At 44.5% G+C, this 256,906-nt stretch overlaps 3 protein-coding genes across 3 annotated transcripts; 2 read left to right on the top strand and 1 right to left on the bottom strand.

Annotated features, from left to right (window-relative positions):
* Positions 1 to 52,171: 52,171 nt before the first annotated feature.
* Positions 52,172 to 101,778, top strand: LOC144604324 (cas scaffolding protein family member 4-like). Its single transcript, XM_078418559.1, is given in 10 exon segments — positions 52,172 to 52,179; positions 68,289 to 68,475; positions 78,686 to 79,114; positions 82,261 to 82,374; positions 91,623 to 91,751; positions 92,605 to 92,751; positions 92,753 to 93,020; positions 93,285 to 94,162; positions 99,735 to 99,833; positions 101,129 to 101,778. Coding segments are annotated over 10 exon segments (2,703 nt in total). The 3' UTR covers positions 101,573 to 101,778.
* Positions 101,779 to 120,691: 18,913 nt separating this feature from the next.
* LOC144604345 (AP-1 complex subunit gamma-1-like) lies at positions 120,692 to 209,688 on the bottom strand. The gene is made up of 23 exons (XM_078418610.1): positions 209,615 to 209,688; positions 192,251 to 192,455; positions 187,727 to 187,851; positions 186,060 to 186,201; positions 182,496 to 182,592; positions 180,063 to 180,139; positions 169,298 to 169,393; positions 165,867 to 165,947; positions 163,929 to 164,027; positions 161,143 to 161,198; positions 157,730 to 157,843; positions 151,156 to 151,296; positions 147,767 to 147,821; positions 147,537 to 147,659; positions 146,881 to 146,970; positions 145,349 to 145,476; positions 138,648 to 138,752; positions 137,915 to 138,050; positions 137,443 to 137,563; positions 134,036 to 134,131; positions 131,947 to 132,107; positions 125,669 to 125,767; positions 120,692 to 123,509 (listed from the first exon to the last, which is right to left on the bottom strand). Exons 2-23 carry the CDS (start codon positions 192,449 to 192,451, stop codon positions 123,408 to 123,410), a joined length of 2,445 nt encoding a protein of 814 aa, XP_078274736.1. The 5' UTR covers positions 192,452 to 192,455; positions 209,615 to 209,688; the 3' UTR covers positions 120,692 to 123,407.
* Positions 209,689 to 212,692: 3,004 nt separating this feature from the next.
* LOC144604615 (tumor necrosis factor receptor superfamily member 5-like) lies at positions 212,693 to 238,443 on the top strand. The gene is made up of 9 exons (XM_078419233.1): positions 212,693 to 212,856; positions 226,678 to 226,762; positions 227,527 to 227,652; positions 228,066 to 228,215; positions 229,931 to 230,027; positions 233,074 to 233,129; positions 236,336 to 236,446; positions 236,589 to 236,626; positions 237,652 to 238,443. The coding sequence occupies exons 1-9, from the start codon at positions 212,809 to 212,811 to the stop codon at positions 237,772 to 237,774; spliced, it is 834 nt and encodes a 277-aa protein (XP_078275359.1). The 5' UTR covers positions 212,693 to 212,808; the 3' UTR covers positions 237,775 to 238,443.
* Positions 238,444 to 256,906: the final 18,463 nt, after the last annotated feature.

The raw sequence follows: 256,906 nt of genomic DNA, 5'->3' as shown, positions 1-256,906 counted from the left end.
TTAACAAAACTCGAAACAACCAAAATATACGAGATCAAAGTGTCTCCATTGGAGTACTGTATATTCACTGTGAGACACTTACCTTTAGAGTGCCACCCTCTTTGGACTACTGTTCCCATCAGTATGCCTCCCCTCTCAACTGACTTCCAAGCTATGGGTCCACAATGTTACAATACTGTACATGCACAGTCTCTGCCACTACGAGAATGGTTATCCCCATTAGTGCCTGAGCACATGCAGGTATAGCTCTCTGAGGTTGAGGAAGGGTGAAATTTGGCTCTGTCTGTTCCCTTAATGTAATTGGGTTGTGTATGTTTACCCATTTCATAGAATGCAAGAGGAACTAATAAATAGGGCCAGAGATGATTGTGGACCCAAACGATTCGGGGGAGTTTGAAGTGATGAAAGTCACAATAAAAAGACCAAGTATAAGATCAGTAACGTCAAAAGGTTAAGTGAAAAGAGCACAAGAACATGCACAGAATTTTTTTCTATTGGAACTGTACAGAGAACAGTCATTTGAAAATAAATGTTTGTTCTCCAACAGTTTTCTCCATTTACTTTTGTATGCCTGCAGTATTCAGGGAAATAAAGCTCTTTTGTTTCAGCTGCAGAGACAAATGAGTATATGGAGCCAGAACTAAAATTCCCCAATTTTATTAAAGGAGACTAATTCATTTTTTGGGGAAAGACAGACTATCATTTAAAAAAACATTCCATTGTCACCTTTGAGACAAATTAGCTGTTATGGAAAGTAGTATTCCCCTTTTTCAGCATTGGTCATTTGTCCTGATTTCCTTGAATAATTTGTCCTGATTAAATTGATGCAAATTGGAGGAACAGCACTTCATATTTCACTTGGGTTGCTTACAACCCAGTGATATGAATACTGAATTCTCTAATTTTCAGTAACCTCAACCTACGCTCCCCTCCCGCCTTGCTCCCTTCCTCCACCCTAATCATCTAACCATTAGCATAGATATTGCCAATTAATTATATTCAATATATAGCCCCAATTTTGGATTACCCATGTAGAACAATATCACATGGGTTTAATAAACATCCAAGGTTAGTGTCATGTATGATATAAGTTAGCTTGTTACTTGTAGAAATGTAGTATGAGGAAGGGTCTTCTCGGGAGATATTACCTGCCCTGCTGAATTACTTCAGCACTTGTGTCCTCGCTTGTTACTTGACTGGCAAGTATGATTACAATAAATCCAAAGGTGTATTATGACCAAAACCTTTTGGAGCCCAGAGAGATGATGAGGAGGGGGAGAGAGAGCAAACAGACCTGTACATGGAAACAAAAAAAAAGGGGCGGGGGGCTTTTCTGAAACATTTTAGGCTGCCTTCATAGAGGAGAATGTTGCCAGTGTCAAACGTAGGTGGAAGAGCATAGATTATTGGATGGGATAAAGATTATCCTGATTATTCTGATTAAAGTTATTCTGATTCTGATTGCCACAGAGGCAGTTTTAAGGTATTCAGTATCTTTGAAAGTCGATAAATCACCAGGCTCACATGGCATATAAGAAGGATAGACACAAAGTGCAGGAATTACTCAGCAGATCAGACAGCATCCCTGGACTAAACGGATTGGTGACATTTTGGATGGGGCTCTTCAGACTGAAGGGGGGGGGGGGGGGGGGAGAGGAGTGCTGGAAGCAAGAAAGGACCAGGAAAAATCAGGTCAGCAACAAATGACCGCAGGCAGGTAGGTGCCCTGGTATGTCCATTGTTGGCTAGGGAAGGTGTGATCTCAAAAGGGATGCAATGTAGTGAACTATGCTAATGGTTAGATGATTAGGGTGGAGGAAGGGAGCAAGGCGGGAGGGGAGCGTAGGTTGAGGTTACTGAAAATTAGAGAATTCAGTATTCATATCACTGGGTTGTAAGCAACCCAAGTGAAATATGAAGTGCTGTTCTTCCAATTTGCATGTGGCCTCACTCTGGAATTAGCAGAGGTCCAGGACAAATGGGTAGGGGAGTTGAAATGGTTGGCAAACGCCTGATCCTATAGGCCTCAGTGAGCCACAGGAGCCCACGTTTTGGGCAGCTCTATTTATGGATTTTCGGGAGGAGGCAGAAGCCAGCCATGCAGGGCTGAGGAACAATGACGTTAGAGGCTGTGTAAGGCAGATCGTCAGAGGTGATGAAGTCAGAGATAGTCTGGGAGATGATAGCCTGGTGCTCATCTGTGGGATCATGGTCAAGGGGTAGGTATGAGGAGGTGGCTTGAGAGCTGGCGCCTGGCCTCAGCATGGTGGAGGTCAGCCTGCCAGACTACAATGGCACCTCCCTTGGCGGCTTTGATGAAAATGCCGGGATTGTTGCGAAGTGGGTGGAGAGTTTAGCGTTCAGAGGGGGTGAGATTAGAGTAGGTAAGGGGAGTAGAAAAATCAAGATGGTTGATGACTCGCTGGCAGAGATTAAAAGGTCCAGCGAGGGTAGATGGCCATCTGGGGAATCCAATATGGTGAATAGTTGAACCGGTTAGATGACCAGGGTGGGGAGGGGGGAGGTGAGGAGGTAGAAGTTAGTTAAAATTGGTGAATTCAATGTTTGTACCACTGGGTTGTAAACTACTCAAGTGAAATATGAGGCGCTATTCTTGCAATTTGCATGTGGGCTCATCTAACAATGGAGGAGCCCAGGAGAGAAAGGTCAGAATGGGAATGGGAAGGGGATTTGAAATGGTTGGCAACCAGGAGATACTGCAGGTCTCGGTGGACCGAGTGTAAGTGTTCACAGGTTATCAAAAGAAGCAAGGAAGTTGTGGAGTGGAGTGCTAACCGTGGATTGGTCAGCTGCTAATGTATCATTGGTCAGCAAGGGATGGGGGGATAAACCAAATATAGGTAGTTTAATTTCACAAAGGCATTTGTCCCTTTGAATCTTCGTAACCATCCAATACAAATATGGCTGATCCCCTCCACTCAATGTTGTTCCCTGTGCTCTTATATTCCTTGTGTGTGCCTTTTGTGGCCAGACATCTATTAACTTCCTTAAATATATTCAGTGTGGCGGACTCCACAGATCCAACACCCTCTCTCTGGCTGAAGAGATTTCTTCTCAACTCAGTTTAAAATGCCTTGCCCTGGATCCTGAGACTGACCCTACATTCTAGACCCTTTCTCCGTAGTCATAGGATACAACCTCTTTGCACCCAGTCTCTCTGCTAGAACCACGAATGTTTTGATGGGAGACCTGGAGAATTGTGAGGTCATGCATTTGGGCAGGTTTAGAGAGGAAGGAGAATTTAACACATCCAATGACAACCAATTTCTATGTGCAATTTCCATGGATGCACCACGGAAAGCATCCTGTCTGGATGCATTGCAGCTAGGTAAGGCGACTTACCTGCCCAGACCACAAGAAATCGCAGAATCGTGAAAGTGCAATCCATCACACAAACCACACCACCCTAGCCATTGACTCTATCAGTACTTCACACTGCCTTGGAATGCAGCCAAAATAACCAAGAGTCACTCACACCCCTATTATTCTCGCTCTTCCCCCTCCGCCAATCTGGCAGAAGATATCAGATGTTGAAAGTACGTACCACCAGATTCAGTAACTGCTGTTTCTTCCCTGCTGTTATGACTTTGAATGGATCTCTCATATGCAAGGGATAAATTCCTGGTTTTCCAATCTAGCTCATTGCAACACTTGCACTTTTTACATTTACGCTTTCTCTGTGGCTGTAACCCTATATTCCGTTTATTTTCTCTATGGTGCTACCAAATGTACATGCCTATAGTATGATTTGGTTGTATCTCAGTACATGGGACAATAATAGGCCTTTACCAATGCAGTCAATGGAAAGATACTAAGGTATTAAGGAACAGAGGGAAAGTTTAGTTTATGAGTTTATTTATTTATTTATTGCCACGTGTACAGTGAAAGGCTTTTGATAGTGGACAGTTTCTTAAATCCTAAACTATGTGGTCAAAAGGGTATACTGGATACTTTCCCGCATTACACCATGAAATTTCAGAGCAGGAAGGTTGCGCTCGAGGGGTACAGAACAGTCAAGTTACATTGAATTGTGTACAGTCTGCTCACCTCCGAAGAGAAGATAGGATTGTATCTGACCGGGTGCAGAGGAGAATTATGTAAATGTTGCCAGGATTGGAAAATTGTCACTCCAAAACAAAATTGGCTAATATACTCCCTTAATAGCAGGATCAAAAACTGGGATTTATACCTTTAAAGTAATTGATGGTAGAATTAGAGGGAAGATGGGGAAAAGTGGTTTCAAACAGGGGATGGTGGGGTTTGGAATTCCTTGGATGGAAGTGTGGGAGAGCCAGAGACGCTCATCACTTTTAAACTGTTCTTGGATGTAAACATGAAGAGCTGTGGCCTGTGGGGGGAGGGGGGTTACTGATCTTATGCTCTGTATAGAATTGGGCTTTATTGCTCATTTTTCAAGTGGTATGGAAACAAAATGCTTAGTGTTTGTGGAAGGGGGTCACTCAGTCTGTTGAGCTCAAAATAATGGCCTCTTGTGTTGCAAATGTACTGTGATTTATTAACAGCAGTGTAATTACTGATGCCCGACCCTTATATGCACAGCAAGGACAGATCTCTGAATAAAGACACTCCCATGACTTGTAAGGGAAAGACCTACTCACAGAAAAACACAGTAATGGGTTCTTCAAAAAATTTGAACCGTAACAATCTCACTCAGTTTAGTTGACTAATGTTAAAAGCTTTTCTTTCGGTGCTATGCAATGAATACAATCAAGCCGCCCAAAGTGCACAAATGAAGGATAAAGGATACTTCATTTAGTACAAGATATAACTGTAGTCCTGTGTAACTGCCACAATAGTACACTTGCTGATGTTGACGATACCTTACAATAATCCCCACCCTTACAATAATATATACCTTCACTTGAAAGACTTTCAGTCCAAAGAAGGGTCTCGATCCGAAATGTCACCCATTCCTTCTCTCCAGAGATGCTACCTATCCTGCCATTTTGTGTCTATCTTCAGTTTAAACCAGCATCTGCAGTTCCTTCCTATACGTTCACTAGACTGTTTATTGTCCTCGGGTGTACATCTTATGAGAATGCACTTCATTTTGTAGCATATGTCATGATCTCATGACATTTCAGATTTTTACAGCAACAGTTGGTTGCTCTCCGCAGATGCAGAGGCTAATTATTCCTCCACTTCCCTCTCCACCAACACCATTACTCCTTCTCTCTCCCTCCCCAACACCACAAAATGCCTCTGCTCGACAACAATGAATTATAATCAACTGTGAGCCTTCAAGAGTTTGTACCACATCACATGTCTGTGAATCCACTTGTACATTCACGTGAATCGTGTGAGCTCAGCTGCAGCTCACAAAACCACCAGAGCCGAGAACTTCCTTAAAATGGTTCCGCCAAACTTGAAGCGAAGAAGTAGTTGGATTGTAAATGGCAAAGTTCTACCCGTTAAAATGTAGTGGGATTTCCAATCCACCTTATTTTTAGCTCGCAAGCGCTGCGGTGTTCGGAAGTGGCGTGTTAAAGTACCTGAGTGCCGTTGCTTTTTACCTCTGTGGTTGCAGCTGCAGTCCAGATAGTGGTTAACTATATCCTGGAGGAGGGCACTGGCTTTTTTTAATTAGCAGTGACGTCCGGGTATACCACCCCTGGTTGAAAACCCAATGTGGGTTTACACGAAGGATACTCAGCAGCACTAACCACACAACTGCAGCGGCCGCTTTCACTCCTCTGGTGCCCACTGGACGTACTGGATTCGGACACCTGCCTGGCATGTTGTGTGCGTGGCCAGTGCAAAGTTCCAGTTTAAGAAGAAACCTGCTTTTGAAGTTGTTTTGATTTTGATCCCGTCTTCATTCACGATGGCAGAAATCTCTGGATCCATTGCACCCGGTCACCTTGGGCCCCAGGTATGGAATGTATTATTCAAAATGTCACAAACGCATTGAGCTGAGTGAGGATCTTGCACTTGCTTCAGTGTGAAATTCGCTGATAGTTTGTAACAACGTCTCCTACTTTGCTCACTGTACTCATTCTGGCACCCTTTGTCAGGAAGCTTTAAGTGGGGGGATCCCACCCACCTGTATCAGGAGTTCAAGTGAATATTGAAGGTCACATTTGGATAAAGCATAGCAGTTTCCAGGTATCCCTGCAGCATTTCTGCATCAGCTCATCTGGCAGAGAACTCATGCACCAGGCCACAGCTGATGGGCAGGGAGTGATTTAACTGGGGCTGGGAGTGGGCCAGTCTTACCCTGGTGGGTGGAGGGGGTGGGGGGGTTAGTGGGGGTGGTGAGCAAGATGAAGGGACACAGATGGGGGTTGCAGTGAATGGGGGGGGGGGGGGAGATTAGGCAAAGGGCAACAGAGGAAGAAATCAACAGGAGAACAGTTGAGAGGGGGGGATTGAGAAAGAGAATAGTGGCAAGAGTTGGAATATTTGTGCAAGAATCTATGATCAGTGCTGTCACGTCCTTCCTGTTAGAGTGGTAACCAGACTACATTATTCCCCACCAGTGGCATGTATTTGTTGTGTTGGTATACGAATGTGGACTTAGTTGTAATCGTACATAATTGTATTTGATACCAGTATAGACTCCAGCCTTGGTTACTGAAGGAGAATATTCTGTACCACCTCTTCTACATATCCTACTTCTTTCAAGGATCCAGTTAGAGTCATGCAGTCATAGAACACAGATCCTTCAGCCCAAACTCATCCCAGCTGAGCAAGATGCCCACGTGTGCTATTCACATTTGAAGGCATTTGGCCCATATTTCCTCTAAACCTTTCCATGTCCATAAATCTAAATGTATCTTTAAATGCCTTTGTCAGCTCCTCTGGCAGTTAGTTCCACATACCCACCACCCTCTAAGGGAAAACGTTGCCCCTCAGGTCTTTAAATATTTCCCCTCTCACTTTAAATTTATGCCCTCTAGCAATAGACATCCCTAATTTGGAAAAAATATTGTGACCATTCTCTTTATCCATGTTCCTCATACTGTGAAGTCTAGTTTTTTTAGTGTAGAGATACAACACCGAAACAGGCATTTTGACCCACCGAGTCTGCACCAACCAGCGATCCACGCACATTAACACTATCCTACACACACTAGGGACATTTTTTCCATTTATACCAAGCCCAATTAACCAACAAACCTACGTCTTTGGAGTGTGGGAGGAAACCGTAGATCTTGTAGAAAACCCACGCTGTCACGGGGAGAATGTACAAACTCCGTACAGACGGCACCTGTAGTTAGGATGGAACCTGGGTCTCTGGAGCTGCGAGGCAGCAACTCTACCACTGTGCCACCGTTTGTTGCTGTTCTTTTTTCCCTTACTGGAGTACCTTAGCTCACACTTCCTTGGATGGAATTCCGTTGTCCCTTTTTCCCCTCATCTAATCATATCATTTGTGAGAATTCAACTTTTTTCCTCATTATTAATCTACTGCCAATCTTGATATCGTTCGCAAAGCTATTAAGAAGGTCTACTTTTAAGACCTGATTATATGGATGCATCGAACAAATAACCAGAGAATATCACAATACACAGTGAAACTCAGCTGCAAACTGCCTTATGGTCTCCAGGAAACCTGTCAGATTTGCTTTCTTGAGCTCTGGACAGTTTTAGGTCCAATCTCCTCTCTACCTACAGATCCCAGAACATTCACCGTGCAACCTAATGTGCTGCTTTATGTGGGAATGAAGCAGATCGATCCAATCAGCTGAGCTATTGGATTCCCCACCTGTGGGGTATTTTCAGGATACATATGATACGATACGATACAATAGAACTTTATTTATCCCAGGAGGGAAATTAATTTGCCGACAGTCATAAATAACACAAAATACATGAAACATGAAATTAAAGTGATGAGTGGTAAGGCTTTGGGGATGTGCAAAGATTGAGGTGGTGGAGTGGGGGAGTCAGTCTCAGTCTACCCCATGACAGAAGGGGGAGGAGTTGTTCAGTTTGACAGCCACAGTGAAGAAGGATCTTCTGTGGCGTTCTGTCCTGCATCTTGGTGGAACCAGTCTGTTGCTGAAGGTACTCCTCAGTTCTTCTTATCGAGTCCACATCACAAGGTTAGAAATTGTTCAGCCAGAGCTGAACACACTTCTCGGCGTCTGCAGACAGCCGCGCCTTGCGCTTCTTGTGCGTGGTGGTGAAAAGGTTGGTGGAAACAGGGCCGCGACTTGAATGCTCTTTCCTTCACCCGACACCTCAGGTTGACCAGTGTGTCATGGAGGGGGTGAGATGTATTGTCCAGGATGCTCCGCAGTTTGAGGAGCATCCTCCCCTCCAAGACCACCTCCCAAGAATCCAAGAATCTCCGCCCCCAGGACGGAGCCAGCCTTCTGATGAGTTTGTTGATCCTGTTGGCGTCCGCGGCCTTCGCCCTGCTGCCCCAGCGCACAGCAGCGAAGAAGCTGACACTGGCTACCACCGATTGGTAGAACATCTGCAGCATCTCACTGCAAACATTGAAGGAGCGGAGCCTTCTCAAAAAGTACAGGCGGCTCTGTCCCTTCTGGTACAGGGCCTCATCGGTCCTGGACCAGCCCAGTTTACTGTCCAGGTACACTCCCAGGTATTTGTACATCCACACCATTGATAATAATAATAATATATTCCTTTATTCGTCCCACACCGGGGAAATTTACAGTGTTACAGCAGCAAAGTGGATAGCAAGAGAGCAAGAGATCATTCATTATAAATAAAAGATACATAAATTGTCATCAGTTTTCCGTGTGTTCTTAGCTGTTATTGTTGACTCGTCTGCTGGGAGCTGTGCTGGTTGTGCAGTCTCACAGCAGCGGGAAAGAAGGACCTCCTATATCTCTCCTTCACGCACTTGGGGTGAAGGAGTCTGTCACTGAAGGAGTTACTCAGTGCAGTGACAGTGTCCTGCATGGGGTGGGAGTCGTTGTCCAACAGCGATGTTAGCTTTGCCATCATCCTCCTCTCTCCCACCACCTGCACTGAGTCGAGGGGGCAACCCAGGACAGAGCTGTCCTTCCTGACCAGCTTGTCGAGTCTCTTCCGCCGCTGCTGAGATGCTGCTGCTCCAGCAGACCACTCAATAGAAAATGGCTGATGCAACCACCGTGTTGTAGAAGGTCCGTGTTGGAGAGCCCCCTGCACTCCAAAGGACCTGAGTCTCCTTAGCAGATAAAGTCTGCTCTGGCCCTTTCTGTATAGTGCATCGGTGTTTTCAGTCCCGTCCAGTTTATTGTTGAGGTAGGATGTGAGGTGGTGATCCACTCCTGTGTGCTCCAGCTTGCCCCCCAGAAGCCCCGGCTGGATGGTGTTGAACGCACTGGAGAAATCTAAAATCATGATTCTCACAGTGCTATCCGGCCTCTCCAGGTGTGAGAGAGCTCTGTGTCGCAGGTAGATGATGGTGTCCTCCACCCCGATGTGAGTCTGGTGGGCGAATTGCAGCGGATCCATTGATGGTCTCACCAGGGGGCGGAGATGGACGAGAACCAGACGCTCCAGTGTCTTCATCAGGTGTGATGTCAGTGCCACCGGCCTGGAGCTGTTGAGTTCCTTCGGGTGCGGCGTCTTTGGTACCGGTACCACGCAGGATGTTTTCCACAGCTGTGGAACTCTCCCCAGTTTCAGGCTCAGATTAAAGACGTGCTCCACTATTCCGCACAGCTGGTCTGCACAGGACTTGAGGAGCGTCGAGCTGATGCCGTCCGGACCAGCCGCCTTCCTCGCATTGATCTTCCTGAGCTCATTCCTCACCTGATCTGTGGAGAAAGGCAGATTGGAGCACAGGGGCTGGGTGCTCAAGGGTGTGAGGAGGAGGGGGTGTGGGGGGGGATGGTGTGGGGGGAGGAGGTGGGAGTGGTGGGGTTGGGGCAGGAGAAGCCGAAGCAGTGGGTGGTGACTGTGACCCAAGTGCTGTGGGAGGGGAGGTGGGGCAGTGTACTGGACGTGCAGACAAGGGGGGCTGCAGCAGGGGTGACTGGACCGGGGGAGGGGTAGGTGACTGATCAAACCTGTTGAAGAAAAGGTTCAGATCGTTCACCCACTTCTGGTCTCCACGGCCCGGGAGTCCGGTTCCTTGTACCCAGAGATGGTTTTGAGGCCTCTCCAGACTCCACTGATGTTGTTCCTCTGCAGCTGGTCCTCCATCTTCTTCCTGTAGCTGTTCTTCCCCTCTCTGAACTTCCTCCTCAGTTCCTTTTGTACAGCCTTCAGTTCCTCCTGATTTCCCTCTTTTTCTCCTTAAGGAGATCCTTTATGTCAGGGTTGACCCAGGGTTTGTTGTTGGAGAAACACCATACAGTCTTAGTGGGTCCAGTGTTCTCCACACAGAGGTTAATATAATCCGTGATGCACTGGGTTAGACCGTCAATGTCCTCCCCATGGGGATCACAGAGTTCCTCCCACACAGTTGTTTCGAAACAGTCTCTCAGAGCCTCCTCCGTCTCCTCGGACCATTCTCTAACTGTGCGGGTCACCGCTGGTTGCCTGTGGACGAGAGGTTTGTACACAGGCTGGAGATGGATCATGTTGTGATCAGATCTCCCGGGGGGGGGGGGGGAGGGGTGCTGAGTTATATGTCTCCCTGGTGTTGGCATTGAATAAGTCCAGTATCTTGTTGTCTCTGGTGTGGCAGTTGACGTACTGGGTGAACGTGGGCAGAGTGGATGATGGGGGTTCGTGGTTGAAGTCCCCGGAGATTAGAAAGAGGACGTGTGGGTGCTGTGTTTGCAACCTGCTCACAGCTGAGTGCAGGACATCACAGGCCGTGTCGCCATTAGCAGAGGGGGGAATATATGTTGCTATCACAACAACATGTGAAAATTCCCTCGGTAGATAGTAAGGCCTCATGCTAACAGCTAACAGCTCGATGTCCCTGCAGCAGAGCTGCTCTCTAACAGTGATGTGCCCAGGGTTACACCACCTATCATTTACAAACACAGCCAGCCCTCCTCCTTTTCTCTTACCGCTCTCTACTGTTCTGTCCGCCCGCCTCAGGTGAAAACCGTCCAGTGGGGCGTTGGTGTCCGGAGTTAACGTGTTCAGCCAGGTCTCTGTAGGCAGCATGATGCTGCGCTCCCGATATTCCCTCTGGTGCCGCCAACTCGTCCATCTTGTTGGGGAGAGATCTTACGTTTCCCATCACGATGGACGGGAGCACGGGTCTGTAGCGTCTCCTCCCGGCTCGACGCTGGATTCCAGCATGGCACCCTCTTCTCCTCCTCCTCAGCTCACGGGGGACGTCGGGTCTCTCCTGAGGCAGCGGCGCTGGGTCACGGAGCGCTAACAGCTGCCCCCTCGTGTGAACAACGGCCCCAGGCTGCGCGCGGGATCTCCGCACACGGTAGGTGAAAAAAATAGTGCAAAAGCGTCGGCTTTGCTCTCCATACCGCGCTAAAGTTACACAAAACTAATACACAAAACTAATACACAAGAACAGTGAGAGAAATAACTTAACTAACTACTAAGAAAGAGAAAAACGCTCAGCTGTGAGCAGGAGCTGCTGCAACGGCACCCACACAGGGAGGCGCCATCTTGGATCTTGTCTCCTGATGGAGACAGGAGACAGGGGTGTTCCTCTCCTCCTAAAGCCCACCACCAACTCCTTTAGTCTTGTCGGTGTTGAGCTGCAGGTGATTCAGCCCACACCGCTCAACAAAGTCGTTGACCACACCTCTTTATTCAGCTTCCCTCCCCTCACTGATGCAGCCCACAATTGCAGAGTCATCTGGAAACTTCTGCAGAGTTATATCTGAAGTCCGAGGTGTAGATGGTAAACAGGAAGGGGGAGAGGACCGTCCCCTGTGGGGCCCCTGTGTTGCTCACCACCATGTCCGAGACACAGTTCTGTAGCCTGACATACTGTGGTCATCCAGGCAGGTAGTTGGTGATCCAAAACACCAATGGAGCATCCACCAACATCTTCATCAGTTTGCTCCCTAGCAGTGCAGGCCAGATCATGTTAAAAGCACTGGAGAAGTAAAAAAAATCATGACTCTCACAGTGCTTCCCGGCTTATCCAGGTGGGCACAGGAATGATGGAGCAGGTGGGTGATAGCATCCTCAACCCCCATCTTTACTTGGTAAGCGAACTGCAGCGAACTTGGCTTGGTAAATGTAAAAAATATTGTCCCTAGTGGGTGTAGGATAATGTTAATGTGCGGGGATCGCTGGTCTGTGCGGACTCGGTGGGCCGAAGGGCCTGTTTCCGCGCTGTATCTCTAAACTAAACTAAACTAAACTAAATAACACAGAATATATGCAACTTCAAAGGTCTCTCAACCTGTTGTGCCAGTTGAAACCAGATTCTCGGCCAGGTTACACCTTAGTACAGATTAACTGTGAATGTTGCTGCTGCCTCCCCCACTTGTCCAGGGTACGAGCTGGACACCCCATCACTGCCTGGATGAAAACCATGTCCTCATCTCCCCTCTAATTCTTCTGAGTCAAGAACAGCTTCTTCCTCACTGCTATCAGACTCTTGAATGGACCTCTCATGTGCTTAGGTTGAATTCCTTATCTCCCAATCTATCTTGTTGCAGTCCTTCAACTTAAATAAAAAAATCAGTACTTTCTCTGTAACTGTAACACTTAATTCTGCACTCTGTTAATTTTTTTCTTTTGCAATACCTGTTATACACCGATCAGCCAAAACATTATGACCACTGACAGGCGAAGTGAATAACATTGATTATCTTGTTACAATGGCACCTGTCAAGGGGTGGGATATATTAGGCAGCAAGTGTACAGTCAGTTCTTGGTTGATGTGTTGGATGCAGGAGAAATGGGCAGGAGTAAAGACCTGAGCGACTTTGACTAGGGCCAATTTGTTTTGGCCAGACGACTGGGTCAGAGCATCTCTGAAACAACAAGGCTTGTGGGGTGCTGCCGGTCAGCTGTAGTGAGTACCTACCAACAGTGGTCCGAGGAGGGACAAACCACAGGGTGTTGGGCGCCCAAGGCTCATCGATGCGCGAGGGCAACGAAGGCTATCCCGTCTGGTCCGAACCGACAGAAGGTCGACTGTGGCACAAGTCACAGAAAAGTTTAATGGTAGTCATGGGAGGAATGTGTCACAATACACAGTGCATCGCACCCTGCTGCGTATGGGGCTGCACACGGAGGACCAAGAGCATATTAGGCAGGTGGTCATAATGTTTTGACTCATCGGTGTATGTATGTTATGATCTGCCTGAATAGTGCAACAAGCAGGAAATCTCTATTCACTGTATCTCCATACAAACCAACGTTTATACCAATACCAATTGTTTTGAATCTACCTTCTCTGGTTTTTGAATCTCTGCTAATGGAAATAAGTCCTTCATATTTAACCCATCTAGTTATCTTATAATTTTAAATGCCTCAATCAATTCTCTCTTCAGCCTCCACTGTTCGAACAAAAGCTACCCTAGTTCTTCCAATCTTTCATGATAGCTACAGGTTTTCAATGGGCTGCGATTGCTCTGGTTAAGATCAGATTATTTTTTAAAGATCTTGACATCCAAATAGCTCTGAAGTATAATTTCAGTTGCAGTGCAGCAAATGCCACATCTATTTTGTGCAAGGAAATCCAACTAAGTGAACAGATAATCTGTGGTCGGGTTCATTATTCGGGATTATACATCGTCGTGAACACTAAGGGGACTTACCCACTCTATGACCTAAACAGTAATTTTCTTGATGACAAAACTTGATGACAGAAAAGATTCTTGATTAGCACGGATGTCAGAGGTTATGGGGAGAAGGCAGGAGAATGGGGTTTGGAGGGACAGATACTGTAGATCAGCCATGATTGAATAGCCGAGTAGACTTGATGGGCCAAATGGCCTAATTCTGCTCTTATCTCTTATGATCTTATGAAAACATAAATCATGATTTGGAACTCGATGCTTTCATGTGCTGTTAAGAAATGATTCCTGATTAACTTATAAATCGATTCAATTTAGAACAGATTCATAAAGTCTAGTCCAGAGAATAATTTAATCATGTTTGACAAATTGTTCTTTACCGGATAAACCAGATGAGCGGGAGATTGTATTGATTAAAGTCTTAAAGTAACTAATCTGATAAAATCTCCACTTCATTGGCAGGTTATTTTTGTTATAGCCAAGTGTCTTTTGGTTTCACTGTGAATGTTTTTACAACATGAGTCACCCTGGTAGACTAATGATTCACTTTACCAACCTTCACCAGTAAATGCATGAAAGTCTGCAACATTAATGTATGTGTCCAAACTGTGAAATACTGTCTGCTTGATGGGGCAAAAGTGGAAATTAAAAGCAAGACACAGACAGCATTGGTAACTCTGTCAATACCAGCACAATAACAGCATGGCAAACATTCTAACATTTAAAATAGAAGGCCAATGTTTGAGCCTCATGTTATTGTGCCCGTAACTCCAATGCTGCCTTGTCAGAAGATTGTTCAAACAGACCATCTTAAAAATAGAGCAGCCGTTTATAAACTAGTGAAATTAAACTTTACTTAGATTATGTTTTATTTAATTTGCTAATTGTTTGCAATCATATTGTGAAATTTATAGTATCACAAAATACTGGAGTAACTCAGCAGGTCAGGCAGCATCTTGGAGAGAGGGAATGGGTGACGTTTCGGGTCGAGACCCTTCTTCAGACTGAAACGTCACCCATTCATTCCTTCTCTCCTAGATGCTGCCTGACCTGCTGAGTTACTCCAGCATTTTGTGATACCTTCGATTTGTACCAGCATCTGCAGTTATTTTCCTACACTACTTGTGAAATTTATACCTATGCATGCAGTTCATGAAAAACATTGAAAAAGTTATTCATAAATGTTGGTGCTTGTAGGGCTCCATGGATACAATTCTCCCACATTAAGCAACATTCTTTCCCAGCACTTCCAATCTATCAACTGTGCTTTCATTCAAGTTCCATCACAAATTTAGTTTGAAGGTCAGGAAGGTCAAACACTTCCCCAAAAACTTTCATGGCACCTCTTTCAGAGAAGTGAGCCCATACCAATTTTAAACCAAGTCCCTGTTATATGTAAACAAAATGGAGCCTCTTCAATGGCTGGGTAGTGATGAACCTGTATGAGGTTTCTCGGAACAGTGGCTTGGAAATTTGTGAACATTTATGTATGTATGTGTGTATTTATGTGTATATATAGGCATATATATGTGTGTGTATATATGTCTGTGTTCATGTGCGCATGTGTGTATATATATATGTGTGTATGTATGTATGTATGTATGCATGCATGCATGTGTGTATATGTATATGTGTGTGTGTATATATGTGTATATATATATACACGCACACACACACACACACACACACACACACACACACATATGTGTGTGTCTGTGTGTGTGCGTGCGAATGTACATACGATCTGATATTTTACCCACCCTCACTATCTCATCTGAAACATAAAACCTATACACATTGAGCTGCCAGTTGTTCCTCTGGCAACCAAGTTTCTGTAATGGCAACATATGTACATATGATATGATATTGCCAAATCTGTCTGCATATGATCCATACCCCTCCATTTGCTGAACATCCATGTGCCCATTTATAAGCCTCTTAAATAGCAGACATATATATGGTGTCTGTGTATGTTTTAGACATGGGAACCAGAGCAGCAGGTCAACAAATGGAAGGGCTGGTGAGGAATGGGAGGTTATCATAAGTAAATTTGAAAGGAAGGACAGGCAGGGAAGGCAAGGAGAGGTTCATGAATATGGTGAGAATGAAGGGCAGAAATGTGTTTATGTCAATGCAAGAAGTGTTGTGGGTAAAGCTGATCAACTTAGAACCTGCATCAGCGCTTGGAATTCTGATGTTGTGGCCATTACGGCCATACAGTAGAAGCCATGTTGTGTCGGACTGTTTTCTCCCTAGACTGCTTCTTCCATAGGCTCAGCTCTGGGTCTGTTGCTTGTGTTTAACTGGGTTTGAGCTTGTGTTTAACTGGGTGTCAGCTGCTCCCCCAAGTGATGAGAGTGCCTCTCTCATGCCTCGCCTACAACTCTGCGTTATGTCGCAATAACATTTCCCCGTGATATCCCTTTAACATCTGAAGTAAAACCAGATGACTTGGATATCTGGGAATCATAGGATAGTGAGCACAGAAACATTCATGTTGACAAATCAAGTCCAGATTAGCTCTTCCAATTGGAAGGACTTGCTCTAAAAGTATCAATCTGTTCCTTTCTGCTATGTCTGTTGATCTAGTTTCCACTTGAATCTATACCAATTGCTTCGAAAGATTTCCCTATGGTAGTTAAATACACACCCTAATCACAACTAAGGTTTTAAACTCACTGTTAGCTTTGTTAGTGATTGTCTTGCATCAATGGCTCTTAATTCCAGTCCCATCCTGAAACACCCACTCTCCATCTATTGAAAGAAACCAATGAGTATTCTTGAAGAACTTTTGGTTCCCCCCAAAATTGACCCAATGTGTTCAGTCATTCCAGTTCAATATAACCTGCATCCCTCAAGTTACTTATTTTTGAACCATCTGCAGTGGATCGCTAGGGAACCAGCACTGCTTTCAGTACACCAAATATGGCCTGACTTCTGTCTGGGCAAGTTTAACTTATGCTTTTCAATTCTATTAATCCAAAAAGAACTAGAACTCTGTTAATTTTCTTTTATGGTCTGCCACCATCCCAAAATTCCTAGACTTTTCTACTCTGCTGAAATAATGATTTTCCTGCTAAGTGCCACATATTAACCATTTGAAACGTATTACCTTGGATTTAGCTAGATTTAACTCTCCAACTCTTTTGTGAAACAGCATTATAGCATTGTGTACGTCCACCCATGAAAGTCGATGTGGCTTTGGATTAATGTCTCATCCAGAGGCAGCATGACCAAGAGCATCGGATACAATAAAGGCTATGGGACCAGTAATGGTTCCTGTACTGAGGACCTCCAGAGGTAGCTGCACCTCTAGCCAAGCTGTTCCAGTGCAATTACAACATTGGCACATTGACTCTTGGCATATACCCAACAATTTGGAAAATGGTTTGGATACGCCCAGTCCACATAAAGCAAGATGAATCCAATCTGACTATCCAACCAGCCTGCTCTGAATCATCAACAAATGGATGGAAGCTGTTGATGACAATGATCACATCAGTATTTTGAGTCTATCTACTCACTGATACTCAGTTTGGGTTTTGCCAGGACCACTTAGGTCAATCAATGACTCTCACAAGGCAGATAGACACAAAATACTGCAGTAACTGAGCGGGGACAGGCAGCATCTCTGGAGAAAAGGAATGGGTGACATTTCGGGTCGAGACCCTTCCTCTGAGGGTGTCTATCTTCGGTGCAAATCAGCATCTGCAGTTTCTTCCCTACACTCTCACAAGGCAAATCCTCCCCACATCCACCCTATCACAACCCTCAGCATCTTCTATGTCATGGTCAAGTCTTCTCTCACTATTCTAATCTCTAACGTGCCAGCCCAGACTGACCAATCTTTCTTCATCAGCCAACCCAGCCACAATAAGCTTTAATCCAGTAAACCTTCTCTGAAATGCTTCCAACATATTAACACCCTTCCTTAAATAAGAAAAACAATCCTCCAGAGCTGGTCTCATCACTGTCTTTAGTAACTGAAATATGACCTCCCTACATTTGAGTTCAATTCCCCTCACAAAACAGTAATATTTCGTTCATTTTCTTATTTCTTTGTTGCAGCTCCATTGCAGCTTCTTCCTGCAAATCCTGCAGCACAGTCCTCCATTTGCTAGATCTTCACAACTCACTTAACCCCTTGTAGCCTTGATGCCTTGGTTATAGTTCTATCTATTGCAACTGTGTCTGCCTGATCTCTGCCCAGTCTCTCTTCGGTGATTGTATAACCAGCAGAGGCAGTTCCTTCCTACACACCCACTGTCCCAGGGATCGGAGGGGCTACAACGTCACTGTTGGGCACCTTGGTGCCGGAACTTGCTGTTCTAGGAATTCAAAAGAACAAAAGGAAGAAGAAAAGCTTTAGTGAAGGGAACACTGGAGGCCATAGGCAGCATTCTTTATACAGTGTCACATTCCATTCACAGTGTAGGGACATGGCAGTGTCTAGTTTGAAAGGGTAACTCCTGCCCCTGAGACTGAGAGAGACAGCTTTCTTCGGTTGCGTTGAATCCGCTGTGAGGGAATAACTTTGGTACACCCGCAGTCTGAATATTCTCAAGATTCATGAAGTAACAAAATTACCCACTCTACCGCCATGATAAAAGTCCAGTTTAATGAATGCAACAGCAAGTGGAGTTCATGTACCTGAGGGTGGTCACCTTGTATACAACGGAACTCCAGCAATGTGAAACCATTACTTTTGATGTGAGCTGAAGGACCTTGTGCTCTCGGGCACGGTTGGTGGGTAACTCACCTGACTCAGTCTCTGTAAGGGTTCAAGCCCTTGGGACCAGGACCATCCACTCCTGAGGTTCAAGCCCTCATTTCCAGGAGTGAGTGAACACTGCACTCTTGGACGGCTCCTCTCAGATGAGACATCAAACTGAGGCATCATCTCTCCACGGTGGCGCAGCGGTAGAGTTGCTGCCTTACAGCGAATGCAGCGCCGGAGACTCAGGTTCGATCCTGACTACGGGCGCTGTCTGTACGGAGTTTGTACGTTCTCCCCGTGACCTGCGTGGGTTTTCTCCGAGATCTTCGGTTTCCTCCCACACTCCAAAGACGTACAGGTTTGTAGGTTAATTGGCTGGGCAAATGTAAAAATTGTCCCTAGTGGGTGTAGGATAGTGTTAATGTGCGGGGATCGCTGGGCGGCATGGACCCGGTGGGCCGAAGGGCCTGTTTCTGCGCTGAATTTCTAAAATCTAAAAAAACAATCTAAAATCCAAGGTCTCCCGGTATTCTGGCAGCTTTATCTCCATCACTAAACCGATCAACTAAACCTTACTGAATTGTTCTTTCTTGCATCTTGCTAAGTTACTGTATTTTTTTTCCATTGGAAATTTTAAAATTTGGGTTTGGAGATGTTCTAAGATTTTTAAAGAAGGTACCTAAATGTGAGCCATTCTTTTTTTGCCTAAAGTAATCGAATTCCTCCACCAGAGCTGGACCCTTCTCTGATGGACTTCAGTCTTTGAAAGTCATCCCACGTTAGACCAGGAGTTGACAAACACAATAAAATATGAAAGTAGTTATCAGGTACAGCCGCGTCCATGCAGAAAGTGTAGTCAACATGAGATGGGCAAGGTCCTCAATGAGTAATTCGCCTCTGTTTTTGCCATGGAGAAAGCCAGGAGGGCTGAGGAACTTGCGGCAGTCAATGAAAGTGTTTTGAGAGGAGTCAGCATTACAGTCGAAGAGGTGCTGCAGGTCCTGGCACGGGTAAAGGTAGCCAAATCTCCCGGGCCCAATCAGATATAGAGTCATAGAGTGATACAGTGTGGAAACAGGCCCTTCGGCCCAACTTGCCCACACTGGCCAACATGTCCCAGCCACACTGGTCCCACCTGCCTGCGTTTGATCCATATCCCTCCAAACCTGTCCTGTCCATGTACCCGTCTAACTCTTTCTAAAACATCAGGATAATCCCAGCCTCAACTACCTCCTCTGGTAGCTAGTTCCATACACCCACCACCCTCTGTGTGAAAAAGCTACCCCTCAGATTCCTACTAAATTCTTCCCCCTTCAATTTAAACCTATGTCCGCTGGTTCTCAATTGCCCTACTCTGGCAAGATACTCTGTACGTTTACCCAATCTATTCCTCTCATGATTTTATGCACCCCTCATCCTCCTGCGCTCCAGGGAATAGAGTTCCAACTCACTCATCCTTTCCCTATAGCTCAGACCCTCTAGTCCTGGAAACATCCTCGTAAATCTTCTCTGTACCCTTTCCAGCTTGGCAACATCTTTCCTATGACATGGTGCCCAGAACTGAACACAATATTCTAAATGCAGTCTCACCAACGTCTTATACAACTGCAACATGACCTCCCAACTTCTATACTCTGACCGATGAAGGCCAATGTGCCAAAAGCCTTTTTGACCACCTTATCTCCCTGTGACTCATCCTTCAAGGAACCATGCACCTGCACTCCTAGATCCCTCTGCTCTACAACACTCCCCAGAGCCCTATCATTCACTGTGAAGGTCCTGCCAATGTTAGACTCCCCAAAATGCAACGCCTCACATTTCTCTGTATTAAATTCCATCAACCATTCCTCAGCCCGCCTGGTCAGTCGATCAAGATCCTGCTGCAATTTTTGACAATCATCTTCACTATCTGCAAAACCACCCTTATATATCCAAGATATATCTGAGTACACTGGGAAGCTAGAGAGGTAATTGCGGAAGCCCTAGCTGAAATTTCCAAGTCATTATTAAATACAGGAGAGGTGTCAGAAAACTGGAGGGTTGTGCCTCTGTTCAAGAAGGGTTGCAGGGAAAAGGCTGGGAACAAGGCCAGTGATCTTAACATCTGTAGTTGGAAAGTTACTGGAGAGTATTCGGAGAGATAGAATATACATGCATTTAGATGGACAAGGGCTGATTAGGGAGATGTCGTGTCTCATGAATCTGATTGTTTTTTTGAAGACGTGACCAAAAAGGTTGATGAGGGCAGAGTTGTAGATGTTGTATATTTTGACTTCAGTAATGCATTCGACAAGGTTCCTCACAGTAGGCTGCTCTGGAAGGTTAGATCCCGTGGGATCCAAGGAGAAATAGGTGAACGGATAGGAAATTGGCTTCATAGAAGGAAGCAGAGGATAATGGTGGAAGGTTTGCTTCTCAGACTGGAAGCCTGTAACTAGTGGTGTGCCTCAGAGTTCCGTGCTGGGCCCATTACTGTTTGTCATCTCTATCAATGATTTGGATGAGAACCTACAGGGCAAGATTAGCAAGTTTGCAGATGATACAAAGGTGGGTGGTGTTGCAGATAGTGAAGATGGATGTCAAACATTGTAACAGGATCTTTGATCGGTTGGCCAGGTGGGTTGTGGAATGGTTAATGGAATTTAATACGGAGAAATGTGAGGTGTTGCATTTTGGTAAGACTAACATGGGCAGGACCTACACAGTGAATGGTAGGGTTCAGGGGAGTGTTGTAAAGGGATCTAGGAATGCTGGTACATAGTTCCTTGAAAGTGTCGTCACAGGTAGATCGGGTGGTCAAAAAGGCTTTTGGCACATTGGCCTTCATCAATCAGGTTGAGTAGACAAGGACTCTATTCCTTGGAGCGCAGGAGGATGAGTGGTGTTCTCATTGAGGAATAGATCTTGTAGACGCACAGATTCTCTTGCCCAGGGTAGGGGAATTGAGGATCAGAAGACATAGGTTTAAGGTTAAGGGGGAAAGACTTAATAGGAATCTGAGGGGTAACTTTTTCACACAAAGGGTGGTGGGTGTATGGTACAAACTGCCAGAGGAGGTAGTTGAGGCTGGGACTATTGCAACGTTAAAGAAACAATTAAATGGGTACATAGAGGAATATGGGCCAAATACAAGCAGGTGGGACAAGTGTAGATGCAACATGTTAGCCAGTGTGGGCAAGTTGGGCTGAGAGGCCTGTTTCCATGCTGTATGACTCTATGATTCTATGATTCTAACCTGTGAATGAAATCCAAACATTGCACAGGCCTGAAATCTGAAACAAAATCGGAAATGCTGTAAACACTCAGCGGTAGTACGTTCGTTCTAAAGTCGACAACAAGATCCAGTGTGGTTTCATTAACCAGACTGTTCACTGGAGCACCATCAAACATGGGACTAGGGCTCTACTTCTTCTTCTTCCATCATCTATGTTTCAAATGTTACTTCACTGTCATCGTCCGTCCTGAAAAGGGCGCAAGCTTCCGGCGACAATCAGTGGGAGCCATCACTTGTTGCAATAGATGATGGTGGTAGCAGAATTAGCTCAGGCCACTTCCAGTTTCCAGCCCTGCGACGTGGACACTTCTGCTATGGGGCCTGGACTAGAGCTGACTGGCCAAGACAGCAATCTGAAGCAATGCCATGATGAAAGAGTAGTGGAGAGGTTTTGGGAACGAATTCCAAAACATTAGACCTTGGCGGCTGGTGCTAAAGACAGAGTGATTGATCCAAATTGATCATGATGAAATTAAAGGTATTTATTCACAAAATGCTGGAGTAACTCAGCAGGTCAGGCAGCATCTCAGGAGAGAAGGAATGGGTGACTTTTTTGGTCGAGACCCTTCTTCAGACTAATAAAATTAAAGGACAGGCTTGTGGGTTAAAGAACAGGAGGAGATTACTGGGGAAATATGGAAAGATATGAAGACACCATCCAAGATGGAGTCACACAGAGAGATGAATATCTGCCCCCATCATTAACCATTCTATTGGCCTCATGTTTACCCTCCCCCATCTCCACTCCCTGGTCTCGGCTGAAACGTCTTCTATTTCCCCCACCCCACCCCCCATGGATGTTGCTCAACCAACGAGTTCCTCCAGCAGCTCAACGAGTTCCTCCAGCAGCTCGTTTGTGCTCCAGATTCAAGCATCCACACTCTCTTATCGCCTCATCATCAAAGTTTGGTGTTAATTTAAATCCCATCAGTTTCCCACAAAATGCATTGAAATCACCCTCCAAATGTGCACTGGTCGACCGAGGGTAGGAATGGGACCTAGAGAACCAACCGACGACCACAGTCCAACAGGTCGTCCGTCTTGGGTCCAGTCCGGTCGGTGAATCAGCAGCCAATGGTCACGGGAGTAACATTGGTCTGTGTCCCAGGGCGTCTTCAGACTTTAGAGATACAGCTGGACCCACCAAGTCCACACCGACCAGCGATCACCCCGTACGTACACTAACACTCCCGACACACCAGGGATAATTTACAATTTTAATGAAGCCAATTCACCTACAAACCGAAAATAGACACAAAAGCTCAACGGGTCAGACACCATCTCTGGAGAAAAGGAATAGGTGACGTTTTGGGTTGAGACCCTTCTTCAGAAGTCTTTGGAGTGTGGGAGGAAACCGGAGCACACGGAGAAAACCCATGCGGTCACAGGGAGAACATCCAAAGTCCGTACAGAGAGCACTCGTAGTCAAGATTAAACCTGGGTCTCCGGCACTAAGGCAGTAACTCTACCATTGCACCGAGCTAGGAGTCAAGAACACTTGATTCTCACATATACTGCCAACAATGACATTCGTACTTGCTGCAGCTTTACAGACTCATTAACTCAATAACACCACAAATAAATATACGATAATCAATAATGCAATAAATTAATAATCACTAATACCAGGTAACTAGAACACAGATAGACACAAAATGCTGGAGTAACTCAGAGGGACAGGCAGCATCTCAGGAGAGAAGGAATGGGTGACGTTTCGGGTCGAGAGGGTCTGAAGAAGGGTCTCGATCCGAAACGTCACCCATTCCTTCTCTCCAGAGATGCTGCCTGTCCCGCATTTTGTATCTATCTGCGGTTTAAACCAGCATCTGCAGTTCCTTCTTACACAACTTGAACACAGAAGCAGGCCCTTCAGTCCATCCTGTTGCCAGCACTCAAGGGCCGGAGCTATAGAGAGCAGCTGAGCATAGAAAATAGGTGCAGGAGGAGGCCATTTGGCCCTTCGAGCCAGCACCGCCATTCATTGCGATCATGGCTGATCATCCACAATCAGTGATCATCCCCATATCCATTGATTAGGACTAGGACATTTTTCCTTGTAGTGCAGGAGGATGAGGGGTGATCATAAATGGTGTACAAAATCATGAGAGGAATAGATCAGATAGACGCACAGTCTTTTGACCAGTGTAGGGCAATCGAGAACCAGCGGACATAGGTTTAAGGTGAGGGGGGATTTAACAGCGACCAGAGGTGTAACTTATTCACACAAAGGGTGGTGGGTGTGTGGACCAAGCTGCCGGAGGAGGTAGTGGAGGCAGGAACTATTGCAAAAATTAAAAAACAGTTAGACAGGTACATGGATAGAACAGGTTTAGAGGGATAAGGGCCAAACGCAGGCAGGTGGGACTAGCGTAGATGGGACATGTTAGCCGGTGTGGGCAAGTTGGGCTGAGAGGCCTGTTTCCATGCTGTATGACTCTATGATTCTATGATTCTAACCTGTGAATGAAATCCAAACATTGCACAGGCTTGAAATCTGAAACAAAATCGGAAATGCTGTAAACACTCAGCGGTAGTACGTTCGTTCTAAAGTCGACAACAAGTTCCAGTGTGGTTTCATTAACCAGACTGTTCACTGGAGCACCATCAAACATGGGACTAGGGCTCTACTTCTTCTTCTTCCATCATCTATGTTTCAAATGTTACTTCACTGTCATCGTCTGTCCTGAAAAGGGCGCAAGCTTCCGGCGACAATCAGTGGGAGCCATCACTTGTTGCAATAGATGATGGTGGTAGCAGAATTAGCTCAGGCCACTTCCAGTTTCCAGCCCTGCGACGTGGACACTTCTGCTATGGGGCCTGGACTAGAGCTGACTGGCCAAGACAGCAATCTGAAGCAATGCCATGATGAAAGAGTAGTGGAGAGGTTTTGGGAACGAATTCCAAAACATTAGGCCTTGGCGGCTGGTGCTAAAGACAGAGTGATTGATCCAAATTGATCATGATGAAATTAAAGGTATTTATTCACAAAATGCTGGAGTAACTCAGCAGGTCAGGCAGCATCTCAGGAGAGAAGGAATGGGTGACTTTTTTGGTCGAGACCCTTCTTCAGACTAATAAAATTAAAGGACAGGCTTGTGGGTTAAAGAACAGGAGGAGATTACTGGGGAAATATGGAAAGATATGAAGACACCATCCAAGATGGAGTCACACAGAGAGATGAATATCTGCCCCCATCATTAACCATTCTATTGGCCTCATGTTTACCCTCCCCCATCTCCACTCCCTGGTCTCGGCTGAAACGTCTTCTATTCCCCCCCCCCCACCCACCCCACCCCCCATGGATGTTGCTCAACCAACGAGTTCCTCCAGCAGCTCAACGAGTTCCTCCAGCAGCTCGTTTGTGCTCCAGATTCAAGCATCCACACTCTCTTATCGCCTCATCATCAAAGTTTGGTGTTAATTTAAATCCCATCAGTTTCCCACAAAATGCATTGAAATCACCCTCCAAATGTGCACTGGTCGACCGAGGGTAGGAATGGGACCTAGAGAACCAACCGACGACCACAGTCCAACAGGTCGTCCGTCTTGGGTCCAGTCCGGTCGGTGAATCAGCAGCCAATGGTCACGGGAGTAACATTGGTCTGTGTCCCAGGGCGTCTTCAGACTTTAGAGATACAGCTGGACCCACCAAGTCCACACCGACCAGCGATCACCCCGTACGTACACTAACACTCCCGACACACCAGGGATAATTTACAATTTTAATGAAGCCAATTCACCTACAAACCGAAAATAGACACAAAAGCTCAACGGGTCAGACACCATCTCTGGAGAAAAGGAATAGGTGACGTTTTGGGTTGAGACCCTTCTTCAGAAGTCTTTGGAGTGTGGGAGGAAACCGGAGCACACGGAGAAAACCCATGCGGTCACAGGGAGAACATCCAAAGTCCGTACAGAGAGCACTCGTAGTCAAGATTAAACCTGGGTCTCCGGCACTAAGGCAGTAACTCTACCATTGCACCGAGCTAGGAGTCAAGAACACTTGATTCTCACATATACTGCCAACAATGACATTCGTACTTGCTGCAGCTTTACAGACTCATTAACTCAATAACACCACAAATAAATATACGATAATCAATAATGCAATAAATTAATAATCACTAATACCAGGTAACTAGAACACAGATAGACACAAAATGCTGGAGTAACTCAGAGGGACAGGCAGCATCTCAGGAGAGAAGGAATGGGTGACGTTTCGGGTCGAGAGGGTCTGAAGAAGGGTCTCGATCCGAAACGTCACCCATTCCTTCTCTCCAGAGATGCTGCCTGTCCCGCATTTTGTATCTATCTGCGGTTTAAACCAGCATCTGCAGTTCCTTCTTACACAACTGGAACACAGAAGCAGGCCCTTCAGTCCATCCTGTTGCCAGCACTCAAGGGCCGGAGCTATAGAGAGCAGCTGAGCATAGAAAATAGGTGCAGGAGGAGGCCATTTGGCCCTTCGAGCCAGCACCGCCATTCATTGCGATCATGGCTGATCATCCACAATCAGTGATCATCCCCATATCCATTGATTAGGACTAGGACATTTTTCCTTGTAGTGCAGGAGGATGAGGGGTGATCATAAATGGTGTACAAAATCATGAGAGGAATAGATCAGATAGACGCACAGTCTTTTGACCAGTGTAGGGCAATCGAGAACCAGCGGACATAGGTTTAAGGTGAGGGGGGATTTAACAGTAACCAGAGGTGTAACTTATTCACACAAAGGGTGGTGGGTGTGTGGACCAAGCTGCCGGAGGAGGTAGTGGAGGCAGGAACTATTGCAAAAATTAAAAAACAGTTAGACAGGTACATGGATAGAACAGGTTTAGAGGGATAAGGGCCAAACGCAGGCAGGTGGGACTAGCGTAGATGGGACATGTTAGCCGGTGTGGGCAAGTTGGGCCGAAAGGCTTGTTTCCACGTTGTTCGACTCTATGACCCTATGGCCCATCGATATCAACTTCAATGGGAAAGAAAATAAATAGGAGATAGACACAAAATGCTGGAGTAACTCAGAGGGACAGGCAGCATCTCTGGAGAGAAGGGATGGGTGGCGTTTCGGGTCGAGAGCCTTCAAGCATAAATAATTGTTTTTAAAATAGTAAGATGGGTACTTGATTTAAAAGGAGATAAGCAGAGTAGTGAGATGGACATGGAGAGCTGGTGTGGGAGGGCCTTGGCTGGTGCTTGCGTGGAATAATGTCGGTGTAATGAGATCCTCCAGTGTATCTGCTCAGTGTAACAACCCTCTACCAGTCATCCGCCCAGCCAATTGCAATGTCAGCTGTGTTTTCTTATGGTAATAAGTCCATTGAAACCCAGTCTCTCAGCGAGAGGTCGCCGGTAGAGAAAGCGAGAGGCACATTTCCAATATACAGTTTGCAACAATCACTGCACAAAACAGCAAAGAAAAAAAAAAAAAGTTTGAAGACGCCGTGTTGGCCTGGTCGTCCCCTCTCTCTCTCTCTGTCTGGATGTGTTATGTGGCACGGCAGCATGTCCTGGGAGGTATGAGCTGCAGGAGGTGGAAGATGAAGTTCACAGTGAGTATATATCTCTTCTCACAACCGGATGATTGATTGGCGGCGACGTCCCATCCTCGCCTGGTTGCAAACTTGCTGAAACGTGTCAGTGTCAGCAAACCAGAGCGTTGCTGTTGCAAAGCAAACTGCTGGCTCATCAAAAGAGGGGAGCGGAATAGAAATGAAATGGGATCATCCAGTTAATAAATACCATGCAAAATGATTCCAGCTAGTTAGCCGGCAAATGAAAGCAGCAAATTGGAGTTAGCTGCATGAAATCAGCCGGCTCCATTGTCCAGAGCAGAAGGCTGCATTCATGGACTTGTGTTGAATCCTGGCAGTTTGCATTGCATTGGTCTTGAAGGACCCTCGCAGGCTCTGTGCTCTCTCGGGTGGACACGATGGTGTCTCCCCAGGAATTCTCCCCAGTCCCCCCGACCAACGGGTCAGTCTGAACAAGGGTCTCGACCCGAAACGTCACCCATTCCTTCTCTCCTGAGATGCTGCCTGACCCGCTGAGTTACTCCAGCGTTTTGTGAAATAAATACCTTCGATTTGTACCAGCATCTGCAGTTATTTTCTTATACTAACATTTATGTCTCAATCACCACCTTGTATCGGATTCTGTGTAGGAACTAGGAACTGCAGGTGCTGGTTTACACCGAAGATAGACACAAAATAAATGCTGGAGTAACTTAGCGGGACAGGCAGCATCTCTGGGGAGATGCAATGGGTGTCATTTCGCAGTCGAGACCCTTCTGAAACGCCACCCGTTCCTTCTCTCCAGAGATGCTGAGTTACTCCAGCGTATTGAATCGGATTATCCCGCTGTTGCTTCCAGTCTGACGAGGGAAGGTTGTGCGAAAGTTGCTCTCCGAGCCACTACTGAGCTCCTTTCTGCTCGAGATCTCAGCATCTTGCGTCTCCAAACCTGCACCAAGACAATTCAATCTCACCACATTCCCATCAACCGCTCCTAGATTCTGCCATTCACCGACACACTAGGGGGCAATCAACCATCTGACCAATTCACAACATGCTGGAGTAACTCAGCAGGTCAGGCAGCATCTCGGGAGAGAAGGAATGGGTGACGTTTCGTGTCGAGACCCTTCTTCAGACTCAATCTTCAGTCTTGACCCGAAACGTCACCCATTCCTTCTCTCCTAGATGCTGCCTGACCTGCTGAGTTACTCCAGCATGTTGTGAATAAACACCTTCGATTTGTACCAGCGTCTGCAGTTATCTTCTTATTCAACCTTCTGACCTACATGCCTTTAGGATGTGGGAGGAGATCAGAGCATCAGATACCGGTTTATAATTGTCACCTAAACCAACCATCCAGGCATCTCTGTTATGTTTGAGTAGATCAGGTAGAGCAACGTTTAAAACAATAGTGCGGGAGATGATGTTTCAGAAAGTACAGATGGAAACAAAACAGGCAAGGGCCACAACGAGGCAGAATGCCGAATCCAGACTTCACCCTTCACACACGAGAGGTCCACCCAAGAGTCCTATAACAAGAAATAATCTGTGCTTGAATTTTAAGTTTCTGTGCCTTCTGCCCAGTGGGAGCGGGGAAATGAGGAATAACTGGTGTCAAGTCAAATCAAGTTTATTTGTCACATACACATACAAGGTGTGCAGTGAAATGAAAGTGGCAATGCCACAATATCTTAAGGATAGCGGAGTCAGGGGGTATGGGGGGAAGGCAGGAACGGGGTACTGATTGAGAATGATCAGCCATGATCACATTGAATGGTGGTGCTGGCTCGAAGGGCTGAATGGCCTCCTCCTGCACCTATTGTCTATAATGCCTGCGGATTGTGCAAAAAAATTACAATTACAACATAAAAATTAAAATGAATACAGAAAAAAATGTAGTCCCTGGAGTTATAAGAGTTAACAGACCTGATGGCCTGTGGGAAGAAACTCCGTCTCATCCTCTCTGTTTTCATAGCGTGACAGCAGAGGCGTTTGCCTGACCGTAGCAGCCGGAACAGTCCGTTGCTGGGGTGGTAGGGGTCCCCCATAATCTTGCTTGCGTCCTTCATTACGTTGTCAGATTTCCCGCTGTGGTGGTGGGCATGGATGGAATGGATGGGGTGGTGGAGTGGGGAGACTGATCTGTGAGATGGACTGGGCTCTTTCCTCGGTGCTCTGTAATTTCTTGCCGTAGCCGCGCCGAGCTGCGATGCATCCGGACAAGATGCTTTCTATGGGGCATCTCTTCAATTGGCAAGAATCATTGAAGATGCGTTGAATTTCCTTAGACCTCTGAGGAAATAGAGGTGCTGATGTGCTTTCTTCCCGTAGCATCGATGTGGTTGGATCAGGACAAACTGTTGAGGATATTTACAACTAGGAACTTGAAGCTCTCCATCCTCTCCACTTTAGGACCACTGATCCACCCCCTTCACGGATTGATGAGGTTGAGGGGCAGATTGTTGTCTTGATACCATGCAACTAAGCTCTCTATTTCCAACCTGCTCTCTATTTCCTACCTGTTCTCTGTTTCCGCTTTCATACATGTTTCCTTCCTATTTTCTTCTCTCTTCTTCCTACCTGCTCTCTATTTCCTACCTGTTCTCTGTTTCCTCTTTCCTACCTGTTTCCTTCCTATATTCTTCTCTCTATTTCCTACCTGCTCTCTATTTCCTACCTGCTCTATAGACAATAGACAATAGGTGCAGGAGTAGGCCATTCGGCCCTTCGAGCCAGCACCGCCATTCAATGTGATCATGGCTGATCATTCGTAATCAGTACCCCGTTCCTGCCTTCTCCCCATACCCCCTGACTCCACTATCGTTAAGAGCTCTATCTAGCTCTCTCTTGAAAGCATCCAGAGAATTGACCTCCACTGCCTTCTGAGGCAGAGAATTCCACAGATTTACAACTCTCTGAGTGAAAAAGTTTTTCCTCATCTCCGTTCTAAATGGCCTACCCCTTATTCTTAAACTGTGGCCCCTGGTTCTGGACTCTCCCAACATTGGGAACATGTTTCCTGCCTCTAACGTCCAATCCCTTAATAATCTTATATGTTTCAATAAGATCCCCTCTCATCCTTCTAAATTCCAGTGTATAAAAGCCTAGTCGCTCCAGTCTTTCGACATATCACAGTCCCGCCATTCCGGGAATTAACCTAGTGAATCTACGCTCACGCCCTCAATAGCAAGAATGTCCTTCCTCAAATTTGGAGACCAAAACTGCACACAGTACTCCAGGTGCGGTCTCTTCTCTATTTCCTCTTTCCTACCTGTTTCCTTCATATTTTCTTCTCTGGAAAGAAGGAATGGGTGACATTTTGGGTCGTGTCCCTTCTTCAGGCGCATTGCCTGCTTTACTTTGGCACTGGGATGATAGTAGTCTTCTTAAAACATCTGGTAAATGCAGAATGGAATAGGGAGAGGTTAAAGATGTTTGCAGATCCTCTCTGCTAGTCTGCACTGATTCTGAGGACACAGCCAGGGCACTGACCCGGGCTAGTTGCTTTCTGCGGCTTCCCCCTCAGGAAGGCCGGGCTGGGGTCTGCGATGGTGACTCTGGGTACAGGGTACACCCGAACCTGTCGGGGCAGGTGACGCCATTTCAAAACAAGCATTGAGCTTGTTCGGGAGGGAGACGTTTTTGCTTGTGATTCGGCCAGACTTCATAGCCCATCATAGTATGCAAGCTTCACCACCATAGACAGGTGCCGGTAGAGTTGCTGCCTCACAACACCAGAGGCCTGGGATCGACCCTGACCTCGGGTGCTGTCTATGTGGAGTTTGTACATTCTCCCTCTGACCATGTTTGTTTCCTCCGGGTGCTCCGATATCCCCCCTCATCCCAAAGACGCGGGGGTTTGTAGGTTAATTGGCCCTCTGTAAATTGCCCCTAGTGTGTAGTGAATGGATGAGAAAGTGGGATAGCACAGAACTAGTGTGAATGGATGATCGATGATTGGTGTGGACTTGATGGGATAAAGGGCCTGTTTCCATGCTGTATCTCTAAACTAAACTAAACTAAAGTGTCCGTGTGCTGGATCTGGAACCTTATCTTGGTCTGAAATTGTCTATTGGTGTCCCTAATGGTTTTGCAAAGGTTGTATCTAGATTTCCTGTACAGGTCAGGGTCATCAGACTTGAATGGACACTGGGTTCTAGTTATTAGTGAATCTCTCAGTTCATTTCTAGTTTTCGATTGGTGAGCACTCTGATTAACTTCTTTGGCGCGTAGTTCTCTGCGTACATCCTTAAGAAGCCTGTGATCGCAGTGGCTTACGTATGTATGCTTGCTGCTGTGTACTTGAATCTGGACCAGACCACTGACTGAAAGCAGTCATGTTGGACCTCATCCATTTCCTCAGATGAGAACCGTATGAATTTCTGCACCAGATCCTCACATTTCAGCATCTGCTTGTAAATAGGGAAAAGGAGCAGAGTTTTATGATTTGGGTTTTACCCCCAAATTGTGGGCAGGGGATGGAGTGGTAGACGTCTTTAGGAGTGGGTGAGAATGTGGGGGGGCTTTGTGGGACAGGAGGTGAATTGATAGTATTTGGTAGCACACCTTTGAGAGTGGCCTGTTTGAAAACCCCAGCAGATATGAGCAAGGCTTTGGCGTACTCTTTTTCAAGACTATTTGGGGAAGGCCACATGATCACAGGGAGAATGTATGAACTCCACTCGCACTGCACCTGAGATCAGGATTGAACCTGGACCTGCTGGACAGTGGCGCAGTGGTAGAGTTGCTGCCTTACAGCGCCAGAGACTGCTGTCTGTGCGGAGTTTGTACGGGGTGCTGTCTGTACGGAGTTTGTACGTTCTCCCCATAGCCTGCGTGGGTTTTCTCCAGGTGCTCTGGTTCCCTCCCACTCTCCAAAGACGTACAGGCTTGTAGGTTAATTGGCATGGTAGAAGTGTAAATTATAAATTGTCCCTAGGGTGTGTAGGATAGTGTTAGTGTGCGGGGATCGCTGGTTGGCAAGGACCCGGTGGGCCGAATGGCCTGCTTCCGCGCCATATCTCTAAAACTAATAAAACTAAAGCTGGGGCTGTGGGGCAGCAGCTCTACTAGCTCCACAAACTCCACAAACACTGGACAGATCAGAGAACGCACAAGGAAAGAGAAACAGTCAAAGTCTAAGGTTGCTAAACTCTCGTCGAAGAGAGGAGGATCTCGACCCGAAACGTCACCCATTCCTTCTCTCCTGAGACACTGCCTGACCTGCTGAGTTACTCCAGCATTTTGTAAAATGAAGTTTAAGGTTGATGACTGACCAAATGCTTTGGGACGGGTGATGCAAGAACTTCTTCCTGTATAATTAACTTCAGCATCAAGAGTGCATTGCAGTTGGTGGGGAAGAGTCGGCTGGAGGGCCTACCAGGAATCTGGTAACCACCGCTGCAAGATCTGTGCCAGTTGAGAGCAGGTCTGGCTCAGGTGTAACAATATCCTTTCCCCAGACACAAATCTGCCAGCAACATTCAGGCAGGAGCTGAAAGGCTGAACAATCCAATGAATCGCTAAAGTAATTTTAATTTGTGTGTTGAATCTTTGCTGTCATGTAATGTGGGACAGATAGAAGCTCTATTGCTGTACCTGAGTAGTCAACCAAAAGTGAGAATTACTGAAACCAAAAAGCCTGAAGAAGGGTCTCGACCCAAAACGTCACCCATTCCTTCTCTCCTGAGATACTGCCTGACCCGCTGAGCTACACCAGCATTTTGTATCTACCTTCGAAACCAAAAAGCTGGTGACCATCACAATATTTCCAGCTAAGCACAATGGTTTTTTGTGGATTCTGTCTTTGTTTGAGGTGTTTCCCTAAGTAACGCTCTTCCTCCTTGTGACATGAGACTTTACACCCATGCACACGCACAAAGCTGGCCTCCCAGGTCTATCCACCACCACTCTTCTCACCAAGACTGACTCACCAAGCACACACTGGCCACGAGTGTGAATCTACGATGGTCTAGGTCTCACTAATCACCCCACACTCACTCCAGCACAGATCAGTGAAGAACACCGTTAGATAGAGCTCTGGGGGCTAGCGGAATCAAGGGATATGGGGAGAAGGCAGGCACGGGTTACTGATTGTGGATGATCAGCCATGATCACAATGAATGGCGGTGCTGGCTCGAAGGGCCAAATGGCCTCCTCCTGCACCTATTTTCCATGTTTCTATGTAACACCTTTACCACATAATGAATGGTAGGACATGAGAAAACTAACGAGAAATAAAGAAAGCAAGTTATTATAAATTAAGCCACACCTTAAATGCCAGAGAGTAGTTTATGCATGCACTACGCTGGTTTCAAAGTTTGGTTCTATTTGAATTGAGTTTTGAGAGCAGTATTCACTGTGCATACAATCGTACACTGCACGTTCAGAGCAAGTGACCGAGGAGGAAAATCTGCCTCACTTCTATGTATGTGTGGCTGATGATTCATTCCCATCCCTTCAATAGCACCTTTCATGTGAAAAATATCTTGAAGCAAGCGGGATATACCTCCGTAGATACCTTCAGCAGGTAGACTTTGCACAAAGAGCACATGGTGTACAAGTTCCCCGTCGGAGAGCTGTTCCCATGTATTGGTATTGGTTTATTATTGTTACGTGTGTCAAGGTACAATGAAAAAACTTGCTTTGCGTGCTGCTCAGGCAAATCATTCCGTACATGAGTACATCATGGACTGCAAAAGATAAAATAAAGAGTGCAGAATATAGCATTACAGCTACAGAGGAAATGCAGACAAAATTCACTGCACAATAGAACATTTTAATATAATTCTAGTCCCAAAACTCTACTTTAGTTGATGGAAAGGTTATTAATTGAAGATTCGGCATGTCCAAGATTCCATGGACCACATTCAAACTTCAACCAACTGCACTAACACAGACTGAAGAAAGGTCTCGACCCGAAACATCACCTATTCCTTTTCTCCAGAGATGCTGACTTGACCCACTCAGTTTTTGGCTCCAGCTTTGTGTCTATTTGCACTGAGACACATATTTGGTCATGATGTTATTACTGTGTGTTGGCACTTGCTATTGATAAGTCACTTTGTTTCCACACACTCCAATGGTGATTTTACTTAAGAAGTATGTCATCGATTATTCAGCCCATTGAGATGTCCTGAGTATGAGCATGTCCTCCCTAAAGGTTGAGAAGCTTAAGGCCCTGTCTCAGTGAGGCGTTTTTTAAGGCGACTGCCGGCGACTGTCATAGGCGTAGCAGGTCGCCGAAAAACCGGCAACTGGACCCCCCCCCCCTACGACAATGTCACGACAAGCTACAACAACCTACCACCTAGTCGACGTCAAGCTACGGCAAGCTACCGACAACCGGCGACCCGATCGTCGCAGGTAGAACGTCCACCTACGACCGCACCCACGACAACCTACCACCACAGAGGCGACAACCTACGCCAACCGAAGTCAACCTACGTCCACCCGCGACAAGCTGCTGTGACCCGGAAGACTGAAGACAACTGAAGACAATTCACATTTCTTTAGATTTTTTTTTAGATTTAAAGATACAGCGCGGAAACAGGCCCTTCGGCCCACCGAGTCCGCACCGCCCAGCGATCCCCGCACATTAACACTATCCTACACACACTAGGGACAATTTTTACATTTACCCAGTCAATTAACCTACATACCTGTACGTCTTTGGAGTGTGGGAGGAAACTGAAGATCTCGGAGAAAACCCACGCAGGTCACGGGGAGAACGTACGAACTCTGTACAGACAGCGCCCGTAGTCAGGATCGAACCTGAGTGTCCGGCGCTGCATTCGCTGTAAGACAGCAACTCTACCGCTGCGCCACTGTTTCACCCACTTTCCCTATAAAAGGGGGTGTACGGTAGGATTTCCAATCATTCTGCATCATGACTATTTGAAAGTGATGCCATGAGAAACTACTCTGAAATACAATAACTTCATACATCAATTTTCCATCAAAATGTCAAGAATTTCCTTTATTTATATTCAACAAAAAAAAATTAAAGGTTGATAAGAACATACAACAGTGCATACAAAAATATTGTAATAAACGTCAATACATTTCAATAAACATCAAACCAAACTTTAAAATTCAAACTTTAAACAGAATACAAGTGCAAAAACATACAAAACCTAACATCATTTATGGACACATTGCACTGATGGATGGTCAGATCAAGTCCACACTTGGAATTTGCCGAAGTCAGCACCGGCGACCATCTACGTCACCTGGCGACAACCTATGACATCGCCCACATCAAGAGACGTAAAGCTACGATCATTGGCGTCTAACCAACAGTCGCCGAAAATTTTAAAGCCTTCACAAAATCCAGCAGCGACCAGAAAAACCCTACGACTCTTTGGAGATGACTCACGGCTGTACAGGCGACACCCCAGCAACCTAGTCGCCTGTAGTCGCCTAAAAAATCGCCCATCTTGGACAGGGGCTTTAGAGTTTGCAATTGTTGTGTTCTAATTTCTGGTTATGATTATAGGGAGTCAATTTAAGTGAGTCAAATATTAATTTACTCACCTAACAATTCAGTTGTTAAGTGAGTTTACTCACTTAACAACTGAATTGTTAAATGAATAAATTAACAATTTACTCACTTGATGCCTTTGCAGGTTTATTTTACATGGAGCCTGTTTCATTCAGACATGCTCACCTGTCTTGAGTACCAACTGCAATGGTGTAAAAAACAAACGGCTGGAGGAACTCAGCAAGTAGGCAGCATCACTTGGATCAGACACCATTTTGGATCAGGACCTTTCTTCAGACTGATGGAGTCGAGGGGAAATAGGTGATACTGGTAGAGAGAGCTGAGGGGAAGTGGGGCAAAAACTAAAAAGTGAGAGCTAGATACAGGCGAGGAGGGGTTGACTGGTAGATGTGTCAGTTGGAGAGAGATGGGAAGAGATGGCAATAATGGTTCAATGGCACTTTGTTGTCACATGTACATAGGTGCAATGGAATTCATTTTCTGCATAAAGTTCAACAATAATCTGAGTTACATAGAAACAAGAGTCGCCATGCTTCCATCACCATTTTGTATGATTCAAATCCAAAGTTGTTAGAAATTTAGTCTTAACTTGAGCATAAAGGCGTGTTGTCCTGGTGCCAGCACTGGGTTGGAATTGATACGATACGATGCTGGAGAGGATAATGGAGGAACCAGTGTCAGGAGGGAAGGGAGATGAGTGATTAGAGGTGGAGGATGGGAAAGTGACTGAGTGACGGAAGCAGGGGGAGTGGAAAGAAAGATGTGCACAGTGGGGGGGGAAGCTGGGTAGATGAGATGGAGTGGGGGTTGTTACCTGAAATAGGAGAGTACAATGTTCGTACCATGAGGCTGTCGGATTCCCGAGTGATGGGGAGACACGTTTGTAGTCTCTGTCGGCACGGTGGCGCAGCGGTAGAGTTGTTGCCTTACAGCGAATGCAGCGTTGGAGACTCAGGTTCGATCCTGACTACGGGCGCCGTCTGTACGGAGTTTGTACGTTCTCCCCGTGACCTGCGTGGGTTTTCTCCGAGATCTTCGGTTTCCTCCCACACTCCAAAGATGTACAGGTATGTAGGTTAATTGACTGGGTAAATGTAAAAATTGTCCCTAGTGTGTGTAGGTTAGTGTTAATGTGCGGGGATCGCTGGGCGGCGCGGACTCGGTGGGCCGAAGGGCCTGTTTCCGCGCTGTATCTCTAAATCTAAAAATCGAAATCTAAAAATACAGAATATTCAGTGATTAATTACATTTTCAGTTCCAGTAATTCAGGGGTATATTGGATAAATCTTGTAATTATGTTATTTACATCAGCCTTCTAGTGTCATGCAATTTACAGTAAGGAAACAGACCCTTTAGTCCACTGTATCTTTTGCCCATTGACCACCCATTATACCAATCCTTCCATCCCCACATTCTAGAGTCAAGAGTTCAGAGTGTTTTATTAGCATATGTCCTAGGTAGAACAATGAAATTCTTACTTGCAATCCCATAAACCCCCTAAATTCAACCACGCGCCTAAACTCCAGGGGCAATATACAGGGGCAATTAACTTACCAACCCACATGCCTTTAAGATAGAAAACATAGAAACATAGAAAATAGGTGCAGGAGGAGGCCATTTGGCCCTTCGAGCCAGCACCTCCATTCATTGTGATCATGGCTGATCATCCACAATCAGTAACCCGTGCCTGCCTTCTCCCCATATCCCTTGATTCCACTAGCCCCTGGAGCTCTATCTAACTCTCTTTTAAATTCAGCCAGTGCATTGTCCTCCACTGCCTTCTGTGGCAGAGAATTGCACTAATGGAATTCCAAGATGTGAAAGGAAACCCATGTGGTTAGAAGGAGAGCGTGCAAACTCCACACAGACAGCACCCGAGATCAGGGTCAACCCTGGAGCTTCACTAGCTGTAACACTGTGCTGCCTTCTTTTCATCTTTGTGCGGTAGGAAGGACCATTTTGGGCCACAACTGGTTCTAGCAGTCACTTGTTGATCTATCGCTGCATGTTAGAGACTGAAGCATGGACGATCTGTGGGAAATACAGCAATCCCCAAGTTTACATGGGCATTTCACAGTCCACTGATATTAATGACTAATTGGCTGTTCACAGTCAAAGATTAGCTGGTCTGGGGGAGGAGGGAGAACCTAAATCAGTATTTGACAAGACTTGGGGAACTTGATGTCATCTTAAACAGGGAGGTGATATTTTGGAGTAAATTCACGGTCCAAAAGGCAGTTGGCCATTAATGGCCCAGTCTGTATAGACGTTATTCCAAAGCCTTTTTGCAGCAGCAGAGTGACTTTTACTCTACGGAAACAAGGTGCAGTAGGCTTCCAGTGATCAAACAGGAGGCATGACAACCCTGTCCTGATAAAGGAGAAAACAAGTAACAGAGCTTTGATGAGGTGTGATGACCTCTGTAGCCGAGCATGTTGGCTACATGCACTGCTTTTGTTAATACATGCAACATATAGAGTCATAGAGTTATACAGTAGGGAAATAGGCCCTTCGGCCCAACTTCTCCATGCTGACCAAGTTGCCTACTTGAACGAGTTCTATTTGCCTGCATTTGGGCCATTTCCTCCTAAACCTTTGCTATCCATGCACCCCTCTAAATGCGTCTTAAATGTAATTGTACCCATCTTTACCACTTCCTCTGACAGCTCTTTCCACACACCCTTCACATTTCTCTGTGAAGAAGTTGCTCCTCAGGTCCCCTTTAGATATTCCCCATCTCATCTTAGACACAAAATGCTCAGGCAGCATCTCTGGAGAGAAGGAATGGGTAATGTTTCGGGTCGAGGCCCTTCTTCAGACTTAAACCTATGTCCTTTACTTCTAGACTCCCCTAACCCTGGAGAAAGACTGTGGCCATTCACCATATCTATGCCCCTCTAGATTTTATTAGGTCACTGCACAGCTTTCCATGCTCCAGTGATAAAAGGCTAAGCCTGTCCAGTCTCCTTATACCTCCTGCCCTCCAGTCCCGCTAACATCCTTATGAACCTTTTCTGCCGCCTCTCCATCATAATGACATCCTCATGGCATTTTGTGCAGTGTAGCATGTGCTGGCGAGGAATGTCCGTGTTACAACGATGGGAGTCATGTAGGAAAATAACTGCAGATGCTGGTACAAATCGAAGGTATCACAAAAAGCTGGAGTAACTCAGCGGGTCAGGCAGCATCTCAGGAGAGAAGGAAAGGGTGACGTTTCGGGTCGAGACTCTTCTTCTGAAGAAAGGTCTCGACCAGAAACGTCACCCATTCCTTCTCTCCTGGAACGATGGGAGTAAAGTTGATCAGTTTTATAATGAAGGCCTAAGACTCATAGTATTCATGTTAGTTAACTGCGTTAATGTGGAGTGGTGGATATGCTAGTGGATGAGGGAACGTGAGAGGGAGGTTACTTGACAGGTTTCCTCCAGTAAACACAGCTGAGAAGTTCAAGTGCCTGAGGAATAATTGATCCAGTCCCTGCCACCGTGATGAACAGTCTGTGGTAGCCACTGTGTAGTCTTGACAGATAGAAAAGGGCAAAATACTTATCTCAGCATGTCATTGCCTTTTCCTGGAGAAGGAAAACATGAACCAAAACAACTGTGCCTGAGCATAATGTTGGGGAGAGATACTGCTGTCGAGTGAGGGGACCGGGCTGTGGTTGAAGACGTCAACCAAGTGACGGCTGAGGGAAAAATGTGGCCGACACAAGTTCACCATTGTCATCGGCACGGCACCAGGCAACTGGTGGGTTCGGATGGCAGGTCTGTAATCCCCTGAGCCCCAGCAGGCGGCCTGTCCCTTGCACTTGTATCAGCTGTCTGATCAGCCGCCCCGACAGCGTGCCCTTAGACAGGAGCAGAAGTCAGTGAGCCAGCCCCTCCTGAAAGGTGCTCGTGCGACCCTGTGTCAGAGTCACAGCGGCAGCTGATGAACTGCGCCTGCTCGCCTGGAACCTGAATGATTAACCCACGCTACCACAGGCTGTGGACACTAATGATTCCTCCGACGAGGAATATAAATGGGCACAATACTTCTTCACGCATTAGGACGTCGAAATCTGGCACTCGGTCCCAGGAGGCCTTGGATCAAACGCAGCTTTGAAGATGAGACAAATGGAGCTAAGATGAAGGCCAGCTCGGTTTCAATTAAACAGTGGAGCAGCCTAAATACCCGACTCCTGGTCTTATGTATTCAGGTTAGAACACAGAATAGCACAGGAACAGGCCCTTTGGCCCACAATGTCTATGCCGAACATGATACAAGTTAATATAAGAAAATAACTGCAGATGCTGGTACAAATCGAAAGTATTTATTCACAAAATGCTGGAGTAACTCAGTGGGTCAGGCAGCATCTCAGGAGAGAAGGAATGGGCGACGTTTTGGGTCGAGACCTTTCTTCAGACCCTTCTTCAGATACAAATTAAACTAATCTCCTCATCTGCACGTGATACATATCCCTGCAGTTCTGGCATATCCATCTGCCTATCTCTGCTTCTTAAATGCCACTATCATATCTCCCTCTACCACCACCCCCGGCAGCACGTTCCAGGCTCCCACCACTCTCTGTCTCAATAAGGCACATCCCCTTTAAACTTTGACCCACTCACTTGAAAGTTATGGCCTCTCGTCTTTGACATTCCCCCACTGGGAAAAAAGTTCTGGTTGTCTACCCATTCTATATGCTCCCACACTTTATGTACTTCCATCAGGTCTCCTCTCCGCCTCCGCCATTCTGGGGAAAACAATCCAAGTTAGTGCAACCTCTCCTTTTTCACCATCACTGTGGTGTGCGCCTCAGACGGTAAGTGCAGCTTCACGGCACTTACTGCCCTCGACCTTCCTTGGGTTACAGATCGAGACCTGAGCAACTGGGATGCATTTTGTAAATGGAGCTGCTTTGTGCTGGTGGTGAGTGAGTGAGTGGTTCAGGTGGTCATTACGATGCTTTTCCTGAATGGCGTTGAGTTTCTTCAGAGTTGTTGGCACTGCACCCATCCAGGCAAGTGGAGGGTATTCCAGCGCACAGTTGACGTGAGTTGTACGTGGTCGAAAGGCCTTGGGTATCAGGATGTGACTCACGTACCACAGAATACTCAGCCTCTGACCTGCTCCAGTATCTGGTCAACCTGAATTTCTGGTCAATGCATTAAATGACAGGAATAGGTGGTAGTCTCTCTTGCTCTCGTTCTTATTGAAGATGGTCATTGCTTGGCACTTCTGTGGCACGAATGGTAATTGCCGTTTCTCAGCACACACTGCAATGTTACTCAGGTCTTGCTGACTGCAGGCTTGGGCTATTTCATTTTCTGTAGAGTTATAAATGGAACTGAACTGAACAGCAACCACAACCATCTTCCTTTGTGGACGCACAACTCCAGTTCCTGGGGTGATTTCCCCTTGATGCCAGTTGACTTCAGTTTTGCCCGGGCACTTCAATGCTAAACTCAGTCAAATGTTGGTTCGATTTCAAGGGAAGTTACTCTTCCTTCACCTTGAAGCAATATTTTTGGAATTCAGATCTTTGGTCCGTGTTTGGACCAAGGCTGTGCTGAGATTGGGGGCTGAGTGGTCCTAATGAAAGTGAATAATTGTAGATCACTTTCCACAATGCAGGAGTCACCTGTGAGTGAATGTGGAACATGTGAGGACATTCGCCACTGTCTCCATTACTCTGGCATGGCCTCTCAATGATTGAGGAACAGAATGGCTCAAAATAATAATAATAATAATAATGCATTTTATTTATATAGCGCTTTTCATATACTCAAAGACGCTTTACAGAGATTTTGAGAACATAGGGAAATGAATAAATAGATAAATAAGTAAATAAATAAATGAACAGAGAAAGGAGACAGAAGGTGAGGTGACCTTCAGTGGTTGAAGGCAGTACTGAACAGGTGAGACTTCAGCGATGTTTTGAATGTGGTGAGTGTGGAGGAGTCTCTAACGGTTTGGGGTAGTGAGTTCCATAGGGTGGGAGCAGCGATGGAGAAAGCCCTGTCCCCCCAGGATCTGAGTTTGGTCCGGATGTGGGGGGATAGGAGATTGGCAGCGGCAGAGCGGAGGGTGCAGGTGGGAGTGTGCCTGTGGAGGAGGTCGGTCAGGTAGGATGGGGCCAGGTTATGGAGGGCTTTGTAGGTTATGAGGAGGATTTTGTACTGGATTCTCTGGGGGATGGGGAGCCAGTGGAGTTTATAAAGGACGGGGGTGATATGGTCACGGATCGAGGTGTGTGTGAGTAGACGGGCAGCGGAGTTTTGAATGTATTGAAGTTTATTGATGATTTTTGAGCAAAAATGGCAGTAATAATTCCTGCCTTCAGGCACACTTCTGAGATGAGGACTACCTTCAGCGTCGGAGAAGTTCAAGCTCCTGTCCACCTCTCCCCTCTGTTCTTTTTAAAAAATTTTGTTAATTTTATTTAAATTTTAACAAAACAAATACATGTATGAACTCATAGTACGCGATGGTACCTACATTATAAATTCGATTATACATTTTAAATTCGATTATACTTGTATTGTTCTGTATTATCTCCCCACCCACACAACCCCCCTCCCCTCCCACCCCCCAGTTAGAAAAAAGAGGAAAAAGGAGAAGAAGAAAGATTTTTAAAAAAATAAAAAAAAATAAAAAAAAAGGAAAGAAAGAAAGAAAGAAGGAAACCTGGAGATAAGAAGGAAACACTTCCGGCTAATTTCTTATTAAATTCTTTTTAGGGGTATCAAAACAATCCTGAAATTAAATATTTCCAATTCTTAATCCTAGTTTTAAAGTGAATGGGTTCCAAAGTTTCAAAAATAAATCATATTTATTTCTCAGATTATAAGTAGCTTTTTCTAATGGGATACAACTACGCATTTCTGCATACCATCTTGCAATTCTTATTTCATTGTGATCTTTCCAAGTGACCGCCACACATTTTTTTGCTATTGCTATTGCTATTGCTATTTTGAGAAATCTTTCATGATATTTATCTAAAATTAATCTTGGTAATATTCCTTTAGTATCTCCCAATAAAAACAACCTTGAATCCAATGGTATGGTCTTATTCATCAATTGTTCCAAAAAGTTTTTTAGGTCTTTCCAAAAAGGAGTTACCTTCGGACATGCCCATGTGGAGTGTAAAAAAGTACCCACATCCTGGTTGCATCTAAAACAAATTTCAGGTAAATTTGGATTTAAATTGTTTAATTTTTTCGGAGTTAAATATAGTTGATGTAAAAAATTGTATTGTACTAAACTATATCTCACATTAACAGTATTTTTCATACTTTCTAAACATAATCTTTCCCAACTTGGTTCATCAATTCTAATATTCAGATCTGTTTCCCATCTTTGTCTTGATTTTTGAATTCCTGTCTTTGGACTAGATTTTTGTAACAATTTATACATTGAAGATATAATTTTTTTACTTCCCTTGCCCTGAATCAGGGATTCAATTCCTTTAATTTGAAATAAAAACATTGAACTTTTCCCTTAAAAAAGATTGTAATTGATAATAGAAAAAAATACTATTCCCTGGAATTTGATATTTGTTTCTCAATTGAGAAAATGTCAAAAAATTATTTCCTTCGTAGCAATCTCCTATATGTTTAATACCCTTCTGTTCCCAGACTTGTAATATTTGATTATTCCAAGCAAACGGCAGTAATCTATTTTTTACTAATGGAGTTTTAGCTGTTAGAAAAAATCTTTTATCATTAGCTTTAACTGTTTTCAACAATATATTAATTAAATGTTTTAGCAAAGATGACTCTTGATCCTTAACTAATAGCTTCGCTTCCCATTTATAGATAAATTCTTCTGGGCATAGTTCTTTTATTTTATCCATTTCAATTTTAACCCATGCTGTTTTTCCACCCTCTTGATAAAAGGATGAAATAAAACTCATTTGTGCTGCCAGATAGTAATTTTTAAAATTTGGTAATTGCAGTCCACCTAATTCAAATTTCCATGTTAATTTTTCCATAGACACTCTTGGCATTTTACCTTTCCAAAGAAAATTTCTCACAATTTTATTCAATTCTTGAAAAAAATTATTTGGTAAAGGTATAGGCAGTGTTTGGAATAAATACTGTAACCTCGGAAAAATATTCATCTTAATACAGTTCACTCTCCCTAGCAATGTAATTGGAAGATTCATCCATTTCTTCAAGTCCTCCTCAAATTTTTTAATTAGTGGTTTATAATTTAGTTTATACAGATTATTTAACTTATTATCTACTTTAACTCCTAGGTACTTCATGCCTTCTTTTTGCCATTTAAACTGACTTTCTCTTTTACATTGATCATAATTACCTTCAGAAAGAGGCATTATTTCAGTTTTATCTTTATTAATTTTGTATCCTGATACTTTCCCATATTCTTCCAGTCTGAAATATAATTTTCTTAAGGATTCCAATGGTCTAGTGAGACAAATTAAAACATCATCTGCAAATAAAGTAATTTTGTGATTTTCCTGATTAACTTTAAATCCTTCAATGTCTAAATCTGATCTTATTAGCTCTGCCAGAGGTTCAATGGCCAATACAAATAAAGCCGGTGACAAGGGACATCCCTGTCTACTAGATCTTTCCAAATTAAATGATTGAGAAGATTGGCCATTTGTCACCACTTTGGCTTTAGGTTGTTTATAAAGAGCTTTTACCCAGTTAATGAAGCCATTTCCCAATCCGTACTTCTCTAATACTTTAAATAAAAAATCCCATTCTAACCTGTCAAACGCCTTTTCAGCATCTAAAGCAACTGCTACGCTCAATTCCTTTGTTAAATGTAAAATACTTATAAATCTTGCTACATTATCAGATATTTTCCTTTTTTTGACAAATCCAGTTTGGTCCTCTTTAACCAGCTTCGGTAAATATTCTGCCAATCTCCTTGCCAAAAGTTTAGCAACTATTTTATAATCTGCATTCAACAATGATATTGGTCTATAAGAAGGGCTGAATGGCCTACTCCTGCACCTATTGTCTATTGTCTATTGTCTATTGTAAGATGCATTTAAAGGGTCTTTCCCTTTTTTTTGAATTACGGTTATAATTGCCAGTGAGAAGGATTCTGGTAATGTAGAAGTTTTTTCCGCTTGATGTATCACTTCCATAAATACTGGTAACAACAAATCTTTAAATTTTTTATAGAACTCAGGCGGGAAACCATCTTCCCCTGGAGATTTATTACTTGGTAAAGAATATAATACCTCCTCCACTTCTCTAAAGGAAGCATTTAGTCCCATCTGCTCCTCATTAGAGATTGTTGGTAATTGTATCTTGGATAAAAAATTATTTATCTTAATTTCATCCTTTTTAGATTCAGAATGGTACAGATTAGTGTAGAATTGCTTAAATACCTCATTGATTTCTCTAGGTTTATAAGTAATAATGTTTTGATCTGTTCTAATTGAATTTATTGTTCTTGATATTTGTTCTTTTTTCAATTGCCATGCCAATACCTTGTGCGCTCTTTCTCCTAATTCATAATATCTTTGGTTAGTTCGTAATATTAGTTTTTCTGTTCTGTAAGTATGTAAAGTATTGTATTGAAATTTTTTATTTGCAAGTTGTATTTTTTTCGTATCTGAAGAAGTTTTCTGTAAGTCTTTTTCTAATACTGTGATTTCTTTTTCTAATCTTTCAGATTCCTTCCTATAATAATAATAATAATAATGCATTTTATTTATATAGCGCTTTTCATATACTCAAAGACGCTTTACAGAGATTTTGAGAATAGTCTTTCTTTATCTTAGATGTAGCTTATAATTTGGCCTCTCAAATAAGCCTTCATTGCATCCCATACAATAAATTTATCATCAACTGAATTTAAATTTGTTTCCAAAAATAATTCAATTTGTCCTCGAATAAAATCACAAAAGTCTTGCCTTTTCAATAGTAAAGAGTTGAGTCTCCATCTATACACTGACTGTTCTTTATCTGGCATTGTAATTTTCATTAATAATGGTGAGTGATCCGATAACAATCTAGCCTTGTAATCTATTTGTATTATTCTACCCCTTAATTGAGCTGAAATCAAAAATAGATCTATTCTAGAATATGTATCATGTCTATTGGAATAAAAGGAGTAGTCTCTTTCCCTGGGATGGCTTTTCCTCCAAACATCTATTAAATTTAAATTTTCCATTAAATTCAAGGTTGTCTTCGCTGCTCTTGTCCTTGTCGTTGTCCTTGATGATCTATCCATTACTGGATCTAAACAAAAATTGAAATCTCCCCCTATCAATATATTTTCATGTGCTTCCGCCAGATTTAAAAAGGTACCCTGCACAAACTTCTCATCATCTATATTAGGTGCATATATATTCATTAAGGTCCACAATTCTGAGAAAATTTGACAATGTACCATTACAAATCTACCTACTGGGTCACTTACAATATTTTGTATCTTAATTGGTAGCGTTTTCTTAAATAGGATAGCAACCCCTCTTGCTTTTGAGTTAAAAGAAGATGCGACCATACTTCCTACCCAATCTCTCTTTAACGTTTGATGCTCTTTTTCCGTTAGATGTGTTTCTTGCAAGAAAGCTATATCTACTTCCAATTTTTTCATCTGTGTTAAAATTCTCTTCCTTTTTATCGGTCCATTTAACCCATTCACATTATAGCTTAAAAAATTTAATGTGTTATCCATTCATTCCTTTTTTTTTTTTCCTTTTTTTTTTCTTTTCCTTTTTCCTTACCTTGATACCTCTTCCGGTATTTACATTGTGCCGTATTTCAGTGTGCTCCCCTCCATAGTCCAGGTATAAAAACAGAAAAGAAATAAGAAAGATAGAGAAATAGACCCTCCCTCTAATGTTGTTAATAAATAGATTAGCAACATTACCCCCCTCTATTATACGAGGTGTGGTCCGCACCACACTTGTGCCCATGATTATGGTGGAGCATCCACATTCTCCAACCCCCCCGATATATCAAGTACTTCTAAAAATTAACAATCCTTAATACAGTTAATCCCCTCTATAGTATACAGATCTTATTAATAATCATTCATTCATGAATCTTCTTAAGCATATCTCGATGGCAATTCTTCCGCATACTCTTCTGCTTTGACAAAGTCTTTAAAAAATTTATTTTCTCCAGTGTTGATCATAATCTTCAAAGTAGCCGGATGCAGTAAAATAAACTTATCGCCTTTCTTCCATAGAATATTTTTTGCCTTATTAAATTCTTTTTTTCTGCTCAACAAGGCATTACTGATGTCTGGGTAAAAGATTATTTTAGTGCCTTCATGTTCTATTGGTTTTCCCTCTCTTATATTATTCCCGACTGTTTTGAAAACCAATTCTCGATCTTGGTATCTTAAAAATTTAATCAACACAGATCTTGGCTTTTGATTAGCCGAGGGTTTCGGTCTTAGAGCCCTATGTGCTCTTTCTATTTCCATCCGACCTTGTTTATCTATTCCCAGAGTGGTCACTATCCAATCTTGAAAAAAGTTAATTGGGTCTTCCCCCTCCACTCCCTCTGGCAAACCAACAATTTTAACATTATTTCTCCTGCTATAGTTTTCCAAGGCATCCAACTTCTCCCCCGTCTTTTTGCTTTCAATTGCTGCAACAGTAATACTGTCTTCATTTTTTTCCACTCTAGATTTTAACATTTCATTTTCCATTTGTATATTATCCACTGTATTTGTCACTGTTTGAAATTTCTCCTCCATTTTTTTCAAAGTCTTATGAAATTTCTTGTTATCTCTCCTCATTAATTTGTTATCTCCTTCAATTTTCTTAAGCCTGTTAATAATTTCTTGAAGCATCGTTTTCATATTAGTCTCTGTATCTTCTTGCTTTTCTTCCTCTTCCTCATTTCCACTTCCACTGCTAGTGGAATCTCCCGTTACCTCATCGTCACTCGAGTCCGAAACTCCAGACACAACATCAGCAGCCTCTCGGCAAACAGTGGGCCTTTTTGGTAACTCACGGCGACTCCCTCGTATTTTGACCCGAGTCAAAGAGCGCTTGCTGGGAGTAGTAGACTCCAGCTTCATACCGGAGCCCTTCCCAAACTCACCGCCTGCCGAGGGGTCACCAAATCTAATCCCCTGCTCCATCAGAGCTGTGGGCCTACCTTTGATTTTTTTTCTTATTCCTTTGCTTGCTTCTGTGGCAGTTGTACTCCTCCTTTTACTTTCTTGGCAGGCATCCATACGTTCTGTATACTTTCTGTATACTTTCTGATGTAATTTAAAGTACTTGATTCCTTTAGTTCGTCTTTTTTTAGCAGTTTAGGGCTTTGTTTTCGGGAGTGCTGAAAAGTTATGTCTACTCAGCCAAGCATTGGACACGCCCCCCTCCCCTCTGTTCTAATGATCGCTGGAAGAAATTTTGCCCAGGAATTTGGTTCAAAATGCTGATCTACCCATTGGCCCACCCTCACAGGAGGATGTCATTCCCTGTAGAAAGCTGCTCTTGCAGGAGAATTTGGAGCACACTGCCTCAGGAGTGAGAGCAGATGGGCACTCCCTGAACAACAGTACTGTGGCACGTCACTGAGTGCTGCTTGTCTCACAGCTCCAGTGAACCTGGTTCAAGCCGGCCTCAGGTGCCGTCTGTGTGGAGTTTGCGAGTTTTCACTGAGACTGTGTGGGTTTCATCTGGGCGCTCCTGTTTTGTCCCACAAGCCCAAAGATGTGCAGTTAGGTTAATTGGCCGGTGCGTTGCCTCTGGTGGGGGTGGGTGGTGGGAGAATGGGACGAGGGGAGTTGATGGGGATGCAACAGGAAAGATGGGGTGGGTGCTTGGGTTGGGGGCAGTGCTGGCATGGTGGGCTGAAGGGCCTGTTTCCAAGTTGCTTGACCTCATGACAACTGGGTTGCCACAGTGTACCTTGGACTTATTGTACATCTATGGCTGTGTGTGTAACCCCTTGGAGAATTGCTCCAGTTGCATTCTGCATCTGTGTGGAGATGTGAGTGCTAGATGGCCATTGGTCACGCAAAAGAGATATTGTCTCTGAGTTTTTTAGTTGATGTATTGAACTTCTAATCTCCAGAGAGTGAATGGTGGCAGAGCCGAACACCAGCTCTGCTGACCTCCATTCATCCCCTGAATCCCCTTCTAATTGACTGGGGCCTGGGCCCCAACTTCCCACCTCACTCCGACTTGGCCCCCCTTCCTTGCCTCTCCTTACCCCGGTGCTCACAGCCTCCCCGGTCTCTCCTCCACCACCATTCATACCCCGATTTGAAACAAAAACAATGAACTTTTCACACAAGGGGAGTGGACGGAGAAACAATCTGTAGCTGAAAGGCTTTTGCTCTATCGTGACCTCAGAAGAAAGTGATAGAAAATTTGAATTATCTTTTAATAATCCCTCAGAATAATCTGCGTTGGTCCCATTTGCCCTCATTAGGAACATATCTTTCCATACCTTGCCTTTTCAAGTCTTTCTTAAATATAGTACGTATCTAATTCCACCACTTCCTCTGCTGGCTTGTTCCAGGCACCAACCACTCTCACAAAAAACGTATCTTTCAGATCCCCTTTCGAACTTCTTCCTCTCACCTTAAATATATTTCTTATTTTTGACACCCCTACCATAGGAAAAAGGTTCTGATTATCCTAGGTATGCCTCTTATAATTTGACATATCTCCGACGGGCCACACTTTAGCCTCGTTCGCTCCAGGAGAAAGCAAACCGTCAGTCTATCCAATCTCTCCTGGTAACGAAAGCCCTCCAATCCAAGCAACATGATGGTGAGTCTCATCTGCAAGGAATATTTTGAAGGCTATTTTCACATTTTTCTTAACTTCAAATTCTTAACCTTTGTAAGTGTTCCTTTGATCCTAATAGCTTCCTCACTGTGATATCTAAGCATGAGAGCTCATTATTCATCTGGTTTAAACATGAACCTTTCAAGTTGCTCCACTTATCTTTCTTAACCTCAACATATAGACAATAGACAATAGGCAATAGGTGCAGGAGGAGGCCATTCGGCCCTTCGAGCCAGCACCACCTTTCAATGTGATCATGGCTGATCATTCTCAATCAGTACCCCGTTCCTGCCTTCTCCCCATACCCCCTGACTCCGCTATCCTTAAGAGCTCTATCTAGCTCTCTCTTGAATGCATTCAGAGAATTGGCCTCCACTGCCTTCTGAGGCAAAGAATTCCACAGATAATTCTAAACAGGCATTGTGGGCCAAACAAGTCTGTTAAATGTTTGTATTAGAAATAAATATATCAAGGTACATGAATAGATCTTACTTTTAAGCCAAGATCTACAGGTTTCTGATAATTCAGGCATTGTGGATCAGCCTGTATTCAGCAACGGGGAACACTGTGTAGAAAAGAACTGCAGATAGACAATAGACAATAGACAATAGGTGCAGGAGTAGGCCATTCAGCCCTTCGAGCCAGCACCGTCATTCAATGCGATCATGGCTGATCACTCTCAATCAGTACCCCGTTCCTGCCTTCTCCCCATATCCCCTCACTCCGCTATCCTTAAGAGCTCTATCCAGCTCTCTCTTGAAAGCATCCAACGAACTGGCCTCCACTGCCTTCTGAGGCAGAGAATTCCACACCTTCACCACCCTCTGACTGAAAAAGTTCTTCCTCATCTCCGTTCTAAATGGCCTACCCCTTATTCTTAAACTGTGGCCCCTTGTTCTGGACTCCCCCAACATTGGGAACATGTTATCTGCCTCTAATGTGTCCAATCCCCTAATTATCTTATATGTTTCAATAAGATCCCCCCTCATCCTTCTAAATTCCAGTGTATACAAGCCCAATCGCTCCAGCCTTTCAACATACGACAGCTTTTTGCGTCTTCTTTCGGTTTAAACCAGCATCTGCAGTTCCATCCCACACAGCACAGCAGTGGTGTTGGACAGAGAGCTAAGCTGCTGGTTATCTCAGAGTTGCAAGTCACGCAGGATTGTGGAGGTATTCGGATTATCCGTATGCAGTACTGCATACACCTTACATATGCTATTTTAGTTTTAAGGGCTTCAAAGGCTTTTGTTCTGCAAATGCAAAGTAAGGGAAAGAAAAGTTTCTTGTATGAAGCTGGCGATATTCTCAAAGCTGCCAAGAATGGTTTAAATCAAAGGTAGACACAAAATGCTGGAGTAACTCAGCGGGTCAGGCAGCATCTCGGGAGAGAAGGAATGGGTGACGATTCGGGTCAAGACCCTTCTTCAGACCTAGAGTCTGAAGAAAGGTCTCGCCCCAAAACATCACCCATTCCTTCTCTCCAGAGATGCTGCCTGTCCCGCTGAGTTACTCCAGCATTTTGTGTCTACCTTTGACGGGGAACACTGGTAGGTTATTATATACAGTTGTAATTCTGAATTTGTGATGGATTCCCACAGGTGGATTTCATGTGTCTTTACTGATACCTTAGATTTTTTAAACATGCGTTTACGCTGGAACTTGTTTTATCGGTTGGGTTCTGTGTATATCCTGCAGACCTAGAACATTTAATGTGTCCATTTGTTCTTTCCTGAATCTATAAATCCATACTTTGCAAACAGAAATAATAATTGAAATCTTAGCAAGCCAACTTATAAATGCTACCCAACAACTCCTTTGAGAGAAAGTACACGATAAACTATCTCGAACCTTGGGGTGGCACGGTGGCGCAGCGGTAGAGTTGCTGCCTTACAGGGCCAGAGACCCAGGTTCGATCCTGACTACGGGTGCGGTCTGTATGGAGTTTCTACTGGTTTGTATCGGTTTTCTCTGGGTGCTCCAGTTTGCTCCCACACTCCAAAGAAATACAGGTTTGTAGGTTAATTGGCTTGGTAAGATTGTAAATTGGCTTTGTGTGTGTAGGATAGTGCTAGTGTGTGGGGATCGCAGGGCCCGAATGGCCTGTTTCCATGCTGTACCCATTAAACTGAAGGAAAGGGCAAAAATAGTGGGTTTGTTGGACATGAGGACCTTAGCAGGTTCATGTTACAGCATGGAAACAGGCCATTCGGGCCCTGCGATCCCCACACACTAGCACTATCCTACACACACAAAGCCAATTTACAATCTTACCAAGCCAATTAACCTACAAACCTGTATTTCTTTGGAGTGTGGGAGCAAACTGGAGCACCCAGAGAAAACCACAGACTGAATGTATGTCAAACACTGGAAGCTCCTACCCAGCACCACAATGGAGGCACCTTCACCATCCAAACTAGGGCAGAAGATGGCAGACTACCAATCTATAGATTAAAGGCTGCTCCCAAAAATAATATCCACCTGCGGGAATCTATCACAATTTCCGAATTAAGATGAGCAACAATTTATAAATAGCTCAATTCCTTCTTTAAGTGGCTTATTAACGATTTACTAATACAAAACTAAATAGCTTTAATTAGCCAACTTGGGTTAGACGTAACATCAACCCAAGAACTTTCAGATATGCGGGGCATTGTGTAAACCAACAAATATATTTCAGTAAAAAGTGGTTTGAAAGGTGTAGAAATTCTCTGGCACGAAACTTCCTAATTCTGGTTGAGTTGAGGCAATTCTTACTATTTCCTGTTCGCTTCCTGCAGTACATCTTGTTCCCATGAAGCATGACGAAGTGGGATAGGTTTATTGCTAGGCTGATTAGCACAGGTGATACAGGTTTGTGGTGGGTGAACGGTGAGGATAAAAATAGTGTGTGGCCTCTTTTACACTTACCACCGGGAAGCAAGAAGGAAGAAGTTTGAGTGGACATGTGCTTGCAGTTGACATGTGAGTGGACATGTGCTTACACTGGTCAAAACAGCAGCAGGGACTGATAGAGTGAGGTTACTGGCATCGAGCAGAGAGCAGTTGGGTCATTATCTCAGGCAGTGCCATCTTGTTAGAGTTGTAACACTGAGGCTTTGTCGGCCAATTTATCTACTCATCGGAAAGTCCCTGAATCTGACTTGTCTGAGCCCATGGTGCAAGCCATTATCAACTGAAGTTGTTCTTGTGGATTGGGTGGGCAAATGTGACCCTCTATTGAAGAGGGTAAGAGAGAAAGCATGAAGTATCTGTCCACTAGCCCAATCTCTCTAGTAGGAAAAACACTGGAATCTATACAGAAGAATTGAAGAAAAGAACATTTATTCACAAAATGCTGGAGTAACTCAGCAGGTCAGGCAGCATCTCGGGAGAGAAGGAATGGGTGACGGTGAATGGGTGAAAAGAACAGTTTGTAAAAAAAAACAGGACTTAGAAGAGTCAACAAGCTATTCATGAAGGGAAAGATTATATTTGACTAATTGGCTTTAACGATGTAAATAAGGGGAACTGAGGGATGTGATGTATTTTGGTTATCCGAAGGCTTTCAACACAGTGCCACACAAGGTCGATAAATTAAGGACATGTAAAGTTCTGACATGGATTGAGAAGTGGGTATTAGATGCAAAGTAGTCAGGGAATAAATGAGTCAAAGTCACTGAAAGCTGACATGCAGATGCAGTAAGGGTACCACAACGATCAGAACGTGGGCGCCGACTATTCACAAATAGTTTGAACGTCACATTTCCAAGTTCGTTGATTATACAATTCTAGTTGAAATTGAGAGTGGGGAGAAGGATGCAAAAGAGCTTCCAGAGACACAGACAAGTGGAATGAATGGACAAGTATTTAGGAGGTAGAAGATAATGGTTTGACGGCACTGGGCCTGTACTCGCTGGAGTTTAGAAGGATGACGGGGGGCCGCATTGAAACTTACCGAATAGTGAAAGGATCGGATAGAGTGGATGTGGAGAGGATGTTTTCACTAGTGGGAGAGTCTAGGACTAGAGGTCATGGTCTCAGAGTTAAAAGACGTTCCTTTAGGAAGGAGATGAGGAGGAATTTCTTTAGACAGAGGGTGGTGAATCTGTGGAATTCTTTGCCACAGAAGGCTGTGGAGGCCAAGTCAATGGATATATTTAAGGCAGAGATAGATAGATTCTTGATTATTATGGGTGTCAGGGATTATGGGGAGAAGGCAGGGGAATGGGGTTAGGAGGGAGAGATAGATCAGCCATGATTGAACGGTGGAGTAGACTTGATGGGCCAAATGCACCGATCACTTATCTATATATTAAAACTCTCGTTTGTTTATTAGTTTGTTCCTGAACTACAGCTAAAATGGTACACGATAGTGCAACAATGTTAGGGCCATCTTACTCACCGTCGTCCCTTCGGTGCTAATGGAAGAAGTTCATTGAAATCAGTGTTATATTTTTAAAGTTATTCACATTTTAAAGTTTAAATCTATCTCCTAGGAAGGGAGGGAGGAGGGGGGGAGGGAGGGGGGGAGGAAGGGAGGGAGGGAGGGAGGGGGAGAGGGCGATAGAGTGGAGGGGAAGGAGAAGGGGGTGGGGAGGAGAAGGGGGTGGGGAGGGGAGGGGGTGGAGGGAGGGGGTCAAGGGAGGGAGGGCAGGGGTGGGTGGAGGGAAGGGGGGTGAGAGAGGGGGATAAGTGGTGTTGAGGGGGATGGAATGGGGAAGAGGTGAAGGGAGAAGGGGAGGGGAAGGGTGGAGGTGGCGTGAGAGAGGGAGGGAGGGAGGGAGGGAAGGAGGGAGGGAGGGAGGGAGGGAGGGAGGGAGGAATGGGGGAGGAATGGGGGAGGAATGGGGGAGGAATGGGGGAGGAATGGGGGAGGAGAGGGTGCCGAACCAATGCAGGAGAGGTTTGGGCCCATTGGGTCCACTTGGTCTAGTGACCTTATAATATGGAATTCGATTAAGTTCAATGTCCTCATGATTGTTCTATTAGATTTCTCGCAACAAGGTTCGGAACATTAATTATCAATTTGGGGGGATTCCAGCACAACATTGGAAATTTGGTGTGTTGTTATGGGAAGTTAGTTTAGACTATCAGCTGCAGGTGGATGTTGGTGCTTTACAGAACCAAGGACCCAATAATGAGGAAATGGCCAGTCCTTTCTCATGATTGCAAATTTAAAGGATCAGTTCCTTTAAAATCTAAAAGTTAAAAGGTGATCATAATATGAACATTACCAAGAAACCCAGTTGCATCACTAATAGGTTTCAGGGAAGGAAATATTTTGCTATTTTCCAGTCTGGCCTTGATATGACTTGCCCAACAGCAAAGTGTTTGAGAAACAAAAATCTACAGATAATGAAAATAGACAATAGACAATAGGTGCAGGAGTAGGCCATTCGGCCCTTCGAGCCAGCACCGCCAATCAATGTGATCAAACAGACCCTGTTTCCTCAATCACAAAACCAGCCACCCCTCGACTCAGTCTAGTGGACTCAATATATAGCAAGTACATCTTTTTTTTAGGTAAGGGATCAAAATGTATACCAGGCTCCAGGTGTGGTCTCCCAAAGATCCATATCATGAGTTGTGATGAAGAGCCTACTCCTGAAACATTAACTCTGTTTCTCTTACCACAGATGCGGCCTGACATACTGAGGACTTCCAGCATTTTAGTTTAGTTTAGTTTAGTTTAGTTTAGTTTAGTTTAGTTTAGTTTATTGTCACGTGTACCGAGGTACAGTGAAAAGCTTTTGTTGCGTGATAACCAGTCAGCGGAAAGACGATACTCGATTACGATCGTGCCATCGACAGTGTACAGATAGATACATGTTCAATTTACAGGAGTCATTACAAAATCTGTCAATGTTGTTTTCATGATAAGCTCCTCTTTCAAAACTCTGGGATGAAGATCATATGGACCTTAGAATTTATTGACTTTCAGTCTCACCAACGTTTAGTTAATTTTTAAAAAAACTAGTACTGATTTCAGAAGTTCCTCATTCACATTTGACCTTTGGTTGTATGGTGTTCCAGGCAGGTTTTTTTGCTTTGTTTCAGGATGATAGATACAAAATATTTGTTTAATTCTGCTGGCATTCCCTGTTGTAAATTCCACCTTCTCAAATCACAAGGCGCACATATTTACACTTGCCAGGCTGCTTCTGTTTGCATATCCATCCATGCTCATGCAATCTGTTCTTAGGTTTCTTGAGCAAAGAGAAAGTGCTAGAGAAACGCAGCAGGTCAATCAGCACCTGAGGCGGGAATTGTTCGGCAATGTTTTTGGTTGGGACCCTTCTTCAGACATTGTAGTGGGGGGAGAAACCTGGAAAGGAGAGATGAGAGTGGGACAAAGCCTTGCATAGGGTCTCGACCTGAAACGCCACCCGTTCCTTCTCTCTGGAGATGCTGCCTGGCCCGCTGAGTTACTCCAGCTTTTTGTGTCTATCTTGCAGGTGATGCATGGATACAGCATAGCAAGTGATAGGTGGATACAGGTGGGGGGGGGGGGGGGGGGGGGGGGGGGGGGGGGGGGGAAGGGAATTGATTGGCAGATGGGTGAAGTGACAAAGGCTCGCCTGTCTATTCACACATTCTTTAGACTTTGGAGATACAGCACGGAAACAGGCCCTTCATCCCACCGAGTCCACGCCGACCAGCGTTCACCCCGTACTCTAACCTACACACACTAGGGACAATTTTACAACTTACCAAAGCCAATTATCCTCTTAACTTGTACGTCTTTGGAGTTCGGGAGGAAACTGGAGCACCCGGGGAAAACCCATGTGGTCGCAAGGAGAACGTACAAACTCCATACAGCCAGCGCCCGGAGTCAGGATCAAAGCCGGGTCTCTGGTGCTCCAAGGCAGCAACTCTACCGCCGCACCTCTGCGATGTCAGTTTTGCCTCTCTATCTATTACTTGACCCTCCTTTGCTGAGGTCTCCAATGCCCCAATCATCACACCTACCGCTATCCTGATAACCTTTTCTTGGATTTAACACTATTTTCAATTCCTTACCTCGGTCACAAAGGGAAACCTTCGTCTCTGTGCCTTAAAGGAATATACTTTTCCAACAAATTATCCATTATTTCTGTGAATGTTGGCCATTGCCTGTTCAACATCAAGCTTGGTTTCTCCGATCGTCCACTCATACTTTGCTTAGAGTCCTCACCCTAATTTTGGATTCAAATTCATCGCTTTTAAATACTTTAGACAATAGACAATAGGTGCAGGAGGAGGCCATTCGGCCCTTCGAGCCAGCACCGCCATTCAATGTGATCATGGCTGATCATTCTCAATCAGTACCCCGTTCCTGCCTTCTCCCCATACCCCCTGACTCCGCTATCCTTAAGAGCTCTATCCAGCTCTCTCTTGAATGCATTCAGAGAATTGGCCTCCACTGCCTTCTGAGGCAGAGAATTCCACAGATTCACAACTCTCTGACTGAAAAAGTTTTTCCTCATCTCAGTTCTAAATGGCCTACCCCTTATTCTTAAACTGTGGCCCCTTGTTCTGGACTCCCCCAACATTGGGAACATGTTTCCTGCCTCTAACGTGTCCAACCCCTTAATAATCTTATACGTTTCGATAAGATCTCCCCTCATCCTTTTAGCTTTAGTTTTAGCGATACAGCGCGGAAACAGGCCCTTTGGCCTGCCGAGTCCGCACCGACAAGCGATCCCTGCACACTGACATTATCGTACACACTAGGGACAATTTTATATTTATACCAAGCCAATTTACCTACAAACCTGTACGTCTTTGGAGTGCGGGAGGAAACCGAAGGTACCGGAGAAAACCCACACGGTCACGGGGAGAACGTACAAACTCGGTACAGACAGCACTCATAGTCGGGATTGAACCCGGGTCTCTGGAGCTGTGAGGCAGTAGCTCTACCACTGCGCCACCGTGCGGCCCTTTGCTTGGAGTCCAAACGCAGGCTCGGCGATCGTTTCGCTCAACACCTTCACTCAGTCCGCCTTAACCAACCTGATCTCCCGGTGGCTGAGCACTTCAACTCCCCCTCCCACTCCCAGTCTGACCTTTCTGTCATGGGCCTCCTCCAGTGCCATAGTGAGGCCCACCGGAAATTGGAGGAACAGCACCTCATATTTCGCTTGGGCAGCTTACAGCCCAGCGGTATGAACATTGACTTCTCCAACTTTAGATAGTTTCTCTGTCCCTCTCTTCCCCTCCTCCTTACCAGTTCTCCCACTGTCTTCCTGTCTCCACCTATATCCTTTATTTGTCCCGCCCCCCTGACATCTGTCTGAAGGGTCTCGACCCAAAACGTCACCCATTCCCTCTCTCCTAGATGCTGCCTGACCTGCTGAGTTACTCCAGCATTTTGTGATACCGCTGATTAGATCTTGGTGACTCACCTGCCTTTAGTCCTGTTAGATTTTCCAATATTTCGTCACTCTTGATAGGGGTTGATACTAGACCCCTCTTTCCTTTTGAAATGTGACCCTTTGGAGTATTGGCAGTGTCCTTCTCTATGAAGACTGCTGGAAAGTATTGGTTTAAATTGCAGATTTTTTTTGCCGTCTGAAGAAGGGTTCCAACCCGAAACGTCACCTATTTCTTTTCCCCTGAGTTACTCCAGCATTTTGTGTCTATCTTCAGTTTAAATTATCAGTCAGTTATCTCTCAGTAACAATTCCCCTGCCTCACTCTCCAGGAATCTCACACTTACCTGAGCAGTCTTCTTCCATTTTATATTTGGTGACCCTGCTTTTGAATATCATTTGCCATTTAACTCTCATATTCTATTTTTTGTCACTTTATTGGCTTTTTTTTGCCACTGGTTCCTGAAAAATTCACTGCCCTCTGGGTTTACCACAGTCTTTGCTACTTTGGAAGCTCCAGCAATATGTTTCTGACCCTCCTTATTCAACCACTGATGATTCATCTTTCTTTTAGCTCTCTCCTCCTGTGTGGGACACATCTCTGCCAAGCATTATTAGTTTAGTTTAATTTAGTTTATTTATTGTCACCTGTATCGAGGTACAATGAAAAGCTATCCAGTCAGAAGAAAGACAATCTATATACTAAAACTCTCGTTTGTTTGTTCCTGAACTAAACGGTACACGATAGCGCCACAATTTTAGGCCCACCTTACTCACCGTCGTCCCTTTGGTGCTAATGGAAGAAGTTTCATTGAAATCGGTGTTATATTTTAAAAGTTATTCACATTTTAAAGTTTAAATCTATCTCCTAGGGAGGGAGGGAGGGAGGGGATGGAGGGAGGGTGGGGGGAGAGAGGGGGCAGGGGGGAGAGAGGGTGCTGCACCAATGCAGGAGAGGTTTGGGCCCAACGGGTCCACTTGGTCTAGTACATTATAACAATCGAGCCATTTACAGTGTACATTTACATGATATGAAATAGTGGCTCCTGCTGATCTAACTTTTGCTTAGCGTATGTTCCCAGTCCACTCTAAAGAACTCCCAGTTCATTCTTTGGCAATTGAAGCCCTTTCCTGGTGAACAAGACTACCAACTAATCCTTTCTCAAGGCACAAGACAAGATCGAGAGTGACCTTTTCCCCAAAATTCACAATATGAATCTGCAGAGCTATCCTGGAAATACTCCATGAATGTGTCTTCAGTTTGAACTGTCCAGCCAACCCTCTGCAACTGTTCTGCCATGGCCGTGTCACATCCTCTGCCAACATCTGCAAAGCTGCGCTTCCTGTTGGGTTACTGAGAGGAAGCAACAAAAAAAAGGTTCATTCGTTAACTTCCTCTCCTCAGCTCTGCAGACAGTTTGACCTGTGAGCATTCTCCTAGCAGTGAACAGCTAACTCCGTGCGGGAGAGGGATGAATTCTAGGGCTGATCTATGTGTCTCAACATCACACTACAGTGGCCATCTGGGCCAGAAGGGACATGGGGCGAAAGCTGGGACGGGGTACCGAGTTTGGATGATCGGCCACGATCATATTAAATGGCGGTGCTGGCTCGAAGGGTCGAATGGCCTACTCCTGTACCTATTTTCTATGTTTCTATAATGGGAACGAGACCAAACATTAGTAGCAAAGACCTTGCTGAGTCATTGCAGTGTCACAACCACATTGCCACATCCTTTTCAGTGTTACTCTCCAGCTTCCCAGGGTAGAGTTGCTGCGGTAGAGTTGCTGCGGTAGAGTTGCTGCTTTACAGCGAAAGCAATAGACAATAGACAATAGGTGCAGGAGTAGGCCATTCAGCCCTTCGAGCCAGCACCGCCATTCAATGCGATCATGGCTGATCACTCTCAATCAGTACCCCGTTCCTGCCTTCTCCCCATACCCCCTCACTCCGCTATCCTTAAGAGCTCTATCCAGCTCTCTCTTGAAAGCATCCAACGAACTGGCCTCCACTGCCTTCTGAGGCAGAGAATTCCACACCTTCACCACTCTCTGACTGAAAAAGTTCTTCCTCATCTCCGTTCTAAATGGCCTACCCCTTATTCTTAAACTGTGGCTCCTTGTTCTGGACTCCCCCAACATTGGGAACATGTTTCCTGCCTCTAATGTGTCCAATCCCCTAATTATCTTATATGTTTCAATAAGATCCCCCCTCATCCTTCTAAATGCAGCGCCGGAGACTCAGGTTCGATCCTGACTACGGGTGCTGCACTGTAAGGAGTTTGTACGTTCTCCCCGTGACCTGCGTGGGTTTTCTCCGAGATCTTCGGTTTCCTCCCACACTCCAAAGACGTACAGGTATGTAGGTTAATTGGCTGGGTAAATGTAAAAATTGTCCCTAGTGGGTGTAGGATAGTGTTAATGTGCGGGGATCGCTGGGCGGCACGGACTTGGAGGGCCGAAAAGGCCTGTTTCCGGCTGTATATATATGATATGATATGATAATGTTGGTGAGCTCCTAATCTTCAAGAATAGGTGCTGCTTCATGGGTAAATGTGCATAGAACTCCAGATGTTGGCTGAAGATGTGACACCGCCACAGTAGAACAGTTGGGGAGTGTTCAATGCCAAAACCCACCAGGATAGGGCCCTCGAGTCTCCCTGGCTGTGGAGGTCTTCAACAGAGGAGGGGAGATGGCACAAAAACATCATGAAGTTCTCTCTACCCACCTGGTTCTTTCACCAACCCAGCCCATGGTGGGGCTTGTCTGAACTTTGCGATGGAAATGTAACATTCCTGATATTGGGAATACGAAGATAGCCATTATGTCAGGATCATTCTCTTTTCCACTCTAAGTAATAGCCTTGAAATGAGAATGTTTTCCTTTCCTCACGGAGAGAGAATGTGTGTGTGAGAGAGAGAGTATGAGAGGGAGCATGATAGAGAGTGTGAGAGAGCGAGAGAGGGTGAGAGACAGAGAAAGCAAGAGAGAGGGAGAGAGAGGGAGGGGAGAGAGCATGAGGGAGAGACATAGGGGGAAAAACGTCAGGTTTATCTGTGATTCAAGGTGTGATTGATCGTGTTGGGGGTTTGTTCTGTCATTGTAGTTTTCCTCCAGGGCAGGCAATCTAGGGTACTGTTGGTGATCATAGGACAGTGAACCTATTGAAGTATGTTTCAATGAGGACCATGGTTAAAAGGAAAATTCTACAAGACTCTATTCCTTCTACACTTGAACAGCATGCAGGCATTCTACTCAGGCTGTGTTGTAGGTTGTGTTATTTATGTAGACTGTTTGTGTGTGTGCTGTCTGAGTTCACGTGCCTATGATGCCATTGCATGCAAGGTTTTCAGTGTAACTGTGTGCGCATGACAATAAACTTGACTTGACACATGGTGTAAGAAAATAACTGGAAATGCTGGTACAAATCGAAGGTATTTATTCACAAAGTGCTGGAGTAACTCAGCAGGTCAGGCAGTATCTCAGGAGAGAAGGAATGGGTGACGTTTCTTCAGACTGATGTCAAAGACTTGACACATGAGTGATCTAAACAAAAAGAAATTAGGTGCAAAGAATCACTGCGAACTATTTCTTCACTTTGAAAGAACGGACAGCTACACCATTTGTCAGACACGATGAGGGGGGGGGAGGAAACCAGCTGCTTCCAGATCAAAAGCAGGCTTTCCCTTCAAACATCAAATTGATAAGCTCGTGAAATAATTTGAAATGGTACAAAAATAGACGGGGTGGGCGTGCATGCCGGCTGATAAGTCTGTCGGTCGCAGCTGGTGTTCTCCGGCCAAGGAGAGGTGACACAAACAGTGTGGAGCACCAGTTGTCACACAGGCCTGTGGATGCCGGAGCTGCACATGACACCAGCTCCGAGCACCTCGGGTCTCATGCATCAGCTGGCTGGTACACTGCTTACTTTTCATAAGCTTCAAGCCGGCTGTTGTTGGACAGCAAGTGTGGAGGCGAATACTTCACATACCCCTGCATCGGGTGGGAAATGCCCTGTGCACCAGGGTCACCCTGCTAATTAAAAACCTCTCTTCCCACATCATGGTTCCCAGAGTAAACACTTCCAACACTTCGCCACAAGTACCAGCAATGTAACAAAACTGAGACTGTTCGATAAGGCACATCCTGCAACTTAGCATTTTCCAAAATGCTGCATCATGCACTGTAAGATATTTTTAAAAGCCATATTTTTCCTGTCAGGGGAATGCAAAACATTTTTATTTACCATTTTTGCATTATTGTACTCTGAAATACTACACCCTGCACTGCTATTCCGATATAGGACACCATTTACTGTGACGAAACACATGTTGTCCAGTGTTATATTCCTGCACCATAATATTCATTTGCTCATGTGGAATCAAGGGATATGGGGAGAAGTTGGGCACTGGTTACAGACTGTGGATGATCAGCCATGATCACAATGAATGGCGGTGCTGGCTCGAAGGGCCAAATGGCCTCCTCCTGCACCTATTTTCTATGTTTCTATGTATGACTCCTTGATTGTAAGATATTTTAATATATTACACTTGATATTTAGTTTAGTTTAGTCTAGAGATACAGCATGGAAACAGGCCCTTCGGCCCATCGAGTCTGTGCTGACCTGCGATCCCCAGACATCCGCAATGTCCCAGCATTATTAAGACATTTTTATGCCTATGGCTAGAAGGGTCTTTTTGCAAGACTGGGACAGGCAATGTTGGCTCATGTTTCCTTCTGACATAGAGGGAGGCCATTCGGCCCATTGTGTCTGGCTATCAGAGCAATTCCATCAATCCCATGGGAGGAACAAAGAACTGCAGATGTTGATTCATACCAAGGAGAGACAGAGAGTGCTGGAGTAACTCAGCAGCTCAGGCAGCGTCTCCGGTGAAAAAGATAGGCGACATTTCGGGTCAGGATTCTTCCTCAGACTGAACGTTGGGGGTGGGGGGTAGGGGGAAGATCTGGTGGCAAGAAAAGACCAGGACAAATCAGGTCCAGCTACAAATGACCTCAGGCAAGGTGGTGCCCTGGTTGACCCCTTCCTCCCCCCTTAGTCATCTAACCAGTTCCACAGTTCACATAGAAACATAGAAAATAGGTGCAGGAGTAGGCCATTCGGCCCTTCGAGCCTGCACCGCCATTCAATATGATCATGGCTGATCATCCAAATCAGTATCCCGTACCTGCCTTCTCTCCATACCCCCTGATCCCTTTAGCCACAAGGGCCACATCTAACTCCCTCTTAAATATAGCCAATGAACTGGCCTCAACTACCTTCTGTGGCAGAGAATTCCACAGATTCACCACTCTCTGTGTGAAAGAAAAGTTCTCATCTCGGTCCTAAAAGGCTTCCCCCTTATCCTTAAACTGTGACCCCTTGTTCTGGACTTCCCCAACATCGGGAACAATCTTCCTGCATCTAGCCTGTCCAACCCCTTAAGAATTTTGTACGTTTCTATAAGATCCCCCCTCAATCTTCTAAATTCCAGCGAGTACAAGCCGAGTCTATCCAGTCTTTCTTCATATGAAAGTCCTGCCATCCCAGGAATCAATCTGGTATCACCACATTGTACCCTTCTTGAGATCACACCTCCCTAGCTAACAATTGGCCTACCAGGGCACCCCCAACACCCTGGGTTTAAACTTTGGAAGGGTCCCCTCACATAGTACCCGTTAAGTGACAATAGCTGTCAATTCAGGAAAACCGTAACTGTTTGCAAATCATCGCAAGGCTATGTGCACCCCTGCGTCTTGCCCTCTCTGTGCTCCTCTTTGATTCCAAGACTGTCAGCAATGGGTTTGAATGTCCTTGCCTGGGCTCGGGACTACACTCAGCACAGCACCGGTAACAACGCCAGCAAAGGAGACTGACAAATGACCAGCCATCACTTCGGTCAGACTGAAAGGTGGACAGAGAGGCTGAACTCTTCCTCCTGTGTTCGTAATTATTTTATTTGCAAAGAATAAATCCTTCAACTTCTCTTCAAAGCTCACCATGAGCTTGCCCTGACCTCTACAACCTTCTCTGCTCCCACAACCATTGAGATGACTTTGGACTCTAATTCTGGAGACATTTGATTCCTGAAACCGAGTTTTCCACCAGCATCACGTGAGAACTTTAATTTTTTTAATTGATGGTAATACCTTTCGGAATCTCTCTTTCCCCTTTTACGATGCGCCTTAAAATTCGACCTCTTTAGTCAAACTGTAAGTCGTATCTGTTCAGATTTCCACTTGTGGCAGGTCTTTGGTAAAGCTCTCGTGTAGTGCCTGGGGCTGCTGAGGTACGGTGTGTTGATTAAAGAACATTTGAATAGTTCAAATCGCCGTTAAAGGAATTAGTGCCATGCTGTTAGTGGTGACATTGATTCCTGATATACCAAGGCCGGTGGTGAGCAGGAGTGCACAGTGGGGGAAAGAGCTCGCTGCTGAGAACCTACCTTTAGCTAATCCAGCAAGGTTGTAGTGATCAAATGGGCGCTAACTACACGTAGAACATAGAACAGTATAGCCCAGGTACAGGCCCTTCAGCACCCAATGTCCATGCCGAACACAATATCGTTAAACTAATCTCCTCTGCCTCCACGTAATCCAAATCTCCTCCCCCTCCCCATTCCTGTTTATCCATGTGTCGATCCAAAAGGATTTAAATGCCACTACCTTACCTGCCTCCACCACTACTTTGACAGTGCGTTCCAGGTACCCACCACTCTCTGTGTAAATGAATTGCCCCGCTAATCTCCTCTAAATTTAAAGTAGCTCCTCGCACTTTAAAGCTATGCCCTCCAATCTTTGATATTTTCCACCGCAGGAGAGAGGTTCTGTCTGCCTTGTCTAAGCCACTCGTACTGTTTATATATTTCTATGAGGTCTCCACTCAGCCTCTGACATTCCTGAGAAAACAACCCACCTTCCTTTTTATAGATAATACCTCAACCTAAACCTTGCTTTAATGCAAATAAAATGGACTTCCCCAGTTAACGGGGATCCAAGCGTGCGAGCTGTGTATGGTATATCTGTTATATATTTTGAGTACAGCTGTGGGACATTTTTGTCCATTCCTCATTGCCCAGTGAGAGTATTGAGTGAGAGGCATATGCTTCAGTTACTGAGAACAGTTGGCTCTGAGAGTGGGCGTCAGTGGTTAACCCTTTCAGGAACATATATTGAAGGAAAAGCATCAAACTTATTCTGCAACGATTAACTTGCCCCACTTCCAGAATTGAGTCCTAGAGTCATAGAGTGATACGGCATGGAAACAGGCCCTTCGGCCCAACTGGCCCACACCGGCCAACATGTCCCAGCTGCACTGGTCCCACCTGCCTGCGTTTGGTCCATATCCCTCCAAAACCTGTCCTATCCATGTACCTAACTAACTGTTTCTTAAACGTTGGGATAGTCCCTGCCTCAACTGCCTCCTCTGGCAGCTTGTTCCATACACCCTCTATGTGAAAAAGTTATCCCTCAGGTTCCTGGAAGAGTTCAGAAATAGTCCAAATGTGTTTTCAGTCCCAGTCTGAAATGTTCTTAATGAATCAGTGTCCACAGCTCAATGGAGATCTATAAGTCTTTGACAGGTCTTCTACCACAGACCATATCCTGACTCACTTAGTTTCCAAAAATCTATCGACCTATGTGTTGAAAAGTACACAATTCCAAAACTTTACACCTCAAAATGAAGACATTTCTCCTGCATCTTATCGATTTCTTATCCATGTACCTGTACAAATGTTTTTTTGAATGCAATGCAAGGATTGTACCTGCCTCTTCCAACTCATTGTGCTCATTCCACATACCTACCGCCCTCTGCGTGGAAAAACCTTCTCCTCAGATCGCCTTTAAATAATACCCCTCACCTGAAACGTACGTCCTCTAGTTTTGGACTCCTCTGCTCTTTAAACGAGACTGACTATCTTCACCGTCTATGCCCCCCATGATTTTATAAATGTCTATAATGTCACCCCTCAGTCTCCTGCGTTAGAGTGACAACAATCCCAGCCTCTTCAATCTCTCGTAGCTAAAACCCTAGATTCTAGGTAAACCCCCGGTGAATCTCTTCCCTATTCTTTCTAACACTTTCAAGCCCTTCCTATAGTGTCAGGAACATAGCTGTACACAATTTCCAAGCGTAGCCTAACCAATGCCTTGTACAGCAGCAATTTCTTACAAAAAAAACACAATGTACTTGTGCTATAACATCAGGATAGGTGCGCAACTATGAAAGCCCAGCCCAAAACACAATATCCCAACTCTTATACTCAATAGGCCTGTGTATGAATGCAAGCAAGCTAAATGCCTTCTTCATTATCCTATTCTCCTGGATCACCGTTTTCAGAGAACTATGAACTAGCACCAGTAGATCCCTCTATGAACGAGCACCAGTAGATCCCTCTATGAACTAGCACCAGTAGATCCCACTGTACATGAACACTTCTGTGACCTTGCGGTTTACTGTAAATGTCCATCCAGTATTAGACGACACAAAATGCATCATCTCACACCTGTCTAGTTTAAATTCCATCTGCCACTGCTCTGCCCAACTTTCCACACGATCTATCTCCCACTGTATCCGAGACAACAATCCTCACTATCCACAACTCACTAATCTTAGATTTTTAGATTTAGAGATACAGCGCAGAAACAGGCCCTTCGGCCCACCGGGTCCGCGCCGCCCAGCGATCCCCGCACACTAACACTATCCTACACCCACTAGGGACAATTTTTACATTCGCCCAGCCAATTAACCTACATACCTGTACATCTTTGGAGTGTAGGAGGAAACCGAAGATCTCGGAGAAAACCCACGCAGGTCACGGGGAGAACGTACAAACTCCGTACAGACGGCGCCCGTAGTCAGGATCGAACCTGAGTCTCCGGCGCTGCATTCGCTGTAAGGCAGCAACTCTACTTCTGCGCCACCCATCAGCATTAGCCCTTCGTGCCATCAGCAAATCTACACAGCAGACCATAGACATTCACATCCAATGGACACACAAGAGACTGTATTTGCTGGAATCTTAATCAAAAACAAGGTGCTGGTGGAACTCAGCGGGGTTAGGTAGCATCTGTGGAGGGAATGGATAAAGTACATCTCAAAGGAAGGACACGCAGGAAGAGCTCAGTGAACATGGTGAAACTGATGGGGTGACGTATGTTATTTTCAATGCAAGAAGTATCATGGGTAGAGTGGATGGACTCAGTCCCTGGATCAGAGCATGGAACTATGATATTGTGGCCATTACAGCAACTTGATTGTGAGAGGGCCACGATTGGCAGCTTAACGTCCCAGGGTTTTGACTTTACAGATGTGATCAAGAGGGAGGTAAAAGAGGTGGAGGATTTGCATTATTAATAAGGGACATAGTGGAGAGGTCATCTACTGGGGTGTTATGGTAGCATTCAAAAATAAGAAAGGTGCAATCACTGTAACATTAGAGGCTGTAAGAAAATAACTGCAGATGCTGGTACAAATCGAAGGTATATATTCACAAAATGCTGGAGTAACTCAGCAGGTCAGGCAGCATCTCAGGAGAGAAGGAATGGGTGACTTTTCGGGTCGAGACCCTTCTTCAGACTGATGTCAGGGGGGCGGGACAAAGGAAGGATATAGGTGGAGACAGGAAGATAGAGGGAGATCTGGGAAGGGGGAGGGGAAGAGAGGGACAGAGGAACTATCTAAAGTTGGAGAAGTCAATGTTCATACCACTGGGCTGCAAGCTGCCCAGGCGAAATATGAGGTGCTGTTCCTCCAATTTGCGGTGGGCCTCACTATGGCACTGGAGGAGGCCCATGACAGAAAGGTCAGATTGGGAGTGGGAGTGGGAGTGGGAGGGGGAGTTGAAGTGCTCAGCCACCGGGAGATCAGGTTGATTAAGGCGGACTGAGCGAAGGTGTTGAGCGAAACGATCGCCGAGCCTGCGTTTGGTTTCGCCGATGTAAAGAGGTTAACATCTAGAGCAGCGGATACAATATATGAGGTTGGAGGAGGTGCTGGTGAACCTCTGTCTCACCTGGAAAGACTGTTTGGGTCCTTGGATGGAGTTGAGGGGGGAGGTAAAGCAGTAGCCGGTGGGAGATGGCGGAACAGATTTGTGGACAGATTACGGAAAGGGTGAAAGCAATAAGGGTGACTTTAGCTTCCTCAATATCGACTGGGATTTCCATTGTCCAAAAGGCTTGGACAGGGCAGATTTTGTTAGGTGTGTCCAAGGTTTTTTTTAAAAACAGTCTCTGGATAGTCTAACTCAAAGAGGAGCCATACTGGACCTTGTATTGGGAAACGATCCTGGCCAGGCAACTGGTGTTTCGGTTTTGGGAACTCCATACATTTAAGATAGTTACAAATAAAGGATAAGTCTGCAGCTTCGGGGAGTTGGGGTTATGCTGTTTACAATGTTATTAGACAGGAGGCAGGATGAGAAAATTGGACGCGCCTGCTATTGAGCAAGTTCACAAGAGACATATGGGAGTCATTTAAAGAGCAGCTGATCAGCGTTCAGGACCGGCATGTCCCAGCAAGGAGGAGGGATTGTAAGGGCGACCTTGGAAGGACAGTGAGACTCTAAAGTTGGTCAAAAAGAAAAAGGAAGCATGTGCAAGGTTTCGGACAATTAACGGGAGTGCTGCCTTTGAGGAGTATAAAGCCAGCAGGAAAGAAGCCAAGCAGGAACAAAGGGGGCCGTGAAATGTCATTGGCAGGTCGCATAAAAGAAAATCCTATGGCGTTTTAAATGTATGTTAAATACAAGACGGTAACTAGGGAGAAGGTAAGACCCTTCAAGGATAAATGGTGGCATTTATGAGGATGTAGTGCGAGGTACATTGCATCTGTGTTCACCATGGAGAAGCACATGAAAGACAGTGAGATCAGTGTGGGGAACACCAATAGGCTAGGAGCGTCTGGAGAAGGGTCCCCACCCATCCTTTTTCTCCAGAGATGCTGCCTGACCCGTCGAGTTACTCCAGCACTTTGTGTCTATCACCAGTCCAATGCTTGGGCAGGTTAGGGTCCAGAAGCAGGAGGTGCTGGGTCTCTTGAAAAGCATGAAGATGGATACATCCCCAGGGCAGGGGCCTTGATAAGGATCTCTGCGTCGTCTCTAGCCACCGGCGAGGTCGCGGAGGGCCGCAGAGTAGCCAGAGTTGTTCCTTTCTTTAAGAGAAGTAGAGATAATGCAGGAAATTACAGGCAGGCGAGCCTCGTGTCAATGGTGGGGAAGCTGTTGGAAAGGATTCTTTGGGGTGGGATTTACTTGCATTTGGATGAGAATGGGACAATTAGGGACAGCCAGCATGGCTTTGTCCACATTAGTGCATGTCTAACCAATTTAATTGAGTTTCTTAATGAGGTGACAAATGTGACTGATGAGGGTATCACAAAATGATGGAGTAACTCAGCAGGTCAGGCAGCATCTCAGGAGAGAAGGAATGGGTGACGTTTCGGGTCGAGACCCTTCTTCAGACTGAAGGGTCTCGACCCGAAACGTCACCCATTCCTTGATAGATCGACCTGTACAGGTCAGGCAGCATCTCAGGAGAGAAGGAATGGGTGACGTTTCAGGTCGAGACCCTTCTTCAGACTGAAGAAGGGTCTCAACCCGAAACATCACCCATTCCTTCTCTCCTGAGATGCTGCCTGACCTGCTGAGTTACTCCATCATTTTGTGACACCTTCAATTTGTATCAGCATCTGCAGTTATTTTCCTACACTAATGTGACTGATGAGGATAGGTCAGTGGATGATGTCTGCATGGATTTTAGAAAGGTATTTGTAGTAAGGTATTAGTATGGTATTTTTAGTAAGCTGCAGTAGGGACTATTAAATGGTGCCTAAATGGGGCCTCTTGCATCTGGACTTGGTGGGCTGTTCTGTATACTCTGTACTGACCATGGTGATTGTACAGGGATAGTTTTGCTGACCTGCGTGCAAAACATGTATTTCACTGTACCTGGTACACATGACAATAAATAAACCATTGACCATTGAAATTTGATGAAGCCTCTCATGGTCGGCTCATACGGAAGATTAAGATGCAAGGGATCCATGGTGACCTATGGTGACCCATGGTGACCCATGGTGACCCATGGTGAATTAGCTTACCTGGGTGTCACGGGTTATGGGGAGAAGGTGGGAGAATGGGGTTGGGAGGGAGAGATAGATCAGCAATCATTGAATGGCAGAGTAGGCTTGATGGGCCAAATGGCCTAATTCTGCTCCTATCACTTATGACCTTATGACCACGGAAGGCAGAGGGTAGAGGTGGGAGAGTGTTATTCTGACTGGAGGTCTGTCGCCGGTGGTGACATCTGTCATAGAGTCATAAATCACAGAAACAGGCCTTTTGGCCCAACTTGCCTATGCCGATCAAGATGCCTCATCTACACTAGTCCCACAGCCCACAATAGTTCCTTATCCCTCTAAACCTTTCCTATCCATGTACCTGTCCACATGCCTTTTAAATTCTGTTTAATTCTGTTGAGTACCTGCCTCAACTATCTTCACTGGCAGCTCATTCCATATATCCACCACCCTCTGTGTGTTAACTTTACCCCTTAAGTTCCCATGAAATCTTTCCCCTCTCAGCTTAAACCTACGTCCCCTGGAGCTTGATCATCTGTGGGTAAAAGGCTCCGTGAATTTACCATATCTATTTCCCTCGCGGTCTTACACACCTCTATAAGATCACCTCACATCCTCCTGCGCTCCTAGGAATAAAGTCCTAGACTGCCACACCTTTTCCTATAGCTCAGGCCCTCAAGTCCTGGCAACAAACTTGCAACTCTGCACTCACTCTGCACTCTTTCCAGCTTAACAACACCGTTCCTCTTACAGGGTGTCCACAACTAAAACACAATACTCCAAATGAAATGCAGCCTCACCTGAGTCTTGTACAAGTGTAACATACCATCCCAGATCGAAGGTATTTATTCACAAAATGCTGGAGTAACTCAGCAGGTCAGGCAGCATCTCAGGAGAGAAGGAATGGGTGACGTTTCGGGTCGACCCGAAACGCCACCCATTCCTTCTCTCCTGAGATGCTGCCTGACCTGCTGAGTTACTCCAGCGTTTTGTGAATAAATACCTTCGATTTGTACCAGCACCTGCAGTTATTTTCTTACAATACCATCCCAGATTATTTGCTTGTCATCCTCACTGATGAAGGCTAATGTACCAAAAGCCTTCTTGACCAACCTATCTAACTGTGAAGCCACTTTCAAAGAACTATGTACCTCTACTCCTTGATCCCTCTGCTCTACAACTCTCATCAGGGCCCTGCCATTCACCGTGAAGGTCCTCGCCAGATTTGGCTTCCAAAAATGAAACACATCACGCTTATCTGCATTAAACTCCATTAACTATTCCTCAATTAACTGTTTCCCAACTGATCAATATGCTGCTGTAATATTTGATAATCGTCTTCGCCACATACGATACCACCCTCTTTAGTGTAGGAAAGAACTGCAGATGCAGGTTTAAATCGAAGGTAGTCACAAAATGCTGGAGTAACTCAGCGGGACAGGCAGCATCTCTGGAGAGAAGGAATGGGTGACGTTTCGGGTCGACCTAGAGTCTGAAGAAAGGTCTCGACCCGAAACGTCACCCATTCTTTCTCTCCTGAGATGCTGCCTGACCTGCTGAGTTACTCCAGCATTTTGTGAATAATTAAATAGTTTGGATGAAAATGGGTAGGTTAGTAAGTTTGCATACAAATACAACATTTCGGTGGATTTGCTGACAGTGAGGAAGGCTGTCAAAGGATACAGCGAGATTTAGACCAGTTACAGAGAAATGGCAGATGGAATTTAATTTGAAGGGGTATGGCGTGCTGTACTTTGGGAGGTTGCCATATCATACTCTATCATACTCATAGATATCACTAGTACCTCATTAACTACAAGAGGAGATTGTTTTGCAATAATTGGCTGTGTAAAACAAGCATTTTCATTCAGCTGTGGCTGTAAATTCTGAAGCATCCATTTTTACTCACATTAATCCGCAGAAGGTACTGAGTAACCTGTCCGAAGTTGTCTCATTAGAATGAACCATGGCTAGTTAATGAAATGTAAGAGTTCAAATTCCCTACTCCAATAGGGTCTTGGATTTGTAACCTGCTTATAATGTTGATGAAAGTAATATGCATGGGTCAGTATTCCAATATCTAGAGTAGTAATCAGATTGGATTGTGGGCTGTGACTGAGGATTGAAAAGCCTTAAAGGCTGTGAAGAGGGGCAGGGTTGGGAAATGAGTGGTGGGTCAATGGAAGTTTGTAGGAAGAGTGAGGCAAATGGAGTATTGTTTGGGGTCTAGCATTGTAGTTGGGGGCCGGGAGGTCAGGACTATGGTTGCCAACTGTCCCATATTGACCGGGACATCCCGTATTTTGGGCTAAATTTGTTTGTCCCGTACGGGACCGGCCTTGTCTCGTATTAGGCCCGGGAGGCGCTGTAGGCCCGGTCAGTGTAGGCTAATGGAGTATGTTCGGGGAGCGGGGCCACGTGTGTTCGCCTAACAGAGGTTGCGTAGCAACCTGCCTCCCGGCTCGGGAGGCCGCCATTGGTGGAGCGGGAGCACGTGGCCGCTGGCTGGGTGAGGTCACATGGGGGGGCGGGCGGTGATGTCACCTTTTGTCCCTTATTTGGGTGTTAGATAGTTGGCAACCCTAGTCAGAACAGTAGAACATTCAGTGTGAAGAAGGGTCTCGACCTGAAAAGTCACCCATTCCTTCTCTCCCGAGATGCTGCCTGACCTGCTGAGTTACTCCAGCATTTTGTGAATAAATACAGTAGAACATTGTGCAGGCTTTGAGATCAAATAAGAGTAAGGTTGGGAGTGGGAGTGCTGACCATGACTGTTTGATTGTCTGGGTTTTAAAGTTAGTTGTCCTGGAATTGGTCAGGGCGGAAAATAGCCATCTCAAGGCAAACCAAGGTTTCCAACACCAGGATTAGGTCTTTTATTGCATCTGCAGATGATCTCATGCCAGCTGGGACATGGGGCAAAGAAGGATCACCATCTTGGACCTTTGCCAAGTTGGTGATCGCTGCAACTCATAGTGAAACGTCTTCATGTGGATACACGGCATTCTAGTTCCCAGACAGTTGCCACAGCAACCAAACATAACAACCAGCAATCCCGAATCATTCATGAAGTGCATGAACCAGGGATCTTCATAACTGTTCCCTGGGATATTCCACCCATTAGCTGATCAGTTGAAATGAGCATCATTCAGTGTTGGATGGGGAAATATCTGATTGGTTGGGGAGATATCTGAAATATCTCTCCAGCTGATGGGATGTGTTCAGATATGACACCACACATGGCAGACACATTTCAATGCGGAAACATTCAGAAAACAACCACCACTCATTTCTTCCTCCTCAAGAGACTGACTTGCTTTAACCGGAATTGCAGCTTATTTATTGCAGATGTGTTCTAACTCCCTTGCTAAACAAACAAAAGATGCAAGAATTTTATTAACACAGATGGTGTTTTAAGCTGTGTAGTCTAAAATCTGGAAGCAGTGGAGAATTAACTATTGCGACAGTGCAGAATGAAATAAAGTGAGCTAATTCTCTTCCTGCAAAGATGGTGCAAAGATCTGGGTTACTTTGTGAGGATAATAGTCAACAATAAGGTATCTTGACAAGGTCAATGCAGGGAATATGAACGCTTTCATTTTATTAATGAGCCATAGTCTTCATCTGAGTTATATCAAACACAAACAACAATAGACCTAGCATAGAAGGATGAGAGGGGATCTTATCGAAACGTATAAGATTATTAAGGGGTTGGACACGTTAGAGGCAGGAAGCATGTTCCCAATGTTAGGGGAGTCCAGAACAATGGGCCACAGTTTAAGAATAAGGGGTTGGCCATTTAGAACTGAGATGAGGAAAAACTTTTTCAGTCAGAGAGCTGTGAATCTGTGGAATTCTCTGCCTCAGAAGGCAGTGGAGGCCAATTCTCTGAATGCATTCAAGAGAGAGCTGGATAGAGCTCTTAAGGATAGCGGAGTGAGGGGGTATGGGGAGAAGGCAGGAACGGGGTACTGATTGAGAATGATCAGCCATGATCACATTGAATGGCGGTGCTGGCTCGAAGGGCCGAATGGCCTCCTCCTGCACCTATTGTCTATTGTCTATAAATCCTTGAGGCACACCACTAGTCACAGGCCTCCAGTCTGAAAAACAATCTTCCACCATCACCCTCTGCTTCCTTCCATGAAGCCAATTCTCTATCTAAATTGTAAGCGTAAAGCCCAGCACTGATTCCTGTGGCACACCACTTGATACAACCAGAAAACAACCCATCTATGCCGACACTCCATTTCCTGAAAGCCAGACCATTTTCTATTCAGGCCAATATATGACTTCCTATACCATGAACGTTTTCTGTGATGCGGTGGCACGGTGGCGCAGCGGTAGAGTTGCTGCCTTACAGCGCATGCAACGTCAGACACCCGGGTTCGATCCCGACTACAGGTGCTGTCTGTACGGAGTTTGTACGTTCTCCCCGTGACAGCGTGGGTTTTCTCCAAGATCTTCAGTTTCCTCCCACACTCCAAAGACATACAGGTTTGTAGCCTAATTGGCTGGGTATAAGTGTAAACAGTCCCTAGTGTGTGTGGGGTAGTGTTAATGTGCGGGGATCGCTGGTCGGTGCGGACTCGAAGGGCCTGTTTCCGTGCTGTCTCTCTAAACTAAGCTAAACTAAACCTTGATGGAGCATCTGTTCCAGCGAGATTATTGGAAGATGTTAATGCAGCTTACTCAACACCAAAGATATTAGAGGAGTAAGATAGACCACTCGTCCCTAAAAACCGTAGTATGTCATAGCGCCATTTTAATAGGCAGAAACTTGCAGAAACTTTTAAAAAGAAAAATAACAAAAATCTATGAATTGATAGATGAGATATATTCTGCATTTTAATGGTATCATGACACACACTGTTCCCCCACAACACTGATTACACTGCGAGAGGCGTAGCGAACGGCGGGTTTTGCCTCCTAAAATGGCGGGCGTTCCGCTCCTTTGCCTACTGCACTTCAGTATTGGCGATTTCAACAGAGTGGTCCATCTTGCTCCTCTAGTAGCTTTGTTCAACACTGCCTGAAGGAAAACATGCTTGAAGATCCAGACCTCAAGCTCTGTACAAAGTTGATGGTCTTCAAGCAGTTTATCCTGTAAAAGATTTGCAAGACAGCGTTGGTGGTATCTCATAAGTACTTTGAGGTGCATGGTTTAGGTGGCCCATGTCTCAGAAGGGCAGGGAATACCACCAAATTGTGCAGAGCACATAAGTGATACATTAGGTTAAATTAATGTTGTGCAGTGCACATAAAGGATATTTTAGGTTAAGGATGAGGCAAATGGAATATAACATGGGAATTTTTTTTAATTAATTTTGTTATGATAAATAAAAAGAAGCATCTTCTGTAAATGACAAGACCCTGCAGTGATCAGAGTACAGAAGGAACTGGGTGTCTTGGTGAATGATGTGTAAAACTCTACCATGCAGATGCAGCCAGTACTTTGGAAAGCTAAAAGAATATATCGCCCCTCGTGAGGGAAACTGAAACAAAAATAGGAAGTTCAGTTATATAGGTTATAGGTTAATTCATATCTGAGAGATATGTAAAGTATTGGTCTCCTTTTTTCAAGGAAGGATGTTAAAACAAAGGAATTAGTTCAGAGAACGTTTACAAAAGTAATGGGTATATTTTTGCCTGAAGAAAGGTTAGAAGACAAGGCTTGAGTTCAGGAGTGCGGGAGGGACGATGAGAAACACATCATCGATGGGTTTTGGAGTGCAGAAGGTGTTTCTTCTTGTGGGAGAATGTAGAACTAGGGTCACTGTTTGAAAATAAGGAGTCACCCATTCAAGACAGAGATCAGGCATTCGTATTTTCCTTTCAAGGATGTTGGGTCCATAAAACTCTTTCTCAAAGGACAGCGGAAGCAGAGTCTTCGACTATTTTTAAGACTGAGGCAGATAAGCAAGGGGATGAAAGAATAGTGGGGTAGAGTTGCTGCCTTACAGCGCCAGAGACCCGGGTTCGATCCTGACTACGGGCGCTGTCTGCACGGAGTTTGTACGTTCTCCCCGCGACCTGCGTGGGTTTTCTCCACATTTCTGTTTTCCTCCCACACTCCAGACGTACAGGTTTTTAGGTTATTTGGCTTGGTATAATTGTAAATTGTCCCTAGTGTGTGTGGGATAGTGTTTGTCTACGGGGATCGCTGGTCGGCGCGGACTCGATGGGCCGAACCTCTAAACTCTATCTCTAAACTAACCTAAATCACCTTGAGTAGATGGAATGCAGGGACGAGTTTACAATTGGAGGAACAATGATCTTAGTAAATAGTTGAGGGACCGAGTGGCCTGACTTGTACGTGTATGCAAGTGTTCGGCAAACATCAACAGTTCGACCAGTTCTAGAATGTCCTCCTGCAGTGTCCACACCTCTGAGAAGGTGAGAATGGAGTTGGGACTGGGTTTTCCAGCTGGCGTTTTATTTTCCATTCCCCAGTGCGCTGAGACTCATTGTGTTGGCTGAAGTAAGCAACTTTGCCCACAGATGGAAAGAGTCTGAAGAAGGTTTGCGAACTGAAACGTCACCCATTCCTACTCTCCAGAGATGCTGCCTGTCCCGCTGAGTTACTCCAGCATTTTGTGTCTATATTTGATGGAAACTGAGATTTCCAAGCCAAGCAGGATCTGAAACAGTCAACAACATCTTACTTTTATAACATATAACATATAACATATAACAACTACAGCATGGAAACAGGCCTGTCCGGCCCTACCAGTCCACGCCGACCATTCTCCCTGACCTAGTCTCATCTACCTGCACTCAGACCATAACCCTCTAATCCCCTCTTATCCATATACCTATCCAATTTACTCTTAAATAATAAAATCGAGCCAGCCTCCACCACTTCCACCGGAAGCCCATTCCATACAGCCACGACCCTCTGAGTAAAGAAGTTCCCCCTCATCTTACCCCTAAACCTTTGTCCCTCAATTCTGAAGCTATGTCCCCTTGTTGGAATCTTCCCCACTCTCAAAGAGAAAAGCCTACCCACGTCAACTCTGTCCGTCCCTCTCAAAATTTTAAAACCTCTATCAAGTCCCCCCTCAACCTTCTACGCTCCAAAGAATAAAGACCCAACCTGTTCAACCTCTCTCTGTAGCCTAAGTGCTGAAACCCAGGCAACATTCTAGTAAATCTCCTCTGTACCCTCTCCATTTTGTCGACATCCTTCCTATAATTTGGCGACCAGAACTGCACACCATACTCCAGATTCGGCCTCACCAATGCCCTGTACAATTTTAACATTACATCCCAACTTCTATACTCGATGCTCTGATTTATAAAGGCAAGCATACCAAACGCCTTCTTCACCACCCTATCCACATGAGATTCCACCTTCAGGGAACCATGCACAGTTATTCCCAGATCCCTCTGTTCCACTGCATTCCTCAATTCCCTACCATTTACCCTGTACGTCCTATTTTGATTTGTCCTACCAAAATGCAGCACCTCACACTTATCAGCATTAAACTCCATCTGCCATCTTTCAGCCCACCCTTCCAAAAGGCCCAAGTCTCTCTGTAGACTTTGAAAATCTACCTCACTATCAACTACTCCACCTATCTTAGTATCATCTGCATATTTACTAATCCAATTTGCCACACCATCATCCAGATCATTAATGTAAATGACAAACAACAGTGGACCCAACACAGATCCTTGGGGCACTCCACTAGACACTGGCCTCCAACCTGACATACAATTGTCAACCGTTACCCTCTGGTATCTCCCATTCAGCCATTGTTGAATCCATCTTGCAACCTCACTATTAATACCCAACGATTTAACCTTCTTAATCAACCTTCCATGTGGAACCTTGTCAAATGCCTTACTGAAGTCCATATAGACAACATCCACAGCCTTGCCCTTATCAATTTCCCTGGTAACCTCTTCAAAAAATTCAAGAAGATTAGTCAAACATGACCTTCCAGGCACAAATCCATGTTGACTGTTTCTAATCAGGCCTTGATTATCCAAATAATTATATATATTGTCCCTAAGTATCTTTTCCATTAATTTTCCCATCACAGACGTCAAACTAATAGGTCTATAATTACTAGCATTTAAGGCAGTGAGACTTCCTAACTAATTTGACAGGAGCATTATCAGACAGAAATTGATATCGAGCCACATACACTGTGTTATCTCTGTTCGGACAGAGAGGTGAACTCTATGGAGTACTTTAAAATGAGGTGGCGGGGATTCCAGAGCTTAAGGCTCAGTAGACAAATGCAAGGTCACCAGTGGTATCTATATACTAAAACTCACGTTTGTTATCTTGTTTGTGACTGAACTTCAGCCAAAACGGTACACGATAGCGCGGCAATTTTAGGCCCACCTTACTCACCATTGTCACTTTAGTGATAAGGCAAGTCGTTTTATTCAAATCGGTGTTATATTATTTAAGTTGTTCACATTTTAAAGTTTAAATCTATCTCATAGGGAGGGAGGAGGGAGGGGGGGAGGGGGAGGGAGGTGGGGGGGGGGGAGGGAGGGAGGGGGGAGGGGGAGGGGGGAGGGGGAGGGAGGTGGGGGGAGGGAGGGAGGGGGGAGGGGGAGGGAGGTGGGGGGAGGGAGGTGGGGGGAGGGAGGGAGGGGGGAGGAGAGGGTGCTGCACCAAAGCAGGAGAGGTTTGAGCCCAACGGGTCCACTTGGTCTAGTAACAATTAAAATCAGGGACAGTGAAATGAGAATTGGTGAAGAGCAGAAATCTTGGACTATTGTCAGAGTGGACAAGGTTGGTGGTAGTGAAGGGATGGAGAGATTTGAAACCAGTGTGAACCTTCAAAGTAAAGCATGGGTGGTTCTCACAGTAGGAAAGAAACTGTATTTTTGAAAAGGTTTCCTTTCGTTACTAAAAGCCCTTCTCTTTGTCACAGAATCTTATGGCAAAGGCTCTCTATGACAACAGAGCGGAGACATCCGATGAGCTTGCGTTCCGTAAAGGAGACATACTGACTGTAATAGAGCAGAATATCAAAGGGGATGAAGGATGGTGGCGTTGCTCCTTGCACGGACGGCAAGGCATTGTACCCGGCAATCGTCTGCAGCTCATCAGTGGATCGCAATATGACCTTCCATCCCTGTACCACTCCCCGTGCTCAACGCTACGCAGGCCCTCACAGCTCGACATTTACCAGATGCCAACCAACCAATATCCAAGCCCACCCTTGTCTTCCAGCTCTCGCCTGCAGGACAACATCTACCAGGTGCCAACAAGGCCTCAGTCTTACGGCCAGCATTACCAAGTGCCAGCACTGTCTGCTGACCACTGTTGGGACAGAGGGCAGGCACCACCACCACACCAGGTAAGAGAATGCCCACTGACTGGACGTTATAGTGTTGGAAAACTGGGCTTAGAGTGACCAGGTAGAGAGAGAGAGAGAGAGGTCCAATGTACGGAATCTGACCATTCATCATCAATATAACCTGCTGGAGCAAGGATTGACCGAAACTTAGCAGTTATTCGGGCCCATTTTCTGTGGAGCAAAGGAGGCTGACCTTATAGAGGTTTATAAAATCATGAAGTCCATAGATAAAATCACGGTCTATTTCCAAGGATGTGAGAGTCTAAAACCATAAAGCATAGGTTTAATGTGACAGGGGAATGATATAAAGGGGATCTGAGAGGCAATACCTTTAAAACAGTAGGGATATGGAACAAGCTATAGAGACAAATACAATCACATTTAAAAGGTACATGGTTACGAACAGTTTATAAGGATATGGGCCAAATGCAGGCAAATAGAAAAGGCTTAGATTGGCATCTTGGTTGGTATGGACAAGTTGGGCTGAAGAATCTGTTTCGGTGCTGCATAACCCGATAAATCTAGCATTGTATGTAAGATTTATCAGGGCAGAAGTTTCCAATCCAAGGATGAGATGGAAATTAATGGTGTTATTGATAATGAGGAGTGTGGTCTTAGGCTGCAGAATGGTATTGACCAGCCAGTACGCGGGGCATAGGTAACCTGCTGCAATCATACTATTGTTAATCAAGATTTTCATCAGAAGGTGCTGAGCAGATCAGAGACCTGTGATGACGAAATTGAGAAATCATCCATAATAAAAACTGAACAATGTGACACATGTAACTCCAAGCCTTCAAAGGAGACAGGGAATCAACAACTCAGCAGAATTCCCCCCCCCCCCCAATCCCTCCAAAGCCCTGCACAACTCCTGCATTCACTTGTTCCACCAAAGACTGGGGCCTGATAAAGGTCAGGACTGAGAGGAAGTCAACACAGAGTAATCATCGTTCAAAATGTTCTCCTGGCTTCACCTAAACCACACACAAACATATTCACCCTCCTCTTCCATATCAGTGCTTGCCCTTATGCTCCAATTCTCACATGTGATTGGGAATCTGCCAGAACTGTGGTACCCTGGGGGGGGGACACTTTATTAAGGGAATAAATGTGTGGGATTACAGGAGGCGTCCGATGAAAATCCAGCAGGAAGATCACGTATCTGGAAATCATTGAAGGAGATTTTAAAATAAAATTGATTCCAGAAATTTCGTACAGATGTTTATCACGGAATAATCCAGCTGTAAATTTCTGCCAGTACAAACAATGAACAGCTGGATCTATCAGCGATTAACCATCTGTACGAATATTCTTCTTGGATGATGACAAACCAGCAGAATTTCAGCTGACAAAGATCACTGGGATGATTCATATTGCATGATTCATACATAAACCAAGGTGAAAAATGTTCCAACTTCTGCATTTTTATTCTTCAGTGTAACAAATATAGTTGTAAACTCCAATACCAATCAACTCCACCTTGGAACAACCAACTGATGAAGCACCTCATCCTCTGTTGCTTGAATAAATCCTTTATCATTACTGGGCCCTCAGTAGAAAGACCAGGCACAACATGCTGGAGTAGCTCAGCAGGGCAGGCAGCATCTCCGGAGAGAAGGAATGGGTGACGTTTCGGATCGAGACCCTTCTTCAGACTGAGAGTCAGGGGAGAGGGAGTCCAGGGATTATGGGGTAAGGTGTGAAAATGACAGATCAAAGCAGATGGTGACAAGGAAATGTAGAATGGTTCATTGTGAGCTGAAGGGAAGGTGACAAGGAAGGCATACAATCAGTAAAATTAATCAGAAGGACAGTGAAACTAGTCGGAGAGCTAGGGTGGGGGAGGGACGGGCAGAGGGAAAGCAAGGGTTACTTGAAGTCAGAGAAATCAATATTAACACCCCTGGGATGTAAGCTACCCAAGCGAAAAATTAGGTGCTGTTCCTCCAATTTGCATTGAATCTCACTCTGACAGTGGAGGAGGTCCAGGACAGAAAGGTCAGTATGGGAACCATGGCAGACTGAGTGGAGGCGTTCAGTGAAATGATTGCCCAGTCTGCGCTTGGTCTCGCCGATATATAGGAATCCACACCTGGAACAGTGGACACTGTTTGTAGCATGGAAGAATTTTCTATCCCTTAGAGAACCACATCTGGAACAGCTGGTCCCTGAACAAACCCCATTTGGGAACAGCTTCAAAAGAAGATACGTCAGTTCTAAAGTCAGCATCATTCAAATTCTCAAAAAAGTTGCCGATGGGCTTCCTCTTTCCACTAATTTGGTCAGAGATTGCTGTCTCCTAATTTTTACAGGGGGAATTCTAAACTTGATGAAACCATTGCACCAAAGAAACAATGAGAGGCTGGTAGACCTCATGAACACTGGGGTCACATGGGAAGGGAAGAGTCATTTATTCAGTTGCGATATAACCCATCTTGCCATCTGATCATTTGCATTTCTCCTCCCTAAAAGTTAATTTGCAGGTGTTTCTGAGTGGGTTAAGGGTTAGTTTATTTTGACGGGAACCCTGCAGAAAGCACCTGGGGACCCTGGTTAGGATCAGTCTACCTGCGGCTCGATTGACGGAGAGTTTCCCAGTGTTCAATTACATCCATTGGCATTATTGAAAACTGTTACACCTGTCAGAGGACAGCAACAGTCATACAATACAATACAATACAATACAATATATCTTTATTGTCATTGTACAGGGGTACAACGAGATTGGGAATGCGCCTCCCATACGATGCAATAATTTAATTAATTTAAACAGCAACAACCCAACGAAACAAATTGTAACAGTTTTGAGACAGAATAAAGTGCAAGCAGATCTGTGCCGGTTCACTGTGCGATGTGACCATCCGGCTCAGCAGGACCGGTTCATAGCAGCTATGGCCCTGGGGATGAAGGCTACAAAGCTTCGGAATAAGGAGCAGGAGTCTGCTCCTTCACCTGCCAAGCACCAGGTGTGCATCAGGGTGGTGCATGTGTCGGGGTGGTGGGCACGTTGTGAGGACACTACAAAACGGGAAGGATGGCAGCATCAGCCTTCACCATTACCGAGTCAGATATTGAGTTGGGTAGATTGTATGGTAAAGCACTCCTTATACTTGTATTAAATGGCTTTGCATGTTTTTCACCTGCAGGTGTTTACGCTTCCCCAAATGGGACAGGCCTTCAGCCTGAACTCCATTTCAGGACCTTATGCTGATGCCTACGATATCCCACAGCCCCATACCTCCAAACTCCAGGGCAACCAGGTAATGTGAAGAAATTCCAATTATATAAACCACTGAGACACACCCTGGGAATAGGGCGGGACGGTGGCGCAGCGGTAGAGTTGCTGCCTTACAGCGAATGCAGCGCCGGAGACCCGGGTTCGATCCCGACTACGGGTGCTGTCTGTACGGAGTTTGTACGTTCTCCCCGTGACCTGCGTGGGTTTTCTCCGAGAACTTCGGTTTCCTCCCACACTCCAAAGACGTACAGGTATGTAGGTTAATTTTCTGGGCAAATGTAAAAATTGTCCCTAGTGGGTGTCGGATAGTGTTAATGTGCGGGGATCGCTGGGCGGCGCGGACCCGGTGGGCCGAAGGGCCTGTTTCTGCGCTGTATCTCTGAATCTAAAAACAAATCTAAAAATCGAATCTAAAATCTAATAGGGGCCTTGATACAAACAATTAAGGATCAGTTCTGGCTTGTTCAGCTTCAGTTATGGACAGTACTCGTGTAGAACCTGATGGGTGTGCTGCTAGGCTGTTATTTACAACCTGCGTAAGCCACAAATCTCACCTAAGACACTTCACTTTGCCATCTGCAGAACAATTGCCAGCACATGTGCTTCCTTGGCTAAAAGACAAATCCATGTCATCAGCTATTCACCCTCAGTAGCATCAAAGTAGATCCCAAAACTGATCGCAGTCAAATGTGCCTGTAATGTCTCACATACCCTGGTTGCCATGGCCACCTAGTTGTTAATCTTTGCACTCTCACCAGAATAGTTAACCCCAACACCGTCTGGGATCAAAGCCCTCGAATAGTTAAACTTCTGGAATATTAACAGTGGTGGAAGTTTTACAAAGTCAAACCAAAGCAAGGCAGAGCCTGACAACACCAGCACAAAGATATGATTGAGAAATTGTGAATTGAAAAGCAAATTTAAATTTATGGAAATCTCTTCAAATTAACATTTCAATTTGCATGTTAATATGTCAAAACCATTTTCAAATCTCAGTGGCCACTCTCATGCACAGGCAATTTATGCACATTTTTGAGCACGACATTTGCCCAGTTTTGTTTCAGTTCTCGGTTGTCTACAAGTTGGCCAGCAGTTGGTGACTCTGATTTTTCACAAAGCAAATTCTCAAACTTGGTCCAGCCATTGCGAACAAAGAACTAAGCAGAGACTGGGAGTATTTATGAAGTGTAACGGTCACACGAAAAGGGGTGCTCGACATCCCATCTCACCAGCTCCTCACACCACGCACGCGCACAAATTGGGATGTAGCTACGTTTGATGGTTTTACAAAGTTAAGGTTCCTTCAAAAGAATTATGCATTTGGCCAAAATACACAGGGAAATTCTGTTCAGATCTGGATACCAGCACTAGAACAGATCTTGCACGAGTTACCAAGGGACTTACTTAATTGAGATTCAGTTTAATTTATTGTCATGTACACCAGGTGGTAACGAAAGTCCTTGTTCACGTGAAGCTCACAGAGTAAACAGTATACATGCAGTATTGATAAATGAATCTACAAACCTGCATGTCTTTGGAATGTGGAAGGAAACCGGAATACCCGGAAAAAACCCCACGGGGTCACAGGGAGAATGTACAAACTCACAGTCAGGATCAAACCCATGCTCTTTGGTGCAGCTCGACCATTGTGCCAATGTGCCACCCAGTGGACGGTGCCTGGATATGCACAGGGAAGTATTGGTATCGGTTTAATAGTGTCACATGTGCCAAGATACAGTGAAAAGCTTTGTTCGGCGTGTTAACCAGGCAAACCATACCACACATGAGTACAACAAGTGGTGCATAAAGGAGAGTGCAGACAATAGTGTTACAGATACAAAGAAAGTACAGTTAAAAAAAGCTTTCAAGCTTCTGCTTTCACCTGGTGGAACAGGTGTAAAGAGGGAATGACTGGGGTGTGAGTGGTCCTTATTTATGTTGGCGGTTTTAGATTTAGAGATACAGAGCAGAAACAGGTCCTTCGGCCCACCGGGTCCACACCACCCAGTGATCCCCGCACATCAACACTATCCTACACACACACACACTAGGGACAATTTTTACATTTGCCCAGCCAATTCACCTACAAACCTGTACGTCTTTGGAGTGTGGGAGGAAACCGAAGATCTCGGAGAAAACCCACGCAGGTCATGGGGAAAACGTACAAACTCCGTACAGTACAGCACCCGTAGTCAGGATCGAACCTGAGTCTCCGGCGCTGCATTCGCTGTAAGGCAGCAACTCTACCGCTGCGCCACCGTGCCGCCCTTTGCCAAGGTAGAATAAAGTATAGATGGAATTGATGGGGGGGGAGAGTTGAAGATTGGTCTGCGTGATGGACCAGGCTGCTTCCACAACTATTTGCAATTCCTTACACACTTGGGCAGACCTATACATCCCAATGCATCACCTCTTGGTCGAGCTCAATGCCTTCTCTGCTCACTTTGAGAGGGAGAACATTGATGCACCTTCTTGGGCCACCACAAATCCCGACCACAGTGTAATCTCAGCCACAGAGGCCGACGTCAGAAAGTGCGAGGCCCTAACTGCTTTAAAAAGACATTCATAATACCGTACCCAGGAAGAGTAAGGTGACTCATGACTCAATGACTGCCGACCAGCTGTACTGCCATCTGTGCTAATAAACATTGTTGGGATGTTGGCTGTGATGCATATCAACACCTGCCTTAATAAGGACCTAGAAAATCTAGAACCGTCACAACAGATCAATAGGGGATGCGATCTCATTGGGTCTCCACACTGCATTGGACCAGGCAGGCAGTTATTCAGTTATTCGGTGTTCAACACTATCATCCCCTCTAAACGTATCATCAAGCTCGTCCCTACGCAATCAGATCCTCAACTACCTTGTCAGCAGACCACAACCAGTATGAATTGGCAACAACTCTTCCTCCTCAATAACCACCAGTGCAGGGACACCTCAAGGTTGTGTGGCTCAGTCTCCTGCTCTACTCTCCCTCTAACCCTGACTGTGCAGCCGGACACAGTTCCAATGCCATCTTTAAATTCGCCAACGACACCCCGCCATTCATGGACAAATAATGGGCAACAATGAGTCATTGTGGGAGAATGTTTGTTTGATAATTTGAATGAACGGTGCCAGAACAATAATCTTGCTTTCAATGTCACACAGTCATGAGTGTATGGAGAGTAAAGTGAGATGCTGAGAATGCGTCCATGTGGGGTAACAGTGTTGAGGATTATTGTGAGGCCTATCTTCCCTGATTATGGACTATGTTCAGTTCAGTTTAGTTTATAGGTCAAGAGGTCACGGATCCAGTTACAGAGGGGGTTGTTGAGTCCTAGGTCCGGGTGTTTGAAGACAAGTTAGACAATAGACAATAGGTCTATTGTTGGGAAGATGGCATTGAATGTGGAGCTATAATCAATAAATAGGAGGCTGATGGAGGCATCTTTATTATCCATATGCTGCACAGATGAGTGGAGGGCCATGGAAATGGTGCCTGCTCTGGACCTGCTGTGGCAGTAGGTGAATCACAATGGATAAATTATGTCTGGGAGGCTGGAGTTAATGTGCGCGGCGACCAGCTTCTCAAAGCACATCATGAGGGTGCATGTCAGAGCACTAAACAGTAGTCATTATTGCACTCTGCCTTGCTCTTCTTTGGTTCTGGGATGGCAGTGGTCTTCTTGAAGTCGATGGGAACCTCAGAATGGAGTTGGGAGAGGTTAAACATGTCCGCGAATACCCCCGTTAGCTGTTACTGCATGTTCTGAGGGCATGGCCAAGGACACTATCCGGACCAGCTGCTTCCTGCAGTTCAGTGTCAGCAAGGCTGATCTGATGATTAAAAAGGTAACTCTGTTCAGTACTCCCGAGGCTGTTCGTGTGCTTGACGCCATTCCACTGACCTCCTGTTCCTTATCATGGAGGAATGCATTATTGCCAGCGATATTGTCAGATTCACTTTGTAGTTCATTATGGTGTGCAATATGGTTCACCATATGGACTTCATTTGGTCCAGAATTCCCTCTTGGCATTCTTAATGGCTTGGTGAAGGTCATAAATAGATTTCCTGACCAGGTTGGGATTGTCTGACTTGAACTCTGCAGACTTGGACTTAACCAGGGAGTGAATCTCACAGGTCACCCCTAGTTTCCAGTTGGGGAACACTCGGGTTGACTTCTTTGGCATGCGGTCCTCCACACCTTCACTGATGACATCTGTGACAGCAGTGACACACTCATCGAAGTTGGCTTCAGAGTCCTTGAATGTGGACCAGTCCCATGACTCAGATTTGTCACCTAGGATTTCAACACGCTGTACGACCTTCCATACCAGATCTTCACTCTTCACTTTGCTCTTGTAAGCAAAGAGCAGAAGTGCAGCCAAAATGTGGGCAGGAGATGGAGTGATAAGCATCTTTGATGCAAACGTGCAGCCATCGTATGCAGTGATTTCAATTCTATTGGCAAGGGTTTACTCATCAGGAGGCACAGAGATGCTGCAGCAAGCAAGTAATTCAACCAAGAGATCCTGCAGTGAGTGACTTTATCAGTATTACTGTGGAATAAAGGTGACTACAGAGGCATGAGAGAGGAGCTGGCTAAAGATGATTGGAAAGGGACGCAAGAAAGAATGATGGTGGAGCAGCAGTGGCTGGCGTTTCCGGCAGTAATTCGGAAGACGCAGGATCTTTTCATCCCTAAGAGGAAGAAACTAAGGGGAAAATGAGGCAAGTGTGGCTGACAAGAGAAATCAAAGACAGCAAAAAAGCAAAAAGAGAAGACATATAATATGGCAAAGATTAGCAGGAAGTTAGAGGATTGGGAACCTTTAAAATTCAACAGAAGGCAACTAATGAAGCAATAATGAGAGAAAAGATGAAATATGAAGGTAAGCTAGTCAATAACATAGCATTAAAAAAAATTCCGAGATACCGTATAAAGAGTAAGAGAGGCAAGAGTTGACATTGGACCTCTGGTAAATGACACTGGAGAAGTAGTGGGGAACTACCTGAGAAGAATGGGTAACACAGAATGACGGATGAACTGAATACTTTTTTTGGAAGGCACCAGCAACATGCCAGAAATTCAAGAGACTGGGGGTAAAAATTCGTGGAGTCGCTATTACTAAGGAGAAGGTGCTTGGGAAGTTGAAAAGTCTGAAACTGGATAGGTTCCCTGGACCAGATGGACTACACTCCAGGGTTCTGAAAGAGATAGCTGAAGAGATTGTGGAGGCATTAGTGGTGATTTTTCAAGAATCACTAAGGTCAGGGATGGTTCCAGATGACTGGAAATTAGCAAATTTTAGATTTAGAGATACAGCCCAGAAACAGGCCCTTCGGCCCACTGGGTCCACGCCGCCCAGCGATCCCCGCACACTAACACTATCCGACACCCACTAGGGACAATTTTAAAAAAAAAATTTTCCCAGCCAATTAACCCACATACCTGTACGTCTTTGGAGTGTGGGAGGAAACCGAAGATCTCGGAGAAAACCCACGCAGGTCACGGGGAGAACGTACAAACTCCTTACAGACATGTAACTCCGTGGTTTAAGAAGGGAGCAAGGCAAAAGAAAGGATATTATAGGCTGGTTAGTCTGACTTCAGTGATTTGTAAAATGTTAGTCTATTAATAAGGATGAGGTTTGGGGGTACAGTGCATTCAGAAAGTATTCAGACCCCTTCACTTTTTCCACATTTCGCTACGTTACAGCCTTATTTTAAAATGGATTAAATTCATTTTTTTAAATCATCAATCTACACACAATACCCCATAATAAAAAAGCGAAAACACGGGCCTCGCCTCGCCTCGCCGCCCGCCGGTCCTCGCCTTCCCTCACTGCCCACCGGTCCTCGCCTCCCCGCCCGCCGGGCCGTTGTGATTTGCTGTTGAAGACCACTGGAGCAAGTATGTCTTCAATTAAATTAGGTACGTGCAGTTTTAAATTAAACTCTTTCTTCATAACTTAGTCATACATTTTATGACCGTTGTTCTTTTATTCAATATCAAGAGAATTGGGATGTGTACGGAAAAACCAAAATAGAAAAAACAAAACAAAACAATTTTTTCTTTGTTGTAAAAAGTATTTCTGTTCAATAACCTTTCTATAAATACCAGAATATGCTCATGATAGGCCTGACATTGTACATGTAGTCCAAGAGCTACAGACTGTTGGAAATAATAGTCATTTTTCACACATGAATGTAGCACAACGCGTATGTGATTTGGCGTGCATACTTATTTTGCTGAAATGTTGCATTAGGTACCATATTATGAATTTGATGTAAAATTCTGAATTTTGGACATCAAAATGATGAATTTGTAAAACCAAATGTTGGGAGGTCTGTTCATGAACCATACTGTGACCACACATCTCCATGTTGGAAGAATGGAAGATGCAGAAAGAGATTCCCGAAGCCGTTTATCGAAAGCACAAGGTGTGGAGATGAGTCACATCCTCTGTACAGGAGACGATCTCTGGATATGGGAGGGTTTCAGGGACATCAAGAAGGATGCCGGGATCAACCTATTACTTCTGAATGGGTGGTGCCCTGTAATGCTCAACTCTTGAAGTTGTTCAAATGTCACATCAACGTTGAGATATGCTCCTCTGGAAAGTCGGTCAAATACGTGTTCAAGTACACCTTGAAGGTGAGTGATCAAGCAGTTTTTGGAGTTAACAGGGATGATGAAATTGCACAGTACTTTACTGGCAGATACATTGGCTCATTGGAAGCAGTGGGATCAATCCTTGGATTTCCAATTCATGAGAGATGCCCCGCTGTCATTCGACTCCAGGTACATCTGCCACAAGAACAACAAATCGTCATCAGAGTCGATGCTGGTCGGCAGGTGAGAAATGAGGAGATCACGAGAACAACTTGAACTGAATTCATGGAATTGTGTTCTCGAGATCAATTTGCAAGAACACTGTACTACGCTGATGTACCCAGATTTTACACAAGGAACAATAAGAACTGGCAAAGAAGGAAGGTTGGGAAGATAGTGGAAGATCTTCCAGGTATTTTTGAAGCCAACGTTCTGGAATGAGTGTATACCGTTTCTCCAAGATGTGGTGACCTCTACTACGTGAGACTGCTTCTCCATCACATAAAAGGGCCAGTATCCTTCGAATCATCGAGGACACATGATGGACATATTCTTCCTTCCTTCAAAGACGTCTGCATAGAAAGAGGTTTGTTGCTAACTGACGACCATTGGCAACAGACGATGGAAGATGCTGAGCGGACAAGACTCCCCGAAGCAATGAGAGACTTGTTTGTTTTGCTGACGATTGCTGAGATCAACACTTCTCGACAATTATGGGATCGCTTCAAGAATTCAATATATGAAGATTACCTTCAAAGAGAACGGAGAACAATCGATGATCCAAATATCATGATTGATGAGAGGCATCATGATCAGACTCTGTTGTATATTCAAGACAAGCTTGTGAATTACAAGACACTGGGATACTTTCATGTGCCACTACCAAGACATAGAAGGATGAACCTTAATGATGATAATCCAGAATTGCTGCGTGAATTGCAGCACAATAGCCCTGAACAACAGTGATTTGTTGAAGAGAAGGAGCCTCTACTGAATGCTGAGCAAAGAGCAGTGTATGACCATGTGTGCAGCTGCTTGGAAAGGAATGTTCCTTCAATGTTTTTCATTGATACACCAGCAGGAATGGGCAAAACAATTCTTACCAATTTGATCCTCTCCAAAGTTCAAGGTCAAGTTGATGTTGCTTTTGCTGTAGCATCCTCTGGTATAGCAGCTACATTGATGCCTGCTGGAAGAACTGCACATTCTCGATTCAAGATACCCATCGAAGTGACCGATAATACAATGTGCAACATTGAGAAGAACTCCAACATGGTTCATTTGATCAGGAGTGTGAGACTGATTGTTTGGGATGAATCCCGATGATTAGGAGGGAGAACTTTGAAGCGGTGGACAGAACTCTTTGAGATCTATGCAAAAAGAACGATGAGCCTTTTGGCGGCATTCTTACCATTTGTTGTGGCGATTTTCGACAACTCCTTCCTGTTGTGAAAAGGGGAAATGATGCTGATGTTGAAAATTCCTGCATCAAGAAATCCTATTAATGTTCAAATTGTTATATTTTGTGATTCACATTTTAAACTTTAATAAATCCCTTTCCCACTTGCTGTGCCCGTCAGCCGCCCATGCGCAGTAATACCTCCATGTTCCACGTCACCATGGAAACCCGACAGGCGGGAATGGCGACGCCGCCAGAGAGGCCCTAGGAATGCAGGGGGGAATAAGGGGGGATGGAGTGGGTGACTGGGGGGTGGGAGGGGAAGGGGGGAGTGGGTGGGGAAGAAGGGGGGTTGTGGGGATGGAGTGAGTGAGGGAGGGGAGGGTGCTAGACCAATGCAGAAAAAATACACCATTTTAAAGAAAAATCGCCATTTTCATTGAGATTTATTTATTTTGATATTTTTAAAGTCATTTATTTTAAAGAAAAAAGTGCGATTTTCCCCCACATCACAATGGCAACCCAATGAGGTGTGGGCCCAACGGGTCCACTTGGTCGAGATTAAACATCACCTGGCCAGAGGTCATGGGATCAAACCATCAAGAATATGGCGCCATGATCACTAATGTCCTTCTGGAATTGATTGCTCCTCCCTGACCCTACTCCACTCTACATGATCCCGGAAGTGGCCACATTAGCTACACAATTGTACAGCAATTGCACTTGGTTAACATCCTGGGGTTAGTGATGGAGCACTATGATGCAAGCACTATTACAGGAAGCCCTTCAGCTACTTAAGGATGGACAACTGTGTAATTATTAAGCCATTGTTAAGCTTGGCCAGTGGGACCTGTGGAATCAAGGGTCTCATCCCAAGTTGGAGGAGAGAGCTCTCCACTGGCCTCCAGTGTCCCTTCCAATGGGTGCAAAGGGCTGAGCCCAGGTCTAGGAGCAGTGACAATGCTGCTTATCCTCCCATTACTTCTTCTCCCCACCCCCCAGCCAAATGCTCAGCGAAAATCACCATTCCAATTGTGACAACCTAAATCATATCTACCATTCACAGAGAGTCATAGAGCAAAGAAATAGGTCTTTTGGCCAACTCCTCCATGCCGACCAAGATAGCCCAACCAAGCTAGTCTCATTTGCCCATATCCCTCTGAACCTTTCCTATCCATGTACCTGTTCTGTGGCTATGTTACAAATGAGAGAGGTGTTATGCATTCGCTTATCACATTATCGTGCTTTCTTACTGTGCTTACCTACAGATGCCTAATGGTGCTGCAACAGCAAGGAAATATTCCATGTTTCAAACAGAGGAGGAGAGGAAACTAATCCAACAGTTGTATGACATTCCACCGAGTTTGGAAAGACCTAGAGCAGCAACTCAGAGTCAGGTACGAATGGCTTGGGTATTAAAATGGCATCAAATTCCTTGTCTTAGAATTGGTGTGTCATATACCAGAGAAACAGGTTGTTTGGTCTACTATGTCCAGACCAACCAACAAATACACATCTATACTAATTCCATTTACCAGCACTTGCAGTGAAACCTTCAGGAAGGCGAGATACTTCTATAACTTCTTACCTCGGTACATGTAACGTTAAACTAAACTCAAATGCTCTGAGGGTATTTTCCCCCATCCCAGCATCGGGTAGTGCGTTATAGATTCCATCTTTAGTGGGAAAGAATTCTGTGTCAAATCCTTCCTACACCTCCAACCCCTTTTTCTACACCCATGCCTGACTAGTGAGATTCAGTGCTGTGGCATCGCCTTTGATATAAACTGGTCACAATGTCACAGAGCAAGTCTTTCCCGCAAGGAGCATTGAGTAAAGCATTGGCAGGTGGCTAAGTCACACAGTCAAAATAGTTTGGGAATATTTCACAGTCAGACACGACCACAGACCTTCAGCCCACCAAGTCCACACCAACCTTTAAGTAGCCGTCCATGCTAATCCCAGTTACCAGTAGTTGATCCATGGCCTTTGGAGCATTGATACGCAGAGAGATCCTGGGGACAAATTCAGACTGAAGAAAGGTCTCAACCCGAAACGTCACCAATTCCTTTTCTCCAGAGATGCTGCCTGTCCCGCTGAGTTACTCCAGCATCTTCTGTCCATCTTCATGTTTAAACCAGCATCTGCCGTTCCTTCCCACTCACTGAGCAAGGTTTCTGTCTTTCTCGGGGGACCTCTCCTCACCTGTCTGCCTCTCTCTCTCTCTCTCTCTCTCCCCCCACCCCCCAGGTGTACGACGTTCCCCCGCAGATAAGCCTGGACGTACCGGACAGCGTCTACACCACGCCGCCGTCTGTTCGAAGGCCGGTTTGGGAGTGTCCGGAGGAGCGGCGAGCCTCCAGCCCGGCCCTGTACGACGTGCCGGTGTCCAGAGAGGCGGGTGGCGACCCGCTACAGCGCTCCCCCATCTTGGCCCGGCTCCAGACAGGCGCTCTACGACGTGCCCAGCCCGCATGGGGCCGGCCTTTACCGCACCCCCCGGGCCCGCCCGGCCGACATCTACGACGTGCCCGTCAGCATGCCCATGCCGGCGACCATCTACGACCTGCCGCGGCCCCCGGCCGGCGACCAGCCCCTGCACCGCGCCCCGCCGCTGGCGTCCAGAGAGGCTGACCAGTGGTCAGAGCGCAGGCAAAGCGCAGGGGGCGCCGCTCCGGACACGACACGGCGGCCGGACACTGCCCTCTCTCCAGCTACCGGCCTCTCTCCGGCCACCGCCCAGTGGCCGGACACCACCCTCTCTCCGGCCACCGCCCGCTCTCCGGACACTTCCCGCTCTCCGGCTACCGGCCTCTCTCCAGCTACCGGCCTCTCTCCAGCCCTCTCCCACTCTCCGGACACTTCCCGCTCTCCAGCCACCGCCCTCTCTCCGGCCACTGCCTGCTCTCCAGCCCTCTCCCGCCCTCCAGACACGACCCAGCGGCCGGCCTCATACCCGGCTCCGGCCACTTCCCACTCTCTGGCCACAGCCCTCCCTCCGGCCATACCCCAACGTCCAGCGACTTTCCCGAGCACTCCCCAGCCTCCGGCCACGTCTCATGGCCCGGCCATGCCGCAGCGTCCAGCGCTCTCTCCGGCCGCGGGTCCAGCCCCTGGGGGGGTGGAGGAGGAGGTGGAGGAGGAGGAGGGGATGAGGCTGGGCGCGGCGGAGGCGGTGGCAGCACTGGGGCAGTTGCAGCACCAGGTGTTGGTGTCGGTGGGCAGCATCATGGTGTTTGTCAGCAGTCGCTGGCGGTTGCGGGACCACCTGCAGCCACACCTGTGCCAGGTGCGCTCGGCGGCGGGCAGCGTGCTGGGCAGCGTGGCAGCCTTCGTGAGTCTGGTGCGGGGTGTGAGGGTGAACGCGGCCCACCTGACGGACGCCAACCTACAGGGCCGCCTGTACAAGCAGCTGGACGTGGTGGAGGACTCCCAGAACATCCTCCTGGAGACAGGCCGGGCTCTGGCCGACTGTGGCTGGGATCTGGACACACTGGTGGTCACCCAGACCCAGGATGCACCAGACCACCTGGACCGCTTCATCATGGTCGCCCGCACTGTGCCCGACGATGTCAAGCGCCTGGTCTCCATCATCACGGCCAACGCCAAGCTCCTCTTCACCCAGAGGCAGGCGAGCCCACCCACCCTGGGTACGGCCGAGCCCACCCACCCTGGCTGGGTACGTCTGCAGAGGAAGACCATCAAGCACAAGGCGCCGCTTCCCACCCCACGGAGGAAGGCGCAGAGCGTCAAAGTCCTGCAGAGCCCGCACACCAGGGGAGAAGACTGCGAATACGTCCAGTTACAGGTTGGTGGGAGGAGAGGGGAGGGAGAGAGGGGAGGGAGAGAGGGAGAGGGGGAGAGAGGGGGAGAGGGAAGGAGGAGAGGAGGGGAGGGGGAGAGGGGAGGAGGAGAGGAGGGGAGGGGGAGAGAGGGGGAGAGGGAAGGAGGAGAGGAGGGGAGGGGGAGAGGGAGAGGGGAGGAGGAGAGGAGGGGGAGGGGAGGGGGAGAGGGGAGAGAGGGAAAGAGAGGGGGAGAGGGGAGGAGGAGAGGAGGGGGAGAGAGGGAGAGAGGGGGAGGGAGAGAGGGGAGGGAGAGAGGGGGAGAGAGGGGGAGAGGGAAGGAGGAGAGGAGGGGAGTGGGAGAGAGGTGGAGAGGGGAGGGGGAGAGAGGGGGAGAGGGGAGGGGGGAGAGGGGAGGGAGAGGGGGAGAGGAGTGGAGGAGAGGAGGGGGAGGGGGAGGGGGAGAGGACAAACCCCGTAGGAAGGAGCTCCAGACTGAAGAAGGGTCTCGACCCGAAACGTCACCCATTCCTTCTCTCCCGAGATGCTGCCTGACCTGCTGAGTTACTCCAGCATTTTGTGAATAAAACCAGGTCATAATTGATAGGAGAATTTTGAATACATTTGGATAGCAGTAACAGGATCATTCCGAGTCAACGTGGATTTACGAAGGGGAAATCATGCTTGACTAATTTTCTGGAATTCTTTGAGGATGTAACTAGGAAAATTGACAGGGGAGAGCTGGTGGATGTGGTGTACCTCGACTTTCAGAAAACCTTCGACAAGGTCCCACATAGGAGATTAGTGGGCAAAATTAGAGCGTATGGTATTGGAGGTAGGGTACTGACATGGATAGAAAATTGGTTGACAGACAGAAAGCAAAGAGTGGGGATAAATGGGTCCCTTTCAGAATGGCAGGCAGTAACTAGTGGGGTACCGCAAGGCTCGGTGTTGGGACCGCAGCTATTTACAATATTCATTAATGATTTGGATGAAGGGATTAAAAGTGCCATTAGCAAATTTGCAGATGATACAAAGCTGGGTGGCAGTGTGAACTGTGAGGAAGATGCTATGAGGTTGCAGGGTGACTTGGACAGGTTGTGTGAGTGGGCGGATGCATGGCAGATGCAGTTTAATGTGGATAAGTGTGAGGTTATCCACTTTGGTGGTAAGAATAGGAAGGCAGAGTATTATCTGTTAGGAAGTTAGCAAGTTAGGAAAAGGGGACGTACAACGAGATCTGGGTGTCCTAGTGCATCAGTCACTGAAAGGAAGCATGCAGGTACAGCAGGCAGTGAAGAAAGCCAATGGAATGTTGGCCTTCATAACAAGTGGCGTTGAGTATAGGAGCAAAGAGGTCCTTCTGCAGTTGTACAGGGCCCTAGTGAGACCGCACCTGGAGTACTGTGTGCAGTTTTGGACTCCAAATTTGAGGAAGGATATTCTTGCTATTGAGGGCGTGCAGCGTAGGTTTACTAGGTTAATTCCCGGAATGGCGGGACTGTCGTATGTTGAAAGACTGGAGCGACAAGGCTTGTATACACTGGAATTTAGAAGGACGAGAGGGGATCTTATTGAAACGTATAAGATTATTAAGGGGTTGGACACGTTAGAGGCAGGAAACATGTTCCCAATGTTGGGGGAGTCCAGAACAAGGGGCCACAGTTTAAGAATAAGAGGTAGGCCATTTAGAACGGAGATGAGGAAAAACTTTTTCAGCCAGAGAGTTGTGAATCTGTGGAATTCTTTGCCTCAGAAGGCAGTGGAGGCCAATTCTCTGAATGCATTCAAGAGAGAGCTAGATAGAGCTCTTAAGGATAGCGGAGTCAGGGGGTATGGGGAGAAGGCAGGAACGGGGGTACTGATTGAGAATGATCAGCCATGATCACATTAAATGGTGGTGCTGGCTCGAAGGGCCGAATGGCCTACTCCTGCACCTATTGTCTATTGTCTATTGCATAGAATTAGGCCATTCAGCCCATCAAGTCTACTCCACCATTCAATCATGGCTGATCTATCTCTCCCTCCTAACCCCATTCTCCTGCCTTCTCCCCATAACCCCTGACACCCATACTAATCTGACACCCGTACAGAAGCAAGTTTAAACCGAACGTAGACATACAAAGCTGGAGTCTGACCCGCTAAATTACTCACTCCATCGTTTTTGTGTCTATCTGGGGTACAATCCGTTCTGGGTCCCAGGCACAGGAGACTGCAGATGTATGAATCTGGGGCAAGGGAGGATCTGAAGAAGGGTCTCAACCCAAAACGTCACCCATTCCTTCTATCCAGAGATGCTGCCTGTCCTGCTGAGTTACTCCAGTATTCTGTGTCCATGCAAGGTGTGGAGTCCACTGAAGGGTCTGGTCTGGACATATCCCTCCACAGATGCTGCATGACCCGCCAGCATCTCCCCTTTCGTTGCCCTGTTGGGTCCCTTCCAGCCTCACCAGCTCGCTGTTCCCAACCCCCCTCCCAGGCATCCACCTTAATCTAAACCAAAGATCTCCAAAGTCATTATACATTAATGACTTAGATGAAGGGATTAAAAGTACCATTAGCAAATTTGCAGATGATACTAAGCTGGGGGGTAGTGTGAATTGTGAGGAAGATGCAATAAGGCTGCAGGGTGACTTGGACAGGTTGTGTTAGTGGGCAGATACATGGCAGATGCAGTTTAATGTAGATAAGTGTGAGGTTATTCACTTTGGTGGTAAGAATAGAAAGGCAGATTATTATCTGAATGGTGTCAAGTTAGGAAGAGGGGATGTTCAACGAGATCTGGGTGTCCTAGTGCATCAGTCACTGAAAGGAAGCATGCAGGTTCAGCAGGCAGTGAAGAAAGCCAATGGAATGTTGGCCTTCGTAACAAGAGGAGTTGAGTATAGGAGCAAAGAGGTCCTTCTACAGTTGTACCGGGCCCTGGTGGGACCGCACCTGGAGTACTGTGTGCAGTTTTGGTCTCCAAATTTGAGGAAGGATATTCTTGCTATTGAGGGCGTGCAGCATAGATTCACTAGGTTGATTCCCAGAATGGCGGGACTGTCGTATGTTGAAAGGCTGGAGCAATTAGGCTTGTATACACTGGAATTTAGAAGGATGAGGGGGGATCTTATTGAAACATATAAGATAATTAGGGGATTGGACACATTAGAGGCAGGAAACATGTTCCCAATGTTGGGGGAGTCCAGAACAAGGGGCCACAGTTTAAGAATAAGGGGTAGGCCATTTAGAACGGAGATGAGGAAGAACTTTTTCAGTCAGAGAGTGGTGAAGGTGTGGAATCCTCTGCCTCAGAAGGCAGTAGAGGCCAGTTCGTTGGATGCTTTCAAGAGAGAGCTGGAAAGAGCTCTTAAGGATAGCGGAGTGAGGGGGTATGGGGAGAAGGCAGGAACGGGGTACTGATTGAGAGTGATCAGCCATGATCGCATTGAATGGCGGTGCTGGCTCGAAGGGCTGAATGGCCTACTCCTGCACCTATTGTCTATTGTCTATTGTCTATCTCCCCAGCTGCCCCATTTTGGTCTTTCAGGCCTGGGTCCCCCTGCAGAACTCTGACAAAGGGTGCCCGACCTCAAATGTTGACCGTTTCCCTCTCCACAGATGCTGCCTGATGGTTTACTGTAGTTTTTGTCCGAGAGCCGTGGGTCTGTTACCACACAGGTGACCATTCTGCCCATCATGGCTACGAGGTCCCCATCTCTCCACAAGTTACTACCCTTACCAAGTATCTGTACACCGTGAACGGCTCGACTGTAATCATGTGTTGTCTTTCCGCTGTGGTCAGCACGCAACAAAAGCTTTTCACTGTACCTCGGTACGCGTGACAATAAACTGAACTGAAACTCCCTTCTGAATACCTGGATGGACCTGGTGTTCTGAGGTCTCTCGACTCTGACCAACCTGCATGAAATAGTTACTTTGGCCCCGGGCAACCTTGACCCATCCTCTCGTCGCTGACCTGACCTGACCTGTGGCCCTTTATCACACCGTCTGTGACAGACAACCTGGCTTTATCCGATCGGAACTCAAAGGTGAAATCTCTCACTCCTGAAACCACTGAAAGTCTCTGTTGCACCAATTCCATTGCCCTCTCTCTCATGATTTTTCACTCTCTCTTGTTGTGCTCTCCCTCATGCTCTCTCTTTTCTCGTACTCTCCCTCTCATGCTCTCTCTCTCTTTTTCCCACGCTCTCTTTTTCCACTCTTATCGCGCTCACTTTCTCTTTTCTTGTGCTCTCTCTCTCTCTCTCTCTCTCTCTCTCTCTCTCTCTCTCTCTCTCTCTCTCTCTCTCTCTCTCTCTGTCTCTGTCTCTCTCTCTTTTCTTGCTCTCTCTCTCTCTCTCTTGCTCTCTCTCTTGCACTCTCTCTCTCTTTTCTTGCACTCTCTCTCTTTCCTTGCATTCTCTCTCTCTCTCTCTCTCTCTTTTCGTGCACACTCTCTTTTCTTGCACTCTCTCTCTCTTTTCTTGCACTCCCTCTTTTCTTTCTCTCTCTCTCTCCCTCTTTTCTTTCTCTCTCTCTCTCCCTCTTTTCTTTCTCTCTCTCTCTCCCTCTTTTCTTTCTCTCTCCTCTCTCCCTCTTTTCTTTCTCTCTCTCTCTCCCTCTTTTCTTTCTCTCTCTCTCTCCCTCTTTTCTTTCTCTCTCTCTCTTCCTCTTTTCTTTCTCTCTCTCTCTCCCTCTTTTCGTTCTCTCTCTCTCTCTCCTCTTTTCTTTCTCTCTCTCTCTCCCTCTTTTCTTTCTCTCTCTCTCCCTCTTTTCTTTCTCTCTCTCTTTCCCTCTTTTCTTTCTCTCTCTCTCCCTCTTTTTTTCTCTCTCTCTCTCCCTCTTTTCTTTCTCTCTCTCTCTCCCTGTTTTCTTTCTCTCTCTCTCTCCCTCTTTTCTTTCTCTCTCTCTCTCTCCCTCTTTTCTTTCTCTCTCTCTCTCTCCCTCTTTTCTTTCTCTCTCTCTCTCCCTCTTTTCTTTCTCCCACTCTCTCCCTCTTTTCTTTCTCTCTGTCTCTCCCTCTTTTCTTTCTCTCTCTCTCTCTCCCTCTTTTCTTTCTCTCTCTCTCTCCCTCTTTTCTTTCTCTCTCTCTCTCCCTCTTTTCTTTCTCTCTCTCTCTCTCCCTCTTTTCTTTCTCTCTCTCTCTCCCTCTTTTCTTTCTCTCTCTCTCTCCCTCTTTTCTTTCTCTCTCTCTCCCTCTTTTCTCTCTCTCTCTCTCTCTCTCTCTCTCTCTCTCTCTCTCTCTCCTCTCTCTCTCTCTCTCTCTCTCTCTCTCTCTCTCTCTCTCTCTTTCTCTTTCTCTCTCTCTCTCTTTCTCTCACATGCCCTTCAATGCCCCTTTGATTCTTTCTGCCCTTTGCCCTACAAGGGAGCAAACCACTATTGTACGTGGGATGTTGGGAAACTCACACAGCCAAGGCAGAATGAGGTTGGGATTGAACCTCAGTCACCTGCTGCACCACCTGCGGCTTTCCTTCCACTCGGTGCCACACCTGGGCAGGTGAGTGGACCCTGGGGCAGCTGGTGCTGGGGACTTACTCAAGCCTGTCTGTGCAGGGCTCATCCAGTATTGAAGGGCACCATTGTTGACTGTCTTGCTGATTGTTCCTGCAGAGGAAGGAAGAATTTGAAAAACAGGAGAAGGAAAAAGAAAGCATCCGTCAGAGAGAGAAGGAGAGCTTCAGGCAGAAAAAGCTGTTGCTGGAGCGACAGGTATGTGCTCTCACGTTACTGGATTCTCAGAATGAGTTGAACTTGCTTCTTTGGTGATTTGGCAATTCTCGCTGACCAAGCAATGCTGTGAACGTTTTTTCATCAAACAAAGTCAAATAGAGATGGACATGTGCATCACAGATGCTCCACAGAAAGCTTCCTATCCAGATGAATCACAACAACTGCTCTGCCCAGACTCAGGATATTGCAGAGTTGTGAATTTGCAACCCAGTCCATTCCACTTTGCTCCCATTGATGCATCATCTTCCAATCTACCTCGATGTGGTCCTTGCGCTTGTCTTCATTTACACATACTCAGTAGCCTCAACGCTATATTCTGGACAGCACACAGAATAAAGTTTTTCACTGTATTTCAGCACATGTGATAATAATAAACCAGACCAACACCAGTACATTTTATTGGAGACACAAGATTCTGCAAATATTTTATTTCCCTCTTTGTTTTTGGTTCTTAGGGCTGCATGACTTGATCAAGGAACCCCGGTTTGAATGTTTCTGATCCTATGCTCACATTGACCCAGCAGGTTTGAGCAGTTTGGATGTGTTCCTACACATGCAGGAACTGCAGAGGCGGGTTGATTCTGAGGCCATGACCTCTGGTCCTGGACTCTCCCACCAGTGGAAACATCCACTCTATCCAGACCTTTCACTATTCAGTAAGCTTCAATGAGGTCCCCCCTCATCCTTCTGTACTCCAGCGAGCAGAGGCCCTGTGCTGTTAAGTGCTCATCATTTATAAATCCACTCATTCCTGGGATCTTTCTCGTAAACCTCCTCTGGACCCGCTCCAGTGCCAGCACGTCCTTACTCAGATACGGGGCCCAAAGTTGTTCACAATACTCCAATCGCAGCCTGACCAGCGCCTTGTAGAGTTGCTCTGCTCTGACACTGGAACGTGACCTGTGGAATGCAACAGTGGAGCGCAGTCAGTGAAATGCTGGTGGACTTCTACATCTGTACCGTGTGCACAGGATCCACAACCTCCTGGGCATGTCTGTGTGGAATGGTGGTGTTTCTGCATATATCCTGGACCCATTTCTTACTCGGTGTTGACGGAGAGGCCAGTTGGTCTGACAGCTCCTTGCCTCCCCCACCTTCACCGCTCATCTATGTGGTTACTGTTTGGGAGAACATGCATTGCACAATGCGTGGACGGCTGAGTGTAGGTTGCAGCACCGAGTGTACCTCAGGAACTTATAGTGGAGCGTAACAAGAGTTTTGCAGTGACCTGGCTTTGCTTTTCTTTCTCAACCGTGTTTTTATCGCCTGTCTAGATGTCGGAGGTGAAGATCCGGAGGCCTGGTGATGTCGGCGTTAAAGTGAGTCCGGAGGTGATCCAGTCTCCGGCTCCCCCCAGCTCTGAGCTATGCAGAATATACTTCGGTCCCCTGCAGAAGGCCATCGTGTCCTTCACCGACACCATCAACGGCAACCAGCCGCCAGACGTGTTGATCAAACACAGCAAGGTGGTGATAATGATCGGTCAGAAACTGGTGGACGCCCTGTGCCAGGAGACCGGGAACAGGAACATTCACAGGGAGATGCTCAGCAAAAGCAACCAGTTCTGTGGCCGCATGAAGAAGGTGGCCGTGGCGACCAAGAATGCGGTCATGCAGCCGAACCCGGCAACAGTGCAAGAAATGAAAGAACAGGTGGCGGAACTGCGGCAGCAAGCCGAGCAGCTCAGGCTCCTCCTGGAGAAGAACACTGGCTCATAGTGGGGGTGGCTGCAAACAAGGAGGGTCTCCCCCACCGAAATCAACTTCAAATACCTTTGCCATGGACAACACCGTTTACTTTATCTCATGCCCTTTGGTTCCTCCCAGCTCTATTTTCCGATCAGCAATTTGGATTAAGATGTCCCCCTTTACTTAATAATCTCAAACTCACAGAATGATTATTCCGGCCCATTAGGGTCTTTTGTGCCACGGTGGGTGTGAAGTTAAAGAACATGAGCTCTACATTCAGCCGTGTGCTACATGCCCAACGTTTGGTAAAAAGGAGTCTGAGAGATGTTTCCATGTTGTCGCATCTTGTCCGCACCATTCATCTGGCTTATCACCCAACTCTAATGTTGCATTCAGATCATAGAACAGAGAATACTACAGCACAGGAACAGGCACATTGGTCCACAATGTCTATGCTGAACACGAGGCCATGAGCAACTCTTATCTCTCTGCATATAGTCCATATCCCTTCCCTCCCGGAACAACCGTGTGCCTATCTACAAGCCTCTTAAATGCCGCTATCGTATCTGCCACAGAACCACCTCTGTGCATCCCAGGCCCCCAGCACTCCGTATAACACACTTGCCTTGCACATCTGGACAGATGTTTGTAGAACAGCACAGCACAAGAACAGGCTCTCTGGCCAACAACGTCAGTGTCCAACTTGATGCCAAGATCATCATGTCTACCTGCACATAACCCACATCTTTCCATTCCCAGCATACCCAAATGCCTATCCAAAGATCTTTAAATTGCACTAATGTACCTGGTTCAATCACCACCCCCCAGCAGCATAGTCCAGGCACTTACCACCTTCTGTTTAAAAAAAAAACCTGCTCCACGCATTCCCTTTAAACTTTGCCCCTCTCACCTTGAAGATAAGATCATTCTTCGCTTCCCACTTCGATAGCTTGCCTGAGTTTGAACTGTTCCAATTATTTATAACTCAAGGCAGAAACCAAATAGCCTTACAAAGGTCTAAAATCTAATATGTTTACGAGCAAATTCTCACCTCATTAGCTTAGCTACTGAGTTCTGCCCACGTGAGTAACCTAATTAATGCACGATGTTAATTATGGTGAAAATAATTGAGAAGCCTCAGCAGGAAATGGGTAATGTAAAACAGCAAGCAGCTGTGACTATTCAGATGATGTCTTAGTTCCTCAAGTGGGAACATTACAAATGGAGAAGGAAATGATTTGAATTCAACTAATGTCTATATTGTTTCCACTTTCATGCTAGCCCAGTCCGCCTTATTTATGGAATATTCTCTCTGTTAAAACCAAAGTTTGTTCTTGCTGCTCTGTGCTTGAAAGATAACAGATCTGGGCGTAAATGACATTAGTTTGCAATTGAAATTCTCCTTCCCCAGAAGCGACCAGCTGCAGAATAAATGTGGTCCCTTGAATTCTTGGCAAGTACCAGGTATTCCTTGCACTGACAGCCCAGGAGTCTGTAATACAGTTGCACACATGTGCTGCTTTCCCATCCTTTCCACACACATCGCCTCGGTCTGTGGGTGTCCAGGCCGGCTCAGTGGGGGAGAAGTTCGATTAGTTGGAGGGAAGTTGTGAATCAGACGGACTGTAAGATGGGTTGTCAATTTGTTACTTCTGGAGGGAATCGTTAGCAAGTTTTAAAGTTTCCTACTCATCGGCCAAAAGTCCAGCTCGGTCTGATCCTGCTAATTTTATGTCCGTTGCTTTCTGAAATGATCCCGGAGCTCATTGCTGTATAAGAAAATAACTGCAGATGCTGGTACAAATCGAAGGTATTTATTCACAAAATGCTGGAGTAACTCAGCAGGTCAGGCTTTTGGTTTCGCCGATGTAAATAATTTTACATCGCCGATTTACATCGGCGAAACCAAACACAGGCTTGGCGATCGCTTCGCTCAACACCTGCGCTCGGTCCGCGTTAACCAATCTGATCTCCCAGTGGCTGAGCACTTCAACTCCCCCTCCCATTCCCAGTCTGACCTTTCTGTCATGGGCCTCCTCCAGTGCCATAGTGAGGCCCACCGGAAATTGGAGGAACAGCACCTCATATTTCGCCTGGGAAGCTTGCAGCCCAGTGGTATGAACATCGACTTCTCCAACTTTAGATAGTTCCTCTGTCCCTCTCTTCCCCTCCCCCTTCCAAGATCTCCCTCTATCTTCCTGTCTCCACCTATATCCTTCCTTTGTCCTGCCCCCCTGACATCAGTCTGAAGAAGGGTCTCGACCCGAAACGTCGGCCATTCCTTCTCTCCTGAGATGCTGCCTGGCCTGCTGAGTTACTCCAGCATTTTGTGAATAAATACCTGAGCTCATTGCTTGTCACATCACAGCTGAGCTTAGTGGCTGCTGGCGTCTAGGTCAAATCAAAAGTCACCAAACACTTTGCTCTGGCTTCCCACGAGTTGTGTTTAATACCAGGTGTTCGCTGCATGTTAGAGACAGGGGCTGGTCCAGGTTTGGTCAGGAAACTACAGGTAGTGCTTCATTATCTTTGGGTGGGAATGGTTGAGAATAAAGAGAGGAAATGCAATGTGCCTCACCTTTCCCATGACACTGCATATCATTGTCAAATATCCTGCCAACACTCAATATCTAGGTTCACATACAGAACTGAAGTACTATCTTTCTTTGGGAAATTAGAGGAAGGGTGGGGTGGGGAAGACGAGAGAGAAAAGTGAGTAAGACCATTAACTTGCTTTGTATCAATTACATTCACAACCAGAAGATGGTGGAACAATGGCTGCCTAACGAGTCAGAAAAGATTGGGAGCAGAGCAAGGACGACCGTTGGCTGAGAGCAAAGTAAGTGGTAATTGCAGTGTGAAAAGGCAGTTTCAGTCAGAGAGTTGTGAATGTGTGGAATTCTCTGCCTCAGAAGGCAGTGGAGGCCAATTCTCTGAATGCATTCAAGAGAGAGCTGGATAGAGCTCTTAAGGATAGCGGAGTCAGGGGGTATGGGGAGAAGGCAGGAACGGGGTACTGATTGAGAATGATTAGCCATGATCACAGTGAATGGCGGTGCTGGCTCGAAGGGCCGAATGGCCTCCTCCTGCACCTATTGTCTATTGCCTGGACAAGATACAAGCTGACGTTCACAGATAGTTTTTTTGTAAACCAGTATCTACAGCTCCTCGTGCCTGAAGTTCACAGATGGCCCTGTCTCTGTCTCCCTTCTCACTGAAAAATTGCAGATAATATTGAAAGCTGGATGTTGATCATGATGTGAAGTGATTCAAACAAAGCACATTGCAAAATACTGTCAGAAGATTCCTGGGTAAAATGACAAGATTTTAAGAAGAAATATATTCAATAAACCCGGCAAAAGTTGCGGAAGAAACCATTCAGTATAAAAATAGTAATTTTGAAAATGTATTACTTAAAAAAAAGAATAGATCGTTTCAATTAAATGATTTTTTAATAAGTTTGGTCATATTCCTGATTTCTAACCAAAAGCAGAGTAGAAAGGTAATGATTGGTATGTTGGGGAATCTTTGACAACAAGAGATACTGTAGGTTTTGCTGAACAGGAAAAGCATGTATAAGGTCTTCCCAAACTGGTCTCCCGGTGGCAGAGCACTTCAACTCCCCCTCCCATTCCCAGTCTGACCTTTCTGTCATGGGCCTCCTCCAGTGCCATAGTGAGGCCCACCGGAAATTGGAGGAACAGCACCTCATATTTCGCCTGGGCAACTTGCAGCCCAGTGGTATGAACATTGACTTCTCAAACTTTAGATAGTTCCTCTGTCCCTCTCTTCCCCTCCCCCTTCCCAGTTCTCCCTCTATCTTCCTGTCTCCACCTATATCCTTCCTTTGTCCCGCCCCCCTGACATCAGTCTGAAGAAAGGTCTCGACTCGAAACGTCGCCCATTCCTTCTCTCCTGAGATGCTGCCTGACCTGCTGAGTTACTCCAGCATTTTGTGAATAAATACCTTCGATTTGTACCAGCATCTGCAGTTATTTTCTTATATAAGGTTTTGGGAATTGAAATAGATAAGAATCCCTGGTGAATATAAGGAAAGCAGGAAAGAAATGAAGCAAGGAATTAGGAGGGCTGAAAGGAGACACAAAATGTCCTTGGTAAGTAGAGGTAAGGAGAATCACACGGTATTTTATCGAGGAGGTAGTTGAGGCCGTTGACAACGCTTGAAAACCATTTGGACAGGTGCATGGAAAGAAAAGGTTGAGAAGGATATGGGTCAAACACAGGCAGGTGGGACTAGTGTAGATGGGGCATGTTGGTGAGCTTGGGTTGAAGGGCCTGATTCCATGCTGCATGACTATGACATACTTTCAGAGGCACGAGGTTAGCTGAGGAAAGTGTAGGTTGTTGGAAGGACAAAGGAGGGAATGTATGTGTGGAGCCAGAGGAAGTTGGCGACGTGCAAATGAGTACTTCACATTGGTATTTGCCGAGGAGAAGGACATGGATGGTGGTGAGATCAGGGAGGGGTGCGTCGATATTCTGCAACATGTTGATATTAAATGGAAAGAAGGAATTGGATGTATTGAAAAACGTTGAGGTGAAGAAGTCTCCAGGGACAGGTGGGGTCTATCCCAAGATATCAAGGGAGTAGATTGCCGGGACTGGACAGAGATCTTTGTGTCCTCTTTAGCTACAAGTGAGGTCCAAGAACTGGAGAATAGCCAACGTTGTTACTTTGTTTCTGAAGGGCGACAGGAATAATCCAGGAAACTATAGAGAAGTAGACAATAGACAATAGACAATAGGTGCAGGAGGAGGCCATTCAGCCCTTCGAGCCAGCACCGCCATTCAATGTGATCATGGCTGATCACTCTCAATCAGTACCCCGTTCCTGCCTTCTCCCCATACCCCCTCACTCCGCTATCCTTAAGAGCTCTATCCAGCTCTCTATTGAAAGCATCCAACGAACTGGCCTCCACTGCCTTCTGAGGCAGAGAATTCCACACCTTCACCACTCTCTGACTGAAAAAGTTCTTCCTCATCTCCATTCTAAATGGCCTACCCCTTATTCTTAAACTGTGGCCCCTTGTTCTGGACTCCCCCAACATTGGGAACATGTTTCCTGCCTCTAATGTGTCCAATCCCCTAATTATCTTATATGTTTCAATAAGATCCCCCCTCATCCTTCTAAATTCCAGTGTATACAAGCCTAATTGCTCCAGCCTTTCAACATACGACAGTCCCGCCATTCCGGGAATTAACCTAGTGAACCTACGCTGAACGCCCTCAATAGCGTAAGACTTACATCAGTGGGTAGGAATTTATTGGAGAGGATGCTTGGGGACAGTAGGTTTAAGGTGAGAGGGGGAAATTTAAAGAAGACGTGCACAGTGGGGTTTTTTTTACAGAGTGGTGTGTACATGGAACACGCAGCCTGAGGATTGTGGTAGAAGCAGACACAATAACTAAGTTTAAGAGGCATTTAGACAGACACATGACAGGCAGGGAACGGAAGGTTAATGGACCAAGTGCAGACGACTAGGATTGTTTCGATCGGCGTTATGGTCCATACATTCATGGTGGGCTGAAAGGCCTGTACCCTACTGTTTATGTAAGAAAATAACTGCAGATGCTGGTACAAATCGAAGGTATTTATTCACAAAATGCTGGAGTAACTCAGCAGGTCAGGCAGCATCTCAGGAGAGAAGGAATGGGCGACGTTTCAGGTCGAGACCCTTCTTCAGACTGTTTATATTCTGTTGCTCTATTCCTAGTGTTAAAATTCCTATTGTTTCTGCCTCAGAAACGACTTCAGGGAAAAATTAAAAATAAATGCGCAGCGGTAGAGTTGCTGCTTTACAGCGAATGCAGCGCCGGAGACTCAGGTTCGATCCTGACTACGGGTGCTGCACTGTAAGGAGTTTGTACCTTCTCCCCGTGACCTGCGTGGGTTTTCTCCGAGATCTTCGGTTTCCTCCCACACTCCAAAGACGTACAGGTATGTAGGTTAATTGGCTGGGTAGATGTAAAAATTGTCCCTAGTGGGTGTAGGATAGTGTTAATGTACGGGGATCGCTGGGCGGCATGGACTTGGAGGGCCGAAAAGGCCTGTTTCCGGCTGTATATATATGATATATGATATGATATGATAAAGTGTGCAGGAAGGAATGGCAGATGCTGGTTTAAACCGAAGATATGCACAAAAAGCTGGAGTAACTCAGCGGGTCAGTCGGCATCTCCAGAGATTCCCGCTGAGTTACTTCCAATTTTCCACTGAAGTAGTTTCTGAGGCAGAAACTATAGGGATTTTAAGACACAAAAAGCTGGAGTAACTCAGCAGGTCTCTCTGGAGATGTTGTCTGACCCACTGATTGAATGGCAGTGTTAGACTTGATCGGCCGAGTGGCCTAATTCTGCTCCTATCACTTATGAAGTTATGAAGGAGCTTCAATGGGATTTTTCTGTGTGTGAAGTTTGCATGTTCTCTCTGTGACCACGTGGGGCTCTTCCATTGTGATGCAATGATAATTCAGAATGTATCTCCAAACTGTGTGATTGTGGGCCAGAGATTCTCATGCCAAATCTACAACATGAAGTTGTAACATTTTGTACAAGAGGCTTTGAGAATTTCCTTAAATATTCCATCCATCTGGTAATTTCTAATGTGAGCTCTGGCAAGGGAAGAGTCTTGTGTTGGACGTGCCCATTGGAACCCAGAGTGCAGCGAGATCCTGAATACTGAGGATTTTGGTCTGGGAAAGGATGTGGAGATTTGTTGAAACACAGGAAGGTCTGTGCTTGTTTAGTGCTTTGAATAGCCTTCAGAATCACAGGAGGGTTTCACTGCACCTCAGGCACCTTGGAGTTGGTGCTGTAATGTGACACCAACTACTTGAAACAGGACAGCCAGTCTGCATTCAAGTCCCTTCAGCAGCAATAATATAAACAAGCAGGTAACTTATTTAAGTTGTTCAAGTCAGGATACCGTTTAATAAGTGTTGTGGGATCCTGGTTCCTCATTTGAAAGATGCCACTTCCCACAGCTTAAATCAGATTAAAGCTTGAATACAGACTAAATTAAGAGGAAATATCCATCTGAGCCAAAGCTGACCCTTTAGTTCTGGCAACAACACTTGAACAGATTATTGTATGTGCTTGATTGAAACCTGTTACAGATGCTGCACAATAATTTTCTGATGTAAAATTCTTAATTATTTTGTCGATCAGGACGTTCATTTATTTTAATGAGTGATGCTCTTGGATTCTTCTGAATTGTTGATTTTATGATCAATATTTTTGTACATTTTCAATAAAATATCATTGCCAACCTCCTCCATCTTGTTTTTTGTCTTGTGATTTTTTTTATTTTTTAAAAAATATTTTATTTAAGTTTTAACAGAACCCATACGTTATACATTATACATTTCATAGTAAACAATAGTCACTAACCTATAACTTCGATTTTACACGTATTGTCCTGTATTTTCTCCCCTCCCCCCACCCCCCCCCACCCCCCCATCCCCCAGTTCAAAAGAAGGAAAAAGAAGAAGCAGAAGAAAGAAAGAAAGAGAGAAACCTGGAGTCCCGAGGGAGTCACTTCCGAGTAATTTCTTTTAAAATTCTTGTTAGGTAACAAAGCAATCCTGAATTTAAATACTTCCTATTCTTAATCCTAGCTTTGCCATGAATGGGTTCCACACCTTCAAAAAGAAGTCGTATCCATTTCTCAGATTATACGTTGCTTTTTCTAATGGGATACAACTCCGCATTTCTGCATGCCATCTTTCAAATCTTATTTCATTTTGTTTTTTCCATGTAACCGCGACACATTTTTTTGCTACTGCTAATGATATTTTGAGAAATCTTTCCTGATGTTTATCCAAACTTAGCTTTGGTGTTATTCCTTTTGTATCTCCTAGCAAAAACAACCTTGAATCCATTGGTATGATCTTATTCATCAATTGATCTAAAAACTTTTTTAGGTCTTGCCAAAAAGGAATTACCTTTTGACATGCCCATGTAGAGTGTATAAAAGTGCCCACGTCTTGGTTGCATCTAAAACACCTTTCAGATGAATTTGGTTTAAATTTATTTAATTTTTCCGGGGTTAAATATAGTTGCTGCAGAAAATGATACTGTACTAAGCTATATCTCACATTAATAGTATTTTTCATACTATCTAGACACAGTCTTTCCCAACTTGGTTCATCAATAATAATATTAAGATCTGTTTCCCATCTTTGTCTTGCTTTATGAATTCCTGTCTTTGGACTAGATATCTGTAGTAGTTTATACATTGATGATATAATTTTTTTAATTCCCTTGCCCTGAATCAAGGATTGGATTCCTTTAATCTGAAATAGAGACATTGAATTACCTAACTTTTCCCTTAAAAAAGATTGTAGTTGATAATAGAAAAAAATACTATTCCCTGGAATTTGATATTTATTTCTCAATTGAGAAAATGTCAAAAAGATATTCCCTTCATAGCAATCTCCTATACTTTTAATACCCTTCTGTTCCCAGAGTTGTAGTATTTGATTATTCCAAGCAAACGGCAATAATCCATTTTTTACTAATCGAGTTTTAGCTGTTAAAAAAAATCTTTTATCCTTAACTTTAACTGTTTTCAACAATGTATTAATTAAATGTTTTAGCAAAGGTGACTCTTTATCCTTAACTAATATCTTCGCTTCCCATTTATATATGAATTCTTCTGGACAAGACTCTTTTATTTTATCCATTTCAATTTTAACCCATGCTGTTTTTCCACCCTCTTGATAAAAGGATGAAATAAAACTCATTTGCGCTGCCAGGTAGTAATTTTTAAAATTTGGTAATTGCAGTCCACCTAATTCAAATTTCCATGTTAATTTTTCCAGAGACACTCTTGGCATTTTACCTTTCCAAAGAAAATTCCTCACAGTTTTGTTCAATTCTTGGAAAAATTTATTTGGCAAAGGTATAGGCAGTGTTGAAAATAAATACTGTATCCTCGGAAAAATATTCATCTTAATACAGTTCACTCTCCCTATCAATGTAATTGGAAGATTCATCCATTTCTTCAGGTCCTCATCTTTTTTTTTTATTAGTGGTTTATAATTTAATTTATACAAATTATTTAACTTATTATCTACTTTAACTCCTAAAAACTTAATGCCTTCTTTTTGCCATTTAAACTGACTTTCTCTTTTACATTGATCATAATTGCCTTCAACAAGAGGCATTATTTCAGTTTTATCTTTATTAATTTTATATCCTGATACTTTCCCATATTCTTCCAGTCTGAAATATAATTTTCTTAAGGATTCCAATGGTCTAGTGAGACAAATTAAGACATCATCTGCAAATAAAGTAATCTTGTGATCTTCCTGATTAACTTTAAATCCTTTAATATCTAAATCTGATCTTATTAGCTCTGCCAGAGGTTCAATGGCCAATACAAATAAAGCCGGTGACAAGGGACATCCCTGTCTACTAGATCTTTCCAAATTAAATGATTGAGAAGATTGGCCATTTGTCACCACTTTGGCTTTAGGTTGTTTATAAAGAGCTTTTACCCAGTTAATAAAACCATTTCCTAATCGGTACTTCTCTAATACTTTAAATAAAAAATCCCATTCTAACCTGTCAAACGCCTTTTCAGCATCTAAAGCAACAGCTACGCTCAATTCCTTTCTTTTCTGTGCTAAATGTAAAATACTTATAAATCTTGCTACATTATCAGATATTTTCCTTTTTTTGACAAATCCAGTTTGGTCCTCTTTAACCAGCTTCGGTAAATATTCTGCCAATCTCCTTGCTAAAAGTTTAGCAACTATTTTATAATCTGCATTCAACAATGATATTGGTCTATAAGAAGATGCATTTAAAGAGTCTTTCCCTTTTTTTTAATTACAGTTATAATTGCCAATGAGAAGGAGTCTGGTAATGTAGATGTTTTTTCCGCTTGATGTATCACTTCCATAAATAGTGGTAACAACAAATCTTTAAATTTTTTATAGAACTCAGGCGGAAAACCATCTTCCCCTGGAGATTTATTACTTGGTAAAGAATATAATACTTCCTCCACCTCTCTCAAGGTAAAGGAGGCATTTAGTCCCATCTGCTCCTCATTAGAGATTGTTGGTAATCGTATCTTGGATAAAAAATTATTTATCTTAATTTCATCCTTTTCAGATTCAGAATGGTACAGATTAGTGTAGAATTGCTTAAATACCTCATTGATTTCTCTAGGTTTATAAGTAATCATGTTCTGATCTGTTCTAATTGAATTTATTGTTCTTGATATTTGTTCTTCTTTCAGTTGCCATGCCAATACCTTGTGCGCTCTTTCTCCTAATTCATAATATCTTTGGTTAGTTCGTAATATTAATTTTTCTGTTCTGTGAGTATGTAATGTATTGTATTGAAATTTTTTATTTGCAAGTTGTGTTTTTTTTGTATCTGAAGAAGTTTTCTGTAAGTCTTTTTCTAATACGGTGATTTATTTTTCTAATCTTTCAGATTCCTTCCTATAGTCTTTCTTTATCTTAGATGAGTAGCTTATAATTTGGCCTCTCAAATAAGCCTTCATTGCATCCCATACAATAAATTTATCATCCACTGAATTTAAATTTGTCTCCAAATATAATTCAATTTGTCCTCAAATAAAATCACAAAAGTCTTGCCTTTTCAATAGTAAAGAGTTGAGTCTCCATCTATACACTGACTGTTCTTTATCTGGCATCGTAATTATCATTAATAATGGTGAATGATCCGATAACAATCTAGCCTTGTAGTCTATTTGTATTATTCTACCGCTTAATTGAGCTGAAATCAAAAATAGATCTATTCTAGAATATGTATCATGTCTATTGGAATAAAAAGAGTAATCTCTTTCCTTGGGATGGCTTTTCCTCCAAACATCTATTAAATTTAAACTTTCCATTAAATTCAAGGTTGTCTTCGCTGCTCTTGTCCTTGTCGTTGTCCTTGATGATCTATCCATTACTGGATCTAAACAAAAATTGAAATCTCCCCCTATCAATATATTTTCATGTGCTTCCGCTAGATTTAGAAAAGTATCCTGCACAAACTTCTCATCATCTGTATTTGGTGCATATATATTCATTAAAGTCCACAATTCTGAGAAAATTTGACAATGTACGATTATAAATCTACAAAAAAAAAAAAAAAAAAAAAAAAATTGTCTTGTGATTGACCTGAAATGTTAACGCTTATTTCTCTGGATCTGCTGAGTACTGCAACTGTAGTATTTTGTTTTAATATTTTCAAAACGTTGCATAAAACCAAAGAGCAAAGGGGGAGGAATTGCTGAAGGTGTTTTAGGTTCACAAGTCATAGGAGCAGAATTAGGCCATTCGGCACATTGAGTCTATTCAGTCATTCAATCATGGCTGATCTATCTTTCCCTTGCAACTCCATTCTCCTACCCGTATACTTTGAGATCCTTACTAATCAAGAATCTGGGTGGCAAGGTGGCGCAGTTGTAGGGTTGCTGGCGTATAGCTGACAGGGCACATTGTAGCTCTAGAGATTTAGTATTGAATTCAATAACTTCTGCTAACCAGCCTTTCATGTTTGTGTTAGAATCGGCCACTAACATTAACTTCAGTTTTACCCTCTCCACAGTTGCTACCTGGTTTGTTGTGCATTTCCAACTATGTTGTGCATTTCACAGTTGTTCAATTTTATCTGTTTTCACTCTGTGAGGTTGCACTTGTTTCCACCTCAGAAGCAACCACAATGCATATTGCCAACGACATAATCATGTCTCCACTCTGTCATTGATATTCCTGCAGCGTAGGTTTACTAGGTTAATTCCCGGAATGGAGGGACTGTCATATGTTGAAAGACTGGAGCGACTAGGCTTGTATACACTGGAATTTAGAAGGATGAGAGGGGATCTTATCGAAACGTATAAGATTATTAAGGGGTTGGACACGTTAGAGGCAGGAAACATGTTCCCAATGTTGGGGGAGTCCAGAACCAGGGGCCACAGTTTAAGAATAAGGGGTAAGCCATTTAGAACAGAGATGAGGAAAAACTTTTTCAGTCAGAGAGTTGTGAATCTGTGGAATTCTCTGCCTCAGAGGGCAGTGGAGACCAATTCTCTGAATACATTCAAGAGAGAGCTAGATAGAGCTCTTAAGGATAGCGGAGTCAGGGGGTATGGGGAGAAGGCAGGAACGAGGTACTGATTGAGAATGATCAGCCATGATCACATTGAATGGCGGTGCTGGCTCGAAGGGCCGAATGGCCTCCTCCTGCACCTATTGTCTATTGTCTATTGTCATTCTGTGCTCTCCTCTCTGCAACTTAAAACATGCTTCATTTCTCTACTCTACTTCTGACGGAGTTTTCAATGTGAAGCTATTTGTCCCTCCACAGATCTACCTGAGGTTCTGAGTATTTTCAATATTCACTTTTTAAAATGTCATATATTCTCTGAGGGTGGTATGGGTTTATTATCATGTGTAGATGCAGTGACCAAGCTTGCTTTGCATGTCATCAAGGCAAATGTACCCTACATCAGATAATGCAAAAGAGAAAAATAAGCAAGAGTGCAGAACATAAACATAGCACAAAAAGTAAGGAAATTTGTGTTTGGTAGATTATTTCTCTGTTGTAACAATGCTTCTTGGCAATAAATCATACCGTTGGAAAGCCTGTTTATTTCCCTTATAAATGGTGCCACATTTGTAAGGAACATGCATTTGTGGGATGAGCAGCAGAGCTGAGTATATGGGTTGCGCCCATGAAAAATTTGCCAAATCTCTGCCAATGCCAAACAGCTTATTCTGCTGTTGCTATTGACTCTTGTTTTGAGCTTCTGGTACCCCCAGGTGCTGACAATCAGGTGCCTGATTGGCACCTGATTGGCAGCATCTGTGAGCATGGGCCCTGCTACAGTGGTCAGTAGGTGTCTGCTCCAAGAATCGGCATGCCACGTTTGACTGATCTGGATAGGGCTCGTGCGATAGGGCAACTTCAAGCTGGTGTTCCGCAAAACCAAGTTGCGGCATTATTTGGAGTGAACCCTAGTACCATCTCCAAAGTGAAGGCAAAGTTCCATATAACGGGGGATGTCAGAGACAGGCCGCGAAGTGGGCGTCCCAAGAAGACGACACCCGAAGAAGACCGTTTCCTCACCCTGTCAGCACTTAGGAACCGTAGGCTGTCTTCTACAGATTTGCAGTCAAGGTTTGCAGGACGATATGGCCGACGGCTCTCTGCCCAGACAATTCGGAACAGACTGCACGCAGCCGATCTCCGGTCTCATAGGGCTGCCAGGAGTCCTGCCATGACTACCCTTCACCGTTTGCGCTGGTGTCGGCAACACGTGCACTGGAACCTGAACATGTGGAGGAACGTTATGTTCAGCAATGAGTCCAGATTCTGCCTACGGCAGTTGGATCATAGGGTCAAAGTGTGGAGAAGACGCGGAGAACTCTATGCTGACTGCTGCACCGATAGAGTAACATCTTTTGGTGGAGGCAGTGTGATGGTGTGGGGCGGCATCTCCCTCACTGGAAAAACGAGGCTTGTCATCATTGGAGGCAATCTCAATGCAGAGAGATATCGAGATGAGATTCTGCAACCAGTGGCAATCCCATATCTCCAGTCTGGGACCGAACTCTATCCTCCAAGATGACAATGCTCGCCCCCACAGAGCAGGGTTTCTCAGAGACTACCTCCAGAATTTGGGAGTGGAGAGGATGGAATAGCCTGCCAGCAGTCCTGACCTCAACCCCATTGAACACTTGTGGGATCAGCTTGGGCGTGCTGTTCGTGCCAGAGTGACCAACACAACCACGTTGGCTGACTTGCGACAAATGCTGGTTGAAGAATGGGATGCCATCCCACAACAGTGTGTGACCAGGCTGGTGACCAGCATGAGGAGGAGGTGCCAGGCTGTTGTGGCTGTGTATGGTTCTTCCACACGCTACTGAGGCTCCTGTTTATTAAATGAATAAATTGTTAAATTGCCAATATGTCTTGTTTCTTCAGACTTCAATCATCCAATCCACCAAACAACACCGAACAAGAGTCAATGGCAGAATAAGCTGTTTGGCATTGGCAGAGAAGATTTGGCAGATTTTTCATGGGCGCAACCCACATACTCAGCTCTGCTGCTCATCCCACAAATGCATGTTCCTTACAAATGTGGCACCATTTAAAAGGGAAATAAACAGGCTTTCCAACGGTATAAGATTTATTGCCAAGAAGCATTGTTACAACAAAGAAATAATCTACCAAACACAAATTTCCTTACTTTTTGTGCTATGTTTATTACAGCTGGAGAGAAATTGCAGATAAAAAAGAAAGGGCCATAGCCCTTTGGAAGACTGGGAGTTCATCCTTGGCATATAAGTGGCATGTCCAAGTGGGGAAGAAGGTTTTCTTGGATCTGGTGGTACATGTTGGGGGGAGAAGAGAGAATGACAGGTGTGTGAGTAGTACTTGATTATGTTGGTTGCTTTTCAAAGACAGCATGTTATGTAAGTATAAGAAAATAACTGCAGATGCTGGTACAAATCGATTTATTCACAAAATGCTGGAGTAACTCAGCAGGTCAGGCAGCATCTCGGGAGAGAAGGAATGGGTGACTTTTCGGGTCGAGAAGAAGGGTCTGAAGAAGGGTCTCGACCCGAAACGTCACCCATTCCTTCTCTCCCGAGATGCTGCCTGACCTGCTGAGTTACTCCAGCATTTTGTGAATAAATCAGCATGTTATGTAGATGGAGTCAATGCAGGATGGGGGTGGAAAGCAAAGATACTAGAGGAACAAGACAGACCACTCGACCCTAAAATCCGTAGTACGTCACGGCGCCATTTTAGTAGGCAGAAACTTGCAGAAACATTTAAAAAGAAAAATAACAAAAATCTGTGAATTGATAGATGAGATATATTCTGCATTTTAATGGTATAATCACACATATTGTTTCCCCAAAACACTGATTACACTGTGAGAGGCATAATGAACAGCAGGTTTTGCCTACTAAAATGGCTCCTTTGCATACTACACTTCAGTATAGGCGATTTCAACGGAGTGCTTCATCTTGTTCCTCGAGTATCTTTGGTGGAAAGGGTGATTTGTATGATGGACTCAGCTACGCTCACAACTCTCAGTAGTCACCTGCAATCTTGGGTAGCGTAGTTGCCATAGCAAGCTGTTTTTGGAATAATTTTCACGAGACATGACTATCAAACTACCTACTTTAATAGCAATAACTTGTCAGACAAGGAGAACAGTCAAGCAAGAGACTGTCCTCACGATTCCAAGCATGCAGTATCATATCATCATATCATATATCTACAGCCGGAAACAGGCCTTTTCGGCCCTCCAAGTCCGTGCCGCCCAGTGATCCCCGTACATTAACACTATCCTACACCCACTAGGGACAATTTTTTTTACATTTACCCAGCCAATTAACCTACATACCTGTACGTCTTTGGAGTGTGGGAGGAAACCGAAGATCTCGGAGAAAACCCATGCAGGTCACGGGGAGAACGTACAAACTCCGTACAGACGGCGCCCGTAGTCAGGATCGAACCTAAGTCTCCGGCGCTGCATTCGCTGTAAGGCAGCAACTCTACCGCTGCGCCACTGTGCCGCCCTAGGGTGTCTCGGTGAAGCCTTGAGTTCACAAGCTCTTCTTTGTGTTTAGTGAACTTGTTTTCTTAACTCAATGGGCCACCTGAACCAGACCTGCTTGGCCATTCACTGGAGTAAAGTTGAATTCCCACAGTGAAGGCGGCCCATGTTGACAGACAAAATGGAAGAACAGCTCAGTTCTTCTCACAATGCGATGCATCAGCATAGGATGCTTTCGATGGTGCATTTGGAGAAATTGGTGAGACATACTGAATTTGCTTGGGCTTCTGAAGTAGATGAAGTATGGATGCTTTTTGACTGTAGTGTGAATGTGCTGTTCTTGCTTCAGTTATCTGACAAACAGGCTTTCGAGAGGGTAACAGGCTGGAGGTAGAGCAAGGTTTCTGAGATGACATCAGATAATACGGAGGTTAGGTGAAGAATAAATATTAATTGACTCAGTCACTGGGAAGAATTACTTTTACTCTTCAGAGCAATGCTATGGAATCGTTTATGTTCCCCTAATAGTTAATAGGTTTAAAGTTACCACCTTTAATGGTGCAGCATTATTAGATTAGAATATTAAAAAAACTAGCTCACGCTTCAAATCCTTGAAGTGGGATTTAAATATACTTTTATTTTGCAAGCACAATTTTACTTGGCCTCTGCCCTTTGCCAATTTTCAATCCCTGTTGATGCCAATATATGTTGCCCTGGTGGAAGGAGGAAGGATTAATGACAATGCTGGGTAGATGCATTCCAGATTTATCTCTCCTTTTCCCTTCTAATCGGTGCCTTTTGAAGTTAGAACATGTCAGCTTGGGGTGGTTGAGCCAGATGATTTGGCACAAACCACACGTATTTTGATTAAAATGACGTTACAGTTTACATATATTTATATAGTTTACCTTACTTGAGCAGTACGGGCCACATATAAATTTTAATATCAGGCACGTGTGGCACATCTACTATCATGTGGTTAAACATACGAGGGGGCTTGATCCGATCGCAAGCACGAGCTGTCATTAACCTTATTCCCTTTATGAGAGAATAGTTTCCCTCTACCTATGTCTTGTTATTTTAAGCACCAATCCAAATCCATCGGTCACAGTGGCGCAGCGGTAGAGTTGCTGCCTTACAGCGAATGCAGGACCAGACACCCAGGTTCGGTCCCGACTACAGGTGCTGTCCATATAACCATATAACAATTACAGCACGGAAACAGGCCCGTTCGGCCCTACCAGTCCACGCCGACCACTTTCTCTGACCTAGTCTCATCTACCTGCTCTCAGACCATAACCCTCTAATCCCCTCCCATCCATATACCTATCCAATTTACTCTTAAATAATAAAATTGAGCCTGCCTCCACCACTTCCACCGGAAGCTCATTCCATACAGCCACCACCCTCTGAGTAAAGAAGTTACCCCTCATGTTACCCCTAAACTTTTGTCCCTTAATTCTGAAGTTATGTCCCCTTGTTGGAATCTTCCCCACTCTCAAAGGGAAAAGCCTACCCACGTCAACTCTGTCCGTCCCTCTTAAAATTTAAAAAACCTCTATCAAGTCCCCCCTCAACCTTCTACGCTCCAAAGAATAAAGACCCAACCTGTTCAACCTCTCTCCGTAGCTTAAGTGCTGAAACCCAGGCAACATTCTAGTAAATCTCCTCTGTACCTCTCCATTTTGTCGACATCCTTCCTATAATTTGGCGACCAGAACTGCACACCATACTCCGGATTCGGCCTCACCAATGCCCTGTACAATTTTAACATTACATCCCAACTTCTATATTCGATGCTCTGATTTATAAAGGCAAGCATACCAAACGCCTTCTTCACCACCCTATCCACATGAGATTCCACCTTCAGGGAACAATGCAGTTATTCCCAGATCCCTCTGTTCCACTGCATTCCTCAATTCCCTACCATTTACCCTGTACGTCCTATTTTGATTTGTCCTACCAAAATGCAACACCTCACACTTATCAGCATTAAACTCCATCTGCCATCTCTCAGCCCACCCTTCCAAAAGGCCCAAGTCTCTCTGTAGACTTTGAAAATCTACTTCATTATTAACTACACCACCTATTTTAGTACATCTGTATGGAGTTTGAACGATCTCCCCATGACCTGCGTGGGTTTTCTCTGAGATCTTCAGTTTCCTCCCACACCCCAAAGACGTACAGGTTTGTAGGTTAATTGGCTTGGTAAATGTAAAAATTGTCCCCAGTGGGTGTAGGATAGTGTTAATGTGCGGGGATTGTTGGTCGGCGCGGACCCAGTGGGCTGAAGGGCCTGTGACCGCACTGTATCTCTAAACTAAAACTAAACTAAACATGATTCTTTACACACAAGGACGTTCAGCCAAGTTCATGCAAAGTCCTCACTTTAACTTTTTAGGTCCTGTCATGTTGGTAAAGTTGAAGTGCACCTCCTCCATGTACTGAGCTTGATTCTCAGGGACAGCTCCTGGATGTCCTGTTAGCTCTTTACCAGACAACCCAATAAAGAATAATGAGGCTTGTATCAAAACTGCTTCAAAAACAGTGGCATTCCTCAAAGGGCGCTGGAGTCTTGTGCCCAGGATCGAACAGGCTAGTGTATTTTGATCAAAATGGTCTATTTCAAATTTTCAAATTCGAAGGCAGCCAACAGGACAAAGTCACCAGAGCCAGAGAAAGCAGGAAGGCCACTGCCGCAGTGCCTTTCCCACGACCCCACTCAGGCTCATCAGACTGCAGTTACATTATTGAACCCCCTTGTCAACTGATGAGGGGACAGTTATTCCACTAAAAATGAGATGCAATGAGAGGCTTTATATAAGCAACTCATTTAGTCAAGACCCAGACGGCAGCAGAAATCACACCTTTTCTGCAGTGGTATATCCTAAGGACATGTAGCTAAACATACACAGTCATTGCACCAACACACATTGAAGGTCAAGACACAGGAAACTGCAGATGCTGGAATCTTGATCAAAACACAAAGGAACTTAGCAAATCTGAAGCGAATGGGCAGATGACATTACAGGTCAGGTCCCTTCTTCTGATTGATTGGAAGTGGGGGGCGGGGGGAAGAGAGAAGAAATTTGGAAGAGAGAGGGGAGGGCAGGACAAAGCCTGGCAGGTGGATACAGATGAAGATGGGGTGGGTTGAGTAGCTGATGGGTGGAGTGAGTGATAACAGCTAGAGGCGAAAAGGAGTCTAGAACATTAAATAAGGAGAGGAGTGCCAAGGGATATGGATGGAAAGTGGACAGGGGAAGAAGTGGGAGGGGTAAAAGGTAATGGGGAGACTCGTGGATGGAAGATGTGTGTGGGAAGAAGGGGAAAGGAGAAGGGTGTGGGGGAAGGGGAGAAAGAAAAATCGTGGAAGATGGTGGGAGGAATGTGTGCATACCAGGGTGAGCGTACATAGGAAAGAGGGAATTGGGGGGGGGGGGGGGGGGTGTTATTTGAAATTGAAAGTTGTTGACGATCCATAGTATGGAACCAGAATTCAAGAAATTCTCAAATACTGGAATAGGAATAGTGTTTTAAAAAGGCAAACGAGACTTGCTTTCAAAATAACTTTTATTCAGTGCCAAAATGTACCGTACTGATAGTATGGTCTTTCTGTTTATATGCCCATGATATACTCAACATATCACTGCCACAGCTCATCAGTGCTACATTTCTAGATAAATCCAATTCAAACTCACCTAGTCGTACATCCACTGCACTCTTGTCAACCACCAGGCAGACGTAAATCTCACATGCTGACATAGAGACAGACACCAGCCAGGATTATAAAACAAACACGGTTACAAGTACCAGCTACTGATTCAGCCCCAGTCAGGAGACCCCTTGCTCTGGTTACAACCAATAATCCACAGTGTACTGGGCCAAACCTTTGCTCTTCTGTTTCACTCAGTTGAGCCATTTATTCACGTTATCAACGTTTGTCTACATTCTTCATACAGACGTTATAACCATAGCTCTGTGAACCATCCCAATCTTTCAGTTCTCCAGGTGTACAAGAAAACATCCATGGTTAATTTTCTTTTATTACTGGGTACAAAGTTAACAACCTACATTTGTGTCTTCACCGTTGTGTACAACATTCATTGAACAAAATAAAAGTTCATTTGAACACTTTCAAAATGTACATAAAATTAAACTGTGAACAAGGCTTATTTTACAGAAAAATGGGATGGTGCAGCAAGAGTTTTCCAGCAACCTCAATAGCCTATGGAGATTGTGCTACTGTTTGGGCATATGTTGCCTGAATATTGGTGAAGTGACCCAAGCTATTCCAGGCACCGTGATCCACCTTACTCATTTGATAAGCAGATTCGGAAAAGCATTCACTAAGTCTCACCTGCTTAACACAAGGCTTGTAGTTGTCTGCTTTATTTAGCTTGCAACCCGGAAATTGTAACCTGTTAGTGTTTTGGTGCAGACAGTGGCCAGCAGCTGGCCTTCAGGACATTGTTGATGGATTTGAAACGAACACATTCCATTTCATTGATGAGTTATTAGCTCTCTTGAGTAAAGTTGCATTGCAGTCATGTTCTTGAGTTCAATGCAGCTACAGAAATGGTGCAATACAGATCGTTCCGAGAGCTACAGAACCCAGCAATTTTATTACCGGATTCCACATGGACATACACTGTGTCAAACATCAAAAGACATTTCAAACTAAAATTTACGGAGTTGGGTCTAAATGCTTTGCGGTACAGCTTGCTGTCTCCAGCCATTGGCAAGAAGGCCATTGCAGTTTACAGCCACAAACCTGGAACACAAACCTTGCCACTTGCATTGCACTTTCTACACCAGTAGCTACATCAGGGAATAGTAAGACCTGTTGACATAACACACAAAACAAACAGAAAATACCCAATCAAGGTGACATTGGATAAAGCAAATGCAACAAAACAAGATTTCAATTTTGACTCCCATCATCTCCACCCACATAATCTGCCAAAGGCAGAATTGAATTGAGTTACATTTTGTTTTGATCTGTGAACTGCAGCAATGTTAACTACATATTTCACACCTTTCTGGAGATGCAGGCAGAATAACAAATATTGCAATTCTGCTGTCACTTTAGAGTGTAGAATCCTGATTTAATGAGAACATGGAGAAAAAAAAGATACAATTAACTGTTTGGATGCAAGTTAACAGATCTATTTTGGGAAACAGTATTATAGCCTCCTTCAGTACATCAAACCTCACCTTAGGTTCAAACAAATTAGCAGCAATATATTATGCTGATAGAATACCTATTTCTGGGTGTCATTTACAACAGATTTTCATGTTCATCTGGGAACTTTGAACAAAGACTACAAAAATGAGAACGTTGCCATGTTACAATATAGTCAACAAAAAGAAATAAAGCATTGCCCAACAACGGGAGTGTGTTGCCCTATCAGTGAATCTGCAAAATGGCTCATTTCAAAGTGTGAGATGGCCTAACCCCCATTCCTTTAAAAAGCAGTCATGTTTTGGTGAGTAACCAGTGTCCAATTCTGTTTACTTTTCATATCAGTGCAAAACAAGTTTATAACAGAAGTGTAGATCTTCAGCAAAGAAAGCAACACAATTTTTAATAGCTTACAGTGTGGTTTAAAGGCTCTTGGTCACTAGGATTTCCTCAGGGGGAAAACAAGGAGCTGGACTGTAAACACCTTGCTTCATTCTCCAATAAACCCAGACCATTGCAGTGGAGGAGGATCATTAGTGCTTGCAGAATAACGCAATTGCACTACCGAAAGCCTTCTAAATCTGTGAGGGAGTCTGCAAGATTGTGGCACTGGTCGACTTGGTCAGTGGAAAGGGCAGTTTGGGAAGAAGTATGCATTCTACCGGAAGAAAACCATCGATGGAACATCTACATGTAACAATCTGAAATTAATTATCTGGATATATTAAATTGTACAAGTTGTCACAGCATTAACTTATGAATATTCCTTGTGTTTTCTCTGAATATTTCAAATAATAAATAGAATTTTGAGCTAAACCAATGGGCTGGGTTCTGAGCACATGATTTTGCCTACCTATTCATTTAGGTAATATTTTTGTTCAAAGCTACTTAACATCTTATTACAAACAGATCCATGGTAACAGATTGTTAAAGACATAAGATTCCACCTCAGATATACAATGGATCCATCACACAAGTAATGTCCTTGTAGAATTACCAGGAAATAATCAATTTCCTCTTCAATACAGGTGAAGTCTGATGTCGGCTTTACCACAGGGTGACTGGATATTGCAGCACAGTGTATAGTCTAGTCCATGGATTCAACTTTTGTGTTCAAGTCATTCCCAGGCTTGGGTTGGGAATTCACTGACATCTGTCATTACTTCAATCGGTACTTCCTTGTGATTGTACATTAACTTCAGTCTCATCCTCAATGGGTGCTTTAAAGGCAAGAAAAACACTTGAGATCAAACCTCAGTATTATTGTACCCCCAAGTACATCATCATGTTTCCAGGAAATTTCCAGAGGTTGGAATAGTCAATGACTATTTATGATTATCCCAACTGAAGTGTCAATTACAAGAAGGCATCAAACTCATTTGCTAGGTATCACAAAATGCCGGAGTAACTCAGCAGGTCAGGCAGCATCTAGGAGAGAGGGAATGGGTGACGCTTCTTCAGTCTGAAGAAGGGTCTCGACCCGAAACGTCACCCATTCCCTCTCTCCTAGATGCTGCCTGACCTGCCGAGTTACTCCAGCATTTTGTGATACCTTTGATTTGTACCAGCATCTGCGGTTATTTTCCTACACTTCCTAAACTCATTTGCTAGACGCCCAAATAGAATAAAGCCCCTTCCACTTTTATGCAAACTCAGTTGAGAAGCTGTTTAAAGTAGTTCTGGAACCTCAAGTTGAAGCTACTATGTGGGCTGCTGGGTCAATTACTGCCCAGCACTTTTGAGCCTGCAAATTGCCAGAGTATTCTACAGTCTAATACGTTCTATTTACTCATCTTACCCTCTCCATCTTGATCCACCTATTACCTACCAGCAATGATCCTATCCCCTACGTACTGCGTCATATGGCTAACCATTCCCATTTCCCCCCCTCCCTGAGTCTTGATGCAGGGCATTGACAACAAAACCTTTTTGCCTTCACAGATGCTGATTGACCTGCCGTTATCCAGCACTCTGCTTTTGTTCCAGGTCCCAGTATCTGCAGGCTCTTTTGACTTCACCTGTGATGTCCCCCAATTCGGTTTGCTGGCTGTTATGTGGGCTTCACTTTTATTGGTAGAGCGATGGACTGGAGGCTGAAGAGCTCTCCAGAAACCCTTGTGGAGGGAGGGAAGCAGCGGATGGCCAAAAATCAGCAGGGGGGGAAAAAACATTTAATGTGTTGTACAGGTGCTCAAGTGTTTCGTTAGAAACAGAAAAAGTAAAATTGTTAATTCAGCAGGTTAGACGCCAGTGAATACAGCAAAATTATTGGATGAGTTCTCATTAGTAATAAGAACTGCCATCTGGCTGGTTTTGAGCAGATGTAGAGGCAAGGCTGGGAATGTGTTTGATTCCTGCATTTAAAGGAACTCCACCAAAACAAATAAAATAAAAGTATAGGAATCTCCATTTGGACCCATGAGAGTGGGAAGAATACAAGAAGTTGTCTATTGCACAGCCTGTACACGCGTTGGACGTTATCATGGGTAAAAACATCCGTGGTGAGCTCCAATATACAGAGGGATCAGTCCCTTTGTAATATCAAAGAGGGGGGAGCAGGGTGTTGATGTGGTTGATGGTATCCTCAGTCCAGAATGCTTTGTAAAGCCAACTGAATTTTAATTGAACTCAAAAATTCCTGAAGGGAGTTACTTGGCCGAAATTGTTTTTCTACTGATCAGAAAGAAGATATGGCAGGTTGGCCACGTGAAATTCTTGCAGGGCAGTTTTATATAATCAATTTACTTTGCAAGGAATAAGACTTCATACCCCTGATTCTTCAAGGGAAGGAATGGGTGACATTTTGGGTCGAGACCCTTCTTCAGACAGATGAGTAAGTTATTTTCTGTTTAACCCTAGAGCTTTCTTCAAGGAAAAAAGTAGTTATAAATTATTGGTAAGAGGCAATCATTTGGCAGTTCAATGGTAATTGAAAACAACACGCATTCTTTGGTTTTCAAGATATCCTGAGAACTTGGGGAAATTACTGTCCGGAACCATGTTTAACACTAAATGACTAACTAAAATGTTCAACTTGTTGCTATGAGTGGAGGTGGAAATGGAAAAAGGTATCCTAACACTCAAACTATTCTTCTCTCCATTGATTCTTTAATTTCCAGTTTTACAGTTTTTGCTTTACCTTCACTTTATTGGTGCTTTTCCTGTAAATGCCCTTCAAAGCTGCATAAAACTACACTCCTGTACTCCAATACAAGCATGCAGAGAGAAGCTATTCCAAACATTTACTTAACAACGGCATGAATGAACAGGTGACAGAGCCACTGTGAGAAAGATACTTTTAAATAAGATATACAAACATGTTGCAGGGGAGAGAGTTGACAGGGGACAGGGCAGTGATGGTAGGGAAAAAAAGACCAACCTTTTGGGAGTTGAGAACTCTCATCAGCTGTGTGATTGCTCCAGAATTCTTAGCAGGAATGATGCTGCCACTGGGAGACATCAATTGAAGTTGGAAAGACTGCAAGGCAGAAATTGTATATGAATGAGCAACTCAAACTTTCTTCTGTTCATCCATGCCCTCCCCCTCACGACTTCTTTACTGGGTCTTTATTGAAGAGAGCCATCAACAGTATACATTCAACTTGGCAGAATAAATGAATTCACAGTAAATTACAAATATGTTTTCACCTAATGTCTCATCGGGGTTCATGTAACTTGGCTTTATTCTACCTATCCCAAGAACCATACGTCATTTTACAGAGATGTCTCAGAGATCTCTGTGACAAAGCCCTAATTATATCTTATCTATTTTCTGCATTTCTGCTCTCACCCTCTCCTCGATAATTTGGGAAGTTAAACCAGCGCAGGACCGGCAGAGTAAATAGCAGGGCCCTGGAGTGTTGTAGAACAGAGACACCTAGAGGCAAATGGTACATAGTTTCCTGAAAGTGGCAACACAGGTAGACAGGGTGGTGAAGGTGGTGTGTGGCAGCCTTGCTTTCATTGGTCAGGGTATTCAGTACAAGGGTTGAGATGTCATGCTGTGATGGATATTTCCTATTGTTGATGAAAATTATAAGGACGATGGGTTGGTTATAGCCTGTTTAACCCTAGAACTTATATACTGGGGAAGCGTGATGGGTAAAATGACCAACATTGGTGGGTAACAAATAAATTTATCATGCTGTTTAGGTTCCACAGTACAGCTAGTTTAGTTAAAATGAGCATTGGGGGTTATAAGTAGCTAAGGGTACTTAGGGTAAAAATACACTCTGCTGAAAAGAAGGCTTCCTTAGCTACTGAGGGGGGGGTAGTTGTTCGCAGTAGTGGCTGGGTTCTTATCCGTTGCAAACGTGATTACAGCTGCTATTTGTCACTGTGTTTGGTGGGCAAGTCTCCCAGAAGTTAATGAATGGCCCTTTTTGGTAAGTAGACCCCATCAATTCTCCCTACAGGGATATTGGCATTTATTTGTTCGAGAGAGATTTTTAAGATAACAGGAGGCAAAGGGTTAAAGATAACTCTGGGGAAAGACAAAAATGAAAGATTCCAGAGCCATGATCAATGATGACTTATTTTAAAAATGTAGAATTCACAAGTAACCACTGTGCTGTAAGAATATAAAATGCTGCAGTTACTGTGAATCTTTGAAAACACTTTGGGTTCTCTCAGATTGTCCAGTGCACACTGTTACGGCCTTCAATAAACCAACTTGTTAGATAGACTCACCACTGATCTATGAGCTGTTTTATTTAGTGTTTGTCCCTATCTAAGTAAAGCCAGATATAGAGTACGGGTGTAGCACAAAATTCCCTCCTACACCTATCCACACCCAAAAAAAAGCTATTCACTGACTAGGCCCAAAAGCATATTGCTAACCTCAATTAATCTAATCTGAATCTAAGACCGTGAAATGATCAAGAGAAACAATAGGGTGCACATTGACCCAATTAAATCACTCCATCCACTTGATCTTATTAATGTAGATGATAGCACCTAGTAGAAAAAAAGTTTAAATGTTAGAAGACAGAAAGTGTGGTCACGTGTTAGATCTGAAGACACTCCTCAGACTCAGTCCAAGAACGATCTTGCCCTAAAGTAGTCTTTCTCCGACGGTCGATTTGTTCATCTGCAACTTATCAATGATAGGACTGTAGTAATCTTGACACAAAGATTGCTAGGCTTGCAGAATATGACGAAGGCTATCAAAATATACAGCGGGATATAGATCAGTTACAGAAATGGGCGAAGAAATGGCAGATGGAGTTTAATCCGAGCAAGTGCACTTTGGGAGATCAGATGCAAGGGGAAAATATACAATTAATGGCATGACCCGTAACAGCATTAAAGTACAGAGGGCTCTTGGGATCATATCCATAACTTCCTGAAAGTGGCAATGCAAATAGATACAGTGGTAAAGACGGCATGTGGTATGTTTGCCTTCATTGGTCAGCGGATTGAGTACAAGAGCCAGGAAATCATTATGTAGCTTTGCAGCATTTTGCTTTGGCCGAATTTGGTGTATTTCATGCAGTTCTGGTTGTCCCAATACAGGAAGGACATGGAGGAAAGGGTTTACCAGAACGATGCCTGGAATAGGGGATATTTAGCTACCGAGCAAGGTTGGACAGGCTTGGATTGTTTTCCCTGGAACACTGGAGGATGTGGGAAGACCTGATGGAAGTATAGAAAATGATGAGAGGCATAGATAGGGTGAATAGTCAGAACAGTTTTCCAGGATGGAGAAATCAAATACTAGTGGCCATGGATTTAAGCTTTGAGGGGCCAAGTTTAAAGCAGATGTGTAGAGCAAGTTTTTTTTAAACACACAAAAGGTGGTGTCTGGAAAGCGCTGTCGGGAGTAATGGTTTAGGCAGATATGGTAGTGGCATTTAAGAAACCTTTGGAAAGGCACACCAATATGATGGGAACAGAGAGATATGCATTATGTGCAGGCAGATAAGATTTGGTCTTGGCATCAAGATCAAGGACTGTTCCATATTATTGAAAGTCGGAAGGGAAACAGGAGTGTAAGTAGATCTGTCTCCATAGATAACAGTTAACCTGTCCCAGCAGCGTTTATATCTTTAGAATGAGTTGCAACACTTATTAAACCTGTTTACAAATCAACCACAGAATCCTGACATTCAGGTGGGACATGGGTAAGGTAAAATACATGCTTCAATCTAAAAAGAAACATATAAATACCCTTGCACTCAAGATCTCCAAGATGCAACGCTTAGAAAAAAGGTTATTGTTTTAAGAATAAGACTGGAACAGGAAGTCATGATGCAGCTCTATAAGACTTTGGTAAGGGCGCAGTTCTGATTGTCCAGCAATAGGATGGCATTAATAGACAATAGGTGCAGGAGTAGGCCATTTAAGCTGGAAAGAGTGCAGGAAAAATTCACAAGTTAGGACTGGAGGGCTTGACATAAGGAGGCTGGATAAACCACAAAATGTCTCTCTGGAGCACAGGCGGCCAAGGTGTAACTTTAGATTTATAAATTCATGAGGGTATAAATAAGGTGGCATTGATGAGTTGGCTGAAGGGACCGTTTCTGTGCTGTATAACCACTTTGTGTTCTAGGCCATTAACTGCAAATAATTTTGATGGTTCACTCCACTGTGATAGAGGAATGGCTAGTATTTGTGGTGATGAATGGGGTATGAATCAAGCAGATTGCACAGACATGGATAGGGTCAAGATCTTTGAGAGGTTGGAGCTTATAAGAGGGTATTACATCACACTCTTGACATGTCCTGCAGATGGTGGAAGAGCTTTGAAAAAATCAGGAGGCAAACTATTGCTCCGAACTGCTCTTGCAAGCCAAGACAATGATGGTGGGAATCTTGTCAACAGCAGTATTAATGAATGACAAGGTAGGTGGTTAGACATTATGGAGATGGCCCTTCTTCACATGCGGCAAATAAAATTTACACCTGTACACATCAGCTCATGCCACTATTCTGTCTAGGTTCTGCTACCAGATGGAGCATGGTTTGCTCCATTTTCTGGAGGAGTTGAAATTGGAATTGAGTACTGCACAGAGAAAATCTGATGACAAACAAGTAAAACTGCAGATGTTGGAATGTGAAATAAAAAACAAATATTGGAAGAACTTAGCCAGTATGGCAGAAAATCCAGTCAAGGTTGTGTGTTTTGGGTCAGACTCATCCTCAGAATTGTGGAAAGAGTGGCATTTTTGCAGTTTTCATAGCAGAGACATTGAAAGGACCATATAGAGATAGGTTAAGGTAGGTTAGAAAAGGAGCATGAGTGCTAATCGTTAGCAAGGCATTTTAAAGAGTGGGGTGAGAAAGATGGAAACATAAAGGGAAATGACAAGAGAAGAGTTTACCTGAAGTTGGAGAATTCAATGTTCATTCCAGAAAGTTGCAAAGTGCCTAAATGGAAGATAAGATGTTGGTCTTCTCATTTACATTGCACCATACCATGGCCGTGGAGGGATTAGATAGGTCAGAAAGGGAGTGTGATTGAGAATTAAATTGGCATGGAACTGGAAGATCAGGTTCATTCCTGCTGTCTGAGCACAGGTGTTCCATGATGCGATCACCTAATCTCCATTTGGTTTGCCTAATGTACTACAGACCACACAATGAACATCAAATGCAGGACGTTGTATTGGAAGTGCAAGCAAATCACTGCTTCGCCTGGTATGATTGCTCGGGGCCATGGATGGTGGGAAAGGAAAAGGATGAATAGGCAGGTGCTGCTATGTGAGGTGCTACGTTACAGCAAGTGGTGAGTGTGGACAGAAGAGTGGACCAGAGAGTCACAGAGTGAGGAATCTGTGCAAAATGCACAAAGGGAAGGAGAGCATGTGGTGTGACTGGTGGTGCGATCATGTTGGATCTGGCAGAAATTGAGTAGGATAATGTGCTGTCTGCAAAGGCAGATGGGGTGGAATCTGGCCTTTGGGCAATTTGGCCTTTGTTCTGTTCTGAGGGAAGTGGGGGTTCAGAGCAGATGTGCAGGAAAAGCAAAGATGGAAACAGAAAGCTGGAGTAACTCAGCGGGCCAGACAGCATCTCTGGAGAAACGGAATAGGTTACGCTTCGGGTCGAGACCCTTCTTCAGACTGGAAAAGCAGTTGAGAACTCCATCCACTGTGGTAGAGAGGGAGTCATATTTCAGGAATAAGAACATTACAGTGACATCGGAGCAGAAGGCCTCATCACCAGAATAAACGCAATGGAGAATAAAACGGGGGAAAAAGAATGATATCCTTTGCGCAGCGAGAGGATGTTTAGTCAAGGTAGCCATGGGAATCAGTGTGCTTGTAAACAATGTCAGTGGCCAGGGAAGGGAAGTTTCAGAGAAGGACCCCATAAATGTGAGCGCAGAATGGAAATTGGCAGAAAAAGAGATGATATTTGAATAATGTACAAGTGCAAGATGTAGTACCAAAGCGGTTGGTAACTTATCGGAGAAAGTTGGGGAAAGGGTCCCGAATAAGCTTGGAACAAGGTCTGTTCCACGTATTCAACAAAAAGACAGTTAACACCCAAGTGAGGTTCAAAGCTAGACCTTGATTCTGGGGAAAGGGTGGAATCAAAGGAGAAGTTGTTGAGCTTGAGGGCTACTCTGCCAATCAAATGAGTGTGTCCATCGAGTGGGTGAGCCTCCATGCAAGGAAGGCCCTCGTATCTTCCTGATGCGGGCTGGAAAAGCCTCACATCCCTTGTGTCCTTGCCATGCTATTCAACATATTGGAGCACTGAATCATTAAGCCTCGTAAGACTAGGTAGGTAATCATGAGAAGGTTTCCTTGTCTACGTTTATCCTGTGCCATGAGACTTCTTGGGGTCTGCAATGAATGTTGAAGACATATCAGACCCTTTCACTCCTGCCTGCAGCCCTCTATTGTGTGTGGCTGCTCTGGTGCATCTGCCCAGTCTATGACACAGCATATAGATAGCTAATGGAGAAATTTAGCCTGTTGGCTGCACAATACAATTTGTGTATGATTAAATCAGGCTATTGCTTAAATCACCCCCGAAATGGCTCTCCTAACAGTTATGAGACTTTCAAATCAGTCAGACCATTAGCAATTTTACTATTTAAGTCAATATAGGATTGGCCTGTCCAGATATATTCTTACCATGTGCTATCTTGGGCACTTTAAAACAACTGAATGGCTTGCTGGGTCATTGCAGAAAACAAATACAAAACTAAATAATAGATCTGGAGTCAGACATGATGACAGATTGTAAAGCAGCTAGGATTTCAAATTCAAGACTCAGTAGCTTTCCATAACATTTAATTTTAGAATATATTAAATGAACTGAATTTAAATTCCACAACTGGTGTGATGGGTTTGAATTTGCTTCTCTGAACTGTTAATCCAGGCTTCTAAACTGCTAGCTCAGCAACTGCACCCAAGAAGAGGGAACAATTTATAAAACAAGGGAGTTAGATCAGGAAGTTCGGTAAGAGGGCCTAACAGGATGGAGAAACTAAAGAAATATTTGTATTCAAAGCTTAGTAGAAAAATGAAGTAGGTGGTCTTAACCCTAACGAAGGGCAGAATTATAACACTGGCAGCAATATCAGCAGAGTTTCTAGTCCCAAAGTCAGTCACCATCCAGGGATTTAAAAAAAACTCTTGACGTGTCAACTTCCATTTTTTAATACTAAACACCTAAACAATAGATAACCTATCCAAAACTCACCTTTGGTACAGCAGCTTGCAAAACAAAGTTGCTCATATCCATCTCAGTGGAATTTGATGCGCACAGGGTAATGAACAGCATATTAGGGTTTGCTTTGGAGCGTTCAAAAGAAAACTCTATTTTCAACCCATTTTGATCGAAGGCCGTGATGGAAGGAATACCTGGAACAAATAATATTCCTTAATTGAATTTAGACATTCTAAAGCTTTGAACTTCTAATTAGATATAGCTTTGTCAGGATCCCAAAGATATCATTAAAAATGAAAATGATTTCTATTTAATGGCCATCAGAGTAGCCACAGACTCAGTGCAAGTCATTATAGAGACAGCAAGGTAGCACAGATGTCCAGATTTGAACATTTTCTTACAACAGAGGTCATTTGGCCCATTAAGTCAATTAGGTGCTCAAAACAATCAGTCCTGCCCCCCCATATTTCCCTATAAACTATTCATTCTCATGCTTTCACTTGCCCATTAACCATTCCCCATTCATCTGCAGCTCAGCTGCACCAAGGACAATTTACTGTAGAAAGTCCACACTGACAGCATCCTGAGCTGGGGATGAAACCTGGGTGACCAGAGCAATTGGCAACAGCTCTAACTGCTGCGTTTCTGTAATGTGGATGCGCACTCAGCCTGTGGCCTATTGGCATTATTGAGAAATGTTGGCCAGGATATCGGAATTTCTACACCGAGTCGTGTTTTGATACCTCTAACAACTGAAAAAAAATTCAAAACTTATCACCTGCACAGGTGAAACCTTAAAACAAGGCCAGATTCATTTGGATGATCAGTGCCTCCAACAATGCAGCACTTAGAGCCACACTGAAATGTCAAAACTCAAACATGCCAAAGTTTGGTTGGGAGCATGAACCCCCATTCCAAATCAGTGAAGAGTGCCAGCAGTGAGCCAGGCAGACACTCAAAGTATTAAACAGACCCAAAGTATTTGTGATTAAGAAACCATAACAATGAAATGCCTTTAAAAGAAAACTGTTTAGAAAATGAGCAGCACCAGATAATTTTATATGAGCATAATATCAGAGTATCTTTAGGTTTCTCTCAATATTACATGTTTATTTTTTTTTCCCATCCCAATTTCTCAAAAGTCTGAAGGGTCTTGACCCAAAATGTCACCTCTTCCTTTTCTCCAGAGATGCTGTCTGACCCACTGAGTTACTCTAGCTTTTTGTGTGTCTATCTTCTCAAATAACACGTTGTACAGAAAGCCTTTTCCTCTATTAATCCAATTTTATGACTTATTACCAAAAAATGCTTTGCAATACCAGCAAGCCAATTAATTTACAAGTTCAAGTTTCTTCCTCTGTCACCAGAAAAAAAAAATCTTACATGGATCAGATGAAATTTACAGGTCTCCTAACCAGAAATGTTAAATTAATTATACTTTGTTGAGCATTAAATCTAAAACCAAATAGTTATATCATTACACTTGCTTCTCGCTTCAGTTTAGGAGTCTCAAGGCTACTTGCAGAAGCGCAGCTCGGAAATTGTGAACTTCACACAAATTGACAATTGAGCTGTAAAGCTCATGGTTTCAATTTCCTTCATGAAATGGTCTACCTAAGAGTTCATTTTGCAATGCTCAATCATGTAATGCGTAGAAGCTATTAAGAGCACTTTGCTTCCAAACCTTCATTCAGGGTTTTTTTAAAAACGATAAATAAGGCAAGTCTCTCGTGTGGCTCTTTCACAGCCATTCCATATGGTATGAACATCGGCTTCTCCAACTTTAGATAGTTCCTCTGTCCCTCTCTTCCCCTCCCCTTCCCAGTTCTCCCTCTATCTTCCTGTCTCCACCTATATCCTTCTTTTGTCCCGCCCCGACATCAGTCTGAAGAAGGGTCTCGACCCGAAACGTCACCCATTCCTTCTCTCCTGAGATGCTGCCTGACCTGCTGAGTTACTCCAGCATTTTGTGAAATAAATAACTCCAACATCATCTGTGCATCTTAATGTCTCAGAATAAATGGAAATGTCACAATGAGCTTAGACCACATCTAAGTTGGAAAAGATGGCAAAGCTCTATTTTTGTACATGTTGGTCCAGTATTGGACTTATTACACCTTACCTTGCTTTAAACCGGAAGCATTCTGAAAATTGGGAGGAGCAATGCCATCAGGAAGTAATTGTGGCTGCCCAGCTGACAGACCTGATGACTGCAAATCTGAAATACATTTTAAACTGGACTGAGTAAAACTAAAACATTTGACTTTTTAAAATCTTTATTATAAAATTTAATCTACAAAATCATTTATAATCCTTCAGGCATCCAGTTTGATTTTCTGAGTGTTTTCTTAAAATCAGTATTCTCCGACATTAAATTTAAAGTTATGGAACCGTCATCCTAGACAGATTAGTTAAGCATTAAATAATGGCACACATCAAGAATTCTCTAATTAGTTGCCTAATCGTAGACTGAGGATGGTTATCAAGAATTACAAAAGGATCTTGATCAGTGGGCAAGTGGGCTGAGGAATAGCTAATGTATTTTAATTCAGATAAGCGTGATGTGTTGCATTTTAGAAAGTCAAACCAGGGCATGACCTACAAAGTTGGCGATAGGGCCCTGGGAGTGTTGTAGGTCAGAGAGATCTCGGAGTACAAGTACATGATTCCCTGAAAGAGGCATCGCAGTTAGATAGGGTTGTGAAGGTGACTCTTGGTATGCCGGCCTTCATCAGTTGCGGAATTGAGTATTGATGTTGTTCGTTATGTAGCTCAGGCCCTGAGCTACAGGGAGAAATTAGACAGGTTAGGACTTTATTCCTTGGAGGAGGCTAAGGGGTGATCTTATGGAGGTATACAAAATCATGAGAGGAATAGATCGGGTAGATGCACAGAGTATTTTGCCCAGAGTAGGGGAATTGAGGACATAGGTTCAAAGTGAGGGGGAAAAGATTTAATAGGAATCCGAGGGGTAACTTTTTCACAGAGGGTGGTGGGTGTATGGAACAAGCTGCCAGAGGAGATAGTTGAGGCTGGAACTATCCCATTGTTTAAGAAACAGTTAGACAGGTACATGGATAGGACAGGTTTGGAGGGCTTTGGACCAAGTGCAGGCAAGTGGCACTAGGGTAGCTGGGACATTGTTGGCCGTTGTGGGCGAATTGGGCCGAAGGGCCTGTTTCCACACTGTATCACTCAATGACTCCATTTGAGGGAGCAATTATTTTCCTCGAACATCATGCAGACACCAAAGCTCACCTATCACAATAAGGAGAACTTCTCTGGAAGAAGGGTCTCGACCCAAAACGTCACGCATTCCTTCTCTAGGAAGAAGGGTCTCGACCCGAAACGTCACCCATTCCTTTTCTAGGAAGAAGGGTCTCGACCCGAAACATCACCCATTCCTTCTCTCGAAGAGGGGTCTCGACTCGAAACGTCACCCATTCCTTCTCTAGAAGGGTCTCGACCTGAAACGTCACCCATTCCTTCTCTAGGAAGAAGGGTCTCGACCCAAATCGTCACCCATTCTTTCTCGAGGAAGAAGGGTCTCGACCAGAAACGTCACTCATTCCTTCTCTGGAAGAAGGGTCTTGACCTGAAACGTCACCCATTCCTTCTCTCCTAGATGCTACCTGACCTGCTGAGTTACTCCAGCATTTTGTGATACCTATCACAATAAAGAGAGACCACATAGCTAAAGTGTTCCCGAAACCAAAAAAGCTACCAAAGTGTCAGGATGTTATGCTACTGTGCTACAATTGTATATTGGGAAAGGAACTCCAACTGTTATTTCTTATGTAAAAATAAAACTGCTGGAGAAATTCAGCAGGTCTGGCAGTTACTATGGGGCAAAGAGATGGTCAATGTTTCAGGTCGAGATCCTGCATCAGGAGAATCCAAACAGACAGCCTACCCGCATTATTGTGGACCTCTTTATAACGGGTTTCAGTTATAATGGAGAGTAATCGGACACCACTGCCTATTCAAGAACACAGGCTGCCAGTTACACCATGGGAGGCCAATGAAAATTGACAAGCAATTGCTTTGGTCGACACTTGTGCAACGCTACTCTATTAAACAATGTAACAAACTGCCTTCAGTCTTTTTAGCTTGCATTAACAAAACTACACTTTGTATTTGAAAACAGCTTGCTGTTTCATGGAGTGACCACTAGGTGGCTGGAGCGAATCCCTTGACTGGTCATAGCAGACAATCAGCAAGGAAAAAGGGTACAATTAAAGGTGGGATGTGTTGATACAATCTCCCTTAAACTGTTCATTTATCGCTGGCATTTTTCACTAAATTCACTCTACTTCTCTTTCCCTTTCTTTCCCTCAAAAAAACCCTTCAAAACTCATTCTTGCAAATCATTTGATCATATATCGACCCGAAACGTCACCCATTCCTTCTCTCCTGAGATGCTGCCTGACCTCTAAGTTTGCGGATGACACGAAGCTGGGTGGCAGTGTTAGCTGCGAGGAGGATGCTAGGAGGCTGCAGAGTGACTTGGATAGATTAGGCGAGTGGGCAAATGCATGGCAGATGCAATATAATGTGGATAAATGTGAGGTTATCCACTTTGGCGGCAAGAACAGGAAAGCAGAGTATTACCTGAATGGTGACCGATTGGGGGAAGGGGAGATGCAACGTGACCTGGGTGTCATGGTGCACCAGTCATTGAAAGCAAGCATGCAGGTGCAGCAGGCAGTGAAGAAAGCGAATGGTATGTTGGCATTCATAGCAAGAGGATTTGAGTTTAGGAGCAGGGAGGTTCTGCTGCAGTTGTACAGGGCCTTGGTGAGACCGCACCTGGAGTATTGTGTGCAGTTTTGGTCTCCTAACCTGAGGAAAGACGTTCTTGCCTTAGAGGGAGTACAGAGAAGGTTCACCAGATTGATCCCTGGGATGGCGGGACTTTCATATGAGGAAAGACTGGATAGACTGGGCTTGTACTCGCTGGAATTTAGAAGACTGAGGGGGGAATCTTATAGAAACATATAAAATTCTTAAGGGGTTGGAGAGGCTAGATGCGGGAAGATTGTTCCCGATGTTGGGGGAGTCCAGAACCAGGGGTCACAGCTTAAGGATAAGGGGGAAGTCTTTTAGGACCGAGATGAGAAAACATTTCTTCACACAGAGAGTGGTGAGTCTGTGGAATTCTCTGCCACAAAAGGTAGTTGAGGCCAGTTCATTGGCTATATTTAAGAGGGAGTTAGATGTGGCCCTTTTTGCTAAAGGGATCAGGGGGTATGGAGAGAAGGCAGGTACAGGCTACTGAGCTGGATGATCAGCCATGATCATATTGAATGGCGGTGCAGGCTCAAAGGGCCGAATGGCCTACTCCTGCACCTATTTTCTATGTTTCTATGTTACCTGCTGAGTTACTCCAGCATTTTGTGAATAAATACCTTCGATTTGTACCAGCATCTGCAGTTATTTTCTTATACTCATACATGAAAGGAAAATCTTACATTTATTTAGCACGTATATTATTAAATGGACACTTGCCCTACAAAGATGTTTGCTCACCTGGCATGTTCAACCCATCTAAAAGATCTAGCAGCTCTCCCCTTGCTTGATGTACTTTGCTTGCTTCAGGCAGTGATACAGTCGGCTTGCTGTCATCCAGCAGATCCAACAAATTGTTAACCTGAAACAAAATACTGTGGTGTAAAATACATGAATTTAGCCCACCTAAGGTACAATGTAATCAAATGAACCAGGCATATTCTCAACTCTTGACTGCAGCGGCTGTGTTGGGACCATGTGTACATTCCAGGTGTGAGTACACAGCTCATTGAGGGTGTGTGGACTCCAGATACGCGTGCAAGGGGTGCAACATTTTCAGATAGTAACTGAGATTTTCAGAAGATGAGTCTTCAGGAGAATCAAAGAGAGGTTGGCATATGTGGAACTGAATATTCTTACTTCAATTCTTACTTCAAAAAGGTAGCAGTTTCTGCATTTCACAGAGTTGAAAGCACTGGTATAATCGTCATACCTGGGCTTGCTGGGATAGCTGCTCTTGTGCTGGTAAGCTCCCCCCTTCGTCCTTGTCATCACCATTAATCGTAGCATTCATAGGTCCATTGGTACCAGTCTTCTGAATGAGAGGCATTCGCTCTAGTAAAGCTGGTCTACAAACAGCACAAGATTCATATTAACTATAAGCATTAGAAGGCCGTCATTGCAGCTGTGCAACTGAATCAGATCGTGGCTGATCAGTACATAAACGTAATTCCATCAATCCCATCTACCCATGGTAATCTGTTACCCAGCTGCTTATCAAAAATATACAATTCTCTGCCTGAGAGCCAAAGACCCTACTTCTATCCTTTAAGGAATGTTCCTTTCTTTAACCTAATGAAGATGAGAATAATTCAAGTACCCTTACTACAGTCACAAAGACTGATCAGTATACCCAATCAGTATTACTGGGCAATCTCCTACAACAAACTAAGTTGGATGCTCACTGCCAGAGCCCAGGTGAAATGCTCAGGGATGTCTAGTACCAAAAGATAGCCAGGAGGCAAAGAAAGATGAGGTGGGTCATTCGACTTCACTCATAGCATGAGCGGACAACTGCTAGCAAAACTCCATCAAAACCAGTCAACACAATAATAGAGGTTCAAGACATTTTCCCAGATCCGAGGCTGGGAGGAAAGACCACAAAGAACGATGGGAATAAATATTTGTGTTTCATTTCCATAAATGCACAATGCAGCCTCATTTACCTCATGTGGTCGAATCTCATGAAGAGTGCACTGTACTCCACGGCTCGCTGTTGAAGCTCCACGTCCAAGCTGCTTCCATAGATGGAAACTGCCTTTCTGATGCGGCTGCAAACAATCACAAGTTGAAGTGAAACATCCTCCGACAAGTAAAAGTGAACAGAAGAAACTATCCAAAGTAGTTATATCTTTAGTGGTGTTTAGAGAGGCATTTGACAAAGTCCCTCTGGTAGGGTGATCCAGAAGATTACGACACATGGGATCTACAGCAGACTGGATTCACAATTGACTTTGTCATAAGACAGAGGGTAGTGGCGAAGGGGTATTTCTCTGACTGCAGGTCTGTGACTTGTGTTCTGCAGGGTCAATGCTGGGACTACATACAAATGATTCAGATGAGGACAAAATGGGAAAGTATTCAGTAAATTACAGGGGCTTAGGAGCATTGACGTACAAAGGGATCTTGGAGTACAAGTCCATAGCTCCTTGAAAGCGGCAACTCAAGTAGATTGGATGATACAGTTGGTGTGAAGGCATGCTTGCTTGCATCAGTTTAGGCATCGAGTATAAAAGTCAGGAAGTCATGTTGCAGCTATAATGTCAGGCGACGTTTGGAGATTTATCTGCAGTTATTGTAGCTGGATTAAAAGGAAGGATTGGAGACGTGAGAGGCTGCAGAAGAGGTTTACCAGGATGCTGTGTAGGCAGGAACTGCATGCCAGGTTAAACCAAAGATAGACACAAAGTGCTGGAGTAACTCAGCGGGACCAGGCAGCATCTCTGGGGAGAAGGAATGGGTGACGTTTCGGGTCAAGACCCTTCTTCGGACTGGAGGAGCACTATTTTCTCCTTCGTTACTCTTTTGCCCTTAATATACTTGTAGAATCCATTTGGATTATTTTTTTAACCTTTATCCGCCACAGCTATCTCATGCTCCTTTTTGCCCTCTGGTGGCCATCACAATGGTGCTGTCACCTGCTGCCTGAGGTGGTGGTAGAGCCACTTAGAATTACAACATTAAAAGGCATTTGGAGCAATATTTGAATAGGAAATATGTGGAGATATACAGCCTTAATGTAGGCAAATGGGATTGGCGTAGACAAAACAGGACAGTCTGTATTCACAAGATGAGCTAAAAGGGCCCCCTTTCGGTGCTTAATGATTCTATGGACCCGGAGATTGAATTTAGTTACTTTAATTCCACGCAGATTGTTTAAATTGTAATTCACAACTTTTTCTCATATTTATGGAAAACTAATAGACTAGCCTTTATTGTCACTCGACTTCTTTTAGTTACTTTTCAATAACGGTACGAGCCAGTGGTGATGAGCTGTAAAACTGATCTTTCGAGTTGCAAGACAAAAGTTTTACACTTTGAAACTGATCCTTCGGCCCTCCGAGACCCACCAGCCATCGATTACCCTTTCATACTAGTTCTATGTTATCCCACTTTCTCATCCACTTCGGACACACTAGAGGCAATTTTCCAGAGGCCAATCAAACTCTTTGGGATGTGGGAGAAAACCGGAGGAAACCCACGCTGTCACAAGGCGAACGTGCAAACTCCACACAGACAGCACCCGAGGTCAGGATCAAGCCTGGATCTTTGGTGCTGTGAGGCAGTAGCTTTACCAGCTGCGCCACCATGTCATTCACTATTCAATCTCTCCTGCAGCCACAAAATGTGGTCAGCTCACTTAAATTTGAGATCAACAGTGGCCCTGGATGTTGATGATTCGGCAATGATGAGACCACTGAATGTCGAGAGAAGGTTGCTGGACTCTCTCTTGTTGGCAATCATCACAAGTGCCAGGCCAGAACATTTTACTTGCCTCGTCAATGAATGGCTGAATGCTGCTGCATTTGGGCCTCATTTATTTTTAGAACTACTTTATGTAGTGGTCAGATCAGATGATCAACTATGTAGAATATTGATAAACAGCTAAGTAAGCAGGCTATTTCCCCCAAAAAGTCAAAGTAGATAAGATCTTAATGTGTGGGTCTCTCAATGGTAAAAGTCTAGTCTAATCTACGAATTATGTGATGACCCACACAATCTACAGACGACATCACAGCTGCCGTAAAGAACAAGTCAATAAAAGTGAACAGTTTGCAGCAAGATTCATGACCTTGCCTTGCATGGAGAATGTCATTGAAGCACATTGAAGTAAAAATTAATGATGTATGAATTTACTCAAGAATTGCATTACTCAGTTATAAAAATTACTTCAAAAGTATGAGCATTTTGTGACTAGACAATAGACAATAGACAATAGACAATAGGTGCAGGAGTAGGCCATTCAGCCCTTCGAGCCAGCACCGCCATTCAATGCGATCATGGCTGATCACTATCAATCAGTACCCCGTTCCTGCCTTCTCCCCATACCCCCTCACTCCGCTATCCTTAAGAGCTCTATCCAGCTCTCTCTTGAAAGCATCCAACGAACTGGCCTCCACTGCCTTCTGAGGCAGAGAATTCCACACCTTCACCACCCTCTGACTGAAAAAGTTCTTCCTCATCTCCGTTCTAAATGGCCTACCCCTTATTCTCAAACTGTGGCCCCTTGTTCTGGACTCCCCCAACATTGGGAACATGTTATCTGCCTCTAATGTGTCCAATCCCCTAATTATCTTATATGTTTCAATAAGATCCCCCCTCATCCTTCTAAATTCCAGTGTATACAAGCCCAATCGCTCCAGCCTTTCAACATACGACAGTCCCGCCATTCCGGGAATTAATCTAGTGAACCTACGCTGCACGCCCTCCATAGCAAGAATATCCTTCCTCAAATTTGGAGACCAAAACTGCACACAGTACTCCAGGTGCGGTCTCACCAGGGCCCGGTACAACTGTAGAAGGACCTCTTTGCTCCTATACTCAACTCCTCTTGTTACGAAGGCCAACATTCCATTGGCTTTCTTCACTGCCTGCTGAACCTGCATGCTTCCTTTCATTGACTGATGCACTAGGACACCCAGATCTCGTTGAACTCCCCCTCCTCCTAACTTGACACCATTCAGATAATAATCTGCCTTTCTATTCTTACTTCCAAAGTGAATAACCTCACACTTATCTACATTAAACTGCATCTGCCATGTATCCGCCCACTCACACAACCTGTCCAGGTCACCCTGCAGCCTTATTGCATCTTCCTCACAATTCACACTACCCCCCAACTTAGTATCATCTGCAAATTTGCTAATGGTACTTTTAATCCCTTCGTCTAAGTCATTAATGTATATCGTAAATAGCTGGGGTCCCAGCACCGAACCTTGCGGTACCCCACTGGTCACTGCCTGCCATTCCGAAAGGGACCCATTTATCCCCACTCTTTGCTTTCTGTCTGTTAACCAATTTTCTATCCATGTCAGTACCCTACCCCCAATACCATGTGCCCTAATTTTGCCCACTAATCTCCTATGTGGGACCTTGTCGAAGGCTTTCTGAAAGTCGAGGTACACCACATCCACTGACTCTCCCTTGTCAATTTTCCTAGTTACATCCTCAAAAAATTCCAGTAGATTTGTCAAGCATGATTTCCCCTTCGTAAATCCATGCTGACTCGGAACGATCCCGTTACTGCTATCCAAATGCTCAGCAATTTCGTCTTTTATAATTGACTCCAGCATTTTCCCCACCACTGATGTCAGACTAACTGGTCTATAATTACCCGTTTTCTCTCTCCCTCCTTTCTTAAAAAGTGGGATAACATTTGCTATTCTCCAATCCACAGGAACTGATCCTGAATCTATAGAACATTGAAAAATGATCTCCAATGCTTCCACTATTTCTAGAGCCACCTCCTTAAGTACTCTGGGATGCAGACCATCAGGCCCTGGGGATTTATCAGCCTTCAGTCCCATCAGTCTACCCAAAACCATTTCCTGCCTAATGTGGATTTCCTTCAGTTCCTCCATCACCCTAGGTTCTCCAGCCCCTAGAACATTTGGGAGATTGTGTGTATCTTCCTCAGTGAAGACAGATCCAAAGTAACGGTTTAACTCGTCTGCCATTTCTTTGTTCCCCATAATAAATTCCCCTGCTTCTGTCTTCAAGGGACCCACATTTGCCTTGACTATTTTTTTCCTCTTCACGTACCTAAAAAAACTTTTGCTATCCTCCTTTATATTATTGGCTAGTTTACCCTCGTACCTCATCTTTTCTCCTCGTATTGCCTTTTTAGTTAACTTTTGTTGCTCTTTAAAAGAGTCCCAATCCTCTGTCTTCCCACTCTTCTTTGCTATGTTATACTTCCTCTCCTTAATTTTTATGCTGTCCCTGACTTCCCTTGTCAGCCACAGGTGTCTCTTACTCCCCTTAGAGTCTTTCCACCTCTTTGGAATAAATTGATCCTGCAACCTCTGCATTATTCCCAGGAATACCTGCCATTGCTGTTCCACAGTCTTCCCTGCTAGGGCCTCCTTCCAATCAATTTTGGCCAGCTCCCGCCTCATGCCTCTGTAATCCCCTTTGCTATACTGTAATACCGACACTTCCGATTTTCCCTTCTGCCTTTCCATTTGCAGAGTAAAACTTATCATGTTGTGATCACTGCCTCCTAATGGCTCTTTTACCTCTAGTCCCCTTATCAGATCAGGATCATTACACAACACTAAATCCAGAATTGCCTTCTCCCTGGTAGGCTCCAGTACAAGCTGTTCTAAGAATCCATCTCGAAGGCACTCTACAAACTCTCTTTCCTGGGGTCCATTTCCAACCTGATTTTCCCAGTCTACCTGCATGTTGAAATCTCCCATAACCACCGTAGCATTACATTTTTGACACGCCAATTTTATCTCCTGATTCAACTTGCACCCTATGTCGAGGCTACTGTTTGGGGGCCTATAGATAACTCCCATTAGGGTCTTTTTACCCTTACAATTTCTCATTTCTATCCATACTGATTCAACATCTCCTGATTCTATGTCACCCCTTGCAAGGGAATGAATATCATTCCTTACCATCAGAGCAACCCCACCCCCTCTGCCCACCTGTCTGTCTTTTCTATACGTTGTGTACCCCTGAATATTCAGTTCCCAGCCCTGGTCCTCTTGTAGCCATGTCTCAGTGATCCCTACAACATCATACTTGCCCATGACTAACTGAGCCTCAAGCTCATCCACTTTATTTTTTATACTACGCGCATTTAAGTACAACACTTTAACTTCTGTATTTACCTCCCCTCTCACATCGTTCACAATTGGCCCTGCCCTTAATTTCTTTTCCGCTCTAGAACTTCTGTTCCCATTCTTCCGAGAGTCTTTTGCAATATCTCCTGTATTCCCTTTTACCTCATCTTCATATTCACAATTTGTTAACCCCTCCCCCCCACTACTTAGTTTAAAGCCACAGGTGTCACACTAGCAAACCTGCCTGCCAGAATGTTTGTCCCCCTGCTGTTAAGATGCAACCCGTCCCTTTTGTACAAGTCACCCCTAGCCCAGAAGAGATCCCAGTGGTCCAGAAATCTAAATCCCTGCTCTCTGCACCAGTCCCTCAGCCATAAATTCATACCCTCTATCTCTCTGTTCCTGGCCTCACCAGCACGAGGTACCGGTAGCAGTCCAGAGATAACTACCTTCGACGTCCTACTTCTCAGCGTTTTTCCCAACTCTCTAAACTCCCGCTGTAGCACCTCCTTCCTCTTCCGCCCGACGTCATTCGTGCCCACGTGCACAACGACTTCAGGTTGATCGCCTTCCCTCGCTAGGATTTTCTGAAGCCGGTCTGTGATGTGTTGAACCCTGGCACCAGGGAGGCAACAGACCATCCTCAAGTCCCTCCTGCTGCCACAGAATCTTCTATCCGTCCCTCGGACTATGGAGTCACCGAGCCACTACGGTTCTTCCAGACTTCGGTCTCCCCTGTCGTGTATCCTTGCCAACAGGTCCGCCACTCGGACTGGAAACGTCTTCTGCCCCGACAGTTCCCAAGAGGGTATACCTATTTGCAATAGGCACAGCCACTGGGGTCTCCTGTAGTCCACGTCCACTCCCCCCGGAAACAGTCTCCCACCTTCGCTCGACCTGGACCCTTGGCGTGACAGCCTCACAATAGGTCCTGTCGAGGAAACTCTCGCATTCCCGGATGGCCCTGAGGTCATCCAACTGCCTCTCCAACTCCACCACACGTCCATTCAGGAGCTGCACCTGGACACAGTTCTTGCAGGTGTAGCTCCCAGAAGCTCCCGCGACGTCCCTGTCTTCCCACATCCTGCAGGAAACACACCGCACCAACTTTTCCGCCATCACCTTGTGCCTATAACCAGCTCTGGCTTAAAACAATGGTATCCTCCTCACCTCAGCCTCCTCGCCGAAGACTCGCACTTTTCTCACTGGGCACTTCCCTCACTGGGCTGCACCCTTTTGTGAGCCTTGCTTATATCACCAATTTAAATTGCCTGATTGTCCAATTTACCTGACTTCTCACTTAAACTGCCTGTTGAACTGTGATTAGCACTTACTTTACTGCTCAGCCAACGGGCGTCCTTGCTCTGCTCCCGGACTTTTCAAATTGACTACTACTTCCTTTTGGCGCTCTTTCCCTTGTGAAAAATAAACTTCTCAGAAGAGATCTATGACTTATCGGATACATGCTCTGATGCTCACCACTCAGCCATAACACTATTTGGAGAATTGCTTTTGTTTAAAGGGAACCAGCTAATTAATATTTGAGGTGGAAAGATAACACAGTTTCCACTTACTTTGTGCTGCTCTGCAGTCGTGTGCTAAGCTTCATAATGGCAGTTAGTGCATATTCACGGGTTGCAAGTGCCGAGAGAGTGGAGTGCAGAATCTTTTCCAAAACATCCAACACCTCATCTTCTGTAACCTATAGGTAAAAATGCATCAACATAATTCTACCTTTCATATTTAATCAAGCACAAGTTATTAAAATCCAACTTACTTTTTTAAAGAATATTTTGCAATTTAATATTTACAATTTCATACATCGAAATTAAAAACAGTAACTGATGGGTCGCTGGACAATTCTACGCGAGTTAAACACGTTGATGACTGGAGTCTCGTGAACAATCAGGACATTGTAGACCCACATGGTTAGATTTTGGTTGTACAGAAGTTCATTAGGTCAGACAAATGCTGGAGGCAACTCAGCGTCAGTACTCAGTTGCAAAAGATGACAACAGCAAGACTAACAGCATCCAACTTTTAAAACGCTTTACCCAAAATGGCGGCGCTGCCCTAGCAGCTGCGGCTTACCTGCGGTCCGTTTGTCTCTGTGTTTTGTTGTTTTTTTTGTCTTAATTGTAGATGTGATGTCGTGTTTTTGTGTTTATGTACTATGTGTGTATGTGGGGGGGAGGGGGGGAACTGTAAAATTGTAATATGTGTCCCTTCCGAACGGAGACCCGACCTTTGTTTTCTGGGTGTTGTCTCCGTTCCTGCTGCGGCCTACCATCGGCCCAACTCCTGGAGCTGGCGGCCTCCAGGGCTCCGGTTCGCAGAGCCCGCGGACCGGACTCACCATCAGCGGAGCCGGCCGTCCTCGGAGGCTGCGGGAGCGGCTGCGACTCGCCTTCGGCTCGGGCCGCGTGGATGCCGACATCGGGAGCTCCGGCAACGGCAGCGTGTTCGCCCGCCCCGGATCGCGGGGCTTGGGTCGGCCCGCCGCGGACATTTCACCATCCGGCGCGGCCTGAAAAAGGCCGCGGGATTTTTCTCTGCTTGACGTGGGCTTCAATGTCGGGAGCCACGACCGCCCAGACGTGCAGCAACAGCGGCAGCGTGTTTGCCCGCCCCGGATCGCGGGGCTGGGGTCGGCCCGCTGCGGACCTTCCACCGGCCGGCGCGGCCTGGAACGTGGCAACGACACCAGCCTGACCGCGGGAGAAGACGGCGGGGGAAGGGAAAAGACATTCTGGCCTTCCATCACAGTGAGGAGGGGACTGGAGGAGACTCACTGTGATGGATGTTTCTTTTTTTTGTGCGTTGGGTGGGGTTGTGTAATTTGTTTGTTTTATTGCTTTTATTATTGGACTGTGGGTGACTAAATTTCGTCCAAAAGGATGACAAATAAAGATATCTTGAATCTTGAATCTTGAATCTTTGCATAAACTAAATGAGGCACAATAGAGTTGACACACAAGTATTGAAGTAAACAGGATCACGCAGAAAAATTCCGTTCATTTGCTCGAGACTTCAATTTATTTCATCAGGAAATGTCACGTCTTTCCAGGTGTATAATATTATTGTACTCTAGAAAATGCGTTTGCACCTGAACTGGTGTTTCCTCCTCAAACTCCCCCGACAGAAGAAGATCCCCATATTCTCCAACACACCACACTGCAACTTGCACGAGAGGTTGCTGCAAGAAAAATATACACCCACATCAGACAAATCAACTGCGGATCAGATTATATTCAGGCAAATTTGGATAATTTGGTTATGCAATAAGACAAAGAGGGGTTGGTAGAATGGGAGAAAGATCTGGAGGATGAAACACATACATACATAGAAGGCAGAAAAAGAACAATGGATTGTTTCAACTTTAACAAAGAATGTCACTCCAATACATCTTTCAATAAATTCTCATCAGCCTGAAATATTAGCTAGCCAGATGTTTCCAGTTCTGCTATTAATCAAATTGGGAAGACTAAGACACAAGACAATCTTCAAAATAAAAGCTAAGGCAGAGGTGACAAGTTAAATTGAATTTGGCCATGACTATTGCTTTGGCCAACAAGGATATGGAATAAGAGCTGGAAAATAGAATCAGGCTGGATTCTGCCCATAATATTATTATGGATGGTTTAATATAAAAAATTTAAATGGAGTAAAATACAGCGTAATGTATCAAATGCCAAATACTTATTATGAAGATGCAAGCAACATTTATATTTAACAAATTAAGCAATACATTTTGCTACTCGCCTGTGAAATATCCACACGAATGGCCTGATGGAGCTTCTGCACAATGTATGCATGAAGAGAGTTTGCATTACTGATGAGCTGAATCAACAGAGGCACCGAGTCATCTCGAACATAACTTCCAGCCTATTGAGAAGGACAATAAAACACTGCAGCACTGGAACCTGCCCTCGAACGTTCTAACAACTCTAAAGACCAGATATCAGAGGCGTTTGTCTGGAAGTAATACATACTGTGGTGAGAACTCTCATGATGGTGTCAATGTGCCATCGTTTGTTTGGAGCGTATCTAGAAAAGACATTTTTACAAAATAAAAATGTAATCGCTTGTGTAAGCTAAACAGAAGCTCCTTTGCTATTCAATGTCAAGATGGAGCTGCATATTTCATCCACTTTTTCACTTAATTCCCATAATCAATGTTCAAAAACGTAGTGATCTTTGCTTTGTGTACATTCAATGACCAAGCACCTATAGTCCTCTTCAACCAGGTCATTCCAAAGACTTGCAGAAATCTGCATAGCAGAAATTTCTCATTCCAATTCAAAGTGGCAGGCCCCTGGCTTGAGGCAGAGTTCCTGAGATAGATACAGGTTCTCCCCGGCTTACGATGCTTCAATTTGCAATATTCCGACTTTGCGATGGTGCAAACGGCTGCGACCCGTAGCTCGCCTCCGGCCACGTGATCACGTGTATGCAATGCATTTCGACTTATGATATTATCGGTTTCCGATGGGTTTCTCGGAATGGAACCACATCGTAAGCTGAGGAGCACCTACACACCATTTTGAAGTAAACAGGGTCATGCAGAAAAATTCAGTTCATTTGCTCCAGAGACTTATGTAGTCTAGAGACAGAGGTTATGGGGAGAAGGCAGGACAATGGGGCTAGGAGGGAGAGATAGATCAGCCATGATTGAATGGCGGAGTAGACTTGAAGGGGCGAATGGCCTAATTCTACTCCTATCACTTATGACCTTGCAGAAGAAACAGCCTTTTAGCAGACAACCTCTGCTTTTAGCAGAACCCCTTTGACGATCTTATACATCATCACAAGATCATCTTTTACCATAACCACTGAAGTATAGAGTTATAGTCACCATTACCGAAATGATCCCCTCCTGACACTCCTTTGGTCTATCCACATACTGTCAAATGCTCTCCTGGATACACCTCAAAAAAGTTTGCCCCCTCTAAATCTTTGAGTCACTGGATCCAAGTTCAAACAGTTGCTGGCCATTAATACATCTGAAATATATTGTGGAATGAAATGTAGAGTAAACCACCGCAGAGTGTGAACATGTTTTAAAAAAAACCTGCTCTGCATGATTCCGGTATTCCCTTGTGCTATGTGTGTTTATGGGTAAACAGTTCGCCATCCATGATGACTTTATCTCATCCTATTAGGCAATAATCCATGTAATTTGGTGGGCAAGCGACCTTTTCCTGTAAAATGGAACCACAAGAAACTGTAGTTGCTAGAATCTTGAACAGAAATTAAAGTACTGGTGGAACTCAGAGGCCAGGCAGCACCTGTGAAGGCAATGGACAGACAACGTTTCAAGTTGGGACCCTTCTTCAGACTGAAAGATATGGGGAGGGGTAGGGAGAGAAGAGAGAAAGCTGGAAACAAGGTGGGGATGGGGAAAGCAGAGCAAGTGAAAGGCAAATACAGGTGAGGGGGGGGTTGATTGGCAGATGGGTGGAGATAAAGACTAGAGATAGAGGAGACAAAATGGGGGTCAGATAAGGAAAGATCAGGAGTGAAATGTAAAGCCGGAGAGAGGGAAATATTGGACTCGGGGAGGGGAGATGAGCATTCGGAAGAGGGGAAAGAAGCAGGGTGACAGAAGATGGTGAGAAAATGGTGCATGCACCACGTTGGAGGTTTAACTTGCAATTGGAGATGTTCATACAATTGGTTTTAGCTATCGAAGTGGAATACAACGCACTGTTCGTCTGGTTTGCGGGTGGCCTCACTCTAGCAATGGAAGATGCGGAACGAAAGATTGGTATGGAATGGTAAGGGGAGTTAAACTAGTTAGCAACCAATAGCTCCAGCAGGCCTTGGCAATCAGAACACAAGTTTTGGCAAAACATAAAATGTCGTCGCTACACTTAAGACGGATGCAAAAAAAACCCAATGCTTTTGTAAGCAGCTATCTTCTAAACAGCCAAATTCTATTTAATACAGGCTTTCAACATTCAATAATACTTAAGGGAAAGACTGATGGATTGGAAAATTCTTCTCTGTACCAACAGATTCAGTTGTATCATCGTGATTTAGCTCCGCATTTTATGTGGTCAACTTCTACAGCTGATACCTACCAATTGCATAGTGTCTAATAAATACACATAGCAGAAGAAACATCTTGTAGGTGCAAGATTGTATTAAAACATGGTTAAATTATCTCACATAACCATCAGCAGTCACCTAAATAAGAGAAACTCAGGCCTGCACCAAGACTTGACAGCAATTCAACACTGACTGTAGCAAATTAGAAAACAATAATTCCATATTTTAATAGCAAGACCTATAAAATAGCAAACTCTGTCCTCCTTACTCTATATTTCCTATTACAGGTTTCGTGCTCCTATTCAACCTCAGTTTGTTACCAACACCTATGTGCAACGTTTCAACTGTTAATTATGGAGGGAATTGTAGTTGCCAGACATTGGGCACAATTGCATATTAATTCACAATATTTTAAAGCCTACATTTTGGCCTTGCATTTGAAGCATGAGCATTAACAGAAATTACATTCTGCATTTTTACATTAATAGATCATACTTTCTACAAATTACCATTTTGTTGCAAAAATGTACAGAAAGCATCTAAAAATCTGTCCATATTTCTACCCTGTTTTGCAACTGGGTTTAGGAGGTCTCTTAGATAGTTTCAGGAACTAGAAATAACGATAATAGTCAAAGAGCCATTGCATCTTGGTGTTGACCTCATACTCATCCCAGGAACAACACCATGCATTTGAGCTTCAGGAATGGGAAGACATTCAATAGGCCCTGGAAGATCATTGGACTGGGAACAACATCTTTCTATGACAATGTTGAGGGATCAGGTTGCAAATAGCTCGATAGTTGGACCACTGCATGGGAAGGATCGCTGGGGGAGTCAGAGCCATTTGAAGTTATTTGTGATCCTCTGCCTGCCTTTGAACAAGTACCCCATATTTGGTATAAGAAAATAACTGCAGATGTTGGTACAAATCGATTTATTCACAAAACGCCGGAGTAACTCAGCAGGTCAGGCAGCATCTCGGGAGAGAAGGAACGCGGCAGGTTGATTTTGTACTGAACAGGAAGTTCGCTGCTCAATTCAAACAACATTATTGTGACTGTTGTAGGAAATACGAGATAAAGACCACCATCAAATAATTTAAAACCAGAAAATTGTGCAGTTGTTGTGCACAAGCTTAAGCATGTGAATGAAACATAGTCTAAGAACAAACTAAGATTGGCTCTTATATAGCTTCAACCCCCATAGCAGGGGTATAATATAGGCAGACATAAACGCAAAAGCAAGAATGGCATTTTCAAAACGCAAAGGGACTCCACCAGTGACATCCCAGTGAATTCAAAGATTAGGTTCGGTTGAATTCCTCACTTACTTTTCTGCTGCGAGGAATATTCCTGAAGCACAGTCCGCCTTAAACTCTGGGTCACAGTGGTCCAGAAAATAGAGTAATTCTTTCATCATTCCTCGGACATTGCTGCCATTAACCAGGGCAAAGCACAAATCCATTGCACGTCTATTTGTGACAAAGGGCAAAAGACTTGCATGAAAATCTGATTAGCACCAATAGTTAGCATAACCTCAATTCAGAATGTCTGAAATTAGGATTCAGAATTTAACAATTATTAAATTACAAAAACAGAAGTGAAAGCAGAAAGCACATGGGCCTCCAGTATCATTTCCTTTACCATAAAATGCTCGTGTTTCCCCAATTACAAGTTCACTACATTTTCAGAACTGATCATGTGAAAAGCAGTCAGCACAATTAAACAATTAACAATGACATGAGCTGCTTTTGGAATATGGTACTCACTTGGTAACAATTACAAAAGCAAATCACTTTTTTATCTCAATGATGCTTGTTCTGAAAATGCAAATGACGGTATGTAGGATGCTTGAAGGTTGGCATGATGCTGCCAATGTCACCTCATCTATATACAAAAACTCTCGTTTGTTATCTTGTTTGTGGCTGAACTTCATCCAAAACGGTACACGATAGCGCAACAATATTAGGCCCACCTTACTCACCATTGTCACTTTAGCGATAATGCAAGTAGTTTTATTGAAATCGGTGTTATATTTTCAAAGTTATTCACATTTAAAAGTTTAAAAGGAGGGGAGCAGGGAGGGAGGGGGAGTGGGGGAGAAGGGAGAGGGGAGTTGAGGAGAGAGGGGAGAGGACAGGGTGCTGCACCAATGTAGGAGAGGTTTGGGCCAACGGGTCCACTTGGTCTAGTATTTGATAAAAAATCTTGGGTCTAGCATCATTGGTTTTGAAAAAGCAGGATAGAAATAGTCTAAACAAATCCCACATGTTAACATTTGAATCTTCAATGGACTGGATACATATGATGATAATGTGTAGTTAGCTTTTACCATTTTAAGGATGAATCAACTCAGCGGTAGCGAGGTAAAGAGATAAATGCGAGGTTATCCAATTTGGTGGCAAGAACAGGAAGGCAATTATAATCTGAATGGTGTCAGGTTAGGAAAAGGGGAGGTGCAACGAGACCTGGGTGTGCTTGTACATCAGTCACTGAAAGTAAGCATGCAGGTACAGCAGGCAGTGAAGAAAGCTAATGGTATGTTGGCCTTCATTGCGAGCGGATTTGAGTATAGGAGCAAGGAGGTCCTATTGCAGTTGTACAGAGCCCTGATGAGTCCGCACCTGGAGTACTGTGTGCAGTTTTGGTCTCCTAATTTGAGGAAGGACATTATTGCTATTGAGGGAGTGCAGCATAGGTTCACCAGGTTAATTCCCAGGATGGCAGGTCTGACATATGATGAAAGAATGGGTCGACTGGGCTTGAATTCACCGGAATTTAGAAGGATGAGAGGGGATCTTATAGAAACATAAAATTCGTAAAGAATTGGACAGGCTAGATGCAGGAAAAATGTTCCCAATGTTGGGGGAATCCAGAACCAGGGGTCACAGGGGTAGGCCATTTAGGACTGAGATGAGGAAAAAAAATGTCACCCAGAGTGTTGTGAATCTGTGGAATTCTTTGCCACAGAAGACAGTGGAGGCCAATTCACTGAATGTTTTCGAGAGTTAGATTTAGCTCTTGGAGCTAAAGGAATCAAGGTACATGGGGAAAAAAAAGCAGGAATGGGGTACTGATTTTAGATGATCAGCCATCAAAGGGATGAATGGCCTACCCCTGCACCTATTTTTCTATGTTTCCAAAAGGCTCTAACCCCAATGCACTTATCTATTACCACTTCATTATTCCACTAATACCTGCCTTTTCACTAAATTAGACAGCTGGCAATTTTTTCTAAACTGATTTAACTTTGAAAGTGGACTTGCTGGGCAACTATACAGAATTATTTTTAGTATTATTTGGAGAAAGGTCCAATTAACACTACATGGCCTTACCTCTGCTTAGGACAATAGCTGCCTATTGGTTGGATAAAGAACAGGCAAGAGACCAAGGAGAAGCTGGAAGCAACACAGGAGAGGAGATCCCAATAGCTTCTGGCTAAGAAGTTCAAACCTAAACCTTTTAGAGGCACAGATGTTTTTGTTTTAGAGTACAAATGGATGTCTGTGGAATTGAATTCTTCATGAAACACAAGGTCACTTCCCTGAAAAGCCTCCTTCAAAACTGTGACTGCAGCGAGGAAGAGGAAAATCTATGTACATGTCCTGCAGTGGAGTTTGCCATAACCTAAATGTGCAGCATTTGAAAAAGCTGCTAGACCAGGATATCCTTTCAGGATATTTGTCGATACCTTTAGGACAACTTTACCAGGTCTCAATATTATGAACTGTGCAAATTTGACATGTGCCATTTGACAAAATTAAAAATATATAATTGCAAATTGCTTCTGTTTTACCTTTAGTCAGAAATCCAACATAGCAAAGGCTACTGGTTCCAAAAATGAACATTCAGAAACACTCCCTTATTAGTCATGCCCTGTGTCCTCAATTTGAAACCTGCCCATTAAACTGCTGTTTCACAATATATCTAACAACAATTTTAATGAGAAATCTCAAGTGAAAGGTGAATGTCTACTTCTTATCGCAATTCTTTATGTAACAAATTTGATCCAATGAATGGTTATATTGTCAGAGAATTGGGTGGCAACGTTTAATTTCTGATTTGGGTTTAGAAGAAGTATTTGTTCTGTGTTATTTGTAAAGATATTACACGAGATGTACATTTGCAGAGTGAAGCCCAGCGCAAATTGGAGGAACAGCGCCTCATATTTTGCTTGGGTAGCCTGCACCCCAGCGGTATGAACATTGACTTCTCTAACTTTAAATAGCCCTTGCTTTCCCTCTCTCTTCATCCCCTCCCCCTTCCGTTCTCCCATCAGTCTTACTGACTCTGACCACATTCTATCTCTGTCCCGCCCACTCCCGACATCAGTCTGAAGGAGGGTCTCGACCCGAAACGTCACCCATTCCAGAGATGCTGCCTGTCCGCTGAGTTACTCCAGCTTTTTGTGTCTACCTTCGATATAAACCAACATCTGCAGTTCTTTCCTATACACATAGATTTATAGAATATTGCCTGGAATTTAGCACAAATCCAGGAGAATTATTCAACTGCAGGGTAGTTGACAAGGGAATGAGAAATAGTGGTTTGGGATTGCATTCTGATATTTATACTGCTGAGATGGAAATTAAAGTGCTGTCTGGAATATGGTTAGCACCAAAGCTGAATACCAAGGGCTACATGTAAATAATGCATGTTATGCTCAGAAATATTGTTTAAATATTAGAAGCACAGAATAATGTACAGCAAATATTCCAATTTTTTTTTTCTTCAAAAATTGGACCATGAAATATCAACTAGTTCTGAAAGATATATTGAGCGCCCATCCATGTAGGAAATGTCACATTTTAAAATGCAATTTAAAATTCAAATGACATTTGCTTCTGGAACCAGGTGTGCTGGTATCTGATCGTGTGATAAATATCTTGGCGCCATCGCTACTGCCTTCCTTTGAACTGATTTATTCATAGTTTCCTGCAATAATGTTTCTCCAAATGAAATAAACATGGAGAATTACTTTGCTATAGCAACACCTCCACTGTAACATTAATATAAAATTATCAATGATCAATAATACCACAAATAATATGTCATTAATCTGCAAGGTTATAGAGCAAGTTACGGGTAATTGAAGGAAGTTGGAGAAAAATTCTTCAAGTCGCAAATATTTATTTCATTTTCCCAAGATCTATAGCTAAAGTAATAGCATGCAGTGGTATCAGGAACAGTTTCAGAACTAGGTATCGTAGCTTATTGCCGGCTCTGTCGCATGCTGTCCCCAGGTTTGCTAGGTTGTCGCAGATGCATTTAGAAGCACGTAATATTAAATTAAGAAAGGCATTTGAAGATACCAGAAGATAGTTTTGTTTAACCAATTTATTTACCGTCAGGACATTTGACAGGTAGATTGGAGGCGACAGTTTGACGCAGGTAAGCGTGGGAATTTCGCGATGTTTCCGAAGACTGTGTAATCTCTTAGCCAGTGCTAGTTTCACAAAAAAGTAACTTGTATCGACCTGACTCGGTATTGTCATGGTCATTGTTGTAGGGTAAAAGAAAATGTTGGCAATCTGTTATGACTTTGGCAGTCGCCTTAAAAATCGTGTAACTGGGACAGGCCTTTAACATGACCATCTATCTAAAAGCCATTGGTAGAAATTAACCATTCACAGTGGTTTATGTTAACTGTGCCCTCCACGCAAGATTGGTATTTGGCAACAGGGCCACCCTTTACAGTCAAGTAGCCCGTGGGCTGAATTTCCAAATTCTGCACCTATCACTTATGATCTGTCAATAACTGCTGCATGGCCCGTACAAACAAATCTTGGGAGTTAAATGTTAGGGAAGGCATATTTAAAAAGGAAACCATCTACACAACTTTTGAACGAATTATTAATCATATTGTTAGATACAGTGTCATATCATATCATATCATATCTATACAGCCGGAAACAGGCCTATTCGGCCGTCCAAGTCCGTGCGCCCAGCGATCCCCGTACATTAACACTATCCTACACCCACTAGGGCCAATTTTTACATTTACCCAGCCAATTAACCTACATACCTGTACGTCTTTGGAGTGTGGGAGGAAACCGAAGATCTCGGAGAAAACCCACGCAGGTCACGGGGAGAACGTACAAACTCCTTACAGTGCAGCACCCGTAGTCAGGATCGAACCTGAGTCTCCGGCGCTGCATTCGCTGTAAAGCAGCAACTCTACCGCTGCGCTACCGTACCGTCCTCCATAATGTTTGGGACAAAGACCCATCATTTATTTATTTGCCTCTGTACTCCACAAGTTGAGATTTGTAATAGAAAAAAAATCACATGGTTAAAGTGCACATTGTCAGATTTTATTAAATGGTATTTTTATACATTTTGCTTCCACCATGTAGAAATTACAGCTGTGTTTATACATAGTCCCCCCATTTCAGGGCACCATGTTTGGGACACATGGCTTCACAGATGTTTGTAATTGCTCAGGTGTGTTTAAATGCCTCTTTAATGCAGGTATAAGAGAGCTATCAGCACCTAGTCTTTCCATCACCTCTGGAAACTTTTACTGCTGTTTATCAACATGAGGACCAAAGTTGTGCCAATGAAAGTCAAAGAAGCCATTATGAGACTGGGAAAAGAATAAAACTGTTAGAGACATCAGCCAAACCTTAGGATTACCAAAATCAACTGTTTGGAACATCATTAAGAAGAAAGAGAGCACTGGTGAGCTTGCTAATCACAAAGGGACTGGCAGGCCAAGGAAGACCTCCACAGCTGATGACAGAAGAATTCTCTCTATAATAAAGAAAGATCCCCAAACACCTGTCCAACAGATCAGAAACTCTCTTCAGGAGTCAGGTGTAGATTGTCAATGACCAGTGTCCGCAGAATACTTCATGAACAGAAATACAGAGGCTACACTGCAAGATGCAAACCACTGGTTAGCCGCAAAAATAGGATGGCCAGGTTACAGTTTGCCACGAAGTACTTAAAAGAGCAACCACAGTTCAGGAAAAAGGTGTTGTGGACAGATGAGACAAAGATTAACTTATATTAGAGTGATGGCAAGAGCAAAGTATGGAGGAGAGAAGGAACTGCCCAAGATCCAAAGCATACCACCTCATCTGTGAAACATGGTGGTTGGGGTGTTATGGCCTGGGCATGTATGGCTGTGAAGGTACTGGCTCACTTATCTTCATTGATGATACAACTGCTGATGGTGGTTGCATAATGAATTCTGAAGTGTATAGACACATCCTATCTGCTCAAGTTCAAACAAATGCCTCAAAACGCATTGGCCAGTGATTCATACTACTAAAGCAACAAAGGAGTTTCAAAGCTAAAAAATGGTCAATTCGTGAGTGGCCAAGTCAATCACCCGATCTGAACCCAATTGAGCATGCTTTTTATATGCTGAAGAGAAAACTGAAGAGGACTAGACCCCAAAACAAACATAAGCTAAAAATGGTTGCAATATAGGCCTGGCAGAGCATCACCAGAGAAGACACCCAACAACTGGTGATGTCCATGAATGGCAGACTTCAAGCAGTCATTGTATGCAAAGGATATGCAACAAAATACTAAACATGACTACTTTCATTTACATGACATTGCTGTGTCCCAAACATTATGATGCCCTGAAATGGGGGGACTATGTATAAACACTGCTGTGTGAAACCAAAATGTATAAAAATTGCCTTTATTAAAATCTGACAATGTGCACTTTAACCACATGTGATTTTTTTCTATTACAAGTCTCAAATTGTGGAGTAGAGGCAAATAAATAAGTGATGGGTCTTTGTCCCAAACATTATAGAGGGTACTGTATATGAACAAATAGCACAACCGTGCACTGTGAATGATATTTTCAGTTGAAACATGACAATTCTAGAAAACGTTATGCTGGAGTAACTCAGCGGATCTGGCAGCATGTGACAGGACCATTACCTTTTAATGGAGACATCGAGGTCAGTGAGACAGTCTACGATCGTACTCCGGTGTCTCTGTACTGCATTGTGGTCTGTCTGCACCATCTTCAAAAGTGACGTCAATGCAACATACCTTCGGGGAATAAAAACCTCAAATATGATTTTTAATACGAAAATAAATGAGAGAGAAGTAGCAGCACACCCCCACTAAGTGGTTTACTGAAAGTAAAGGCCAGGTTTAATGTCACATAAGAGCATGACAGACAAAGGGGAACTATCTGTTCTGCAGAATGTCCATGCTGCGGTGTTGGGAACCCAAATCACTGAGTTACAAAAAAGCAGAATTGCCCTTATGATACTATTCTCAATGAAACCAAGCGTGGTTTTGGCATGTCAACCACTCAAGGGTACAGTATAAATATTGTACTTGTCAAACAGTCAGTCAACACTTAAACTTTTGTAGAATTACTTGCTGAGCCCTGCCTTGAGTGTAAGGCAAGTTCATTCAGGGATTTCCCTTGCTTGTAATATGATGTTGACCAAAGCTCACTTCTATAGCTTCAAGAACACAAGAAAATAGCATTAGGAGGCAGGACCCCTCAAGCCTGTCCTTCCATGCAATGTTATGGATAATCAATGCTGGCATTAATGCTTCTGTGTCAGTCCCCCACTACTCAATCGTTCAAATATTTATTCATCTTCAATTTAAAGTGCATTCCACGACATGCCCTTCACCAGCCTCCAGGGAGGAGAAATCCAGAGACTCACTGTTCTGCATGACAATAAATTTCAAGCACCTCAGTTTTAAAATGATCTGCCCCTTAGCTAGTTTATAACTCTCCCACTTGAGAAAACACCTCAACATCTAATTTGTCAAGCACCACTTAGAATTTTAAATGTTTAAATCAGGTAGACCTTCAGTCTCCTACACTCCAAGAGATAAAGGCCCAAACTGCCTTGCTTCTCATTTGGATAACTCTGATCTCCAGGATTTTCTCAGACAACGTCCAATGTAATTTTTAGGAAGGGTAAAAAATTCAACAGTCTAACCATCACTCTCCGTAAATGGAACAAACCTCCAATCAGTTTGCAATAAAAGTCAATATGCTGTTTGCCTTCACAATTATTTGTAGGACCTGCCTGATAACTTATTGTAATTCATGCAATGGAACAATGATCCCTCTGAATTTCACACTCCAATAGTCATCCTTTTGATTCTTTAACAACTTTTGCAAGATTTTCATCTTATCATTTAATCTAATTAATCATCGATACCCTGCTGTAGAATCACAACGTTCTCACAAACATGCCCTTACACCTATTTTCATATCATCAGCAAACTTAGAAACCTTACACTTCATTACCTCCTCCAAGTTGATAATATAAATAGTAAACAATTGAGGGGCAAGAACCAATCCTTGGGGTACCCTGTTACATTTCTCCTCCCTGAAAGAGACCAATTTATTCCAATAGTTTTATGTATGCCAGTGAGTCTTCAATCAAAGTCAGGATAGCGTGGATAGAAGATTGGCTGACTGGCAGAAGGCAAAGAGTGGGAGTAAAAGAGGCCTTTTATATTTGCCCAGAATCTCGTGCCCAGTGTAGGTGAATCGAGGATCAGAGGACATAGGTTCAAGGTGAAGGGGAAAAGTTTTATTAGGAATTTGAGGGGTAATGATTTCAACACAAAGGGTGGTGGGTGCATGGAACATGCTGCCAGAGGACGTAGTTGAGGCTGGGACTATCCCAACATTTAAGAAGCAGCAAGACAGGTACATGGATAGGGCAGGTTTGGAGGGATATGGAACAGGTGCAGGCAGGTGGGACTAGTATAGCTGGGACATGTTGGCCGGTGTGGGCAAGTTGGGCCGAAGTGTATCACTGCATCACTCTGACTATTTGGCTGCTGTTGACTAGTGGCATTCTGCAGGGGTCGGAGATCGGTCTGCTAATGGTGGAATTGATGACTTTGTGGCCAAGTTTGCGGATTATATGAAAATAGGTGAATGGGCAGGTAGTGTTGATGAGGCAGTGAGTCTGCATTGGGCCTTGGACAAGGTTGGGAGAGTGGACAAAGAAGAGGCAAATGGAATGCAGCGCAGCAAAGTGTTCAGTCATGACTACTTTCTAAATGGGGAGAGGATTCAGAAATCCGAGTTGCAAAGGGACTTGGGAGGATTGGTGCAGGATTCCAAAAAGGTTACTTTGCAGGTTGAGTCATGGGAAGGAAGGCAAATGCAACGCAAGCATTCATGTCGAGAACTTAAATATAAAAGCAAAGATGTGATGCTGAGGCATTGTAAAGCACAGGTGAGGCCACAACTTGAATATTGAGAGCTGTTTTGGGTCCCGTAACTGAGGAAGGATGTGCTGCCATTGGAAAAGGTCCAGAGGTGGTTTACAAGAATGATCCCATTCCCATTTGGTTAATGCAAGAAGAGCGTTTGATGGCCCTGGCTCTTTACTCGCTGGAGTTTAGAAGGATGAAGGGGTGGGGGAGGGATATCATTGCAACCTTCTCTGAAGAAGGGTTTCGACCCAGAACATCACCTATTCCTTTTCTCCAAAGGCAGCCTGACATAGAAACATAGAAACATAGAAAATAGGTGCAGGAGTAGGCCATTCGGCCCTTCGAGCCTGCACCGCCATTCAATATGATCATGGCTGATCATCCAGCTCAGTATCCCGTACCTGCCTTCTCTCCATACCCCCTGATCCCTTTAGCAAAAAGGGCCACATCTAACTCCCTCTTAAATATAGCCAATGAACTGGCCTCAACTACCTTCTGTGGCAGAGAATTCCACAGACTCACCACTCTCTGTGTGAGGAAATGTTTTCTCATCTCGGTCCTAAAAGACTTCCCCCTTATCCTTAAGCTGTGACCCCTGGTTCTGGACTCCCCCAACATCGGGAACAATCTTCCCGCATCTAGCCTCTCCATCCCCTTAAGAATTTTATATGTTTCTATAAGATCCCCCCTCAGTCTTCTAAATTCCAGCGAGTACAAGCCCAGTCTATCCAGTCTTTCCTCATATGAAAGTCCCGCCATCCCAGGGATCAATCTGGTGAACCTTCTCTGTACTCCCTCTAAGGCAAGAACGTCTTTCCTCAGGTTAGCAGACCAAAACTGCACACAATACTCCAGGTGCGGTCTCACCAAGGCCCTGTACAACTGCAGCAGAACCTCCCTGCTCCTAAACTCAAATCCTCTTGCTATGAATGCCAACATACCATTCACTTTCTTCACTGCCTGCTGCACCTGCATGCTTGCTTTCACATGCTGACCCGCTGTGTTACTCCAGCTTTTTGTGTCTATCTTCAAGGGAGGGGGGGGGGGGGGGGGAAAGGGGAGTAAAAGTTCAGCCATAGAGTCAGTTTAGACAGCAAGATTGAACATCTGATACACAAAATAAATCTTAGAATTATACTCACCTAATATTTTTATCATTGTTTAGTAAAAATCTACCCAAAATATTTACAGCTAGTACCTGCGGATTAGAAAAAAACAGATTATCACATATTAAATAAATAAATCTTTTCATAGCTAAGCAAAAACACAAGTGTTGGAGGATTTCAGCGGGTCAGGCAGCCACTGTGGATGGAATAGGCAAATGATATTTTGGGTCGGGACTCTTCAGAAGCTCATCTTCAATTACCTCAATTCCATTTTGTCCACCATTCTGACCTACATCCCAGACACTGCAAACACTTTTCAACACTTCAATAACTTTCAATTACTAGACTCCTCATTGCCACATGTTTACCGTAGATGTCCAGTCCCTATTACACCTCCGTTCCACACCAGAAAGGCCTTCGGACCCTCCACTTATTCCTTGAAATAGAGACCCAGTCAGGTACCTTCAACCAGCGCTCTCCCCTGCCTAACTGAACTTGTCCTCGCCCTCAACAACTTCTCTTTTGACTCTCATTTTCTTCAAGTCAAAGGTAAATAAAAAACTTCTACTAACATGTCCACTCATATGGGCCCATTATGCCTGTATTTTTGTTGGTATGTTGAACACTCTGACCCAAAAGATTGTTTGCCTATTCCCTCCACAGATGCTGCCTAACCTGCTGAGTTTCTCCAGCACTTGCTGTTTTGCTCAAGATATCAGTATCTGCAATTTCATGTGTCTCTATTCATAACTAATCTATTGTTGCACCACCGTTGACAATGTTTGTCAGAACTATGGTTTTGGCCTTTTAATGGAATGCAGACACCGGGCCACACGTGGTTGCGGGTCTCCAGTGCTACACTCAAGCAAGATCCAAGAAATGTGTATTCCTCCTCACCATGGGCAAAGCAGGGGATCAAGCTGCAGGAAAGCTGCACAGTAATTATTAAAATCAATGAAAATCTGAGATTCAAATCAATTGTTTGAGATTCATCATTCCTATAAATGACACCCTTTGAACCTTTTAAGCAAATTACTTATTTTGTATTTCGTGGAGCTCACAGTCCCTTGGGAGGATGCGATGCAGGAAGCCTTTGAAAGAAAGAAACTGCGCTACACAGACCTTGCAGCGGAGGCAGAACAGCGGGGCTGGAGAGCAAAGATCTGCCCGGTAGAAGTTGGATGTCGAGGATTTGTGGCAACATCTACCGTAAGACGGATGAAGGACCTGGGGATCAGCGGACAAGCCCTACGCCAGGCTATCAAGGAAACATCATGGGTGGCAGAGCGGAGTAGCCAGTGGCTCTGGCTGAAGAGGAAAGACCCCATCTGGTCTCCCAAATAAGCCGGCTAGGCAGATGCAGAGGGGGGTGGTTATGGGACGCCAGAATACACTGCTGAGCCTACTGGAGACGTCATGGGTCCAATCAGCAAAACGTCGATGAAAGTAGGTGCCCACTTGATAACCCCAATGACGTGTCTGCCTAGCCTTTCTCAACACCGGAGGAGCATAGGTGAGTGCATAAGCCTCCCATCACCACCGGGAGCAAATTGACATTTGGCACTTTGGATTTCTAACATCTTGTCCTGTGTATTTGGAAACTCTACCCTCCCCTCACTCCCTGTCCCGCCACATTTGTCTACACTTTCCTGTTCGTTCTTGAGAAGACTAGCAATACTTCTGTAAAAGTCAGCAAGGCCATCTACGTTCCACTCTGTCCTTTGGAGAAAACACCTAACACCTAAGGTGGCACAACGGTAGAGTTGCTGCCTTACAGCGAATGCAGCGCCGGAGACTCAGGTTCGATCCTGACTACGGGTGCTGTCTGTACGGAGTTTGTACGTTCTCCCCGTGACCTGCGTGGGTTTTCTCCGAGATCTTCGGTTTCCTCCCACACTCCAAAGACGTACAGGTTTGTAGGTTAATTGGCTGGGCAAATGTAAAAATTGTCCCTAGTGGGTGTAGGATAGTGTTAGTTTGCGGGGATCGCTGGGCGGCGTGGACCCGGTGGGTCGAAGGGCCTGTTTCTGCGCTGTATCTCTAAATCTAAAATCTAAATCTGATACACCTAATAAATGCAGCTTAGCATACGATTCATCCTACAATTTTGCTCAGTGATACATTTGCAAGCATAGCTTTAATTTTTGGAAAAACACCCCAAAACATGAATAAATGTGCCTTTACTTCACTACTTTCCCATCCCTACATCCACCACCATTGTAGTGCTGTGAAGCTCTTAGTCCACTGAGATTTTCCAGTTAGATACATTGTTCCAACAACTTTCACAGTAAAAGCATCCCACCACTTCCATTCGGATTCTCCTTCACCCATCAAGAAGGGCTCAATCTCACATAGATTAAACCATCTGATAAACGATTTGGATCATACTACCATGTAACAAACGTTTAAATTCTTCCCTTCCGATATTCTAGAGATTGACTCACGCTGGGAATAATGCCACAGTTGCTCTTTGCAGCTTGTGCAAGTTGCCCAAATGTAAACACATGCTGCAACTGTGTGAAGACTACCAGAGCCAAGCTAAGATCATTATTCACCAAAGAGGCATTGGATGAGAGGATTCACCACCCAAGCCCAGATCTTGAAGTTAAGTATTTTGTTGGTGACCAACTCACCTCAGCCAGAACAATACAGAAATACAGAGGATAGTAGTGTTCTTTTTTAACAGATGAACAACATCCATCGGAAGGGTGAAATTTTCCTTTACAAATTGCTCACAATTAGGACTGAAGCAACAGTTCACCCATGCAAAGTTAATTGAATCAATTTGTTCAAAAATTCAGTGACCAGGAAATCTCACTTACCCTTAACCCACTTTCAGACTTGATATCCATCACTGTTAACACCGTTTCATATAAAATGGCATTGCCTACATTTTTACTGGTTTCAGTGTTAGTTGCCACCTAAAATGGGAAGAAACATGACTGCAACAATATAGTTTCAATTGAGAATGGCAAAATGATTTGAAAGAAAGGGCATATTCTCAACATGTATGCCAAGTATAAATCACAGTCAATCAACCGCCGGTCAGATCTGAATAAAGGCTTCTGCAAGGCAACATCACCTTAGACACAACTTAGACTGTTTGAAACACTAGGTTGGAGTGGGAATAGAGTTCGGGAGATTTCAAACATACTGAGGGATTTAGAGCATCATCTGTGTTTTTAATTATCTTCAATTGGTCATTTAAATACTATCACACAGGTAAATGATGAAACAAAAATAGACCCATTTTCATACATTACACCAATTTCTCACCAGAATTGAAATATATCTAATGTGTTCTTAAGCTCACCCCTTACTCAACACAAAATGTATTTGGATGCATGTGAGAATTGTATATTTCAGCAGTAATTAGTCTTTCCGGATTTCAAATAAATCCACTTTTCCAGATGAAATCCACTGATCGCTTCTCTAAAAGGTGTCTACATAGTTTTTGATGCATTTCACAGAAGTTGCTTTTATATTGGTTGCTTGCATTTTATTTGACATTTGCATCTTGTGCAACCAGCAACAATTGCAAAGTGTACATCAGTCAAGGCCAGTAACAGAGAAACTGGGAATTTTTAAAACTTCAAGTTTCTATGCGTATGGTAACTGGCGGGTTGCCAGCAGAAAGATGTTTTTAAAAAGTTATTTTAAAACCAAAACAAAACAGCAATAGAGAAGCAGCAACAAACGGAAAGAGTTTATTTTCCAACACCAGCAATGAAGGAGCAAAGTTAGGACAATCTTGTTGATTCCAAATTCTACAATCTTGTTTTGTTACAAGGCACAGTATCAGTAAAACAAGCTTTTATAAACTCAAATGGTGTTTTTTTTCCGCAAAAGGTTTGGCGTATAAAAGAAAGGCTTGTCGAGAACTAATCAGGACATTGAGACATCACATCTAGAATAAAATGTGCAGTTTATAACTTTTGTGTCCAAAAGATGGATGGACAAGTGACTAATTTTGCAATGATTTTCAATTTGGCCATTTTATTATTTTCAGTATTTCTTTTTTCAATTAGAGTTTCATAAAAATATTTTCATTCCTATCAAAATATAGATTTCTGGGTAAATTTACATTTCATCCCCAAAATGGGTTCCTGAAATGATGAGTGATATCTGCCTACATTCAGCGGTTTTTAACAAAAACAAGAAGCGATCTACAAGATTGGGCAACTACAATTCTAAAGCTTTATTTGTGGAGGAGTTAGGTTCGGGGAATAGAAGCAGTTAGAGAAAGAGCGAAGTGGGTAAAAGTGTAGGCAGGACCAGAGGTGGTGCTGGGAAAGACAAAAAAGTGCACGGGTGAGAAAGGCAGCCTGGGAAAGAAAGAAAGTGAACCAAGTGGAAGGATCGGAGAAACAGGATCTGGATTAGGAAAGGGCAAAGCTGGAACCAACACTGAGCAGAGGACAAGGGCATGCCATTTGAAGGTAAAGAAATTAACTCATTCGCAAATCAAGTCACACTAATGGCTACAGCATGCAATGAAAACCAGCAAATTCACCCATGGATTACAAATATAACCTGCCCGTGTAGATTAATTTTACAATTAAATAAGTCCTTTCAATCTTTTAGCTTAAATCAAATGTTCATAAAATGTGTACTGGTGTCATTTAGAAAGATGTATTTATTAATTGTGCCAAAATAAAATAAAAATAGAAAATGCTGGGAATACTCAGAACATTAGGCAGTTTCTGTGGACAGAGAAAGTTAATTTTTCAGGTCAAAGACGCTTCGTCAGAATTGCTCACCTGTGCGAGAATATCATTCATTTGTTCACTAGCTTCGTCATCACTTTTTCCCAGCATTCTCAACAACCTTAAAATCTGCACCTGTGAAATAGAAAAGCCCCTTTCAAAATACATTTCATAGGAAACATGAAGAAAAGATCAAACAGATGACCAATAACATAATTTAGCAGCATCTTCCAAATTAGACAAGGCTAAAGCAGAGTATCATGACATTGAGGGAAAACAAGTTCCAGAAAACAAAAGAGGAGTTAAAAGCACATTTGCAATTCAGTCCATTTGTCTGGTAGATGCAATGTATGCAGGTGGTGGTACAAAGGGTTAGGGTTAATTACAAACATAGTTAATTGAATACTCAAACAACGAGCTGTGAGGTTGGTGAATAGCAATGTGCACTCAAATATCCATCTAGCCCACTTTGTTTCTACTTCTTGTTATGCACAAAAGAGCAAAATACATTATTGTATTTCATAACATTACTGAAAATATCTGCAGTTGCATTCTAGAGCACAAGGATGATCTCAATCAAAGGCAGGAGGGGGTGCTGAAAATCGTTAGTATGTAATTTTCTAAATTTTAGAGAAGTATAGGTGACCTATACCTTTAGAGGAAATGACTATCCTTCCAAGTTGGGGAATCACTGATCAATGTGGGAAACCAGCTAGTTTGACAAAGATGATGCAGTTGTATTATTGCTGGATTAACAATCTAGGTACTAATGGCAAAATTATGGGGCCTGGGTTTGGATCCAGGGAGTAGGGAGAAAGCTGACAAAGAGGTGATGGGAAGGAGTAGGGCAAAAACTGGCAGGTGTTAGGTGCCTTTGGGCAAGTAGGGATGATTGGCAGAGGTGGAGATAGCAAGTGTTTGCTGCACTCCGTCCCCATAACTCAAGGACTGCAGTGGCTTAAGATCACCACCACCTTCTCCAGGGCAATTAGATTATAAGTGATAGGAGCAGAATTAGGCCATTCGACCCATCACATCTAATCCGCCATTCAATCATGGCTGATCTATCTCTCCCTCCTAACCCCATTCTCCCCACAACCTCTGACAATTAACTGTTGGCTCAGCATGTGAAGCCCATATACCTTGAATGAATTACAAAAAGCCGGGCGTGCGTTACTGGATGATGGTGATGCACATTCAGCGAAGGTTTCTATTTCTGTAATATCCAATGCTTGGAAAGTGCATATTCTAGAACAGAATTGAAATTTGATTGGCTTTAGCCATCTTTTCCACCCTCCCAATTGTCTGCAGCCATATTTATAGTTCACACATGAAGGATTTTCTGTGGATTCATGGTGATCAGAGCCCAAGCATGGAATTAATACCTTTACTGGTGGACAGATATTGGGAGGAGGAAAGATTGGATAGATTAGGGCTGTTTTCTTTAAGACAGAGTCTGCAGGTAGACTTAGTTCAGGTATTTAAAATTCCAAGAGGTCTAAACGGGAAGAACCCATCAGAGGGATAAATTTTAAGTAATTTGCAGAAGGATTGGAGGGGATGAAGAAAGGGAGATGAAGAAAGACATTTCCACTCTAGAAAGTGGCTGAAAGGGTGCTGGAGACAGCAATCCTCACTACAGACATTCCCTGACTTACGTAAGGGTTATGTTCCGTAAAATCTTACGCAAGTTAGATTTCACGCCAGTGGAATCACCTACAAACTAGGTAGAAAAATAATTGCAGATGCTGTTCAATACATAAAATGACATGAAGTGCTGGAGAAATTCAGTGGGTCAGGTAGCATCTCTGGAAAATATGGATAGGTGAGGTTTAAGGTCGGGACTCTTCTTCAAACTGATTCAGTCTGCTGATTTACTCCAACACTGTGCGCCTTCAAACTAGGCGCAGGTGCAACTGGTCTGCATCAGCGAGCCCTTCTTAACCAGCTGCCTCATCAACCGGTTGATGCGGCTGTTGTCCACTTTGCTGCTTCCCCTCCACTGCTGCCTCCTCTTCCTGCCCTGGAGTTGCTGATGTGTTCCACCCTGGAAAACAATGGCGACTGCAGGGGAGAAGATGTCGGTGGAAGCGGACCAAATGACGGGCTTCAGGACGAAGCGGCAGCTGGTGAGAGGGGTGCGAGCCCCATGGTGACTGAGCACGCCCTGGTGGTAGCAGTGTCCTGAAGAAAACGCCGTCGGCCAGGGGCTACAACACAAGCCACAACAACAGCCGGAGTGGCAGATGTTGAAGGGCGGCTCTCTCGTGCATTTTATAGAAGATGGCAGTGACTGGGCCAGGATTTACTCTCCACCACCTCCCTCATTCTCACTCACCTTCCCAGTGTCGCACCGATAGTGGCCGAAACTGGAACCAGGGGCCTCTAAGAATAAAGGGGAGGCCATTTAAAACTGAGGTGAGAAGAAACTTTTTCACCCAGAGAGTTGTGAATTTGTGGAATTCTCTGCCACAGAAGGCAGTGGAGGCCAATTCACCGCGTGAATTTAAAAGAGTTAGATAGAGCTCTAGGGGGCTAGTGGAATCAAGGGATATGAGGAGAAGGCAGGCACAGGTTAATGATTGTAGATGGTCAGCCATGATCACAATGAATGGCAGTGGTGGCTCGAAGGGCCAAATGGCCTCCTCCTGCACCTATTTTCTATATTTCCATGGAAGAGCAGTGATGTTTTTATGTCTATGAAACTCATGGGAAGCCAATAACATGTCATTCAAGAAGTTTATTTGATTTTATAGAGGTGTATAAAATCATGAGAGGAATAGATCGGGCAGATGCACGGAGTCTCTTGCCTCGTGTAGGGGAATCGAGGACCAGAGGGCATAGGTTCAAGGTGAAGGGGAAAATATTAATAGGAATCTGAGGAGTAACTTTTTCGCACAAAGGGTGGTGGGTGTATGGAACAAGCTGCCAGAGGAGGTAGTTGAGGCTGGGTCCATCCCAAAGTTTACGAAACAGTTAGACAGGTACATGGATAGTACAGGTTTGGAGGGATATGGACCAAGCGCAGGCAGGTGGAACTAGAGTAGCTGGGACATGTTGGCCAGTGTGGGAAAGTTGGGCAGAAGGGCCTGTTTCCACACTGTATCACTCTATGACTCTTCACTTATTGTGAATTGTTTCTACCAAGTGCGACTTACGTAACCTGCCTGTCACACAAGTCGGGACTGCCTGTATATTTACAGTCGTTGAGAGAAGCAATTTGCAGGGCAGCAGACCGAGTGCTGGGATTTGGGATAAGGTCGGATAACTCTTTTCTAACCAATACAGACATATTGACCACCTTGTACTTTGCACAATTCTACACAACAGTGAAAAAATTAACTATGATTTATGTCTGTTGAAAAACCTTTGTCCTCCAATAATGTCACTCTTAGAAGCACCAAAGACTCCTTCAGAAAAATTACAAATGAACAAACCAATAAATATTTGATGGCTATTTCTTTAACAGAGATTTGGAAACCAACCTGAAGGAATGGGTCACTAATTCCAGACACATCATGTTCGGGTGAGTAACCCGACATTATTAGATTCTTCAGGGATTTGACCAGTTGTGGAACAACCTAAGAAGAATAAGTAAATGATGAAAACAGTACGTTAATGATTACATTCCAAGAAAATTAACTATGATATTGGTCACATCAATACAATTGATCTGAATTGGGAGAAAGTAGCAAATTGGATCAAAGACTGATTAAAAGAGAAGCAGAGTGAGAACTCCTCAATCATTGGAAATAGGTTATCATGTTCTATCATATTTTGCTGTGGGATAAATCAATTTTTTAGTGTACACCAAGCAGAAGGAGCTTAAGGGGGCAATGTCCAGACTTCCAGACAATGATCAGCTTTGTAAGCAATTCTGAGGGATGCAAAAAACAAGACATGAAGACAGCAAAATTAGCACAATTCTAAAAATGGAACTCAATGCCCAAGATTGTAAAATGGTATCTTTGTCTCAAACATACTTTGTTAAATATAATTTGTGTGGGAAATGTTCAGCGACAAGGAAGAGGAGATGGGACAATTCAATCTAATTGCATTGCAGGGGACACAAAACAGAAATCAGAAATGGGATCCCTGGCTAAATCTTTTTTCTCATTCTCTACAGTACCCAATCTTAAGATCAATTAACTTACCAGGGAACTATTTGACTAGCTTGTTTCTGGTCTGAATGGCTTAACACTTTATCTTCCTAAACAGCCGGGGCATAAAATATTTAAATTTAAGAGTACGAAAATAGATTCAATTTCAAACACTATGCAAATGGGCAAAATGACATCCTGGGCGATTTTAAACCACATTAAACTGAGGCAAGGGAACAGTTGCAACACACTGGTATTGCCAGACTGAGAAATACTACGGTTCTGACCAACATCAGAATGGGTTCTTAAATGAGGACAAAATGTTGTAAATATTCAGGTATGGCAGAATATGCTGAGAGAAAAACAAGAGGATAATACTTCAATACCCTTCTGCTAAAAGGCCATCTCTCTGAAATGATAAATGTTTCTCTCTCGACTTGCTCTTCCTGTTTTGATTTCTAATTTCTAACATCTGCAGAATTTTGCTTTTTGTCTCGAGTGGGTTCAATGCCACAGGAAGTAGCATGATTACCCATTAAGCTAGAGAGTCTGTACAACTATTCCAGTCCAGCACAACTGTTGCAATTTTAACACGGGTCTCTCTAAATGCATTTGGATTAAATCTCATACTACAGTAGATATCCAAGAATGGATAAAAGATGAGCAAATCAAATCCCTATTGACATAATAAATATCTTGCAGCTGGTGCACATCCTTTCTGTTTTGTACTAACACTACGCTCAGCTTACAGAGAGGGGCCTTCAATATCAAGTGGTGTAACTGCTCACTTGACAGACTCACGTTATTGTTGAGCGTCCAACAAATGCTAGTTTTGTAAACTATGTCAGATCGCAATGTGCAGGAAGGACCTGCAAATGCTGGTTTACACCGAAGACAGACACAAAATGCAGGAGTAACTCAGCGGGACAGGCAGCATATAGCGAGAAAGAACGGGTGATGTTTCGGGTGAAAGAAGGGTCTCAACCCAAAACGTCACCCATTCCTTCTCTCCAGAGATGCTGCCTGTCCCACTGAGTTACTCCAGCATTTTGTACCTATCTTCAGATCTCTTAATCCTTTACCCACAATCCCAAACCTTGGATTCAAAACCTGACAAGTATGAACTAAACGCTTCCCTTAAACAAGCAATTCCCCAACATTTCCAACTGGTGATAGAAACAATAATAGTTGAACTATAATCAAATGCAAATACAAAAACAAAGAAATCTAGCAACATGAAAGTAACAGACCACAATCGTTCAACTAGGGCACAAATTGTGCTGGACATCGTTCACTTGAATTAAGGTTCCTGTATTCATTAACACTCTACAAGCAGATAAAAATACTGTACACATAAAAGATTTTCATTTTACTCGTGCCTCTCTTTAGTAAACCGATTCTCTAAATTTAGTGGGACTAGTGTTCACTTTGAAATTTGTTGGCTCAAAGATAAAAGGCGGCACTCTTTCTATGGTTAATCAATCAAATCTACAGTTAAGACTTGGTATCTTTGGCTTTAAAAATGGTGTTTTGAGACAGTGCATGCCCTTGATATCAATGAGCATTTGACCAGGTGTGGCTTCAAAGGGTCTTCGGTAAAACTGGTCAATTGTGAATCATTGGCAAAATTGAATTCATTGGAGTCTTATCTCACCCAAAGGATGTGGGAGGTCAATGATCTCAGCCCCACATGATTGTTGCAAGAGTTCCTCAGGGAAGTATACTAGGACCAATCATCTTAAGCCGATGTAATAATCTTCCTTTCATCACCAGGTTAGAAGAGGTGATGTTCACGAGCAATTGCACAACATTCAATTCCACTTGCATTTCCTCTGAAAATGGGGCGGCTTATGCCCATGTAGCAAGAGCTGGATAACTTCCAGGAATGGATTGGTGAACAGTGAGTAACAGCTTCTCTGTACATGTCATTATCTACAGCAAGACTGTTTAACCACCCATTGTCAATGCTCAAAGAAAATACCAATTCCAAGTCAACTATTACCATCACCTTGGTGGTTACCAATGAATAGAACGCGCACACTCATCGATGATAAAAACAGGTAAGAAGCTGGGTATTCCAAGTGGCTCCCGATTCCCTAAAGTAATTTCTCCATTTATAGGGAAAGCTAAGAGGGAGTGGAATACTCTGCATTCCTGGGTAAGCACAACTCTAAAAGCAGAAGAAACTCTGTACCATACAGGACAACGTACCATACATACAAGGCCTCTAGATTACATGCCACCAACCATCACCTTTAAGGTCCACTTCTTTCACCTAAGCTTTTTGAACAGCATTCAAGAAAAATCCTCTGCTACATACAGGGTACAGGGTCAAGGCAAGTGACATCACTATTATCTGCATGCTTTCGTCCACGCTACATGCATGACTAACTTAAAGAAATCTTTACCTTCATGATCGCAGCCTAAATTGCAGAACCCCCTTGCACATTACTGCAGAAGTACTTTCACCAGACACCGCAGCAGTTTATGGAAGTTCGGTCCTACCTTTAAGAGCAGTCTGTGATGCACAATAAATACTGCCTTGTCATCAATGGCCCCATTCCATAAATGAACATATGAACTTATCATTTGTCTGGAAATTGACTATTTAAGGGATACTTCAAAGGTAGATTTGGAGTATTAGCATTGTTAAAAATTGAACTTTTAGATCAGGGGATGCAGCGGGGTGGGGGGTGGGAGGAGAAGGGGTGGATCTCTGATCAATAACATGCATGACTGCTGATGCTGGGTCTGAGCAAGTTCATTTATGTCATTATTTCACAAAACCACAATTCCAATGGCAGCACATGAAGATTTACCTTATTCAATTTGTACAGAACCACTCTGGAAATCTACAATCATGTGTCTTTGATTCATTTATTGACAATTCTCAGTGTTACTATAGCTAACATCTCTTTTCAGGGATGTTACTGATGGTGGCCCTCTTTGGCCAAAGTTAGCTTGTTTATCTGAGAGCAGATTAAAGGTTTCCTGAATAATCTTAAAAGAGAGCGCAGGGTGATTTATTTGTCTTTTTATTTGTTGAACCTTACCTTCTCATTCTATATTCCAAATTATGAAAGCAGAGAAAAGAAAGGTATTCATTAAAAGAAGAAAGCAGACAGAGGAAAGACACTGCATTAGTTAAAGTTAGTAGCATTGATATTTACTCAGAGAGGAAACAGCTAAAAATTGAAAGCAAGGTATAGTGATCATTTTGAGAGAAACCACAGCGATAGATTATACAAGCTCAAAAGAATATTGCAACTAAATTGGGCCTCCTCCAAAATTCACTTATGCACATGCAAATATGGCTCACTGGATAATTGATCAGTAATTGATCAGAATGCTCATTGTAGTCACTGTGACTCATTGGATTCAAGCCTCGTCAGCACTTGGATGGGAGACCATCACGAAGATAAATGAGCAAATAACTAACTGAACTCATTACTTACACTAAATAAAGAAACTGTCGTTTCTTACACTAAATAACTAACTGAACACATTAAAGATCCAAGTCACCCAGCAAACACAAACCAAAACTTAGGCAGTAATTCACCTTTCTCAACTAAGGGAAGCTGTAGCCAAACTAATGCTAACTGAGGACAGAAACCATTTGCTGTTCAGTGATAAATGTAATGAAACATTGTTCCCTTGCACTTGGAGCTACATTACTCTATTAACCACTAATCTGCATCTTGACTGTTAAATTTAAGGAGCATATTATTCTAACAACAACACCATTTAAGGAGCATAATGTTCTACCTACAATAACATTTTTCATTATTCTGCCAATATTTGGGACAAGGTTCTTAGAGGGACAAGACCCCCTACATTATTCCTGTGTTTAATAAAAATAAGTCCCATAAAACTATATGAACTCGAGTTTTGCTGTCACCAAAATAGAATATTTATCCAAATTGTCACCAGAAACAGTCAGGGCAGATTTTAGGAGGGAGGGTCATGATTGGTCAAGTTTATTGAATCCTGTGATATTACAAAAGGAAGATTAGATTTGATCTTTGGAAATTGAAATGCAATTGCACAAAATACAGATGACAGTACTGTAGAAATTGTGTGATTGTACAATGAGTGTGGAGGCTTCAGAGAGATAAGTGAATGGGCGAAGGCATAGCAGATGGAATTATAACATGGAAAAGCTTTTCTAGAAAAACCGCAGAGTACGTTCTCAATAACGAGAGATTGAATGGTGTTGACATTCACAGGGTGATCTTGTACATGAATCACTGATAATTAAATTCAGGTACTGTTCTTTGATCTTTAGGTAAAAGTAAATTAATTACAAGAGCAGAGATGCTTGCATCAATTACAAAGAACCTTGGTTAGTCTGTATCTAGAATGCTGTGCATAGGTCTAGCCTCCCTACTGAAGAAATGACACAATTTTTGATGGCAGTAGTGTGGTGAAAGATTACAAAAATGATTTCTGGGATGTCAGATTTGCCAGGAGGAGAGGTTAAGCTACTGGGCCAATCTTCAAATGAGGTGTGACATCATGGGAATGTACAAAATATTATTTGTGATTGAGGTAGGCCTTGGTTGTACAGTCTAACAACAGCGAGTGGTCTCACAGTAAGGGAGTCAGCCATTCAGGACATCGAATTTTGCTCATCCAGAGGGAAATGAATTGTTGGAATTCTCCATTCAAGAAAGGCATGGGAGCTCAGTATTTTCAAGAAAGAGATCAAGGGAATCAAAGGATGAAATTAGTGTAGGAAAATTATACTATGGTAAAAGATCAGCCTAACTTTACTGAAAGGCACGTAAACACTATCCTCGAGAATTGTATAGATCGACTTTCGAGTTCTAATCAGTACGTTATGAAAGGAAATGGAGGCATTGATAAAGATGTAAAGAGATTCACAAGAATCATGCCAGGAATAAGCCGATCTGGCAGTCCTGCAGGTAGCATAACTGCATCACAGCTCCAGTGACCTGGGCTCAATTCTGACTTCTGGTGTTGTGTGGAGTTTGCATGTTCCCACTGTGGCCACACAAGTTTCTCAGCATTTTCCTGTTCTTTTTCCTATATCCCAAAGGTGTACTGGCTGTTCGGCCTATTGGCCACCTTAATGCAGATGGGCAGTAGGAGAACATGGAGGTGAGGGGGGTGGGGGTGATGTGTTAATAGTCATGTAAAAGAGAGAATATATGAAGTGGGGGAAACACAGAAGCACTGGTTCTCAGAACAATTACAATTGGCCAAAATGGACAACTCCTTTGTTGTAAGATAATATGTGAATGAGAGAAAGTAACCATGCCAGGAAAGACTTATCCAAAGAGTGAGGCATAACCTGCTAGAGGTTCTAAATGTGAGGTCTTGGTTGTGGGGGGAGGGGGTGAATGTCAAACGTAAATAAACATAAACCCATAAATAGATTAACCAATAGGCCATTGAGAATAGCTTTTATCCAATTATTTGTAAGAACATGATATATACCAAAAAGAGTAGCTGAGGCAATACTTGTTTACTACAAAATTAGATGAGCACAAAGGAGAAAGGAATACAAATATATACATATATTAGTTGAAATAGGTTAGAGGCTCAAGTGAATACTATGTCAGCATCATCTGGAGTAACATGGTCATGGTGTACACTCTAGAACTTGGAGTATCGAAGGATGGGTTCACATTCCAGTAAATGTTCCACCTGAAATCCCACGATATAGAATACCTATACAGGGAAAATACATTGACAAACCAGTGGAGCATCACAACACTGCCAAAATTATTCTACAGATAGAATTATTGCCATCAACAACATATTCTCTGCACTTTAGCTGCCATCCGACTCCTCAGATCCAGCATCGTGTCAGTGTGTGTGCACTGGTAACAGAAAACATCAAGCCCCTCAATATAATGATATTAAGAAAGATTTGCTGCCGAGAATTAGGACAGATGACCAAAAGCTTGATCAAAACATTGGATACAAGTCAGAATTATACAGCCCAGAAAAAGGCCTTTCATCACACCACATCCTTGCTAATCTTTTTGGCCATTTACTGTAATCCCATTTGCCCACATTAGGACCATCCTGTTATATGCCTTGCCCGTTCAAGAGCCTGTTTAAAGTCTCTTAAATGTAGTGATTACATATGATTTCATCACCTCCTCTGACAGCGAGTAGCTGATATCAACCACTCTGTGTAAAATAAACTTGCCTCTCAAATCTTCCTTACAACTTCCTTGCACCTTAAAACGGTGTTATCTTGTTTTTGATGACCTTACTATGGTAAAGATTATGACTATATACTATATTTATGTCCCTTCATATACACTTGACAGATACCCTCCTCAAGCTTCCAAAAACAAGCCCTATCCATTCCCTCTCCATAACTGAAGTCCTCCAATTCAGATACCATTCTGATGAATCTTGTCTGCACCCTCTCTGGCGCACCAACATCTTTCCTCTAGCGTGGTAATCAGAACTGCACACAATAATATATATGCGGTCTAACAGATATATTGCAAAGTTGCTACACATCATCACAACTTTCATATTCAATGCCTCAACCTGTGAAGACAACCATACCATATGCCATCTTCATCATCCTATCTACCCATGTTGCCACTTTCAAGGAACTAAGGATTTGGACCCAAATGTCTCCCTGTTTATCCACATTCCTTAGTAACCTACTACTTAGTGTATATATTTTGCCCCATTTGATTTCCCAAAATGCATCACCTTGCATCATTCAGGATAAAATTCAATCTGCTCATACTGTGTTCGACCTTCCATCTACACGATGTTTGGTCGTAGCCTTTGACAACCTTCCTTGCTACCCACAATGTAGATATTTTCTAAATGGGGAGAGAATCCAGAAATCGGAGGTGCAAAGGGACTTGGGAGTGCTGGTGCAGAATTCCCAAAAGGTTAATCTGCAAGTCGAATCGGTAGTAAAGAAAACAAACACAATGCTAGCATTTATTTTGAGGGAGCTTAAATACAAAAACATGGATGTAATGCTGAGGCTCTATAAGGCGCTGGTCAGGCCGCATTTGGAATATTGTGAGTGATTTTGGGCACCATATCTGAGGGTCTGCTGGCTCTGGAGAGGGTCCAGAGGAGATTTACAAGAATGATCCCAGGAATGAGTAGGTTAACATATGATGAGCGTTTGATGGCACTGGGCCTGTACTTGCTGGAGTTCAGAGGAATGAGGGGCGACCTCATTGAAATGTACAGAATAGTGAACGGCTTGAATTGAGTGGATGTGGAGAGGATGTTTCCACTAGTGGGAGAATCTAGAACTAAAGGTCATTGCCTTAGAATTAAAGGATGTTCTTTTAGGAAGGAGATGAGGAGGATTTTCTTTAGTCAGAAGGTGGTGAATCAGTGAAATTCTTTGCCACAGAAGGCTGTGGAGGGCAAGTCAGTGGACATATTTAAGGCAGAGATAGAAAGATTCTTAATGTACTGGTGTCAGAGGTTCTGAGGAGAAGGCAGGAGAATGGGGTTAGGAGGGAGAGATAATTCGGCCATGATTAAATGGCAGAGTAGACTTGATGGGCCAAATGGCCTAATTATGATCTTATAATCTTACAACACCACCAACGTTCATTGCATTGATAATCTTATTACTTATACCTCCCATTTGTAAGAGAAAACAGAAGTAGGAATGTTTAAGTCCAGGGCCAAGTGCGGCTTCACCGACATCATAGTCAGACAGCCCAACTTGCCCACACCGGCTAACGTATCCCAGCTACATTAGTCCCACCTGCCTGCTTTTTGCCCATATCCCTCCAAACTTTTCCTATCTATGTACTTGTCTAACTGTTTCACAAATGTTGCAAGAGTCCCTACCTCAACTATCTACTCTGGCAGCTTGTTCCATATACTCACCATCCTTTGTGTGAAAAAGTTACCCCTCAGATTCCTATTAAATCTTTTCCCCTTCACTTTAAACCTATGTCCTCTGGTCCTCGATTCCCCTACTCTGGGCAAGAGACTCTGCATCTACCTGATCTATTTTTCTCATGATTTTATCCACATCTATAAGATCACTCCTCATCCTCCAGCACTCCAAGGAATAGAGTCCCAGCCTACTCAACCTCTCCCTATAGCCCAGACCCACGAGTCCTGTCAACATCCTCGTAAATCTTCTTCGTACTCTTTCCAGCTTGACAACATCTTTTCTATAACATAGTGCCCAGAACTGAACACAATACTCTAAATGCAGCCTCACCAATGTCTTATATTACTGCAACATAGCCTTCCAACTTCTATACACTGTTCTGAAATGTCACGGTCTCAAATTCTGTTGGCCATATCTGGTGTCTAGGTCCCCACCCCTGGCTGTATCCAGTTCCTGACATTACTGTCTGACTGGACTTCCTACATTCCCAGTATTCACACATTATATTGCACAGAAACAGCTCCTTGGGCCCAACTCGTCCATGCCAACAAGATATATCTAAACCGATTCCATGTGCCTATGTTTGCCCCCTATTCCTTTAAACACTTCTTATCCACATCTGTCCAAATGTCTTTTAAACATCATACATGTACCAGGCTCTACCACTCTTCAGTGAACTTACTGACATGCATAATTTTTTATTTGTCCACTTTCCTAGTTGTCCACTAGCCTGTTTACTCTCTATATTGGGTAGGATACCTGGGCCTAGGACATGAGCTAAGGGACAATGCTCAGTTTGCGTCAGGTTTCATAACTTTACAGCACTATGCATCCACCAACTGGCTCCAACTCCCCTGGATCTGGTCACTAGGCTACTGAACAAAAATGTAATTATTTAATAAAAAGATTAAGCTGTAACAAAGCAGTGGTCAACATCTTACATTGCACAATTTACAAGTTTAAATTAGAGCAATATCTGCTACTGGGAAAGTAACACCATCAAAAACATACTTAATTTTTAATCATTTCTGAAGCTATTTTTATATGTTTTGCATTATCTGATTGATGCTGAAACTACTATGATAAAAATATTTATTCTTATTTCTCCAAATGACTATCATGCTTTCTTTGGTGTATGCACCTGGCCACACTTCTAAAACATCACTCAGCTCAACTGAGTTAAGCCCCATTGCAAGGGGATAGAGTCATAGAGTGATACAGTGTGGAAACAGGCCCTTCGGTCCAACTTGCCTACAATGTCTCGGCTACACTAGTCCCACTTGCCTGCGCTTGGTCCATATCCTTCCAAACCTGCCCTATCCATGGACCTGTCTAAATGTTTCTTAAACGATGGGATAGTCCCAGCCTCAACTACGTCCTCTGGCAGCTTGTTCCATACACCCACCACCCTAATCCTTTAGATTAACACAGATCTACAGGTTAATTGGCTGGGTAAATGTAAAAAATTGTCCCTAGTGGGTGTAGGATAGTGTTAATGTACGGGGATCACTGGGCGGCACGGACTTGGAGGGCCGAAAAGGCCTGTTTCCGGCTGTAGATATATGATATGATATGATCTAACACTTTATCCATTAAAAAACATTCAATTGGAACTTCAATTTCATTGCAGCTTTTTAAAAAATAATTTAATTTTCTCCCTCTCCTCTTAAAGGCATTAAGACTAAGATATCGTTTCATGGTTGGTTCAAGTGATCATATGACAAAGGAAGTAAGAACACACCAAATAATCAAGAGGAGACAAAGCAATCCTGGCCTAGCCCTCATTATCTGTACTTCGTCATTTTTCGTTATAAAATTTGTCCCCTCCCAAGAGCGGAGACGAGTTTACCTTCCTTCCTATCGCACAATCAAAATTAATTACAATACATATGCAGACTGGGTATCAAATCTGAAAGCTTACAGTGCGAGGGCCACTCACTACGGAGTAGCTTCACTATTAATTTTAGCAATTTTATCCAAATTGTAGTATTAAAAACATTTTCCATGGCACACAGGATACATTGTGCAGATAAATTTGCATCAAAATTAATTTCTAGATATTCCCATTAATAGAACAATGAACAAATATGCTGGAAAATATTTAGTATACTTTATTTACTTTTCAGATATATTGAAATAATTTTTTTATAATAGCACAATGAATAGTGCTTGCAGCATTAGCAATTATTTTTTTTAAAGCAAAAAGCTGGATATAAATGAGTACATTGAAAAAACAGGTTTCTGATAGCAATGGTAAACATGATGTGGCTGTACCTTGCGAAAATAAGTGTGTGTGTCAGGGCTATGTTTACACATTTCTATGACAAGGACAACAGCAGCATGGAGGACACCTTTAAGACAAAGAGAGAGAAAAGTGTTTTAACTGATGAATGCATCAAATGAACGACAAGGCAGTGAATTATAATGCTGGTGACCCCAAAAACTACCACACCTTCAGTCATTTCTAGTTTTTGTTTGCTCTTAAGAGAAACCATGATATTGCACCCAATCTGTAAACAAAAAACACCAGGATACAAAACAATTCAGCAACTTATAAAATGCATGAATGATGCATTTAATAACTGTTCATCTGCAAACGTAGCAACTAATCTTCCTATATTATTGCTGAAGCTAATAAAGTGTCACGTAGAATGGAGAAAACAAAGTCAAGCAGGTTTGTGAAATAACCTGCCTCAGCTGGCACAGATAAATACTGAGTTAAGGCTGAATATTCTGCCATGCTATAAGGAATATTGAAGCATTGTGGACCACTTGCACATCTCCCAGTACCAATAGAAGTGGACCACACCCCATTCTCCATGACAAACTTAGTTATAGGAAGACGAAATCACTAAAGGGAATCAAGAGATGAGCTCAAGGCTGTATGAGAAGGGTCACACCATTTAGTGTGCCAGGAAACTTCCATTCAATTGCTCCCATGTGTTGTGTCGAACGAGATGGTTCAACAGATCAAACAATTTCAAAGCCAACAACCTTGGATTGTGGGGCCCTGGGAGTGGGGAGAAACAGGTAGAATAATATTAGCTAGGATTGCCATTCTGTCATTATATGATGAAAAGTAAATGGGGGACTTTAGCCAAGGACTGCTTTGACTGAGCATCTTACTTAGGTCATGCAGTTACAAGCTCTATCAACATTCATTGGGAGATGTTCTAGCATTTGTGAAATTATACCCCACTAAGAGTTGGATAGTGTCCTATTAATGCCTTTCAATTAGATTATGCCTGATGACGTTTTCCTTCAGAGTATCTGCCTGAGAAAATTACATACCAATGAATCCTGTAGATTGGAATCAATTACCCTGTAGATTGAGTACATTTGGTTTCAATATTAATTTGGACTGCTTCGTGGCAAGTCTAACACTACAAAGTATTCTTACTTTCATTTTGGTTTCCGTTTATTCTATTTCAATACATCATTAAATCACTATCATTTCTATATTCATTAAAATTCAAATTATAAAATGCCTTCTGATTTGACTACTCCTGTTCCTATTTCTTATGTTTTGTGTACTGCTTAAATATTGCAAAACACATTCTTGGCTCAAAATTTATATTATATAGAATCCCCATTCAGGTAGGTTCAGAAGTGGGGGGAGGGGAGAGTGGGGGATGTGGAAGAGTGGGGGATGGGGGGAGGGGAGAGTGGGGGATGGGGGGAGGGGAGAGTGGGGGATGGGGAGAGTGGGGGGTGGGGTGAGGGGAGAGTGGGGGATGGGAGAGTGGGGGTGGGGGTAGGGGAGAGTGGCGGTGGGGGAGAGTGGGGGTGGGGGGAGGGGAGAGTGGGGGAGTTGGGGCAGGGGAGGGGAGAGTAGGGGTGGGGGGGGAAGGGGAGTGGGGAAGGGGAGGGGAGAGTGGGGGAAGGGGAGTGGGAGAGGGGAGAGTGGGGGTGGGGGAAGGGGAGTAGGGGGAGAGTGGGGGTGGGGGGGGTAGGGGTGGGGAAGAGGGGGAGGGGGTTTGGGGAGAGGAGGAGGGGATAAGGGGGATTGAGTGGGGGGGGGGGGTGAGGGTGCTAGACCAATACAGGAGAGGCTTTGGGTCCAGGGCTCGCTCTGGCGCCATGGGGCCCAGGTCAGTGACACCCTCTCCCCTTCTCTGTCCCCCCTCTACGAGGAATGGGCCCAACGGGTCCACTTGGTCTAGTAATTATCTAAAAAACAAAATCAAAATGCACATTTCAGGTTATGCTTTCATTCATAATTCTTTGGGAGACCTTGCTTTCCAGATTAAAAAAAAAAAAAATTTTGAGATCTTGGTGTCCCCAGCATGTGTAATAATTTATTACACATCAAGATATCATTCTTTCCGCCGTGCTAAGTTAAAGCACCAATTAGACTGCAACAATTATTTTTTCTGAACGTTCAATTTATTTAGTTAAAAATGTACTGCAGGAATGCAATGGTATCACAGTTACATTAGTGGACTAATAATTCAGAACAGTTTTTAAATTCGACCACTGATGTTTAAAAGAGAGCAAGAGTCCAACAAAAGGAAAACACCCTTCTTTTAGGAGAGATGATCGTGAAGCAGTTAGATTGCTTAAAAGAAGGTTCACTAATAACCTGGGAATGAAACATCTAAATGGGACTCTCAAAAGATTACAGAAAAGTAGAATGAAGATTGATCAATAAACTATTAAGTAAAAGAACATTTTCTGCAAGTTATGCATGGAAAAGAGGTCACATACCATGGTTCTTATCATTAAGAATGTTTTTTGTAGCAGGTAGAAACATTTCCAGCAGCTCTGGTACTTTCCTGATAACATGTACAGCAGCCAGTGCAGCCTGTGAACAAGACATCAGTCAACTGTGAGTCATTCAAGTCCCAGAAACAAGACAACTTCTGAAATTCTTGCAAAATACAAAGCACATTAGCAATGCAATATTTCCCATTTTTTAAGTGTAGAATGTTTTTCAAGATAACTTCATATTCACTGCCGTTAAGTTTCTATATTTACTAAAATTAAAGAATTTAGTCTAATTTTACTTTCTGATATTTCACTTGGATATCATTGCAGTTGTGCTGACATTAACGAAAGAACACCACATAGCACTATCTGATGCGCCAATAGCCATGGCAAGCTTATTAATACATAGGAGTTAATTATGATAAATACGCATTGGTTAGATAGAGCTCTAGGAGCTAGTGGAATTAAAGGATATGGGCAGAAGGCAGGCACAGGGTACTGATTATGGAGGATCAGCCGTGATCACAATGAATGGCGGTGCTGACTCGAAGGGCCAAATGGCCTCATCCTGCACCTATTTTCTATGTTTCTATGATGCTCAAACTTATTCACAACTGAATCTACATTTTCTCACCTGACAGCAGTCACTTTGAATTAATGGGATACTCAAGCATGAAACTTATAAGCAGCCATAAAAAAGGAAAGGTATTCCTCAAAATTGAAATAGTAGCTAGATTCAAAATGCAATGTCAATCATTGCAGCTCTGATTGAAAGCATTCATTAGGGGTTGTGTCATTTCATTGTGCGGATGTGTTTAGTTTAGAGATACTGTTTAGAAAAAGGACCTTCGGCGGCCTGAGTCCACGCCAACCAATGATGACCCGTGCTCTATATCTATCCCACACACGAGGGACCAGGATTAATGTTCCTACTGCTACGCACTGTGGAGAAGCGGTGAGGAAAGAATTCTTGCAACATTTTCAGGGCTAATAGGCTCAATAATACAAACAATTTAGATGCCTGCATGGCCATACCAAAAAATCTAAAAACAATCCATAATTCAAAATTGAATTTGGTTTACTTAGTTAGAAACAAGGAATTGCAGATGCTGGTTTACAAAAAAAAGACAAAAATGTAGTAACTCAGCGGGTCAGGCAGCATCTCTGGAGAACGTGGATAGGTGACATTTCAGGCTGGAACCTTGCTTCAGACTATTTGCCAGGGAAGGGAGGGGTGGAAAAGAAAGCTGGGAGAGAGAAGAGGCAAGACATAGCCTACCAACTAATAGAGACAAGTAAGGGGAGGGTTTTGTGAGGCAGATGGTTGGACAGAGGTAAGAGATTAAAAAACAAAATCGTATGAGACAGGATTGAAGAGTTGTCAATTTACAAACAAAGAGGAAGTGTACCAAGCCACAATCAGAGACTCAAGCTTACCCCATGTTAATCAAGCACAGAGTATATAATTTTCCAATATGGGAACAAAAAAAATCGCAAGGGAAATTGTGAGCCTCAAATCACTGCAGGCTGCCTAAAGTTGCAAGGGTCTGCAGAACTGTACATTCCTGCCAGATAAAAGTGCACCAGATTTCAAGAGTAGTCCGCAGCTAATCAGGGAGCACCCTCTTCATAGGTTTCAACTCAGCAATCGAATTTCAGAAGGCGCAGGGCAATTTCCTTGCAACCACAGAGGTTGTGACAGTGAGGAAATGTTTATTTCCTCCAACGCCAGACCAGAAACTGTGCCAATAGGCACTGAAACACCATTTTAGTCAACCCTTCCTCAGAGCATCTGTCAGGTCAAACTTGCAGATTCAAGAACATTCTCATCATTGATGAGAAACAGGACCAGTTGATGCGCACAAGGTAGAGAAAATAGAATTTGATAACTAAGCTGGACCTCAAAGCTAATTGTTATTTGTTGTAAATGTCTGAAAATGCTGCACTTTAGCATTGCAGAATTCCGCTGAGCTGCAATGTTTTAATGTTTCTAATTGTTGGAAGCTTCTTTAAAACCAAAGACTGACCACGATAATCTGATCTGCTCTGTTGAAGGTTGCACTACTATTTCAATCCTTACATCTGAACCAGGGCTTTTACTTTGAAGCTAGTGAAATGATGATCTCTTTGAGAGCTTTAGTTCCTCCTCTTTGGAAATTTCCCTGATTAATTATTTCATTCAGTCTGACCTTGCTTTAAATGCAGAGGTTACCTAATACTGAACTTTATCAGTGAAGGATTCACAACTCTTCATATTTTTACAAAGGTTGATAACATACCCTCAAAAAAGCCTCTACTGCCTGAGAAAAATTGCACACTTTAAAATTGTTTTTCAGTGGGACAAAGAACTATCACTTATTTAGATGGGGAATTTCCACTCAATAGCAGTGCAAATTATTTACAGTCTACACAAGCCCTCTTGCTCAGGTTACATTAGATTGTTCACCACAAAATGTTTTTCCACCACCTTACCATTGCTATTTAGTGCGCCGTAGCAGAATTAAAAAAAACTGACAGAGTAGGTAGCCATTTGGCTAGTCAAAAAGAGTGTTACTCAGCCTTCTAACATCAACATTTGTCTTAACTCTTCAACTACATTCAGGAATATTTTAGATGGTATGAACATTTTTGTTTCTTTCAAGCATTGAGTTCCAGGAACTACCACACTCCAGATGAAAATATTTATCCTCACCAGTCCTTTAATGCTTTTATCAATCACTTTAAAAAACACTCTCTTTGGTCCATGACCCTCATGTTGACTGGTAGTAGAATTTAGATTTTTTTCTAGCTCAAGTGGCTCAAGAAACATTTACTATATCCACATGTAAACTTTAAAGGTCACAAACAATCAGAAACTACAATCAATTTCTCACAAATATCCAACCAAAAATGGATGACGTGATTTAATCAGGAAAAAAAATGTTGGAGCAATTGAGGTAGTATCTCTGGAGAACTAGATAGGTTACATTTCAGGCAGGAACCCTTTTTCAGACTGATTGGGCAGGACAAAGCCTGGCAAGTAATAGGTAGAAACCAGCGAGGGGGGTATTGATAGGCAGATAGTTAGGCAGAGCAAGCATCAGTAATGGCATATCTCAAGAGTCAGACTTAGTATGAAACATGCCTTGTGGCTCAACTTGCCCAAGCTGATCACGGTGCCTTCCAGAGCTAGTCACCTTTGCCTACATTCGGCCCATATCCCCCTAACTTTTCCTAACCATGTACTTCCTCAAATGCCTTTTAAATGTTATGATTATCGTTGCCACTACCAGTTCAATTTGTTCCATATAACCCACCATCCTCTTAAAAACCTATCCCTCAGATCTCCTTTAAATATTTCTCCTCTCACCTTAAACCTACGCCCTCAAGATATAGTTCCATGAATCTGTGAAATAGACTATGACTGTCACATTATCTATGCCCCTCATGATTTTTATAAATCTCTCCCAAGGTCACTCCTCAGCCTCTTTCCATTTAGGGTAAACAGTCTCAGGTTGATGTTTATCCTGCTATTTTGTGCATTATTTCTTCTTCGTCCTTTTGCAAAAAAAAAGGGAGACTCACCTTTTTACGAATGTAAGAATTGGAATTTTTCAGCAGTTTCTCCACTTCCCCAGCCAAATCTCTGCACATATCTGACGATCCCATGCAGCCCAGTGTACAAAGAGAGAGGCCCTGGACAAATTGTGTGCTGTGGTTCAAGTCGCTGTAAAGAGGCACAAAATGTATGTCTGCACAGTTATGAAGCACAAACATCAATTCTAAGATTCACAAAAATCAACGCTTTTAGACAGGACCAGACAAAATGAGAGTACAAGAAAGTCCTACAGGTAACAGTGCAGGCCTGCAAGCACAAGAGGTATGTGCAATATAGCTGCTGAGCCACTGGCTCAATTAATTATGGTACTACAACAGAGACCTAGCTTAAAGTGTAGGAAGGGGTACAAACAATCAGGGATGGAAGGTATCCAGTTTTGAAGAGAAAGGGAAGAGGGGGAGTGGTATTTCTAAATGCCGGAGAAAGTAGGATATCTTTGATCAATCAAGGATAGAATACACTACTGGGATAATGCTAACTGCTTTTAATGAGCGGGAAAGATATCTGGCAGCAGATTTGCAAGAACATTGCAGAAATGTGCAAGGGCCATACAATATTGATAACGATATGGATATTGAGGACTTAAGTAATTCAAATGTGTACTGGAATATAATAAGAAGCAAATAGAGAGGAGATTTATATAACTTTCTTGATCAGAACTCATCTAGCCTGATAAAGAAGATGGGATTGCTGGAACTGCTTCTGGCAAATTTCAAACCTTAAACATTTGCAGAATGTAGGTGTTGCTACTGAGCTCCCAACTGGGGTATGGCGCACCGCTGGACTGGACTCGTCCGCAGGCTGGACTTGACGGCAGCAGAACCAAGAACCCCCCTGGAGTGGGAAGCCACCAAGCCCGGCTCGTGCTCGTCCCAGAGGATCGGAAACCAGAAAGTAGGGTGGAGGGAATCAGCGACGGCCACACGAACAAAGGGCTGGTAAGGAGGAGGTCTTACCTTTCACGCCCTCAAGGCCAGCTGTGAGAAGCACCTGAGGGCACAGTGGCTGAAGGTGGCCGGGTGAGGAGAAGGACAAGTGTTTTTTGAATGATTTGTATGGAGGTGACGGCTGCAACATCTTATACGGCCAACTGCAGCTGGAAATTTGAAAATGGCACCAAAACCTGCCGTCTGATGCATATGGGCTCAGTGGGCCATTTCTATATATTCTCTACTTAATCAGAGATTGTATTTATGCATGGCAATAATCTTACTAAACTGTATGCAAAAAAAGAATTTCACTGGACCTTGGTACATGTGATAATAAACTATTGAAATAAATGTTTAATTATTTGGGCCTGCTGAGCAGTGTGCTTGCATGGAGAATTGTCAAAAACAGCTTAAGCTGACCATTTTGCATACCATAATCAATAGCTTTACTGACAACCAGTAATCTGGATCTACAAGTGACAAAACATCACAACTTAAGTATCACTGGACTGACGACAAAGCATAATGGTATGGTTGTAGGAATCAATGCCTTCAGAATACAGAAGAGAATACGGGGAATAAAATTACTTTCCTGCAATTGAGTTATTTCAACATTGAGCATAGCCATGCTCCATTGGAGTGAAATCAAGTTGAACCTGAAGGGAGTGATTTAGGGTCAAAGAATTCACACATATAGCACCTACTTCTTAAGGCAGTTTGTCATCAGTAGATGGACATCTTGTCTCTCATCTAGTAACAGCATTGCTCCAAGGTAGCCAATCCGCTTGTCTGTGAATCTCTGAGATGCTATTAGCTTTAAACATTCCAGCTGTGCAAATAAAATTCACAAGTTTCAACTTTCAAACATAGGTCTTTAAATGCTAGCCTGCTTTGTATTGCCAACATATTCAGTTTCTACTAATATGGAGAAGCAGAAAAAATGTGCATTAAATTCAAAACAGATTACACACAATCACTTTTTAACTGACTGAAGAGATTAATTATTAGTAGTTGACCATTTGGTATCCAATTTAAAACTCACCCACACTAATTCTTGAAATCAGTCTTAAATTACATTATTAGTTATTTAAATACATTCCCCTCAATTTAGCCTACAATAATTTTTCTTATACCTTTTGACATTTAAAAACAAACTGCACAGGTCCGACTGAAATCTAAACAATTTCCTGTGTACTGACAAAAGTTTGCAGGTTCATATTTATTAACTGAACATGATAGGCTAATAGCCAGCTAATTATTTCGACAAGGGTTGCAAAAGAGAAGTCAGCATTCCTGAATGTTAACTAATTCAGACGGAGTAGGATGTATGTACTAAAGAGTATAGCTGAAAACAGTTTTGGATGACCATACGCCATCTGATAATCAAAATAACTACTGGCCATCAGCATCCAGGTTTGTACAAATGACAAAATGTCACATGAATTAAGTGCATTTGGACTGATGGTAACACTGAAATCATATATTGGAAGAGTCAGTGTCTTCAGGTACAGGAAAAGGAAATTAACATTTTTCCCAAATTAATTTATTTCAACTCCTGAGCACTTGATTCAGTTTCCACCTGAACTAGTCCCAATGATCAAATACATGATATTAAAGTGTTTGGGTTTGTGCAAAAGTCACTCTTCGGGAGGATCACCACATGCCTCTGGATCGTGTTTTCAAAATTCCAATTGGAAGGAATTTCATCCATGTATATTTTAAAATATTAGAGGCACTGCAATGAGTATCAACATTAAATAGAAATTACTACAATGCCAGAGAATAGGCATACAGGTAATAGGATTCATAAGTAGACACAAAATGCTGGAGTAACTCAGCGGGACAGGCAGCATCAATGGAGAGAAGGAATGGGTGACGTTTCGGGTCAAGACCCTTCTTCAGACTGATGTCAGGGGAGTGGGCAGGACAGAGATAGAATGTAGTCGGAGACAGTAAGATTGGTGGGAGAACTGGGAAGGGGGAGGGGATGGAGAGGGAAAGCAAGGGCTATTTGAAGTTAGAGAAGTCAATGCTCATACCGCTGGGGTGTAAGCTACCCAAGCGAATACGAGGTGCTGTTCCTCCAATTTGCACTGGGCCTCACTCTGACAATGGAGGACAGAAAGGTCAGATTGGGAATGGGAGGGGGAGTTAAAGTGCTGAGCAACTGAGAGATCAGGTAGGTTAAGGCGGACTGAGCAGAACTGTTCAGCGAAACGATCGCTGAGCCTGCACTTGGTCTCGGCGATGTACAGGAGTTGACACTTGGAACAGCAGATACAGTAGATGAGGTTGGAGGTGCAAGTGAACCTCTGCCTCACCTGGAAAGACTGTTGGGGTCCTTGAATGAAGTTGAGGGGGAGGTAAAGGAAAAGGTGTTGTATCTCTTGCGGTTGCAGGGGAAAGTACCTGGGGAGGGTGTGGTTTGAGTGGGAAGGGACGAGTTGACCAGGGAGTTGCGGAGGGAACGGTCTGTAGAAAACAGAAAGGGGTGGAGAAAAGAAGATGTGGGCAGTAGTGGGGTCCCGTTGGAGATGGCAAAAATGTTAGAGGATTACATGCTGTATGCGATGGCTGATGGGGTGGAAGGTGAGGACAAGGGGGACTCTGTCCTTGTTACGAATGGGGGGAGGGGGAGCAAGAGCGAAGCTGTTGGATATCGAGGAGACCCTCGTGAGAGCCTCATCTATAATGGAAGAGGGGAACCCCCGTTTCCTAAAGAATGAGGACATCTCCAATGACCTGGTACCTAAAGAATGAGGACATCTCCGATGACCTGGTATAATACGGTTCATATATTTAAACATTGCAATGAAATGGAATTAAAAATTACTCTTTCCCAAAATCGTTAGAACAACCGAAAAGATGAGTAATCACAGGTTTAAAGGGGGCGGTCACACTTGACCATATTTTATTATCAGGCAATCAAAATGAAGTAATGCCCCATGAAGTAATCATGCAATGATCTTCAAGAGTTTTGATTAGCTACATGTCTGCCATGTATTGCCCAAAGTAATTGCCTTCATAATTAGGGGATATGTAACAGAACGGATAACAGAAAAACAAACACAAAAAAAACTGGAATAACTAAGCGGTCAGGCAACATCTCCAGAGAAATGGAATAGGTGGTGTTTCGGGTCAAGACCCTTCTTCAGACACCAAGTTGACTACCAGTTGGGAGGAACTGCAGATGCTGGTTTAAACCAAAGACAGACAAAAAGCTGGAGTAACTCAGCGGATCAGGCAGCATCTCCGGAGAAAAGGAATAGGTGACATTTTGGGTCGAGTCCCTTCTTCAGAATGATGTTTCAGCTCGAGACCCTTCTTCAGACTGCCTGAAATGTCAGCTGAAGAAGGGTCTCGACCCATCTATTCCTTTTCTCCAGAGCTGCTGCCTGACCCGCTGAGTTACTCCAGCTTTTAGAATGGCATGAGGGGTTTAAGTAGAAAAGTGGTAAATGATATTCTACGAGGATTGAAACTGTGACTACTTATTCACAGTCTTGTAAATGATAGGATTCTGAACTACTATATATGGTCAACAATCGCTACAAATACACCACCAATCAGGTGCATGGTTGATACTCAGAAAGAAGAAACTTGCAGAATGGGCAGAAATGACTTATGAATTTCAATTTCAGGACTGTCCCTTCAGTCTACAGAAGCTGCCACTTATAAACCAATAGGATTTTTTAGAGAAAGTTATTCACCCAGGGAGTGGCTGGAATGTGGAATTCACTACGACAAAAGAGTAGCTGAAACCAATAAAGAACTACTTAAGGAGAAACTACATTCCAGAAGAAAGAATATGAGATATGCTGATATGATTACATAAACTGTGTGGGAAAGATATTAATTTGGAATATAAACCAAGGATAGACTTGCTTAGTGGATAGCCTATGGTAGAGTTCTATATTGCTAATTTATTTTTACCAGACAACTTGCAGAGTTGGAAAAGACTACGTCTATAGTTCAAAAATCATACATAAATAGATATAAGAAGATCTGCAATGAGCGTCAATGTTAATTAGCAAAGACTATAATGCCAGAGAATTGGAATACAGGCAATATGATTCATATTTAAAAATTGCAAAATAATACCAGCACAATTCAACCCGAAATACTGCTTATCTGTGCTCAATGACTGAAAAGAGCCCATGTAAATACCATGTATAGGAAGGAACTGCAGATACTGGTTTACACTGAAGATAGATGCAAAATGCTGGAGGAATTCAGTAAGTCAGGCAGCATCTCTGGAGAAAATGAATAGATGATGTTTCGCGTCAGAAGTCTGAAGAAAGGTCTCGACCCGAAACATCACCTATTCCATTTCTCCAGAAATGTTGCCTGACCCGTTGAGTTACTCCAGCATTTTATGTCTATCTTCCATGAAAATACCATAGCAGGATAAGATGAAACAAAAGGTCATCAAATAAAGAATAAGTGCCTGGTCAATTAGCAAGGGCCAATGACACTGTGACCGTGCCCTTGTACAGGGCCCTAGTGAGACCGCACATGGAGTACTGTGTGCAGTTTTGGTCTCCAAATTTGAGGAAGGATATTCTTGCTATTGAGGGCGTGCAGCGTAGGTTTACTAGGTTAATTCCCGGAATGGCGGGACTGTCATATGTTGAAAGACTGGAGCGACTAGGCTTGTATACACTGGAATTTAGAGGGGATCTTATCGAAACGTATAAGATTATTAAGATTATTAAGGGGTTGGACACATTAGAGGCAGGAAACATGTTCCCAATGTTGGGGGAGTCCAGAACCAGGGGCCACAGTTTAAGAATAAGGGGTAGGCCATTTAGAACAGAGATGAGGTAAAACTTTTTCAGTCAGAGAGTTGTGAATCTGTGGAATTCTCTGCCTCAGAGGGCGTGGAGGAAAATTCTCTGAATACATTCAAGAGAGAGCTAGATAGAGCTCTTAAGGATAGCGGAGTCAGGGGGTATGGGGAGAAAGCAGGAACGGGGTACTGATTGAGAATGATCAGCCATGATCACATTGAATGGCGGTGCTGGCTCGAAGGGCTGAATGGCCTACTCCTGCGTCTATTGTCTATTGCATTACAACATGAACTCATCTTGAGAAAATGAGTTAAAAAAAATAGAAAATCCAAAAATTTAGAAGTCATTAAAAAAAACACTCTACACTAATGATAGGAATGCATTAACAAAATCCATTGAGGAAAGAAAATATTCAGGGAAAAATAATTTCAAATTTACCTGGCCAAAGTGTGCTGGGTACCCAAGCATATGCATGTAGATGAGTTTTGCTACATTTCGGCAACGATACGTGTTGTCTTCCTCTCTGAAGGATGATCTGATGAGTGCACATTCTTTCTGAATTACGTCTCGTTCTTCTGCTTGTGTTCTGGCAGCACGGATTGTGCGAATCAGTTCTCGCAATCGAACAGGAGCTGGCATTTTGCTGAAAAGATAAAGTTAGATTAACCATCAAATATTTAAAAGGTAGAAGAACTTCTTGAGAGGCCATCTGGTTTTCAAAGCAAAATAGTTCTCAAATATCTGATAACTGGCATTCTACGATTAAAGAAACCAGTTTACTAATTAAGGTACCATTTCAAATATTTTTATTACTGATCATTGCTCAAAAAGCTGTTAGATGGGCCACATAAGACCAGGATCAGCTGCATCATCTCCCATGGTCAAGCAGCTACTCAGCACATTCTAAGACCAATCACAACAGCAGCAATAAAGGTCGCCTGCTAATCGAAGGATACGGTGCTATTCAATTCATGCCAACTCGATGTAGAAGGATCCAGCAATGCCATTCTTTTGATTTCATCGATCTTTATATTATTTGCAAATTTAAAATTTAACTCTACACACTAAAAGTAAATCTGGCACTCACCCTGCCGAACACCACTATTTGTCATTAAGGCCACTATTTTCCATGCGGCTGCAGCCTTTTATTTCATGACATTAAACCTTGCTAACCAGCCTTTTCTCTGTGGGACTCTTGTCAATTTTTGAAAATCCATTTGGATCACAAATAAATTCCCTTCACAACCTTCTGTTACTCATTGCATTTTCCCCAATCAAATTGGAAAAACAAAATGTGTTTTTGCTGCATGTTACATGTTCACTGTTAACGCAAACTTTCGAAAACTTGTGTCTGATCCTGACTTCTCACCATTGATTTCATCTACACTTCATGCTGCCTTGGGAAACCAGCTAACATAATCAAAACCCTGAACATACCAGTCATTTATTGTTCTCCCTGTTTCAGTCCGCAGAAGGTACAGAAGCTTGAATGCACCACCAGACTTAGGAACAGCTTCTCCGCCTTTGTTGTCAATCTTCTGAATGGTCCTTCCATAAGATAGGACACAGCCCCATTCACCTCTGCCTCATTGTGGACGTTGTGGAACTTGACATACTACAATACTGACAAATATATTTTGCACTTTGTATCTTCCCCTTGCTCCATCTATTGTACTTGAGATTGACTTGATTGAACTCTGTTTTTATAGCTTTGTTTAAAAACAAAGCTTTTCACTGTACCTCTGCATTTGTGACAATAATAAACTTAACCTATTTTCCCCATATGGCCTAGTTTCCCAAAGGTGTCCAAGTCTATCTAAATTAGTTTTGTATATATTCAATGAGTGTAAACCACTATCACACTTGGATGCTTGAATATTTGCAACTCTCCAAATATTATATGAATCTTATTTCTAAATAGTTGATCACTATAGATCATGCCTTCAATTCAGTACAAAACAGCTTCTACCCTGTCAATCTCTTCCAAAATCGTTGACTGAGTGAGATCACCTTGTTCTGCTAACTTGCTAGAAACACTCAAGTTTGGGAGCAATTGTGAAAACAAAAACAATTAACATTTAAGTCATAGAAACAGCCTGATCTGTCAGATTTATTCAGCATTTTGTGTTTTAATTTCAGGATTTCCAGGATTTGTATTTATCAATGTGTGCAGCTCCCTCTCTCCCAACAGACAACCGCATCTTCCAAGAAATCGATCACATGAAACTATGCTGCAATGAATTAAAATACATGGAGAAACCTGCAAGCAATATTCCAAATGAGATCCGGACACATCCTTGCACAATCTCAGAATGACTTGTGTTGCCAGGAGGATGCAGTACAAAGATCAATAAACTACTTACTTTTGAAATTGCTCACTGTACTTGTAGGATTACTCCTGCATCTCATGATCCAGCACAGCAAAGTCTCCCTGCACACCAAGATTTATTAGTTTCTCACCAATTATAGAGCACTACTTTGCTAATCTGCCCGAAGTGCAGAACCACGTTTTCTACTGTGACATTCTCGAAGAAAGTCCTGGGCCAGGCATGTTTCTTTAGATAACAACAAATAGTTTTACATAATAACTAACAAGATGCAGGTTAATTCTCCCATGCTCATGTGAATTCCAGTCTGCTCCTAAACCACGATGGCTCCACTTTGCATTTCTATATTTGGCAGCACAATAATGGAGTGATTAAGTTGCTGCCTTACATTGCCAATGGCCTGGCTTCAATCCTGACTGCTGGTGCTGGCAGTATGGAGTTTGTACATTCTCCCTGCGACCACGTGGGTTTTCGCTGGGTGCTCAGTTCCCTCCCACATTCCAAAGACGTGCAGGTGTGTAGGTTAATTGGCTTCTGTAAATTGCCCCAAGTGTGTCGGATGAGATAACATCGAACTAGTGTACGGGTGATCGCTGGTCCGTGCGGACATAGTGGGCCGAAGGACCTGTTTCCACGCTGTATCGCTAAACAAGATAACCACATATACAATCATTATAAAACGTTAAGGCTTCCAGCTGGTATATCCACATGTTTACACTATCTACTATTGGTCTTATGGCGTTCATCCTATGGTCCAAAAGAATTCTCCTCTGTGACAGCAACACAGCGAGGATAATAACCTCATGATTCCACTGAAAGTGTCTCTGGTCAGCTTTAAATGCAAATCTCCTAACCACACAGGGTTTTAATTCAAAGGTACCAGCGATCCATTTGTGATCCATCTAGTGGGTGATGTGTGCCTACACTTAACCAAGGATCTGGTCCTTCTTGGTAGTTATAACAAATTCTATTGCCATAGTATTGGAAGGGGCGGGGAAATACAAATCAGACAGGCTTCTGCGTTGACTTCAGAACCTTCAAACGGAAGCATGACAAAATAATTTGTCAAGCATCTCATTCGAATCATCTGTATTTAAAGAATTCATACTTTGTCAGAAATAGCACGCAAGGTTGTAGTCCTATTGCTGCCATAGATTAGGTCCACTAGCACTTGCGGTTTGTAATCAGAACAAATTCAGGGAATTTTATTTATCTTAAAAATAATGACAAGATGCTCCATTTGTGCATAATTGCACTCACTGGGGTTTAGTGCTTACAAAGCACTGAAGTAAACGCCATTAGCCATTCCACAGCCATTTGTCTAGCTGATCAATATCCTGCTGTAATTCTTGATAACTATCCTCACAGTCTACGATACCACCCATTTTATTGTAAACATAATAATCATGCCATGTACATTCTCACCCAAATCGTGGATGCAATGACAAACAGCAATGGGCCCAGCACCAGCCCCTGAGGCGAGGCACACCGCCAGTCACAGGTCTCCAGTCTGAAAAACAACTGTGCAGCATCCTCTGCTTATTACCATGAAGCCATTTCTGGATCCAGTTGGCTAGATCTCCCTGGGTCCCATGTGACCTAACCTTCCAGAGAGCAGAACCTTAAAGGCCTTGCTGAAGTCCATTTAGATTGTCTATGTCCCAGCCCACGGGAACCGTCTTGGTTACTTCTTCAAAAAACGAAGCCAAATTCTTCAGACACGAAATCTCATGCACAAAACCATGTAAATCATAGACAGACACAAAAAGCTGGAGTAACGCAACGGGACAGGCAGCATCTCTGGAGAGAAGGAATGGGTGACTGAAGTCTGAAGAAGGGTCTTGACCCGAAAACGTCACCCATTCCTTCTCTCCAGAGATCCTTCCTGTCCCACTGAGTTACTCCAGCTTTATGCGTCTATCTTCGGTTTAAACCAGCATCTGCAGTTCCTTCTTACACGCCATGTTGATCATCCCTAATTAAACATTGTCTTTCCAAATGTATGTATATGTTATCCTTCAGAATACTCTCCAGTAACGTCCAGTAATTACTGCAGACATTAGGCGTATTGATCGATAGATCCCATTTTTTCTTTGTAGCTCTTCTAAAATAGAGGCACAATCACCAGCCACCCTTCAGTCTTCCAGCACTCTACCAGTGCCTTATGATGTGTCACATATCTCAGCCAGGGGGCCTGCAATTACTCCTCCAACTTCCCACACTATCCTTAGATATATCTGATCAGGCCCAGGAGATTAATCTATATTCATACATCTTTAAACATCCAATCCCTCCTCCACTGAAACACAGATTGTCTTCAAGACATCTCCATTAACTTTCCCAAGTCTCAATGTCTCTCCCCCCCCCCCCCCACACCCCCGGGTTAAGACAGGAGAAATATTCTTTGAGGAACTTGTCCATCTCTTGCTACTTTTGTTTTTGATGCCCTCCTTTTATCTCCCTAGTTACCTTTTTTCTTCCTTAGACATAAACCATTCTTTTATTGCCCATGGGCTAATCTGCCAGAGCTATCTCATGCCCTCTTTTTGCCCTTCTGATTTTCTTAAGTATGTTCCTCAATTCCCTATACACCTCAGGGATACATTTGATCCCAGCTGCCTGTACCTGACCCGTGTCTCCTTTTTTAAGGTTTGGGTTATCTTGGTTCTGTTTAGAGTGACACCCTACATTTTTCTTGGAAATGTGTAGTCACATCGGTGAAAATCATGACCAAAGTGTCGAGAAGGCCAAATCCTACCAAAAATATAACAAGGTCTTGGGAGTAGTCTATATTCCCTGGAATTCAAAAACTTTATATACACTGGATAACTTCACAAAGCAGCCCTCTTAAAGAAACACAAATATACACACTTACATTGTACTATATCTGCCACCTACATCCACGTGTGTCAGAATAAGGAAAGAGGAGATACTTTAATGGATTCCCTATCTTCTATCCCTCTTGCAATGCATTTATAGTGGACAGCAAAAATGAATTTAGCTAAATCAATCAACCTACTACAAACAGTTGATCAGATTGAACTGTACACACCAGCCTTCATTCGTCAGGCATCTGTTTACAGAATAAATATCCAGACACATAGAAACCCAAGCGAGAACCTGTGCAGCTCAAATCGAGGTGCTACATGATAATATGACAATTACAATAAATTTCCACACAGCATCACAACACTGCCAACAGGCAGCTAAAGGATACATGGAGGAAATCTTTGTGTGGTTTAAGCAGAGGGGGAAAAAAAGTCTGCATTGCCAGAATTCCATAGAATAAATAGTTGAAAGTCCTATTGTTCCCAAGTTTCATTCTGACGAAAAGGGTAATCAATTCTACTGACTCTTAAATGTCTTAAAAGATACATTTATTTCTGTGCGTCTTTTTTTTGTTGCCCCCTGAATAAGAGTTTAATCTTAAAAAGTGTGAACTGTTACACATTTCAGTAAGACATTCACCCGAATAGGATTAATCAGAGCAAAATAGTGGGTAGTATCAGCATACCATCAATTAATGGACTGGAGAAAAGGTAAATAACCTGGTGAAACTAAGAACTGCAGCACCCAGCAACTAAATACAGTATTACACATTTACTGAAGAAAATGCCAAAGATATCAATGACTGGGCAATACATATTCCGTAAGGTGGCCTCGGGAGAAAGGGTTCGCTATTCTGCACACACAAATATGCAAATGTCTATTGTGCTTCCAGTACAGATTTATGTACCAGAAAAACACAAATCCTGATAATGGAAAACATCCTACAGGGCAAAATGACCTAAATATACATGTGCTAAATGTCAAGCAGGGACATGAAACCCATATCTTACATATGGGTAGTTTGCAACTAAATTCACTTATTTTTGTTATTTAAAAGCACCGCAATTTATTGTTCATCAGCATGGATTTGGTGGAGGTAGTAAGTTGGGTTCTTAAAAATCTCTGCTGTCCTTCCGCCAGTGCAATTTGGCAGGGAGTTCCAAGATTTAGAACCAGCAAGAATAATGGAATGATGTTATATTTCCAGTCAGAATGGTATATAATTTGAAGGAGGACGGCAAGAGGTAGCGAGTTTAGGAGTGGCCAAAGTAAATTTGCCCAGTTCAACAGCCACAAGGTACGAGTGGAGAGTCAGTCTGAAGAATGGTCTTGACCCGAAACGTCACCCATTCCTTCCCCCAGAGATGCTGCCTGTCCCACTGAGTTACTCCAGCTTTTTGTGTCATCATCGAGTGGAGAGAACAAATGTTGTAGATGGGATGTCACCCAAGTGGTCCGCTTTGAGGTGGAAAATGTTGATTTCTTGTGTGAAGTTGAAACTGCATTTATGTATGCCTTTTATGTATGTCTTTTTAAGAAACTGCAACTGTAGGCGGCGCACACAGTTGCAGCGGCTCGATGTCCTCCCGGTCAGTGCTCGTGTTTTTTGTGTATGTGTATGTGTATGTGTATGTGTGCGTGTTGTTTTGTGCCCTGTGTACTTACTGTCGGGCGAACAACGTCTACGGCCGGCAGGATCTTCTTAGGATTGGAGCCGGTCGCGAATGGGGGGTTACCGCCGAGTTTGTCCGCTCATACAAGATCCCGGCGGACATAGCGAGGAGCCCCGACTCTCCGTGGATCACCATCCCCGCGGGGAGGAGGCGAAGGCGGCGCAGAGAGAGAAGGCAAAAGCGAGGCGGCAGGGCCGGCGCTCTGGTCAGGCTACGGAGGCAGCCACTGAAACCACCGCTTCCCAGCCTGTTTCTAACGAACGCCAGATCCCTCGCTAACAAGATGGATGAACTTAGGCTGCAGACTGCAGCTAACAACGCCGTGAAGGACAGCTGTATCCTGTTGATCACGGAGACCTGGCTTCATTCTTTCATTCCGGACTCTGCTATCGAGCTAGCAGGCTACACAGCACAGCGTCATGACAGGACAAGAGACTCTGGTAAGAGCAGAGGTGGAGGGCTCTGTGTGTACGTGAACAACACCTGGTGTACAAACACATTGATTGTAGACAGTCACTGCTCCCCGGACCTGGAGTATGTGACTGTTAAATGCAGGCCCATTTATCTCCCTAGAGAGTTTACTGTTGTCATGATAACTGCTGTGTACATACCACCGGATGCTAATGCTAACTCGGCTATCGGATATTTGTATGGTAGCACTAGCAGTCAACAGAGCATATATCCTGACGGTGTTCACATCATAGCAGGGGACTTTAACCACGCGGACTTGAAGAAAATGCTCCCCAAATTCTATCAGCATGTTAAATGTGCTACAAGAGGAGCTAACACACTGGACAAGGTCTACTCCAACATCAAGCTGGGCTACAGGGCTAGACAACTACCACACCTGGGTCAGTCGGACCATATGTCCCTGTTTTTAATTCCTGCATATGCCCCCCTCAGGAAAACCGCTCCTACCATCACAAAGACCATCACAACTTGGCCTGATGGTGCATCTCAGCAGCTGCAGGACTGCTTCGACAGGACCAACTGGGATGTGTTTGAACACCGGGACCTGGAGGTGTTCACAGACAGTGTACTATGTTACATTAAAAACTGCATGGACACTGTCACAGTGGACAAACGCATCCGGGTCTACCCCAACCAGAAGCCCTGGATGACCCGGGAGGTCCAGCGGCTGTTAAAAGAGAGGAACACTGCTTTTAGGTCTGGCGATAGGGCTTTATACAGCATGGCCCGAGCTAACCTGAAGAGAGGCATCAGAGAGGCCAAATTAGACTACAGGAGGAAGATAGAGGACCACCTGGACAGTAACAACAGCAGGCAGGTGTGGCAGGGGATCCAGTATCTAACCAACTATAAGACCAACCTTGGAGCTGCTGAAGGTGACGCCTCGTTGGCAGAGGAGCTGAACCTCTTCTTTGCTCGCTTTGAAGTGGAGCCACCCGAGACAGCCATATCACACCACATGGTCCACAGCAGCCTAACCCTCAAGATAGAGGAGCATGAGGTGAGGCGCACGCTGCGGGCCATCAATCCAAGGAAGGCTACTGGACCCGACGGCGTCTCTGGACGCGTGCTGAAGGACTGCGCTGACCAGCTGGCTGGAGTCTGTACGAGGATTTTCAACCAGTCTCTGGCCCAGTCCACTGTTCCATCCTGTCTGAAGTCCGCAATCATAGTCCCCTTGCCCAAAAAACCCCACATTTCCAGCCTCAACGACTACCGGCCAGTCGCACTCACACCAGTGGTGATGAAGTGTTTTGAAAAACTGGTCCGGGGTCATATCACATCACTCCTGCCCCGAAGCTTTGACCCCCACCAGTTTGCGTACAGAGCGAATAGATCCACAGAGGACGCTATAGCCACAGCCCTCCATGCTGCACTGTTCCACCTGGAGCAGCCGGGGAGCTACGTGCGGATGCTCTTTGTGGACTACAGCTCTGCCTTTAATACAATCCTTCCCCATAAACTGGTGGACAAACTGGGGGACTTGGGACTTCCACACTCCACCTGCATGTGGATAAATAGCTTCCTGTCAGCTCGCAGCCAGAGAGTCAGAGTGGGCCATCACACATCCACGGCCCTCAGCCTCAGTACCGGCTCTCCACAGGGCTGCGTGCTGAGCCCCCTGCTCTACACCATCTATACACATGACTGCACCCCCGCCCACCACAGCAACACCATTGTCAAATTTGCGGATGACACTACGGTGGTGGGACTCATCACCGGGGGGGACGAGTACGCCTACCGGGATGAGGCGGAGCAGCTGACAGTGTGGTGTGGAGAAAATAACCTGCTCCTCAACACCTTAAAGACAAAGGAAATAATAATAGACTTCAGAAAGAATAAAACGGACATGGTACCATTAACTATCAGAGGGGACTGTGTGGAGAGGGTGGCGGATTTCCGCTTCCTGGGAATCCATATTGAGGAGGACCTGACGTGGAGCGTGAACACCTCTGCGCTGCTGAAAAAGGTCCAGCAGAGACTGCACTTCCTGAGGGTGCTCAGGAAGAATAACATCACTCAGAGACTGCTGTTGTCCTTTTATCGGTGCTACATTGAGAGCATCCTAACATACTGTGTATGCGTATGGTACACCAGCTGCACAGCGGCTCAGAGGAAAGCGCTCCAGAGGGCCATTGACAACGCCCAGAGGATTGTCGGCTGCCCTCTACTTACCTTGGAGGACTTACACAGTTCCCGCTGCATCAAAAAATCCCAGAGTATTATAAAGGACATTTCCCACCCCGGACACTCCCTGTTTGAACTGTTACCGTCAGGCAGACGGTACAGATCTACAAGGACAAGGACAAACAGACTTAAAAATAGTTTTTACCCCACTGCTATAAAGGCACTAAATGTAGCCGCCAAGGAACGCAGGGGCGATACATAATAAGAGACTGTGAAATCGACAGAAGGATGTAGGGTTGGGTGTTTATGCGTGCTATTTTCATGATATTTATTTTAGTTGTTTATCTTTTTTAAATATTTTACCTTGTATGTATCGTTAGCTTTTAGAAATGTTTGAATGGTGCACTGACTGGCTGACATTTTACAATTTCGTTGTACATGGCTCATGTTACAATGACAATAAAGGAACTATTCTATATTCTATGTATGCAAATGGAATGCATTCCATCTCAGTAACTACAGCCTCACAGATTAGGAGTTAAATCACTCACTGTGGGGTATCCTGCATGCAACATACTTTTGAAGCCTGAGTATTTTTGTGTCTGGTCAAGTTAAGTTTCTGTCCAGTGATTCAGCAAAAATAATTCCACTGACCTAAGGGAGATGGTGGGAAACTTTAGTTGGCAATAATTATGCCTTTATAGTTTAAGCTTGAATTTTGCATGCAGACATGGGATGCTTCATTTAAAGACTTGCATCGAAGTACAGTGAACATATAATGGAAGGAATACCACTGACCAAGTGACTATTACTCCGTGTCATAGGGACATACACTATCATAGGATTGCAAGGTCAAATTGTTCACCCCTCATTTAGTTTGCTAAATGTCTCACTCAGATACTGGCAATCATGTCCTTGAGGATTTAGTCAGCTTGGTTAGTTGTGGAATTAGCGCGTCATTAAGCCACACTGTCAATAACAGGGCACATGTTCTTTGGTCCACTATATCCATGCTGCCATCAAGAATTTATCTATAATAATCCCATTTACCTGGACTTGGTCTGTGGCAATAGACAATAGACAATAGACAATAGGTGCAGGAGTAGGCCATTCAGCCCTTCGAGCCAGCACCGCCATTCAATGCGATCATGGCTGATCACTATCAATCAGTACCCCGTTCCTGCCTTCTCCCCATACCCCCTCACTCCGCTATCCTTAAGAGCTCTATCCAGCTCTCTCTTGAAAGCATCCAACGAACTGGCCTCCACTGCCTTCTGAGGCAGAGAATTCCACACCTTCACCACCCTCTGACTGAAAAAGTTCTTCCTCATCTCCGTTCTAAATGGCCTACCCCTTATTCTCAAACTGTGGCCCCTTGTTCTGGACTCCCCCAACATTGGGAACATGTTATCTGCCTCTAATGTGTCCAATCCCCTAATTATCTTATATGTTTCAATAAGATCCCCCCTCATCCTTCTAAATTCCAGTGTATACAAGCCCAATCGCTCCAGCCTTTCAACATACGACAGTCCCGCCATTCCGGGAATTAATCTAGTGAACCTATGCTTTGGTAACAAATGTTTGTCTAGATAGTTAAATGTGAAAGTATGTGCCTCCACCAGCCTATTGGGTAGCAACTACTGATCCCAAGCATTGTTTAGATGAAAAAAAATCTTGCTCAGATCCCCTCTAAACACTTTCCTCTAAACCAATCACTTCTAATTTTAGGCCCATCTGCTTTGGCAAAGCTACCCTATCTATATTTACTGCCTATCCCATAAAACACATCTTAATTATGTATAGTTTTATCAGGTCCCCCCTCACCCTTCACTGCTCAGGGAAACAAATCAGTGCATGTTCTAACTAATCCCCCTGTACTAATATTTCATATTGTCATCAAGGAGGCAAGAATGTCTTCTTCAGCTCATCTACCTGTGCTGTTACCTTTAGGCATCCTTGGATTTGTACAAAGGTACCAGAAATCCCGAGAGCCTCACTATTCACTATATATCCTTCACCTACCCTGAACAGTGCTCCCGAAGTGCACAATGATCAAGGTTGAATTCCACTTGCTAGCGCTCTGCCATGTTATGAAAAAAATCACTGATTGCCATCTCTTCATTCAAGGAAGTAAACATAATCACAAGTTCACAAGTAATAGGAGTTGAATTAGGTCATTTGTCCCAGCGATCCTTTCAATCATGGCTGATCTCTGCCTCCTAATCCCATTTTCCTGCCTTCTCCCCATAACCCTAGACACTCATTCTAATCAAGAATTTGTCAATCTCTGCCTTAAAAATATCCACTGACTAGACCTCCACAGCCCTCTGCGGCAATGTTTCACAGATTAACTACCTCTGACTAAAGAAGTTCCTCCTCACCTCCTTTCTAAAAGTGCGCCCTTTAATTCTGAGGCCATGGCCTCTGGTCCGAGACTCTCCTACCAGTGGAAACATTCTTTCCACACCTATGCCGTTTATTATTCTGTAAGTTTCAATGAGGTCTGTTTCAACCGTCTAAACTCTAGGGAGTAGAGGCCCAGTGCTGTCAAGCGCTCATCATATGCTGACCCACTCATACCTGGAATCATTCGTTTAAAACCTCCTCTGGACCCTCTCCAGAGCCAGCACATCCTCCCTCAGATATGGGGCCCAAATTTGCTCATAATACTCTAAATGCAGCCTGACCAGCAACTTATAGAGCCTCAGCATTACATCTTTGTTTTTGTATTCCAGTCTTCTTGATATAAATGCTAGCATTGAATTTGCCTTCCTTACTACCAATTCGATTTGCGAATTAACCTTTTGGGAGTCCTGCACCAGCACTCCCAACCTCCTTTGCACCTCTGATTTCTGGATTCTCTCTCCATTTAGAAAATAATCTATGCCTTTACTCTTATTACCAAAATGAATGACTCTGCACTTTGCTAAACTGAATTTCATCTGTCATTCCTCTGCCCACTCTCCTAATCTGTCCAAGGCCTTCTGCAGAGCCCTTGCTTCCTCTACACTGCCTGCTCCTCCACCTATCTTAGTATAATTTGGAAACTTGGCTACAAAGCCTTCAATACCCTTATCCAAATCATTAATATACAAAGTGAAGAGAAGCGGCCCCAGCACCAACCCTTGCTGAACTCCACTAGTCGTTGGCAGTCAACCTGAAAAGGGGGCCTTTTATTGCAACTCTTTGTTTCTGCCATCCATCCAACGCTCTATCCATGCCAATATCTTCCCTTTAGTACCATGGGATCTCATCTTCCCTAGCAGCCTGATGTGCGGCACCTTATCGTAGGCCTGAAAATCTAGGTAAATATAGGGCGATCTGTCCTGCTATTAACTTCCTCAAAGAACTGCAACAGATTTTCCCTTATAAAAAAAAACATGCTAACTTTGGTCTATTTTATCCTGAACCTCCAAGTACTGCGTAACCTCATCCTTTATAATTGACTCTAAAATCTTACCAACCACCGAAGTCAGGCTAATCTAAAATATTCTCATTTGAGTTGGTGACCCAGCGATTTTGTCTGGATACCGTATAGAAGAGACAAAATAATTTCCAATAATAATTTGTCACGCCAAATAACCTGCTGATGTTGATGTTCATTCGAAATAATAGAAAATTAGGCACAATTAATCAGGTGTCAGTTGGGCTTAACCCCATATCAGTTCAGTCCAGTTTAGTTCATTGTCACTCGTCCCAAGGTACAGTGAAAAGCTTTTGTTGCATGCTAACCAGTCAGCGGAAAGATGATACATGATTACAATCGAGCCATTTACAGTGTACAGATACATAAGGGAATAACGTTTAGTGCAAGGTTAAGCCAGTAAAGTCCGATCAAAGATAGTGCGATGGTCACCAGTGAAGTAGATTAGAGTTCAGCATTGCTCTCTGGTTGTGGTAGGATGGTTCAGTTGCCTGATATCAGCTGGTAACAAACTGTCCCTGAATCTGGAGGTGTGTATTTTGATTATGCTGCTATATTACACCATGGTGGCAGAGGCATATAAAACCAATTCCCTTCCCCACCAAAACAAACATTTGATTAAAGCACAAAGTACTCACTACCAAACAGCTTTAGTATGGATTCATTTCATAATGAATTTAGTACAAGAATTGACATTATTAAATCATTCTATTCCTGATCTAATACAAATTCATGATTTTCATGTGAGTGGCGAAGTCCTAAATTGTTGATCACTTCATTGGAGTTTTGCCAGCTGTGTTCTGATGGACTCATGAGAATACAATGGAAGACTGTATTACTTGCTGCAATTCCCTGGCAATGTCAATGGGGAATCTGCATGCTGATCTCATGTCAGGTTAAATCTTGCACAAGAGACACAAGAAATTGCAGATGCTAGAATCTTGAGCAAAAAAACAAACTGCTGAAGTCACTTAGAGTCAGGCAGCATCTGCAGAGGGAATGGACAGATGACATTTTGGATCAGGACCCTTCTTCAGACTGTGATGGGGGAGAAACTAGAAAGGTTAGGGGTGGGGCAAAACTTTGCAAGTGATGGGCGCTAACAGCAAAGCAGCAGGGGGGGTGGGGGTGAGATTGGGTGATGGGTGGAGTAAGTGAAAGTCTAGAGGTGAAAAGGAGCAAAGGGTATCAGATAAAGAAAGAAAAGAATGTGTGAAATGTAAAGCCAGAGGGAGCGATATGACTGAAATTGAACAGAGATAAAATGGAAATGTGGGAATCCTGGATGGAAGGCCACTGCTAATGACTTCAGGAAAAAAAATGTGTCTTCCAGTGATACTCTGCCATCAAGTTATGTCCTTGTGTTGTTCGATGGAAATAGTGGTGCCATCAAATCCTGATTGCTTTCCTATTTTGCTCATGGAAAATGAGGATGTGGAGCATTGGGCAAAGACAGTATTGACTGTTCAGCATCTAATAACCAAGTAGTCAAGGACACGACCAGGCACAGCTTAATGGCTTTGTACAGAAAACAACACTCATTGCCTAAATTTACAAGAATAAAGAATCTATCATGTTTGCATAAAGAATCGCCCCACAGGAAACAACTGGAAGACTATTAACACTAATGCAGCTACTTCATGAAAGCAGAAGGAGGCTTCAGAGGAAATCAGGACAAGACATTGAATCTCCAATCTGAAGCACTGACGTTGGTGAATTTAAACTTTTGCTTCATCGGTAAAGAACTAGCTTCTTTGGAATTCCAGTTAATTTATCCCAACAGCAGCTTATATTTAAAAAAATCCCAGCCATATTTTCTAAATTCTACCAGTAAATAGTGATTTATCACACAAATTGTCAAATGTTTCCCAAACCAAAAAGTGGATGAAGAAACACAAATAATATAAACACTGGCCTCCTTGTGCCTGCTCTTCCATTTAATAAATGTATTATCTTTTACCTTAACACCACTTTCATGCACAAAGTGCATTTCGATTTATTTAATATTCAGAAATCTGTTGATTTCAGAATATACTCACCAACGGAGCCCCCTCTGCTCTCTTGGGTAGAGAGCACCAAAGATTTTTCTCATTAAGTGAAAATTTCTTTTCATCTCAATCCTGAATGGCTGACACATGATTTTGACCCCATATTGCAAAAGTGAATACAGAACAAGTATTTTGTAATATTAGCAGGATCATGTAAAGATATGCAAATAGAAAATCATGAAATCTGCCCAGAGTTTAAGAACATTAAATAGTAAACTTGTCCTTACTTTTGTATTCCAACCTCTGCAATAAAGACTAACATGAACCGGGCTTCCCAATTGCTTATTTATCTCTAGCGTTTCATAAAGCTACCCGGTTATCCTAATTCTGACCTTCCTAGTTCACAAAATCTCAAATGTGCTGATTGATCTAAAAATGTATTTATGCAGCTAAGACATGTCAGAGTCCTTCAACTAGGTGCAATGAAGCACATAGAGACACTGAACCAGAGGGATGTTAGCTCAGATGAAAACAAAGATTGTGCAAACAGGCAAGTACTAAACAAGGGTTGCGACCCAAAACGTCACCTACTCCTTTGCTCCAGAGATGCTGCCTGGCCTGCTGACTTACTCCAGCATTTTGTGCCTATTTCTCAGCAAGTGCTAGGTTCCTTAAACAAAAGAGGACAAGGTGAAGCAACAAGTTAGTTTCAGGAATTAATGTCAGAATTTAGAAGGTTGAAGCGAAGTTGGTTTACGGTAGTCATAGGAAGGTGGTAACGATAGGTTAAAATAACTACTTGTGTCCAGAAATTGACAGCGGAAGAGGTGAAATCTGAGCTATTTCCTCAAGAGATCAAATGATGTTTTAATGTTAAAAATAAATGTTTATAATTTCATACACTTTAACATGCTTCATTAAGTTATATTGAAAGGCACAATTTCCTTACGGGGCATGACAGGGTAGATGTCGACATATTTTCAGTATCTAATAATCTTGAATGAGCAACAACAAGATTAGGGCTGGGCATTTAAAATTGAGGTGCTTCGGAATGTCTTCGCATGGAGGGTGGTGAATCTCTGGAAATCTTTACCCCAGAGGGTATTGGAGGCTGGACCAGAAGGGACATTTAAGGAAAAGGTTGATCAACATTTGAAAGACTAGTATATTGAGGGCCACAGGGAATTGGCATAAAAGAAAAGATTCATGGGGTACATCAGCCCTGATCATATTGAATGGTGCGCCAGGCTTGAAGGGGTGTGACCTTCGGCTGCTCCTGTTTTCTTATGTTCTTACATATAAGGTACAGTACATAAAGTTAACATAATGCTCCCGACATCATCAAATGACTTGAACATAACATGATAACTTGGTGGCCTAAACCCAGTCATTTTTTTCATTGGACCCTCTGTACCAACGTACAGGCTAGTTCCTCATGGCCAGATTAGGACCCAGATTATAAACAAGGAAAAGAAGCAAATCAACTGCAAAATTGACAGGAACTAGTAGAGGAATCACGAATGCACATCAAGCAATTGTGCTACATAGTCGATGACATTAGAAGATTTATCAGCTGACTCCCACAAGATCACAAGAAATTTCAGAGTGATAGAGGTAGCACTGTCCATCGTACAACCCATCCTGCCTCCATCTATACTTCATGCTGCCTCGAGAAAGCAACCAACATAATCAAGGACCATTTCCACCATGGCCATTCCCTCTTCTCTCTTTAATTGACAGTAGGCACAAAAGCCTGAAACCATGTGTCAGATTCAGGAACATCATCTTTCCCTCTGTTATCAGACAACTGAGTGGTCTACTCAAACAGTTTCATCTCGATCTTCTAATCTACCTCAGACCTTATATCTTTACTTTTTATCTGCACTTTCTCCGTAGCTTTTAATGTTATATTCTAAATTCTCTTTGCCTGGCCTGTTGCACTTGTGGCTTCATTATATGATCTAATTTGACAGGATCTCAGTACACATGACACTTGAAGCCCCAACTTTAGACAAGGTCAGTCTTTCTCAGGCACAAACTACAATGATAACTGCAACCAGTTATTTTCACAGTAATTGCTTTTGAAGAAAGTTGTTCCTGAAGTGCATATTCGGAAATGTTCTCTCTGGAACAAAGGTACACTTGTTTCTGATATATACTTGATTCAATAAGAAAAAGATTCTCCCAAATAGTACCTGCCGGGTCTCAGAAAATACAGTCTATCCACGAGAATGCCTTACGATAGAACTGGCAAACTCCTGGATAAATGCACCCCTCTTTCGGGTTCCATCTAAGGTTTTAGAAAATCAACACCAGAATTTGTAGAAGTATTTTAGTGTTTGCCAACTAACTAAATAACAAAACATCAATAAACTAAAATTTGAAAACTGCAGATGCACAAAATCTGAAATAAAAACAGCAAATGCTCGGCAGCTCAGTGGCAAGATAAACAGTTACAGTTTAAGGTGTAATACTTGGGTATTGAGGCAATTGAGGAATCACAACCCAAGTATTGCACCTTAAACTGTGACTGTTTCTCTTGCCACTCTGAGCTGCCTGTATTATCAAGTGTTTCTAGCATTTGTTTTTGTTTCTGTATAACAAAACACATTTATAATAAGCCGGGCGCGGGGGCCCAGGTGTCAGGCCCGCCGGGCGAGCGGGATCCAGGCGAGGGGCCTCCCCTGCGCGGGTCCCAGGACTGGGCCCCGGGTGGGAGGCCCGCAGGGCGAGAGGGGGGCCCAGGTGAGGGGCCGCAGGGGGGACGGGACAGGCGAGGGGCCCGGGGTGGGAGGCCCGCCGGGCGTGAGGGCGCTTGTCACTGAGCTGAGGAGAATGGTCGCAGCTCGCCACACACCGCCTCACCCAGCGCACCCTCGACCACCCATCGCGTCCTGGAGCATCCATAGACCGTCGGGGGACGGTGACGGCGGCTGTCAACACCCCTTGTCCCTCATACTCACCATAACCAGCCGCGCAAGCCGACAACAACCTTCCCGCAATCCCCCGGCAGCTCAAAGATGGCGGCCGACTGAAGGCAGAAGCGGCCTAGAGCGCATGCGCAGGCCAGCGCTATGCCTGCTGGGACTTGTAGTTCACCGCTTGGATAAGCCGTCGGGCCAATCCACCGACAAGAGGCACAAAGGCGCATGCATCCTGGAAGTTGAAGTTTGCTGGCTACTCCAAAAATCTAATCTGAAATATTCACAAAATGCTGGAGTAACTCAGCAGGTCAGGCAGCATCTCGGGAGAGAAGGAATGGGTGACGTTTCGGACTGAAATGCTGCCTGAGATGCTGCCTGACCTGCCGAGTTACTCCAGCATTTTGTGAATAAATACCTTCGATTTGTACCAGCATCTGCAGTTATTTTCTTACACTCCAAAAAGCAGAACGAGTTACAGCTCAATTATTATTATTGGAGAACCTGGGGGATTTCTGTCGTTGCCCAATCCCAAAAAATTCCCTAGAATTTACCAAATTATATACCTATTGTAAATTTCCACAAACAACAGTTTTTTCCCGGAATTCTCTAAAAATCTCCCCCATTTTGCAGTTTGTAAATAGAAGGAAATTATTCTGACAAATGATCTGTGAATTTAATTTTATTTCCAGACTGCAAATATTCTCAAATTTTAATTATCTTGATATAGAACATCAGGAGTATATCTGACCAAAAGCACTTTTAGGCATAAATATAAATATAAAATATAACTTTTGCTAAAAATCGGATTATAACCAGAGCATTTACATTGTTTGTCCAATGTTAAATCCATCTCCCCCTCCACATACCCTGCTTTTTCAGATTAGATTTTCATCTCTCTTTCACAATTTTGCGGAAGGTGGAGTTTTTCTTCCCACACCTGCTGTCTGACCTGTGTGTGCTTTCAGAGTCATGGAGTCATAGAGTTCTAGAGTGATACAATGTGGAAATGGGCCCTTCGGCCCAACGCCCACACCGATCAACATGTCCCAGCTACACTAGTCCCACCTGCCTGACACCTCTCTCCCCATTCTTGTTCTCTCTGTCTCCATCACAGGAGATAAACCATTAACTGACGTCAACTACAAAACTGCCGACTCCCACAGTTATCTGGACTACAATTCTTCCCACCCTGCCTCTTCCAAAGATGCTATCCCCTACTCTCAATTCCACTGTCCCTACCGTATCTGCTCCCAAGAAGAGTTTTTCCATAGAAGGACATCTGAGATGTCCTTGCTCTTTAGTGAATGTGGTTTCTCCCTTCTATCATAGATGGGTCCCTCACACATGTCTTCTCTGTGTCACGTAGTTCTGCTCTCACTCTCCCTTCCCCCTAGGTGCAACAAGACAGAGTTCCCCTGGTCTTCATCTTTCACCCCATCAGCTTACACATCCAACACATCATCCTGCGCCATTTCCATCACTTCCAATGTGATCCACCACTAAGCACATCTTCCCATCTCCAATCCTTTAGGCCTTCTGCAGAGACCGCTCCATCTACAACTCCTTGGTTCACTCATTAGTTCTCACCCAAACCAACGCCTCCTGCAGCCAAGGGGAATGCAACACCTGTCCCAATATCTCCTCCCTTAACTCCATCCAAGGACCTTGATAGTCCTTCCAGGTGAGACAGAGGTTCACATGCACCTCTTCTAAACTCATCTACTGCATCCAGTGTTCCTGATGTGGACTCCTGTACATTGGTGAGACAAAGCACAGACTCAATGACTATTTTGCTCACCAGTTACGCTCGGTCCGCAAAGGTCTACTGGATCTCCCCATTTCGAACGATTTTAACTCCCGTTCCCGTTCCCACACTGACCTTTCTATCCTCGGCATCCTCCACTGTCTGAGTGAGACCACACACAAATTGGAGGAACAGCACCTCATAGTTTGCTTGGGTAGTTTACAATCCAAAGGAATGAGCGTTGAATTCTCTAATTTTTGGCAACCTACTTCTACAAACACTCCCCCCATTTCCCACTCTTACCCACCTTGCCCCTCCTTTCTCCACTAATTGGCAGTCAACTAATTCAACTAATTCCACAGTTAACAACAATGTATCCCTCATATTGTCAACGTGCCCTTTCAGGGAACCTCCCTGCCTGAGGTCTTCTGTGCCAGTCCTGATTTATCCTGGTCTTTTCTTGCTTCTGGTCCCACCGCCCTCCCCCACAATCAGTCTGGAGATATATCTCCGGAGATGTTGTCTAACTCGCTGAGTTACTCCAGCATTTTACGTCTATCTTTGGTATTAACCAGCACCAGCAGTTCCTTTTTTAAAAAATTACATTATGCCCAAAAGATTTTCTTTGTTGCCTTTTGTGAAATGAAAAAAAGTATCAACGATTACAAAAAAAATAATCTTGGAAAATAATTATTCTTGGGCGTGAGTTGTCTCCTGGGTTTGCAATCATCTGCAGAAAATGCAGTATTTACTATGATGTGTGGGAAGGAACTGCAGATGCTGGTTTAAACCGAAGACAGATACAAAATGCTGGAGTAACTCAAGCAGTCAGGCAGCATATCTCTGCCACAGTTGAGGCCAGTTCATTGGCTATATTTAAGAGGGAGTTAGATGTGGCCCTTGTGGCTAAAGGGATCAGGGGGTATGGAGAGAAGGCAGGTACGGGATACTGAGTTGGATGATCAGCCATGATCATATTGAATGGCGGTGCAGGCTCGAAGGGCCGAACGGCCTACTCCTGCACCTATTTTCTATGTTTCTATCTGGAGAAAAGGAATAGGTGACGTTTCTGAACTATCTGGAGAGGAGTCTCGACCCGAAACGTCACGCACTCCTTCCCTCCAGAGATGCTGCCTGACCCGCTGGGTTACTTCAGCATTTTGTGTCTCTCTTTAGCATTTACAATGAACCGCATTGCCTTATTGTTACGGTAACATGATGGGATTAACACCACACCAAAAAAACCTGGAAATGAATGGTGTGAGTGGGAGTTGTAGCTGGAAACCCCCCGTGAAAATGCCCCCGACAGGGGAGGAGACAGACGCACTGGTTTCCTATAAAGTTCTCTCTGTCCGAACGCAGCAGAACAGCATCCGCAGCTGGCGCGTTAGACCTGAGTTTATTGTTCTTTCAGAGCAAGGCTGTGCTCTGACTGTGAAAACAATTGACATTTATTAAAGGGCGAGACTGGCGAAATATCTGGCCGAAAATGATGTGTCCACGCGTCCTGTTTTGTTGCATTTTATGTCTGTTTCAGGTAAGCAAGTAGATTTTTTAAAAAGTGTATTTCAAATCCGTTTAGACGGTTAAATCGTATAATTGTTTTCGCTTGTTTCATTTCAAAAAGGTTACTTTCACGGAAACTGTTTTATTTATATTGGTCGTAGGAAAATAAATACAAAAAATGTATTTTGATAATGGTGTTTCCAAATAATAATAATAATAATAATAATGTATTTTATTTATATAGCGCTTTTCATATACTCAAAGACGCTTTACAGAGATTTAGAGAACATAGGGAAATTAATATATAGATAAATAAGTAAATAAATAAACGAACAGAGAAAGGAGACAGAAGGTGAGGTGAATATGATTTCCAAACAGTGTTTCCAAATATACCTTGGGGGCTAATATTTGGTGTTGGGGGGAAATTGTGATCCTCGCAGCCCAATTACAGCACCGGTCAGGACATCAAGTCCTTACTTCTGATCGCCTGGATTTAGAATGAGCAACTGTAGAGCAACAGGGGACAGAGGGGAGCTTGAAGCGGAGCACTGGTTTATTTGAGTAGGAAGGAACTGCAGATGCTGGTTTACATCTGCAATAAAAGACACAAAAAGCTGGAGTAACTCAGTGGGACAGGCAGCATCTCTGGATAGGACTGAGTGACGTTTCGGGTCGAGACCCTTCTCACTGAGAGTCAGGGGAGAGGGAGACGCAGAGATTTGGAAGGGTAAGGTGTGAAAACGAGAGATCAAAGGGGAGGTGGATCAAGGAAAGCATAGGATAGATCTTTGTTTTAGCTCGGGGAAGGCGACAACGAAGCATGCAAAGAAAAATGTACCAGGAGGACATATATATATATATATATATATATATATATATATATATATATATATATATATATCAGTCAGAGAGTTGTAAATCTGTGGAATTCTCTGCCTCTGAAGGCAGTGGAGGCCAATTCTCTGAATGCTTTCAAGAGAGAGCTAGATAGAGCTCTTAAGGATAGCGGAGTCAGGGGGTATGGGGAGAAGGCAGGAACGGGGTACTGATTGAGAATGATCAGCCATGATCACATTGAATGCTGGTGTTAGCTCGAAGGGCCGAATGGCCTACTCCTGCACCTATTGTCTATTGTCTATTGACTGGTCGGAGAACTAGGATGGGGAGAGATGGAGAGAGAAGGAAAGCAAGAGTTACTTGAAGTTAGAGAAGTCGATATTCATACATACCACTGCTGTGAGTTGAGGCATCTGATCTTAGATGAGGGTTTTGGGGGCTGACCCAGTAATCACTGTACCTTGGGCGAGGGATGGGGGAAGAGGAAGCTAATTGTGCGACACCAGGGTGCTGCTCCATGGAAGCGAGAGCGAATGAAATGGCCTGTTTGTTGCGTGTGGCTCCATCACTTGTTGAGCTGGAGCCACAATGCGGCCGCTTTTGCAGAGAGAGGTTAGTTATCTCAGCGCATCTCCGGTGTCTGTGCGGGCAAGGGAGATACGGCAACGTGGTCTTTCTTATTCAGCCACTGGGTGTGTGATTCAACATGGATCACGTTTCATTCAAGAGTGGTGGATCCGTGGGAGCCTCGTGTCGATGGGTCTTGGAGTTATTGTTTCGGAAAACGAATAAAAGTACAGATGTTGGGATTTTAAAATAAAACAGAAGATGCTGTAAGATCGCAGCCGGTCAATCAATGTCACTGGGAAGAGAAACTGGTAAATATTTCGGCTCGGGGTCCCTCCCCTCTCAGTGCCGACCTGAAACTGTATCTGGTCTCTCTTTCCCTGAATGCCATCTCTCTGCTGAACTCGTGCAACATCTCCATTTCCATATTGATTTCTCTAACTTCAAGCAACCCTTGCATCCCTTCTCACTCCATCCCACCAGATCCTTTTAACCAGATCCCTTCTCTCTCCATCCCACCCCCATGCAAGTTGTTGTACTAGTTTCAAAGTCGTCTTGTTGAGTCTCATTGTCTGTGACTGGTTTTCGCCTAGCCCACAGCTAACAATGAATGGCCTGTTTCCTTTATCATCGTCACTTTTTTGCAGATCTTTCATTCATTTATTCTATATCTCTCTATATATCACCGCCTGTATCTCTAGTTTCCCTTTCCCCTGACTCTCTTTCTGAAGAAGGGTCTGGACCCAAAACTTCACCTATTCCTTTTCTCCAGAGATGCTGCCTGACCCGCTGAGTTACTCCAGCTTTTTGTGTCCATCTATCTCCATTTCTACTGTTGTTTCAGACAATGGTCAGAGTTGAAACTTTCGAGGTGAAGGCAGCAGGGCCGAAAAGGGTTGGTGCTGGAGGCTCAGTGTGCTGGGTCAGTGTGAAGGGTGAGACAAACTCCGCCTGGCCCACCAAGCTGTCAGTGGGTTGACACCAAAGCTGCAGGCGCGGTGCCCAAACACTCCTCCGTCACTGGTACCCACTTCTCACCTCTTGCCTCTTAACCTAACAAGGCAAAAGTCCGACGATAGGTCCCCACCCGAAACGTGGTCTGTCCGTTTCCCTCCACAGATGCTGCCTGTCCTCCTGAGTTCCCCCAGCACTTTGTTTTTTTTTGCGTGTTAGACATTCAACGTGTTTAACATGGAGGCGGTGTAACTTAGAGTGGCTGGAATGCTCATGGCGAGCAACAGCTCCAAGGGTGGAGGTAATGCAGCATATCTTGACTTCCAGCTCCATATCTTGACATTAAGTTCAGTTAAGTGAGATAGCAAAGATAGACACACAAGGTGGAGCTGGTCTCGACCAAAAACATCACCTATTCCTTTTATTGTGTGTGATTTTATTGGGTCTCGACCCGAAACGTCACCCATTCCTTCTCTCCCGAGATGCTGCCTGACCTGCTGAGTTACTCCAGCATTTTGTGAATAAATACCTTCGATTTGTACCAGCATCTGCAGTTATCTTCTTATACACATTGTGTGTGATATCTTTGGTTTAAATCAGCATCTGCAGTTCGTTCCTACACATGGTGAGATAACCGATGGAATAGGCCGAGTGACCTAATTCATGGTCAGAAAGCACAGTGTTCATGTTGGACTTCAGCGTGGGGATAACGCTCAGTGCCATACAGATCACAGGCACTATTGCTCGCTCCTAGTTTCCGTTATCAAAGCCGGTTTATATCTCTTGCTTCCCTTCCCCTGAGTCTCAGACTGAAGAAGGGTCCCGACCCGAAACTTCACCTATTCCTTTTCTCCAGAGATTCTGCCTGGACTGTGAGCTCCTCCGTCTTTTTGTGTTTATCTTCGATTTAATCCAGCATCTGCAGTTCCTTCCTCCACAGTCAGATTGAAGCCACAGGTTTGGTTTACTCTAACCAACGTCTGAATTTGGTTGCAATTCATTTGTTTTTAATCTTCATGGTAATCACAATACTTCTAACGTGTGTGGTCTACTGAGATTAATCTTTTTCTTTATTGCAGTAGTCGTACAAAATATCTAGAGAGACATAGCTTTTGAATATTAAAACAATCTATTTTGCCCATTGTGCATGTGCTAACTCTTTGAAAGAGTTATCTAACTTCTTTCTCTCCTGGTGCCCCTCCATGTAGTCCTGCAAATGTTATATTTTCGCAATTAACATTATCATGACATTATATCGATCTTATAGAGGTGTATAGGTTCATGAAGTTAGATCATTGATGGGGTGAATGCACAAAGTCTTTAACCCAGAGCAGAGGAATCAAGAACGAGGGCACACAGGTTTAAGGTCTGAAGAAGGGTATCGAGCCAAAATGTCATCCGTTCCTTCTCTCCTAGATGCTGCCTGACCCACTGAGTTACTCCAGCATTTTGTGTCTACCTTCAATTTTAACCAGCATCTGCAGTTTTTTTCCTACACATAGGTTTAAGGTTATGGGGGGAGATTTAATAGGAACCTGAGGGTCAATTTTTTCACTCAGAGGATGTTGAGGATATGATACGAGCTGCCAGAGGAGGTAGTTGAGGCAGGTACTAGAATAACATTTAAACATGGATCCACGGTACATGGATAAGAAAGGTTTAGAGAGAGACTAGTCCAAGTGGACCCGTTGGGCCCAAACCTCTCCTGCATTGGTGCAGCACCCTGTCCTCTCCCCTCTCTCCTCAACCCCCCCTCCCCTCTCCCTCACTCCCCCCTTCCCCCCTCCCTCCCTCCTCCCTGCTCCCCTCCCCCTCCCCTCCTTTTAAAATTTAAAATGTAAATAACTTTAAAAATATAACACCGATTTCAATAAAACTACTTGCATTATCATTAAAGTGACAATGGTGAGTAAGGTGGGCCTAAAATTGTCATGCTATCGTGTACTGTTTTGGCTGAAGTTCAGTCACAAACAAGATAACAAACGAGAGTTTTAATATATTGATGGATAAAACATATCCCTCTGGTGAGACCAATGTAGCTGGGGCATCTTGGTCAGCATGGGCAAGTTAGACCAAAGGTCCTGTTTCTATGCTGTATGATTTTACAGCCTAGTCCTGTTCTCTATGATTTTTTTTTTTATCATGTTTCATATATCGGATTAAATGTGATTTTTATTCTTTTTAATTGAAATCTTGACCAAAGACCACATTGGCCTTCGGGCGATAGTGGAAGATCACATGCCAATGTGCAAAGAAGAAGGAAATTCTCCCAATGTAATGTAAATATGCACATTTGGATTCAGTAATGCCTTGTGAAGTGAGGAAATGCAGATGCTGGTTTAAACTGAAGATAGACTCAAAAAGCTAGAGTACCTCAGTGGGTCAGACAGCATCTCTGGAGAAAAGGAATAGGTGACGTTTCGGGTCGAGAGTCTGAAGAAGGGTCTCAATCTGAAACATCACCCATTCCTTTTCTCCAGAGATGCTGTCCGACTCACTGAATTACTCCAGCTTTTTGTGTGAATGCCTCGTGAAGAATTCAATCTGATTCGTGACCAATATTTCCATCTCAATCATTGCCATTAAAACAGGTTGTCGGGCAACTAATCCCATTGCCATTTAAAAAAATCTTACTGTAATGCCTAGTGAATGCTATATCCAACTTCCTACCCACGGTGACTACAAGCGAGTTCTTTTAAACTTTGCTAAGCACCGAATGACAGCAATTTACCAAAGCTAAAGTAAAGTGAGTGTGAGTGTGAATCTACACCCGTGTACCACTTGTGAAAAAGTGAACTGCCACCAGTGCGAAGTGCACAATGTAATTTACAAGTTGGGGAGTTCCGTTCAACAGCAAGTAACAGAGTTGGCAGCAGCTTTGTGTCTCTTATGGGTGTTCAGCACCGTTTTTGGCAACTGTAAGGGGACTTTTGTAAGTAAAACACCCTTCCTCACCCTGTACGCTGTGGTTTAATAAACCTTCTGGGTGAATTAAAAAAAAAAAAATGTTGTAGTAAAGTATTTGAAGCAGAACATTTTAGCCAAGCACAATCACAATGAACTAAAAGGTAGTATAAGAAAATAACTGCAGATGCTGGTACAAATCAAAGGTATTTATTCACAAAATGTTGGAGTAACTCAGCAGGTCAGGCAGCATCTCAGGAGAGAAGGAATGGGTGACGTTTCGGGTCGAGACTCTACTTCAGACTTCCAGTGGTATGAACATTGACTTCTCCAACTTTAGATAGTTCTTCTGTCCCTCTCTTCCCCTCCCCCTTCCCAGTTCTCCCTCTATCTTCCTGTCTCCACCTATATCCTTCCTTTGTCCCGCCCCCCTGACATCAGTCTGAAGAAGGGTCTCGACCCGAAACGTCGCCCATTCCTTCTCTCCTGAGATGCTGCCTGTCCCGTTGAGTTACTCCAGCATTTTGTGAATAAATGAACTAAAAGGGATTAATAAATGACTACTGGGGCTTTACAAATTGAGAAACGGGCACCACATTAAAACAGATTTATTTGGGATATTTAGATAGGAAAAGCTCTCGATCTGCTTCATGAGAGCAACTGTTCATTTATGGGACGCCAAGCATCTCTCACTGCCCCCTGAACTTGGGTGGCGCCACGATGGAATTACTGCCTTAACAGCGCCAGAGCCCCGGGTCCCGGGTTCGAACCCGACCACGGGCTGTCTGAACGTCCTCCCCGTGACCGCGTGGGTTTTCTCCGAGATCTTTGGTTTCCTCTCACACTACAACGACGTGCAGGTTTGTAGGTAAATTGGCTTGGTATCAATGTAAATCGTCCCCAATGTGTGTAGGATAGTGTTAATGTGTGGGGATCGCAGGTCGGTGCGGACTCAGTGGGACCCTTCATCTCTCGCCTGTTTCCGCGCTGTATCTCCAAAGTAAACTAAACTAAAGTCAAGCATTTGAACGAAGCAGGATTATCACAATTGCTTCTCTTGTACTGGCTGTACAATTAGCTGTGCCAATTGTGGTTAGTCACATTCATGCCAGTTCCTGATCTGTGCATTCAGAAAGTGCGTTTGTGTGATGTGTACGTGCTTACTGCAAACCTTGCTTCTTGTTGACTAATTTTTGGGCACGTTTTTCTCGCAAAGTTGTACCTGCCATCGGCCATCTTTTATATAATTCCTCTTAGATCCAAACCATTTGAAGTAGGCGCAGAGACCCCACCAGGCTTACCACAACCTACGTCTCACCAATCCCCTGCTGACTACTTTATGTGATCTTGCCATTTCCTTGTCTGTTTATTCCTAATTGTATTGATTAAGTTAACAGAAGGCAGGTGGGTCAGTTTGGAAGTGGATAGGGGGCATGGGTGCTATGTGGTGAATGAATGGAGAAAAATCAGCACAAAATAAGCCATCCTGTGAAAACCTGTTCATCTGGTGAACTGGGGGGACAGTTCGAGACACAAATTGTGTAGGAAGGAACTGCAGATACTGGCTTACACGGATGATAGACTCAAAATGCTGGACTAACTCAGCGGGACAGGCAGCATCTCCGGATAGAAGGAATGGGTGATGTTTCAGGTCGAGACAATACTTCACACTGAGATTCGGGCGAGAGGGAGACATAGAGACATGGAAGGGCAAGGTGTGAAAATGAGAGATCAATGGGGACGGAGATCAAGGAAAATGTAGAATGGATCATTGGGGAAGGTGACAATGAGGCATACAATCAATAACATTTAATCAGCAGGACCGTGAAACTAGTTGGAGAACTAGGATGGGGAGGGATGGAGAGAGAGGGAAAGCAAGGATGCGTTTATAGTCATGTCAGCTAAAATACTCCTCTGATCTCAGTGGCTGTGTCATATGAATATATTGGGCTAAAATCAGGTGCATGCCCACTGGGAACAATTTCTTGCATTCACAACAGCACAGCATATACTAATTATTAGTATGAGCAGAAAGTATAATTTATTGCACATTTAATGGAGTAGCATTGAATTATTTATAGTTCTTCGTGAGTGAATCAGGTTGGATGAGATTCCTTACAGTAAAGGAAATCCCATATATGTGAGTGTTCAAAAGCACTTGATGGTGGGGGATTTTCCCATGGAAAGCCCCACAGAGGACAGATGCTGTACGAGCTCGGTTTGACTCGCCTTTCAGCTTTCTCTCGGCTCTCCTTTTTGCTTCCTCTTTTTGCATAAAGGAAACCAGTCTTTCTGAGATAGGCCAAGAACTAAATGAGTGTTTTATTTCAGGGAAGTAGAGATAGACAAGGAGTGTTCCTGAAATGTTGTCAGGCAGAACCATTATGCAAACACAGATATATATCTGATTGGGGACTGTTCTTATTAACACTCTAAATGGTGCGGTCATCTCATCAGCTCCAGCTTCCAGAATGCCAGTTTCTTACGTCAATAATTGGGCTGCATCCAGGTACATTCTCACAAGCAAAGGAGGGAGTAAGTGTCATTCAGGCCAAATCACAGACATATCTTATAGCTGCACTGCAGGAAGCTTCATGGCCTAATTCTGCTCGTCTTGCTTATGAACCATGGGGTCTTGCTGCTCAACACTGCCTACATCTGAAATAGATCAGCCTCTATAAAGTGCTTTGAAATATGCTGGAGATGTTAAGGGTTCTATATATAAATGAAAATTATTTATTTGTTGGATATTAGTGCCATTTTTGATTTTGGTTTTGGTGAATGATACCTTCTTGTGAAATACATGTTGGCTTCTGATTACTGAACTAGGTCTTTCGGGTCTGTTGTTGTCAAGTAACTGACTCACTTCTTAAAGCCCAGAATTAGAGAAGCTTATTGCCTTTCATATCAACATGCCTGTTCTTTGGAAGGTCTTTTCAATTAGTTCCACTCTTGCTGTTTTATTTAGATTTTTTAGATTTAGAGGTACAGCGAGGAAACAGGCCCTTCGGCCCACCGAGTCCGCGCTGCCCAGCGATCCCCGCACATTAACACTATCCTACACACACTAGGGACAATTTTTACATTTGCCCAGTCAATTAACCTACATACCTGTACGTCTTTCGAGTGTGGGAGGAAACCGAAGATCTCGGAGAAAACCCACGCAGGTCACGGGGAGAACGTACAAACTCCATACAGATGGCGCCCGTAGTCAGGATCGAACCTGAGTCTCCGGCGCTGCATTCACTGTAAGGCAGCAACTCTACTGCTGCGCCACCGTGCCACCCTTATTTATATTATCTAGCAATATTTTTCATTTCCAAAATGTATTCAATTCGCTTTTGCTTCTGCATCTATCTCAGCATTTCCCTTTGCAAATAAAAAATGCCTTTTGCCTTGGTTCTTTTACTAAATTACATTAAACTTGCAGCATTGGTTATTGTCCCCAGCTAGTGCATGTCTATTTATCCTGTCAAAACTTGTCTTACAATATTTAACCAATAATTAATGACGGCGATTACAGCTGCATAAAGAGTATGTGTAGGAAGGAACTACAGATGCTGGTTTAAACTGAAGATGGACACAAAATGCTGGAGTAACTCAGCGGGAGAGGCAGCATCTCTGGAGAGAAGGAATGGGTGATGTTTCGGGTCGAGACCCTTCTTCAGTTAGCCCGAAACATCACCCATTCCTTCTCTCCAGAGATGCTGCCTGTCCTGCTGAGTTACTCCAGTATTTTGTGTCTATCTTCTGCATAAAGGATAAGATCCATGTGGATGAGTCATCTATATACTAAAACTCTCGTTTGTTATCTTGTTTGTGACTGAACTTCAGCCAAAACGGTACACGATAGCGCGACAATTTTAGGCCCACCTTACTCACCATTGTCACTTTAGTGATAATGCAAGTAGTTTTATTGAAATCGGTCTTATATTTTTAAAGTTATTCACATTTTAAAGTTTAAAAGGAGGGGAGGGGGATGGGAGGAGGGAGGAGGGAAGGAGGGGGGAAGTGGGGAGTGGGGGAGAAGGGAGAGGGGAGGGGGGGTTGAGGAGAGAGGGGAGGGGGGAGGACAGGGTGCTGCACCAATGCAGGAGAGGTTTGGGCCCAACGGGTCCACTTGGTCTAGTCTATTCTAAACATATCTAAACACAGAAGTGTAATTTCCGTTACCAAAATAGGTGTACAGAAACGGATTAGGGTCACTTGTGACGTTGGTGCTAATGTTTTAGCACTGATTAAAAATAGGAAACACGTTTTAATTGAGGGGGAGGAGGGGAGAGTAACGAAAGCTGGAAGAGAGACAAATCAGGTAATAGGTAGATACAGGTGAAGGGGAGTTTTGATATGCAGATGGTTGGAGATGAAAAGACAGAAGGCGTGAACAATGGACTGAAGAGTTACAAATTGTGAAGCTCGAGGTTGGAATGTAGGTGGAAAGGTAGGAGGAGGGGAGAATTAGGTGCAGGTCCAGGTGAGGCATAGGGGAAGGGGGGGGGGGGGGGGAGAGTGGGGGAAGGAGCGTGTTTATGGATACCTAAAATTAGAGAATTCAATGTTCATACTTTTGGGTTGAAAGTTCCCAAGCAGAATATGAGGTGTTGTTACATAGAAACATAGAAACATAGAAAATAGGTGCAGGAGTAGGCCATTCGGCCCTTCGAGCCTGCACCGCCATTCAATATGATCATGGCTGATCATCCAGCTCAGTAACCTGTACCTGCCTTCTCTCCATACTTCCTGATCCCTTTAGCCTCAAGGGCCGCATCTAACTCCCTCTTAAATATAGCCAATGAACTGGCCTCAACTACCTTCTGTGGCAGAGAATTCCACAGACTCACCACTCTGTGTGAAGAAATGTTTTCTCATCTCGGTCCTAAAAGACTTCCCCCTTATCCTTAAGCTGTGACCCCTGGTTCTGGACTTCCCCAACATCTGGAACAATCTTCCCGCATCTAGCCTCTCCAACCCCTTAAGAATTTTATATGTTTCAATAAGATCCCGCCTCAGTCTTCTAAATTCCAGCGAGTATAAGCCTAGTCTATCCAGTCTTTCTTCATATGAAAGTCCTGCCATCCCAGGGATCAATCTGGTGAACCTTCTCTGTACTCCCTCTAAGGCTAGAATGTCTTTCCTCAGATTAGGAGACCAAAACTGTACACAATACTCCAGGTGTGGTCTCACCAAGGCCCTGTACAACTGCAGCAGAACCTCCCTGCTCCTATAGGTTCCTCTAGGTTCTGTGTGGCCTCACTCTGGCAGTGGAGGAGGCCCAGAACAGAAATGTCATTATGGAATGGGAAGAGGAGTTGATATGGTTGGAAACTGAGAGATCCAGAAGACCGAGCGCAAGTATTCGGTGAAATGTTCGCCGGGTCTGCGCTTGGTCACAGCGATGTACCAGAATACTGGGAGGCCAGAATATACTGGGTGCAGCAGATGAGGTTAGGCACATGAACCTCTGTCTCATCTGGAAGGACTGCTGGGGTCCCTGGGTGGAAGTGCGAGAGGAGGTATTGGGACAGTTGTCAAACCATCTGTCTATCAAAAACCTCCCTGACCTGTATCCAGGAGGGTCTCGACCCAAAACGTCACCTATTTTTTTTCTCCAGAGATGCTGCCTGACCCGCTGAGTTACTCCGAATTTTCATGTCTGTCTTCAGCCTACTATCTGCCAGGCTTTGTGCAGGTATATTGTATCTGTATTTTAAGTCCCGATGCGCTTGTATTAAACAAGTATTTATTAAGGCATATGATGCGGTGCTTGCTCGAAGGGCCGAATGGCCTCCTCCTGCACCTATTTTCTATGTGAGTCATTAGTGGGTATTTGTAATTTCAATGGCTAAGCTTTAAACTAAAGGAGGAACTTCTAAAAACATAAGAAAATGAGTACAAGACATACACTTCCCTTTAGTGCAACCCATTCTAATTATATTTACCAGGTCTACAAATTGGCCGATTTCTAAGTGGAACTATATTTTTGTAGTGGTTTGCAGGTCGAGGATAAATCGCTTGCAGCTTTTCCAATGAAAATAAATCCTGAGGAAAAACATGAGAGATTTGAAACATTTACAGAATTTGTTCATATTTTAGTTTTAGATATATGTCTTGTATATAAAACTAAAATATGAACAAATATATATTGCTGTCACTTTACCATTCCTTTTCTGTTTGTGATAGTTCATTATATTCTAGTAGCCATTATATCTTGGTAGCCCAGTGGTGGTCACTTTTGACTGTGAGTCAGATGTTCATGTCCCATGATGTTTGAGGCACAAACTATTTACAGGCAATATGTCAACTGTCACAGGGCAGTTGGTTCTGATCTTGCCCTGACAAAATCCCCGGGCAGAAAGGGCACAGAGAAAGAGAAAATTGCCCAGGTACTGGTCAATTTGTGGCACGGTGGCGCAGCGGTAGAGTTGCTGCCTTCCAGTGCCAGAGACCTGGGTTCGATCCTGACTACAGGTGCTCTCTGTACAGAGTGTGTATGTTCTCCCCATGACAATCAGTGGGAGCCATTACTTGTACAATAGAGGATGGTGGTAGCAGAATTAGCTCAGGACACTTCCAGTTTCCAGCCCAGCGACGTGGATGCTTCTGCTGTGGGGCCCAGTTTGTTTACCTAGTTACAGGAACATTTGTGGAACGCACTGTCTGAAGTGTAGAGATAAAAACTCTTGCGGCATTTAAGAATTACCTGAGAGAGCTCTTATTCTGCGATCTACAGAGCTTCAGATTGCGAGCTGAGAAGCGGGATTACACAAAAAGGTCCCTTTTGGATGTTATATGTAAAATGGGCTAAATTATTTCCTCCTGTTCTGCGGAATTTGTGAGGTTATGAAGAAATCACAAAAAGCCTGCTGGAGTTCCTGAAATCACAAAAAGCCTGTAGTTCCAGTTAATCCACTTGCTGTTTGTGACTCAGAGCTTGTATGTAATGACGTGTGGTCATTTTTCAGGTATAAAGAAGTAATTGTTTTCCTGCTTGTCACATGAACTTTGGAATCTCTTCGGATTTTTGAGGCTGCGGCTTTGCTACGAAAAGCAATTCCTCTTTTTGACGCAGGGAACAAAGTGATTCACAAACACAGATTGGAAGTTTATGCAATGACTGTATGTCCTTTAATTGTCAAAAAGATCATCAGTACTTTGCAGCAAGTGTGGGGACCTCTGCCAAAGGCAGCAGCTACACACTCTGCCTGGACTAACATAGAAACATAGAAAATAGGTGCAGGAGGAGGCCATTCGGCCCTTCGAGCCAGCACCGCCATTCATTGTGATCGTGGCTGATCATCCACAATCAGTAACGTGCCCAACTTCTCCCCATATCCCTTGATTCCATTAGCCCCTAGAGCTCTATCTAACTCTCTTCCAGTGAATTGGCATCCACTGCCCTCTGTGGTAGAGAATTCCACAAAATCACAACTCTCTGGGTGAAAAAGTTGCTTCTCACCTCAGTTTTAAATGGCCTCCCCTTTATTCTTAGACTGTGACCCCTGGTTCTGGACTCACCCAACTTTGGAAACATTTTTCCGGAGTCAATTAAGGGAGTCAAAGTTTACGGGAAGAAGGCAGGAGAATGTGTTTAATATGAAAAAGTAGATGGGCCATAATTAAATGGTGGAGCAGACCAAATGGCCTTATTCTGCTCCTATGTTTTATGATCTTAACTGAGACCTTCCTTTGTTGGCTCAGCATTGAGGTGGCACACAAAGGGAAGCATGTAAAGGCCATTTATTGGCGACCAGTATTCCAGCTCAGGGCAGTGCAAAGAACCTTCAGCACTCCTGCAGTCCTCGTGCCCATGGATTTCTATGCCAGGATTGTCAAGGTCTTGGGAAGTCAGCAAACCTGCCAATTGACTAAGATTTAGTTCCATCTGGTTCTCTTGATAATAAGTGTAGGAAGGAACTGCAAATAGACACAAAATGCTGGAGTAACTCAGCGGGACAGGCAACATCTCTGGAGAAAAGGAATGGGTGACGTTTTGGGTCGAGACTGAAGAAGGGTCTCGACCCGAAACGTCATCCATTCCTCCTCTCTTAACAATAACATGGTTTAAGTTTACATTTAGGTTTATTATCGTTACCTGTACCAATGTACAGTGAAAAGCTTTGTTCTGTGTGGCATACAGTCAGATCAGATAATATATATACATACAATCAAGTGAAACTCAAGTACAATAGGTGGCACAAAGGAGACGATACAGAGTGCAGAATATAGTTCTCTGCAATGTAGCGCATCAGTTCCATAGACAAAATCCAATATCTGCAATGGGATAGAGGTGAATCAGACAGTATCCTAGCTTATGGAAAGACTGTTCAGAAGCCTGATACTAGAGGGGATGGACGCTGTTCTGTTATGGAGCATCTTTAATAACAACAACTTGTTCTTTTATGGGGCACATGTGACCGAACAGGCCATTCCACTTTGGAGGAGTGCCTGCAAACATAACTCAGCACCAAGCCAAAGAAGTGGTCTTTGGGACGGGTTTGGGGGATTGCTGTTATCTTTATCCAAGGAGATATGGCCAGTTATCATTGTGGACTTGACCGGATTGTTGATATTGCTTTGATTTCTTTTACAGTGTTGTCAACTTGTCTCGAGCAGTAACTGCAACCCTGAAAACCTATACCCAAAATTTGGCAAGTGCTGCCAGAAGTGTTCGCCTGGTGAGATAATATTAATAAATTAATCTAGGGACTGTGCTTTAGGAGCAGGGCAGGAGTAGGCCATTCAGCTCCGCATGCCTGTTTGGCATTCCATACCAAGCTAGGGTTGATCTACAAATTAACTCCATCTATCCACCTTAATATGGTTCTTCAGCCACCCTCATTGGAGGGTGCCTGTAAAGTGACATGTCAAGCAAGCCCAGTCCTGCATTTTTCATTCAGGTGAGGGATTTGACCCAATCCAGGGGTATCAAAACATTAAGCACAATTCCATTCAGAGATGGGCATCGAGTGCTGCTGGAAGATTATCAACTAAACACCTTTGCTCAGTCCGCCTCAACCAACCTGATCTCCCGGTGGCTGAGCACTTCAACTCCCCCTCCCACTCCCAGTCTGACCTTTCTGTCAATCGGTCTCCTCCAGTTCCATAGTGAGTCCCACCAGAAATTGGAGGAACAACACCTCATATTTCGCCTGGGCAGCTTGCAGCCCAGTGGTATGAACATTGACTTCTCCAACTTTAGATAGTTCCTCTGTCCTTCTCTTCCCCTCCCCCTTCCCAGATCTCCCACTGTCTTCCTGTCTCCACCTATATCCTTCCTTTGTCCCGCCCCCCTGACATCAGTCTGAAGAAGGGTCTCGACCCGAAAAGTCGCCCATTCCTTCTCTCCTGAGATGCTGCCTGACCTGCTGAGTTACTCCAGCATTTTGTGAATAAACACCTTCGTTCTGTGCTGAGGATATTGACCGTTTGCTGTTTGCAGGCATGCACGTGAGCAGTGAATGCACAGAGGGCAAGGACACGGAATGCCAGCACTGTGGTCCTGATCGTTACCAGTCCCAGTGGAACACCTTGCAACACTGCCAGATGCACAAAATCTGTACCAGTAGTAAGTATCAATCATATCTGCTCGTCTAATTAACGAGGGAGAGTTCGCTGATCTTCAGTGAAAAGTACCAAGCCATGATGGCAAACAACTTTTGCAAAGTTTATTTAAAGATAAAAATTATTTTGCCTCATACTTTGTGAAACCATTGCCTCTTAATAATCACTTATAGTCCTCCCTCTGTGGTAACAAATAGGTTTTTCTTTGCTGTAATTATCTAATTTAATGCGGGTGTCAGGGGTTATGGGGAGAAGGCAGGAGAAGTGGGTTAGGAGGGAGGGATAGATCAGCCATGATTGAATGGCGGAGTAGACTTGAGGGGCCGAATGGCCTAATACTGCTCCTATCAGTTATGACCTTATGACCTGATGTGCTGCCACCTCTAATTCTTTATTTTTATGCCTCTCTTTGTGTAGATGGAGGATTTGTGGTGGAAAAGGTTGGCACCAGTACCAGTGATGCAGTATGTCGGTGCCAGGTTGGGAAGCACTGTGTCAATAAGGACTGTGAGATCTGTGATGAGAACAGAGTGTGTCAACCTGGCTATGGAGTTGTGCACAGAGCAGGTAAATCCCCCGCCTGTCTGGAACATACAGGGAAACGTCATCAGCCACGGCAGGTCTTCAACAGAATCAGACCATTAACAAGGAGCTCACTCCTAGATCGAGTCAGGGTTTTATGAATTAAATGATCTAGTATTTTCAGCAATGAGAATTGACCATTGTGCCAAAATATTCATTTTTCTGCATCTTTGCGGTTAGTTTATGTCCATAAAGTTCATAAATGACAGGAGCAGAATTAGGCCATTCGGCCCATCAAAGTCTACTTCGCCATTCAATCATGGCTGATCTATTTCGCCCTCCTAACCCCACTCTCCTGCCTGCTCCCCAATACCCCCGACACCCGTACTATTCAAGAATCTATCTATCTCTGCCGTAAAAAAATATCCACTGACTTGGCCTCCACAGCCTTCTGTGGCAATGAATTCCACAGATTCACCACCCTCTGACTAAAGAAATTCCTCCCCATCTCCTTCCTAAAGGAACATCCTTTAATTCAGAGACTATGACTCTCCCACTAGTGGAAACATCCTCTCCACATCTACCCTATCACTTGCAGTTTCATCGGCCGGCTCTTTTCAGTATCTCAATGATCCTTGGAAAATAGTTGGTAGCAGTTGGAAATTTGTGATCCAAATGCCTCCCATCTCAGGAGAATTCAGAGCAGTGGTGTTCCAAGAATCCAGTGTTCCCACAAATCTGCCCTCTCGCGAACCTCCCACTCTCTCTATTTCATCAATGGCTGAAATGCCTCCAGCTGTTGGCACTCAAATCCACTCTTACTCTTTCCCTTTTAAGATATTTATAAAAAGTTAACTTTCACCAAACATTAGTCACCAGCCCTGCAGGTATTCCTCCTGCTTATGATTCATATGTATTTGTATTTGATTATGAAGTGCGAAGTGCTTTAGTGTGGTTTAACACATCAAAGGTGCCAAGATTTTAATGAGTGGCACAGTCGAAGGCAAGGTATTAATCAAATTGTTGACTGCATTATAATATAATAATAAAATATATTCTTTTATTCGCCCCTCACCGGGGAAATTTACAGTGTACCAGCAGCAAAGTGGATAGCAAGAGATCATTCATTATAAATAAAAGATACATAAATTGTCATCAGTTTTCTGTGTGTTCTTAGCTGTTATTGTTGACTCATCTGCTGGGACCAGTGCTGGTTGTGCAGTCTCACAGCAGCGGGAAGGAAGGACCTCCTATATCTCTCCTTCACGCACTTGGGGTGAAGGAGTCTGTCACTGAAGGAGCTACTCAGTGCAGTGACAGTGTCCTGCATGGGGTGGGAGTCGTTGTCCAGCAGCGATGTTAGCTTTGCCATCATCCTCCTCTCTCCCACCACCTGCACTGAGTCGAGGGGGCAACCCAGGACAGAGCTGGCCTTCCTGACCAGCTTGTCGAGCCTCTTCCCTTCCGCCGCTGAGATGCTGCTGCTCCAGCAGACCACTCCATAGAAGATGGCTGATGCAACCACCGTGTTGTAGAAGGTCCTTAGGAGTGCCCCCTGCACTCCAAAGGACCTGAGTCTCCTTAGCAGATAAAGTTTGCTCTGGCCCTTTCTGTATAGTGCATCGGTGTTTTCAGTCCAGTCTATTTTATTGTTGAGGTGGACACCCAGGTACTTATAAGAATCCACCCTCTCGATGTCTAAACACTTTGCAATAAAGTTCGTAGAACATAATTTCATATCATGCTGTTCTTTTCTTCAGAAAGTGGGAATTTCACAATCCCCGTGTGCCAGATGTGTGAGGGTGGATATTACTCAAACGTATCTTCCAACATGGAGCCCTGCAGGAGATGGAGCGAGTGAGTCTGGCACTGGTCTGGGGGGATCTTATAGAAACTTACAAAATTCTTAAGGGGTTGGACAGGCTAGATGCAGGAAGATTGTTCCCGATGTTGGGGAAGTCCAGAACAAGGGGTCACAGTTTAAGGATAAGGGGGAAGTCTTTTAGGACCGAGATGAGAAAGTTTTTTTTCACACAGAGAGTGGTGAATCTGTGGAATTCTCTGCCACAGAAGGTAGTTGAGGCCAGTTCATTGGCTATATTTCAGAGGGAGTTAGATGTGGCCCTTGTGGCTAAAGGGATCAGGGGGTATGGAGAGAAGGCAGGTACGGGATACTGAGTTGGATGATCAGCCATGATCATATTGAATGGCGGTGCAGGCTCGAAGGGCCGAATGGCCTACTCCTGCACCTATTTTCATGTTTCTATGGATGAAATTTCCAGGATATAATGTTCACACATCTCAGAAGTAGTTTCACATAGAATTATCCAAAGCAAGTAGGCAAAGATCCCGCCCAGATGTACATACAAGGCAGAAATCCTTGCTCTGTGTGAAGGGCGGCACGGTGGCGTAGCGGTGGCATTACTGCCTCACAGCGCCAGAGACCCGGGTTCCATCCTGACTACGGGTGCTTGTCTGCACAAAGTTTGTACCTTCTCCCCGTGACCTGCGTGGGTTTTCTCAGAGATCTTCAGCTTCCTCCCACACTTCAAAGATCAATTGGCTTGGTATCAATGTAAAATTGTCCCTCGTGTGTGTAGGGCAATGTTAATGTGCAGGGATCCCTGGTCGGTGGGCCGAAGGGCCTGTTTCCGCGCTGTATCTCTAAACTAAATTAAACTACGTTCTCAGGCAAGGGGGTGGAGACTGGACTGATTTTGTTCAGGACTGCCAGTGCAGGGAAGGGTGCTGAGAGGAGAGAGGGTACTATCAAGCATGTTGCTAGTGATATCAGCTGGAATGAGTTCAGAATGCATGTGCAATTTAATGTGTCTGCATTCTTACAATGTTCCACTGATTTATTCTTCCCAGCAGGAGAGTTAAAGCAGCAGGCACTTGAATGTATTCTTAGATATCAAAGAGAAGGGCTGTAATGGGAAAGCCAAGGTACCGGAAGAGTAAGTTTTAATGGAGGACAAAAGGGAAAGGTTTTAATAGGTAGAATATTTAAGGTGTGATATTAATAAATGCATTTGAGTGTAAGAAATATAATTTGGAAGGAGAGGTACTAGATTGTTGAATTTTGATGGGTGAGCTGTGATATTAATGAGTTATATTTCAAATCAGAGTTCAGGTATCAGCAGTTGATGGTTTCATGGAAGTGTCTGAATGATGGGCGTGTGTTTGGTCAATACAAGCGGAGGTTTCCCTAGATAGACACAAAATGCTGGAGTCACTCAGCGGGACAGTCAGCATCTCTGGAGAGAAAGAATGGGTCGAGACCCATTGGGTCATTGGGATATTAGAAGGTTAACCATTGATAGAATGTCAGGTGAAACAGGAAAAAGTTAAAATGGAAAGTTTGGTATTGGGGAGTCAAATCAAGCCAAGTCGAGTTAATGAGAAAGGTCTCAACCCGAAACGTCTCCCAGTGAGACCGCACCTGGAGTACTGTGTGCAGTTTTGCTCTCCAAATTTGAGGAAGGATATTCTTGCTATTGAGGGCGTGCAGCGTAGGTTCATTAGGTTAATTCCCGGAATGGCGGGACTGTCATATGTTGAAAGACTGGAGCGGCTAGGCTTGTATACACTGGAATTTAGAAGGATGAGAGGGGATCTTATCGAAACATATAAGATTATTAAGGGGTTGGACATGCTAGAGGCAGGAAACATATTCCCAATGTTGGGGGAGTCCAGAACCAAGGGCCACAGTTTAAGAATAAGGGGTAGGCCATTTAGAATGGTGATGAGGAAGAACATTTTCAGTCCGAGAGTTGCAAACTGTGGAATTCTCCGCCTCAGAAGGCAGTGGAGGCCAGTTCTCTGAATGCATTCAAGAGAGACCTAGATAGAGCTCTTAAGAATAGCAGAGTCAGGGGGTATGGGGAGAAGGCAGGAACGGGGTACTGATTGAGAATGATCAGCCATGATCACATTGAATGGCGGTGCTGGCTCGAAGGGCCGAATGGCCTCCTCCTGCACCTATTGTCTATTGTCTATTCCTTCTCTCCAGAGATGCTGCCTGTCCCTCTGAGTTACTCCAGCATTTTGTGTCTATCTTCGAGTTTATGACTTATACACAAGTACTGTGAGGTACAGGCACAATGAAAATTTTGCCTGCAGCGGCATCACAGGCACAAAACTTTGTCTTCTAGTAGAGGGGCGAGTGGTTAATGAGCTGCTCGGGCACTTCCCTTCCCTGACTGCACTGGATGGTCTTGCGACGAAGCTCAGCACTGCTCCTTCTGGTGCTCCGTGGCCAATGTCCCACCTTCTGCTGGTCCTCCACAGGCTAATGTCCCATAACATTCAAATGGTGCTCCATCTCTGGAGCTGCCTTATCACCAACCCAAACCCCCTGGCAGCTGCATAGTTGTACACAAGCAAAACATGAAACTGCCCCACACATGCCCTAAAGGAGGAGGAGAAAACAAATCGCTGGAGAAACTCAGCAGGTCAGGCAGCATCTGCGGAGGGGAATGGGTATACAACATTTTGGATTGGTGTAAGAAAATAACTGCAGATGCTGGTACAAATCGAAGGTATTTATTTCACAAAATGCTGGAGTAACACAGCAGGTCAGGCAGCATCTCAGGAGAGAAGGAATGGGTGACGTTTCGGGTCGAGACCCTTCTTCAGACATTTTGGATTGGGATCCTTCTTCAGACTCTGGCTACAGTAGAATGCCCCTAGTGTTTTATATATTTAAAAAACTGCTGGAGGAACTCAGCAGACCAGGCAGCACCTGTGGAGGTGAAGGGAGAGTTGATGTATCAGGTTGAGTCCCTGATGCACAGATTACAGCATCAGCAGTCTCCAGTTGTACGAGAGGCAGGGGGCCTGAGTGGCGGACAACTGCCAAGGGGAGCGAAATAACTGAAGTATTTCCTACTTTTGTCTTTAGCTGTGGTTCACTCCAGGTGCTGGTGAATGGAACAACAACAAAGGATGTGGAATGCGGTGAGTTCCACTTTAGAGATTTTGATTTACCAATTCATGTGCTCAGTTTTGCCAATGTTAAAAGTGTTAGCAATCTCTCCACTCTGTTTCCAAAAGCTCTGTAAAAAAGATAAATTCATTAGCATTAGATGCAACTGATTCTTTAAGAAGGGTCTCGACCCGAAACGTCACCCATTCCTTCTCTCTAGAGATGCTGCCTGACCCGCTGAGTTACCCCAGCGTTTGTGTCTATCCTCCGTTTAAACCAGCATCTGCGTTTCCTTCCTACACCGAAATCAATATTCATACTACTGGGTTATAAGCTGTCCAAGCGAAATATGAGGTTCTGTTCCTCCAATTTGCATTGGGCCTCACTCTGACAATGGAGGAGGCCTAGGACAGAAAGGTCAGTGTGGGAAGGGGAGGGGGAGTTGTAAGTGTTTGGCAACCGGCAGATCGCTTAGGCCTAGGTGGACTGAACGGAGGTGTTCAGCGAAACAATCGCCGAGTCTGCGCTTGGGCTCGCCGATATATAGGAGTCCACACCTGGAACAGTGGATACAGTAGATGAGATTGGGGGAGGTGCAAGTGAACCTCTGCTTCACCTGAATGTATACAGCAATGAAGGGAGCAGGTGGACATGGTCCTGCCAAGCATGTAGAGGGCCCTGAGGCAATGCTGCAGCTTGGAGGCAGATTCCTTGTGCAAAGGGTAACCATGGCAGGCATAAGAGCACAACTTCCCCACAAGAGCCAGATTTTGTAGAGGTTGCCCACAGCTCTGCATGGATGTGCTGCCGTTTTGCTGTAGAGCTGATCCTGCCCACAAGGGCGCTGTCTGTATGGAGTTTGTACGTTCTCACCGTGACCTACACTCCAAAGACGTACAGGTTTGTAGGTGAATTGGCTTGGTATAAAAAATGTAAAATTGTCCCTAGTTCATGTAGGGTAGTGCTAACGTGCGGGGATCGCTGGTCGATGCGGACACGGTGGGCCGAAGGGCCTGTTTCCGCGCTGTATCTCTAAACTAAACTAATCTAATGTGGACACAAAATGTTGGAGTAACTCAGCGGGTCAGGCAGCATCTCTGGAGAGAAGGAATGGGTGATGTTTCGGGTCGAGACCCTTCTTCAGACTGATGTCCGGAGAGTGGGCGGACAAAGATAGGATGTAGTCGGAGACAGGAAGACTGGTGGGAGAACTGGGAAGAGGGAGGGGGGTGTTCCTAAACTAATCTAATGCTGGATTAGAACTGCTCCTGTTTAGATCCAAACCTACTGAAAGTAAAACCAAGCCTGGGGGGTATCAAACTTCAAGTTAGTGCGTGGGGGCTGCTCGATATTGTTCAGCCACCTGCTTTGCCCCGGCATAACACTGAGAGACTGTCAAAGGGTCTCGACCCGAAACGTCACCTATTCCTTTTCTCCAGAGATGCTGTCCGACCCGGTAATTTACCTACATACATGTGCGTCTTTGGAGTGTGGGAGGAAACCGAAGATCTCGGAGAAAACCCACGCAGGTCACGGGGAGAACGTACAAACTCCGTACAGACAAGCACCTGTAGTCGGGATCGAACCTGGGTCTCCTAGCGCTGTAAGGCAGCAACTCTACCGCTGTGCCACCGTGCTGTCCGACCCGCTGAGTTAGTCCAGCTTTTTGTGTCTACCTTTGGTTTCAACCAGCACCTGCAGTTCCTTCCTACACATAACACTACACTAGTCAGAGAGCAGGCGGCAAGTTGTGATTCCTTTCCAAATTGGTTTGTCCCTCAGGGTAAGTTCCCTCTTCATCCACCAGTTGGCGCAGTTTGCCAGTGGACAGGACCTCCTGCCTTCCTCCCTGTGAGGTTGCTGGTGAAATCTATGCTCAGGTAGCAGGTTCTACAGTCGTACTCCACCGTACAGGGTTGTCAAGTCAAGTCAAGTCAAGTCAAGTCTATTTGTCACATACACATAAAAGATGTGCAGTGAAATGAAAGTGGCAACGCCTGCAAAAAAATTATAATTACAGCATATAAATTAAAATTAATACAGAAAAAAAATGTAGTCCCTGGAGATATAATAGTTAACCTGGAGATATAATAGATGGCCTGTGGGAAGAAACTCCGTCTCATCCTCTCCGTTTTCACAGCGTGACAGCGGAGGCGTTTGCCTGACCGTAGCAGCTGGAACAGTCCGTTGCTGGGGTGGTAGGGGTCCCCCATAATCTTGCTGGCTGTGGATCTGCACCTCCTGATGTATAGGTCCTGCAGGGGGGCGAGTGTAGTTCCCATGGTGCATTCTACCGAACGCACTACTCTCTGCAGGGCCTTCTTGTCCTGGGCAGAGCTGTTCCCAAACCAGATTGAGATGTTGCCGGACAGGATGCTCTCTACAGCCCCAGAGTAGAAGCATTGAAGGATCCTCAGAGAGACTCTGAATTTCCTCAGCAGCTGTCTGAGGTGGCAAAGGTGCTGCCTTGCCTTACCCACCAGTGCGGCAATGTGTGTTGTCCATGTCAGATCCTCTTTGATGTGGACTCCCAGGTCTAGCTCTGGGGTGTGAGTTCACGTGACCTGTGTAGGAAGGAACTGCAGATGCTGGTTTAAACCGAAGGCGGACACAAAAAGCTGGTGTAACTCAGCGGGACAGGCAGCATCTCCGGAGAGAAGGAATGGGCGACGTTTCAGGTCAAGACCCTTCTTCAGACCTACTCGCTTATCCTTCATATCATGGGGGAACCAAATAGAGAGCAGGTAAGCTGCCATGGTAACCCTCGGACCACCAAGCCACCAAGTGGCGGCACGGTGGTGCAGCGGTAGAGTTGCTGCCTTACAGCGAATGCAGCGCCGGAGACTCAGGTTCGATCCTGACTACGGGTGCTGTATGTATGGAGTTTGTACGTTCTCCCCGTGACCTGCGTGGGTTTTCTCCAAGATCTTCGGTTTCCTCCCACACTCCAAAGACGTACAGGTATGTAGGTTAATTGATTGGGTAAATGTTTTTAAAAAAATTGTCCCTAGTGTGTGTAGGATAGTGTTAATGTGTGGGGATCGCTGGGCGGCGCGGACTCGGTGGGCCGAAGGGCCTGTTTCCATGCTGTATCTCTAAAAAGAAGTCTGGGTTCTAGCAGAATTTGGTTAAACATCCATCCATCTTACAGATAAACTGTTAAAGCAATCTAAACTATCATTTATTAAAGATTCTTGATTATTTATTGCTGGCTATTCTGCTTTTTTTTAAATCTCAGGGACACCTGAACCTCCATCCAAAGTGGTGTTAGTCGTGGTCATTGTGTTCCTTAGTGCAGTACTGACGGCCATCTTACTATCCTTTGTTGTCTACTCCGCACACAATCAAGGTGAGTAGTTAAAGCAGTCCATTGTGAATATTTTTAACGTACTTTGTGTCAGAGGACTCAATCTTATCCTCGGTTCTAGAACAGGAGGTGCTGGGTGATGGGAACAGATCCTGAATGACTGTGTGTTTTTTGGTTCTTTCAGAGAATCGGACAAAGATACGGGGCACGATTACCAGGCTGGTGAGTTGTGTGGCGAACAAAGCTGTGAGGCCAGTTTACATTGAACAGGATGATGATTAGGGGTGGGTTCACTCTTTGAAGGGAGGCGTCACCGATGGTGATCGAGGGAGGGGTCACTAATGGTGATGAGTGGAGGGTTCACTAGTGATCAGGGTAGAGGTCACTAGTGATCAGAGGAGGGGTCACTAGTGATCAGAGGAGGGTCACTAGTGATCAGAGGAGGGGTCACTAGTGATCAGGGGAGGGGTCACTAGTGATCAGGGGAGAGGTCACTAGTGATCGAGGAAGGAGTCACTAATGGTGATCAGGGGAGGGGTCACTAGTGATCAGAGGAGGGGTCACTAGTGATCAGGGGAGGGGTCACGAGTGATTGGAGAGAGGTCACTAGTGATCAGAGGAGGGGTCACTAGTGATCAGGGGAGAGAGAGAGGTCAGTAATGGTGGTCAGTCAGTTATGTGATGATTGAGGAAATGGTCGCTTGTGGTGAGCAGAGTCACTGTAGACGATGGAAGGACGTCACTGGTGGTGAGTCGGGGAAGTTGCAGTGACGGGGGTGAGGCCACTGATTCCAGTTGAGGGAGGTCCCTGATCGTCACGGGTGGGTGGTCTGGAGGGAGTCACTGACTCTCAGAAGAGGGTCATTGATTTGAGAAGGGGTTCACGTGATGATTCGGAGGGGCAGTGACTGATGACCCAGGAGATGTTGGGGGCCATGGCTTGTGATCATTGGAGGGATCAGGGGCGGTGAGTGGGGCAGAGTCACCAATGGTACTCGGGGGGTGTGGGGTGTGTAGGGGCCAGTGCCAACCAGGATAGGGACGGCTGATGGCAGTGGCTGGTGGTGGTGTTGGCCCGGTAATCCCACTGGCACAGTGGTGTGACTGGCGTTCCAACCCGCGGCAGGGAACCACCCAGTGGGGCCCACCGGTGGGTGAAGAGCCACCATCGCAAACGAGAAGAAGAGCGAGTCCGCTCTGTGCTCTCCCCTTCCCCTAACCTGACCCAGGCTCTCGTGCATTTTCAGGTGAAGTGCAGCAGCAAAGTCCAATTTCCAACGCAGGAGCTGACTGAGAATGGGAATATACTGACCACGGCTGGGGAGGAGGACAAGAGCCCGGATGTGATGACCGAGCTTCTGCCGGTGTAGCTCGCCGGAGGCAGGACAGCTGAAGGCTGCAGCAGGGATGGACTTGGCAGTGGTGCCTCTGTGTTTGCCGTGGCCTTCTCCGTCCGGCCTGCAGCTGCGACCTTGTTAATCGTGACATTTTGAACGCTGGCGTGTGACCGCTGACCCAGTGACGTTCAGCTGTGGGCAGCGGCTGGCCACAGTGCAGTGTCGTGCACCAGCATGGCCCCAGTGAGGGGGACACACAGACGGCCCTTTCATTAGCAACACGTGGATTGGTCTTTGCTTTTATGTGTGGCGGCGATAACCTGCCAGATCCAAGATGTCTGTCTGCTGCAGAAGAACATTCAGTTCAGTTCAGTTCAGAGATACACTGAGATTCCACTTCATCTTTTCGACTGGCGCCCCTTCGCAACCTGCCACCCTGCACTGCCTCAAGGCACACTAGTGTGGGGGCAGGAGCTGCAGAGATTGCGTGTGGAAATAATCCTGTGACGCACGTTTGGACTTGCAGGCAGCTTTCATTTCCCTCCCATTCGTTTCCTGTCCTCGCCCTCGCCCTCGCCCTCTTCCCCCTTCTAGTTCCAGCCCCCCACCTCCAGTCACCGTCTATTCCCCTCGTGGTCCCTGCTGGCCCGTGTGTATATATATATTTTTTTTATCAACGTACAGTTTACAGTTTATAATAAATGTGGAGTTGTAAAATGTAAGAGACTCATGTGATGAAATTGGTTGGTTTAACACGAGCCTGTGGGGTGAGTTTCATGTGTGTTAGTGCACAGTGGTGCAGTGGCAGAGTCACTGCCACACAGCGCCAGAGGCCCGGCTTTGATCCTGACCACGGGGGTACATTTTCCTGTGACCGTGTGGGTTTTCTCCAGGTGCTCCAGTTTCCTTCCACACTCCAAAGACGTGCAGGTTTGCAGGTTAATTAACTGCGGTACAAATTGTAAATGGTCCCTAGTGGGTGTAGGATAGTGCTAGTGCAAGGGGTGATCGCTGGTCGGCACGGACTCGGTGGGCCAAGGGGCTTGTTTCCTCACTGTACCTCCAAACTAAACTAACCGAGACACTGTGAAACTGACTGATCCCATTCAAGTTTGTTTATCCGTGATTAGTTTTAGAGCATTGCTTCCTTTTCTGTCTTTTTTCCCCCACAAAATGCTGGAGTAACTCAGCAGGTCAGGGAACATCTCAGGAGAGAAGGAATGGGTGACGTTTCGGGTCGAGACCCTTCAAGGGTCTCGACCCGAAACGTCACCCGTTTCTTCTCTCCTGAGATGCTGCCTGACCTGCTGAGTTACTCCAGAATTTTGTGAAATAAATACCTTTGATTTGTACCAGCATCTGCAGTTATTTTCTTATACTTCCTTTTCTGTCTTCTCTTGAACACCTGAAAGCATTGATTCTTTGAGTCATGTTTCTGTAGAACTGACAAAATTCTATTCCATTTCCTGAGTGCCTGTCAGTCTGCCCCAAAGGCATTTACAGCCAAACAAGCAGATGTGGAGTTTGAAGAAGGACCTCGACCCAAAACTTCACCCACTCCTTCTCTCCGGAGATGCTGCCTGACCCGCTGAGTTACTCCAGCATTTTGTGTCCATCTTATGACATCTCCCCGGTCAGATGGGACCATTAACACCCACTCTTGGCACACTTCACTTCTGATCCTGTTCTCTGTAACTTATACAATGAAATGGCAACCAGTTGAGGTTATGAGAATAGGAATAGGCCAGATGCATGTGTGGGTGTGTGGACAGGGATTTGTGTTTTGGGATTATTGGGAATTCTTCTGGAGCACAGATGAGGTACACAAAATAGATGGGTTGCATCTGAACTGGAAAGTGTGGGGGGGTGGGGGGGGGGGGGGGGGGTGGGGGGGTAGGGAGACCGGTAACTTGGAGGGAGTTTGCGAGAGTTACTCTGGTGGGTTTAAACTAGATTGGCAGGGAGGAGGGTCCCAGAGCAGAAAGGAGGCAGATGAGAAGGTGGAGACAAATACTGTGGTCAAAGAGAGATGAGCAGGCAGGGCAGGCAGTACACGGCAGAGAGCAAGGAAAGACCAATGGTTTAAACTTCATTTATATCAATCACGGGTGCTTCATGGGCAGGGTGGATAATATCGGCATGGACTGGGATATCACAGCCCCAGAGAAGGTCAGCTGAATGTTCCAGGGTAGAGATGCTACGGTGGTGATAGAGATGCAGGTAAGAAAGGTGTTGTTGCATCTTTGTTAAGGGGGGATATGTACAGTACTTAGAAAGGGTATTCTTGGGGAATTTTGCCATGAGGCGAAATGGGTAGAATTTAGAAACAAGAAGTGAATGATTGCTTTGATTGGACTGTATTATAGTGTCTCTCTTGCCCCTCCACCAACAGTAAGTGGGAAATAGAGGAGCAGATGTGGAGAGAGATTGCAGATGGCTGCAAGAATACTAGGGTAGTGTTAACGGGAGCTTTGTTGAAAGACTGGAGCGGCTAGGCTTGTATACACTGGAATTTAAAAGGATGAGAGGGGATCTTATCGAAACGTATAAGATTATTAAGGGGTTGGACACGTTAGAGGCAGGAAACATGTTCCCAATGTTGGGGGAGTCCAGAACCAGGGGTCACAGTTTAAGAATAAGGAGTAGGCCATTTAGAACGGAGATGAGGAAAAACTTTTTCAGTCAGAGAGTTGTAAATCTGTGGAATTCTCTGCCTCAGAAGGCAGTGGAGGCCAATTCTCTGAATGCATTCAAGAGAGAGCTGGATAGAGCTCTTAAGAATAGCGGAGTCAGGGGGTATGGGGAGAAGGGAGGAACGGGGTACTGATTGAGAATGATCAGCCATGATCACATTGAATGGCGGTGCTGGCTCGAAGGGCCAAATGGCCTACTCCTGCACCTATTGTCTATTGTCTATCAACTTCTGTAATATTGATTGGGTCTCCCAGAGGAGGTTTGGACGGATGGAATTTGCTAATTGTGTCCAGGAATGCTTCCATGATTAATATATAGAGGGGCCAATGAGAGAGTTGTAACACTGGACCTCCTCTTAAGGAACAATGTTGGGCAAGAGACTGAAATGTCTATGGGGGAGCTCCTTGGAACCAGTGTTAGTCCTTTAGTTGTAAGATAGTTATGGAGAAGGATAAGACTGCACGGTGGGGCAGTGGTAGAGTCGCTGCCTTACGGCGCTTGCGGCGCCGGAGACCCGGGTTCGATCCCAACTACGGGCGCCGTCCGTACGGATTTTGTACGTTCTCACCGTGACCTGCGTGGGTTTTCTCCGAGATCTTCGGATTCCTCCCACACTCCAAAGACGTGCAGGATTGTAGGACAGTTGGCTTGGTGTAAGTGTAAATTATCCCCAGTGTGTTGTTTATCGACAGGTTAAGTTCCTGGGGAAGGGGGTGGTTTGGGTGGGAAGGGGCGAGTTGACCAGGGAGTCGCGGAGGGAAACAGTCTCTGCGGAAAGCCGAAAGGGGTGGAGATGGAAAGATGTGGCCAGTGGTGGGATCCCCTTGGAGGTGGTGGAAATGTTGGAGGATTATGTGTTGTATGCGACGGCTGATGGGGTGAAAGGTGAGGACTAGTTGCGGCTGGGAGGAGGGGGAGCAAGAGCGGAACTACGGGATAGAAAGGAGACCTGTATGAGGGCAGAAGAGGGGAACCCCCGTTCCCTTAGGAATGAGGACATCTCAGATGTCCTTATCCCTCCTCGCTCGACTCCATTCTCCTAGTGCATACACACTTCTCCCACCCACCCCAATCACCCTAAGTTTACCTTTCACCTTCACGTTAATTTCCTACCCCTCCTTACACAGAATCCCCCATTTTATTTTTACCCTTCCTCTTTACCCTCTCCCCGTCCCTTTCCATCTATATCCCACCCTGTGCCTTAACATTTTACTCTTCCACTTCTTTCTGTATCTTTTGTCTCCTTTTCTCCTCAAGCTTTTGTCACTAAATCCATCCTTCAGTCACTAGTCCTTCAGATCTCGGAGAAAACCCACGCAGGTCACGGGGAGAACGTACAAACTCCGTACAGACAAGCACCTGTAGTCAGGATCGAACCTGGGTTCCTGGCGTTATAGGGCAGCAATTTACCGCTGCGCCACCATGCTGCCCTAAACCCTGAACCTTCCCTGACTTAGGGTTGCCATCTGTCCCATATTAGCCGGAACATCCCGTACTTTGGGCCAGACTGGTTTGTCCCGTATGGGACCATGCTTGTCCCGTATTAGACCCCGGGGGGGGGGGGGGGGCTGTAGGCTCAGACACTGTAGGCCCGGACACTGTAGCCCCATGGGCCGCTGTAGGCCCGGTCAGTGTAGGCTAACGGAGTGTGTTCGGGGAGCGGGGCCGAGTGTGTTTGCCTAACGGAGGTTGCATCGCAACCCGCCTCCCGGCCCGGGCGGCCACCATTGGTGGAGCGGGAGCACGTGGCCGCTGGCTGGGTGAGGTCACGTGGGGCGCGTGACCTTTTGTCCCTTATTTGGGAGTGAGAAAGTTGGCAACTCAAGCCCAGTCGATTCCCTTTAATTCATCATTTACGGTGGGCCGCTAGGTCTTATCCACTACAATTTATTTAAAAAAGATTTTTCTGTTTGTCCACCTGGTTTAAAATCCTTTGCAAAGCCAATCTTCCATTCTTCGTGGCAAATCTTAAGCTCTCCTATCTTGCCTCAAGCATTTTTTCCCTGAACATTACTTTGTTAAGTGTTACGCAATATTTTCTTTTCATTTTCAAGGTTGTGAATAGGTGCTCGGTGTTCTCCCACTTGAGCAAGAGCAATCAGTGAACTCTGAGTCAGTGTCTATTCACCTGGCATTGAATGGGGTGTGGTGATCTACATTTAATAAAGGACCATTGTGTGGGATGGAGAATTAAAATTAATCAGTAATCAAATGATGCAACACACAATGGAAATGGGCCAAGTGTTAACAATAACTGCTCCCACAACAGAAGGGTCTCGACCTGAAACGTCACCTATCCCTTTTCTTTCCAGAGGTGTTGCCTGACCCGTTAAGTTACTTCAGCAGTTTGTCTCCACCTTCAGTGTAAACCAGCATCTGCAGTTCCATCCTAACCATGTTGTCTGCTTCACTGCGAAATATCCTCAAGGTATGCCGACTTTGAAGAAGCTCTCTTCCTCTCTCCAACGGGAGTTCCTCTGTTCCACGTTTTGCCTCTCACGATTATGGTTGAATACTAGCTAGTCTGTGCCCTGCTTCATCGTGAGATGGCCTCTTCATCCTCCTCCACCTTCTGCATTGTCATTCCTCATCTTCGGTGATTTTCAATCTCTGTCCCAACCTGCTTCGTCCTTCCTCTCAATTCCCTCAGCTCCATACTAGCCAAGGCTCATTTTCTACACTCCTTTCTCACGCCACCCACCTCAATATCTCCTGTGCATCCTTTACTCCAGGGTGCCAGCAAGGCTTCCCTTGTCCCTGGACCTCATAGAGTCATAGAGTGATACAGTGTGGAAACAGGCCCTTCGGCCCAACCTGCCCACACCGGCCAACATGTCCCAGGTCTACTAGTCCCACCTGCCTGCGCTTGGTCCTTATCCCTCCAAACCTGTCCTATCCATGTACCTGTCTAACTGTTTCTTCAAAGATGGGATAGTTCCAGCCTCAACAACCTCCTCTGGCAGCTTGTTCCACACACCCATCACCACCTGTGTGAAAGAATTACCCCTCAGATTCATATTAAATCTTTTCCCCTTCAACTTGAACCTATGTCCTCGATTCCCCTTCTCTGGGCAAGAGACTGTGCATCTACCCAATCTATTACTCTCATGATTTTGTAGGCCTCTATAAGATCATCCCTCATCCTCTTGTGCTCGAAGGAATAGAGATCCAGCCTATTCAATCTCTCCCTTTAGCTCATACCCTCTAGTTCTGGCAACATCCTCGTAATTCTTTTCTGAACCCTTTCAAGCATGACAATATATTTTTCCTATGACATGGTGCCCAGAACTGAACACAATACTCTAAATGTGGTCTCACCAATGCCTTATAAAACTGCAACATTACCTCCCAACTTCTATACTCAATACTCTGACTGATGAAGGCCAATGTGCCTCCTTCTAATTCCTGCCCTGCAGAGTAATTCTTTCCACTTAAACTATCTGTTCACAGCAGTTGTTTCGCTTAGATAGACACAAACAGTTGTAGTAACTTAGCGGCACAGGCAGCATCTCTGGAGAGAAGGAATGGGTGACGTTTCGGGTCGAGACCCTTCTTCAGACTTCCTGCGTTTGCATTCTCCCTGAAGGCCTTGAGGATTAACCAGCAGTTTTCTCTTGCTTCTTAAGGTAGGGTTTAGGGTGGACTTCCATTTCTGTGTTAATAATAATGTTGAACCCGTAGTGTTCACCCCTACTACTCTCCCCACTACTACTACTACTACTACTAGTGTTCACTCCCCACTACTCTCAGAGCGTCTTGCCGACCAACTGGCAGTAGATACTCCCAGTTCAACATCGGGGAGGTTGAAACCACTATCTTTGGGAAAGCCACTGTTCCTAGATGGTACTTAGGTGAAAATCCCCTCCTACCCAGTGCATTGGTGGTTAGCGATATCATCTGCCTAGATTGATCACAACTGGAGGTTCAGAAAAACTTTTGTTTCCTTCTGATATGAATCTTTAACCACTACAAGATCAGGTTAAGAAATAATCAACCCCCTGCACTCCCCCATCATTATGTTCACCTCAAGGAACTGGCCCCAGGTGTGAACTCAGTGCTTTTTGTATTGGGGCTGAACCTTCGTGCACACTGGAATCCATTAACGGTTGTGGAATGTCACACAACGACCGCACAGGGAGATAGCATCAAAGGAACGTCCTCGTCAGTTTTAAAGTGGGAAACTGGAGATACTTGTGATGATCTGTGGTTGAGACAATGTGGCTGTGGTCGAGACAACGTGCACAAGTGTTACTCCCTCCTCCGACTTATAACAAATAGTAAAACGAGTTTGCATTGATGTTGTTTTAGAGTAGGTAGCATCGTCCTTTAATGCAGCCAAAGTTTAACATTGTTGTACTCGCATTATAGGGCCTGAGCAACAGCCATTTCAGGAGGACTAGGCTGGTGTTTGATCTGCACAGGCATTTCGCTTGGGCAGCTTACAACACAGCGGTATGAACCTTGATATCTCTAACTTCAAGTAACCCTTACATCCCCTCTCGCTCCGTCCCTCCCCTACCCTAGTCTTAGGGGTGGAGTGTCAATGTCGTCCTGGTGAGTTTCATTGTCTGTGACTGATTTTCACCTAGCCCACAGCTAATAATGGCCTATTTCCTTTATCATCGTCACTTTTTTGCATTTCTTTCATTCATTTGTTCTATATCTCTCTGGATCACCATCTATAATCTCTCGTTTCCCTTTCCCCTGACTCTCAGTCTGAAGAAGGGTCTCGACCCGAAACGTCACCTATTCCTTCTCCCCAGAGGTGCTGTCTGACCCGCTGAGTTACTCCAGCATTTTGTATCTATCTCCAGCCATTCTAGAGTTGGGACTCTTCTGTACTTGGTAACCATCTGAAATGACCACAAGTCCCATCCTGGTTTGAAATATAATGCACTTCTGATCCACTTCTGATCTAAATTGCTCGATTTATTTTCCCAGTCTCCAGCATTTTAACAACCGACATGCGAGTCCTCAAAATGAACAAGATATCATTTTATTTAAATCAAAAACAAACAGTGCAGGTGCTGGAGATTTGATGAATGGATCGCTTCAACTTTGTGGTGCGATATAAGATAGTAAACCAATAGCTTTTGGTCGTCCAAGTAATCGGGTAGCTGACTGGAACCAGTCCATTGAAGTCAAAAGTAGTTGCAACTTGGAAAGTAATTCCGTGGGCTCAGCCGTGAGTACCATGTGTTTACAGCGCGCCCACTGAGTGCGGGATTTTAGTGAGGTGTGATGGCGGGATTGGCGCAAGGAAACCTGAACATCACTTTGACAGGATACATAAGGGATATCTTGACAAAAATCAGATTCTTTTTTAGATTTAGAGATACAGTGCGGAAACAGGCCTTTCGGCCCACCGAGTCCGCGCCGCCCAGCGATCCCCGCACATTAACACTATCCTACACCCACTAGGGACAATTTTTACATTTACCCAGTCAATTTACCTACATACCTGTACGTCTTTGGAGTGTGGGAGGAAATCGAAGATCTCGGAGAAAACCCACGCAGGTCACGGGGAGAACGTACAAACTCCGTACAGACGGCGCCCATAGTCAGGATCGAACCTGATTCTCCGGCGCTGCATTCGCTATAAGGCAGCAACTCTACCGCTGCGCCACCGTGCCTCCTCTGTGAAGGAAGGAGCTGCAGATGCCGGTTTAAACTGGAGATAGACTTAAAAAGCTGGAGTAACTCAGTGAGTCAGGCAGCATATCCGGTGAGAAGGAATAGGTGACGTTTTGGGTCGTGACCCTTCTTCAGACTCTTCTTTTGTCTGAGGAAGGGTCACGACCTGAAACGTCACCTATTCCTTTTCTCCAGAGATGCTGTCTGACTCACTGAATAACTCCAGCTTTTTGTGCCTAATATTAGATTCTGTGATATTGGGTGAGAAACTGGTGTGGATTAAGGGTTGATTAGCAGACAGAAAACAGAGTGGAAATAAATGTGTTGAGACTCTTTGATGAATAGGAAGCCCCAGCCTCTCTCAAATATTTAGATAAGGGGATCAAATGCAAGTTTCCCGATGGTATAAAGCTTTGTGGCACTGCAGGCTGTGGGGTGGGTGGTGGTGGGGGGGGGGGGGGGGGGGGGTGTAGAGAGATATCAAGAGGGTACGGGCAGGCTAAGTGAATTTATGACAACATCACAGATGGAAAATGTTGTGGAAAAACATGATGTCACACTTTGGCAGAGAAACCAAAAGATGTACTTTGATTACAAGGGCTGTGGTGGCTCAATCAAGTCAAGTTTATTGTCATATTTACAAGTACAGCAAGTTAGACGCAAAATGCTGGAGTAACTCCACAGGTCAGGCAGCATCTCTGGAGAGAAGGAATGGGTGACGTTTCTGGTCGGGACTGATGTCAGGAGGGGGTGATGGGACAGAGAATTGTCCCACCTATTTTTTCCATCTTTGTCCCACCCCCCTCACCTGACATCAGTCTGAAAAAGGGTCTCGACCCGAAACGTCACCCATTCCTTCTCTCCGGGGATGCTGCCTGTCCCGCTGAGTTACTCCAGCATTTTGTGTCTATCGTCAAGTTTATTGTCACATGTGCAAGTACAGCAAGTTCCAGGTACAGGCAATAGACTCGGATAACACGCATAACATGTAGATGGATTTAAAAAAAAAGGAAAATAAAAGGTTGAGAAAAACAAGACATTTATGTAAAAAACATAATTAGAAAACAGGTCCATCATGGTCGTGCAAGAAGTAGACTGCTGTGTTACATTGCTGAGGTAGTATTAGGGTTGTGCAGATTGGTTCAAGAACCTGCTGATTGTCAGAAAGCAGCTGTTCCTGAACCTGGTGGTGTAGAACATGAGGCTTCTGGATCTGTGTAGGAAAGAACTGTAGATGCTGGTTTAAATCGAAGGTAGACACGATATGCTGGAGTAACTCAGCGGGACAGGCAGCATCTCTGGAGAGAAGGAATGGGCGACGTTTCGGGTTCGAGGTCTGAAGAAGGGTCTCAACCCGAGACGTCACCCATTCCTTCTCTCCAGAGCTGCTGCCTGTCCCGCTGTGTTACTCCAGCATTTTGTGTCAGGCTTCTGTATCACCTGCCTGAAGGTAGCAATGAGGAGAAGGGAGCGTGGCCCCTCGGATGGTGGCGATCCTTGAGGCCCACCGGAAATCGGAGGAACAGCACCTCGTATTTCGCCTGGGCAGCTTGCAGCCCAGTGGTATGAACATCGACTTCTCCAACTTTAGATAGTTCCTCTGTCCCTCTCTTCCCCTCCTCCTTTCCAGATCTCCCTCTATCTTCCTGTCTCCACCTATATCCTTCCTTTGTCCCGCCCCCCTGACATCAGTCTGAAGAAGGGTCTCGACCCGAAACGTCACCCATTCCTTCTCTCCCGAGATGCTGCCTGACCTGCTGAGTTACTCCAGCATTTTGTGAATAAATACCTTGATGATCAATCTGTCATCTTGAGGCAGTGCCTCATGTAGGTGCTTTTGATGGTGGGGAGGGCTGTGCCTAGGGTTGCCAACTTCCTCACTCCCAAATCTGGGACAATGGTAACGTCACTGCCCCGCGCCCCACGTGACCTCACCCAGCCAGCGGCCACGTGCTCCCGCTCCACCAATGGCGGCCGCCATTGGTGGAGCAGGAGCACGTGGCCGCTGGCTGGGTGAGGTCACGTGGGGCGTGGGGCAGTGACGTCAGCCTTTTGTCCCTTATTTGGGAGTGAGGAAGTTGGCAACCCTACTAATACGGGACAAACCAATTTAGCCCAAAATACGGGATATCCCGGCTAATAGGGGACATTTGGCAACCCTAGCTGTGCCTGCGTTGGACGGACTGACCCCCAGATCCCTCTGCATCTCAGCGCTCGATCACCTCTTGGCATTTAGATACCATGTTTTTTTTCTCTGGCAAGATAGACAATTTTACATTTCCCATTTCAGCTTGTTCTGTTTCAATTTAGCTGCTACATTTCCTACAACTAGTGTCTGCATGCTGTGTTTCTAATGGGTTAATCACATACGTTTATAAGCCATCATGTGAGTGTCTTAACTTTTTCATAGAAACATACAAAATAGGTGCAGGAGTAGGCCATTCGGCCCTTCGAGCCAGCACCACCATTCCATATGATCAAATGTTTCAAAGGTGTTTTATTGTAACGTGTACCAATTAAGGTACAGTGATATGTGAATTACCATACAGCCAGCCATACTGAAAAAGCAACAAGACACACAACTACATAAAAGTTAACATAAACATCCACCACAGTGAATTTCCCACACTCCTCACTGTGATGGACAGCAATAAAGCCTAATCTTTTACCCTCATTTTTCTCCGGTGTTCGGGGCAATCGAACCATCCGTCGGGGCGATCGAAGCTCCCGCGTCGAGGGGTCGAAGCCCCTGTGGCTTGGAGTTCCCGATGTCGGCCTCTAACCAGAGACCGCGAGCTCCACGATGTTAAAGTCTGCTGGCTCTGGCGGTTGGAGCTCAGAGATCGATCCCTGGCAAAGGGATCGCGAGCTCTGTGCTGTCAAGTCCGCAGGCACCTGCGGTGGATCTCTCGAACTCGATCTCCAGCAAAGGCCGCCAACTCCTCGATGTTAGGCCGCAGTGCGGAAGGAGATACAATACGGGGAAAAAATCGCATCGCCATCGAAGTAAGAGATTAGAAAAAGCTTCCCCCTACCCCCCACATAAAACAAGCTGAAGATACACTAAAACATACATTTAACACATGCTAAAAAACAAAGAAAGGGATAGACAGACTGTTGGCGAGGCAGCCATTGCTGGCGCCACCCGGTGGTCATGGCAGATCATCCAAAATCAGTACCCCGTTCCTGCTTTTTCCCCATATCCCTTGATTCCTTTAGCCCCAAGAGCTAAATCTAACTCTCTCTTGAAAACATCCAGTGAATTGGCCTCTACTGCCTTCTGTGGCAGAGAATTCCACAGATTCACAACTCTCTGGGTGAAAAAGTTTTTCCTCATCTCAGTCCTAAATGGCCTATCCCATATTCTTAAACTGTGACCCCTGGTTCTGGTCTCTCCCAACATCGGGAACATTTTTCCTGCATCTAGCCTGTCCAATCCCTTAAGAATTTTATGTTTTCTTAAGATGTGGCAAATTTTCCTGTGGTTTCCAACTCCTAATGGCCATTACGTTCCACGATAAAGCACAACCCCATTTTTGCTAAATGGTGCTGTTCCTGAAACAAAACGTAAGTGGGAATTCTACAAGAGGAACGTCCACTGAGGTCTTCAGCACTTGCTTCATCCTCTTTCTTTCAGTCCCTACCCATCGCACCTCCTGCACTTTGGAATGTCGTCCTGACTGTAGGTCCTGTCCAGGAAGCTTTCGTCATCCTGGGTGGGCCGCAGGTCATCCAGCTGTTGCTCCAGTTCCCCAAGTCGGCCATTGGGGAGCTGCATCTGGACACGGTTCCCACAGGTGTTGTATAAGAAAATAACTGCAGATGCTAGTACAAATCGAAGGTATTTATTCACAAAATGCTGGAGTAACTCAGCAGGTCAGGCAGCAGCTCAGGAGAGAAGGAATGGGTGACCTAGAAGAGAACCTCTTCAAAGTGGACATACCTTGAGGAGAAATCGCAGTGGAGCAACAGGTAGTATAAGAAAATAACTGCAGATGCTGGTACAAATCGAAGGTATTTACAGGTGTAGTGGTCAGTGACACCAGCAGCTCCCCTGACTTCCCACATCATGCAGCACACGCACTGCACCAGCATCCCTGCCTTTACGCTTAGATATTTAAGTTAAACACACAACAGAATAAGTGTAGCCTCCTTGCCTCAGCCTCCTCGCCAAAGAGTCTTGAGCCAAAGACTCGCTCTTTACTCACCAATGCACTTCACCTCAACAAGGCCGCAGCCCAACAGGGTGTGTGTGTGTGTTTATACCATTAATGCGGTATGAGGCTGATTAATTTGTTATTCAGCATAGTTTATTTATCTGCAACAAATTAGAAATGAAGATAGACACAAAAAGCTGGAGTAACTCAGACAGCATCTCTAGAGAAAAGGAACAGGTGATGTTTTGGGTCGAGACCCTTCTTCAGACTGAAAGTCACGGGAAAGGGAAATGAGAGATATAGACGGTGATGTAGAGAGATTTAGAACAAATGAATAAAACATGCAAAAAAGTAACAGTAAAGGATACAGGCCATTGTTAGCTGTGGGCTAGGTGAAAACGAGTTACAGACAATGAGACTAAACAAGACGACTTTGAAGCTGGTTTGACTTGGGTGGGGGAGGGATGGAGAGAGGGTGGGTGTAAGCGTTACATGAAGTTAGGGAAATCCATAATCATACCATAAGCTTCCCAAGCAAAATATGAGTAATTAAATTAAAGTACATCCTGCTACTCTCTACAAGTGGTGGCTCACAAGTGGTGAAAGTCGGGTTGCCAACTGTCCCGTATTAGCCGGGACATCCCGTATTTTGGGCTAAATTAGTTTGTCTCGTACGGGACCGCCCTTGTCCCTTATAGTAGGGTTGCCAACTTCCTCACTCCCAAATAAGGGACAAGGTGACGTCATCGCCCCGTGCCCCACGTGACCTCACCCAGCCAGCAGCCACTTGCTCCCGCTCCACCAATGGCGGCCGCCTGGGCCTGGAGGCGGGTTGCTATGCAACCTCCGTTAGGAGGCGCCCGGACGGCCGCCATTGGGGGAGCGGGAGCACGCGGCCGCTGGCTGGGTGAGGTCACCTTGTCCCGTATTTGGGAGTGAGGAAGTAGGCAACCCTAGGTGAAAGGTAAAGCTGGAGGGAGGAATATGAGTGGAAAGGGATAGGTCGGTGGGAGGGGCAAGATGGGGGGGGGTAAAAGGGAAATGAGGGACTCAGAGAAGGATGAGCGGAATATGAAGAGGAAAGGAACAGGGTGCCTGGTGACGTGCAAGAAATATGTCATTATTGACAAAGGCTGTAGACCAGAAATCTAGAGCACACAGAGTTAACAGCACACAAGGTTGATGAAAAGATTTTGAGTGCTGGAGTGGAAAGAAATTTATGGTGTCCTCGTTTGAACAGTTGGACGTACAGTTTAGCTAAACAGGCCTCTGTGCAGAACTCTCCTGATGAGATTCGGGAGAAGCTGAGCTCTCCTGATTGTTGCCCTCTGGTGGAGGAATAAATCTATTTATTCCAGGACTGAACTGCATTCCAATGAAAAACAACACAGTGCTGGAGTAACTCAACAGGTCAGGCAGCATCTCTCGAGAACATGAAAAGGTGACGTGATAGATTGGGACCCGTCTTCACTCTTTCCTATGTCTCCGAAAATGAAAGCAGAGAACGAAAATGTCAAATGAAAGACATCCTCAGGCGGATCAAAAGCCAATGATGCGATTTTGAACAGTTGCAGGAAGTGCATGCTGTGCAAATTCATGCCAGCAATACTGCGATCATTACTATTACCTCTCAAACCCACCTGCCACCTCCTGCCCCATCTGTCAGAGAGTCTGGGGCTTCCTGCAGGGGCCTCATCAGAACCCAGAACGCAAGTCATCCTCGTTCCCGAGAGACTGCCAGGGAAGAAAAAAGACCACAGTAAACTCAAGAACCTGCAAATGCTGGAATCATGTGCAAAAAGCAAAGTGCCGGAGGAACTCAGCAAGTCAGGCAGCTTCTTTGGAGGAGATGGGCAGATAATGTTTCACGTCAAAGCCCTTCATCAGCCTGTGTGTCATAAGGAATAGGAGTTAAATGAGGTCATTCGGCACATCGAGGCTACTCTGCCATTCAACCATGGCTGATCTATCTCTCACTCCTAACCTCATTCTCTTGCCTTGTCCCCATAACCTCTGACACCTGTACTAATCAAGAGTCTATCTATCTCTGCCTTAAAAATATCCACTGACTTGGCCTCCACAGCCTTCTGTGGCAGAATTCCACAGATTCACCACCCTCTGACTAAAGTGCATCAGGTAATTTCCAATATGCCATATTTCAATATGTAGAGAAATCTTTCATTTACTTCATGAGACAGATTCTTTCTCAATTCGTTTTATTTGTTTTGAATTATCTTTGATTATTTTCAGCTTCTGTGGAATTTGGGATTTATTTGCATTTGAATGTGGCAATAACAATCGCGACTCTGTGGCCAAATTCAGCTCGAACTCCATCTCCAATACAGATGATACCAATATGGTGTGTCGGATCATGAGCAATGGTGTGACGGAGTGCAGGAACGAGATAGAGAACTCAGTAACCTGGTGGCAGGTCAATAACCTTTCCATAAAAATCAGCAAGAGCATGGTGGCGCAGCGTTAGAGTTCCTGCCTTTTAGATTTTTTAGATTTAGAGATACAGCGCGGAAACAGGCCCTTCGGCCCACCGAGTCCGCGCCGCCCAGCGATCCCCGCACATTAACACTATCCTACACACACTAGGGACAATTTTTACATTTTACCCAGCCAATTAACCTACATACCTGTACGTCTTTGGAGTGTGGGAGGAAACCGAAGATCTCGGAGTAAACCCACGCAGGTCACGGGGAGAACGTACAAACTCCGTACAGACAGCACCCGCGGTCAAGATTGAACCTGAGTCTCCGGCGCTGCATTCGCTGTAAGGCAGCAACTCTACCGCTGCGCCACCGTGCCTTGCAGCTGTTACAGCGCCAGAGACCCGGGTTCGATCCCGACTACGGGTGCTGTCTGCACAGAGTTTGTACGTTCTCCCTGTGACTGCATGGGTTTTCTCTGAGATCTTCGGTTTCCTCCCACACTCCAAAGGCGTACAGGTTTGTAGGTTAATCGGCTTGGTATAAATGTCAAATTGTCCCTAGTGTGTAGGATAGTGTTAATGTGCGGGGATCATTGGTCGGGGCGGACCCGGTGGACTGAAGGGCCTGTTTCCACACTGTATCTCTAAACTAAACAAAGTAGCTGGTTATTGACTTCACCAAGCCTGCTGGGGTACATGCCTTAATCATCACCAATGGTACTGAAGTGCAAATGGTTGAGAGCCTCAAGTTAATCCTTGGTATTCATATTATCAGCAAACTATAATGGAGGAAACACACTGAAGCGATAGAAGGCACACCAATGGCTCTACTTCCTCAGTTGACAGGAAATTTGGCATGTCTCCAAAGACTCTTACAAACTTCTATAGAAGCACCATTGAAAGGACACTTCCGGTTGCATCACAGCTTGGACTGGGAACAACTCTGCCCAAGACCACAGTGAATAAGCGAGTTCGGTGTTACAACCGTGCATGTGTGAGTTTGCCCAGGTCATGGTCATTCGGGATAAACATTCTCGCCAGCTGAGCTACTGTGTGCATACATTACGATCGATAATTTTTTTGACCTGCGTTTCATCCGTATTTTCCAGTCTTGCTTCTATGAGGTAAGAAAATACTGCTATCAAAACTATTAACTTGGTGTATTTTATTTATGGTTCATTTGTACAAAACTACTATAAGAAAATAACTGCAGATGCTGGTACAAATCGAAGGTGACGTCACCCATTCCTTCTCTCCCGAGATGCTGCCTGACCTGCTGAGTTACTCCAGCATTTTGTGTACAAAACTACGATGATTTTGGTGGTTTTATTGGCTTTTCCTTGGGGTGGGCGATCATCTGATACACACATTGTTGGGAAGAGTGGATTTTTGAACTTAGTTGATCCTGGGGATTGCATAATGGTGGATAGAGGACTTCCCATTCAAGAAGACTTGATGTTTCGCCAAGTCTATTGAGAGATCCCCCCTCCTTCCCAGCGGTGGTTATCAGCAAATGACCAGAGAAAAAGTAGACAAAACCAAGAGGGTTGCTGATGTCCGCATTCATGTTGCACGGGCCATAGGTCATCTACAGTGGTTTAACATCCTGAGAAACACTTTACCCATACTCACTTTAGTTCCACATGTCGATGATATTTTCACCATCTGTGCAGCTTTATGTAGTTCACCGCCTCCATTGGTGTGTAAATGAGATGTTGTTGCACTTGCAGATCACTTTGATCACAAGTTTCAACTTTACATTCAACCAGATTGAATATGAACTGAAATCCACAACTTGCCGAGTTTGCAACATGTACATGTTCAGCTCAATCAGTGCTTTACACCTCTTACATCGTACTTATTTTGCAAAACAGTTTTGTTATCACCATGTATCTATACAGAGCTCATTTATTGCATTTAATTCATAGTATACAAACTAGTGGATTTTTTTCTGACAGTATGACAATACTGAACTATGCATTTAGTTTGTGATTTAACAAGAAAATCACAGTGGTGTATGTACACACACACACACACATATATATATACATACACTAGATCACACTAGGTATATCTAGATACACTAGGCCATTCCTTGTAGAGGGGGGGCCAGGGAGGGGGAGAGGGTATGACTGAGGAGCCCTGGACCCAAAGCTCTCCTGTATTGGTGTAGCACCCTCCACCCCCACTGACCCACTCCATCCCCCCCTACGCACCCCCACTTGCCCCTCCCCTGCCCCACCCCCACTTGCCCCTCCCCTCCGCACTGGCACCCCCCCCCAGCCCTGCCTCCACCCCCCATTCCCCCCCTCCCCACCCCTATTCCCCACTCTTCTCCCCCGCAGCCACACTCTCCCCCCTACCCCAATCTTCCCTCCACCCCACCCCCACTTTCCCCCACTATTCCCTCCTCCCCAGCCCCTCTCCCCCACCCCCACTCTCTCCTCCTCTCACCCTCCCCCTCCCCCACCCTCTCCACCCCACCCCCCCTTTCCCCCCACTCTCCTCCCCCCCCCCACCCCCCACCCCCCCATTCTCATCTCCCCAGCCCCACTCTCACTCTTCCCCACCTCCTCTCTCTCCTCCCCCACCCCTACCTCCTCCACCCTCTCCTCACCCCCTCCTACCCCCACCATTCCCTCCACCCACTCGCCCCCACACCTACTCTCCCCAGCCCTGCCCCCACCCCCTTCCCCTTTCTCCACCCCTATTCCCTCCTCTCCCTCCCCTCACCCCTACCTCACTCCCCACCCCACACCTCTCCCTGCCCGCACCCCACTCTCCCCCCACGCCACTCTTCCCTCCTCCCTACCCCACCCTGCCCTCCTCCCCAGCCCTACTCTCCCCCACCCCCACCCCCACTCTATCCTCCCCCACCCCCCCCTTCCCCACCACCGCCCCTTTCCCCCTCACTTCCCACTCTCTCCTCCCCCCACCCCCTCCTTCCCCACTCTCTCCTCTCCCCTTCTACCCCCACCCTCCCCACCACCCACTTGGCCCGGCCCCCACGCCACTCCTCTCGGCGGACCCGTTGGCGGCGAGAGCCACTTACCACTATCTGTGCGTGGAGGAGGAGGAGGGAGCTCCGGAGTGCGGCCAGCTGTGGCCTGACCGGAGCCGGGACTACTCGAGGCGGACAGCGCAGTGAGACCCGGCAGAGGTGGAGGCGGATAACGCGGCAGGGAGGCAGTGGTGGTGGACTACCCCGAGGCGGGTCCACAAGATGGCGGAGCGTGAGGAGGAGGAGGAGGAGGAGAGCGGCCGCCATCTTTCTGAAGTCGCGACGGGGCCGTCGGGGAGTGGCAGCGGGCCTCGTCGACTCCACATCGGTGGAAGTGGCCGCTGTAGGAGGAGCTGTGTGCGGTAATGGTGCGGGGGGCGCTGGGGCCCGGACCGGAGGGGTGACTCGAGGATGCCGTGGGTTGAAGGGAAGGAAGGGAAGGTTCAGTGAACCATCAGTCCGACCATCTCCCTCCTGCTCAGAGCGTCCCCCGGGTGTGGGAGAGCGGGGAGTGGGGGGAGAGGGGAGAGAGAGGAGAGAGGTGAGGTGGGCGGCCTCGCTAATGGTAGTGAATTTGAATTGCCCTTCGGGACAAATAAAGTGCTTATGACCATGACTTTAGCATCCAATTAGCCAACGTCACTCCGGATCCCACGTGCCCCTAACCTTTTATAGAAACATAGACAATAGGTGCAGGAGTAGGCCCTTCGGCCCTTCGAGCCAGGACCACCATTCAATAAGATCATGGTTGATCATCCAAAATCAGTACCCCGTTCCTTCTTTCTCTCATACCCCTTGATTGCGTTAGCTCCAAGAGCTATATCTAACTATAGTATTTACTAAGAGCGATATCTTTTGGACCAGTCTCTATTGTGGGACCTTGATGAAAGCCTTACTGAAGTCCATGTAAACCACATCTACTGTCATCAACACGTTTTCTTACCTCTTCAAAAAATAAAAATCAGATCGGTCAGACAGGAATGTGTAGATGTACTGCAGATGCTGGTTTACACCGAAGATAGACACACAATGCTGGAGGGACAGGCAGCATCTCTGGAGAGAAGGGATGGGTGACGTATTCGGGACAAGATCCTTCGGGACCCCAGGAAATTCCCTTGACAAAGCCTATCTCTAATTAATCCCTGCCTTTCCAAGTGATCATTCATTCCAATAACTCCCCTACCACTGATGTCAGGTCCAATTGCCAGGCATTTCCCTGCTGCCCTTCTTGAAGAAGATCAG

Source organism: Rhinoraja longicauda, chromosome 22 (genome assembly GCF_053455715.1).
Source record: "Rhinoraja longicauda isolate Sanriku21f chromosome 22, sRhiLon1.1, whole genome shotgun sequence".
In the NCBI taxonomy this organism is placed as follows: Eukaryota; Metazoa; Chordata; class Chondrichthyes; order Rajiformes; family Arhynchobatidae; genus Rhinoraja; species Rhinoraja longicauda.
The sequence above is the reverse complement of the archived record's forward strand: the minus strand, read 5'-3'. Positions and strand labels throughout refer to the sequence as shown.

Excerpts from the sequence above, each read along its gene's own strand:
- LOC144604345 (XM_078418610.1), bottom strand. The coding sequence starts at position 192,451 with ATGCCAGCTCCTGTTCGATTGCGAGAACTGATTCGCACAATCCGTGCT. Across the intron at positions 169,394-180,062 it reads CACACACTTATTTTCGCAAG|GTTGTTCCACAACTGGTCAA; the intron begins GTACAGCCACAT and ends TATTCTTCTTAG. Across the intron at positions 145,477-146,880 it reads AGGAGGAAACACCAGTTCAG|GTTACAGAAGATGAGGTGTT; the intron begins GTGCAAACGCAT and ends TTTTACCTATAG.
- LOC144604615 (XM_078419233.1), top strand. The coding sequence starts at position 212,809 with ATGATGTGTCCACGCGTCCTGTTTTGTTGCATTTTATGTCTGTTTCAG. Across the intron at positions 212,857-226,677 it reads GCATTTTATGTCTGTTTCAG|TGTTGTCAACTTGTCTCGAG; the intron begins GTAAGCAAGTAG and ends TTTCTTTTACAG. Across the intron at positions 236,627-237,651 it reads GGGGCACGATTACCAGGCTG|GTGAAGTGCAGCAGCAAAGT; the intron begins GTGAGTTGTGTG and ends GTGCATTTTCAG.